This window comes from Dromaius novaehollandiae, chromosome Z (genome assembly GCF_036370855.1).
Source record: "Dromaius novaehollandiae isolate bDroNov1 chromosome Z, bDroNov1.hap1, whole genome shotgun sequence".
Classification (NCBI taxonomy): Eukaryota; Metazoa; Chordata; class Aves; order Casuariiformes; family Dromaiidae; genus Dromaius; species Dromaius novaehollandiae.
In genome coordinates this window covers 62424713-62713070 of record NC_088132.1, presented here as the reverse complement: position 1 = coordinate 62713070, position 288358 = coordinate 62424713, and the positions used below count along the sequence as shown (strand labels likewise).

The 288358-nt window shown below is 40.8% G+C and overlaps 1 protein-coding gene and 1 long non-coding RNA gene across 6 annotated transcripts; one reads left to right on the top strand and one right to left on the bottom strand.

The window, feature by feature from the left end:
• Positions 1-63631: 63631 nt before the first annotated feature.
• LOC135325118 (uncharacterized) lies at positions 63632-73756 on the bottom strand. 4 transcript variants are annotated; one of them, XR_010386307.1, is made up of 4 exons: positions 73342-73756; positions 72881-72941; positions 70946-71056; positions 63632-70855 (listed from the first exon to the last, which is right to left on the bottom strand). It is a non-coding gene; the product is annotated as an uncharacterized LOC135325118 (long non-coding RNA). The 4 variants fall into 4 exon arrangements; XR_010386309.1 differs by lacking the exon at positions 73342-73756 and having other exon boundaries at positions 63632-68038; positions 70497-70855; positions 72881-73333; XR_010386308.1 differs by lacking the exon at positions 72881-72941.
• Positions 73757-73920: 164 nt separating this feature from the next.
• On the top strand, positions 73921-189030 carry LOC135325102 (zinc finger SWIM domain-containing protein 6). Of its 2 annotated transcripts, none has more exons than XM_064502611.1 (14): positions 73921-74489; positions 136811-137167; positions 146894-147042; positions 147584-147734; positions 161985-162164; positions 163754-163930; positions 164209-164355; positions 167408-167554; positions 169156-169416; positions 172650-172785; positions 178544-178701; positions 179231-179394; positions 183879-183960; positions 186425-189030. In XM_064502611.1, the coding sequence occupies exons 1-14, from the start codon at positions 73976-73978 to the stop codon at positions 187285-187287; spliced, it is 3486 nt and encodes a 1161-aa protein (XP_064358681.1). In that variant the 5' UTR covers positions 73921-73975; the 3' UTR covers positions 187288-189030. The 2 variants fall into 2 exon arrangements, with proteins under 2 accessions (XP_064358681.1, XP_064358682.1); XM_064502612.1 differs by lacking the exon at positions 73921-74489 and adding an exon at positions 75247-75315.
• The last annotated feature ends 99328 nt before the right edge of the window (positions 189031-288358 follow it).

Genomic DNA, 288358 nt, shown 5'->3' with positions numbered 1-288358 from the left:
GGGCGCCGGCCGCACCACCGGAAACAGGAAGGCGGGAGCCGCTCCTCCCATGCCCTCTGTCCTCCGGGGAAACAGAGTTCACCGCCCCGGCTGGCTAGAGCGGCCCTGCCAGCCGGCCGCAGCAGGCCGGCCCGCCCTTCCTCCGCGGCCGCCGGCGTCACGTGGCCGCGGGGGCGGGGCGCTCTCTGGCGGCGCTCCCGTCCCCTCGGCTGTCCCCTGCCGGTGGGCGCGGGGGAGGCGCTTGTGTTTCCGCCCGGGTGTTTCGTGCTGCGTGGGGCGGCGCCGGGCGGCGGCTGGTCGCGCGTGGCGGGGTAGCCGCGGTCCCGCGGTGACGCGCTCGGCGCAGGGAGGCCGGGGGAGCGGTGTGCGGGCCGGGAGCGGTGTCGCCGCGTCTGCCTGACGTGCTGCCGTCGCGGACCGGCCCTGGCGCCGGGCGGTGGGGTAGGCCGCAGGCCTTCCGTCTGCCCGGGTGGGGCCGCAGGGCATCTCCTGCACCTCGGGGGAAACGCCGGCGGTGCGGGGGTGGCTGCAGCCCCACGCCGCTCCCAGGCGCAGAGGTGCTGCGCGATGGCTGGTTGCTGCCGTCGGAGCTGTGGGTGTTGCACTGCTCCCTGTTGAACTGACCTTGGCAGAAATGCTCTGCTGCCTCATTAAAGCTGCGTGACTGTTACAGCCCCTAACTTTCCCGTACTGGAAATCCAGGGTCTGAGCTTTTGCTTTACGCGTGTTGCACCAAGGTTTTGCCTCTTTTTCTGTGTAGACACATGCACTTACATAAATAAGAAATGTAGCTTATATTTCCAAAGCAAATGTAAGCACAGGATTAGGGTATTAGCTCGGTACATGAGAAACTCTTGCAGTCGCTAAAATTGTATTGATCATTCGGGAGTTCCATTCTTTGCAGCATAACAGCAAATACCATAAGGCTACGCAGCTTTTGTATGTCTGTTTTCTTTCTCATGAATATTTATATTATTCAAAGGGCAGCAGACAGGCAAATAGGAAACATTTTGCCACAGGAGAGAGTCAGTGGCAAAAAATCTGACTGTTCTAAAATGCTTTAGATACCGAATATGTGTTCAGTGCAGTTCTGTGCTATGCACAAATTTTTATTATAGGCTAATTGTGCATTCTTACCTAAAAGTTAAAAAAAAATCAAAAACTGTAGTGTTCAGACTGTGCCTATAACATCTATTAAAAACATTGTCTCTGTACATGTGTTTTCAGCCATTTAGATAAGCGTTAAAATTCTTAGGATATAGGTCCCTGCCTGATTTGTAAATTGCAAATGTTAGCAGGATATAACAATCTCAATTTATTGGAGCATAGATATTACTTCTGAGATATTGTATTTATTAATATAATTACACGATGTTTTTGCATCCTGTGTTGCCAGGTTAAAAGTAGAAGGGCTATTACATAAATAAATATAGTATATTTATGGTAAAATTGCACATTAGGCTAGAAGGGACACATATGTTGATGCTTGGATGTCAAATTCAGGTACATATGCCAAAATAAGCACTGACTTAGTCAACAGCTATATACATGCTCCTTAGCGTCCCTGCCTTTAGATATACTGCAAAATTAATTTCTAGTTCCATTCTTTCCCATAATAGTAATAGTCTCATCTATCTGTCTGTTTCTTTGCCTTTATCAATTTAAAGAGAAAAGTGCCTGATTCATTGAAACAGGGAAGAAATAAGTAGTAGAGGTTTTTTATTTGCTTTTCTAGGAAAACTGATCTTCTGTAGTTACCTTTTCTGTGTGTACTTCTACCCCAACAACTTCTGAAGTCATTGGCCAGTTATATAGGCAAAGGACTAGAGGTCTCATATATAATAATCCCCTTTAAGTTTTGTGAAAATAGGTAGATAGGTAGAGAAGAGAGACCCAGGCTAGAACTGAAAGCTGCAGTTCATCCATGTTTGTTAGGGAATAAGAGGTGTTGTGAAAGTAGCACTGGATGAGAAAGCTTCTTTTGGGGCTTGCACTCCACAGAATTCAGAATAATTCAACCACCAGGCCACAGGAGATCAGCCTACTTGTTTTGCTTTTGTGAGTGATGCAATTGTTATACGTGAAGTACTCGGAGAACAGGAATTCTAGAGAGTTCACTATGGCTTGAACAAAGCAGCACAACCATTCACACACTGTAAAAATACTTTAAAAATCACATTAAGCATATGTTTATGTTCACTGTCATTTTGGCAATTAACAGTTACTTTGTATATCTGCACTTTAACATCTCTTCTAGAATTCCTTTAAATGACCCTGTTCTGTTAATTTATAGGTACATGTGTATTTGTGTGTGTGTGTATATATATATATATATATATTAAAAAAATACACAAGTTTTTTAGCCCAGAGACATATTTATTTTTGTATTTGTCAGTTATAAGATGATGAGCTAGAGACTTGGAGAGCTTAGGAAGGGGCAGGAAAGGATAAGCTAATGAAAGTCACATCATTTAAAGTGTGGTTTGAAAGTCATTGTTTGGTGATTCATACTAAACATAACGTTTTACCTAGATGAGATTCCAGATATATGTAGGATGGAAGTAAGCTTTTCAGTAACTAGATGACCTCAATGATAACAGCTAGAGAACTGGCATCAAAATATCACACAATAGGAGTTTATGAACCATCAACTTTAAAATTAAATCACTAGTTAATTTCTAAAATTATATGTGTGTGTGTGTGCGTGTGTATACACGTATAGGTGAGCAGCATTGAAAGCTCCATTTGGATGGAATTTAACGAGAGCACGCTGGAGGGGACAAGCATTACTGCCCATTGTCGCTCTTCCAAAGGGGGAGCTGGCAGAGGAATGGAAGTGTCACTGCGTGGCACTCAAAAATCCAGCAATAGTAAAGTAAAAAGTGCAGAGAAATGTGCTGAGAATGTAATACAGGCATAGAAAATGGAAGAGTTACCAGCATGAAAGCAAAGGATTTCTTAGACACACAGTCACTGAGGAGTCTATGAGTGTTGGAGTATGTACAATAAAAGCTTTGAGTAACTGTATTCATGTTGGTGGCATGTGTTGCTATGTATCAGTGGTCCAGAATCATTCTATATATGAAACCTGCTAGATGTTTCACTCAGGGTAAATCTCTTAACTGCTCTTGTATCATTTGTAAGTTCTGGGGATAAACTAGTTCCTTTAAGCTACTTTTTTGTACACAGAGCATAAATTCTCCAATAATCTTTATGTATACTTTTCATTAATAATTTCCTGGGCACTCTGCATTCCGCCTGCTGAATGTTCTTGGTTCTAGCAGAGCTAGGTGCAGTTCTTGTGCCATTGCACAATGGTGGGTTTTTTTCTTTTTTTTTTTTTAGAAGAGCTATGAAAATTAAACTTGACTATTGTTTTTTTCCCCAGCCTGTAAAATCTCTAAGCTGTGAAAGCTTTATTGGCACTTTCTTGACCACACATGATATACCCACAGTAGGTGCAAGCCAATAAACTTTCTCTTTCTTATAGCTTTACTTGAGCCAACAGAACTCCTTTGTACCACTGGAGATTAAACATTCTTTTTCTGCTACAAATCTTTATTTAGAAACATTGGTGTGTTATGTTGAAGAGGACCTACAGTACATCTTTATTCTGTAAATTGCATGAACAACCCTTCACATTTGTACTTTGGCTGCCATTCAATGAAGCTAGGCCCGAGTATTCATAAGAAAGTCAAAATCATGAATAATACTACTGCTGTGCTTATTTCACTTCCAACCATCCTTATACATTGTTCTGATACTATATACTTTTTAGAATAGAGAATATGTTGGGACAATGCATGACACATAGGCCAAGCGACATGCTACAAACTTTTGTATTTTAAAAAGTGATAAAGCAAAAAAAATGTATATCTAATACTAGATTAAAGAATGATCAAGTGCTTCCATGTTCTAGGGGGACTCCTTTATGTAATACCATTGTTTTTATTACCCTTATAATGACTGATATAGTTGAGGAACTGAAGTGTGTCAAGCCTTACTCCATCCTTCATTTGTCCCTATTTTGGGTGTCTTTCACAGTTCAAAAAGAAAAAGGAATTATCAAAGATATAAATGGAAACTGTATAAAAAATATAGATCTTTTCTTCTCCTAAATCACTACAGCATTCTGATGTGGCCGTGACTGAAATGAGTGTTAATTGGCTTCTGGATTTGTTTAGGTTATTTGAAAGGGAAAGAGAGAAAAAATTCAGTATCAATTCTGCTTTATAAATCCACAGAGCTTTTCAAAGAGGTAGCGTAGTCTAGCAGTCCAGGCAACAAACTGAGACTCATGGGATCTTATACGAGTTGTGACACTAGGCCTGGACTCGTTTTAAATATCTTAGGCATCTCCACGGAAGTCTGTTCTGCTGGGAACAGTGGAGAAAGTCAGTGGAAAAAGACTGGTACCTCTAAGCAATGACTCAGGCCCACCAGGACGTGAATCACCCTCTGGAGCTGCCTGTTTCCTTTCACGGACCGTAGAGGGCACTAAGGATCGCGGATAATGTTCCTGATTTAAACACCTCAGTTAAATGCCAAATTGAAGTGCCAGGAACCCAGACTTAACAATATATCCTTAGATGAATCAGCTTCATGTTCTTATGCGTGTGAAGGTGATAATATTTATTTACCTTCTTAAAATATTTTGAAGTTGTTGAATAAAAGAAGCAGCGTCAGTATGACTGTTAGTTTAATTTTTAGGATTCAGATTCTTTTTTTTTTTTGATTTTGTAGGAGCTTGAATTCATTATTCATTTTGTGCCTATTATATGCAAGTAATGGCTCTAAACACAAACTTCTCAAATCAAAGAGGTGGATGTGGTTCTAGTATTTCTTCATCTATTTGTGGTCTGACCCCATTTTCAATTACAAAAGCTAACTAGAAGTTGGTATACCTAGTGGGTGACTAGTCATCTCCAAAACTGTATACGAGCAAGTGCATTTCATGCCTGCCTCAGCAAAGAAGCCGAAGATGAGGAGACTGAATGACCTTTAAGTCTTAAATGAAGTCCTTTTCAGAAGTTAACTCATGTACACTCTAAGAAATGTAGCCTGCTCTGTATACACTACACTATACACTTGGAGAAGAACTAGAGAACCACAGCCATACTCCTATCTACTCCAGCACATTTCATGAAATAGAGCTGAGCATAGTTACTAGTTTTATGTTCTTTTTCCCAAGAGCGATAGGAAATAATGATACTGCTTCGCTAAGCGTTACACTGTCTCTAATTGGCATTGAACAGATGTCCCAGGATGGTGCCTGCACGAACCTCTCTGCTTGAATCACTGTACTCTGCATATGGTGTAAAACTGAGGTCCTGATACTTGCAGTGATAATAATTGTACTGTGCTCTGAAGTGTTCATAACATAGTCAGGAAACACCTCTTGGTACTCTCACAGATGTTCTAGTGTTCTTGCTAAATTCTAGTTCAAGTAACCATGTTCTCCTGAACAAAATTTCCTTTTCTCAGCTACAGTGATTTTCATTTCCTTTATAGAGAGTACAACAAGGATGCCAGGGGATCCAGAGTAAAAGTGGAGTCTTTTCCTTATAGGATATACTTAATGGGTCAGGACTGTTCTCATGACAAAGGATCCACATCCTAATTTGTTCTTAAGCAGCCAGACCTATAAGCTGTGGTGCAGTTTTCCTGTTTGTCAGATGGCTGCCGTTTTACTTCTGAACGTGGCAATGTCTTTTTGCTTATATGTGTTTATAAACATTTTAGAAATTATTGTTATCTCCCTGCTGATGGAAGACTATATAAATCTTCAGTGCCAATAATGAGTCCCAATTTCAGTATTAAGTTATAAAAGTAGCATATATACGAGCCTCTGAGATCTGAAAGACAGCCAGCATTGTTGGTTTGCCCTGCTGCTCACTGCTCTGTCTTATATGTAGAGAAATTATTGTCAGTAGAAGTGGGAGTCTGCACCTTATTTGCATTCGTAGTCCTACAGAATGGAATGGTAGCACTCTGTAGCATTACATGTACATCCCTGCCTTCTGTTCGGCAGAGAAGTCTTGTCTTTAACAAAACAGGAAATTCTGGTATGTTCTGTTATCTAGTTTGTGTGCTAGAGTTAAAATAGGTAAAATCAAAAAAAATAAAGGCTCTTCAGTTAATTCTCAGGAAAGCAGAATGATCAAATATAAAGGAACGTTGCCAAGACTAGAATATCTAAACATCAACTGGTCTTGACACTATTTCGTGATCTGAAACACCTCAGCCTCAGGACCACAGGTTTAAATGATAGTGCATGTTCAAAAGACAGTGAGAAAGAATACGTGATTCACTGCTATGTAACTTGTACTTACTTCCTTCTGACTCAACTACTGGAAACAATGTTCTTAGAAATGGCCTCACAACTGTGATGTCTTGCTGGCTTAAATTTGCCTTTATCTTAACAGCACTGGTCAGTTTTGCAAAACATATAAATGTCAGCTTTTGAAATTGAGACGTTAATGACATTCATATCAATCTGGGTAACTGTCAGCTTGCCCATCCTTGCCAATGCTGGGTCCATTCCTAAATTTCAAACATATGGAGTATACACTTAGAACAGGCATCAATTAGCAAAAGCAACCAACTAAAACCGTGTAACTTAGATTGTCACCAAATACTGTAGTATATATCTGATTTATTTGAGGAGCAGCTTGGTAGCTGAGCTTACACAACTCATGCACCTGAAAATTGGTGTCAGGACATTTCATCCCTGCAAGAAAATCAGGTGCTTCTTCTTTAACAGTTTCTTCATTCTGAGGTGTACAGCAGCAGTAGATTTGAACTCTCATCTGACTTTCTTTCCTCTCAGTAGTGGAAAGCCTTTATAGAAGAGATCAGACATATTTTTAAAGGTGGAAATATTCCCTCCTACACACTTGATTTTTTAAGAGCTCTACTCACAGAATTGTCATAGGAATTTATTCTGTGCCATGCAAAGGCGTATGATCGTGCTTGCCAGGGAGCCAAGGGGAGGCTGCTCTGTGAGGCGAGGTGAGCCAGGAGCCTGTAGTGAGGAGACCAGTGCAAGGTGGAGCCAGAAAGTTCAGTGAGCCGGTCAAGGTCAGAGTCAGGATCAGGGAACTTAGGCAGAGACTGCCTGAAAGCAGCTCTGGAGCGAAGGACCCCACTTCCCACAGCCTTTTTTCACACTGCCCTTTCCACACATCTGATTCAAGACCACGTAACTGCATGAAACCAGCGCTAAGCTTAAGCCATAGGCTAAACCCCTGCAGGAGAGGCCTACTTGGGCTGCTGACAAAGCTTGATGTGCCTTTGACTGTAGGTATCTTTAGTCTGAATTAGACTTGCTTTAATTTCTAGAAAGAAATTAAGATCCACACCTGTAATTTTGCGCATGGTTGGATGAGCTGTTCTGCCCAAGCTGATCCAGGTTAAGAAGCTGGCCCCCAGTGCTGCTTGCTAAGGTTTTTTGTCAGGGGCCACTGTCCAACTGGACCTGGGTTTGTGATTGCTTTCTAACACAATTCTGTCAAAATTAACTGGTTTAAAAACATCTACTAAAACATGCTTAAGATAAACTGTGTTTAAGATGTGTTTAAGAAAAACTGAGTCACTTTAAGCGAACTGGGTTAGGGAACAATTAGGTATGCAGTGTATGCACTGGCAGATCTTTAGGGGAAGCAACCTCTTAAACCAAACTGACCATGGCTAGGTCAGGATGCCTAAAATATGTCCTTACTTACTTGATGGTCTAAAACCCCTAGTTTTGGAAATTAAGACTGGAAGGTATCTTCTGAGGGAGTTAGGCTGATTACCAGCTGTTGTGGGCAACTCTGTCTTCTGAACCCTTTCATAAACTGATTCAAGTTCAATTTCTAAATTATTTTTTCCTGTGGGAGGGTTTGTGCAGAATTTCTTTATTCTGAAGGTTAGTAACATGTACATTTCTGATCTAAATAATAGTAAACATTTTTTCTTATGCCAGCATTGCCTTCTAGTTTCAAAGGATCACAAAGTCACAGAATGGTTGAGGTTGGCAGGGACCTCTGGAGATGTTTTATTCCAACACTCCTGCTCAAAGCAGAGTCAACTAGAGCAGGTTGCTCAAGGCTGGGTCCGAACGGGTTTTGATTGTCTCCAAGGTTGGAGACTCCACAACCTCTCTGGACAACCTGTTCCAGTGTTTGATCACCCTCATAGTAAAAAAGCTTTTTCTTATGTTTAAATGGAATTGCCTGTGTTAAAATTTGTGCCCAATGCCTCTTGTCCTGTCACTGGATACCAATGAGAAGAGTCTGGCTCTGTCTTCTTTGCTGCCTCTCATCAGGCATTTATACACATTGGTAAGATCCCCCTGAGCCTTTTCTTCTCCAGGCTAAACAATCTCAGCTTTTTCAGCCTCTCCTTGTATGAGAGATGCTCTAAGCCTTTAACCATCTTTGTAGCCCTTTGCTGGACTCGCTGCAGCACGTCCATGTCTCTCTTGTACTGGGGAGCCCAGAACTGGATACAGCACTCCAGATGTGTCTCACCAGGGCTGAGTAGAGGAGGAGGATCACCTCCCTTGACCTGCTGGCAATGCTCTGCCTAGTGCAGTGCAGGTTGGTGTTGGCCTTCTTTGCTGTGAGGGCACATTGCTGGCCCATGTTCACCTTTTTGTCCACAAGGACACCCATGTCCTTTTCTGCCTAGGTGCTCTCCAGCTGGTTGGCCCCCAGCCTGTACTGGTGCAGGGGCTGTTTGTCCCCAGGTGCAGGACTTTGCATTTCCCTTTGTTGAACTTCACGAGGTTCCTCTCTGCCCGTTTCTCCAGCCTGCTCAGGTCCTTCTGAATTCTTTTTTATCCCTGGCATTCCCTCCTCTGCCCCGGTGTAGTTACACAGTAGAGTTGCCTGTTTTTACTGGGCACTTTTAGATTTTGCTGGTAAGAGAAACTCTTTACTTCCTGATCATCCCAGCAGCACTCTCTCTGCACTTCGGCATCTCTTCCAGTTTTTAGTTCTTCATTCCTGGTCATGAATGACCAAACTATATTACTTGTTTCTTTCTATGTAATTTCCTCTGCAAGGGTCAAGTATTCCAACTTTGTCATTGGCACATTCCTTTTTATGTCAGGCTCCTTAATAAAGATTTAGAAAGACAGATTCTTAAGATTAACCAATCTCCCCATGAACTTTTTTACTTTTATTTTTTAACCTTAGCTATTTTCAACTACCCATGTCTTTACCCACAGTAAGCTGTACTTTCCTCAATTTTCTTTGCGTACAGCATTTCTTTTGCTTAAAAAACAGTGTTTTTATCAAAAACTGCATTGGGTAATATGTATCTTTCCTAAATCTCTGCTTCGTATCTCCTACTTTCCATTAAAAATGCTGTAAATTCTTAGAAGCTAAATAACTTGTGAAAAAGAACAGAAAAAGTGTGAATGACTATTGGAAACTTTTAAAGAACATTTTACTAGATGCCCCGGAAGCCAAAAATTGGAGAATTGAAAAAGCAGATGACACAATCTTAAAAAACCCATTTAGAGAAAAAATTAAAGCAGCTATTTCAAAAATAACAAATATAAAGAAACAGAAAACTAAACATAATTCATATTGTAAATCAGAGGGTAGGAATGGCAGGAAAGTGGCAAAAGAAGTACAGGAGGAAGAGCTTATAGCCAGTAGAGTTAAAGATAACTAGGAGTTTTGATTATATTCTATTCTAATAAAAAAATTGGTCCAGGAATGGTTGAAGTGTTCAGTAAATATTTATGATATGCATCTGGAGAAGCGTCTTATTCATGGCCTACTATGTGCATGCAACTTCTTATAAAAGGGTAGGTCAGGTTTACATAGGACTCTTTTCTGGGGAAAGAGTGATTCTATAAAGACGTTGGTTCAAAGAAATCTTGTGGCCAGGATTAAACAGGAGGTAGAGTAGTTGGTCACAGGATGTTTCTTGTGTTACATATTTAGTGAATATGCTATGAAATCAAACCCAGTGATTCTAGTGGCAGTGAGGTGAGTCGATGGTGGCACCTGAAGAAAAATTTTTCCTCCTATAGTTAGTTTTTATTTCAAATTAGAAGATGTAATTTTATCACTATTGCTTTTGAAACAGTCAGTAGTATTTTACATTGCATAATGATCCTTCAGAGGGATCATTAGGGAGAGGATGGTTTCGGTATTGTGTTTCCCTTTATGTCCCAGCAATACTTTCTTTCATCTAGCTTGGATGATGAGGTAAGTGTTCATGCTCTCTGTCATAGCTCTCCAAAGTGTTTTCTCTGTTATTTTACATGTTATATTATGTTTGCTGGAGAAAACGAATGGCTTTGGTGTCCAATTTGAGTGGAAGCATTTCAGAATGTGGTTGAAGACCACAGCTTCAGCTTACCCTTTACATTATATGGATACTGAATTACCTACCCTCACATTTTGAGAACCCTTCAGCCTAATATGATAGCATGTTCTGGATTCTGAGACTTGCCAGTAAACTGTGATTAACCAAGAAACACCTGCATAACTAGGACTATCTTTCTCTTTGAATTTTATGTTTTTTTTCCCTCAAATTTACTGTTGAAAAGGGAAGCCTTTTCCTCCCTGTTCCCATCAGGCATACATTACAGGGGAAATCACAGCAATCTGTTTTCTCTAAGGAAAGCTTTCACTTCATCAAAAATACCAAGGAAGTATTCCAAAAACAGAGGGCACACTTTTTCCTGCTCTGATTCAAAAACATTTTTCACATTAGTCACAGTCCTTTTCAAGGCAGGGAGAGGCAGAGGCGGGGGCCCCCTTTTTCATCCTTAAAACATCTTGAACCAAACAAGTGTGTTTATGCTCAGCCCCAAAGTTTAACTATTCCGTGCTTGTCGTGTTTATGTAAATGGTCAGACATTTCCACTGGAAACTCTGCTCTCTCCATTTTAGAGTGGAGAACAGAAAGATGCGTGAATTCTTGTGATTCCCACAAACTGCCCCAATAATTGCACTGCCCACTCCAGTAATGGAAAAAACAGCACAGACTCCTTTATTAGATGAAAGGTATTCATGACTCCCGTACCAGTTCTGCCCTGTTGATGCTGATACTGAATATCCCATTGGCTTGACTGCAAGGAGAATCACACTCACAGAAATGACAGTGAGAAGCATGATGCAGATTTTATATCCTCAGAATCTTTACTTAAATCTATGAGAGGAAGACACTGATTTGTTTGGCTTTTTAGCCAAGACAGCTTCTTGATTTTTACACCACTGGAGGATCTGGAGAAAAAAGTTGAAGGGAGAGGAGAGGGCTTTCTGAATTCTTTGGAGATGATTGTGTTGAATCTGCATGTTGGGCAAGCACTTTACAATATGCCTCTGCCTCAGGGAGTTAACAAATTAAAACATAGATGCACATGACAAAGGCAGGTAAAATGAAGAAGAGAACTTCTGCCTTGCATTGTGCTTTCCTCCAGAAGCACAGAACAGTTGTATCCAAATCCCCTGTATCAGGCATTCCAATTAGATCCCTTACTGCTAGCTGTGAATGACTGGGAGCAGATATTCTCAGATATTCTTTGCTCTCATTAACCTCCCTGTCAGTGCCAGAGCAGTATAAAATAGCTTTAGTGTAACTGAAGACTGGGCTGCCAGAATGATAGGTTTGTTGCTTCTTTCATAGCAAATGCTTATATTAATTTACAAACACTCTCATAAATCACAGCTGGAAAAAACTGCGTATGTTAAATATCTTCACTTTGCTGCCAAGTGGTAGAAGTTGGGGCCTTACTGGCTATTTGCCCTTTGGAGAGAAGTCAGTAATGTGATGTCTGGATATCTTCCAAATATAACTTCTGCACTTACACTATATACATCCTCTGTGAGAGGTGCTGATAAACCACACCCAGACAATTCTGTTTTCTAAGGAACCTTCAGTCCTGATTTCAGTCAGTTCCCAGCAAACGACTTTTATCAAGACTATAACTTTCTGTCAATTCGAGGCTATGTGAAAGTTCCCCACAAAGAGTCTGCATTATAAATAAAGCTTATGTGACCCATTGTGCTACATTTTTGTCTCTTACACTGTTTAGCATCTTTCATCTTCAGTTGAGAATGCATTTAAAATATATTTAACACAATGTCAGTAAAGATTCCATGAAACAGTATTAGTTTGCTGCTCACTTAAAATAATTTTTGATCATCTTTCTTTTGGATCCTTTGAACATAGGCCAGTTCCCTAGTGTAGTCAGTAAATATGGAAAAGAACACGAGATTCTGTCATTTATCTTCTGCATTAGATTGCATCCATTTTTTCACTGCCTGTGAAATGTTTTCTTGTAGGTAGGTTGCACTTTCATCTTGGTTGCACTTTTCTTAAGTATTCGGCTTTAAATGCAGAAACTCCTTTGACTCTCAATTAGTGAGGAGTTTTCCCACAGCCCTGCCTCTCTACTAACTGGGGAACTCAATAGTGAGAGTGCTATATAATAATGTGTGTTGATGTATTGCTAAGGGTCTAATTTTAATAATGCATGAGGTAGGAAATTTCAAATTTATTTATTTTCAGAGACCTTTCTTTTGTCATCTTTCACTTTTATACCCTGATAGGGCATTGAATTACATAATCCCAAAACATTAGATACCAAGGTATAATGTGACACAGGCAAAACTGAACTGCACTGTTGTCTGTAATGAGCCTTGCAGATATATAAATATATGTATATTTACATATATATACATGCATAGATGCATATTTATAAATGCACACACGGTAGTGTTCTATCTGACTGTATTTGGGGACATATATTGTATGATTGTGCAATATAAAGGAACGCTTAACAGTAAAGTCCTCCTACTCTGCCTGAGTGCTGTAAAGGAGCCATAATACAGATATGTCTTTCTTTGTAGTAATTATTACCACCCTTATGTTAAAGGTTTTTACTATTTCCATTTTGATTTGGACGGAGATTTGTATATAATTATTTATTTCTTGCTTGGATAACAATTATAGCATAAATACAACAATATAGCATTAAATAACTTCACAGGCTCCTGAAACTAGATATAGCTCAGACCACTTCAGTTTTCAGGCCCATTCAGTATTGTTTTAGCTTTATTTATGTGAATCTTTTTCAGTTATGATTTGTGGTGTTTTAGAATGTTATTCTTATTGACCAAAATTCCTTCAACCATTGCATTTTACTTTTCCTCATAAAAAATAAAGGACAACGTAGTAGACTGCTTTCTTTTTACAGTCTACATTTCTTTTTATTTATTGACTTGATTTCTGCAGCACCAATTTGATTTCTTAGTGTATAAGGATAGGTTAGTGTCTCTTTAAATCACTTGTGAACCCTCTAATAGCACCCTCTGTGTTTATAGAAGCTGCCAGAAACCAGTCAGAGCAGCAGTATGCCCCTAGCTATATCTTGCATGTTTGTGTATTATTTAGTAAGTGCGGTTATTTGGGACTCAATTATGCTGCATGGTTTCTTCATATTGTTTTTGTTGTGGAACAAGCAAAAGACATGCATAATGACCCACAGCTCTAAGTACCTTTTAGCATTTAACTTGCCGAAAGCCTTCAAGTTTTCAGTACAGTACTTCAGTTCATCAGATTTTCCAGCTATGAATGCTCCCACAAAAAATAAAGACACTCTAGGGAGCCATGTTATGAAACCCCACCTAGATTGTTCTTCGTATTTCCAGCCCCTCCATCTCTCAGGCCTCATCCTCTTTGAATGCCTGCGAGATAAGAGGGACTATGCAGCACGCCTGGAATGTTTCTAAATCCAGAAGCTAGTGGACCACGGAGGGAATCAAATTCCAGAGCCTAGGGCCTCTCATAGGGAGTACTCTGTTATTCCTCAACTCCCAAATATTTTGGAAAGAGTCAGATTTGGGGTTCTGCTTTTGGCCCATGGCAAATATACCAATAAAGTACAAGAAATGTAAAGAAGAAAATAAGGAAGATGTTGTTCCTTTGTCTAAGTATTGTAATTGTGAAAGCTAGAAGATTTTCCCCTTCACACACCTGCATCTTCACAAAGAATGTATATTTAATATGGCAGTATTTTCTGGTTATTAAATACAGTGTGAGATAATTAAACTCAATGTTCACTATTTAAAGAGGAAGGGTCTAAAGGAAGTAGAGTGTCAATCAGTATAAAAATGGAAAGCGCCCATATCAGGGAGGCTGTGGCATCTTCTATTATTTGTGATTTACTCTTTCTAAAACACGTAATGCAGTAGTGAGAGACAAGCGTTCGCCATGTACTTTGGTCCAATACTGCAGATGCGTGTAGAGACTATGGAAGATACAGGCTTCTTTGTGGATGCTACTGCAGTATCATACTTAGAAATGATTACCCTTTCATAAGGGATCTGGATAGAACTTAGAATTTCCATTTTTCATAAGAGTTTTACAAAAGTGAACAATTACGTGGGTTCAAACCAAATGTATTTTGTATAAAGCGGGAATTGAGAGAAGTATGGTTTGGGACAGTTTTTATTTAGGTCAATTTTAAGAAAGTATACTGAGGTTATTTTCACTTTTTTATTAGTTGCACATTCTTCTATATGACAGAATATGTACTACTACCACCAGTTTGTCAAAGCATTTCTATTTGTAAAATCTTTAATGGAAGCTAAAGCACCTGATTTCCTAGATGAAATTGTCACCATTTTTTTGCCAACAAAGCAGCTGGATACTTGGAACTTATCTGTATATGACTGTTAGGGTAAAATAAAGTGGGATAAACCTTACTGAATAAATCTATTTGTGCACAATTGTACCATGTAAACAGGTTTTCTTGTTTATATAAGCTTCTTCTGAAGTGAATTAAAGGCAAAAAAGCTAAATTTTTTCTTTTATGCTGAGAAGTTTGGAATTCAGTCCTTTTTGACAAATGACTGTCAGGTGAACTGATTGATAATTTTTGTGTCAGTTTAGCTCTCTGGCCCATTTCATTGCTCTGCAGCCAAATGCCAGCACAGGTGAAGTGGCAGGACCTGTGTCTTACCCTCCAGCCATTGCTTCTCTTTTTCAAAGTTAAGAAAGTTCCTTCAGTGAATCCCTTTCCACCTTCCAGGGCATGAAGAAAGAGTGGCAGGGGAAAAGGACTGCTGGTTTTGGCAGCAGCAGGCTGTTAAATTTATTTGGCTATAATGTCAAAGCACATCCAGTAACCTGGTCACGAAATTCCTTTGCCATACAACAGATTCTGGTGGCCCAGCTCTAGACTTCAGGGCATCCGTGGGATCTGACACCAACAACTGACAATCCTTAGTATAGGCCTAGGTTATGGTATCACCCGCTTAGCCTTTCATGTAACCTTGAAAGAGTGAAAAATCTTCTAGAAGCTCCTATTTGAATGGGCTCTGCTAGACATCATGATACCTACCACCAGCACTTTCTGAACTTCCAAGCAAATGAACAGTGTTATAAGCACTATCGTGAAGGATAGAGAAGTCTCCTCAGACAGGGCTCTACATCTTTCTCTTCTTTTATATGGCAGACTGACTGAGGAAGGATCACTTGCATTTTGGTGCTCTGCCAGGAAACAGCTGTGCCTTGAGAGAGGGACTCCATCCACCCATGTACGTTGCGCGCAGTGTTAACTCTTTCTCTCTACAAGGGACTTCTCTCTCAAGCTGTTGGCACTGCATCCCTCCAGCTAAGCATGGGCCCTTTTTCTCCTTCCAGAAACAGAGAAATGTCTTGTCCCTAATGGTCTCCCATCCCATTGCTGTCCTGATTCAGATCCCATTCCTAGATGGTTTTACACAGGCTATCCCCTACTTCATGCAGTAGATTTTTTTTCCTCTGCTTCTAATCCAGCTGTACCTCTTTAACAAGTATTGGTGAAAGGATTCATCCTGCCTACCTGCTACAGCTGAGCTAGTCACCCTAACATCTCATTACAGCTGCTGGAAAGAAGTAGCCACTTTACAGGTGCAATTTGTCTGACCTAACTCATACTTTCACTTTAGGATTAGATGAACTGTAACCCTGGAATTGCCTAGTTCTTTCTGCAGTAATGCTAAACGGACCTCGTGAGTAGATCATCTGTAAAAATCTACTTACAGTTCCGTTAATCCCAAATGTATGCGCCTTTCCTCTCATCCTCCTCCTTCTCATGCTGTACCATAACAGCCTTCCCACCCAGAAATTACGTGTTTACTCCTCATCACTCCAGAAGCATATGTGGGTGCTTCTGGCCCACATACTCTTCCAACTGGCTACCTTAAAAACCTAGTAGGGCAGCCCTCACGATAAAGAGAATGGTATCCTTAACGCATTTTTCCTCCAATATAAAATGAATTTGCACTATATAGTTTTCATGACTGGATTATGTTTGCTTTTCACACTACATAAATGTTTAGTGAAAAAGATTCTCTCCTTGATTTCAGAACTAAACACACTTTTAAATTGTCTATGTTTTGTGCTTTAATATAGACTTAGATATTTTCTTTGCCTGCCACTTTCCAGAATGACACCGTGCTTATTGGATTGTATCATGAACTACTAGGTATTGGCTAAACAGCTTTGAAAGCAATTTATAAACCAGAAAGTAACATCCAGGAGAGCCTTTATAAATACACAAGAGGATCTTTTCATTATACCTGGAAATTAAAAGCATTTGTATTGAGATCATATGGCAGATACCAGGGAAGCAATTTTTGACATGCATATTTGGTTAGCCTGTTTGCCTGTAGAATAAAATACCATTGAGGAAGGCAGAAATTTATGATACAAAAAATAAACATCTCAGTTATCTTCCAATAAGAAAACAGTTTATTAATGGCAACATTCTATGTGTAAATGTCTATATGAATTTGAGTTATTGCACATCACATAAAAGAGAATATGCTGGTCTCCCAGGCCAGTGCTGTCCCACATAACAATAAAATTAGGTAGAGAATGCTGCAGCATCCTGGCAACAGAATCTCCTTGGAGTCATATGATAAGGAGGTGGGATGTTGTGCTCTCATGCATATCTATGAAGTAGGCACATGGAAAGACCTTTACCAGCTAAAGGAGCATCAGAGCGCCTGTCAAATTGCCTTTCTTATTATTCCTTCCTCTAGCACTATGACTCCTACATGTGTCACGTTCCCATGATTTGCCCATCACAGGCCTGCACTGCGCGGGGTATGCGTGCTGCCGTGACCTGTGACGTGAACTGCTGAATGACCCATAGCTGTGAACTGGGATGTGTGCGGCAATCTTGTTTTGGCTTGCTCTCACTTTTCTCATATTTCTTGCACGGAGAGTGTGTTTGCATAATTTGCAAAGCTCTTCATGTTAGCAGTAAGCACTGTAAAAGTAAAAAGATGCAAATTAATAGGTAAGCTAGCAATATTTTTGAGAACCTCTCTCAAAGTATCATATCATGTTACTTCTTACTCAGTCTCTTGTCCAAAACCAAGGAAGCACATAGGTCTGGGGCCTATGCATTGGAGCTGCTGTGCCTCACATGAAGGAAGTATTTCTATATGCAGAATAATTCTTTTTAAATGTTTCTGTAGGTGCTTAAGTCTTTTGCTTCAGAATATCCCTGAGGTAGCCCAGGAGATGTTTCTATAAGTAACTCTTGTTCCTGGTGTATATAATTCTTATGTAACAAAACCACATACTTCCTCAGGATTTTGAAAATAACTTTTCTTATTTTTGCTTTGTTTGGCACTTGCATGGGTAAGTGTCTGAAATATTGTAGGCCATCCCTTGGGGAGAGAGACACTCGGACTGCATGGAATAGCTCTCAGCTTTGGTAGTAACCCATGATCAGTTTTTGCTCTGTTTCAATCACAGTGCTGATATCATAGGCTTGGTATTACTGTGCCATGTGGTTAGCTGCATAAGAAAGAAGAGAAACCTACTTTTTTTTCTTTTGTCCTATTCCAGACTAAAATTAGCTCATCACTGTATCTATTAAACTTGATTGCAGTCCTCTTTTACCTAATGTGGAAGTAATAAGAGGAAACTATACAGAAGCTGACATATCTCTTGTCTTTCTTTATCTGTGCGAAACCTTTTTGATTTTAGCTATTTTTGAACATGGAAAATGATTACTTTAAAAAAACTTACGAAGTCCTATTTTCTGCTGAGCAGAAATAAAGATTTGTAAAGATAACTCCTCTTTAGTGATTAGCATATGAGCATGTGTTTTTAGGAGAAGAAACTACCCATCTACATGTAGTTTTAAAATCATGTAATGATGACTAACCACATGATTCAGTGCACTTAGAAGTCAGTGGAAGAGCTTCTATTAATTTCAGTGGGTCCTGGGTCAGACTTTGAAACAAGATGAATTGGTGCAGTACACCTCAATTTTGGAAGCCGGCCTGATTTAAGCTTGGGTATATTAATGGATATAGATGTCTTCCTGTGTTCAAAAATGTAATACTTCAGCGTTTTAAAGAAAATAAAACAATGCAAATGGACATTCTCTCTTGCATTAAATGAAGTCCTGTTAATATTTAGTTCGAATGGGTGTTTGCTTAGTGCAGCTAATGTGGAGCACAGTCTACTTTGTCCAGAGAATGACATTTCCAAGTGCTGAGTAAATGGCTCAGGAATTATAAAATTAGTTGTTCAAAATTTAGCCGTAGGGATGATGTCATATTCTATGCAATTATGTATATACTGCAGGTATTAAACAGTTTTTGTTTCACTGCTGAAGTGTAACAATCTAGTTGCAAATAGAAGTGTTACAAGATTTTTTTCCTGTCTATTTTAAGAGAAGTATAGCATTATGCCTTTTTTCTATATTTTTAAGTCATATTTAGCATGAAGCACTCAAAAAATACCTCTCTGACATTGTTTATACTGTTTATACAGTACTTTCCATGCACAAAAATATAATTGTGAATCCAGCAGTGAGCACACAAAGAAAACAACCTGCTAAGTTTTTTTTTTCCATGTTTATTTTATAACATGCTGCACTTCTATTTATAGGCTAATGTTTCACAGCACACTCATGCCCTGTTTCTGTGCAGCTTCCTTGCCTATGGAAGCAGGTTCTTCTGTGCCAGCAGTCCTACTACTGGAATCATTTAATTTCTCAGCTTTATTTTGGTTGAGGAATAATTTTAGATTTGTGTGACTGATGCAGGTCACCTTCAGGTGAGGAAGGTCATTCTTACAGAACGCATCATACTCAGTATACAGACAATTGCCATAATTTCATCTAGATGGTCTAAATGATGCCCTACTATGACTGTGCATCACATTATCAATCTTCAGAAAAATATTTGGATATCTATCTTTAATAATAACCATGTATCATCAGTTATATATAAAACATGAATTAGTACCTTTTGGGGAGTGGGAAATATGTCCATATTATCAGGCTATGGGAAGATTACAGGAATATAACCACATAGCAATTGCTTTATTTTTTGTAATAATTTGTGTTTCAATTAATAAATCTGATTATAAAATAGTTACTGTACTAAGATGCAAAATTATCTAACTGAATACTATTATTGCTGTTGTATAATTAGAGACTATCTGCTCATGGAGAATAAGATAAATGCTAATTTCATGTGGATTTCTCATAATTAGCTGCTGATAAATGTGGCTTGATACTTCTTGTGCTCTCCTCCAGGCAGCCTTTCAGTCTGAAATGTATGGCAAAAAGAAATCCACCGATGCCTTTCAGCACCTGTTACGTCTAAATATGATTTCATGTTTAACACTTACCCTCCTTTTCTCACAGTCGTGCTAACTACCATAACTATCTCTGTGGGGGCTATTATGGTGAAGAATTGTATGGTTTATAATCAGTGTTGCACAAAGTTAAATCAGGAGCAGGAAACAACTTTTCATGGGTGAGCCTGAAAATCCTGAGCATCAGTGTATTTATTGCAACTGCATAGAGACAATGGGTGAAATCTTGGCTTCACTGCATGTGAATGGCAAAGATCTCACTGCTTTCTTCAGTATAGCTAGGATTTCACTAATTGAGTATTTGAAGTAGTAATCCCTCTCAAAGGCTGACTATTGTGGAGTGGCATTGGTGGACCAGCAGCTATCCTACTGCAAGCCTTTTCCTCCCAGCTGATGAATCGGAAGCAGCACCTCCTGTCAAGCTCTGATAAGAAGCACTGATTGAGGAGTGCTGTTTCAGGGTGCAAGAAGCAGCACCACAGCTGGAGTGAAACTAAAAGTGATAGGCCAGGTTTCAGCATAGAAGCCTGATTAAAAGTACTATCCAGTGGGCATATTTCAATTAAATTTAAATTAAAACAAATACATGTGTTCAATAGCTTTAATAAGGAAAGAGGTGTGAATGACAAGAAAGGAGAACAGTGGGCAGGGTCATGGAAGAAAACTGAGGATCAGAACATTTTAGTCAAGATTTATATTTATGTTGTTGGAGTTGTTCTCAGTCTTTGTACTTCCTCATACATGTTCCTGTTAATGTAGTCTTACAATAACCTGCCCCCATTCCTCTTTTACAAATGGCGAGAATGAAACAAGCCAATGTTATGTGCTCAGAAGTGGCTATGAAATCTGTCTGTCTCAGAGGGTCTCACTTCTTCAGTCCTGTTGTGCTCCTCCTGCACCCTTCAGGTGCTTGTCTGACCACAAGGTAAGATGACTGAAGGAGCTGATTCAGAAGATACATAAGCCCCCACAAGTGAATATTTCTGCCAGCTTAGCCCCCTGGATCTGTGAGGTCAGACCTGACACAAGAAAAGCAGAAGCAGCTTGTGGGAGAATAAGATGGGAGCAGGACAGCCCTTTTACCAGCAGCTACCCAGCTGATCAGTTTTGCCATAACATGAAACCCCACTCTTAGTTATTCAGGACTTGGCTTCAGATATTTATGACTTCATCCAGAGAATATCCCATCTGACTGCAAGGAGAACTGCAGGTGTCCTGCACTTTTGAAAAGACAGGCTCAGTGTCTAAGGCAAAGCATCTGGAATTAGAAGCTGCTTTTAAATATTTGAGTCTTTGTGATTCACGCAGTTAAGAAACAAGCCGGTGGCACAGTCTGAAATAGAACTGCTGCCTCCTGCATCTTAGCCGTGCTCTCTATGCAGTAATTCTCATGCTAGACCCTGCCATCTCCCACATGCTTTGTGACTCATTCTGTCCCTAAAATTATTTGCACCTGGTGTTTTATTAGCAGTGTAATGGTTTAAAATATGGCCTTCAGAAGCATTTAATTAAACCACAATAATTTTCTTATCATAAATCTCTAGGCTTTTATCCTTTGTATGTTCCCAAGTACCTGTATTCTTCCATGACATTTTGCCCTTGACTCTATTTAGCAGCAGTTAGGCTCAGTTGCACAGATGTGGGGAGGGTGCAACTTCCATCTCCCTTACCTCCTGTTTCTACTTGGTATGCCCCACATACTCTTCTTTGTCACCATTAAATCCATCTTTAAAATTCACTTCTTCCATGAACCTTTCCTCTTCTGCTCCTCAGCAAAGACACATCACTTTTTTTCATTTTTGTACTGTTCTGTGTTGCTAAGTCAGAGCATAATATCCTTAGAGCTGACACATTGCTTTACTAGAACACCAAAGGCACCTGCAGTGCTCATTAATATTACTGCTGCCATTGCTCCCTTGGAATTCTTAAACTCTTATTCCCTTTTACAGCATAATCGATTCCCTGTGTATGGGTTTTGTATATCTTCTGGCATGAAATTAAGCAGAGCTGGGTTTGTGAATGTGACATGCATATCCCAGAAACTAAAAGATGGAAGTAAGCTGACTAACTAGCCACCTAGAGATCCCTCTGATAGAGTAGCCATTTAGCATTACTTTGGTGATAAAGGCATAACATTTACAAAGAAGCACGCCTGTATAATGAACATACTGTGAGTACCATAAGCCTTAAAATGAACATTGCATTTATGTTTTTTTTGCTCCTCCCCTCCAAACGTGTTTGGACGTTCTAGTTGGAGGAGAAGCACAAGGTCTGTTCTGGCTTCTTCCCTGGGAGAAGGCATTAGAGCCACTTTGCCCTACCGAATCATGTCCTTTGCTTGCTATTCTGTTGCCCAGCAAATCTTGCTTCTTTGCTCAAATCAGCTTCAACAGCCTGTATTCTGAGCACTTGGATTGTCTCCTGGGAAGGGAGATAGGTGGACGTGAATTCACTGAGGCTGAAAAGGGATCTGAGCTTGGATTTCCCACTTCAGATAAATGTTCTAGCCATTAGGTTGTCTAGATAAGAAATTACCTGTGCCACTGGGAATGGGATCTGAAAGGGACAGCAAATGCAATTGCAGTTTGTGAAGGATCTTACTCTCTCAGCTTCGGTTAAGTGTGCTTGGAGAGCATTTATGGAGCAGGTTTTACATGTCACTCTGCTAGGTTTCTAGGTCCTGTGGGATGGTGTGTAGATGCTTGCCTGCTCTGATGGGAACAGTTACAAATCAGATGGTGCCTATGGGATTCTCAGGCCCCAAAGTTGCAAGCCTAATTTATAAAATGGCTATTGTGTGAGTGAGGGTTGGCATCCCAGATATGGACTTAAAGGATCTCAAACATGCTTAAATCTTGCTTTAATTGCTCAAATCCTTTGCTAGATCTGACTAAGGCTACAAGTGGTAGTAAGCAGAAGAGATGGGAGTAGAATCCAGGAGATTTTCTAGACCAAACTGTTCTGCCCCAAATCTCTCTTCAGCAAAACTCGTGTATGTGGGTCTGAGTGTATAAGGTCTCTCACTGACTTTTACAGCCTGCCTGGCTTACATAACCCCTTAGTACACTGTATTAGTCCCAAACAAGATTCTTTGTTCTAAGACATTTACCATTTCTGATTTTTGATTTCCCAGGGGAAAAAAAATTTAAAACAAGCTGTCCATTGAGCTGATCCAGTGAGGAGTAAACCCTGGACACCACCCACATGGGACATGATTTGTTATCAGCATTTCAACCTTTAGTGCTTCAAAGAGAAGAATGGAAAGAAATGTTTAAAAGGAAGTATTTGCCTTTCCTGCCAGTTCTCAAGTATAATGTGTGACATTATATGATTTTGTTAAAAATAACTGATTCATTATCAGCTGGAGTAGATGATAACCAGCCTCGGGTGGCAAGTTTTTGGAGTGACATTTCACATATTGGAGTGCCATACTTTTACTAATATGCTAATAAGCCTTTGTTAGGTGATCTAAAAATAGCTTTAGAAGATCTTTGGGGATAAGGGGTTGGGTTTAAAATGAGGTGTTAGAGACAAAGTATGTATATCTGTGATTAAATTACAGAATAACATTATAGACTAACAGATTTTTTTTTAAATAAAAGCATATGTGGTGCTCATGTGTCTTCTGTAGCTGAGACCAGTAGATTCAGATCCTGTCAGTCAATAGTCAGTGATGGAGGTTTCACTTCTATTCATGAATCTGTGGACCAGAACTAGACCATTCATTGTTCTGGAGGGCCTTGACTCCTTCTACCATCAGGAAACAGTTTCTTTCTGTGATACAGCCTGATCTAATTCTAATGTAGAAGGAGCTGCAAATGGAGATGAAATCAGCTTTTCTGATGACAACGGAGCTGGCAGCCCATCTTTGTCTTGCGAGAGTTGTAGTTCCCTCCCAAATTTAACAGTGTGTGTGTGTGTGTGTATGTGTGTGTTTTAATTTTGTGGAAAATACACAATAAACTGTAATGATCAGCAAAGAATGACAAAAGTGCTTGTGGATTTCTAGGCAATTACACCAGTCCTTGTAATGGTAAACATCAGAACTGCCAAGGAATGCTGACGCAGGAGAGCCATCACATGTTCTTTCCTGTGTATTTCTCCTGTTACTAGTTATGTGTCCATTTGAATAGAACAAAGACATTCTTTATTTTATTGGTTTAAAATAAATTATGATACTATACATTGTGTTATTTTACTGGTCTTGGGGCAATGATTAACATGTGATAAGCTCCCCTCAGAGCAAAAACATTAAGCTGTTAACAAGTTGAAAAGTGTGCCCATGTAGGTTTTACAGTAAGGTACTGGATGTCTGCCATCGGGCTTCTAAGAGTGAAATGCTGTCCATTAAACTCTAGTTTTGCCACCAGATTCAGGAGACCAGGATTTCACAGATCATGTAGGGCTACTGGAAAGAATTGTGAGCAGAATTCAGTATCAAGCAGCCTATTTCTCTCTCACTCAAGAACTTACTGTGCAACTGAGTAATGTCTTCATGAGAACTGTATGCAAATCTTATGACAAGAACTAGGGTATGTTTAAACTTAATGAGAAATCTTGATTAAAAAAAGCAGCAAGGTGAGAGAAGTTTATTGCTCATCATTTCCCTTCTGAGGGACAAGACTGGCCACCACCCTACATTCCAGTTAGGTATTCGTTTTGGAAAATGTAATTCCTCTGATTTCCTCCCCTGCATGGAAAGTATCTAAGCAAACAAAAGCTTCATCTGAAAACTTCTAAGATAAGTGGTTTTAGGCAGCGATTGTTCAGATATAGCCACCAGTATGCTATGGAATGCACGGGACACACAAGGCCTATGACACACACAACTGCCTATTTGGTTTTGACCTCCTTAATTTTCAGCCTTCAGAGTTATTCTTCATGACCCTGAAACCCCTCTCTTTAAAAATATTATGCACAGCATGGAAGTCACTGGACATTTTAATATAATACTATCTTAAGTTTAAGTCTCAGTGATTATATATTTTAATGTGTTCTTCAGTGACCATGGTTCAGATCTGAATTTTCTCTGTAATACCACTTTCCTTGTATTATTAGAAAAAGAAATAATTACAGCAGAAGCTGACAAATGCTCTCCTTTAAGTAGCAGGCACTGTCTATAAAATGAATGAGGTCTTGTCTAGTCCAGTTCCTAGTAACCTTGTATCTGCGTCTCAGAAGCCACTGTCACGTCTTGTTCACCAGCTATACAGAATGGCTCACAAGAATGACTGGATGCTGAGGCAGACCAGTGTTCTTGCCTTTCATACATCCTCTTCAGTAGCTCATGGTGGACTCCTGTGCTCTGAAAATGCTTTTGAAACGGAGAAAAACAGTGCATGCAGAAAGCTGCAGTAGTAGGCTTTGTATTCAGGTTAGCTAGATCCAGAAAAAAATGCCCAAATGGTCCTGTCGTGGGGATGTATTCTGTCCAAAGGATGGAAATCTTATTTGTAGAAGCACATCTGTTCTCATGGCACGCATAACTCAAGGCTAAATTGCCAAGACTTTTCCTCTCTGAATCACAAAACCTAGGGAAGTGCTGAGAGAGCAGTGCAGCTCTAGAGAAACAAGTATTTCTAACATTTGAATGAATTGTTAGAAATTCTCTTTCCTGATCAGATAGTTTTGCAGGTGGCAATTAGAAATTATGTAACACTTTTCTGCAGGGGCAGATCCTTGATATTTTACACAGCTTTCTCTGACCCAGTGAGTAGTGGTAGAGGCTGGGGATGGCTTATTTTCAAGTGCATTGTTTCAGAAAAGCGCAAAGAAATGGCTGGGTATATTCATTTCATCAGCACTGACAAATAATGGCCATTGTGAGATTCAGGACATTTTATTTCTCCACAGCTTAGTTCCATTTTACTGTGAATTCTGTATTTTGCTGCCAATGTTACTCTGGATTCATGGTAACATGGCTTGGGGTTTGTTTGTTTGTTTGTTTGTTTTAGTAAGATTTTTGATTATTTCTCATGCTAACAAAACTAGGAAAATACATTGCTTTTTCTTTTTATCCTTTAAGTTATGTGAATGACCATTACTATGCCACAAAGGCAATGTCACTAAAATATGATTTATAAGAAATTAAACAAATTTCTAGAAGGTAATCACAACCTGAAAAGAAAATGAAGGAATATCCCTGCTTGAAGGAGGAAATTCCATAAAAATGTAAAATCATTTTGAAAAAGCTACACTTTGAAGAGACATTGTGAGGGCAAGTAACATGATTATTTGATATTTACTATAAGCGCAGCAGGAATGAGGGATATGCTCTCACACTGAAAATGGCTGTTAGTGAAGAAAAATTTGACTAGCATTTATTACTTAAGAGAGACAGGTACATAATACAGAAGTTTTCATATAAGTAAAAGTATGAAACATCCAGTTTAAATTGACACCATGTTATTTTGAGAGAGACTTAAAGACAAAATAATAGTCTCGCCCTTTAAGCTTATATATTTTTTTCTGTGTTTGTCTCATAACCTTAGTGTTTTTAGACATCTATGAAGGATAGATAGAATGTTACTATTCTTCTAGGGCTCACGCTAACATTTGCTCTGTATATCATTTATCCAGCAGACAAAAATGAGTTTGGGGGACATTCCAGTGTGATATTTCAATGAAAAATCCCAAATCTAGATGGCCAATCTGATAGTTTAGAAAATGACTACTCTGATAAATGCACTGCAATGTTTACGAAAACGTGTTTTATTTCTTTCTCATATACATTTAATCTATATATTAGATTGTAATGCTGCAAAGTCCAATAAGACTTTAGTGGGAAGAATTTGGAGCAAGCATGCTTTAGCATACATTTCTTATGGAGATCATCTTAAATTTGCAGTAGTAAAACCTTCATGGTACCTGCGAGCATTAGTGTTTTGCCTATAGAACTTATTTTATATTTTGTTTTTTCCTCCTTCTCTCTCTTTTGTGCTTTTTTTTTTTTTTTTTTGGAGGTACACTGTTTTACAGAGAAACAATCTTGTTGTTTCCCTAGAGATTCATCATTGCATTGTAAATCAGTTTTAATGACATTTAAAATGTTCACAGTGGTTTTTTGAGAAGTCAAATTTTGTGATTATTCTTGTGATGACACGTGATCAAAGTGTGCTTTTTGTTACTAATAACAGACTTCTTCCTTCCCATTGTATTATTATACACTTCTGGTGTCTATATTGTATACCTATCAAGTTAAGATGAATTAACAAATACGGCTGTTGTGTCTTGCCGCTTTGATATTAAGGAGAGACTGAGAAATAGTTTAGGAACTGTTTCTGAAACTGTTGTGTTGTGTGAGATGACCTCTCATTTCTCATTTATTTTTAAAAATCCCCTGCTAGGTTGTGAAAAAAATGTTCAGTGTTGATGTGGATCTACCCAGCATGCTTGATCTGCTCCTAAAAGTCAGCCAATCAGTAAATGGAGCACAGGCTAATTAATTATTATTAATCCCCAAATTATGTAGGAATGTTTAAAATACCAAATTATGTATATATGTTTAAAATATCAAAAACAAGTAAAGCAGGATCTCTTTACATAATTCTCCTTAAAAAGTGTTGTTGCAGGATTTGCCAAGTGAATAAAACAAAGCAGGCAAGTAAATCCATGTTAATTTCAATTTTTCTGGTATTATAGTCAATAAGGAATTAAAAATAAATAATCTTGAAAATCAGAATCATGTTTTAATAATAATAAAAGGAAGACAGGACCTCCAGTTATCAAGAGCCAAATGCAAAGTCATAACTGCATATTAAAGATGATTCCCTTTCCATCTTTGTTTTTTAAATCCAAATTTATTTAGCTAAGTGGACAACATAAGGCACAGATTTTGGCTGTTATAGCCTTGTCCTTTTACAACATCAGTGGCCAGTATAATGGCAATATAGGAACATCCCCAGGACAGAGCTACCCTAGGCTGAGTTTTAAGCCGTTTCTGCTTCAGGGAGCTGCAGAAGCTGACATGGATAAGGCCAAGCAGGCTCATTAGCCTGGGCTGTGAACAGCCCATGGACAGCCATGCAAGGCCATCAATCACGCAGAGATTGGTCCCTGGTGTAGGCCAGAGAAGTCTGTGGGATGTCCTAATGGAGTGGCCCTTGTGGCTGTTACAACTCATGCCAAGGACCCTCTCTGGAGTACTTCAGTGCACTGCAACAGCGTGCACACTTCACCACCTTGGCCGTTCCTCAGGATGAGCTGAACTTCTGTGTTGCACCTTCTCCGTGTTTGAGTATTCATTATGTATTATAGTTCTTGCCTTGGATGCAATGAAAAGATTGCCACTGACTTTGGTGGGCTTTGGATCAGTCTATGATTAGCTGATGATCATCTTCAAAAGATTACCATGGACATATGTATCTAATTTTATGTTTTAGAACTGTGATCTTCCAGCTGTGCTTCTGCAATTACAAAGGCCTATCAATCAAAAAAATAAAACCATTTCTTTATACAAACAGCAGCTGACGCAAACTATCAAGTAGGGTTTTTTTAAATCATCATATAAATAGAAGTTCTTAGAACACTAAACCCATGCCAAACTTAATCAAAGTCATTGGGAGTTTGGGACAGAAGGAATGCTGTCTTATGACATGCTCTGTCTGATGTGCTTCAGATGCAAACCCCTCCACTGGACACTTATGCAAGAACATTCCCATAAGGAAAAACAAAAGGACACTTGCCTTTTGGGATTACTTTTGAAATTGGCCCTGAAAGAGGTTTGAGAAATTATAGCTGTAAGACTCAACTGCATGACTAAAGCCTGCGTAGTCTGGGCACTTAAGGGCATCATATAAGACTGGTCACAGTTATACCGTTAACATGTGCTCCAACCACATGCACACATACTACCCTGACAACTTTTGATCTTTGTTGTGCTTGTGGGTATGTTCAGGGCAATGGCACAGAACAATCTGAGCTATTAAAAATCTTGCTGTACACTTCCTTCGACTAGTGTGAGTGTGACTAACCATGAAATGGGACAGAAATCATACACAGGCTCGTAACTCAGTACTATAACACAGAAAAAAAAATCTTTTAACTACTTGAATTCCATGAGTTTTTTTCATTTCATCTCATCATTTTTCATTTCATCTCTTTTTTTTTTAACGTTATAAATATTAGGCCCAATCATTCTGCTTACATCTCCTTGGGGTTAAATCCTGTTCATCTTGTATTTGTGCATTTCCACACATTCCACCAATTTCGGTAGCACTACATTTATATAAATGTATAAAGGGAGACCCCAGAATAACACGAAATCTGTAGGAGCAAAGTATTGTCCAGGTAGATCAGCGAAAGGTCCTGAGTTAGTTGCAATAGTTTTTGTAGTTGTTCTGATCCTTAATTAATCACAAAATCTCATACCCTCAGACTGTACAAACAGCTACGGCTTAGAAAAAGGGCAGCAAATACAGGTGGGAAAGGTGCTTGTACTGCACCTTTCAGCAAGAAAAATCCCCTTTTAAAAATATTTTCCTTCATTTTATGGAAGCAAAACCATACATACCTATGAATTGCAGACAAAGAGTTTAGAAAAATCGTAACCAGTGGAGAGGTTGCAAGTGAGCCACAAAAGAATGTGGTGAAAGCAGGGACATGGGCTGTGCTGCTGCCGTTGTTTTGCTACACCTTTTCTTTAATTTGGATGCTCCTTACCAGATGGATTTTTTTTCAAAAGGTCACAGCTCACCTCCTTTTCCACTCTGCCTTCTGGCAGAGAATGGCTCCAGTTCAGTGGTTCCCCACAAAAACATTAGGTATTGTCTCATAAATGGTACTTTTTCACCTGGGCAGGCACAAGGAACAGCACAGGGCCAGTGTAGTAACCCAGCCCTCTAAGGCTCATAGGAGGGACTACAGCTTAGCAGTTTGCTCCAGGCTGAAACTATGATTCTGCTGCTGGCCCTGCCACTGGGGTCTTGGCTCAATTGGGACTAGTAATTTCATCTCTTCATGTCTTCATTTCCCAGTCTGTCAAAGGCAGGGGGTGGGAACACAGGGGTGAAGCGCAGTGATAAAAAAGTACTAAGTTAATGTTCTATTTTCCTTTTTTTTCAAAGAAGTTGAACATTTTATCAATATTGCAATTTACTACTAGTCAACCTTAAACAACAACTAACTGCAGATAGGGTTCTAATATACATAATCAGGGATCTGTTGTGTAGCATGTAAGACATGACAAACAATGCCTAATCTGCTGGCCTTTTTCTGTTGTTGTCAGGAGAGCAAAATAGGCAATGCCTTTCTTTGTTTTTCAGCTCTGCAGCAAACTTATCATTAGTTATTTTTTTCCCGTTTGCCTCTTTGATGTATATAAATATATATATGCTAGGTTAAAACTGACTTCCAAGCACAGCACCTTTTTAGAAATTATTTTGCCTTAAAATGGCATGGATAGTGAGGAATTCCATTGGAGCATTATAAAAGGAAATCTAATTCTTCAGCTTGGGAGAAATGGCTGTTAATTCTAAACTACCATTTTCATTTTTCTACAGCAGAAATGCACATTTTCCCCAACCATAAAATTTTCTCATAATAGAAATGAGCCGGTCCCCAAGGGTGTGGTTATCAAAAGATAATCTCACCCCAATCTGATTAGAGGCATAAGGCTCATGCCTCAAAATGCTCCAGGGTGTGATTATCTTATGATAACCATACCCTGTATCATGTCTTATTGATTAACTAATAAAGCTTCAGCATTATTATTCAGAGGAGGAACTAAGATATCAGCAAGAGATCTGATTCTGGAATGGGAAAGATTCTTTGAAGCTTCCCAAATAACCTCTCTTGCTCCGATTATAACCTCTCTGAAATTATGGGGTCACCAGATGCCAGTTTTTGTTTCTTATTGATGATTACATTGATGGTTTATATAAATTGAACCATACCCAGAAATATACTTATGTAAAGACACATTTTCACTGGACTGGTCCCATTGCATTTATACTGAAGATTTAGGTTACACAGTAGAATAGAATTAAGCTTTCTGGAGAGAATTTTGCGGTCCGGATGCTGACTGAGCACTTCATTCAGGGCAGCTCTAAGTCCTGTGTGTGGCTGTGGTCTCAAGGAAGCTCTGCTCCACTCCTTCCATGCCCATACACTGTATATGAAAGGGGGATGATAAAGCCAGCCCTCAGGCTCCTGAGTCTCCCAGTTGGAGTCATCCAGAGTTACAGATCTGGCACAACTGTTTAGCCCTTAAACTTCCTAAACGTTAGCACAAAGAGGCCTTAAACCAGTGCATGATCCTGTGCAGGAGCTTTAACTACAGAGCCACCTCCCCCTCTCTGCAGTGTAGTTTCAGTTCTGTATAAAAAAACTACTTAATGATGTGGGACCTGCTTGAACAGGCAATCTGAAGGCTAATGTCACAGGCAGCAGATTCTGATCTCCTCTGCATCAATGAAAAGCTGAAATTATTTCACTGACTTCAGTGGAGCAAAACCAGGTTAATAGATACATCTAAGAAGAAAATATGGCTGGTGTATGCAAAAAGAGCTTCACTAGGAATTTGCTTGCAGAGTAACTTCTACCCATTGATGGAAAGGAGGCAAAATGTCCCTCTCTGTTAGAATTACATATGATTTTTGACACCAAAGGCAACATTTATATAGGTATTGCAATCTTTTTTATAAAAAAGTGAAATGAAAATCTAAAACGATGAAATATTTGATCAAACTTCTCATGTAGGGATGTGCAGCTTACACCTAACAAAGGGATCATTATACAGCAATGCAATCCACACTACAGTAATCCACTGTAATGAATTCTTTGGCAAATTTGCTGTGTCTGTTGTGTTGCCATACGCTCCGTTAATGGAGAATGTTAATTTCTTTAGCTAGCTGGAGAGCTGTCAGCCTGCCCTTTCATGCTGTGTGGCAAAAATAGCTTGCTGTTCCTAATGCCAGCACAGCTCCATTTTGGATAGTCGCAGAGGGAATGTGGGTATAGATCAGGCTCTGGAAAACACTGGCATTTTCAGTATCGCATTACCTGCAGCTTCCCAGAGCAGGTTCATGTAACTAGTAGCCAAAAAAGGCTGTTTTCCTTCAGCATTCTCACAGATACTTCCACCCCTGTGGCTGTGCTGCCAGTTTTAATTAGGATTGAAAGGGAACTGCAAAATCTCTAGACAAAGTGTTAAGACTGTAACCAGTCTCTATTTCAGATTTCTTCCATGGGATTCATTCTACTTGAGCCATCTAAAGATTAGGCATAAATTAGACTCTGGGGTTTTATCATCTAGGTTCTATCTGCAGTCAAGGGAAAGAGATTAGTATCTTCAGAAGGTGAGTGATGTTATCCTAGGATAACAACAGGCAGGATAAAAACTCACCCTCTGAAGTATCTGTCTCTCACTGACGAGAGAGGGAGCCAAGATGACTAATTTGGACAAAATGCCTAACTTCTAATACAACCACGTGAGGATGTATAAAAGTTTTTATATAATCATGTGAGGATTCCTACTTTTATTATAACCCAGTCTTAACTAGACCTTGGATTATCAGTATTCAGATTCTTCACTATTGTATTCCTTTCCTGATCCGCAAGGTAAGTGCTGCTTTGCCAGGCTGCACGCCATGGAGCTCTGGGCAGTGGAGCTACCTATCTCCTGTGCCTAGGGTTTAGTGCCAGACTCACTCTTGCATCTCCTCTTTCCCTGCACAATGGCTCTCCTGCAGAGAGACCTACCACTCCTGCCAAAGACACATCCTAATAAGGAAATTTCCCCCTTCAGCAGTACGTTTCTGTCCATTGTTAATCACTATAAACAGAGTTCATCCTGAATCCTAATACACATTCTTCTTGTCTTGAATAGTTTACAGTCCAGGTGACAGAAAGTGAAAAGGCAGGGCAGATTTAGAAGTCCAGAAAGTAAAATGCACCCCCAAAGTGGTCTTACTTTAAATTTAAAGATATTTTACCACTCTCATTCACCTATCTGTGATAGTCTTAATTTTGTTCTCCTATGATGTCTGTAAAATACATTTCTGCTTTTGTTTCTGTTTTTGTCCATATGTTTCTTGTGGAAAATGTCATGTTCTCTATTCTAAGAACTGTGGCCTTAATCTTCCTCCAAGGATTTTTTTTCAGAGAGATAAAAAACAAATGGTCATCCGGACTATAGAAAACAAAGTCAGTATCTTTCCATTTGCTGAAACATCCTAGAACAAAAAGCACACCTTCAGGACAGGGCCACTGAGTTGCTACCAAAGTGAAGAACTCACAGACACAGTATGTTATGCTGTCTACGCATCTTAAGCAAAAGGCTGCTGGTTTATGTACGTATAGAAAAGCAGTTCTCCTCCTCCTCCCCACACTGAGATGGACAAGGGACCTCACGTACACGTGAAAAAGAGTGCTATAATGCTTGTGCCAAAGGCCCTTTTGAAACTTAAGAACTGATCATCTGTTTCCCATACAATTACTTTACACATATGAAATGTATAGTCCAACATAAAATGTCCAGTCCTTCAAAATCTGTGGCACATCATTAAGAGTAAAAAAGCATCTTGGGGCATGCCCTGCTGAATTCAGGCTTACATTCAATGGCCGGTGGTTTTTTTCCCCCAAACTTGTCTGCTTTCCTTGCAGATACACAAGGGAGCAGCAGATGCTATGAGACTGTTTGTTTGCCTTCCCTTTTCTGCATACTGCTTCTCTCTGCCTGCTCTGTTTGCTCGCTTGCCCTGCACCTTGCTGTGGGTTCCTGTCTGGTACCTGCCCCAGTAAGGGCCCCCCCCGGATGGGAGCAACGGGGAACTGAGAACCCTGCGCAGCCTGCGGAGCCATGCTAGGAACTAAGTAAGTTCACTGATCTTCCAGCCCCTTTCATTACAAGCACAGATCATCAGCAACCAAATGTGCCATTTCCATGAGCCAAGAATAATTCATCCAAAGTAAAGTATGGTGGGCGCCCTCGAACAAGCCATTCTACATTATCACAAGCCTGAATGTGTGTGTGTGTGCGCGCACGTGCACGTGTGTGTGCTTGTGTGAGCCAATACTCAGAAACTGGTAGTATCTCATTTTAAACTTCAATTTTTCCTGTCTTCTTGACCCATTTTCTCAAAATCTTTACAATATTTTGAGCATCTTGGAATAGCAGAAGATATAAACAGACTTCAATTTGGAGCACAGTAATTTGAAAAACAGTAAGTACTTCATTAAACTTTTGTATAAGTTTTATATATTATTTATATATATATATTTGTATATTTATATATTTGAATAAATACAGAAATAAAACATGTTTTGTCTGGACTGTATTAATCTACAAATTCATATGTAGTTTGTTGCTCATTTAAATGTAAGGGCATGCAGTTAATCACAAGGCAGGATTTGCTGTTTATTTGTTTACTAATTTGTTTGGGGTTTTGTTGGCATTTTCCTAGACCATGCATTGGATTTGCTACATGGTTGTAATTATGGAGGCACTGCTGTCACAAAAGGTTAGAAGTTAATATCCTTACTGTTACTGAAAGGTATTTTATTCCATAGAAGGTTTCACTCTTTTCAATAGGATAAAGAGTAAAATATTCCTCAATATCAGAAAAGGGATCAGAACCCGGTCATGTGTCATTTGAAATATATTTTTGTCCACTGGAAGTTGGAGAGTAGATTTTAAAAATACATGCTGTTTTCATCCCTGCAACAGGAAATGCAACTGCCTAAATCAATATAAAAATGCATCCTATGTATTTAAACATGGTACCTAAAAGCAGTAATGCAAGGGAAATGTTACTTTCAACCCTGAACAGTGCTATTTTTTTAACAAGGAGTTTTTGGCAGATTTTAATTTTTTGTAGAGACCACAAAGTGTTGTTATTGTTGGATAAAAATAACAGCTGCAAGGGAGGCTAAAATTCTTTCTGAGATAACAAAGAACAAAGGAAAGATTCTGCATCAGGATTTGTGTCAGCTTTAACAGCTAGATTGTGCTCTCAGCTCAGTGGGCAGAATTACCACTGAAGTCATTGTGTGTCCACATTTGGCCATGTCTGAGGGTAGAATTTGGCCCAAATGAATGACCAAATTCAGGGCTGAGGGCCAAAAACCAGTGAATGAATTGTTCTTTCACTGAAGCCCTCCAGAAAGTGAAGTTAATATTGGTGAGAGGCTTATCTTTAAGGCTGTGCACTATGAGGGGAAATGGAGGAAGAAGAGTTTAAACCATGTCAGTCCTCTACCCTGACTGACAGTGCAGGCGAGGAAACATCTGTGCAAGCACAAATAAGCAGGGAGTATATTACCTGCACCTTTCCTGAAGAAGTGAAACACACCTGAGTGCCATTTTTAGAGTGCAGATCATGTTTATACTGCTGCTCAGAAAATGAGTAATATCTCTAAATGAGGCCTTTTGTTTTCAGGTCTATGACCAAACAAAACACGATACTGTCCCTACTCCCCTGAGCCAGAAAAGGGCCTTTGTGTATGATGTGTATCAGTCTGGAATGTTTATTCTGCACAAACCAAAGAACAACAGGATAAAGCAGTTTGCTCATTCCTGAATAAGTTAGTATACGTGCCCTGGAGAGGTTCTGATCTCTGGTCTATGGCTTCTGAAAATTATATGCTGTTTTTAAGTCTTTGACTTTTCAAAAGACAGGGCCAGCCCTGCGCAGTTCGGCAGTGCAGTGTGAAACGAAAAATGTAGATACGAATGATTTAAGAATGCATTTTTTTAATTATTGGAATATGTGTTTCATTTCACTGCAAACACAAGAGACAGAAGAGACTAGCAAATTTCCCTGAGAGACTGAGGCCAAGATACAATACATCATATTCTCCCCTTGAACAGTGGCCCTGGGTTGAACTGTCACAGAGCAGTGACCTATCAAGTGCTACCTTTACTGTGTGCAGAGCTCAGATAGAAAGATGTAACTCACATCAGGGCAGACCCAGTACAAACAGCCACTTACATGTCACCAGAATCCTCAGTATGAAACTTACTTGGGACCTAGGACTAATGCATGGCTCTGTGCAAGGGAATAGTTCTGTTGAGAACATTTGTCTCATTTTAGAAGTTGATAATACAATTTTTCTGTAGTTACTGTAGATATACGATGGGTTTGCTTGATTTAAAAGCTTTTCTCCACTTGGGAATGAAGGACAGAACAGAATAATTTCATGTTGGACAGTTTCCCGCTCTGTGGGTGACTTACAAGTTATATTTTAAGCACAACCTTATGTTTTCCTAGCTTTTGCCTTGAGCTGGGTGATATGGACCCCTGTGAGATGCAAATCAAACCAAGCAAATAAATAAATAAATCATAACTAGATGTTACTGCTGAGCGATACACGTCTGAAGACAGGATAAAGGGAACAGGGAGATGTAAACTGTTTGCTTGAATACGAAAGAGATGTTTGTGGCCTTTTTGTTTGCTCTTACAAATATTTGCATGCTCTCTGATTATTGCAAAGATTGAATATTAAGCTAGACATTTACCTAAAGCAAATAAACCCTCTACCAGAGTTTCACAGTTTGCATCAAGTCTGTAAAAAATGTACAGGCCCCTCATGAGCAACTAGCACCTTGCTCGCACTCTTCCACTCTAAGCCAAGACTGTTTCAGCAGTGGTCACCTATGAGGGACTTCTCCTTGGTCTGTCACACTCAGCAGTATGGCTTGTTTGAAATCTGTGTCACTTTGGCCCATGTTCTTACTGTGGCACATGTGCCTATGGATCCTGTTGTAAAACTGGTGTCTTGTTTTCTTTTCTTTAGAAAGGGGGGACTTCGCATCCAGTGCTTTTGCAGATCGGAAACTAACAGTGCACGATCTGATGCAGCTGAGAAAGAGGATGTCATTCCTACCTAAAATACATGTGAACAGTCCCTGTTTCTCTTTCCATATGGCCCTCCAGTGTCTTTGGGCTATATCCAAAAAGGGACTTGGACGTTATAATGCTGAAGGTCATAGTTCCTGAGTTGTAGGCACTCGTTGGCATTTTTAACATCCAAATTTGATCCATGGGCATGCTGGAAATTTGGCACCTTGGAGTGGGATTTATAGAAGGCGGCTGAGTGGGGAGCTGCCAAAGCTGGGCAATATCACTGCCAAGGAGAGAGGGTATGTTTTAAATTCTGTCCTTTGCTGAGAATTAGAAGTCTTACTCTGGGCAACAAAAGATGCCATTTTGGAATCACTCTCCTGAACCTTGTCCTGGAAGGTCGTCTTCTCTCTTTGAAGGAACAGAGGACTACATTTGGCTTTGAGAAAATGCATGTCGTGCTGGTGTTCAGGAGTCTGCTATAAGCCTCTGAAGAATGGCAGCTTGTCTCCATCAAGCTCTTTTCTTCCATGACGTTTACAGAAGCCTGAATAAGTCATGATACAGAAGTGCAATGTGTACTGCCTGACAAGCTGACCATTACTGCCATTTTTCTTGTAGTTCCCTCTGTACCTACCTGTTGCCTCTTTTTTATATTAAGATTGTAAGTCATATAGGGAAGGAAATGTCATTTTGCTCTTTGATTTGCTTTTTCATCTTTGCATGACATCAAGTTCACTGTGGTCCTAGGCCAAGATGGAAACGGGTTCCTCTGCAGATCTTACTCTGTGTGTGTTCTTGCATCTTTTCAGGAGGCAGATGCAGTGTTACCTGATATGTAACCAAGAGAGCAGAAATTAGGACTATTGGCAATAAGCGTTTTGCAAACTGTTTGTTGGTAAGGAATTACTTGCTGACTATCATCACAAATAACTAAGCTGGAAATCTGAAGTGGTGGGTAAGTTCAGAGAGTCTGTATACTTTACATGATATATTTTTTATACAAGGCCTGCCACCTTTACATCTGAGCAATTCTTTGTTGGCTGCTGAAACAACAGGGAGTGGAAGAGAGAAACCTTTCAGCATCTTCCCCAGGATGTCATGGGCTCTGTGATATTTGTGATAGACTTTGATTAAAAGGCTACTATGGCACAGGATGAGAATGGTGCATTAATTGTCTTATGTGGAAACAAAACTGCTGCTAATCAACAGGCAGATCTATAATAGCTGGTTTGACCTGTTTAGCTACTAAATAAATATTTGGCTTCAGATAACAGTTGACATTAAAAAAGAAAAAATCAACATCATTAACTTTGTAGAAGACCAGCTGGGAGATAGTATCAAAAGGAAACTCATATATCCCATGTTTATTTTTATCTATAGTGCGTGGACCTCATCTCACCTAATTTTTGCCATCTACAAGTTAGACACCTAGTTGTCTAGACTCCCTCTCTAGTCTATGGAGAAAGTGCGAGATGGGATGAATCAGCTGCTGCAGGTACCTCTCTTTAGAGATTTGTCTCATATGGCATGAATGTGTCTCCGGAAATGCCTGTTTCTCTTCTTTGACTGCAGGTGGAGACTTACGACTACCCCACCTAAATGCCTAACATTTAGATAGGCACAGCTGAGTAAGAGAAACCCTACGCTTGTATGTGCTCCCTCCCCATCTGCTTCCCAAATCTGCTTTGTTTCACTGGAGGTGGTAAAACTTTTTGATCAGGAATTTTCCTCTGTGTGAACGTGATGGGGTAGCCCTATACTACCTACTCCTTACTGCCAGCTTACTGTAATCACAAAGAGGTCTGGGCCAGGAAAGGCAGTCCTGAGCTGATGAGACACCTCTCATCTTCTGAGAATCTGTGGGAAGTGCCAGGGCTTGCAGCTGCGCTGGGAGCAACAGCACCTCCTGGCCTTGCAGGGCTCAGGGTGGCATCGGTGGGAGGGCTGCAGATTGCTTGTGGCCGTGGTGCCAGCTACATATGCATGTGCCCCAGATCTGAATAAGCTAGAGGGACGTGTCAGCTTTGCCTGGGGAATAGGAAATAGAGAGATTTCCATGTGTAAATAGTGATATGGACATGGAACAGACATAATTATTCACATGAGAGAAAGACTGGCAGTACTGCTACTATGTCCCCTCCCAGAGAGCTTCTCCTTTGCCCCTAGTAATTCCATATGCAGTGAGTGCGTAACGCTGGGTCCTTGTAGGAGGTGTGGAAAGAAATCAGACTGTGGTTGCCTCTTGCTTCTCCAGTAAAGCAAGAGTCATAAGTCATTCGTTCTTGTGCTCCATGCAATAGCAATCATTTGTGGGCAAGCTGAAATTGTCAATAATTCACTTTTCTTAGCAAAAAAATTAATAAACAGCCTTGTGAAGCTCATGTAGAGCTAGCCAGCTTAACCAGCTCCCAAACCCTGCTCAGGAAAGAAGGCAGATAAAAACAAATACGTTATCACTCCACCTTAGCTAGCCCATACTGCAAACTTCTTTCTCTCCACTTGTCTGCCACTCAGACATCTAGACAGGCTGTCATTATCAGCCACCCGCTGCCCCAGCTTTGCCCCAATTTTTTTAAGCCCTACAGCACTGTCATTTGATGTGTCTGGTGAGAGAACTAAAGTAGATGAAGACTGAGGATACCACTCCCTTAGGTAATGATATATTCTGATTCCCTCCAGCTATCTTCCTGACAACCCAGCCCTCCTCATTCTGGCCCTACTCCCCTATTCCACAGACCGGAGAATAATTAAAACTCCTCTACATAAGGCATGGCTTCATTCAACATTCAGCTTAGACTCTGTTAAAAATGCTTGTGACAGATGGGGTATATTCTGTGCCATAGCAGTAAGTTAGTTGGCATGCAATAGCCAGCAGGAAAAGCAGGCAAAAATACCTGGCCTGCAACAGTCAGGAAGGAAAGGAGACAAAAACACTGAAGTGCTGTGTACTTTTGAAACACAGCCTTAAATTAGGCCTCATAAATATAAACAGCAAATGCTAGACCTTGAAATTATTATGCAGGCATTCAGCAGAGATAAAATCACAAAAATATATCTCCTGATCCATCAGCTATGCAAGACACCTTAAGATGAGATGGGCTGTAGAGTTATTTTGGAAATACAGCAATACTGCAAGTCAGGAAAGCTGCACCTTGGAGGTCAGCATGATTAAGTCAAAATTACTTGCACCAAATCATATTGGAAAGAAAAAGGGGGATCTTTAATGAAGTGAGCTACAGTCACTTTGAGTTGCCTAATAAGGGAACTTTAGAAAGAAAGTTTCTAGAATAAGCAGCTCAAATTCCTTTAGCCTGTCAACATGTGCATACCGGGGTGATCCTGGAAATGATCATTTTCAGAACTTGTGCTTTCTATCAGTAGTTCTGCTGGTTTCTGGTGTAATTAGTCACATGTTCATATGCAGCAGTTAGCACTAGGAAACTTTCTTCCTGTCCTAAAGGTGCAGGCAAGGGAATCAAAAAGCTGTGTTCAAAAAACACTACAAAAAATATACAGGTCATTTTTAACCCAAACGCACCCAATACCCAGTCATTCTGACAAAATGATACTCTCTTGAAAAGCAAAGCTCCATGACTTGTGTTATTATCACAGCCTTGGAATGTGTGCACTCGCGGAGTTACTGGTTTTTTTTCTGAATTGTGTTAAATAGTTGATGGATCACATGCTATTGTAACAAGAAAAACAGGTTTGATAAAATGAAACAAATATTCCGGTGAATAGAACATGTATTATTTTTTGAAGAGATAAAATAGGCAAACATGAGAATTAGGGCCAGAATAAAACTGAATGTGCCATAGTTTCCTTAATTATGTGGACAGAGTTTCATGTTCCTCAGAGGCAGTGCAAAAAATACACACTAGCCTCCAAATGATTGTTCTCTGAGCAGTTTTTCTTTGCTAAATGTTGGGTAAGGCAGCACACATGGCTCTAACCCAGGCTCTGAAGGGAGCCCTGACTGTGACGGGTCAGGGAACCCTGCAATGTTCATTTATTCCATTCTACAAACTCTATATCGATTTCAGTACAACCTCAATTGTCCATTTTAAGTCAGGAAATAGAGAATGTCTGAGAAACTGAAATAGTCCTAGAAGGGTAAAAACCAATGAAGTAGTGTTGCCTGGGCAATGGAGGGTACTAGCTGCAGACTGCTAATAACCCTTGGTGAGCAATTTTAAAGAGGGGAAGGAGAACTGCACCCAGTGAAGGGGAAGGAACTCACACCATGACCAGACTGGAAGAGTGAGCATGGACACTGGGGAGCAGAAAGGGTTGCACTCCCCTGTGGGATAGTGACAAAAGGAAAAAGACTCTCAGACATACTGGGGATCCCCAAAAGGGCATACGTTATTTTCTGCCTCTTAACTCTCTTGTGTTTTTCTGTGAGTGAAATGGGTGACTGCACGGTCAAGAAGTTTGTGAAGGCTGTAAATGCTTTACTTACCACGTAATCCTCAGACAGTAAAACTGGGAACTGGAACAGCTATGTCATAAACTGCATAATCCCTGGATGTACCAGAGAAAGCACCTGCACCTGAGGAAAGTCTGTGAAGGTGCATGAAGGCTTAGAGACTTTGTGGATGTAACTGGCTTGAAAGCAAATAGGTTCCAAAAGGTGGATTCAATACATCTGTCCTGTGACAGCTCAGAAAGGGGAACTCAACCAGAGTTCCCTTGGGTAAGGGCTTTCCTTAGGTCCATGGCTGAAGATGTCTGATGGTCCCAAAGGTAAGGCATTACAAATTTTGTGGCCCTGTTTTTTGGTTTCATGACCTTCATGAATAGTTTCAGTTTTCAGGGGGTGTGGTTTAGATACCAGAAGTCATACATCAGCAGTTATAAGTTTATTTGCATATACAATCCTATTGCTTTTTCACTAAATAATCTAAGAACTGTCAGCTACTGTTATTTTCCTAATTTTCTGGTGGTGGTAGCCATGACTTTGAGCTAACATGGTGAAGAGAACGGATAATATCCAAAGGGATGGTGGCTGGGTAGAAGAATTGTTGTTGCCAAATGTGAGGTATCCACTCCACGCACAGGAGAAGCTAGCTAGTTACAAAACACAAGGGAGAAAAGATGGTCCCTGGTCAAGAGATCTTGCTGGAGTGGCTAATCTGAGAGTCTTTCAGCTAAGCTCATGAAAAGGAGGGTACGGAGCTCATGAAAAAGCTCATGAAAAAGAGGGTACGTGTGTACCTTCTTACCCAGCAATATATGCAGAAGGTAGCTTCCAAGAATTGGGATCTGCTCAGTAGTGCTGAGAAAGTAGATCTGAGTTTGTGGATTTTGCTCCTAAAGACAGAGCAGAGAGACCTAGGATAACAAATGATGTACTGAGCAGACCCAGCCTAACTATTTGGAAGAACATTCACAGCAGGAAAAGCAGACGAAATGTGGAAGAATGTGGGATGAGAGAACTTCATTCTTCAGAACTGCTTTTGTAAAAGAACCCGTTAGACCTAGATGGCTCCTGATCCTTTTTTTTTTTAAAAAAAGGAAAGTAAACTACAGCAGAGCATACTGCCCACCAGTTATTGCTAACTATGCCCAGAAACAGATAAAAGAAACACATTTAAGAGGGTTTTTTAAAAGAAAAATTTTAAAAGGTATCAAGTTTGGTATTTCAGTATGAGTGAATTGATCTGAGATTTGTCCATTATAACAGGAATACTGTATCAAATTAAGTCCGAATGCATTTTTAATATACTTCCAGTTTTCTAAGCACGGCAAAGATTTAATATGGCACTCTGATGACAACCGGAAAATATGACTTTTCAGTTAGTAGTAGTAGTTTTGCTTATGTTTCCTTAAATTTGTCTGAATGTATATGCTCATGAAATAAAAGTAATGTTGGGATTGAGACACCAAATACTGAAAGTCAGAAAATTCTCCAAATTCAGTGTGCAATATGTGCATCTTGTATTTTTTATAGGAGTAAGCCAATAACGAATTGCCATAGGCTTTCATGAGGACTACATGCATAATATGGTCAGAATACCTGGGGCATTCCTGACTGTACACAGCTAGTGGTCTGAAACCTTCTGCTTCTCTTAGCAAGGGTGTCAGAGTGCACCTAAGAGCAAGTGGTTCGTGAATGTGCCTGCTTGTTTTTATCTCTCCTTCTCCTCTTCACTGCTCTCCACCCATTTCCCTGGTTATGGTTTCCCAGCTGGAGTTTTTCTCATTGCTTCTACCCCGGTGGCTTCAACTACTCCTGTAGCTCCTTAGCTGCTCTCCCTCACCTTCATACTGACTCTAGCCAGTTCTTCTTCAATCTCGGTCACAACCTCACAGCTCCTGTTGGCTCCCCCTGCCTCATTCCCACCTTCAAGCCTCATTGCAGAATATAACAAAAAATGTCAGAATTGAGAAGTGAAAAAAAATGTGAAACTTGGGGAAAAGTTGTGACTGCTTTGGTGCTGATCACGCAAAAGATCTTAGCATGAATCTAACTGCATAAGCTTTCTTCTGCAGTGTGATAGGGAGTACATGCATCTGCTAATTCTGACTCCACCTGCACCTAAGACTATGTTCATTTTCACTACAGAGCTATTATGCCTCCCCTTAGTCTCTTATTTATCTATCCCTGCATAGTGAAGTAGCAGGAACACTTTAAGCCTCATAACAGAAGAGTATCAAGAGAGTAACAGAGATTAATGCAGGCTGGAGTGAAAGAGAACCAGTGACAAGAGAGAACATTAAAAGTTCACTATTTGTGATGTATATTATGTTTTGTTCAATATCTGAGAGGCATTTGGAGAAGCAGAACATTAGGTCTTTATTGATGGAGCTCTAGAGAGAGATGTAAAACAGTGCACTCAAACAGGTAAAATGCTGCTGAAAATAATTTTGAAAATATTGTAAGGGGAAATACTGAATGAGCATTCAAGGCCTCTTTTCTGCAATATGAACACTTGCTGCCATTGTTAGTGACACTAAGTTTGTACTGGCCAACATGATTTATAGTAGCATAAACGTGGGGGCAAAGATTTAGCTGAAAGTCTCTTTAGAGGATTTAGCTGAAAGTCTCTTTAGAGATGTCCCCCAAACTGCAGTTATTTTCTGGGAGTATTACCTACCCTCAGCTGTAGCCCCAAACCAGTTGTTACCACCACAAAACTCAGCAGTGACCAAGTGGCAGTGCAAAACTGAAGCTTTCTGATGTAGCTCCAATATCTTTTTCCCCAGCCTCTCCTGCCAACTCTTCTGTTCCGTATCCAATAACAGAGGTAATTTGAAGACCATCTTATTTTTATTTAGGACATCTTCCCATCTCTGCTTAAGAAATTATTAGCCTTAGTGGTTTCTTTAACCCTGTTCTCACACGTATAAGCACTGGGAGGCGAAAGCTATAAAGACGACTAGCATAGATTTAGAGATTAATGCAGAGGAAATAGTAGGAAATGGAGAGTGCTGGTATTTTCAGTCATGGATGCAATCAGTTGCTTCTTGACTTCAAGTGCTCTGACAATAACCAGTGATGTGGGGACCTCAGCAAACTGATAATGCAAAATAATTCAGTGTCATGCTGCTGGGTCATTAGGATCCATTCTAAGGCAAGCCCAGCAATAAATGCATGTTACACAGGCAATGGAAAACTTCGATCCAGGTAAGGGAGTCCTCTCTCCATTCCCATTTTGCTTACTCATGCACTGTAATTTACTTAAGCAATTACTGTGCAAATATAAACCAGTGCTGCAACTTGTATGGCACCTGATATTTGTACTTAAGCAAAGAAAACATTACACTAGGAAAATAATGCAATTGCTTATTCTTACACTGTGTTATGCATGTTGCAAGAGCCTAGAAAAATGCAACAATGGGTTTAAATGCTCTGCAAGAGGCAGGACAAAGAAGCCCAGTCTTGCACCCGGACATGACGTAAAGGTATGTAGTCAGATAATGTACACGCTGGGAAGCCCTGCAGACCACCAGAGGGAGTTAATTCAGATCCTTGGCTTTTCATTGCAGATATATTTTTTCCATTTCTCAAGATGAACTGCCCTTGGTCTTTAAGAGAGGTCCATGATCCCTGGATACCTTGCTTTGCATCCCACTGTGTTTTCAGCATGCATGGTACAGTGGACAGACCAGGACTACAGAAAGGTAACACCAAGTGGTGGAGTGAGAAATGTATTAAAATATTTCTATTTGAGACAGTAGAGTACTTACTCATTTCTCATATACACCAAACATGAATCTCACTTGTTAGTTTAATATTATAATTACACAGCTAGGTGGATGTCAGTGATCTTCACATTTAAGAAAAAGAGCATATAATGGTTTCTTGACTATAAATACACTCATACACACACACACACACACATATTTATATGTATATATGCAAGAGAGACAAAAGACTGAGTCACTCTGCCACTGTAAGGTATGGAACATCCTGTATCTGCTTAATATCCACATTGTTTCAACATCCAAAGATGAGGTGGGCCTGGAATCTAGCACAAACCAACCACCACCCATATATTAAATAGGAAACCCTTCTGATGACAGCAGGTTGTAGGAAGCATGCTAAAAGTTCTTCTGACATCAGCATGTAATCAGCTGGTGTATCTTATTTCATTTTATTTTGTTTATAAAATTTATGTTTCATGACCGATGAATCTGGTATTGAATTGGAATTATTCAGGCTTCCTTTCTTTGCTCCTGTCAGGAGGAAAAAAAAGTCAAAACCCAAACCTTAGCAGAATAATGGTATCTATTGTCCTACAGATTTTTCTCTCTCAGGACTCTCACAACTCAATCCCAGTCAAGAACTTCTCTACAGAAAAAGTGAAGCTTTTCTGTGCATTAGGCATTATGAAATTGATTGTTCACAAATGGAAATTACTTGGTGATTTAGCCTAGATCTTGCTGCTGAAAATGTTGTTAAACTGATACACAAAAACTGAATCTCTGTATGCTAATACGATTCAGATCAGAACAGGTATATTTAAACAATGTATTTATCAAAGGCATGTATATGCTAGGTCTCAGATTTCAGTGATGCAGAGATAACCAAACCATTATTTTCTCTTAAAACAAAGTATGTTAGCTTTTCTAATTAAATTGCAATATTGGTAGAAGATGGTGCTTATAACACATAAGTAAAACGTACATAATCCTAAATAGGAGCTACTGCAGCTCTGACTGTAGTATCAGTGTCTGTGGTACAAGCAAGGTAGGGAGTATCGAAATTGGTAAGAATTTAAATTCTGGGATGATTTAACTTGTTTTTATTATTTTTAATACTAGAGAAACACTTTTCTCATCTCTACAGAATAAAAACAGAGCATTAGTTTTATACTATATAAATTTTTTTCTGTAACAAATGTTCAGTGTTCAGTGTCTTCTAAAAATCTCTAGCCAAAAAGAGAAGGAAGATATTTTTATTGCATATGAATGTTTATTCTGCAGCAATTTTGCAGATCTTTTCATACCTACAGACCAAGGCAAAGGCTAGGGCACTGGTTACATCCAGTGGTCCTTTCTCAAGCAAAATTCCAATCCACCATGTCATTACAATGTTTTGTATTATAATATAATAATTATAATAGAACCTATGGGTCAAAATCAAATCTGGACTTCACAGTCTGCACAAATCCATACCAAAATGCCAGCTCCTATCTCAAAATATTCTACATTTATGACATGGTGTAAAAATTTTTAGCAAAAGAAAGGTAAGGGTGGAAATTTAAGAGAAAATAGAATGAGCAGGGTTTGCACAGCACACAAGAGTCTTCTCACCTGCTTAGCTGTTATCAACTGGCACTGTTATGTAGTATCAATCATTATAATTATAGGTTCAATTAGGACTTGTTTGCATTACTCAGAATGTTCCAAACCTTCAGCTGGCCCAACCAGAAGATGAATATTCTTGGCAAAATATTTATTTGCAGTACATACGCAACTGTTTTTTGAGCTTTTAACTAAGTTTGAATGAAGTAAGGCTGGAACTAAACTGTTACGCACACTCCTTTCTAAAAAAATCCTCAGGATGGCTGCTATATTCATCAGACTTGCTTCTTCATTTTATTAATGCCTTGATATCAGCTTAAAGTCCAGGGCTCACACTGTAAGTGCTTCAGGTACACGGATAGTCTTTTCGTTCTTTATACAGCACCTAGCATGATGGGAGGCAGAGAGGACCTTGTCCATGGGCAAGTGTAGGTGCTGAGGTATCACATATACCAAATGACTGGAAATGAGCAGTGTCAGGTCTACCTTAGTCAAGTGGCGTGTGAGACGCAGCCTGTCTTCGCCTTCGCCAGACGGCAGTGTGAATTCCCACTACCCGGTGCGTTTCCCCTCGCATTCTTCTTTCCCCAGCGTGCTCAGTTCTCCATGGGCCCCCCACTGCGGGACAAGTGCGGGTTACGTTACAGGCTGTACTGTTTCCTCTGCACTACATTTAGCCTTTTCATTCTTGTTGGGCAAAGTCCTCAACTAGTGCTCAGGCTCTCTCCACTTCTTTCAGTTTAACTGGATGGATTTCTTATATAATAAAGGTGTGCTTTGGGTTTTTCAAGTTTTAAGGGGGATACTAAGATTATGTTAAACTTGCCTTGCTGCTGTTCCTGAAAGTATTGCTGTTTCCCATCTCCATTCATCTGACTTTAATAGTGAAGGCAGACTGGTGGTTTTCACTTGCAGGTTCTCACTGACAAACACAACATTGTTATCCTTACCTCATCTTCCAACTTTCACCCAGTCTAAAGTAAAAGATCACAATAAATCTGAAATGTCTCAGGGAAGCACAGACTGTTCCTACATCGTCTCCTCAGAGGACTGTGATGCTGTTTTAATCCATGGTATCACAGATAAGGAAATACAGTAATTGATTTGATGCTTTTAATAATCTCATATTTTTATTAAATGTTTTTCTCCATTCCTTTAGGCAAAAAACTTTGAGATTTTTCATGTCTAAGACATAGGTGTTTTAATATCATTTTCCATAGTTTTACATATATATTGGGTCTTAAGACTGTCTATGAATATGATGGATACTGATGAAGTAGAAATGTGAAACTTGTGCATCGTGTAGAACCAGAAGTGGTACACAATATTGGCACAAAGTTATTGTATATTTATTTAATGAATTTTTGTTTTGATTCTGATAACATCTTGTAGAAATCCGGGCTAATGCAGTTCTCATGAAGTTTTCCACAGATTATCTTGAGGCAAGCATGTAGTAACTGGGTGTTGAAAAAATGTACTGCAGAAACAGCTCTAGACAAGTACAGTCTGTATTACTCAGGAAGTTGTAACATGTAAATACTTAAAGTGCATCTTTGAAATATAATGATACATAAATTCCTACTTTAAGCATCATCAGCACAAGGACATTTATTGGTGTGGGTGAAAACATTTTGGGGATAGAGGATTTTTTTTTTCTCTTTGTTATGTTAAAGTGAAATAAAGTACTAAAGATACAACAGAGAGCTGACGGCTGACTTGGAGAATTCCAGAAAATTCTCAAGATGGTCAATGGCCTGTAAATATTTTTGTCCTAGTGAGGAATGAGTCTGTCTGGAAAACAACAATTTCATTGTGAAAAATTTCGAAAGGTGTTTTATTTGTATACTGTCACCGGATAGATCCTTTTACATTTTAAAAAGAGAAAAGACAATCCCTCCCGAACCCGTGGTCCAGGCGTGCTGCTTTTCCCCGGAGGCGAGGGCAGGCTCGCACCCGGCTCCGCACGGGGACCTCAGCCGGCGTCACCCTCTGCCGAGGCGAGCCCCGTCGCCGGGGGAGCCCCTGCCGCAGTCCAGCTCCCCACACCGCTGCTTGTTCATACAAAGTGCAGTATCTCTAGCGGGCAAGTGCGGAGGACTGAGTGCGCCTCAGTGCGAGGACTCGGGCCCGGGATGTGGGAAACCCCTTTTGCCCCCGACAGGGACCCAGCTACTGGCTGGCCACCACCGGGGCTCTTCCCTTCTCACCTGCGGCAGTTACCAGGGACTAGAGACACCTTTTGCAGGATTTTGTTTTGTTGCTGTTGTCCAAACAGCTGTTACATTCCTGTGAAACATTCAGTTTCAACCAACTGTTATTTTTAGACCAAAAAAAAGCTTCCTTCAAAATGTTTCCACCTGCTGTGCACGCTCCTGCACTTCAGTAGAGCCGTTCAGGGCAGTCATTATTTGCGAGATCTTGGCCACGAACTGGTACCCCATTATTTCAAATGGGAAAAATATTAATGGAAAACTAAGGGCCCTATTTTGAATTATTTGAACACTTAAAGCTGCCCTTAACTTAAAAATCAGGCGCCACATAACCAAAGCCACTGCAGACATCAAGGTTGCCAGCTAACCAAAAAAACAGTTATTTAAAGGATTTGGCATTTTGCCTTTAAACTTCTCAGAATCAGTAATGCTGACTGCCAGCTTTACAGGAAGAAAAAACTTCCAACACTTGCCTAAGACATTTTTCAAAAACAAAAATGTTTATTTGTTGCTTTTTTTTTTAACTGAAATAGAAGTGTACAACAAATGAGAATGATAAGTTAACATACCACTGTCTTAAGTAACAATAAAGAGCAAAGCCTGCTGATGCCTTCACTGATCTGACAGAAGTGTATCCAGGTAAGAAAGGTCTTAAAATTAAAAACAGAGGATAGGAAATGTGTCCGTTTCCTTTAGACACTAGCTTGTCGAGTCTCCTGTCTCCCACTAGAGCAGTACTAGGGCTGACTTGAGCACAGCCACTTTCAAGCCAGCCTGAAGCTGGTGGCTTTTTACATGCAAACTTGCCATCAGTTTCTGCCAAGTACTGAAATGTTCCAGAAAGGTGTCATTTGGCAGGGGGAACATTATCAGGCTTTAGGACTCCTTTTACAGGATTGCTTGGTAATTACAGAAAATACGTTCTGATTCAGTATTTACATTGTAATTGGATTTATCCAAGAAAATCATTTTGGATTTGGTTTGACAAGGTTTGAATTGCAAAACAAGCTTTGCAACTATATTAATCAAGTCAGCCTGCTATCAGAATGACAGCCTGTTTTGCCACTGTGAGACTTTTTTGTTGGTAGACTCAAGTGCCAAAATAAGCAGAAATGATGTGCTTATTCTCTAGGGGCAAATATAGGCCAGTGTGTTTACAGTTCACCCTTTGAAGACCTACTCACAAAATGATATAGGTATAAGTCCTGTCAGAAGCTACTTGTAGTTGAGAGGAAAGTAGTTGGAATTCTCTAATGCAAGAGCTGATTTAACAGACTGGTATTCTCTCTATTTGCAGCTTACTTGCAAGGGAAAACTCAGTTTAGGGGTAGCATTTGTAGTTTGGCAATATGGATCTTTCATTTATCCCCTTTTCCAGGGCCACAGAAAGATCAGGGACTGAATAATGAGCATGAACTTGCACAACCTAGTAGCTTATGATCCATGATTGCAAGCATAACTGAACTAGGTCTGGTGTGGGGGTACTCACTTAGGGCTTGCATGTCATACCCAGCCCACCAGAAGATGGCTGCTCCATGATGCTCTTTTCCAGGGCCATCCTCTTGGACCAGGGAATTGTTCTGGCAACTGTTCCACCCTCTTTCCTAAGAGCTTTGTGTATCTTCCATTATATGCTTGGAAATGAACCCATCCATGCCCACGATGTGACAGGTCTATTCCTGTGGTATCTGAGAGTATGTAATAGACTCTCTTCTGACCACATTATAATGGGAAGACTGGGAGCCAGAGCCTGTGAGTGCGCCAGCAGGAGGTGATGTGGCCCACCCCACTAAAAGAAATCAGATAACACTGCTCTAATATAATAATAACCTCCTTTGTAAGCACTTTTGATGTGAATGTTCACAGGCAAGAAAAGGTATTTGCCAAGGTCCTGTCTTGAACCCCTTAATTAGAGGAGTAGTCCTGTTAATTTCATAGGATTGCTTGCCTAAATATGTACCACTCCTGTGAAGAAAGTGTTGTATTATTTAGCCCTAAACAAATTAGACTATGCTAAGCAGATTGACAGGTGAGGAGACCATTAAAAGATGAAAAGGAATCATAAAGCCTGTTTTGTTTTGAATGTTTGCTTGATTATTCTTTAGAAGGATACAGAGTGGAAGACATTTGGATTTTGTTTTTATCAAGACTAAGCCAGTCCTCTCCTAATCTTTATTTTGTTTGGCTAAGGAAGGCAACATCCAGAAATGTCTCTGATTTGCCATTTTCTTTCTAAGAGTAGTTCCTTTGTATCCCCTGGACATTCTGGATCTGGAAGTCTTATGTCTCTAAGCACCCCAGCCTGTTTGCTTTCCTAACCTCCTACTGCGGTTAGGATACCTCTTAGATAGTTTGGAGAGCTTCTCCCACTGAAGCCTTCTGGGAAAAGGGAAAGCTTCTGGGAAAAGCAGCTGTGCTGCTTCAGGATAAGCTGGATGAGCAGCACCTAGAAAACAAAAGCCTGTTCAAAAGTGGTAGGTACATTGGTGGCAATATAAAATAAAAATTAGAAAGGAGCACGATCATTTCTATTTAAATCATGTTTGCAATGCCTCACAACTTTCTGCCTAAAGGCACATTTTTTAAAAGTTCAAGCAATATCTTTTTCTGCAGAATCAGATGTAGGGCCTAAAAGCAGGGACAGCAATATAAAAGTTAGCACTCAGCCCCACAGCAGAATGCTTCTACATGTCTCTATGAATTCTGGGTTTACTTTGAATGTTAAGGTATTGAAAATTAAATTTATGTATGGTCATTGACAACTGTTCTTATGAACACTTGCCAACAACTGCTAAAAGTCTGCCCTCTGCTTTTTGCCTCATTTATCTACCCTTAGCTTTTTAAAGTTCTGAATTATCCCAAGCAAGCCAGGTCCACAAATCCAGATGTTTTTGCCAATAATCATGCCTGATAGAAAAAGTACTGTTATTTTTTCCCCTTCTTGAACTTCTGTCTTTCAGTTCAGTGAAGAGCAGAGATGTTACTAGCTGGTGGTAGATTATATTTCCTTTAACATCACTGACTGTTTACAAGCTGTCACCTTCTACCAGAGTGTCAAGTATCATATTTTGACAGTTTGTTAAGTGTTTTTTGATGAAAGATGCTTTATAAAGATATTTAATAGTATATTTTAATTCACAGAGAAGTAGTGTATCACAGCACTTGTTTCATTAAGGTATTAACCTCGAAACTTAACTTAGTCAATGATACGGGATAAGAGTATAAGCTTTGGTTTCTAAAGAAGAAGTTGACAAATGAAGTCTAAATTAATGGGAACAAAATAGGTATTTATCTAATTTTCTTCATGCACAATCACTTTCTGTGAATGTTGGGTTTTATTTCATGTACTTTCTCTGGTAGTGAATACTGTCAAGGATGAGATAATAGAGAGTGAGGAACTCTTCCATAGTATACATTAGTCCTGCTGTTTTACATAAACCAGGCATATCATTTACTGAATATAGGTTTTTAGATTAAAATATAAATTTGGGTATTTAAGGCAATATAAGTAAAAAGCCCTTCAAGGTAACTAAAAGACTCCTTTTTAATTATAGCTTTATTATCACAGTTTTATTAAAATAATTCTCAGCAAAATTAATTTCCTTCCAAGGAGCAGAACACTGAATTAAAAGAAAAGTAATTCTGAATCATGTGCTAAGATACCCAGTAGTGGTTAAATTTAATCAGTAAGCATTGCATCTAATGAGTCCAGTTGCGGAGCTACCCAATTAATGTGTCCTTGCTATGGTGGAGTTAGTCTCAATTAAATACGTACTACCAAGAACGAACTAGCTATTTAATCAGCTCTGTTAAGACATTAGTTTTTTTAACTTATCACTACCTAAACTAGCTATGTAATGTTTAAAATATATCTGTCATTAAAGACAGGAACTTGATAGCATGGCTGAGCCATCTATTTTACTACAAGTCTTGAAATGGCAAGTTAGTTCTCTTAAACAATTAAAAGGAAATTTTTCTTTGGTTTATCCTTACTAAATGTTTTTAAATAAAACAAATAAAAAGTATGTAACAAAGCTTGAATGAGTGACTCTAATAAACTAATGCTGAAGAAATCTCATTAATTTAACATTGTTGAATGGGTTGAGTGGCAAAACAGCTTGGAAATCAGAGTGAGAGAAACATAAAATTTAAAAATGCTTTAAGCTCTAAATAAAACATAAAAACATTTTGTGTGTGTGTGTGGGGACCATTACACATAAGTCAGTGTTTGATATGTGGCATATAATTACAGGAAGTTTGTAGAAGGTGCCATGATACCTGTCAATTATCAGCAGGCAGAAAATGCAGATAACATACATAATTCATCAGCATACTGCCCTTTGTTGTTAGGCTGACTGATTTAGCTCCATAATATAACTGCTTATTCAAAACAAGACATTTAAATTCAAATGAAATACTGTTACCTCTACAAAATGTGTTCAGTTATTATACTGTTTCAGATGTATATGTATGCATTGCTAAATGTTAGCAAGGAACAGTACAACTACACAAATTTACATGTGCATACAAATCTGTTGTATTATGAGGAAAAAAAGAAGTGTTATCAATAACGGAAAAGTCAGTCCTTGCATTCTTGTATGCTAGAATGTTTTAGCCAGTTATGACTTTCTACAGAAAACATTTAACAATTCAAATGATTTGAATGTGCGTAATATGTTATTTATTCTGCTGTTCTCACACTAATTATTTTTAATAATTGAAAGTATACTTTCAAATTAATAAAAGAATCAGTATATAGGTCAGTTCAGCTTGATTTCTCCTGTTATGCTCTTTAATTGTGCCTGCTTGAAGTCAGGTGGATCCTAATAATAAAACCAGCTCTCTAGATAAGAGCTAGCTGTAAGTGTGTTGATCAGATTATGTGTGGAAGGCTTTATGCTCTTCTCTGAGTAGGAGTGTCCTCACCTGAAATAATATGCTCAATTATCTTTTTACCCATTTTAAAGTAAAAATGTAAAAACAAAATCTATCAACCAAGATTAAAAAGCCTGATAGAAATATAGGGGTCCTAGAAATTACTAGAGTCCAATGCTTGTGTATGAAGAGAGAGAAAACAATTCAGTGTGTACTGTATAAAAAAATTACAGAGGAGAGAAGTGAGCCTCTTTCATTTACTATTTCATGATACAAGAAGGAGGAAGCACATTGTGAAACCAAAAAGGCAACAAATAGAAAACTTACTAAGGGAAATACATGCTATATATGAAAGAGAGGTTTTAGCAGTTGGAGTTCACTTCCACAAAGTGAGAGGGAGCAGAGAGCTCTTTGCTTCTAAAGCAGAGAGCTTAGTAGGATTTCTAAAATGTTTGAACTTTTATGAGTGATGAGAGCATTCTCATGTGTATATAAAGAAAGCTGTGAATGTTCTCATTTTGTATAAAGGTCCATGCTACTGTACCAAAGCTCCACTATCTGATGGATGCATTTCTCTTATGAGTAGCTTGTCTGCATTTCCCATGCTGTGTCTGGTACTGGATAGGTAGATATACTATGTACCTACAGTATACCAGATACTATGTATTACTTAGAAATAAGCATAACAACCTGCCATGAGCCAAATCTTTTTTATATCAGCTAATTGTTTTCCTACAATATCAATTACTCAGTGAAACTCAGTTTTGTATTATAAGGTAGCTCTTATGTCACATCATGCCTGACCTTAGCTGCAGTGACAACATTTTGGGTCATACAGTGTACGTTTTTGATGGCAGCTGGATGTGAGGATGAAGAAAGCATTGGATTGCGTGTTCTACTGGATACACAACAATAGGCCTGGTCAGAGATATTATAGTTGCTATGGTCTTGTGAAGCTGATTTGATTTGCTCTTTACTCCTCACTGATAAGGCAGTGCCCAAGTCTTGCTGCTTGATGTTCACATACCAGTCTCAGGTTGACAGGACCTACACATTTTTTTCAGATGACACTGCTACTTAAAGGAGAGAAGGATCAACTTGAATTTAAGCCCCTCTGAGTTTTAAACCTTTGACCAAAAAGACAAGGACATTCAGAGCTGGTGTTAGGGACTGCTCAAACTAGCAGAGGTGAGGTGAGTATTCATACATGAGATCTAATGTCACTGAGGCAAATGGTGTTATTCTAGACTCTAAATGTAACTGTTCCAACAGCAGTGGTGAGCATGGCTGACAAAACATAGTCAACAAACTTTGTAGGCTAGCCCAAGATTAAATGGAGTATGCCAGAACAAAGAAAAGCAGGATGACAAGGAAAGCACGAATAGTAAGATCGTGGTTTTGCTTAGGTTGTTATTTCTCTACTTTTTAAAGGCAGCATAAGCTAGTGCTGACATGAAATTAGAGCAATAGAAGAGGGTAGGAATAAGGCTCCATAGTTGTGGAAGGGAGACTGGGCAGAGAAGGACATCAGGTGGCAAAGAGGAATAACAAAAATCAAGTAAATCAGCTGACATGTAGAGACACATGACAGAATTGATTCAGGAAAGGAAGAAAAGTAGAAAGATGGGCCAGGGATCTGTTCTGTCCTCCTGACTTGCAGCTGACCCAAGACCCTTGCTGCCAGCTTGCCCTTTCCAGGTTTGTGTGTTGTATTTCCACTACTGGCCTGAAAGAGATCCAGATCAGAGTAAAATCTCACACAGTTCATCTTAGTAAAAAGGCTTTGGCAGTTTTTATAAAACTTTTGATGGGAATAGTGAAGCATTTGATTACACCCCAGCTAATACATTTTTTTTAAAAAAAGAAGGACTGACTGCAAAACTAGCTGTGTGGGAGGAGCTGGTACTGACTTACACCCTCCCCCCTGCTGAAGACTGCTGGAGAACAGGCCCTTTCCTCCCCAGCTGCCAAGGTGAGGGCTGCATTGCTGTTCCCCTTGAGTAGTTATCACTCAGATGAAACCATGTCTGTACTTCTTCAGGACTGTGAATATCCCTTGAATGCAGAGTTGGCACAATTTGAACCAAAAGAAAACGAGAGTTGGTGCCCTTAGTGTATGATAATTCACAGTAGAGGGACACATTAATTAACAGTCAGTCCTCTTATTTCTAATACATTTGCTATTTATAAAATTTAAAAGGACATTGTTTTAATTTTTCTATGTGCAGCTGGGTGGAATGGCTATTTCAGTGCCTCTTATAATTACATGGAGAGGTGTTCAAGTAAATGTGTGAAGATAACTTCACTTGACTTGAAGTTGAGGGTACTGCATCTCATTTTATATTTTATCATCCAAACCCTTGTCTGCCATAAGAAGATGTCTATTTATTCTGCCAAATACAGGAATCCTACAAAATTTAATATCCATAATTAAGATCAGTTTTTGCATATGGCAATTTAGTTAGCTGCAAATAAATTCAAATCAATTTGCCAGCATGTCAGATAATGCAAGTGCTGCCATATTTATGTCCAACACATAACATACACCATTTATCTATCTATAGTAGTATTGTAAAAAGTAAGCAGCATATTATGGAGCACATGTAGAAGAAATATTCCTCTATACTCAAACATACATGTTGCATAAACAAAATATTTAGTATGTTTACAAACTGTAAACCCTAAATGTAAAAATAACTGTACTTCTGATTATTTCCTCTGAGTTTATATAAAATATTCCCAAGGGAAGAAGATTATCAGGCTAGTTCAAACACACCTCAGGCTTACTGCAGACTCACTGAGGTGATATTCTCCATGCATTTGTTCCCCTTTCTCTTGCCCTCTGTGATTAGTTCATACACAGCCCCCTAAGTGGGATCAGAATGACAGCAGTGAGCCTCACAGAAGAGTGAGGAATGTAAGAGCTGAAAAGCAGCTGCAGTTTGGCAGAGGTAGCAGACATCTTCCCTCTGCAGTAAGATGAAGGAGTCACCCAAAAGGGGACAGTAGTCAAGGGTAAAGGCACTGGGAGGCAGGGAAAAGGCGAAAAAAGCAAAGTTTGGGGAGGTTCTTGCTGAAGAGTTGCCACCAACCTAAAGATAAGGACACTTTTCCTGTGCTTAGTGGAGTTTGTTTACCTAAGGTCAGCAGGGTCATTTTTGTCATGCTTACGTTTGCACCTCCAAAAGGCTTGTGAAGGGCAAATGTGTTTCTTTTGCATGTACCAGGCTCTCCTGGGTGACGCTGCTACAGCTGCTATCTAAAGCAACTAACCCAGGATCCCTTAATCAAGGCCCTTCTACTGTAGTAGGACCTGACATGTACTATCAAAATACCTCCTACAGTTTAGGATTGTAAACACTCTAAGTAAACAGCTAGTTTCTTTGAATTGGTGAGTCATAACTCATACTTGTTTACACATTTCTAAGTGAATTTGATTAAGGAGGAAAAAGCAAAAATGCTCCCCCCACACATACACCTAACAATACCATAAATGGGGGTTTTAGGGCTTAGTGCTAGCTAGAGATTTCTTAAACTATGTCTTAGGGTAGTATGGAGAAGGGATGATAGCAGAGGAAACATGAAGCTCTAGAGATGTAGAAGATGACCTTTGGGTAGCAGGAAAAGAATAGAAAAGCTCATTTCCTATAATCCAGTATTTTGTTATCTATCAATGCTTCAACTCATGCATACCAGGAAAAGTATCCTGGTATACCTTTGGGTCGAGATGGATGTAAAGTCTTTGCAAAATGTAAGGACAGTCAGACCAGTGATTTCTGAGGAACAAGTTGGAACGCACCTTTTCTTTCTCACTGACCTACTGAGGAGGGTTTTTGAGCATGGACGGAAACGTCTGTCATTCACTAAAGGTGTCCCCACTGAGCAGCAGTCAAAGAGCCTGCCTGGAGCAGGCCTGAATGTGATTTATAGACAGGGGGCTGTTTAGATCTATGTGCTGTTGTTACTAAAAGAAAGAGGACAACTGTATATAAATTTTAAAGTAACTGTGAAAACAGTTTCATGCTTTATGGTACAAATAGTTTTTACAGGCAAAACTGCATAACATACTCCAGTAAATCAGGAACTATAAATAAAGACAACACATTCTCTTCAAACATACAGTGACAGACACTTTACTGGCAGTATCACACACTGGAATAGGTCAGAGATCATGTTTTCTAAAAATATTTTACAAATTCTTACCATATTCTTGATATAGATAGTTGATATTCTTTACAAGTTCAAATGGATACTAAATATTGAGTAATGTTCATCTGGCTTGAAGATAAATATAGAAATAAAAAGTAAAACTCATTAAAGTGATAAAGCTAAGTTGCTGCTCTAAAATATCATATATTACAATGTGCAATATTCATGGTCAGTATGAAGATATGACTAGCTTCTAGCAGAGCCAAACTCATGGGCTTCGCCAAAGGAACGTTGGCTTTTTGGGTCTCCCGGCAAAGTTGCTGTCAAGGACTATGGTAATCTCTGTTCAACTTTCATTTTTGATAAAATACAGGACACAATGTGCGTTACCAGGACACAGGGCAGAGGACTCTAATTCTCTAGTATGCAGTGGTCTGCTGGCAGATGAGTAATAGCTATTAAGATAGCTAGATTCAGGCACATACTAGGCACTTATCATTTTTCAGGTTAGTTATAATAGCAGCTGCTTTTTATTACAGGGTTTTCAAATGCAGAACCTCAGCTGGTATAAATTATCAAATCCATTGAAGTTGACTGGAACTATGATAATTTACACCAGATGAGAATCTGAGCTATCGTTGGAGATACAGTCTCACTACAGGAATCTTAAATGAGAAATGCTGCCTAGCAGATACAGCAAAAGGACTGGAAAATCATTTGATCTGATTGTGTCAGTCAGCCCATATGTTAAAAGCAAGGTGTGATAGTCTGGGGAAAGACTGCCAGTTTGTGGATATGATTTCATTGTAATTTAAAGTGCAGCTTAGACTCTCCATTTTGTAGCAGAAGCAAGATGGTATCTATGAAGCTGAAACAGCCTTCAAGAATATCTCAACCAGGAACACTTTCAGCCTGCTAGAGCAATTGGATTGCTACTAGTACCAACAAACAATTGACTGTTGTTGCAGCACTCTGACATAAACTTGGTGCATATCCTGGGAAAATCTCATCAGAAGTAGCAGACAAGATGCTGAATCTTCTTTCAAAAGACTTGGGCTCTTTCAGAAAAGAGACCTCCTTCAAAGACAGAGATCAAAACTGGGGAAAGGAGGATGGAGAAGGTTTTGCCTCATCTCCTCACAGACACAGATCAAAATTTGTTTCTTCAGATAATTACAAGAAAGGAGGAAATTATGGTCAGGTATAGTTTTGTGTACTCCAGCAAATGCTGTGCTGAGTGAGTGCATGTAAGAAGCTGCTTTGCAAGATCTGTTCTTGTGACTTTGCTGCAAGACAAAACTACAGCATGAGAGGTGAGAAGGCAAAATCAACTGGAAGCTTGAGAGGCTAAGCCCTGGTTTCAGGACAGTTGTACTCTGAGCTTCCTGCATCAGTGAGAGTTGCTGGGCAGAGTCTGTACCGCAGAGGGGACCCCAAAGATCCAAAGTTAAAGATGATTCTTAGAAGCACAAAATCCGAAACTAGAGTTCCCCAGCCATGGAACCATGAGACCTGAAACCACCTGAGATTCAGGCCTCTATTATAAGACCTAACTAGAAATCAGATGCTCTGCTTACCTGTAGATTTCCAGAGTATTTTATTTTTTAAGTATAATCAACCAGCTATCTGATTCCTCAATGGATGAGGAGGTAGTGACATATCAATGACCAGTCAAACTACAAAGAACACACAAGGCAGTCTGATGAGAACATCACAGAGAAAAGCTACCCTTCAAAGTGAATGAAGAGTCTCCTTATTGGTAAATGTGACTCTATTTGGCAGCCTAGCTGGAAATATACTTCAACTGAATACAGACTAAGCACTGGAGCTACTCCTACCAAAGGCAGCAGTCAGTGCAGTTCCTTTATGGTCAACGACCATGTGACCAATGCTACCTACCACCTTCAGGAAACTACTGGCACTCTTCTTTCTGTTGACTTCTTAAGACCCTTCAATTTATTAGCTTCTTCAGCACTGTACAGGAGAACACAGGGGCCCTTCTGTGATGCAATTCTTTTAACACATCCCTTGATATCCTATACAAATCTCCTAAACCCAGTATGAAAGCATTTAAAGTTTAGGAGATGTGTGCAGGGTGCCAAGGCCAACTTTGCCCCAAAAGACTGGTAAGAAGGACTGCTATCAGGTACAAGGTCTCAGCTTGGAGGAAGCTTATTAGAAAATTCAGATGATCAGTCATAAGAAAAAAAAAATGACTGTGAACAGAGATACAAATATCCAATTCTTCTTAGGGACTACTTGGAATGCTGATCTCATTCAAACATGCTTCCCAACTTATTTTAAATGTCTTATGTAATCGTATTCTGTTTTCAAGTTCCTGTCACTGCACAGAGGTCCCTTTTGTATAAGTTCATATTCAGGTCGAGTTCAGAGAGGCTTCATAGCCATCAGAGACAGGATATTGTCCTTCTGCCAATGTGGTTTTGCCCCAAGCTGCAAGAGGGCTGAAATAACCATTGTAAGGGATCTTTGCATTTGTTATTGCTTGGAGAAAGGAAATTTTCAGCTAAGCAATGATACAGTTTTAGTTTTCTATGTACAAAGAGCAAAATGGGTTGTTGTAAATAAAGATAAGCAAATGTTACTAATTTTACATTTGTACATTTTATTTGAAGGACTAAATATTACTTTGTAAACAAGAGTCCAAACTCAAGTTGTGAATTTTGGGCAACTCAAAAGATCAGGTGTCTATATGTTTCCTTGGTGCATTTAAAATCATGCAGGAATACAGTAGTTGATACCTGAGCTAGTACTGTTAATCCAAAACAGTATACTACCTTCTGTATATGGCCACAAGCTTATATACAGCATGGAACCACCAGATGCATTATTAATTCACAAGATTGTTGCTCAGAAACGGGAAAAGGCAGGAAAAAGAAGTGCTAAAATTCCATGTGTGGCTGGCTGGCTTCTGTGTACATCTTTGGGACAAGCTTTTCTGCAGTCTGGCTCCCTTGCTGTACTATACCATTTACATTGATGATTATGCCCTTTCTTAGACTGCTGCAGCTGCATGAAAGCTACGGTACAACTGTTAGCATTCATAGGTAGAAAACTGAAGTAAGCCTACAGCAGAGTTGAAGGAAGAACCAAAAATGCCTTGTTGGATCCACATCACAGATAGGGCTAGAATATCCTCTGTGAACATCTGGGCTGATCTGTTTCGTCATAGAAGTCATAGAGATTTCCTGGATTATTTCTGAGCTCAGCTAGAATATGTCTTTTAAGATGGACATTTCTTGAGGTTAAAGCCACCAGAGGCAGAAAATCCATTATAATTCTCAGCAAACTGTTCCAATGGTTAACTACTCATCATTTAGGAAAAACTGTACCACTCAACTCCAGTCTGACTTTGTTCAGCTTCAACACCCAGCAATTGAATCCTGTTATGTCTTTGTCAGCTAGACTGAAAGCCAGCTGTCAAGTTTCTATTTCATTGCAGATACTTTTGGACTGCAGTCAATACACTTTTTTTTTGATATACCAAACAGAAAAACTTCCTTCCATCCTTCACGCTATGCCACATGAATCAGTTATTTTTCTGGCTCTTCTCTGAACCTTTTCTGTCTACCAACACACTTCTTAAATCCTAGAACTGGACAAAGTATTCCAACAAAAACTGTTTCAGTGCCAAACATAGAACTAATTGTCTTTGTAGTTTCTAGAGGTTTCTCTTTGTATAGCCAAGAACTACATGAGGCTTTTTGACCACAGCACCATATCCAAGAGTTCATTCACTGTTACCTTTGATACCACTGTTACCTCTGCACCCCTTCATTTTTCCTGCAAATCCCCAAATCAACAAAAAAGCTGGTTAACAGAATAAAAATCCCAACTAGCATCTTCTGTTCTTCTTAAATCCAGCAAAACACAAATTTCTGAGGATGAAAAAAGGCAAGAGCAGCATTAACTTTGCCCTAATATGGCTGGTGATTAGACCATGTGAAATTTGTTATAGCTGTACCAACAAACTTGTTCAGAAATGATCTGGAGCAATTTTGTAGGGCTCTAACTCTGATATTAGTGAAGCTTGGAAGGCCACAGAAGAATGAGCACATGGAAAGAACAGTAAATACATTCTTTCAGAGGTCCACTAGTTTTAATCCTGCCTTGTATAAGCTGGGCCAGTAGCAGAGCTAAAAGAGCCTTTAACATGGGGATTGTCTGCACAGGGGAAAAACATGCTCTGTACACTTGCTGATGATAAGATGGAAATGTAGTTCTGAATGACATCATACACATATATGTGAAAAGGCTATATAATGCAGAGAAAGAGTAACTGAAGTTGTGAAGCACCTATGGCATAAGCAAAATATTTAAAAAGACTGGTTCAATAATGTTCAAAAGTAGAGTAAAGCTATAGCATGGGAATATTATAGCATTACTCTGAGATGCCATAATAAAGTTGTGTAAGCATATAACAACTGCATGTTTTAGAGATGATCAGAGCCAAGATATGCAAGGATACCTAGGGAAAAAAGTCGGAGGCTTGGTCTCCCCTAAAATAAGAAGCAGTGTTTACTAGGGAATTGTATTTTGAAAACACCTTGTTCAGATGGCTCCCAAATTTGGGCGTCCTGTCTGTTCTTTCTTGAGTGCTGGTATTTGGTGGGAAGATTAAATAACAGGTAAAAAGGACAGGCTGCCTTCACTGTTCACAGATGTATTACTTTATAGTTAGCCACAAAACACTTGTCTGCTTGCAACCAATTTATTAAACAAAGTCATCTGGATTGCATCAATGACTTATCTTTGTTGTTTATTACATCCCCAATCTTTTGGATCATCTAGAGCTATCATTAATAACTCTGTAAATCTTTGATATAATTTATACAAGCATTAAATAACACATGGCTAAAAGCAACTCCTAAAATAATCCCCATATGAATATACTTGCTAGTTAGAATTCTCCATCTACTGCTTCATTTTGAGTTGTCAGTTAACCAATATTCAATTAATTAACAGGCCATATTGATTAAACTAGCATGATACATAAAAAGTGTCATGCAACAATAAGTCAAAATGTCTGCAAAAAGTCTAAGTATTACATAAACACTATTACATAAACACTGTTATTTTTATCAAGTGTGTCATTTAATAAAACTGGGGTCAATATATCTATTTTTCATACACCCCTATGGACTGACATTAGTTCTACTGATTTCCTTTTATAGCTTACTGATAAGACTTGTATGAGTTACCTATCATTTTGCCTAGATAGGTGTTACACTGATGGTGAATAAACATCTGGGTCGTCCTACTTAGCCTTTTTACTGTGACTACTCTAGCTACGTCAAGTCCTCTGGCTTGCCTTTCTGTTTCTAATTTATAGAAAATAACAAATCAGAGAGCTGCTCAGTCAGTTTAAAAATAGATAATCAAAGTTATCTGAACGCGGTTCTTTAAACCTAACTTTGATGGCTAACAGACTCCTGAGTTACTGCTGGAATAGGATGCATTTCCTCACTTTGTGAGGTAATAAAAAATTAGTTTTTACCCACATGCGCCAAACAGAACAAATATTCAATGTTTTGGTCTTTTGTGTTTTACTAGTGACAATTCCATCATTTCTATAGATCCATATCATTGTTAGGAGTAACATACCCTTCCCTAGGTGTATCACTTCTAGTCATGAGGGCAGCAAGGGAGATGAATGATGCTGTGTTCTTTGCAGACGTAATTGTCATTTACAGCACTGACTCAGAGGAAGTAGTAATTCTGCATAAAGTATTCCATCAGACTGGCTGATGTGTTATCCCAAAATGGTATGTTGAGGCAATAAAGAACAGTCACTTTTCTGAGCATCTGTTAAAAGGGCAGAGTCAGCTTAAAATCTAGCCAACTTATAAAAGTTAGTTAAAAGTAGTTCTACATTTTCCTACACATCTCCTAAATGACTTGTGAAGCTTATTTATAGAAACATATGTCTTTATGTGACAAAGGCACACAAAAGATGAAACTGACTTAAACAAAACCAGTGAAGTTAGCCACAGATGAAAGTGCAGGCAAAAGTCACCAGGGAAATATTTTTGTTCAGCATTACTTGCAACAGCTGGTGTAACTCTCAATAAGAAATGTGTAGTTACATTGATTATGTTCCTTTCAGAAAGAAGTGACCTGTGGAGAGACGTGAAGAAACAAGCTATTATTCAGTCCAATTTCATTCTCTTAGACCACAACTTCAATGAAACAACAAGCAACAACAACAAAAAGTTAGCTCTTAGATTAAGTTTATTGATATCAATAGTTTATCAATACATTACCTGGAACAGCAAAGGACTAACTCAGAAAGTTCCTATTACATTCCCCTCTTTATTTCCATTCACCCCTCACCTCTTTTCTTTATATGCAAAAAGTAGAACCTTCATCTTGTCTAGGAACTGTAATTCTATATATTTTCCAAGCAAAGTAATTTTAACCATCCAACCAACTACAGCTGAGCATAAAAGGTTATTGGCTTTTGTATTTTTAGGCATACTTCACACAAAATGCTATGAGGCTTGTCAGAATCAAAGCTGGATATATGTATTTATATCATTATGCTTTTACTTAGCCAGATAAAACCTATACAAATGATACCACAAAAACTTTTGGTGAGATTAGCTTAAGATGAAGTAGTAAGTTTTGCATAATGTTCACTCTGCGGATGCTGAAGTTTATCATTATCCTGACTGTAGTCTGAAACATGATTTTTAGCTCTCAAGCCACTTCCAAGCAGTTGTCTTCTGAATGCTAATTTCACTCTTGTGTTGGCAGATCCATACAGAGTGTGTCCTGAATGTTGCCATGGTTATACTCCCAATTTAGTAAACAGTATGAAATAAACCCACATTCAATGGCAATAATGGAATTTAGACTGATCCCTAGGTACTATTAAAGTGGTTCCTCTTCATTTACATTTCTTAAAAACCTGAGTAAACAGAAGTTGCATTTTCATTTCCAAGTTGCCAGTACTGGGGATACCATTCCTTTCAAGAAGTGCTCGAACTGAGCAAACAATTTTTCACTCCTAGGTCCATCACTGCAGAGAAGGCAAGAGATTCTGAACACAGGAAAAAGTTGCCTTCTTCTCCTTAGCAGATGTAGTGACTGTAACTCATGAGTACCAGATGGAGGTCATCACCACAGCATCAATTATTGGGAGAGGAAACTGCAACTTTTGTAAGGTCCAGAGTTATTTTAGGAGGATTTTCCTGATGTTAGAATCAGTCCAGGGTGGATCCAATTTCCATGGTGGTAAATGCCATTTAGAGGGTGGAGTTGGCAAAGGGCTGGGCGCTAGATCATCCTCCAAGTCTTGCTTGCATTACTTCTGCCCTTCTCTTCCTCAGTTCTTCCACTCCTGACCCATACCCTAGTGATTTCTTACTTTCCTGTTAAAGTAAACATCTCTAGCTTTCCTAGAGAACATGCAAAACAGCCATTCAACCACAGCCGGTAAACTTTTGTTTTAAAATACAGAAATCAAAGCCTTTATGTTTGCAAAGATAAGCTGAAAGGTCAGAATAGGGTGCAAATTGATGCAGTATTGGCTGTCCAGGTTTGCATTTGGAGAGCTTTGGTGCATGTGCTGCTGCCCTGAGCAAAGTGAAAACTGGACAGCATCTGCCAGGCTTTGCTGCTGCTACTCAGAACCACTGAAACCACAGAAGAACAAGTTGATTTTTGTGCTGGCTGTAACGAAGCTCTGAGAAACATGTATGAAAGTTACTAACTGGGAAGCAGTTCTGACTCAGCGTACTGGAGAGATTCTTCCTTCTTCACAGTTTGGGGAGAGCAGTAACATAGCATTGGATCTTCACTGCAGCCATCACAGCTCAACGAATTCAGAGGCTTCACAGAGACCTGTCCCTACCCTACCCGCAACCTCCATTTTTTGGAACAACTGAAAAAATGTATTTTACATGAACACACCAGAACAGATTTCTATTCCTCCTGCTCATGGATCACAACATCCCTAGGGTGGCTGATGGTGACATCTGCCTAAGCCTACAGCCAGCCTGACACAGTATCTCCTACAGCGTGTGAACCACACCACAAATAGTGCCTCTATCTGTTGCTTTTGAAGGTCCCCAAATACAGCTCAGCAGAGGACAGTGTCTAGCAACAGGACAGATATTCTGTGAGTCCTACCCAATTTATTCAAGAAATATGGATACATATTAAGTATCAAGAGGTCCCTTCCTTTTCAGTAGTTAAAACTAAGAAATACTGACAAATTCTTGCAAATTCTAATATCCCCATGGAACAGGCTCAAAGCACTAGCACTCTGGGAAAGTAAGAGTACATTGTGCCACTGTTATTCCAAGTGTAGAAGTGCAGTGGAGGCATATCTCTCTGCTCATCTTAATCCCTGGAGCATAGAAGAGGAAAAGGAAGAATGCTCTCCCTTTCTGTTCAGAACAACTTCAAAAGTTAGATGCTGTTTAGCCACATGCCAGTGGAAAAGAATTAAAGCCCTGCTCCAAGAAAGGGATTCCAATGAAACCTTTGAAGCTACTGAAGTAGAAAGAAGTAGTGGGTTTTCTAACAAAGTTTTACTGCAGAGCTCTAACCATATTTTATCTCTATCTTCTGAATTTGATTACAAGACTTAGCCAAGATATTAGCTCTGGTACAATTTCCAAGATTGCAGAACAGGAAGAATAAGAAGTAGGAACATAAGTGGATGAAATGTTTAGGGGGCATTAGTTAGAAAAAAGAAGTATAATGTCTGTTTCTATACTGAACTGTCACTATCGAAGTACTGTCAAAGGGATATGGGAAAGAGAAGCGGTAAAAACAGACTAATATACAAAGCAAATATATACAGTTAGTGTAAAATAAAGTAAAAGCATATCAAGATCACCCAAGATATTCATTGGTAAACTGTGTTTAACTCCAATGGGATGGAGCATCCCACAGCTGAGTCATTTGGCTTTGCAGGAATAGCATGGTAAAACAAGATACATCGTTCTAGTTAGCACTTGGGCTACAAAATTTCTAATACTTTTTTTAATGCCAAAGTTTTTACTTAGCTCAACCCAATCTGATACAATACCATAGCTTTTAAATGGCAGTCTGCTTAAGGATGGAGTTGACACCAAATACAGCTACACAGCTACAACAAATAGAAGATGAAAACTGAAGAGAGTAAAGACAAATCCCCCAAATGTTATACCCGTATCAGGTCTTTACTAATTATTCTTCCGTGTTGTTCTCTTTGCCCAAATGAAGCTTAACACGATGGCACATTTCTGCAATACAGGAAATCTCAGTCTTCTGTTTCACAGAGTGTCTGAATTACAAAGAAGCCCTTATATCCAATCCAGATAGGCTGAGGAACAGAATAAGACTTTGTACTTCATTAAACTATTTTATGAAAATAAAGAGCTTAATCCACATCACAGACTGTATTCACTGTGTCCTACAAATGAAAAAAACCAGGGGGCACTGTGACACAGTGCAGCTACAATACTACTTGGGTACTCTGCTTGAGACAGATGGAAGCCTAGATTCTTATATAATGGGGAGGAAGAGGAGGGATTTTCTTCCTGTGAGAAGTTCTGAGTGTAGGTTTGTCTAATTTGTACCTGAAGACAGATTCAATTACCTCAGGTTGTGACCACAGTTTAAGTGGGCTAAAACTGCACAAAGGGAGCCAGCTGTGAGACTACTACCTTGCAAGCTTGTCACTGATACAACCAAGAAAAGACTACTCTACAAATCCTAACTGGATGTATTTCAGCTCCAGCAAAGCTACAGGAAGGTTTGTAATACTCTGAATATTTGTGAATTAAGAGTTTAACAACCAGTGGGAATCAAAGTATAAACGGATTGTTAAGAAAATATGTTTAAGTTCAGCTCAAGCAGTTTCCCCAGTTTACCATATGCAATCACTGGTGACTAAGTTAGAGGAAGCAGACATTGTACCCAGCTTTTTAAAAGAATGACGGTTATTTAAACAGGAACCATTTTAATATTGCTGAACAATGTCTGACTTTCCTCTGCCTCCATAACTTCTGTAGGTTCTCAGTAATCATTTATAAAGGCAGAGCAGTTCACAGAAGACTGGCAAATAGTTGAAGCAATTGCTGGCTAACTAGCTGTACTTTCCTCTCCTTGCACTGCTGTCTTGGCTGGGTTGGTGGAGACACAGAGGCAGCAGCACAGCAAGGGTCCTAGAAATAGGCACCACATCTGTACATTGTAGGGCAGGAGCTTCAACTCCTGCAGCGAGCATACCGTTTGAATTTTTTGGCAGATTTAACCTGTTTCCTTGTCAGTACAGCTCTCTCGCCATCACAAATGAATCTGGACTCAGATGGGAGGAGGAGGTTTTTTCTTTTTTGTCTTTTTTTTTTTTTTTTTTTTTTGCCTCAGAGCCATTCTACCAGTACTTTGCATCCTGGAAAATGGACTTCTGAGTATTTTTAGTTACAGTTGTGCAGGTATTTATTTTCTTTCTTTGCCACAGGAGAACATCTGGGTAAGCAACGATTTTTGTTCCTGACATTAGTGGATTGAGGTTTGCATGAGAGTTTCCAGCCAAGAATACATTGCCTGCCATAGCCCAGTGGCTATTGGGTAGGGTCTAATACAAGGAAGTCCAAAGCGGTGGTGCAGCTTAAAGGGAGGAAGCTAGAGAGGATAAAAGTAAGTTGGTTAGCATAGAATGCTTATCCACAAGAAGCCAGTCCAATTATATTTCCAGTTAGACCATCAGTAGCATAATTTTGACTAAACAATACTTCACTGTCTGTGCATTATATATGCTGAGGAGTTCCTATAAGTGTTGGAAGACAGATCAGTGGCATTTTGCAACTGATTGATTAACTTCTGAACTGGTCTATCATATTTCTGGGGGAGAATGTGTGACACTAGAACAGGTTAAAGCTTTAGAAATCTTGTTTTTATTTTTATTTTTTTCGGATTTCCCAACCCCCTTACCAAAATTAAGTGTATGTACTTGCATTAAAGGGGGAAAAAAACATTTCTAGAGGGAGAAGTTTTTGGCAAACTTATATTGATCCTAGAGAAATATATACCTCTAAAAACAAAGTTTACAAAAATTTGCGAGAGGAATAACACTGTTTTTACTTTGAGAGTTCAAAAATTTTGCAACTTAGATCCGTAGAAGGCCACAACAAATCTACAGTGATGTTAAATACAGCTTCCTCTCAGAGACAGAATTTTCTGCTTTAGGCTTTTGCAAATGTTAAGCGAGTAAGTTAAAACTCTAAAGAAAGGTGAGATGATCTTATTCCTCTGTTCCAAGACCTTGAAATTCTGAACTTTCTAAAGCAGTTCAACATGTTTAACTTTCAGGAGTCACTTGCACACTTTCACTTTACTTGCAACAGTGATGCTTTTATCCCTAGTAACTCAGTAGTGAGCTAAACTGTCCCAACAGATATCCCAACACAAGGCTCCTTATAAGGAAGAAATAATTCATTCCCAGGGTCTATTCTCAATAAATGTAAACTGAATGTGCTCATTCCTTGAGGAAATACAGAGCAGTATTAATTCACATAGCTCTGAGACTCTGGCATACACAATGCCCTCCCCTTCAGTCCATCTCAGAATGACTTCATAAGTCAAGTATCAAGCCACAAAAAGGCAGAGGACATAGCAATGAATGTCAAGAGGATTTAGCTCAAATTAAGATGTTTTTCTCTTTACACTATTCTAGAAAACTGATAAAGCATGCTCAGCATTTTAAGTACATTTTCCTAAATGTTTTTAGACTCTAGCATCTGACTCTGGTTTTGGAATCATTGTGGAATTTAATTAGGGTAAAAAGCTGCATTTTGAAAGGCCTCATTCAGTGCTGCTAGTTTATTTTCACTTTAATGGAAGAACTCTAAAGTCTTAAAAGTGCTGGCAATATTTATCCTAGAGTGTTTGGTTTGATTTAAAAGGCAGACTTTTAAAGGCAGACTTTCTATTTTTAACTCATAGGTAAAAATAGTCTCCAAACACAGTGAATAAAACTATTTGAGAGAAGATTTAAAAACCTGAAGATATGAACCAAACAGTACTATTTTCTTCATCTACAATCTTAAGATGATTACTTCATCAGTTCTCATCCCTACTGTCTGTTTTCCCAAATAATTTGCTAATTGTGAACTTCATGCAACTAACACAAAGTGTAGTTGTATTAGCTGCCTTTTCCTACAGCATTGTTTTTCAAGCTTTCAAACAACAAATACATTTGGAATCCATAATATCTATAGCTTTCTTATAGGAACTAAAGTGCTTAGTTATCTAAAAAAAACTGTAAAGGAACAGGTTAAAAAAAGATGTGTTCAGCATTGTAAATTCATTTGCTTCAGTATATCGATCAGCTTTTCTTGTACTCAATTATTAAACTTTTAATTAACTCTCAATAATTTTTCTTAGAGCTTTAGCTCTGAGAATCCTGCCAATTTCAGTCTCCTTTCCCGAATTTTTTCCTCTGCATCTCTGACTCCCTGACCTCCCTGTGTTTAGAAATATTTTATGCAAAGCATGAATTTGGACTTTTGGTCTACTTAAATGCAGTAATGCCATGTCTCCCCTTAATGGTTGTTGTTCTTGTTCTCATCTTTCCAGATAAGTTTTAACCACCAGGGTGACTTGTATTGTCCAGCACTCAGTTGTCTGAAATCTAGAGTTTTCTACATACAGATCATTTTTTTATGTCATACAGAGACAACTGTACAGCTGTATGTGATTTTTCTTTTAAATAAGCAAAACCTATAGAATACCTAAGCCTTGTATATGTTACTGCAATGACTGAAAATGATCACAAGTGGCCTAGTGCTTTGAAACATTATTAAGAAAGAGTTTAACTGAGCTGTTGCCAAGGCTGTATTTCCAAGAAGCTTGCAGAACAGCCTTTGGCTAAGTGTGGGATGTTAACCAAGTTCAGGTTGCTGTTCTGCAGCCATTCTTTCCCCTCTGTATAACTCTGGAATACAGCCCTTCTAAAAGCATGAAGCAGAAAAAGAGGAAATGAAGGCTCAGTAAGGTCTCCCGACAAAAGAGCACCTATTGAAAAAAAAAAAACCCAACTAACTACAAATTTAAACACAGTTATGGCATGGCTTTAACACACCTTAATTTCTTCACTGGGATTAACATTCCTTCCCTGTTGAGTTCATTTAACTCTCTGAAAGCAAAGGGCAACACTGGCAGAACAGTGGAACTTCAGGCTTAGATTATAACTTGTAAGCTGTTAGTGCTACTGCTGTTGTACAGGTACATCAGCGCAGGAGCAGCCCAGGAGAAGTGTACCCGATGCTTGTGGCATAACCTCAAGAACAAAGATGCTTCATTTACCCCCTAGCCCAGTTAATGGGAAGCAGCTATTTCCGCTGAGTGGTAGATGAATGGAACAGGTGCATTTATGGGCTTTTTCCTCTGCTTTTCTCTAGGATTTCTTAAGTCAATTTTTGATTATTCTTTTCCCCAGATCTGAAAAGGTAAAAAAAATTACTAAGTTGAAATAATTGACTCATAGGCTACTTTTACTTGTCATAGATATTTTATTTCTCATTGGCATACCTCTCACTCTTCTTATTTCTCAATTCTTAGTGTACAGCTTGTTTATTATGACATGAAGAATTCTTCCAGTGGTATTAGGGTGTTATTTTTACTGCAGCAGGCGGCTAAGACCTGGTAAAGAACAAGTCATTACCCAATTTAGAAGAGCATTTTTACTGACTTGCTAGACACTTGCTTAGAACAGAAATAACGCTTGAACAACACACAAGAAAAATTGCTTCAAGATGTGGAGAATTCTTAACAAAGATTAAGTAATGGGGACAAAATTAAATATATATTTTTTCTGCTCTCATATATATACATAGGCCATCATAAAGTTATTCATTTCTTACCTTCTACATTCCCCTTTCTCTACTCTCAGAAATCCTGAAATCAATACTATTCTAATAGCAAAGGAAAACACAGTGTCCTCATTTCTTGCCTGTAGTGTTCAGGCTCCCAAATACCCCCCAAATTTAGTAAGTATATAAATGCAGTGGATCCCTTGGAAGATACATGCCTAAAATGATGAGAAGCCAGCTGACATCCTAGCAAGGTGTCTGCAAACGTGTGAAACCAATGCCTCAAGAGTGACCATTTGTACTTGGGAAGCACCTTACATCAGTTTACACTCATTTTCTTCCCAGAAGGTAGCTCTTGTGATCCCAAAGAAAAAAACAAATCATAGAATACACAGAAAATAAGGTATGCTGAACCCTGTCTGTTAGTCTGCAGTTTAAACATCTTCGCTCAAAACCATCAGCTGTTTTCTTAACACAAGCAAATGACAATAACAAAAAAGCAAAAAGGTTCAATTCCTAGACATAGAAAAATTATCTTGAGAAATTACAAGTCAACGCTACTAAGAGCTTAGTAGCATACCAAAAAGCCAATACTTGCATATTCTAAACCATTGTCAGATTTTCCTCCAATCTTTCTCTAGAAATCTAAGTCAGCAAGTTTGATAAAGTTGACTGAATTTCTCATGCATTTTTAATAGAAAATGCAGTTTCTGCAAAACTATTCAATCACCTGTTTAAAAAATAAATTATTGCCCTAGTCCAGGTTTTTGGGGAGAACAAAAATAGGTACTAAGTTTCAAGTTAGCTTGACGCTAGTTGTGTTTCCCAGATCTCACACCTGACACCCTTGACATTCTTTGAGCAGTGTTCCCTGATGGAGCCATCTCCCCTGACCTGCACGTCCCAACTACACAGTTGCACTGCATCATGGAAAATGTAGTCCAGCTGGATGTTAGCCTACACGAGCAAATGAAGCAATACGGCACTCAAATTAGGGATTCTGCATAACATGTCAGCAATTGCTATTCACTGTTAAAAGGAAGCAAGATATATAGGTGTTTTTTCCACTGCAAGTTGCTAAAAAAATGATATTTTCGAAGTAATGTTTATCAGAACGTTTAATTCCATTAAAAAGAAGAAAAGTTCATTGTTCTAAAATAAGGTTATATCAAAGTCTCCCTCCACAAGAAAAAAGAAAACGTTATCAGCTTTATTCGTTAGCTCTGGTCTTTCCTGTGTGGTATTTCTATAATATTTTGCATCAGCAGCCTGTCTGTAACTAGGGCTAGAATTGTATCCATCATTCCCTGCTGCAAGTGGAGGTAACAGAACACAGACTTCACTTGGGGTTTATTTTGTCTTATTTAGGAGTCTTATATTCTGATTTTGAGGCTGCTATTGTATTTTCTTTTTCAAGGAAGGCCATTTAATTTGAACAGCCAGTATGATTTTTGAATGGTTTATTTGAGCGGATCCTGAAAATAATCATAATAAAAATCCTTTTTACTTTATGCACTATGGAGGCTGCGAGCATTACACCCATTATACCCACTCGCTAAAAATTAACCAGAACAGATGGTTAATACAGCATTTTTTTATAGGTCTTCCAACACCAAGGCAAACATAATATTTTAATTGCATTCGATTTACTCACTGCGGGTTGTGGCACCAAGCCCTTCACCTTGGGCTACCGGAGCGGTTCCAGCCCGGGCCATCTGCGGAGCGAGGCGTTAACGTCCAGCCCGCGCCCCGCGCTCCCCGGACCAGTAACGGCCGCGGCAGCGCGCGTGCGGCCGCGCGCGGCCGGCACGGGCCGGCTACCGTAGTGCCTGTGATAGACGGGACAGCCTGAGGGGGCGGGGGTGGGCTGCTTGCGTCACGCGTGGGGAAACCGACCGCGGCTCCCGCCCCAGGGGCGACCTGAAACTGGCTTCGCCCCACACGGCCGCGCCCAAGGCTGCTTCAGCCGCGCGTGGGGAAAACGACCCCGGCTGCTGCCCTAGAGGCGGGCTGAAACAGGCGAGGCCCGTAATTTTTCTCTGGGGCAGGAGTCCAGGCCCCTCTCTCCCCGCGCGGGGCCGCAGCCGTTGCGAGCCCGCCGGGGACGCCTCTCACCTGTTCGCCGCGTCTCCGCCGTCTCGCCGCAGCTCCAGCGCCGGCAGCGCGGCTGGAGGCGGGCCAGCCCCCGTCTTCCCCGGGCGGCCGCTGCCGCTCCTGTGCCGTTACCGTATTTCCCTGCGCTCGCTCCCCCCTCCCGGCTTTCCCAGCAGAGGTGACCGGGTTGAGGCCGCGGCGGCCCCGCCCCCGCATTCCATTCCCTACATGGTGCCACTGAGGGCGCCGCCGGCACCGCCCCCTTTTCCCACCACGCGCGCCAGGCGCGCCCGGGCTTGCGCGCGTGACATCAGCGGAGGGTGCGGGGGAGAAGAAGGCGACACATCGACACGGCGTCCCCGCCCCGCCCCGCGCAGCCGGAGGCAGGAGAGCGCGAGCGAGCGCGCGCGCCCCTCGTCCCCCTCCCACCGGCGCGTGGAACGAGCCTTCCTCGGGCCGTTCTATTTATGTTTGTGGCGCCGATTTGCATAAGGCGCCGCCCCCTCGCCGTGGGCGAGGCCGGGAGGCCCCGCCCACGAGCCCATGTAAGGGCAAAAGGGGGCGGGGCGCGCGGCGCTCGCGGCCGCTCGCCCGCTTCCTGGTGCCGTTTATAGGGTACAGCCACTTCCGCTGTCTGCTTAGAAGCGGCGCGATCATGGCGGAGCGCGGTCAGCTCCCTCCCCCCGCGAAGCGCCTCTGCTGCAGACCCGGCTATGGGTCGGGGTGCAGGCCGGGCCAGCGGGCGGGCGGCGCCGGACCCGGCAGCGGGGCGCTCTGCGCCGGACCCTCCTCCGCAGCCGCCGCCGCCGCCCTGGGGCTGCTGCCGCTCGGCAAGACCCAGAGCCCCGAGTCCCTGCTGGACATCGCGGCTCGCAAGGTGGCGGAGAAGTGGCCCTTCCAGCGGGTGGAGGAGCGCTTCGAGCGGATCCCGGAGCCGGTGCAGCGCAGGATCGTCTACTGGTCCTTCCCCCGCAGCGAGAGGGAGATCTGCATGTACTCCTCCTTCAACACCGGCGCCGAGGACCCCGCCGCCGTCCCCGGGGGGGCCGCCTCCGGCACCGCGCCCGGCGGGGCCGCCGACTCCGCCGCCGCCGACGAGACCCGCCTGCCCTTCCGCAGGGGCATCGCGCTGCTCGACGGCGGCTGCGTCGACAACGTCCTGCAAGTCGGTGAGTCACTGGCCGGGGCCGCGCTCCGCGGCCGCGCCGCCGGCCCTCTCCCTCCCCTCCCCTCCCCTCCGCGGCGGGGCGCCGCCGCCGGCCGTGCCCCCGCCGCTGCCCCCCGGCGCCGCCACCTGCGCCGCCCCCGCCCGCCGGCGGCTCCCGCGGGGGCGCGGGCCGGAGCCCCCTCGCCGGCGGTCCGGCCGCGCAGCCCCGCACTTCCACCCCGAAATCCGGGCCGTGCAACTTCCTCTGCCAGTCTCCTCCCCCTCGCATCCCCGGCGCGGAGCGGCGCCGCCGGCCCCTGTCTCCTTGACACGGCCGGCCGGGCCCCGCCGCTGCCCCCGCGCCCGGCCACCGGCGCCGCGTAATCCCGCCCGGCGCGGCGCGGCGCGTCCCCTCCCCGCCTCCACCCCCGGTAATCCGGGTCATCCTAATACCCCGAGCCACAATAGAGCGAGAGAGATGCCGCCGCCGCCCCCTCCCCCCGGGACCGCGGCCGCGGGTGGAAATGAATCAGCAGAAGGCGGCGGGGGGGGCAGGGGCGGGATGCGCCGTTACCCGAAATAAAGGAATAAAACCGAGCGCGAGACCCGGGAGCGGCTCCGCCGGGCGAGCGCGGCGGCGGCGGGGGGAGCCGCGAACAAAGGCGCCTCCCGGGCAGCGGCGGCGGCCCCGCACCCGGCGGCCGGGGCGGCGGGGCCGGGCGGGGCGCGGGGGGCCGCGGCCGCCCCGTGACAGCGGCGGGGGGGGTGGGACGCGGCGGCTCTGCCCGCGCTGGACGACGCTCCCCCGCCGCCGCCCCGGGCGGTGGCGGCTCCCGGCGGCCCCGGAGGTGGGTGTCCGCCCCGCCGGCGCGCCGCACGGGGTCCCGGGGGGTCTCGGGCCCGGCTTGCCCCCCGCCCGGGGGTCGCTCCCCGGTGAAACTTCCGCGGGGGGGGGGGGTCGGGCCGCGGCCGCTTTGTGCGCGGGGGGCGGCCGGGCTGCGCCGCCGGGCGATGCCCCGCGGAGCGGGAGGGGGCCGGGCACTTTGTTCTCATTTTCATGTTTATTTGCGTCCTTTTCAGTTTTCTGCCGCTCCCCCTCCCCCCGCCCCGAAAGGGGAAGCCAGACAAAAGAGGCTCTTTATTTCTTTTCACCGCCGGCGAAACGGCGAGGCTCTGACAAAGGGCGCGGAGGGCTGCGCCGCGCTCCCGCCGGCGGCCCGCGGGGCGGTGCGGTGCGGCCCGGCCCGGCCCGTCCGTGCCCCGGCGCCGCCGCTCGCTGCCGGCCCCGCGGGGAGCCCGTGCCCGCGGCCGCCTCTTCTCCGACGGGAAGCGCTGCTGCTGTTTCCAGGCTCGGCGCCCTTCCCTCCTGCCTAGGGGGAGTTCAGCTTTGAGACAATCACTCTCTTTTTTATTTTAATCTAATTAACTTTCTTATAAGTTTCATCTTTTGGCTTTCCTTCGCTTTCCAAAGGTCTGAGGCACGTCTGTGGTTCCTCGGGACTGTCAGAACCAGAAGTAGGGCTGCTTCGGTTCGATTGGCGATGCTGAGGTTTTTTTTCCTCTGCTTGCACTTGATTCTGTTTGCAAGCGATGAGGAATGACAGGAGTGCACATAGGGAGGGTTTCTTGGCTGATTACATTTAAGCCAGGAATTCACTGTGAAAATAAAGCCAAGGGGCGATAAATAAAAGATGCAATCTCCTCCAGGAGACAGACACCCAGCGTGGGCTTTGCTTTGCTTGCTTTCAGCAGTGGAATAGGCCTCAGTGAGTAGTTGTGAAAGAAAAAAGTAACTTTTTGTATAGCTTCAAAAGGGGGGGGGCACTGAGTAATGTTGGCAAGGGTCAGTGTGAAGAAAGAAAATATGCATAAATACGACTGAAGTGTTGACTGCTGCTTCTGGAGCCCTTAAACACATTCCAAACAAACACTATACATACTGCTGAAAATACACTCTTTTTTTTAACTTATGAGAGCCTCTTCTGGAAAGCTGTGCAAAAATAGTGGAAAGTGGTGATATGAAACATGTCAGTTGCTGTGGCAGAGTCTTTGGGCTTGGCCAGTGAGGGAGCAGTGGAAAGCTTCGGGTGGGCTGGGTGCTCGCAGGAAACTCCTCGTATGATTTGGGGTAGCTGTGTCATTAGGGCTGGTAAAGACTCTTGCCAGTGAGATACTCCTTGTGAAGCAAAACAGTGCAACTGTGAAAGCAAATTCAACTGCAGTGAGCTGTATTGGGTGGAGAATGGAATTGGTTCCATATAACACAGCTGAATATGTAGCGTTGAGGAAAACTTAATGTTGAGTTTATATAAGTGCGTGTTTAGTGACCATATAAATGTGAACTTATGTTCTTTGCAGTATGAGTAATGGAAACTCTGTAAATGTTTACTATTGTACTATGGAAAAGTGCAGTTATTGGACAAAGTACGTTTTATTACATATCAATTCTAGCAGCCTTACTTGTTACACTAAGTGTTACTATAAACAGGGAATGCCGGATTTGATATCTGAGGGAGACGCATAAATTTCATTTTAGAGCTAGTTAATGGAACCATTTGCTTCTGAATTTTACATTTTGCAATCTAGCTGTGTGTAAACATCCAGTCAAATTTATCATAGCAACTTTTTTCAAGCAGTAGAATTTAAAAAACCTTGTTTCTATACTCTTTTTTTCTAAAACTATTCATCTTATGCTGCTTCATGCCCCCCTTTTGACTTTTTCATCTCCCATCTGTAATTAGAAGGAAATCCTAAATAAAAGAAAGATAACACATTAGTCAAACACATAGGTTTTAATAATCAAGCAGAAAAGCTGTCCGCTAGTGTATTTTGAAGTTAAATGATATTGCTGCAGTGTAATAATTAGTGTCACTTCATTTTGAAAGATTTTTCTCAAAAGAAGTTGGTTTAAAAACTCTATTTGCATCAAACCTATTGATGGCCTTTTTCTTCTTTTTTTAAAGTGTATTTTTTTAAAATGGTATGTTTGAACCAGACAAAGGATTTTTTTTCTTAGCTTATTTAAAAAAGATTCAGAATTCAGGCTCCTAAAACAAACCTTTTTAACTATATAAAACAAAGCTTTTCTACTTGTTTTTTTGTTTATTTCAAACTAAATATTTTTAGTGATAATTGCAGTCTAAACATGAAAACACTCTGAGTAAATACAACAATCTGGAAGGAAAATTAGAAATTGACTGTTGCATTTGGCTAAATTTATAAAGATGCCAAGAGTGAGCAGACAGTTTTAGATGGTGAAGTGTATATTTGGTTTCTGAGGTTAGTCCCGAATTAGTATACAGTACTGTATTGTCGTCACAGCTGTGTCTGTCAAGGTTAGGAAGAGGCGTGATCCCTCAATAGCACAGTTGACCTGGCGAGGGCCCTTAACGCAGCTATTCTGGGAGAAGGGAAAAAACCCTGTGCTGTGTGTTGGTATGACTCTTTTTGCTTGGGGAAAGACAGAGGCTGCATTGGCTGTGGTGGTATAAAGCTCGGTTTTGCTGCTGTAGCTGCATCTACATTAGAAGCACTTGAAGTGATTTTCTGATATGTCATGTAAGTACTCCTAGAATATCCTTGTCCATCTTTAATTTGAGGTCAGCTAGTCTTTGCTGCATAGATCTTGCTTGCTCATGCAGGCCTTCCTTTAAGGTGTTACAGCCCTTTGCACGGTAGTGTAAGACTTTATAATCACAGCAGTCATGCCTCTTAGGTATGAATGGCAAGAGAGAGTTGGAGGGAAGAAACTCCTAGGGAAGGAAAATAATGTAAAGAACTAATTGACTGGTGCTTACCACAGCTCTAGAATTTAACGTTAATATTGTAAGCTAGAAAAAAAACCCTACCTTGTCTCTGGAAGAGGGTTCAGCTGAACAGAATCATCAGTGTGGAACTGCAGATTCATTTTCTACAGCCTATCGGTGAGATGTGATCGGGGGATGTAACTAAAAAGTAAAATTTCTCAAGTGTAAAGTAATTGTTGGAACTCCCTGGATGTTTCCTTAGTTGATTCTTAAATGAAGTTAAAAGACTAGTGATTTTTTTTTTTTCAATTTTCTTTTAATGAGAAGTATTTATCTTCTGACTCAGAGGTGCTTTTATAATCTATTGTTACAGCTAATTATTCCCCCCCCATCTTCCTTTTTTGCAAATATGAGCTAAATCTTGGTAATTGCTTTCAGAACCAGGAGAAGCTTGCTTTTTTTTCCTCTTCCCTCTCACCAGGAACAGAAAGCTTTACAAGACCATGTTGGTAACTGCTCTCTAATTCTGGTTGAATGCAGTCTGTATGTATGGTGATCAGCAACTTTCAGATCCTTTCAAAGGATGATGATTCTAGTAAATCATTTTTTTGTTCTTCATAGCCATCTTTGCCCAAAATAACATGATATTGTACAGCAAGCAAAACAAATGGAATTTGTTTTGTAAATGTAAAGTTTAATTGTAGTGCCAACAATATCGTGTGAAGCACCTTTCCGTTGATAAAATGACACTGCGTATTTTATCAAAGCTGGCACAAACATCTTTGTGCTGTAAATTGAAATGCACTTTTTGGCAGGCATGATGTTCTCCACTGAAGCAAGCAATATATACCTAGTTGTTGATGAAACCTGTAGGACATGTGGATTTAGTAAAACATTTTTTTCTAATGTAAGTAATGCTAAATTGCATGACTCAATTAAGGCTGTCATTTCTGGAGCTGTAAGCTGTCTGTTTTGCATCAGCTTTGTGGTGTCCTGTGGTTCTGAATTGTCGTGGTGTGTGTAGTGACCCTTTTCCAACCAGAGAAGGTTGTGTTAAACTTCTCGTCCTCCTCAAACAGGCAGTATGTGGCGTGTCTGCTGACATGCCAAAGAAACAAGTATGATTTCTATAGCAGTCAGCCTGATGTTGGGGTTTGGTTAGGAATGTATGACTAAAACAAGTAATCCAGAATTTGTCAATACAATATTGTGGTAGGGGAGTAAACAAATGTCTGTCTTCTTGCTGGACTTTTTTTTTTCTTTTTGAATCAGTTCCAAGACTATTACAGTCTTGCAAAAATATCTTCACTGATTCCAGTTTCAGTTCACTTTAAGAAGTATCTACCAGTATTTCTGAGTTCCGGAACAGAAACCAGTGAACTCATTTTTAAAGATTTCTTCCTGAAAGAGAGACATCTGAATGCATTCCAGTTTCCTTGTTAGATTTGGAATGCAATGCATTAATTAGGGAACACGCAAGCTATTTTCAGTCTGTATGCATGTGTGCTCTAATGTACTATCCTTGACCTTGAATAATTTCTTTGGAAACCTTAAAAAAAAAAAAAAAGTTTTCCTTCAAGACCAGATTACTAAACGTGGAAAACTGAATAAATCGCCTCATGCCTTTTTTAATCTTTCCTAAAATATCTAATCTGAATTTCAAGAGAAAGTATTTTAAAGAGATTCCAAGAGGTGAAAATAAAACTTTCTACTGTTTTTCTTTGTAATTATTAATGTAGAATTATTCTTTAAAGGACAGTGTTATTACTTCTGTTCTAGAGTTATTTTTAAGGAGAAACAATCTGTAAATCGTTTCCCATTAAAATTTCTAAAACACAAAAACCTCTTTTCTATAAAAGCTTATATTTTGTTGACCTAAAAAAAATCATTATTTGTTTTTATGTCAGTTTTCATGTTTCATTTTCCCCCTAATTTCAAGGCTTTCCTCACTTCCAAGTAAACAATTTCCATTTTCAAAGCTTGCTTTCTGTTCAAGAAAGTGGTTCCATCTCTGTATATGATCAGATGTTTTGGTATGTAGCAGTTCTTGAATTGTAGCCAGTTGTCATGCCAGCAGCTGATGCTTTCTTTTTTTTCCCCTCCCCCCCCCCCAACTTTCAGAGATGAACAATTAATTAAAAGCAAAATCTGTGTGTCAGGATAGGCTGAAGCTATTTGAAAGTCAGCACTGGACAAATTGGTTCCCTTAAAAATCCGTTACTATTCCTGGTTGCTATGTTTTGCTGTAGTGTTTGCTATTTTTCTCATAAAGGTTCGTTTTAACAGGTTTATATAAGACTAGGTGACTGACTACTAAGAAAAAAATGACACGCTTCCTCCCATTATAAATAGGTTATCTTGTATAGCAGTTTTTACTGGTGGAGGATAGAGTATTTTAGGTTGCATGATGTACGATACATCTTTGTGGCTTCAATTTTAATGTAACCTCTTATCTAGGTAATTAGTTATGTCAAGACAAATCCTGAAGTTTTTTAGTAACAGAATACTGGTGCAAAGTTGCGGTAGTTTAGGAATGCAGTTGACACCCCATAACTTTCTTTCTCTTCAGCAGATTTTCATTGGGGATTAGGTGGGAGAATTTAATGAATTTTAAAAACAAAAATAAAAACTATTTTAACTGACAAAAGCTATTCTAATTTTTGAATGTTCTCTGCGACAGGAACTAATTTGAAATTTTAAAAAGCTTTCATCTGTAGCAAGGGTACAGATTTAATGTGAATTCTGATTGCCTGGAATGCAGTCAGCCTGAGAGCATGTGAATACTTGAGTACTGTCCAATAACTATACTTGTTGTTCTGGGAGATCCGTCTCCTTGAACTTCCAGTTTTTCCTCTTGGTTTACTATCTAAACTACCTATGTAAAATGCTGTTCTCTGCTGGATGTGTATGTAGTTCTTGACATGGCTTCATAACCTTCAGTGACCTGGATCTCTAGAGATGTCGGCTGGTGCTGTATGCTGGTTTGCAGTCTCCTTCTAGCTACATGCCAATTACCATGATTTATGTGATGTCCTTGCGATGCATTACCATGCTGTCTTTTGACTTGGTAGCCATATGCATTTAGTCTTTTGTTGCATTCACCCTACTGTTAAGGGCCAAGATGTCTAGAGAACTTGTGATCTAAGTCACTATCTGAAAATAGCTTTTTTTCTGACTTAATTCTGCAGATGTGTAAACAGACCAGGGGAGTGTAACCTTCTAATAGTAACTGAGGAGTAGAGAATTCCTTTGTGGTTAAGTCAGAACTGATAAAAGGCCTCCTGTAGGAACTTAGTGGTTGTGCAAAAGACTTTCTGATTTGACGCAGCTCCGTGTAGACTGAAGGGTCCCTTAATGCAGACTTTCTACCTATATTTGATTAAACCCTTCTCACAATTGAAAAACAAAGTGTGGAAGAGGAGAATCTTTATCTGTATTTAAAGTCCATTTTAAGATAATTGTGATGTGCACCATCACATGCTTTAAAAAGGAGAGCTTAATTTTTTTCTTTTTTACTCTAGCCTTCTATTCCTTGTTGCAAGTGAGTGCATTTGACAGTTTTTGAAATATCTCGAAGTTTTGGCTTTGCAAATGCATGGGCAATGGCTGAGAAGGTCTGACGTTAATTGGAAGGATGCAGTAAAACCTGTCAGTAAGTTTAAATGCACACTAGTAGAGCTAGCTGATCAGATAAATCGGAAGCTCATTTACTGAATTAATGTGCTAAAAATTCAGGTGACTTACCTTTTGTCCTGCTTTATTTAACAATCTGCCTGTTTACATAAGTCATCTTTCATTGTTAATTGGTGTCAGACCTCTAATACATTATGGAATTGCCCGAAAAATGTCTGTGGGGAAAATGGCATAATAGGAAGAAATTTCACAGAAGTAGGCGTTAATATATCTTTATTGTGTCTGTGTGTTTTTTTTGTTTTGTTTTGGTTTTTTTTTTTGGCCAAAAGTTAATTACATTCAAACAATCATTTTAAAGACTAAGAAAATCAAATGTTGCATAGCTGTATGACTTCTAAGAAATGAGACACTTGGTTGTATGCATGCCAAGCTTAACTGCTAACTGGTTACTGACAGCCGGTAGTAATGCAAATACAGTGCGGGAATTGTGCAGCTGACTACAATGTTTAATTTATATTGACTAATGATATAAAGAACATTTGACCATTGAGGCACTTAAAATTGGATAAACTGTTTTATAAAGTGTGAGACAAATTTACAATCTGTAATACACTAGATAAATCAAGTTCACATGTATTCTAATTATGTTCATATTTTTAATATTAAACTTGTGTTAAAAGCAAGATTTTTAGTAAAGGTTTTTATCAACATCGGCTCTTTTGGATTTGTTTCCTTTTGCTTAGAGTTGAACTTTTTCTTATTTTATACTAGCGGCTTGTCTTCTTTCTGCATACACATGCTCAGTAATGTGTGCTGAGCATAGAGGCAGCACAAACTCTCATCATCAAATCTGCTTTTAGCTTACCCTTGTCAGGAGCAGCTGGTGAGTTTTATTAATATTTAATTTCTAGATTCAGCTTTGATATTTTGACCAGTCTAAAGTTCATAGAGCATCAATCCATATTTGGTAATTAGTGATGAGCTTGAGAGTACATTTGTGGAAAGTATAAGCAAGTGCAAATAGTGTTGTCGCCAGGGTTTCACATGCTTGGTGGCTGGTCATCTTTGCCAGTTTAGTTTTGGCTGTAACATAATGCCGGATAAAACACTCGTGTTAAAAATTTATTAGCAGAAATGTTTACAGATATTCTTCCTGGAATCTTCTGGAAAACAGGAGCTGGTTATTGAGGTTGCATGGAGGATCTTACAGTAAGCTATTGATTGCTTGCACAGCAGTAGCATCAATGAAGTGCTTCTTTTCCTTCTCGTTTTGGTGGAAGACAATGCACTGCTTTGGGCGCTTGAGAAGTAGTCATAGTAAAACCCGCGTTTGCGTATTTACAAAGTTGGCCTCAGTGACCACGCTAAGTGTGACGTGTGATGCTTCACGACATTTTTGCTGTAACGTTTTGCTTTAACAGCTGAAGAACAGGGCAGAATTGATAGTCTAAATGAATTGTTTAATATATTGACTACCGGAAGGAATCCTGGAATGCTTTTATTATGAAATACTCTGTTATGACCAATGACAACTGGGACAACTGGCTGTACTGCTGCTGTTGTAGATGCAAAATGAGTCTCAGTTCCTCCATTGATTTAGGTTGTAAACTGAAACCTTGCAAACTGACTACAATTAGTGTCTTGGGGATAAAATATCAAGTCCATTATATTCTGTATCTGTGTCTGGGTTTAGTGTAGCTGTATTACACAGAAGCTTGAAGCTTCAATTTTGCTTCTTCTATTGCGGAGGGATGAGGACAATATAAAATGTGTAACTGTTTTTTAGCTTTTTGTTATTGCAAGCCATGATATGTGAGAACCACTGTGCAGTTCTCTTGGTCAAATCTAAATGCATGAACTAATAGAGATGACTTCAGCTGAATGTGCTACTCAGAAATGGTAGACGGTTACTAGAAATGGGACTTGATGTAACAGATGCCTTGGTAGTCTGATGGGATAAGGAAGCTGACAGTAACTTGATTAGTGCTACTTAGAAATTTTAAAAGCAACATACTGCTTAGTTTTACTGACAGTTTTCCGTGATCAAACTTTGTTGTTTACCATGTATCCTGGCAATAATTCACAGGCATTAATTTCTTGTTACATAGATGGTAAATATAAGTGACTGGCTGGAGTGAAGAAGTATTTAGGAGTAAATAAGAGTTTGGCACATGCTCTTGAAGAGAAGAAAGACAGTACAATGTTGGGCTGACCTTCATAGATGAGAGGCTAGGAGGAGAAGTGGGGAGGTAATGATGCCTGCGATAAGGTAGAGGTCAATGAGAGCTCAGTAGATCCTGGAAGAGTTGTATTTAGCGATGATCCAATGCAAGTGACTGCTCTCTCTATCTGATTTGCCTCCAGTGGGTATTAGCAAAGGCATGGAAGCTGATGGATTCTTTCCTACAAAATGAAACAAGGCTTTCAAAATGGACAGCAGATTGGCAAGCTGTAACTTGACTGTCCTGTAGCTTTTGAAACCATAAGAATTGCTTAAGATTATGAACTGGGTCTTCACTGTTTTCCATTTTATTTATAAAACTGAAATTGGGATGTAAGGTATCTGACACACTGAGGAAATATTCTTTCTTCAGAAAATGCTAACTTTCTATTTAAACTGCCGGGTGTTCGTCAGACTGTACTTTCAGTTTATCGAAAGTGGAAACTACTTCTCTTGTGACTATGGAGCCTCCGTGACCCAATGGTAAAACAAAGCCATTGACTCCATTTTGTACAACTATTTGAAACAGATTTATTCTTAGGCTTAAATGTGTATTGATAGGATCCTGTATAGAATAAAACTGAATTTGTTTTACTAAAAAGTACAGTCAAACAGTAGGCATTCTGTATTTCAAAAAGAGAAATTGGACAGGGATGTGTGTTCTTATCCTTTTTTTCCCCAGCAGTAAATATTTGTGGTACCCAGACACATGAACAACTGAGGGGTTTTTGATTTTTTAGGGCTATATATTGTATATATTATATATAACCTTGGGAAAGTTAGTGTAGAACAAAGGTGAGTATTGTAATCACAATAGTTAAAACATCCAAAGTTTTTTTTAGGTTTGAAAGGAAAGACTTATTTGCACAGGAAAAGGGGGACAAGGAAGGGTGCTGATGTAGTCAGAAAACTAAATACTCCCAATACATAGAGTAACCTTGGAAGGAGCAAGATGGCAGTAAGATCAAAGCTGCTACTTCCTGATTACTCAAACATGTGAAAGGATAGCTAGTGAAATGTTAGACTGGATAAATGGAAAGAGATGTGAATCATGAGCAAGTACTTTAGTGAATCCCTGCCTGTAATGAGGTCTGACTTCCCCTCCCTTCTTGAATAACAAAAGGAAGTTAAGAGGTAGGGATAACTGTTGAGAAACATCTACTGAAAGGAGGAAGCAGAGGAGGATGACTGTGCAGTGAGACACTAAGCTGTGATTTTAGGAAGTAAAAAGAGAACCACAAAAGCCAGTAAAGGTCAAAAGTTCTCAGGGAAGAGTCATCAATCTATAGAAGCACTGAAAGGCAGAGGAATCCAAATCCTGTAATATATCCAGAAAGATCTTCACTGGAGACATCAGTGAAAGCAGTTCCAGTGCAGCAGCAGCACGCTGGAACCAGAAAATGCTCAATTGTAGAACTACATTCCAGACAAGGGCCTCAGCGTACTCAGCTACTAGGCCATGAGAGAAGGTAGATAGTGTTGTGGGGAAGGTGGTGCGATACAACATGAGCACCTCTGACAGAAGTTACCTGGAGGAATGAGGTGGGGGAGAGAATGATATGGGTGCAGTCAGCAGCAGTGTGCAAGAAGTCATCTGTATATTAACAGCAAATATGTAGTTTAATTGGTAGGCAGCAGGGAGGGTTATTTATAACTGTGTTTTGGGCCAGACAGCCTGGAAGGGGTGAATTGGATATGACCTTTTGTAAGGAAATTAATGTCCTGAGCCTGGAGGTGGGGGAGTGTGGTGTGACAGAGGAAGTGGAAGTCAGAGCAGAGCCACCTATTCTGCTGGTGCTGCCAGCTTACGCTGGGTTGAAGTGCCTGTAGAAGTACAGTGGGAAGGGTATCTGTGCAGTGTGGTCTGGAGGTGAGATGCAGCTGAGGTAGACTTGTATGATTTAATCTCAATGGGTGGCTTAGGTACAAGTAGCAAAAGTCACCAGGAGCATGTTCAGCACAAGCTGGAGGGACCTTTGGCTTGTCCCCTGCAGAGCTCAGTGCTGTCACTCACTGCTGTCAGCACCTGAGCAGCTCCTTTCCTCCGCAGGCAGAAGCACTGCCAGACTTTTGGTCAGTGTGCTTTCCTAGTGAACCAAATATATTTGTGAGCGAGTGGCTGTTGTGAAGTTTGTTAGTAGCCTGCTCTCCACATATCTAGCAGCAGTGTCTAGTGTGGTTGTTGCAGCTGATTTAGCCCCAACATGGGCATGCTAGTGCAGTGATACAGGTACGGGGAATTGGCCCTTTTGATGAAGGGGCCTCTCTTAGCTCCAACTGTGCACGTCAGCTGTTCAGAGCCTATTGCACTGGCCTACAAATCCTGGACTGTGTCATAAAGGTGGTGTACTGATCAAAGGCTGAGACCAGTAGTCTAAGCTCTCTGTAAACATAGGTTTAAAGCTAAAATGTAAGCCTGATGTCTATCTTCTTTCGAAGACTGGTAACCTTAGGTTGCTTTACAAAGATTATAAATGACAAAGGCCATAAACCTTTACTCAGAGACGAGCTGAAAGTGTATTTCCAGTTACAGTTTAGCAATGTTATCACTCTTTCCCCCTCCCTTTTTCTAGGGAGTGGGCACATTCCTCATTGACCAAGCCTGCTGCTGTAAGGAAACCTGCTGAAACAGCAACGAAGTGTGGTCATAACGCTTCCTCCTGAGCTTGGGACTTGTTCTTCAGAAGCCTGTTCTAGCAAACTTGCTCCCCCTTGTCACTAGGTGAACTCTTCTGAGGACGGACTATGAAACAAGCCTATCAAAATAAATGTGTTCCACTGTGAAATACTCTAGTCATGAATACGGTAAATGAAACAACTGACTCATTTACTGTGTTGTGACTCATTTACTGTTCTGTGTCTCATTGTGTAACTCTTGGAACAGAAAATATGTATTGCTGTGTTTATAAGCTTGTATTTTGAAAAGGCTTTTCATGATTCTCATTTTCCAGCTTCACCCACTGTGAAGACCACTGTGTGTGCTTCATGCTAAGGTTTCATGTTTGCTTTAGGCTGGCTGAAATGCAGGCTACTATCAAAGGGATATTGCTATTCTTCTCAAGCTCTAACCTTGTGCCAGAGTTCATGTAGCTGCATGGTGAGCCAGAGAGAACTGGCCTGGTTGAGGATTCAGGTTTGACTAGGTGAGTTTTCCATGTTGATTGGCCATGTAAATGCTACTGATTCAAGGGAGAGGAAATTGGAAGAGGGGGGTGCAGGAGAGCATGAGAAGATCATGAAGCCCTGATTACTGCCTGGAAAGGGGATGGCTGTCATGCTTGGCAATTTGCTCTTGGCAAAAGGTGACCTGATTGTTCCAGAGACTGGAATGGATTGTGATATGTATTGGGCTTATATGAGTGAGGACAAGATAGGCAAAGTTTTGTAAGAAGGAAAGATGATATGAATGAATAGGTGTGGAAGATGGATCTAAGAGATGAAAGAGGTGAATGTGTTTTTTTGCTCCCCGCCCCCCCCTTTTTCCCCCTCCTTCCACTAGTGGTTAAAAGCTAGACAAATGTTTACCTGAAGAGTACAGGAAAAGGAAAAGAAGATAATTAACTATTTGCTCTGATCATACATGTTCACATTTTTGTACATCTATACAGCTCTTGCAACAGATGCTGCTTTTCTTTTTTCCTTCTGCATAAGTTCAAATGTTGCCTATGCTGGTGAGATAGAACTGAGCTTCAGTATACCTATGTATAAGAAAGACTTTCAAGGCAATTTTTCCTCCTTATTATTCCCCAGTTGTTTGATTGGTGACCAGTTTACATGTTCCATATTTTCCATTCATAGCTGTTGACTTAAGTTGCTAAAATAAGTGTTAACAGCTTTTTGTTCTGTTAGCCCTGCTGAGCCAATGTAGCTAAGAATGAGCTGGCTTCTCCTGTTTGTTTCTTAGGCTTCGATGAGTTGCACCTCTACAGCCTCGCTGAAGGCTGTAGGGTCATGCAGGTGTAGCAAAGATTTTAGCTGCCTTGCAGAGTCCTTATTACTGGTAGTAATGCCAGTAATAGAAGGAAATGATGCAGTGTGACTTGCAGATCTCAAGCTGAGTTTGTAGGGCTGGCACTTGGGGGAGGGGGAAATCCTTACCGCTTGTAAACTGAGAACTTTTGATATGTACCTCAGTGAGAATCTAAAATAGCTTTGGGGGGTTCCACTTTCATTGCTACTTTCCCCAGTAGAACAGCAATCGGGCAGAACGTTGCTGCTTTTGTATAGTTTGCACAGTGTGCTAGGACAAGACAGCTGCTCCTATAAGTGAGTCTTGTTTACCGAAATGATCTGTCTTCAGGAGTAGAATAAAGCAGATGTGTGATCTCTTCCAGATGGATGTGGGTAATGTGGAACTAAGCATACCCGTGACTGATTTTGGGGGGGGGGGGGGGGGAAGTGCTTTGAAAACCCTGTTGCACACTTGGCAGTGTGGAAGAGCACAGCAGAAATGTCTTCCCTTTACAGTAAAAGGAAGAGAGATTTGGTGGGGCTTTGTGCAGGTCTTTGTAGGATAGGATGCTTTGGCTTTCTCAACTGCTTGGGCTGGGGGGGATGAAAGCTTCTTAGTGGCTCTTCCTGTTTCAATGGGAACAGATGGATCCAGGTTGCTTGCTTCCTAGAGCCCTCCTATAGCTCTGCCTAGGGGATTGTGGCTCTGCGTAGCCTCTTGAGGCATGCATGGGTGAGAGGGAACCTGGTCCTTAAGTTGTACAGTATTTAAACAGAGTACTTTACCTTTCCTGGCTGTGTGCTGCTGGAAAGGAGCTTGCATGACCTCCAACCCCAAGTGGAGTGTCTAGTTTCCTTCCTAACCTCTGCAGATGGTGTTTATTGTCATTAATGTGTATGTTTATCTAGGCTCCTTAACTAAATATATTATCATTGGGGAAAGTGAAGTTATTCAGTCTTATCTTTCCTGCTCCATTGCTGCACTGCTGACTAGCTTTCTAAATTAGATGGTTATTCTCTGTCAAATCATATCTTAAGCTGATCACAGGTGTTTAATGTCTCACTTGTGTGAGATCACCATGATTTCTGCAAGCCAGGTTCATTAAAGGAATGCCAGCTTGAACTTTTCTTCACTTAAAGAAAGAAGAGCAGGCCCAGGTACATCACTCCGTGAATTTTTGTACCAATTAGTCTGGTTTCACAATTGTCTTCCTTTTAGCCCATCCATTTCTACCCCCACTTCCTCTCTGCTATTTTGAAGACAAATACAATTGGGGGAAACTGGCTGTTCAGAGCAGTGTACTGAACTATATACAAAGTGTTATTGCTCACATAAAGCTAACATAGAAGAAAGAGCAATCCTGTGAGTAATGCAAGAAGTTCTCTGACACAATCAAATGAAACAAATATGTTCAATTTTGAAGCTTGCTTAAGATGTAACCAATGTAAGTAGTACTATCCCAGGAAGGGTAAATGGCTTGCAGGACTTGATTAGGGGAAAAGGAGAGAAGTAATGTTTGTAGGATTCATTTCTCTTGATGAAATTCTTAAATTTTTTCATCTGCTATGGATAAATTTGTGAAATTTTATTATTATATTTACCCAAATCAAAGATCATGACACAAACTCAGGTTGGTTTAGGAAAATATTTTAAGTCACATTTTATTCATAACTAAGTCTATTTCATTCTTCATCTTGAGAATACTTTTTTCCTCAGTGAAAAAGCATTGTTTTGTTGGAGAAGAATTTAAGAGGGTTAAAAACCTGGGATTCTGTGTGCTACAGATGAATAAGCCTCCCCAAACTTCAAAAATTTAAAACTCAATGGGTTTGATTTTTTTTTTCTTAATGGAACAGACATGGCTCACAATGGATGGGTCTCATCAAAAGTCTGGACTGAGTGAAAAATGGTCGATCACCAAAAAACCCTGAAAAACTTACTTAGTTCTTTGTGTACAGATTTACTCACACATTTAGAATTTTGCAGAACTGGATCAGAAAGCTTGACTTACACTTACTGTCCTTCCCAAAGCCATCCAGAAGCATTACATAAATACCTTCATACCAGATGAAGGTGAGAATGCTGCCTCTGGGTACAAGGTCAGAAGCTGCTACATGTCAGCTGCTCACTGTAATTTCCTCTCTTCAGAGCTCTATCTTGCACCTTCCTGAAAGACAGCTGACCCCTTTCCACCAAGGGGTAAAGTACCATGGATTACTTTCCAGTCAGCATTGGGAGACTGTCCACAGGGCAACTTCCACAGAGCAACAAACCTGTCACCAGCCCTGCCTTTGCATAGTTCTTGTTCCTGCAGTAAATGGGAAGTTACGCAACGTTGTTTGGCCTAGTAGACGAGTCTAAGACAATTCCTTGATTTTAAATTTTGAAAATATGAGAAAGAGGTCGTACTGGGTTCAGGTAACTGATACTACTGACATTTTTCTTGTAGTTTTATCACTATTTGAATTCAGACCAGACAGTCGCTGTCAGTTATACTGTGCAGGTGACAGGTCTGGTTCATCCAGCAGTCCCTTTAAATGTGTCCATCTTTAAAGATAAAATCATGCACAAACTACAGTCTGGGACTCAGTAGATTACTTTCACCACAGATTTTCTGTTAAATGCATCCCACAAGACTTTAAGAGTGTGTAAAATGGTTTGATAGGCTTCCATTGGGTTGGCCATGTTACAGATTCAGGATATGAGTACTGGTTCTGTTTTAGCTCAGAATATTTAGGCAGAAAGAACAGACATAAAATTGACTAGCCTGAAACTTTGAGGTGCTTTTTTTTTTTTTTTTTTTTTTTTTTTTTTTTTAAAGCGGTTGAATCTTCTCAAGAGCAACGCTGTACCAGATAAAGCAAATAAAAATGTGTTCTGTGTAAAGTGATTGAAACCTTGGCTATTGGGATGCCTCAGAACATTATTCACTCAAATGAAGTATATGAAACTTGCATTTAGATGGGAATGGCTATTCTTGATTTTAGACCATTGCAAATGTTTAGTAAACTGAGATATGAAAAGCAGTGTGTCAGTTTTGGAAATACTAGCTTTCTCAAAAGAAGGAAGATCTATATTAGGTGATGACTTATGGTGAGTATACAGGTCCACACTGTACTTATCATCATGAGCTTCTCATAATCAAGCATCATGAGCTTCATGATGCTTTGAGTTTATTTCCTTCTCTTCCTCCCCCCCACCATGTAGTAATAACAAGAGGAAGAGGCAAAGCTGAATAACCCCATGCTGCTTATCATGAGGATGCCACTGAACACGTACAGAGATGGTCCAAATTTAGACCTTCTGATTTATAAGCAGAATGTGACATTGACCGTAGGTACAATAAAGTTGTGAATGTTCTGAGGTCCTTTGACTCTTAATTACTAAAAGCTTGAAATACATTCCTGACAGTTGCAAACTTTTTTCTATATATTGTGCTCTGGTTATTTTGAATGCAGTTTGGCACATCTCTAGAAGACTTGCTGTAAGCTGATGCATGCAGACAGAATGAACGGAACTCAAATGACAAACCTTAGTTCTTTCAATTGGCAGTTGAAAGAGCTGAACTTCACTCAGCCTGGTCATTTAGGAAAGAATGTTTCCTCAGAAAATGGAATAAAGTATGCATGTGCTGTGTCTTGGTCATCATTTGAAGTTTGATGTTATGCCTGAAATAAAATCTCAAAGCAGAAACTGTAGCATAATTGACAGGTTATTTTAGAGTGAAAAATCTAGCACGCAGAAGGAATCTGTGGCTTTAACCAATTCACTGAAAGCTATGCAATTCTTGAGTATGCCTGTAAAAGCAAGAAAGCCTTTTTCTTCTGTTACAGAATTCAGAGTTGATGTACATCTGCCTTGTGTTTAGATTTGTATCAGCCCACCTAGCATTTTACATGAAACAGGAACACAACTGTAGGAAAGCCTTCATTAACCCTATGGGCCCATGATGACTCCGCTGCTCCCCTTGCTAATGTTTTTGCATTTCACGCAGGGGGATATCCTATTTTTGGCACTCTGAGGTTAATTAAGTTTATCATGCTGTTTACGCAGAGTAATTTTGAAGGCTCTCACAAACAGATGTGGGAGCGAGGTGAAAAAAGATCTTTCAGAATATATTGAAATGCTTATGTGTTTTGGAGACTTTCTTCCATTATAAGTACAGAAACTACTTGCCAGCTTTCATTTTTCAGCCAGTAGTAATAGGTTTTCCATGCATCCACAGCTGTTTATTGTGTGAACAGCTGACAAAAGCTCACAAGGCTTTCAGGGGTAAGGTGAGCTGGCCTCTGGGTAGAACAAAGACCTTTGGTGGAGAGGGGAAGGATTTTTTTTCCTCAAGAAGCACAAGTGTAAAGGCAGCTGGCAGCATGAGTGCAAATCAGAAACATATCTGGAAACTGAAGTCCCCCAAATATAGTGTTACTGAAGTGTAAGGATTTATTTTTACCTTGCTGTCTTTGAAGGATGTTAATATTTAGCAAATAAAATTGTATGCTGCTGCTTCTTGCATTGCAAAAAATGCTATAATGCACAACGAATAGTTCTGTTGGAATAAAGGGAAGGAACTGCTTGCACAAATGGTGTGATTTGTCTCGTGGTGGGGAATTGGGGTGGGGGTGGGTTGCTGGGTTAAACTAGATTAAATAAATAAACCCTGTAGGTCTTGGAGCTGTTGGGTTTTCCTGAATTTGGCATTATATGGGAGTGTTTTGGAAATACTTATTCAAAAAAAGCAACCCCTGATGTTTGTAAACCAGTATCTTGATGTGCTTGCTTTTGTAATACTCTTTCTGCAGCCACAGCACCTCTTATTTTGCATACATATCATTACTTAGATAACCTTAGAGGAATGCTACTCAGCTTCCCCCCTATTTTTTCTAGGTATCTAAATCATTACCACCAACGCTTGATCTGCTTTGTGACTGCTTTAACTCTTAAGCTGTTTGTTTACTCTGCCATTTAACCATATAACTCGGCACCAATGCCCAGAGAGAAGTTTCTTAAGGAGAAATGCATGTTCTGCTTTGAAGGGTAGCAACTGCTAACACGTGTGACTGGGCTGGGGGAGGGTGTGTGGGGAGAAATCAAATCAAGTTCTCCAGGCACAAAGAAGAACTTGAGCACAACAGCATGATAATAAGAAAGCACTACAATTTCACTGTACAGGCTTAAATGACATATAGAAAATAAACTCTTGTACAAATCGAGCAAGACAATGTTGTATAATTCAGCTTGTTCATTTGCTCAGAGCAAATTGCTTTGTCTTGAAGAACGAAACAAAAAAAAAAGTTTTAACCTTCATGGTTGGCAAACAGATATTTTTGCATTACTATTTATAAATTATGTCACAAACTCTACCACTTTAAAACCAACGGTAGAGACTACTTTCTTGTGTAATTTAAAGAGTATTTCCAATATGACTTACTACCCCCTTTTAAAATGTGCGCTATTGAACACTTTGGGAGTCTGCCTGGAAGAAAGAGATATTAACCTAGCTGAGTTGTGTGATCTGAAGCAAAGTAAAATTTCTGAAATATTTTAATATTTTGTTTGGAACTTAACTGATACTGAGTATGGAATATGAAAATATTTAACCAATTAGAATAAGTTGTTATAGTATACTAGTTGAAGTACATTCTTTTATCCTGTTCAGTCCCATGTCACTCAGAATCTTTCAAAGTAATGCACAGGTCTAAATTCCATGTTTTGCATGCAGTAGGCACTGAGCTTAGTTACAGCAGACTTGAGTGCTCAGACTGCTTTTACAGAGGATAAGATGCAATGTGTTCATCGAACAATAGAAAGCAATTTAAAATTGGTTACAGCCACCTTTTTTTCTCAGTTCTTTACGCTGCTTTTAGATTACTCTGCTTTGCAATTATTCAGCTATATTGTCCTCAAAGAGCAAGAGATTGTCACATTTTAGGATTCTTTTCTTAAAGGGCATAGTGCATATTTGAAAAGCTGTTGAGTTAGAACAGTTCACTGACTTATTATGTATAGGGTTATCAAAACACAGTATGCTCAACACTGAAAGATACACCGTTCAAAATGTTCTTCTGCATTAGAGGTGAAGTTGAGCTGACTCTGACACAGAAAGATCATGGATGGCAATCATTCTGTTCCCCCACCAAGCCCAAATGACCTGTCTCTATTGTAGAGATGACACTCTTTTCTTATCTTGCTTGTGGCAAGCTCTTTGTTAGCTATCGAAGGCAGCTTCTAGATTATGGAGAGCAACATTACCTGAGCTCAGAAAGTCATTTTGGGATCCCTTTAGCTAGATACTGGTTATCAACATGCTCCCTTTTCCCCTCTTCTGGGGCTCTCTCCCAGTTTGTTTTCAGTACTGTGTTCATCTGTTACAAATAGATAATGAGGTGAAGTCCACTGTCAGTGACCCTCATTATAGTTTTTTCTCATCTCATGTTATCTGAAAGCTTCTGTAGTTCATACTACTTGAATAGAACAAATGATTGTTGACAGTAAGGAAAAGAACTGATCTGCTGTGCGTTGGGTGTCTGAAACTTTGTATAAAAAGTCTTACCTTCATCAAGGACCATTTTCAGTTATTGAAATACAGCTCATCCTGTGAAGAACTGCATGCAATAAGGTTGATTAAAATATAGTTTGCTTTTTCTTTGCAATTTTAGAATGTGATTGCCTTTATAGAAAGGTGGGGCTATGCTGTACAAAGAAGATGCATGTATTTGCACAGTATGTCATTGGACAAGCCCTGATATTAACATAGGTTTAACATAGTTTTGGCTATATCTGCAGCTGAAGAACATATACTCTGGCAGTGTTGATGGTCCTTAAATTGAGTTTACATGACTTACATGTGCTTTGAGGCCTATACTGCTAATATGGAACTTACTGAAATTTGATAAGTGATTGAAGAACTTGAGACTAATTTTCACTGAAAATGGAAACCCTTGTAGTCCTGTGTTAAAAGTACTTTATACCTAAATGTTTGGACAAGTATATAACTCAACAGTAGTTATGTAGCTAATCACTTGGTTCATGTTTGTATTTGTTGGCACTAAAATATCTTCAAAAAAAACAGGCCCTCACTGGTTTCTTTCACGAAATAACTGCTCCATGAAGAATGAGCTTTAACAAGAGATTTTTAAACAAAAACATCTCTGCCCCTTTTCTTTTGAACGTTTCAGATCTTTCAGCAGGCATTAACCACTTTTGATGGCATCTTTGCTGGCAGCTGAATTTAAGCTTTAGAAGTTTTTTGGACAGTTATCAATATAGTTTAGGCCTATTGTCTCTCTCTCTCTCTCTCTCTCTCTCTCTCTCTCTCTCTCTCTCTTTTCTTTTTTCTTTTTTAAGTGACTAGCTGAGAGTTGAAGCTCTTGAGTCTGTTTTTCTGGCAGAGTTAATCCTGGGAGAATTCTGGGAGAATCCTGGGCTAGTAGTTTTGTTTCTGAGATTTTGAACTCTCAGCGAAGATTGAAGAATATTGTCAGACATACATGTTGAACTGATAAAGCAATACATGTAAACTACTTAGGGATCAGGTATTTTATCAAAATCCTTTCTGAGATTTCTGTTCAGTTTAAAGCTATGGCCTGGAAAATGCTGGTAAGAAAGGATATGTTATTTTCTTCTGTATACTACTTACCTATATGTGGCAAATAAGTTTAATAGAGTTTCATAAAAGCAGGATATTGATCAGAAAATGCTTTTCTTGCACTTGGAAAGCTAACAGAAGGAAAAGCTGCATCTAATGAGATGACTAATTTCTCATATATATATATATATGTATACATATATATAAAAACTCTTCTGCCTGTGTGAGGCTTGTACCTCAAAGGTGAGATGATCTGAAGGAGTGCAATAGCCTGCCACTGGAAGGAACTGGCTACAAATAATGGAAGCATGAGGCAGAATTTTGACAGTTGTTTTATTTAGGACTTGGACTCCAAAGAGAACATGGCAAAGTACGAGGAGGGGAAAAGACAAAGTTTTATGAGTAGCTATCAAAACAGTACTTAAAAAATACCTTGAAATACATAGCCCTATAAACACAAAATTGTTTTTAGTATAGGTGACCAATGGAAAAGAACCTTATGTTTTCTTTGCAGTAGCATAGATAGGGCTTTCTTTACAGCATGGCTTAATGTCACTACCCAGAGGCTTGCATAGCAGGTACTACATGGGAACTTGAGCTGACTTTTTCTTGGCCACAAGAGGTTTCTCCCAAAGAAGTTCTAGCTAATATAGTAGATTCTTTGGGTCTGAGCCTGTGGTCACTACCTTTTTGCTGCCCATGGAACTTGGTATCAAATTTAGGGCCTTGGATCTCTTTAACATGCTCAGTGATCTGGTGCAGTTCAGTTTAGAGCAAACCTGACTACTGGGGCTGACAAGTTGTCTTGCGCTCAGTAAGAGCATCTAGTAAACTGACCAAGTCCCAGAGTAGCTTTAAGAAACATTCTTGATCTTTCAAGTACAGTGTGCATCACTTTGGTTAGCAGAGAGCCTTACAAAACATCCTGCATCCCTTTATTCCTCAAATCTACTTAGATTTTGCTTGAGAAGGGGGATGACTGTTGGAGTAGGAAGAAGAACTACATAGAAGTAATGCTAGTCATGTTCTTAATCTGGGATGCAGCCACCATGGAGATAGCTGTAAATAGTGATCATGTTTTGAAATTTAAAATTCTTTTCTGCTTTATTTTGGAGTGCGAGTCCCACTCATTGTAGGTCTTGGTGGAGTACAGCTTAGTGGAAGTAATTTGCTTTTTTCAGTCTGGAAGTTCAGGGTAGTTAATGGTGGCTCTGGCTGCAAATAGAATACAAATTATTTCCTTATGAGTATTTTGGGTGTCTTTTTCAAAGTTATTCTAAGCGTGTTAATGAATGAGACCTTGGACTTGATTGTGAGATTGGAGTTTCTGTTGTTTTATTGATTTTTTTTTCTCTAATAGAAGTGAAGAGTTTAAGCATTAACTTTTTAAGCTTCCAGTTATTTTTCATCTATCAATCAAGAAACAAACCTAAAAAGAGAGTAATTTAACTTTTTTTTAGCTTCAAAGTTTCAGACTCCCCTTAACCCCAAAGAGAAGTGAAATAAAAACACTTGTTTTAATTAAAAAAACATAATGAATCTTCATTTATCCTGCTTGTGTAATTGGAACAATTTCATTTGTAACTCTAGGAGGGGGAGTAGTTTTAAAGCTTGAATTTACAACACCAGCACTGATAGTGGTAGCTTGGTGCTTGGGGATTGGAATTGGTGCTGCTTTCACTTGGGAGGAGCTACAGAATGACTCCATTAATTGTGTATTTTCTCCTCTATTATCATAGTTTGCTAACCAGAGTATGTTTGTCATGGTCATTTCTATGACTTACTTGGATTTCTGCTTAATAGAAGTTGGTTGCAGGTGACCCATTTGCTGCTTTCCTTCTCACAGACAAGTTTTTGGGGTGTGGGGGTAATAATGCAAGGTTTATCGGGATTGCTTCCCCCGACTCCTTTCTGACCCTCAAAATGACCTTGGATAGAGCAAAGCATCGGTAAAGAGGAGTTAAGGATAATCTCTTGGAGAAGTTTTTGTTTGATTATATGTTCTCTTTTGCATACAATGGGAAACTACTACATTGTAAGTAAGTGTTTTTGATAGAAGGTTTTCAGAGAACTGTGCAGTAGTTTAACCTTCTGGCTCTATTACCAGCCTGATTTGAATCAAAGCAGTGGTGTGGGTTGAGAAGGCTATCCGTTAGTTTCTGGTCCTTGCTCTTTCTTTTTCTTCTCTCTCTCTCTGTCTACACTGACAAATATCACTATATAGCTCTTACTCTTCCAAAATGTAAGTATTTCTCATGATGAGTCTCCTGCAAATGGATAGTACTTCAAAAAAAAAAAAAAAACCCTGTAGCTGCAAAATACATCTGAGTGTCCAGTTTCTGTTCAGATCAAGGAGAATGTTTTAGTGTAGAGTTGCAGACAGGGAGAATGCTGAGAGCTAAGTGGTTTTCAAGACAATGATTATTTATTCTTAGTAAGCATCTCTTTTTTTTAATTGAGTTCATCACAGTTATAGAGAAGGTAAAAAGGAAGAAAAGCAGGTGCAAAATTACATCTGAGAAGTGAAATTATTTAAATACTCTTTAAACAGCACATCTTTTCCTGAAAGAAAGACTCTCAGTTTTCACAGTCTATGCATGTGACTTTTCTGTGTACAGTAAAACTTACAGAAGAAGCATTTTCATACAGGTGAATGGATAACTATATATAACTGCTAAACTATATATATACTTGCTATAATATAACAAGTACATACTGATGGCTTTATTCTCTTCCCTAAAGAAAAGCTGTGGTTTATATGTACAGTTCAATTTAGAAGCTAGCTGTCAAACGGAGTGGGAGACTACGGATCCATACTCCTTCTGCTCTTCCTTCCACACTGAAAGAAGTCACTTCTAGTATCAGCAGAAGCCTTTTTTTCACCTCTCTTGAGATGGGTAGTGCAGGAGGGACTTAAAAAAAATAAGAAGAAAAAGTTACCACATTTTAAAATGGATTTTATTTTCTAAAACTTATATGTAGAGTCCATTATTGTTTTAGCTGTCATTGTTACAAGCAACTTTAAATTACTCATGGTTGCTTTATTTTCGGATTACAGTTGAGAAGTACAGGTAGGCTGTGGTTTAAGGAGCAGACTGGCATATGAATAGATGACTGGAATGTAGATGATTGTGTGTATATATGTGTGTATGTGTGTATATATATATATATATAATCTATGTATATGTATGTATGTGTGTGTATATATATATGCATATAGCCTTGCAGTTGAAGTTTTAGCCCTCACATTCAGTTAAGTTCTGTTTCTTTTTTCCATTTATGAATTTATTTCTTGTCATGTAGTTGAAACAACTGTAATATCATAGGTCCAGTCTTTTGTCTTGTGACCTTTAGTGTAATCAGTAGTCCAGACTTGATGTAATGAAAAACTATATAATCTTTGTTCATATTGACACATTTCTTGAGTATAGTGTAATTTACCTTTGCAAGGCTAGAACCTACTTAACTTTGCATATGACTGCATTAACATCAAAATATTTGTCATGTAACTATGGTTTCTTAGATGCCAGTGTTACTTGTCAAATTTCAGTTTAGCACTGTTCAAAAAACAAAATAAAATTTTGCCAATGCGTCTTTGACTTTTAACTCTAGTTTGTATGCTGGGCCTGTGTCTCAGTAGAATGGTAATGGTGTTTCCTTTGCAAATTCTCATGTTTTAAAATTGCCATCGTTTGGAGCAGTTTAAACAAAATTTCCTAAACCTCATTTTTACCTGTGGAGATCTGCTTATGTCTTTGACCACTTGGTGGAAAACCTCAAGCATTTTCAACCATTACCTCTAGCTGTGTAAGGATGACATCGTAGCCACAACCTAATTGTCAAACACTCACTTCTCGTTGGGCGTATCGATGTGGGTGGCCCTAAGCTGACTTGGGACCTTTTAAACCGTCTTTCCACATACTCTTGAGGACACACTGCAGGCAGGTGGGTATAAACATGCAGGAAAAGTTCATGGTAGAGACTGTTTGGCTGATTCAAAGTGTTTTGTTTAGAATTCATTGCAGAAGCATTACTCTTTCTGTTAAGAGGATGTTTGGAAAATTTTAAGTTAGAGTTACATCTTCAAGTTGCATCTTGAATGTAATACGGAAGATTTTGTGATAATTTAAGGTCAGTTCATATATCCTGTAATGGATCATTGAAGATGTAAGACCTAGTAAAACCTCAGGTGTTTAAGGTCATGCCAGATATAGGAAACTCTCTCAATACAGCTAGGGAATTTGTAATTATTACGTTAATGACAAGTGACCTACTAGATGCTTACTCATTCATATTCTCTCCATGCCATGAACACATTTAGCTAAGTCACCACCAATTCCACCCCTCTAAAATTTTGCTGCCCCCTTGCATCTTGGCTAAAACTAATTTTTTTCCAGTCACCAAAAGGGGTATAGGAGTGTTCAGTTTGAGTGCAAGGAAGCTAGTGTAAATTAGAGTCTTCTAGAAATAAGAGTGAATTAGGGAGAATTCTGAGTATTACAAGTCCACAGTCAAATGACATAATAATGGAATGTAGGGACCGAACAGCATGTTAACAGCTGGATCTAAATAACTAACTAAAGGAGGCAAATAGTTACTTTCAGTCCAAAAAAGGCAAGGATATTTGGGTCTAAGCAACTTGGTTTTGCAAGGCTGTTGGTGCAAACATGTAGATAGTTGTTGTTCTGACAGGGAAACCAGCAGCTAATGAAATTTATCTTTGGTTCTTTCTGTTCATGTCCTCTGTGTCTGCAGTTCACTGTCTCTCTCACTGGAGAGCAGTATGTCTGAGACAACGTCTGCTTTGAGATCCTCAGTAGAATTTCGACACATTTTTTTCACTTTCCTGATCTGTTCTGTCAAGGCAGCAGTGACGGATGATTTCCCATCAGCAGAGGATACAAGCAGGCAAATGGCAGTCTGTTGACTCTGGCAGATATTGCTTTGGATCCTTTTGACGGTAATTAGAGTGGCAGGTTGGGCTAACCTGTCTTGCCTAAAGTGTTTGTAATACAAAATAGAGCTATGTGAGGAGAAAATAGCCTGCAAATACCTTGGTAGAGTCTATTTAGGACTTCCTTTCTGCAAAGCAGGAGCTTGCTTAAGGCTTTTCTCAATTCGCATCTCTTTTTTCATCAGCCCATTCCATTTTACAGAAAGGGAAGTGGCACTCTTCTTGCCAGCACCATCACAGAGGGAGAAGATAATGTAACTTTATGTTTCAGTTAGAGAAATATTTTCTAGCTCAGTAGATGTTGCTGCAGCCAAATCTGTGACAGCAGTTAACTAAACACTTTCGTTTCCTCTGTAAACCATTATGTCTTTACCTTCTACAGTGACTTTTAAGGTCGTCTCCTCTATCAAAAGGCAGTGCTTCCTTAGCGCCTGAGACATGGAGTGATTTCTCAGTAGGGGTTTTGGCTTAGCTTTGGCTTACGCATTATAATTTATGCCCCCTGCATTGTGACTAAGTGTGATATCAGGTTTTCAGATAAAATCTGAGGTAATCGCCACCAGTCAGTTGCCTAATTGGAAGACTTGCAAGGCTATTCTTTGTAAAGATAATTTTTAAAAGTTGTATTCCCTGAAATAAGGTCAATGAAATAAAAGGGTTTGAACTACAGAGTTGTATTGATGACTTAGCCTTTGAGAAATAGGCTAGTTTAGGAGCAACAAGAAAGAAGTTTCATTTAAATGTTGCTTGTACTTCATTGCTGGTAAGCCCTTTGTATTAAATCTTCAGGAGACTTTAAAATAAGTTGACCATTCTGAAGAAACAAGTGGCCCTTAGGGACCATTTTTTTCCAAAAGATTTTTAGAGAAAATGAGTTGCACGGGGTTGGATTGGTTTCCGCATCTCAACTTTGCAAGACCAATTTCTATAGTTCTGTCTGTTGGGAAGTTTCCAGGAGACTACTAGGTGGCTGCTAATCTGCATCGACCTTCACCATTATCTTCTGAGAGACATTGTCCCTTTTACAGGGGCAGTCTGGACTGAACTCCCTGGGACCTCAGCACTGTTACCATTAGCTTGGATAGTCCTTTTTATTTTTTCTCCTATCCTTAATTTGGGGATGAAACCACGTAATACATCAGGATACAAATGAAGCATTCTGTAAATAGAACTGGAGCCCAGTGGCTTTGTAACTAATGTTAATATTACCCCTGTAGGCGGTGTTGTTGCTATGTTCTTTAAACATCCTGCAAAGTAGCATGTTTGGCATTTTACTGCTGTCTTAACTTTTCTCTGTAATGGCAGCTTTTTTTGGATGATAAGTATGATATTACCCATTTTTTTGGCATTTGTTGGGGTAGCTTTGAGTCACTAATGCCTCTTAATTTTGCCCTTTAGCAGCTGCACTGCAATGTTTTAATGTACTTGGCAATCCTGTTCGTTCATTTTATTTTATGTTTTGCCTCAGCAATACCACAGTTTTAGCAACTGGCTTTTCTTTTTCTGGTGCAAGGCAGGAATTTTTCCAATTTTTTGTGATCCATTAAGAAGTCAATAATAAGGGGTGATTCCTCAGAAGAATCGGTTTTGAACAGATAATTGGCTGGCAGCTTACGAACTTGCATTAGGTCTCTGAACTTCCTTCTTTGCATGACGTTTTCTTTTGCCCAGTGTATAACTGTAACTACTATATTGATGGAGCATCCTAATATACTGCCATTGCTTTTTTACCCTGTGATTGCATTTGTACCCTGTGATGACACTCTTTCAAACCATGGACTTGCAGTTCTAATTAGGTGATGCTTTGTTGCAGGCAAAACCATTTTATTATGAGTGCTATATTGTAGGCAGCAAATACAACAGAGGTTCTAATTTGAACTAGAACAGCTCTCTCTAAAGATTGGGAAATACCATAGTAAACTCCAGTATGTTATATAAACAGGCTTAACATTTGTTAAAAGTTTGCAGAACTGTTCTGAAAGAGAGAAACGAGCAATATATTCCCTGAACAAAGTCGTAATGAAATGCAGAAGTTGGAACATGAAGTCTTTTACTTAAAATTGCAGGGGGTATGGTTATGTGTATTCAGAGTACTTGTGAAAGTTTCAGACTGTTTCAGGAGTGTTTATGCTGTGGTGGCTTATTAGCTGAAGTAATGCTCAGAATAAAAACGTTCAGGAACTGATATTTTCATGTGAGATCAGCAACATAACGGACATGTGGCTTCTGTTTTTTTTTAGAACTTGACAATTCTCTGAAAGTACAGTGGGGAGAGAACAAAGGTTACTGCTATGTATGTGCATACATACTATTTCTGCGTGGGAAACTCTTGCATTTTTGGTTCAGCCAGTTTTATTTTGAAATGTATGTTTTAAACTGGTGAAAACCTATTAAAATAATTCTTGCAGTGTCAATATGAGCTCAAGTTGCTCCAGAAGAGAGTGTGTGTGTGTGTGTCTGTGTCTGTGTGTCTGTGTCTGTGTGTGACCTGGTGATATGGTGATGTTTTTCTCCTAGCTGGGTCCCTTCCTTGATTTAGGTCAGGGTACAAGACCATGGAGAGGAGTTTTGGTATAACCTGAGAAGTCAGAGTGAGGGGACAAGAACGAGTGTCAGTGGCTAGTGACATTTTCTGCAAGCTCCTGTCTTTTCCCTAATGCTGAAAGCAAACACATGAAGCTGTGCCCTTAAGTGCGTTAGCCTGAGGTGCCACGGATTTCCCAATGCTGATCGTAAGCCATTAATGGTATACTTTATTACCTTCTTTCTTCAAATCTGTGCTTATGCTAAGGCAGCAAATCTCTCTTCAAGGAGGAGGAGAGGGGAGCCCCTTTCGTATCTGGCTCATCTAGTTTCTCTGAGCCAGCTGTTAAATGACATCAGGCCTGGCTGCCAGCAAAGTTGTTCCAAAACTTGGAATTCTAGGGGGGATCAATGACCGTCCTGTGTAATCTAAACCTAAAGGGAGGAAGAAAAATACCTGACAACGAAATGTCCCTTTCCCCAAAGTGATTCTTCCAAGGGTTTGATTTATCTGATGTAGTTCTCCGTGTAAAAAAGTCCATACCATTTGGCCTCCGTGGGCTGACTTCTTCCTGTTTCTCTCTCTGCTGGTTGAAAAAAGAGAGTATATGCTGCCCTGCTTTCTGAAATGTATCCAGGTTGGCTGAGAAAATTGAAGGAGTGTTATTGCGTGACTGTTAACGTGGGACTGTTCCCTCTGCAGCATCTGTCCCTTCTTAGGTCTTTGCTGTAGAACTCTTGAAACAGCCTGGCCCACAAGACATCGTTTTTAGCCCTGAGAAAGCAGGCAGTACACCACAGTGCATCTTAATAAACGCTGTTTGAAAATGCGCAGGATCTATGCTCTTAACTATCCATTGCAGTACGAATTGTAGCAGTGAAGGGAAGAAAGGGACAAGGAAGGTCACTTGAAACTTCCTTTTTCTGACCTCCTATGAATGAAATATGGGCTTGCAGAGATGAGCATAGACCAAGAACTAGATGTTTTGAGAGTGCAGAACTCGCATGAGAAATCCATGCCTTGGTCTGCGAAAATAAAACCTAAGAGTTCAGTTTGTTCTTAAATAGAACCTGTGAAGAGTTGCCAACTTTAAAAGGGTGCAGTTTAGCACTGAAGTTTGTCTTTAAATATAATTGCAAGGCTAGTAGTTTATATGTAACTGCAATAAAAATAAAGATGCTTATTGATTATAAGAATGACCTTAGCTTTGCTCTTGAAATGGAAATTTTAGCTGTATGATCTTCATGCTGAACTGTCCTTTTGCTTCCCTTCACTTCCTTGTTCATCTGTTTTCCTCCGTGGATTTCCTGTTTTGAACTGCTCATGTTTAGAGACTTTTTTTATACCATATTCATCCACCTTACAAAGTCTGAATCCTTTGTTTAGAGTTTATAAAGTTGTCTTTGGTTGATTTGATAGAGGAGTTGTCCCTACGTGACTAAAGGAAGGATTTCTTCAGGGCATGTGTACACAGCCTCTACAGTGCTTTCCCGTCACTGTGCCCATACCCACCTGTACGCTACTGCAGACTGTGTATTATTGTAGCCTGTTTGTTGTGCTAGATCCTGTACAAACTCATGTTACTGGTCAGTCCTAGCTTTGAAAAGTTTAGTCTTAAAATACGATGCAAGAAAGTGTAGCAAAAGAATGAGGAATAGGGTATGAAAACCAACATGTGACTGTGTGGTTTCACAGACTAAATAGGTACATAATTACACAGTATTGCATAATTGTCAACTAAAGTGTTCAGAAATCATGATTGATTTCCTCTGAAATCCAAAGGCTTAAAAAAACCTAAAAAACCCCAGGAGATATTTTTGAAATTCCATGGTTATTTGCCTTTTGTAATGCTTCATGGGTTTGCAGTTTTCAAACTGTTCTCTGCAGCTAAAAAGAGAAGTTTAAAAACAATCCAAAGGTCAAAAATGGGACACAAATAAAACTTAATTGTTTTAAATGAGAGAAACTCAAAGGCAAATAGAAAACTGAGCAATTAAAGACCGGGATTATTTTAAGAAAACTTTTTGACAATACTGGGAATTGTCTGTGCTGGTATTGAGATGTTCAGCTTTTTCAAATGGTAAGCCAGTAGTGAAACACAAATTTGGTAATACTAAATGCTGCTAGAATTGGAGTGGTCTGTAGACTATCAGTCGTTTTCCTGTTTTCAAATTCCCAAGAGAAGCTAGAAACAGCACTTAATGTGATTGGCTTCTGTGCTGATGATCTTTTTTTTCTTTTGAGGACTACTGAGATAATTGTGATGGTGATACAGCAAAACCATCAAAATGACATTATTTTCAATGAGATGCTGCCTGGATTAGTCTTGAGGAAGTATTATAAATAAGACAAAGCTAAATCCAAATTAAAAATATCTTTCTATTTCTACATCTGTTAATAGTTATTCATTTGAATTTTATAACTCTCTCTGAAGTGCCTTGAAATGGAATGTACTAAATATCTCTCAACTTGTGTTTTATCAGAAAAGGTGATTTAGGAGCGTAACTGGAACAAAAGGAAGAGGGAAGACACAAGGGGAGTTATCTTTAATGGTTCGTGCAAGTGCTGCAAAAGAAAACCTAAAACTAGGAAAATGGAAACTCAGTGATTGAAATCCCTTTAACACCACTGTCATTTACCCAGTGGAGCATTTAAGTTAGTTTGTGGAACTGACATCATTAGAGTTTTTCAGGAAGATAAATGACTTTATAAATCCGTGAATCCTGCTCTGTAATGATAGAATAGATCAGATAAAGCAACAGATCCTTTCCAACCCAATTATCTAGTAAATGCAAGATAAATACAGAGCTGGCATGTTTAAAGCAGAGACCAAATTTGTAAACGTCAAGAAAACTAAAAGTTATGGCCCCCATAGCAAATATTAAGTCATTCCCTAGTGCATTTGAGTTTTTTGTGTTGCTGTATATGCTGATAAAATCTTGCCTTAAAATTTGTATGTTGTGGCAGTTATGGTAGCTATGGGGAACTTTTATTCAAATAAGTGCCCTAGTGCTTGGAAGACACTGAACTGAATCATTCCGTGCATTTAGATACTGTTGTCAGTTAGGCATTCAGATAAAATGCTTTTGCTTGTTGTAGTTAACTGTTCAATTTGCCCAGTTTGCCAACATATGCAATCTCTGCCAGATTTATAAAACTTTAGATGAAAGGAGAAGTAGAAATGTTTGGTATTTGTTAATATTTGAAATCCTTTGTACTATCAGTTAAAGCAGTGTGTGGCATATATGTTGCAGTCTTCTAGCGTTGTAGAGCTTCAGCTCTGGAGAGTCTTGACAGCTAGAGCTTCTATGCTTCCTAAGGGTGGTGGTTACAGGAATTTGGAAAAGGGGATTTCTTTCAAACCATGTTTCAGATTGCAAATGCAGCAGGGAGGGAGTGCTAGGGAACAGACATCCTTTCTTTTTCCTGGTCCTAGCTGCTCATACCATGTAGGGGCACAGGTATTGGGAAGCTGAACTGGTATTCCATAATATCTCTTCCAAATTGAAATGTAGCATGGAAATTATGGTTTCAGAAGACAAAGGTTTTATTGTGCTTTAACCATCCCTGAGCACTGTCCAGTTCTGAGGAATGCTAGATTTCTTTCTTTTTTTTTTTTTTTTAAGTGGGGAACTTAAGTTTTTCCAATTAAAACATGAACACCCATTTTGAGAACTTTTAGTTTGTCATTTAAAAAAAAGGTAGTCTGTAATGTTATGAGACTTTGCCAACACTGAATTTGCCCCTCTACAGGAAGCACATAGACGTTTTTTTCCTTTGGGCTTGTGTCATCTGCCATGGTTGCAGCAAGGTGTCTTGTGTGTGAATGTGCATTGCCAACAGTTTATTTTCTAGCTGAGTTAAAACTGTACCTCTGAGCGTACTCTGATATTGTTCTGAGATTATCTGATGCAGGTTTTTAGTACCTGTAAAGTTATGGTGCTTATCTGGTGTTAACATTCAGAAGCAAAAGAATTTGATACAAATATTCCCTAGGGTGACCATTAATCTGTTTTAAAATTGATGCCCCTTAATGGATGAGGCAAACTATACTGGATAGCTGTTCATCCAGAAGGGCCAAAACCCTGACATGTGCTAGAAGGGCATTTTTGTATGGCATGTATTAGAAAAACGGAGCTGAACTTGAAGGTGTAGCGTAGGGTTCTGCGATCGGTGGCTGCTGCAAAATGGAAGAGCGCAGGTACGCTTTATCTGTGAATTTGCTGCATGCTGTGGTTGACGCTTGCGCTGGGCAGTGTTAAACTGGTTTTAGCTCTTGTATATAATTTCATCCTTAAAAGCTGCTTTTAAAAAAAGTGATTCAGGAGTAGTGAAGCTTTCGTTTGATATTTGTCTATCATTTTTGGCGTTAATTGTGAAACAACTGGTGAGTGTTTTTGCAGTGCGTGTGTTTGGACGGGGAGCATCTGAACAGTGATAATCCTGTGGCTGTAACGGAGAGCTGTCATCTAGCTTCAGCACTCTATAAATGGGCCTTCGTTTTCAGAGGTCCACAGCAGTGTGGGTGCAGCGGTGGGAAGGAATTTACTGCACTATACTGTCTTAGTAGCCTTTAAATAGGAAACGTGGCCTCAAAAATATGAAGACTGTATGAATGAAACATGGAAGTGAAGGTTACGTGACCTTCAGAAAACTTCCTTCATTTTTACAGATTTGTAGAGATTATTGGAAATCATTTGCATAGTGTGCATATGTAACAGACCATCACCACAGCTATTGTTAGCCTCACCCCCACCTCTAGGTTTAGATCCACTTGTTTTCGGTCTTAAGTGAGACTGCCAGCTCAGTGCGAGGAGAACCCCATCTCCTGTGTTTGTGCTGCGCCTGCATGGTGGGGCCCCGCGCTGCGCCGGACCCTCGGCTCCTGTTACGGCACGAACAGCAAGCCTCCGGCTGGGCGGGCGCGTATGGATGAATCCATATGGTCAGAGTGACGTTTTCATGATTCCGGATGGAAAGCATCATACATTATATATAAATCTGGTTAAAATCAGAGCTGCAGAAAATACAGTATTTGCATCTGGCCGTCCCTCTCTGTCAACACACATACCCTCGCAGAACCAGAGGAAATTAAGGTAATCTTTTGGCTGTGAATGGTACTGCTTAATTTGCATGTGCTTTGTGGTGCTTCAGATTAGTTCCCCCTTTCTTCTTTTTAGACATTTACTTTTGAGGAGTAAATGTGCAGATAACCCCCCTGGTTACTACGGCCTCTCAATTTGTTTTTCTGTATTTCTAGAAACTGCTGGACTAACGCTGCACGAGCTGGTGACATGAAAGAACCGCAGTTGTAAACTCTATTGAGAGGTGAAAGGGGGTAAATAAAGGGTTAAAGGTGGAACTGGCTAAGGCATTATGCAAGCTGTTAAGTAAAAAGGAAGTGCATTACAAAATGCTGAGCTCAGTAGTCTGGCTTCCAGCCAAGCCTTTGCTTTCTTCACTACAGCTGAGGGCTTTCTAAGCTTCCCACCAGTGGGTTTGTCTGCACTGTTCAGGAATGCTGCCTCAGTCGCCAGCTGACGTCAGCGCGGGCGGTTCAGCCGAGGGCCAGGCGGGCTGACAGCGCCGGAGGGGCCGCCGCCGCCTCCGCCACCGCCACCGCCGCCGCCGTGGGTGGCTGCCCCGCGCGCCGGACGCCTCCGCCCTTGCCCGGACCCCGTGCCCCCTTCTCCGGGCGGCTCTTGCTTTGTGGCGATCTCGCCGGCTTTCTGGCGCTGTCCCCCCTCTTCGTCTCGCGCCGCGGTGCCGTGGCCCGCGCTACGGGGGCGAAGTGGTAGCTCAACTGAAAACAATTAATAATACCCGCCCAGCAGCCCGAGCTCTGTTTTCATATTTCCTTTTCAGGACTTCAGATGATGGGTTGAAGAGGTGAGGAGGGCGGCAGAAGACCGCCCTTAACTTTTGCGGTTTCAGGGTTGGAGGAGCCTGGGAAATACTTCAGCCCGACTCCCGGGCTGTGTACATGTTCCACTGTCAGAGCTGGAGCTCCTTTCCCGCTTGCCTTTCCGTCTGTCTTCAGTCCAGCAAGGATTTTGAAGCAGAAGGTAGCAACCTGTGCCTGTGCCGTCTGCCCTTTATAAGGAAATGGCTTGTCTGGTATGAATTACAGCCAGAAGAACTGGAGCAGCGTGGATGCCGCTGTGCCGTCACAGGTCCTTTTTTAAACTAGGGAAGACTTCTTTAGAAATATATTTCTAGGATGAGAAGGCATAAAGTTTTCTGTTCATAGTGAATAAAACCAGCCTATTTTTAGATCTGATTGTCTTCTGGATTATGTTCTCTTCAGCTCTGTAGTGCAGATTCAACGCAGATTTATGATTTTGGATATTATGAGAAGAAGGATACAAAATATGTTTGTATCTGGAAAACATGCAGGTTACAGGAGAGTGACAGAAGGCACATTTCAGTATCAGCATAACTGGCAGTATCTGTAAATGGACCATTGCTTAAATCTCTCTTTTTTGATTTTAGGAGGCTTCTAGACTGTCTGGATGCTTGTTAAGCAGGTCCAGGCAGCTTTTTTGAAGCGGCTCCCTTTGGCGTTTCTATTTAGTTTTATTGTTTTGGACTACCTTTTCTCCTGTAACCAGTCTTATTGCTTCTAGTCGTCACTGATAGATCTGCAGAACTTCTGGGGCAGTGTTCCTCATCACAGATCTCCCGTCAGTGTGTACTTGTCACTAAGTCTTTTATAAAACACACACTTCAATCCTGTTTTAAATTAGTGGAACAGAATGCGGGATTCCATTCAGAGTTTAAATATAAGTACATAATGCAACTGAGGTATGAACAGAGTTTTGTGATGGAGAAGGGGAGACAGAAGAAACCAAGAAAAGCCCTGTTCTTTCTGTTCTTCCGCTTTCTATCCTGTGAATGATATTGCAGAGGTAGGCGGCATCAGCGTGGTTTACCTGTCCATAATAATAAAGAAGACAAATGAGAGAAGAGTCAGCGGAATGGAGATAACAGATTTTGAAACTAATAAAAGGAGAAACTTGTTTGTGCAAGGCAAGACTAGTCCATGAAATTCGTTGTCAGATGGTATTGGGGCCAAGTTTTAAGCAGAGCTCAAAAAGACCAGATGTACTAGTATGGAAAACACCTTTTAAAATTTGTTTCAGGCATAACCTAGTCAGTGGTAGGGCTTTAGAAGTCAGAAGAGATGAATTTCTTCTGTACCACTGCAGTGCTGTATGACTCTGGGTGAGTCATGCTGCTTGTGTGTGTTGCTTTCTCCTCTGTCCTTTTCCTGGAGATTATTATTAAATTTTGTGACTGCTACTGGACAGTGCATACCACAGTGGTGCCTCAAGTTTTGTCTGGGGCATCCAGGCAGTAGTGATACAATAGCTTGACTACTTTGAAGCCTCTGGGTTGCCTGCATGAATCAGACTAGTTTTACACCTCTCATTCTGGTGAGTGCAGTCTGGGATTTCCTCTTCAGCTGTAAAATGACTAAGGCTAGTTAAATGCAGCACAGAACATACAGAACAGGACTTTGGAGCTTTTAAGCTACGTAGATGTTGCTGTATGTTGTATGTTGAAACTGGGTTCGAGCAACGAGACTCGTTGAAGTTCTGTGTTTCTGCAAAGAATAGGCACCGCATAAAGCTTAGCATCTCATAACTACTTCTGAAATTCATTTTTAGAGGTTTAATATGTGAAAATGGATTAAATTTCTAGGTTGTGGATTTTACTAAAATGTCTACCAAGTGTGCATTTCTTTCCATTTGTTCATTTTATTTGGGGTTTTTTTTTGTTTGTTAAATCTGTGAATTCACGTGGCAGAAGCAATCTTTGTTGTGTAGTTAGTTTTCATTGGTGTTATGGTAGACAGTGTTCCTCATAGCTGCTGTTTCACTTCTCTGTTTTGGAGCCTGGTTTGCAAGGTGCAGTGCACCTTGCAGTTGCACCTTGAAGTCCCACATCATGGTGACTCATAGTGAGAGAAACCTAGAAGCAATATGGGAAAGAAATACTCTTGCCCTGTAAACTGGAGGAAAATGTATCCAGAAATGTCCCTGCTAAGAAATCCTGTGTGGCATATTATTTATTGTGATTTTGAAAAGACTAGGAGAAGTATAGACCAGTGCAGCAGTGCTGGTATCCAAGTGACACCTGTTTTCCCTTTGTGCTCTACCAGTCTGTGTTGATGCAGTATTGAGAAGTCAGTAGGATGTCAGTGTAAGTGTGCAGGAACAAACAACCAGAATGCTTCTAAAAAACTGGAACAAAATAGCAGCAGCCCCTTTGTAATTTTAGGTGTTGTCCCCTTATTAACAGGCAGAGGATAATAGGCGAAGAGATCAAACTTCCAGTGAAGGCCATGTGCGTGAGCTAGCTACATACAGTGGGCGATCTTCCTTTCCCTCACAGTGTATTAAGTACCATGTTGATTTTTTTCCTGGATTGACTACTTTATCTAAAGGGACACAGGTGCTAAAACTGCACCCTTGTCTGAGTTCTAGTAACTAAAGAAGTTTGAAGCAGAGCATGTCATTGTCTCAGTTGCTTTCTAGAGGTGTTAACTACAAGGCAACCTCACGTGCAGCTTGTGCAGAAGCTACTTCAGCAAGGCTCACTAAAACACCACTTCTTTCTTCCCTTCCTTTCCCCCACTAGGTCTGTCTTTGGGGACTGCCCATCTGGTGAACTCCCTACAGCCAGAATGCTGAGAGCAGAGCTCTCCCTCGCAGCTGGTGGATCATGTAGGCATAGTAAATTAGGCAGCTATTTGGTTAGGTAAGAAAATAATACTCAACAGAACTAGTTTCCTGAGTATTATGGGCAGCTAAATATCACTTGTTTTTAAGTGCAGCAAAAGGCATTTCTAGTCATTCTGAGTAGAACTTTTTTGCAGAAGGTGAACGTGGAGATTTACCAAGTGTCACCCCCCCCCCCCCCACCTTCTAATGTGCCATGGTAAGTAAATGGCTTTGTTTTGCCACTGTTACTAAATTTTCCTGAGGTATGGCGATGGAGGTGCCCCTCTGGCTCCAAAGAAAGGCAGAGTCTATCTCCCTTCCTCCCTCCCTCCCTTTGGTTTTCTGAATGAGGAGAATGAAAATCTTTCTTGCTGATCACGTGCCTTGATGTGTTTTGGACACGGTGGTGGTGACAAATAAACAAACAACCTTTCTGTCCCATCCCATTTACTGCATATCACTTCCTTTTCCATCTCTCCTTCCCAGACGCTTGGCAGCTTTTGCTTCGAGTCTGTCTGCCCCGCATCCCATATTGTTCCTGCACCAGGATATGAGACATAGTGGTGTGGTAGCTGGTGCCCTTTGCCGGGAGATCCTGTGGGACTGCAGAGTCTTGGTAGAGCAGCAGTGGTGGGGGAGTGAATGCTAATATGCCGTCTTGGAGAACCCCACGCCAAATGCAGGATGTAGCTCAGAAAGCTGTTATGGGCAATGCAGACTTGACTGTGGGGCTAGCTTGACCACCGTAATAGTTATTTATATAGTAATAGTTATTTACATTTTCTCTTAATGCTTCTGAGAATAAAAGAACTGTATCCACAGGGGACTGTAGCTAAACAAGTGAGTTGAGCCTTTCTTAAAAACTGTTGTTAAAATGTCTTTTCAGTCCCTGTAGGAAGTATTTTGTTAACTTTGAACTCAGTTGTAGCTTTTTGACTTGAACTTTTTGGTGCCAACCTTATTCCATTTTTTGCTTCTTTTTTTTGAATGTGAACTCTCTATTTCACAGACTTTAGAATATAAATGGCATAGTTCATTGTGCTGACTCTCTCTCTCGTTTGCATCCCAAAGGAAGAATACTAGTTGGCATACTTTGTACATGTTTGCCTGTCTTAGTAGGAGGCCCAGAATTGGGAAAAACTGGATCTTGCCTAGTTACAATTTGATGAAGAGATTTTTGAATAGTCTCTGCTGTTGACTGCTTCTGATGGCTCAAGTGTGCATGATTAATTTCTGTAAAACATGGTGTACCCTAGTTCCATCCTTGAAATGTATTACAGAGCTCTTTTGTACTAGCTGACAAATTCTCATCTCACAGTGTGGCACTTATGTCACAGAGGTACTGTAATAGTACATTGAGATACAGCATTGTGTGTATTTCTCCAGTGCTTTGAGATCTTTAGTATCCGTAGGAGTAGACCAGGAGAATACAGGCCTATTTTTGGCCAACCTCCTGAAATCTTGGATTTGTTTTTTCTCTGAGAAGTTATTTCAAAGTATGCTCTTTGAAGTCAGAGTTGCTGCACAGCTTCTTATAACAGATAGTTTACTGTAGTGCTAGCTAAAATTAAAAGTAATAAGGAAAAGGTTTCACATAAATTTCCATTTGTTGCTCCTACTTGTCTGGAATTACTTTGCTGTTTTAATAAGAGTTTATTACAAGTTTATTGGTTGAAGAATTGATAATGTAGAAGTATAGTATCTGGCTTTTCATGCTGATAACTGCACACACCAAAAGAATAAAAGAATAATTCTGCTGTGTTCGGAAGTAACGTCTGTGGGTAGCTCTGTACTAATACTTTTTCCTTTCCGTGCATTGAAGTTTCAACAAATAACACAAATAACAATTGCAGGAAAGTGACAAAGCAGCATTTTATAAGCAGATTTATGCAGGTTTTTTTTTTACTCACTGCTTTTTTCCCCCATTTTGGCATAAAACAGTGAGATAATTTTCCCATATCAACAAGTGGCAACATGAAGAAAATTTTGACTTCACTTGCCTTGTGTAAGAATCTGTTGTCTGACATTTTTTGCTGTCTTCAAAATAACAGCTGTTTTTGTACTAGCAATTTACAATTGTATTTACTATGAACTAGTGCCTAGCAACATCTAGGCAATGTTTTTGTTGCTGCAGATTACTCTGTCACAGGGCTTATGCTGTCTAGTTGATTTTTAGGTGAGCAGTGTCTGTTTAAAATATGGTGGAGCACCTGAATTTCTGTGAGTCTTGCCCTGGCTAGAACTGAGGTGTTGTGTTTGGCGTGAGGTGTTTGAGCTTCCCTGTATGCTGAGCCTGAAATATTTATGATTGTGAAAGAGCAGAGAGATTCTTCTTTTTGATAAAAAGATTTAGATAATTCTTTAAAAAAATTTTTTTTTGACTGTGCATGCGGCTCGTTCCCCGTAAATACAAATTTTCCGTTTGAATGGAGCATTAAAAATCAATCCCCCTGAATCGTGGGCGATGCTGTCTGGCAGGCGAGGAGGTTTCCCAGGGTGGTTGCCAACATAAACACGTTGCGCGCTACCTTGGGCTCCTCCCGCCGCCCCACCTCTCCGCGCGCCCGGGAGGTTGGCGCTGGCTTGCCAGCCGCTCCCTCGCTCGTGTGCAGGCTGCTGGGGCTGCGCGAGGGCTGCTGCTGTTTGGGGCTTGTTGCCTAAAATGAGAAGCCCTTTAGCCAGCAAGACCTGCATATGGCAAGGAGCGTTGTCTGTAGTTTGTATTCCTGTCCCCGTCTGCTGGGAGGGGGAAATGGATGCAACGCAGCTGAACAGGTTGTAGAGAGCTTGAGAAAGCAAATGAGCGGGTATGGGCTTTTGCTCAGATTGTACCTGTTTGGAATAATTTATGAGTTCAACTTGATTATTTTTGAAAATTATTTGGGAATGTTTTGTAAGCTTGTAAGGCTTTCACTGAGATGCAATTTTTCATTTAGGCGATGCTAGTTGTGAAGAGTAGATGACAACCACAGGTGCTTTTAGAGATGGGGAGGGCAGGGCCTAATGTTTAGAGAACTTGATCCCAAATATTTATGGTTATTTAGTTTAAAAGCACATAGGCTTTGTTTACTACTTAAAAAAAACCCAAACAAACCAACACTTATAAATAATTGTATTTGTGTTATGAGTAGAGACTTAGTTTATTAAAACCCAGACTAGCAAGAGCAGTGTTGTGTGAAAGATTACAAGTCAGTGCAAAGCATGCTAGGGAGCTGCTGCTGTCAGGGGGATTTCACGCTGGGAGTATTGGAGGTGGGGTATGGGCAGGGGAGGCAGGAAGCTGTGTATGATATGCCAAAAAGTATTTCCTTGGTAATTAAACAGTATTTTTTTTTACACCATTTCAACTACCTGCTTAATTTGTGAGGTTTAATTAAGATATAGTCAGCCTGTGCTGACATGGACGTAAAATCAATGCCTAGTTTGCCTGAAGAAAAGGCTCTCTTTCCTTTTGGGGTCTGACCAAGTCTTTTTTTCTTTTTCTTTCTTTTTCTTTCTCTTTTTTTTTAAAGCATTAGCAATTCAGAGAGCAGAAGCAAATAGCCATTTTTAAAATTCATGTCCTCAAATGTTAATTTGATGCTTTGAGGCATAAATGACCTTTCTAACCAGCCCAAACTTGTCAAACAAAGGAACGATAGAAACAAGCTGCTTTGTTCTAATACAACAGGCTGCTTTTCAGGGAGAATTTCAAAACAATTCTGCCTCCCTCTTCTCAACAACATTAAATTAAACTTTGGCCTGTGCTACATTTGAATTTAGATGCGTATGCATCATTGGAGAGATGGTGATGGAATCTAGAGAACCTGTGCAAATCGAATCATAGACTTGGGCTTCTGAAAGCCAGGGCAAGTGAATAATGCTTGCATCCATAGCTGCCCCAGCTGGTATTACTTAGCACTGGAAAAGCAGTTAGGTGTGGGTCAGAAACAGAGGGGAGAAGTAAAAGGGGATTTCTTGTTGTCTCAAACCTTGGGGAGAGGGGGGGTGGAGGGGGAGAGGAGATACAAACACCACCACCACTTCTTGAGACCTTTCATTTAAGTGTTTAGACTGGGGTATACATCTTGGAAATCAGATTTAAAAAATAAATATAAATTTTAGTAACTGCTAGGGGTTTCATTGAGTGTGTAAGTATATGCTGTACAAACAGGAAAAACACTCCATGCATCAGTGCCAATTCTCTATCATTACAAGATTTACCAGATAAAAGAAACACGTAAGAGGTTGGGGTGGAAGAATTAAGACAATATCCAAAATGAATGTATTCTTTCTTCTATCTCTTTCCAAAAAGAAGTTAGAATAAATTTGTTACTTGAATATCCTTCTTTCCTGCCAGCTTTGCTTGTAGAAATCTGAAATAACCTATTGAAAGAGTGATGTGTTTTTGAGGCATGCAGTACAATAAACTTTCTCTGGAAGAGAAGTATATATTCCAGAGTTAAGGAGTAATAACCTGGTATTGTAGTTCTTGTATTGTGTAATTTTTTTTTTTGTCTTGGTGATGTTCACCCATTGATCCACATCCAAAAAGGAATATCCAATTCCTAAATTTGTTTCAACATTTAAAAAAATGAAAGGAAAGTCTTTTAACTGTTCACATTTTTTTCAGTTACTCATCTGTTCAGAGCTTTTCATGACATGTTCTGCTGTATAATCTGTGTTACTTTGTTTATCTAAAGCTCAGACCTGCCGTAAGCTTCTCAGCTGGATGGGAGGAGGCAGCATTGGTCATTCTCAGATACACAGCAGCTGAACAGTATGTTAAAATCCAAAAAATCGTGTTATTACTGTTCATTAATATTTGATTAATTGAATCTTTTATATTATAGTTTATTTTATTTTAAAGAAGTAATATGGGATATGTTATGGAAATACTTGCAGCAAGCTAATATGGCCTCCTCAGCTTTTCTTTTTAGATAATATTCTCAAAGCTGTTTTGTATAACAAGGCAAGAAAAGAAAATACTTACCTTGTTGGTTTATCTTTCTGGCCTAATAGATGGTTCCCATGGTAGAAGCTCTAGTGCTTATTTTTCTGAGAATTTTACATTGATAGACCTGTTGATTTCTATATTTTATTTCATGATTTTCTTCATAATTTTGTGATTATTTTTTTAGTTGTTTATGAATCAAATGTGTGCTTAGTTTTGTTTTAAAGCCTTTTTTTTTGATCACTGTTTTATTCGGTCAGATACCAAAACTCTTACTATTCCCTGGCAAGGAGAAACCGTTTTGATGTCCTAAAATCTTACATAAAGCCCTCCTGTCCACTCAGGCTGGAACTTGGCCAAATGCTGTACCTGTGTCAGTCATGGTGGACCAGAACATGTGGTTGGGGTTGTCTGGCTCCAGGGATAGGAGAAACAAAAGTAAAAACTTAACTATTACTTCCAAAAATGCTGAATTCTTTCTAAAACATCAACACATGAACAAACTATAGCATAGAAAATTCTGCTTTCTGGATGAGAACAGAGAGAGACCCTTCTTGTCCAATACAGTTTCTACAAAATCTGTCTGCAGAGCTGTTCTGGACTGTAAGGTGCCTTATCAGTCTGCAGTCTTCATTCAGATCCAGGAACTAGCTGTGACTGCTGCAAGGAATGCATATGCATGTACCAAACTTGTACCGTGTTGTGGTGGAAAACTTGGGCCAACAGCACATAGCTCAACATATTCACAGAAGTATGAACTACACTTGTTAATTATCCCATAGCTTATTAAGTTCGCAGTTGATTCTGGTAGTTGATCCAAACTGCTGTCAGACTGTATTTCCTTACACACAAATACATGTGCTTTTGCTTTAAATTGGTAGAACTATTTCAAACCTAGTTGTGCATATTTTAAGCAACTGTTAGATTCTTTTATATTTGGTTGTTTGACTACTGAAACGAATAGGCAGCTGGATAGAGTTTTAGGTGAAGTTTAAACACAACAGAACTTTTTTTCCCTTTTTTTTTTAAAAAAAAGTCTATTGTAATTACATAAACATTGGCCTTTATCCAGTCAAGAATATCTGCCCTCTGAGGCTGTGAGCCTTTATTTAATCATCAGAATTCTTCTATATGCTGAATACCTGTAAGATATCCAAGTAGTAAGCTTCTGAAAACTCTTCCTCACCTGTTTGGCCTTGAGAGTGTTTTGTGCTGCCATGACAACTTGGTCACAAAGAGCCTTGGGCTTGTGATTTCCAGCCCTGATTAATACAATGAACTGTAATTAGGAATAGGAAAAACCCCCACAGGCTTTTTTCCAATTTAAATATTCCCACTGCTCCCAAGACTTCCCCAGTTTTCATTGTGCATTGTTTCAGATTAGTCATAATTGAAATATTTATATTGTTTAATGTGGCCTAGACATTGGGAAGAGTCCCTGGAATTTATCAGAACTTTCAGCCTCTGAGCAGCTTGGTACTGGGGTCTTTCTGAGAGATTTGTATAATTTGATAGGTACCCTAAGTACACTTTGAAGTACTAGTATTACAGCATTTTTACCTTTGTAGCGCCAGTACTCATCCAGAAGGGAATTATATGTAATATAAGCAGGACTACCTATTTAGCTCTTGACAAATCTCCAGTCACTGTTACTTCTTTCTTGTGTCAGTATAGATGGGAAATAAGTTGGTGAAGAACATTAAAAAGAACATTAAAGCACTGAAATGGGAAAGAAAGCAAAACACACAAAGCTACATATCTTTCTAGGCACAATGGTAACTGATTTGATAAAACATTTTAAGAGTTTTTTTTTTTTATGTGAATTGTAACTTAACCAAATGGTATCACTTAAAATTTTTGACTACAGCTGCTGTAGAAATGTGTGCACAGCTACTGTTTTGGTAAACAAAGCCTAGTAACCAGATGGCAGTAATGTTTAAAAAGTTGAGCGATATGGTTTGGGAAGCATCCAACTGGAATATGCTGTGCTTTGCCTAGGTACCTTAGATTTAGTACACACTGGAAGACTTTAAATGTGTTATCACTGCAGTGGCTTGAAAGAACAAATAGACTATTATGTAGAATACAAATAATGCTTATTAAGCTTGCAGTTGATTCTTTCTGATAGATGATCCAAATTGCTGTCAGACTATATTTACTTACACATAAACAGATGTGCTCCTGCTCTAAATCAGAGTAACTCTTCCAAACCTAGTTATGCATATTTTAAACAACTGCTAAATACTGTGTTTCAAATAATTTCTGGCTTCATGAAAACTTAATTTTTGTAATAGGTCCTTTCCTCACCCTGAGTCCATTCCATCCTTCTACTTCAAATGGTAAATCTTAGTGTATTTGGTTAGCCGCTAGATGATCGAAGTGCTGCTGCTGAGGGGAGGAGGAAGATAGCTTTTTGCAGACAGTGGATGTCCAGAGCACTCTGCTTTTCTTTGTATATTTTTAATCTGTCAGGTAATTGTTTATCATGGTACATTGAAACAGTCAGCTTAGTTTTGATGTGTGAAGAGTCTTTACTGTGAAACAGTTGAAGCAAACAAGCTGAAGCGCTCCCCTCTGCCGTCTCAACTGCCTGTTCCTCCCACAAAGGTCTTCCTTGGCCCAGACGTTGCTCACAGGTTATGCTGCTCCGTTGTGGGCTCTCTTCTCCTTTCCCCTTGAGTCCACCTCCTGTTGGAGTTATGCAGCCTTTGATCTGACCCTCGGTTTACACATTTACCCTGAAAGCTTTTAGATCCAAACTTCTGCTTCTTCAGACTGCTGCAGATATGAACCAGTTTTTGGCAACTGCAATCTGTTGGCTCTTCTCTCTGGGGCGAAGAGGCCCGTGTGCGGTAAATGCGTTCCTCGTGGTTAGTTGTCAGAGTTTCTGTGGCCTAGCCCGGTCTGCCACTGTACCATGCCTGCACTGCCTTTCCTCAACTCCGCAGTATGAAATCAGTAGTAAAGGGAGAAATATATCTCCCCCAAAACACACCAGTGCGAATGATGTTTGTGGATTAGGAGCATAAATAATGCTCTGTAGTGCTGCAAGTGCTAGCTAACTGCCTCTGGTGTTTCTGAATTTTTTTCCCTGCCCTTTGAAGTGGTTGTGGAATGGGTCGATGGTGCATGACTGTCCCAGTGCTGGAGTGAGTTGCTTCCTTACAGCAAGGCCTTTGGAGTCCTGGGCGGGAGCAGCTTCATAAGGTGGTTGGAGACATCAGTACTTAGGAAGATTATTGTCATTTTCTTTCTGTTCACCACCCTTAAAGAGCACTAAAAAGGGAGGTCTTCTCAGCTTTGAAGAAAGGGATCTTCTTACTGGAGACTACCAGGCCAGGAGCTCTGAATCCAAATTCTGTCCTCTTTTTATTTCAGCTTTTTTTTCCTTGTTTAACAGTGTGATTAAGACAAAAAAATCAGTAGTTTTTTTCAGTAAGTTTTACTTCTGAATTCAGTATTAACTCTTCAAAGAAGAAATACAAGTAGTAGTTGTTTTGAGCTGGTCCAATTCTAGAAACAGTTTAAAGTAATTGCACCTTCTCTTACCACCATGCCATTGCAGCAATAGGTACTACCAGTGTCCTCAGAAAAACTTTGCATGTTTGGCTGTAAAAATTAATTCCTATAAAAATTTCCTGCCCAAGTGTGGTAAATGATAAGCTTGTAGGGGACAAATAGACTGAAAACAAGATCCTTGAAACTCACCTAAAATAGAAAGAATACTTGTGGCTTTTTCAGAGAAAATATCAAGGTTACTTCTCTTAATATCTGGGACAACTTTATTTTTTTTGGTCTAGCTTTTTTCAGAAAGAAGAATTATCATGCTTTAAAGCACAGTTTCTTCAGCCATCTTTTGTTTTTCATAGTCTAGAAGGTTTGGGATTTGCATTGCCCTCTCATGCAAAAAGCATACATCGCCTTTCAAAACAAAGCGTGTGAACTGTGACATCCTTACCCTTAAAAAGAAAATAAATGCTTTTTTCTGGAGCGGTTTTATCTCTGGCAGGAATAAGTTAAAAGCCTACTAAATTTGCAAACCCAAATGTAACAGTCCCATTTTCTACTTCATGAATTTTATGTCGATGCATAAAAAAATAGAAATGAATTAACCTTTTTTAGAAGAGACTTAATTCAGCTTCGTGATTTGGATATTCAGGTTGTTTCTCTTCATAGGGACTGAAGGTGATTGTCCTTGTTAAATCTGCCTGTGACGGAAGGAGGAATGGATTCTGTTCTGATCCTGGCGTGGTTCGTACGAGCAATGGCTCCACTCGAACCTCATACGCTTCACAGATATCAGTAGCTGTGACTGTTCTTCCTCACTCATTGGGTCGCCATTACTCTAATGTTTTGTCTAGGCAAGTCCGTGTCCTCGTCATCAGGAGAGGTATTGACATGTTGTTTGAACAGCTTACTGCTTTAAAAAGAAAAACTTTGTATAGTCCAGTAACAGCACAAAGGAGGATTAGAGTATCCTTGTTGTTGCTTAATAGAATGCCTTAATCAGATCCAAGGTGCAGAAGACTAACTGGTAATTTTCCTGTTGTTCTAACTGCATGCAAATCGTGCGCATGCGTGTGCATGGGGTGGTGGTGTTTAGTGTTTCCTTTCATGACTTCTCTGTGGTACAGTCTTCGTGTCTGCGCTCCATACGCTGGTAAGTGCTGCATAACAGCAACAGCTTATTTCAGCCTATTGCTTTCTCTAAGCTGTCAGGCAATGCAGTGCAGCTTCTGCTTTACCAAATTCTCAGTACAGCCTTAGGGTCACACACTGGAGCAGCCTATACATGTGCGTTGGATAGCAGAAAGGCCCAATCCACTGGGATCTCCTGGTCCTCAGGAACAAGGCTTGTCTACTGCATATATAAAAAGAGGGAGGGACAGGATAGCCTTGGGCATCCTTTCACATCAAAACAGTGGGCTGTTTGACTATCACATGCTGATACCGGATAAGAGAAGACTGGATTGAAGCTCTGTCTGTCCAACAAGTGGTGTCCCTGTCTCTGCTCTCTCATGTTTAGATTTATTTGCAGTTTGGAACAACAAGAATGCATCAGTTGGAATTTCATTTGTAATATCTTAAAGTAGCCTGTGGGGTACTTCCATATTGTCATAGTTCCTAAGTCTTAACATCAAAATGATCTGAAAACTAATTGGGAAGCAAATGTCTGCATGCAGAGTCTGGAATGTCTAGTTTAGATACAGCTTGTTTTAGCAAAGTATACTTGGAATCTCCTCTGCCTTGCATTACATTGACCCTCCAACAGAGAGCAGATTATCACTTACTCCAAAGCAAGTTTAAATTACTGCTTCCCAGAGGGCATCACTTTAGTAATGCAGAGTAGCTTCATTACACTTACTTGGGCTGCTTTGGAAGCGTGTGATTAAGGTCCAAATCTGAGCTGGGAACCATACATACTAGTGCGCACTGCATTCTAGACCAAATGGCCAGTTATTTTGTCACCTGGATTAAACGTGTTAATAATCCGATTTTCCTGAATTAAAAAAAAAAAAAATAGTTGGTCTTCCAGTGTAGGGATGATTGGTGACACTCTTAAAAAGAAGTCATTTGGTGTAGGGGCATATTGAGGTCTTTCCTGAAAGCTACAAAACATTTCATGTGCAGTGGTTCAATATTAGACTCCAAAAACCTTGTTTCTCTACTTTAAAACTTCCCTTTCCTTCTCGAGAGGTTGTTTGCTATTGTGAACAAAATGATTAATAAATGTGTATATTACTTGATATTACTTAGTATTGCTATTTTGACTTGACTCTAATAGAGAAAAATTTGTTGTGAATATTGCTGCTGTAATACAAGTATTGCTATTTCCGGGGGCAAGAGTAACTTGGAGCAGGTTTGCCACCAGTTGTTGAGATATGATTCCCTTTCCACTTCCCTTCATACCAAAACAATGTAAAACTATACACTGGGGAGTGAGACCCAGAATGTAAATGGAATTGCATTAGTAGTTGCTGGCCAGAAGCTTGTCACATTTGGTTACCTCACCTGGAGTCACGTTTTTTTGGTCTAGAATAGTCCACAAGCCCCTCATTTGGGAATCTGTTACAAAGAACACTAGGGAGAAGGCCTAATAAAAAGTGCAGTGTTTTTCAAAGGGAATAATGCTACTTAAGAGTACATAATATCTGAACAAACAGGCAATGAACAGCATATAATTCTGCACATTATGGAGCAACATTAAATATACATATTAGTAAGGTAGCAGATGCTGTAGTTCTGAAATTGCCATGTAAAGTAGCAGTCTTTCACAGCAGGGTACTGCTCTATGTGAGACTCCTTCACATGTAATGAATAGCTAATTTCGGTTCTATAGTCCATGAGAGACTGAAGGGGATCGGGGAGGGGTAGAGCATTCCAGCAACCAAACACAGCAGGATGTGCTGAGATGTGCTTTTAATGGAGCAACATTTCAGAGCTCTTGGGGGTAAATTCATAAAGAGGGATGCTCATCTGTTACTTTGTATTCAGACTGAGGAATTATTATTGCAAACGGACAAGCAGGCATGTGAAGTGCACTTTACAGCGAGTCAAAGGCGATAGGTTTCTGTGCCTGTTTTGAGTTGATGGGTATCTTGCATTTTATTTTATTTTATTTAGCAACCAAAAGATGAAATAAAAACAAACAAAAACATCCACAAGAACTGGCACTGAAAAGGTGAGCAGTGTTTCCCCTCATCCCTCTTTCAGAGTGTGTGAGGATGCTTGTTGAGCCAGTTAATTTATGTCACAGATTGGAAGACCAGCTAGCAACTGAATCTGACACTCAACGCGTCTCATGGGCATCCTCTTGCAAGAGGTGAGAAATAGGGTTTTCTTGCTGAGTAAGCAGGGTGCTCCAGATTTATTACTGGTATATTCTGTGTTTTCAAAGTACTTTGAAAACAGCTGGTCTAATGTTCAAATATTCAGGTAGGAAAGTGACCCCATTTTACCTTAAAACGTCGTTGTTGGTTAGGAGTAAGCTAGGTCAATGAATCTGAACTTCTAAGACTTGCTTGGAGAGTAAAAGAAGGGTGACAGACATTATATCGACATCCGTCACAACTCTGATCCAAATACTTAGACTGGAGAGAGGAAAGGCAGATTTTTAAGGAAATGGCTGATGATGTTTGCAGTTCCTGATATCTGTCTCACTCCTTATCAGAGGAGGAAGCCTCCTGTTTGGCTAAGTAAACAGGAAAAACCGGATGTAGGGAGTAGTAATCCTTGCTGCATAGTCTAATCTACCTTGCTGTAGTGAAGGGTCTATTTAAAACCCCTCTCAATAGATAAAAAATAACCTAATTGTAGAGTAATCAACCTTTTGGAAGCATGATGCTGGTTAAACAGTTCTTTTCTTTCCCAGTTGACTGAAGAAGGTAGAGGTTGAATTTTGGGGAGTTATTTTGATTTAGAAAGTGGGCAACTCTGGTAGAGTACCCAGCTACTTCCTTTGAATTGCTCTGCCCAAGTGAGACAGCAGGGAAGACGCGTGAAGAGTATTAGTACAGATGCCGTTGTGGGGGACAAGACGGAAGGTGACCCTTCTAGATATTTCAAATTTCTTTTGAACCATTTAAAATATAAAGCAAATCAATCAACAGTCTTGTATTTCAGGGGCCAGACTTACTTTGAAGTGCTTCCATTTATTTTAATGAGAGCTAAGATATTGGCAGTGTTAGAAGTTCAATGCCCAGTTTTCAGTTTAGTGATCTTCAGCCTCGTAATAGAGGCTGGAGATAGAATTGAACTCTGTTCCGTTTCTGCCTTTCTCATTATAATACAGAGAATTACTTAAAGTGCCAGCAAATCTCTCAATCTGAGTATCTTGAACAACGCTAAAAACTAAGTAATATGTAATCTTTTCTCAATCTTGCAAGTGCACTATGAGAAAACATTAGGCAAGTGACATGGTATAATGTAATTCCAGTATGATAATTCCAGTACTTCACGGAGTGCCATCTTAATTTAATCTGACCCAGAAATCAAGTTTTAAGCAGTAATAATAACAGTAAAAATATCAACAATGGTGATGTTAGAGGAATGGTTCCCATTTAACTTTGCTGCAAGAGGAGGGGCATGCCTTCTGTCTTTACCTGAATGTGTTTCAAAGTTCATATAAACATCTGCATGGGTGTTTTTCCTTTAAGAACTTGTAACTGTTCTTCCCCTTCCCCCCCCATTCTTGTTAATGTAGGTTATGATGAAAGCCAGAAGAATATAAAAAGAGAACCTTTTCCTCTAGCAGAAGATAGACTTGTAGACCCCAAACCAGTATCATTTTGATACAGGAGATTTAGTACCAGTACAAGATGTATGTGTGGTTTGAGATAAGTAAAATAGACAATGTTGAGTCACAAAATTAGCCTGCAATGTGCTTAGTCTTGTGGGTTGGGTTTCATGTTCATCAAGCCTAACCCTTGACTGTTTTAGTAGGCAACCAGAGCTAACAAAATGAAGCATTAACCACCTTCCCCCAAGTACAACAATGTAACAACTTACCACAAATGCTGATAGTTGTAAAATAGATTATCAAAAGCCAAACGCCCAAAAATGAATGGCAAGGGAATGCAGGTGTCCAGGAGGGAGAGAAAAGTCTTTCCAATATGAAGATGAGTTATTTCACCACTGCATAAAAGCAGCTCTTTGGCCGGCTCACTGCCAGCCACAGAGACCTACCACCCTTGAGGTTTTTGTTTTCTGCCTCCTTGTTTTGGTGTCTCCCCACAGTTGATGGTAAAAGTGAAATTAATGATGGTGTTTTTGCAGCTGTTTCCGTATCCTTGTCAAAGGATAGTTGTAAGGTGTTTCTTGGCTTTTCGGTGAAAGATGTACATAAAAATGATACCAGAAGTGCTTTTTATTGGGGTCTTCAGTCTAATAACTTACACGCTGTAGAGCCTGACCTGGAGGCATAACCACGGCATGCTGAATTCCAGTAACTGGAATAACTGAAATAAATATAAATGAAAAATTAGACCATGTTTAGTTGTATAATTCTTCCTCCTTCCTTAAATTGTTTTCTTTCTCTGATTTACCCTGGAAATTTTGCTTCCCAGATGGTGCAGTTCTGTTCTTTCGTGTTCTCCGCCTGCCTTCCCAAACTTATTCACTGTCTTGCTCTGTGTTGTTGTCTGGGAAGTTTTGATTTTCTGGATGTAAGGCAGCACTTTAAAAAAAAACGAAACAAAACAAAGAAACCACGCTCATACTGCATTTTTCAACACTACATAGAGGCGTGACTAGTATGTTAGGATACCAAAATACTATCTAGAATCTGATTAATTGTGGGAATAACTGTAGTTTGTTAAACTTCTGGGTGCTGCAGGACAGAAGTAAATATTCCTAAGAATTTCTTGGCTGTGGCAACTAAGAATGGTATGCTTTGCTCATGCCAGGGGAATTAGTATGTGACATTAGAGCAAGGGGTGGGCTCCTAAATTATCTCTGTAAGAAAACTGCATATTAGTCTTATCTGCATTGTTTGAGGAGCAGTCTTGTGCTCTGAAAGTGCTGGTGTGCTGGAAAGATTTGATGTAGTCAGTAGCAGAGCGTACATCAGGCTTGCCGCCCGCGCACACCCACCGCTTACCTATTTCAAGTGCTTGCTGTGCTTATGGCTTCCAGAACTCAGAGAGGCCAAGAAATTAGGGCTTGGTAAGCATACATAATTTAGTTGTACTAACAGGTAATTATATTTTATAAATACGAAAAGGTATGGAAGCAAATGATACTCAGAATTTTTGCCACCTTTAGAAAAATTTTTTTTTTCTCACGTGAAGCCTATTCAACCTGCATCCCACGTCTGAAAAGAGATAGTGCCCTGTCTGTATGGGGGAGTAATATAGTATGGCAAGTCATACCAGCCACTTCTGATGATGGGGTGCAGTAGGCAGGGCTTCTGTATTCTAATTTGATTTCATGGAAGAATAATTTGAATACTGTGAAGTGAGTTAGTTTCTAGCTTAACAACAGTATGAAAAAGCTGTGAGCGACAAGAACCTGTTTCATACAGTGTGTCCACTTGTTGCTATTGTGTGGGTTTAGGCTGTGTGCCAGCCTTATCAAGGATATTCTGATTTGTGATACAGGTGACCTTTGCATTTCCTTTTTTTTCTTTTTACTTTTACTTTCATTTTTATCACAATAGTGCCCCAAGATTGCAGTCTGGATTTGGGGCTCCATTGTGTTTGGCAGCGTATAGCTAGAAAAAGAATGATGCTTCCCCCTAAAGCTGGCTTCGGCCACACGAGGGTGACTCATCGGTGATGCTGGTGTTTTTATAGACTTTCATCCTGGAACTCTTTCAACACTATGGTTTCGGTGGCCTTTTCTGTGCTGCTTTGTCAGGAAATACTACGTCGTACTTCATTATTTTTGCTGGAATCCCTTGTAATGCTCTGGTGACCAGAGGAAGTTACTGAAAACATTTATGCTGTGAAATTTGCAGCCCAGACTAAGCTTCTCCTGAAGTCCTACGTGATGACTGTGTTTTTTCACTGAAAAACCTCTTTTCCTCCTTTTTCATCCATTTTGATTACGAATAAAGAGGAATTCATCGTGTTGCAGTAATATGCTATATACAAATACTTGTTATAAATAAAATCAAAGTAATAAAAGAATTTTGCAAGTGTTAGGAATTAAATCTTTCTGAATATATCCCTACAAGTTAGAGTGAAGCACTGGCAATAAAGAAAGGTTTTAGGGTCTCCCTGACTTTGTGGGAGTTTTAATGCTGTTTTTCATTTGTTATAAATGCACCATTGATCTTTTTTTTCTTCTTTTTAAACAAAAGAAAATGATTTACTCCACTACTAGCAATGGGAATGGGAGTGGCAATTTCCTCTTTTAGGCCAAATATAACATTTCCTGATGGAAGGTCAGTATAGCAGCTTCAAAATTATATCAGCTGTCTCTTTTGCATGGCTTAAACTAGAACCGTTTGAGTGCAGTCTTATATTACTCTATCAGTTAAATGTTTTATCTTGTTGGAATGACCTAAATACCTTTTAGTGCAGGATGTCTGTGCTTCAAACATCCTGTGCTGGATTTTCCCAAACTTTAAGTATCCTTGTGGAAATCCAGACACGCTCTTTTCAGGAAGTAGTTATTTACTAATCTTTTTAAAATCTCTTCTCAGGTTTATATCAGTGATTACTGTGTTCTTCCTTTTTAGGGTTTGATCCACTTCCTGTTAAATACAGTCAGAGTTTGATCAAGTCTTTATCAGGAGGATGAGAAGGCATTTTTTCCTGATTAAGCAGTGTTATGAGTCAGTCAGGATATAATTTTTAGTGTTTTCCTTCTTCATCTTGCTTTCACTCATCTTCTGATGAAGCTGTGTGCTGTTCTGTAGCACACATCAGTTCAATTCAGTTTGTCTTTGAAAGACCATATAGAAAGTTGCTCTCCAATTTAGATTTGGAGCTTTTAAGGAATAGCCACTAAATGATGGTATCCATTTTAAGACTTTCTGCTAGTAATCATTCTTATTTTGTAAAAGCCAAAGAGTGTTGGGGCCTTACAGAAGCACTGTACAAATTATGTCAAAGATGAACCCTAAATTATGACGATGAAGTAATGTTGATACAGCCAGTATGGCATAAGCAAAGGAAATGTGGTAACAGCAAACATTAATAAAATAAATGCTGAAATGGGTAGTGATTAAAAAGTGGGAAAGCAGGTTAAAAGTGCATGCTTTGAGCCAACTCAAGATGAAGAGAGCAGAGATGAGGTTTGACTGGTGGAGGAAGTTTTCAAAGCAAATTCAGTTAGAGCTGGACTTTTCCCCTCTTTCTCCTCCCTTTGAAACAAGCAGATCTTGCTGGAGGTTTTCTTCAGGCTCAGATGAATTAATTTCTTTTATTTCCTTTTGGCGTAGAGAGAGAATTCTTAGTTCGAGGGTAAACCTTAAAGTGTGGGGATGTAATAAGGATAATTTCTTCTCTTAGCAATAAGAATGTAAATAGCAACTCTAAAAAATGACCATGTTATCTGTTTGACAGGCAAGGCATCTTCTAAGTTACTTAAAACAACTGATAGTCTCTAAATATTTACTTTCATGAATGTAAGAGGAGGCTATTTCTTGTTCTATTGCTTTAAGACTATTTTATTGAAAACAGGAGGTTTAATCTGAGTTTGTTTGGCTTTGTTGCTTCTCATTTGCAGTCAGTTTCCCATTTGCAATATTTTTACTTGTGCTGTAGCAACCAAACACAATTTCTCTCTGCAAATTGTCATGATGTGAAAACTAAGTGGCAGTAAAAACTAAAATGGCATCACCTTGGGAGATCCCCTAGGCTTATGGGATGAATCTCTGCTTCCTGCAGGAGGGATGCCAGCTTCTGCCCACTGTAGTAGAGCAAATTCCTCCTCAAAAGCTAGCAGCAAATGTCTTCACACTGATCCTCTGAAGACTGGTAGTATTCAGTCCTTGTTCTTGGGCTCCCAAAGCATATTCCCAGGATGGAGATCCTTGCAGACTGTTTGCACATCCTGCTGTCTCAATCTGTTCCCTTTGCAAAACAACCTGGCCTGCTAAGTTCACCAGCTTTATCCTAGTTTGCTCTGTTTCCCCCAGACTGCATAAGTTTATGGTGAAACAGAGTGAAGGTTTGTTTATCAAAATTTAACTGAAGATTAGTAGCCCATCTTAACCTTTTGTTTCTAGCTTTTGTTATGATTGAATTTAAACTTGAGCCTGATGCCTGCCTGTATTTATATTCCATTACAACCTGTAAACATTCAAGTGTATATTAGCTGGTATAACTGTCTGGCCTGGTTAGTTAAAAGCTCAATTACTTTGGAGTAACTCCACTGCTAGCAACTTTCTCGAGTACTAATTATCCTTTTTTCTTACTCTTCCTTCTGAATTTACTTCCAGTTTCTCTTCGGTGCTAGTAGTAGTTTTGATGACTCCCGCTGCACCCTTTTGTTGCAGCAGGCTATTGTAATTCGGTTCCAGCCAGTTTCCCTCAGCTCATATAGCCTATTACGTCTCCCTCACAAGTTTGAGGCTTACCATATTCCATGCATCATAAATTATAAAATGTTAATTTGCACACATTCTGTGAAGCTTATGATTTCTTGGGCATCCTTAATTTTTAATAGCTGTCACATGTTCTCTGGGGGGTATATTATTTGAAAAATTGTAGGATATATTGATAAATCTCCCGTCTGCTCCTATCTTGCAGCAAACTGTACTTTTTCACCCATTAGTTTCAGAGTTTTCAGGGTCACACTGAGGGTTTTGGTTTTGTTTTCTTTTGCTCTTGTACTGAGAGAGGATGTTAAACTCCTAGTGGAGAGAAGGAATTCTTGTTTTAATCTGATATCCTTTATAAAAAAAGGCTTGGATTACATACCTGATCTGGTGGCCTGCAGCCACTGAGTGCTGCGCTTCTTTATCTGAAAGAAATCTGTCAGCATTCAGGCTTCTCGAGAATGTTCTGCACTATATTAAACTTTTAATTGAAGAGACTTTACTGCTTCTGCTCTGCTTGTGCTCTGTGGGCCATAAGCATCATTTGTCGTAGTGTCCCAGATCACAATTTGAGCATCTCTGTGCTGGAGGTAGAGTTCTGCTACTGCTGTCCAGAAGCCATTTTATTTTTTTCAAGGTGTCTCTTACTTATACCAAGACTTTGCTGCTTTCACTTTTCCAGCTAAGCTAGTGCTTGCAACCACCTAAAACAGGCTCGATTATATCCATATTAAATGGTTGGAGTGCAGACTCTTTCCAGGTTTTTGCAGAGATGCGATCTGAGGATGAGAGCAATGCTGAAAGGACATCATTCTGTAGTATATTCTCCGGTTCATACGGGGTAGGTTGGAAGTTGTTTAGCCAGAGGGATAGGAGCAAAACTTTGAAAGAGCCTTGAGGCAGTGCTCATGGGGAGCATGTTTTTTTTCTATGCCTCCACCTCCAGGCAGCAGGAGCTGCTGCAACCTGCATCTGCCCTAAAACCGGTCAGATCTCATAAGGCGGTGGGGCAGGGGAAGGCATTTGGCTGCATTATTTGCTGTTTGAACAGCCTTTCCTTCTCTCTAGGGAAGAGGGGTGGATAGATGTATCCCGTCCACAGTCACGCATGACCCCTACTTGGACCACACTGTTAAATGGTTGCTTTTGAGCGTCGGAGATGCGATACAGAGGTATCGTGTAGCTCTGCCTCAGGGGTGAGTGAAGGCCTTTGTCAGACATAATTAGTTCAGCAGCTCTTAGACTTGAAAGTTTGGGCTGCTGAAGAAAGTCCTGGAAGAATTTTGTCTTTAAATATGGCTGTTGAAATCGCAATGTTGGGACAAATAAGTCTCAGTGCTGGAGTCGCTAGCGCTGGTGCTGTTGTCGCGTATCCGTTCTCGGACATGCACCCGGTGCGGGCAATTTCCAAGTTATCAGGGGAGCGTGTGCGTGGAATTATGTCTTGCTGCTTCCACCCCCTCACTTGCATGCAGTAGTCCAAAATGTCAAATCCTGACTATTGTCTTTATGAATGTGAGTCATGAAATGAATCTGTGGCAGCTGTGTGTGACAGGTCCTCGGGTAGTGTTTGGGCGCAGTGCTGATGCAAAATTTATTCTAGGTGACAATGCTCTTAAACATAACCTATACTATACTCTGTTCATTCATTGCATACAGTAAACATCTTATGTGCTGCCCGTGTTAATTATTCTTTTTTCCACTCCTTATTACTTTTTGTGCCAGCATGTTTAAGATACTATGGGTAAGTATGTTCCATTTTAAATCACTGTTTTCTCTGGTTTATAAATAGGCTGTTAACATTAGCTCCAGGCTGAGCGGTGGCATGCAAAGTTTTGACTTAAAAATAATTTGGAAGTGTATTGTTGATCTGTTTTTAGAGTGTTCCAAAGTTCAGACAGAACTGAATTTAGGATACTACTTTGCCATCTTAAAGGAAAACCACTTCTTACAAAACAAAATTTAAATGAGGTAAACATGGTTTAGACTTTTGCTTGTCTCGGGGGTGGGGGGGGAATGCAACCACTGATCTAAGGTATGAAAAAATAGCTAATGGGCACAGTTGAGAACTACTTTCCATAAGGGTTTCTTCTTGTTGTTTCGTAGGCAAGATGAAGCAAAGCTGCTTTTTTTTTTTTTTTTTTTTTTTTTTTTTTTTTTTTGTAAAGAGTGATTGTGTGTTTGCCAAGTAATATAGTAGTCTGAATAAATTTTAGCTGGCAGGCCTGTAAGTTAATTTGAATGAGTATTAAAGATGGTTAAAGATTGTTAACATATATAGGAGGAGGTTATCCATATGGGGCTTGCTCACTCAAGACTCTCCAGTGCTCAGATCAAGCTCCTCAGATTTTTTGCATTTCACTTTTCCATCAGGAAGGAAAGGTCTTCTATAAGTAAACCTCATCTGTTGATCTGTTCTTCAAAGCTGTGTGAATGTAAAACAGCCCAGTTTACCTAAATAGGAGTGTAAGCATAGTTCTTGTAAACTACTTGAAAAAAGTTAAGGGTTAGGGAGTCATAGTGGGTCAGTAATTTAGGACCACTCTGGTTTCCCACTTCAGTTGCTAGCATACTTCCTAATTTTAAGATAATATATGCATAGTGGATGAGGTGTGCGTTGTGTTCTCAAGAGGCATGTGCCAGCAAATTCACGTTCATTCAAAGTCACTTTTTAAACTTTAGGATATTTCTGTAAGACAGTTCTGACTTTTTGTATTTTTCATAAATAATAAACTATACACAGTGGTGATATATGCTTGTTTTTCAATCAAACCTTTCAACTGGTGACACGAAACTTAGAGCGTGGTGGGTTTTTTTTAATCACCAGAGAAGTTTTATTCTTGTTTTTGTTTTTAATATATGCTATCTGTGTTTGGATTTTTTTCTTATGAATGATGTTAAAGTAGTACTATCACATGTTCATAAAAAAAGCCTGCTATTTTTTAATTTGTTAATGTGTTTTGATGTCATGTTATTGGTATTTTTGAAAAGGGGCTAAAGGTTTAGCAAAGTAAAATCTCAACATAAACTTCCAAGTATCTTTTTTTCAGCATTTTACATAGCTTGCCATTCTGATTTTTGTGTGTGTGTTTTGATAAGTATCTTTCAAAATACATCTTTGGACTTGGGTAGATTGAGGAGGATACTTTGTTACACAAGGCAACAGTAGAAATGAATAAAGTTTGTGGGATACCATTGATGCTTCTTTCTTACTATCACAAATTTGCTGGTTATCAGGTTGAAGTAATGGAACTCACTGTTTCTTTGACTGGAGTTGCTTGACCTGAGTAACTGAAAGCCAGCCTGTTGATGCTGCTCCCCATGTCACCACCATCTCTCGTCTTAATTCTTACAATTTGAAGTTTCTTTTATTTTTGTTTTATTCTAAAGTATTTATTTTCTGTGACAAAACTCAGAAGTACATCTGAAGAATCTGTAGTTGCAAAGTAATACATTGTAGAAATGTGAATGTACATTTATCAAACTGTTTTACAGTCCCCAAATGCTTTAAGCTAATGCGTAGGATGCTGTCAGACAGGTTGTGACAAAAATTACTTTGTAAAATTCAGTGACTTCTTAATGTTTTCCTCCTGATGGCACTTAGGCACAGTCCCCTTCCAGAAGTACAGCAGCTGAACACCTCACTCTTTTTCAGCTGTTAAATAATTTTTGCAGTACATTTGTCTCTGAGGTGAGTGTTCAACAGCGGAAGCAAAGAGCAAGCTTCATTTGATATGTTGTCTTAACGCTCTGTTTTTCTAAATACATTTTTCCAGAATGCAAACCCTCTGCACATTGAAAATGTCAGTAGAGCTTGAATTACTGGTCACGTGCTGTTTTGAAAACATTAAAATGTTTAGAACTGCAGCAGCTGAAGGGAAAAGGTGAAACATGCTTGCTCCATAAATAGCTGCTGGAGTGAACACCCACTTTGCCGCTTGCAACTCTTTTGTTGTCTTCAGATAAAAATGAACGAGCTATTTATTTTAAAGGTGAAACACTAGAGTTCCGGGGGATTTTATTTGGAAAGGATAAGCGTTTTCAGTAAAGGTTTTATAACTTTGGGTAGACGATGAATTTTCTCTTTGAAGGGAAATACCTATTTGGGAGGCAGGTTTACAGCGTTTAGTGAACGAGACTTTCTGCTACTTTGGATCTGTTAGTGAAATGTCCCCACCCTCGAGTCCCAGTGCGGGTGATCCTTCTGGCCTTCTTCAAGGAGCATGTAACATCTCTCCTCTTGGTGGGCTATATGTTACTGCTGAATTCACTGTTTCTTTTTAGTAAGGTACAGTGAGTCTGGGTTTTTTTCTTTTTTTTCCTGCTACAGAGTTTTGATGCTTTTAGTTTGGGGGATATTAGATGGTCAGGTAAAAAAACAGTTTTTTTAAAGATATGTCTACGCAAGGGGAACAGTCTTCCCTGTATAGTTTTCCGTGTTGTTGCAGACAAGTGCAAAAGGTGGTATTTGCTGTCTGATAGATTACCTTCTAACAGCCTCACCACGTCTTGTGAGGCGAAATTTCCTGTGGTGTTTTCTGTGGCATGTTGAAACCTTTTTAAGGGTCATAGTTACGAACAAAAATTTTTCTTTAAATACACAGATAGAAAAAGAAGAGGAAAATAGTGCTTCATAATTACCAGGCATAGTATATCATTGCAACGTAGTTAATGAAGAGCTGCTACTTTTTAGGCTGCAGCAGCAGTTGATCTTTTTGTTTAAATCCTCTGTAACTTAAGAAGGGCAGGTTAGGTAACCTTACTGTATTAGCACTGCCGTTGTTTAGACCAGGACCTCTGTTTATAAATGCTGCTGCTTGTAACATGAATTCTCAAAAAATCTGCGTGGAGAGGGAGGGGGAGCAGGGAGCTGTGTTTGTGGTTGGCTGTGAGTAGGACGTGGAGGCAGTTCTTCTCTCAACTCCAACTATTTCTGGAGATGTTCTTTCCAGGAAGATTGCAACCTTTTGGATGCTTGGGTTATATACTGACAAGTTAACAGTGATAATATGATTGGAGTAGCTGGTTGGCCACCATTTTTCAATCCATTCCATGGAAAATCTTTCACTGTGTCTTTTTCTATCAGAATTAATGGGAGTGTAACTATTTACTGGGAGTAGGAAGGAAGCGGGATCAGGTCACCTCAGTCTTGCTATTCAAGTGCTAGGCTTTTTCTCAGCTCGTAGAGGAGAAATAACTAGTTCCATGTACGCTTCACAGGAAACGGTTATTAAAAGGAAAACCTCCCGTACAATACAACATGCAACATATTCCCGTACAGATTTCTTTGAGACCACCAATCCAGCTTTCATTTACTGGGAAGCAGCCTGAAATAGGGCTGGCTAAGTTTTAACTAAGCCTCTTGTTTTGGCTTATTTTTGGAGAGAGCACTCGCAGGGGCATGTCATGGCTAGTGTAAAAAGGAAAAAAAAAAGTGGGGGGCCGTAGGGAGGAGTTTGTGATTTGGAGGGCGGTTCTACTGCCCTTCTCTGCTTCTGTGTTGAGTGGAGGCAAGAGCAACAATACCAAATACACTTGGGCTTGTTCCTCCTCCCTCCCCTTCCTCTCTGTGTGCTTTACAGCTTGCTGCCTCTTGAGTTTCAACTCTTAACTAACTGATAAACATCCTCTTGCAAAGTCTAGGTTAGTGTGTGCACATGACCTTCTTCAGAATAGCGTATCAGAGTACTGCAGTTGAATGTAATCCAAACAGTGATGCTGACTACACGACCTGCTCTGAAATGTACAGTGTAAACACATGGAAAAAATGAGACATTTTCCTCCTTGTTTCCTGTAACTCAAAGATTTTTTTTGAAACAGTTGGAGGTATAACATTTTGGACTGGAGATACATATATATTTCTTTTTTCCACCTAATCCTCATGTGATGCCTTTTCCTACAACATTTTTCTTGTGTTTTAAGAATACTAAATCAGTTTTGGACTTTGAGGGAGTGTGTTTTTATGTTATTTCTATCATAAATAGTTAACATGTAACGTCTTACTTGTTAGGGTCTGTTCCAGATTATTTCTATTTTATATGCACTGTTTACTGATACAACAAGTGAAATTTGGTTGTATTGCTTTGTATTTATGCCTCTGACTTAATGCTTGAGCCAAAATTGATGTCATGCTTATGTAAAATCTAAAAAAAACCCCTAAATTCTGCTGTTCTGAGATAAAGTATTGAGAGCAAAAGTTGTGTCTTCATGTTGGGAAAACAGGTAGATTTAGGTCTGATCTTCAGAGCACAGTGTCTGAGACCTTGATTCAAAGCTCTTTTTTGAGTCTTGGAGTCTTCACTGAAGTGAACATCTTTTTGCTATGTACCATACCTTCTTACAATATAAGAAAGCTCTGCTCCTCTGCCTTGTCCTTTATCATGCTGAGTGGAAAACAAGCTCATAACGCAGACCTCTTAAAAGGTGCACGTGTGTCTGATTCAGTACTATAAATCTGGTTTCCTGTAAGTTGGTAACTGCAGCAGTTTCCATCTCCAAAGAGCTATACAAATATAGCTGTCTTATTGCATCGCTTGTCTGAAGGTGAGCTTTAGCATCAGCTTACTGTTGGAGAGGTGAAAGCAAAGAGGTTAAGTGACTTGTGCAAGTGAATCAGTGGCAGAGTTGAGATTAAGACCTGGGTTCATGCCACTAGAGTGCACTACTTCCCTCTTGCTTCTTGTGAGAATGTTTAAATTTGCTCATAGGTGTGCTCTTTGTGGTGTGGGGTCTGGAAAATTGCTGCTCAGTTACTGGGAGTTTCACTTTGGTCTTATCAGGTGACACTCTGCTTCTACAGCTATCTTTTACCAAATATTTTTCTTATTAACAGACTTATGCATGTTACGGAATGGCAAAAAGGGCTCATAAACTGGCTTTTTACCTCTGATAGATTTTGTTGGAGATGAAAAGGGTACTTAGGAAAGAAAGGGTTCCTTGTAGGTGAGTCTAATTAAAGCAAGATCTTTAAAATATTATCATAAAGACTTTTCTTTTACTCTCTTAATGAAGGGTAATTGACAATGAGATTATAGTATTTTGCCAAATAATGTAAGCATTCTTTTTTTTTTTTTTTACACAGGTTTCCACTTGAGTGGCACAGTGACAGAGCCTGCAATGCAATCGGAGCCAGAAACTGTTTGCAATGTAGCTATCAGCTTTGATCGTTGCAAGATTACCTCAGTGACCTGTAGCTGTGGAAACAAGGACATATTTTACTGTGCCCACGTTGTGGCACTCTCTTTATACCGGATCCGCAAGCCAGATCAGGTCAAACTGCATCTTCCCATTTCAGAGACACTCTTTCAAATGAACAGAGACCAACTACAAAAATTTGTACAGTATTTGATCACAGTGCACCACACAGAAGTTTTGCCAACTGCTCAAAAATTAGCAGATGAAATTCTTTCTCAGAATTCAGAAATCAATCAAGTGCATGGTAAGTTTGATATCTGTTCTTCCCTTTTCCTCATTCTTTGGTTTTGAGCTTTTTTTGTGGCGTTCACAAGGAGTGTGACCTCCTGAGGTCCCTTCTGACCTGAATTACTCGGTGATTGTGTGATATTTTCAAAAGAGGATTCTGTTGTTGAAACTTTGCTTTAAAATGCTGTGGAAAAGAGAAAAGAATTCATAAGCGATGAGATTGATGCCTGCAATTCTTTTAATATGTGGTCTGATCTACTTCACAATTGTGTTTTCCTGCCAGGAAAGCTAAGCTTTCGTCTTTGCAAAGCCACATTGCTCAAAGAAACTATCTTGCAGTCAACTTACTAACTGCATCTTTTTGTTGTTTTGTTCTTTTAAAGCTAATCTTTTGACAATTTGATTGTGTAATTTTGTTTAATGGCAAAGTATAAAAGCAAGTGGGTGTTATAGTTTTTTCATTCATTAAATATGCATTTATTATCCTTTGGGGTTTCGTTTCTATATGAAGTCAGGAGAAGTGTAAATCCTATATTTCAGTATTGTTTTCCTATTACTTTTGCAGCAGTCTTACAGCATCAGCCAAGGTCTTGATCTTTCTACTCTCTTTCTGCAGCACAGAGTTTTAATGACTTTCAGTTTCTTCTACTGAACTTCTTATGTCTGTTAAAGGGTGCTGACTGTGATTTGAGGCTTCTGAGGTGGCTGTTCATGCTGGACTAAAAGTGGGTAATTGAGGGTTTGAGTTGACCCAGCTAGTTTCTTAAATTCCTGTGTTCCTGTAAGGTTACTTGATAGAAATGTCCTCTAATGTGACCAGTGCTATAACTCTTTAAGCGCAGTTTAGAGGGAAAGAATAAGTAATCTAAATGCAGCCTTTTGTTTGTTCATTTACAGCAAGAGTTATTATGTGTTAGATTTTTAAGAGGGATGACCACTATTCCACAGACTTTGCAATACAAGTACAATCAAGCTGCCTAATATTAGAGGAAGAAAAATATACATGTTCATGAGATACAATGTGAATAGAACAAAAGAAACAAGTGTTCCTGGTAGCAGGGCTCATCTGCAAAGTAGCACACCTTCATGTGGTCCCGTGACCTACAGGCAGGTGGTGCTAGGAATAGTCCTTGAGGATAATAGGGAGGGGATATACAAAGCGGACAGAGTGATATTGCAAAGCTTCGTAGTGGTGACAGGAAACTTTGTTTGAATGTGACTGGATAGGAAGCCTGTGGAAGGAATAAAAATAATCACTGCATGATGGAATTTGGGTTCAGGATGAAGCCAGGAAGATGAGTTTCAGGAGTGGTGTTCTTTTACTGTCCCTGGGGAGGTGGCCAGAGGTAGGGCTGTGTCTTTAATTGTTGCAGAAAGAACATGATGAGAAGGTGGATGGCAGAGCTGTGTGGGAGTGGAAAGAAAGGGAAGATAAAGCAGATGGAGGACATGAAGCAATAGAGGAAGGTGCTTCAGATGTGAAAGCTGAAGGAATGTGTGTGTAGTGTGAGAATTGTAATAGCCTGAACATAGGAATTGAGGGGAAAGAAGAACAGTTGTGGTGTGTTTGTGAGTGGCACAGAGAAGACATACAGTTGAGAGTGATTAGAAAAGGGGCCCAGGGGCGGGGGAAAGGCAAAGGTGGGAGAGGAAAGGCTGATGGCTATATATGCATATGTTAGCTATCTGATGGCTAGTGTAAAGCAAGAAGAGAAACAACAAAGGCTGCTGTAGAGAGTGCTTAAACCTGATCAACATTAAGTCTAGTTATGCTAATCAAAGGCATGTTGATCTTTGTGTCGGTTATTTCCTTATTGTCAAAATAAGGAAATATTTACTTTACTCATTAGTACTTAAAGTATTTATTAGAAAGATATTTAGTGTTTATATCACAGCCTGAGTAGTAAAAAGACTAGGAAAACAAAAATTGATGATCAATGATGAACTTTCACGGTAAGTTTGAGTAGGGTTTAAAAATATCCTCAAAACTTAAACTTTCGTCTTATACTCCCTGATGCTTTCCTAGTAAATGAGATTACTCTGTGTCTTTGTTGACTGTTGATGTTTCTTAATAAAATAGCAAAAACTGAACTAGAAAATCTAGGCAGCATAAAAATAAACTGCTATTACCAAAGAAAAACTGAGTTACAAAAAGAGATAGCTTTCTGTTCTTCCTCTCAAACTCCCATAAAACTACAGTCTTATTTTTTAAGTATGTTTTCTGTGCTAAAAAAAATACAGGATTCTTTTAAGGAAAAAGTAAGCTCCTCTGATTGTATAGCAAGTAGACATTCTTCTGGGATTCATACTGTAATTAGTTATTTTGATCTCTAGTCAAATTTCTTGAATAAAAAAAATATTCAAAAGAAATCCACTCTTGGTTCTAGCAGCATGCATTGATAAACACAAGATCACCATTCATTTTGTTGTATCTCTTATACCGCATGTGTTCTGTTTGTGATACAAAACTGTCTTGTAGACCTCTCCTCCTTTGAACAGCTTAACCTTACTAAACCATTGATTGAAGAGAAATTACATTGAACACTGCTTGAAGGCACAGGTAAGTAAGAGGAAAAACTTACTTACAGAAGTAAGAGAACACCTATCACTGAAATACCAAAAATAGCTTTAATCAAAAGGGAAGTCCTGAATCTATAGTTGGATGAGAAAATTATCTTCAGTGATACCTAGAAGCTTTTTTGATTTCTTCTTTGTTATGTATAACTTCTGGGTTTTTTTTACTTGTGGTGACTGTACTAGTTCTTATAATTCCAGTAATAAGCAAAAGAAATGAGGTCTCTTGAATACTTTTTCTTGTTGTTTAAGAATGATCCATGGCTTTCAAGGGCTTTGACCACAGCATTTTTGTTGACTTGCTTATGAACTGGCTAGGGAGGTGGAATAACTGTGCAGCACTTTCCTTTCACAAAAGGTAAATTGGATAATTGTTCATTTCTTTTTGTCCTATGCAGCATTTGATGACTGGTTTTGGCTACCTTGCTGTGAAAGAGGTTACTGGGGGAACTAGTGAAGTGACTTACACTGGTGACACAGGTTTTGAGATGACAAATCCCTTTGAGTTCCTCAGTGGATACAAGTGATGCAATATCCGTCCTTGTTTCCTGACTGAGACTCGCTCCAGGAAAAAATAAGGGGATGCTGCTGGAAGCACAGGAATATGTGGTCTGTTCACTAACTTCTTCAGAGAAGCGGAGTGACGTGTTGGAAACCCTCTTCTGTCTTGGCCATGCTAATTTGCACTTAGTGGTGGTTGCCTTAAAAGTGGCTTTTTGAATGTCTTTAGTACCCAAAAGCACTTCCTATATTTGAGAAGATACGTTGCATCTGGTTTTCTCATGTAATGCAGTAGTTGCTACAACTGAGCGCGTTCCTGATGCTCTCAAAGCTGGAGAGCTGTGGGGTTGTAGTCACCTCTGAAGACCACTGGGGATATCGATGCTGATACCCTGGTAGTCTGCGCTCGCTCGCTGCCGGCTTCAGGCAGCGCTGCCGGTCGGCGGTGCCGACTCGGGAGGGCAGCCTGGGATCCGGCCCGGCCGAGCTCCCTGCCCGCTGCGGCACCCTCACGGCTGAGGCGGCGGGCTGGGCTTTCGGGGCGCGAGCAGGATGCGCAGGATGGCGGGCGGTCATGTCGGCCGGGGTTGTTGCGATTTATCATTATATGCAGAGCGAAAAGGGGCCTCCTTTTGCCGGTAGAAGTACAGCCTAACAGACCAATTCCATTTTTTTGTTTTGAGCTGTATTGCTTTTTTCCCCAAGTGTTTAATGCTGCTGTTGTAATCTCTTCTGTTAGACAAACCATATGGAATTTTCCAGAATTACTCGTATTCGCTATGTCACTTTTTGATAAGAAACCATACGCAGAAGAGCTGAAATTTAACAGGGAGGGACTGTAAGAAAGGGCTTTCAGTACATTTGTCCTCCTGCGTGCTCTGAAGCAGAGGTGCCCAGGTAGCTGCGTCTGTGCCTGCCCAGGCCGACAGAGATTTCTCCTCTGTAAACGTTCACCTGTAACATATGTAATGAGCTCTCCTGCAGGCGGGTGAGGAGGAAAAACCGACCAAAGATATCCAGACTTGTGTTTAAAAAAAAAAAAGGACCCTATTGCCTGAAGATTTCAGACTCTCTAGTGCTGTTCCTGTACTGTGAGTTTCTAAGGGTAATCCAGACACACCGAGGAATGTGTCTTAATGTAGACCTAGGGTATTTAATTGAAATGACAGAGATTTTTGGTGGGAAATTGTAGAATAGGGCTGACTGACAGAAAACTATGTATGGGTAATATACTGGAATTCCTTAAAAGTGAAAAAGGGATATAAAGCATATAAAATTTAAAGCATATAAATTATGTAAAAGATTGCCAGTCTTTCATATGGCCCTGCTTAAACCAGCAAAATTGACTGAGAAAAGAGTTGCGAGAGATGAATGTGGGAAATGGCAGCCAGTTTTCCTTTCAAGAAGGATAAATGTGAAGTGCTCCAATGCTTGGCATTAGACTTGTTTTAATGATCTGGATTTGGGAAGGAAGGAAGGAAGAGGAAGTAAAATTGCAGATGAAAAAGAAAGCTAGTCAAAACTAGAAATATTTCAGAAATCCAAGTAGAGGTAAATTAGTACAATGTAAAATGAAATTAAGGGTTGATAACTGCAAGATAATATGAAAAAGTATATGAAATCTGGATTTTTAGGAAAGGTTTTGCAGATACATTAAACATATTAAAATTTTTTTATAGAAAATAAATCAGGATATTTTGTTCCAAGACATGGAACAAAAAATAAGAGGACTCAATGAAAATACTGCATGCTGCTTTATACTGGTAAGGAAATTCTTCTGTCCACCATGCACGAGTGGACGTTGAAACTTAATGCTAATAATGTTTGTGGGACCATGATTTTAGCAGGAGAGGTTAGATTCTTTCAGGAGATAAGTTTATGCGTTTTGCTGCATGTGTGGATGAAGGGGAAAGGAGAAGTGTTTGAAAGTTAAAAACATGTTGAGGGTTTGTTAACCTTCCTCAGCAGCTTACTGTAGACTGCACTGTATTTACATTTCCTGCTATTAAAACTGGTTGCTTTACAGCAGTTGGTGTTTTTCTTTAATGATGTGCATGGCTTAACAGGTGCTATATTCCACCCAAGAGTGCAAGATGAAGTGACTTATGTATAAACTTTGAATCATTTGGGGAATCAAAGGCAGAATAATATTTTGAATCATTAATTTTATGATCTTTATTTTTATATAATTATTGTTTAGAATAATTCTGAGTACACTAAGTTTATAAAATCAGTTATCATTCTGTTGTGAGTCAGTGTGCAGCAACCTTGCTCTCTAGCTGTGACCATTCAGTCTTTGCATAGTACTTAGTAAGTAATGCTTTTAATTTGTAATCTTTTTCTATATCTTTTCCTTAATGCTGACATGGGATGACATTTAATAAAATTTAACTGATGTACAGTTCATGTGTATACTTAAGCTCATAAGATTTTCATAAAATGAAGTTAAAAAATGCAGTATTGTTATGAGTAAGTAATTTGATGCGATTTCATCTGAAGAGCAAAACAACTGTTGTGATACTTCAGAAATAAGGATCAGGGAATCAGTTTGTCTTAAAGACTCTGCATTCTATTGTCATTTATCCAAATTACACTGTTGATCTGCTCCTGAGTAGTTGGCAGCTTAGGCTATTTTTAGGCTATATTCTATCCACCCTTGATACAGATTTGAAAGAAAAGTCAATGACCCATGCTTTGCTTCTGTTTACTTCTCTTTTAGAAGTTAAGTTTTCCATATACAACACAACTTCTTGAATGCAGTTGCTAATTTTAAAAGGAGTTGCTCTTAAAATTACTACGTAAATGATGAAAGTGTCTTTTTTTAAATGCTTCTGCCACTTAGAACTTGTGAGTGGATTCTTTTTAACATGTAACCCGCTAGGACCATAAACATAAAGGCCTCAACCCCCTTTTAAAAATTTTATTCAGGTGTACGTTTTTATGAAGAATTGTGCACAGTATTCCTGCTTTGATTGCTAAGATTGTATGAGTGTTTTAATTTTCAGTAATAGAGCATAAGTAAAAATGTATGGCCATATCTATATACTTGGGATAAAGATTTTATTTAATGTATTTACCTGTCTGTAAGTACAGGACGTAAAACCTCTTTCAGAGACCATTCATGGCAGAAGTTAACAAAGCCAATGGCTGAGGGGAGGGAGATTAATATGTGAGTGTCTATAAACTGACACCGTTTAATTACAGGTTTTAATATTTAGTATAATTATACAGTGCTTTTCACTTTCATAGTTCAAATGTGAACTAATCATCCTCGTGGCACCCTCTGAAGCATGTAAGTAATATTTATGCCCAGTTTACAAGTGGGGGAAAGGGAGCTGGTGTTAGTACCAGTGTTGCAGAGACTAAATTCAGGCATACCCGTGTTGCTTTCAGCAGCCAAGCCACCCTTCGGGACCCGGAGCCTCGTGGCGCATGCTCGGAGCCACGCGGGATCCGAAGCGAAGCTGCCGTCTTTGCAGCTGGACCTTCAGATTTTCCTGGCTTTGGACTTGACCCTTCTTGCTGGTTATTAGGGCATCATTTTCCGGCCTCAGAGGCAGCGCCCTCCTGGAGCCCTGCTGCTTGTTTGAGCAGCTTCTTGGCTGTGAACCCAGCACAGCTCTGCGAAAGGAAAGCGCCAGTTCCGATATCCCGTCCCTTGCTCGAGAGTGAAGTGTGTGTGTGTGAGTGGGAGAGGGGAAAAAGCTGCATCAGTGGATGTTTACCCAATAGTAAGTGAAGTGGGAAGTCTTGAAAAGTGCTCAAGTGAGAGGCTTGGAGAAACTCTCGTGTCTACCCGCAGCGCAAGTGGGACGTCGGCGGGGGGCCTGAGGCTGCCCGAGCGCACCGCGGGGCTGCTGCTGGGGGTTCGGGCTCGTGTCCTTCGGACACGCTGTCTCCTCGCCTCGTTCATCTGCTGCTGTTGCTGGAGGCTGCTGGCTGTGTTGAAAGAGTAGCGAGCTACAACTGGTGCTGGGGCCTGTAAATTGTACACTGAAATTTCTCTGTACGTCCTAATTTTCCTAATGAACAAATTTGATCATACAGAGTGTAGCCTATGTAAAATCTTGTGAAAAAAATGACTGAATCAGAAGTATCTGTATGACTGTGCTGAACAGTGTCTTAGAGCTCAGACCCTTGGCTTGGTGTCTTCAGATCCTTGGTACCTCTTCTAATCTACTGGCGTGAAAGTTGTGCTGGTGCAAGTGTAGTGATGCTGAGCCCCTGGGAAGGTATATTTGGGATCATGGCAACAATGTTAAAGATAATGTTTTTTGTTTTAAAAAAAAAAAAGTTAAAAAGAGGAAGCCTGGGGGAGGTGGCAGGGAGGCAAAGCAACTGGCCTGGGGTGATGGGCGCCCTTGTTCCAATACGGGAATGCTGTGTTGAAGAGTCTGCAGTAGCTATGTTGAAATTTAACCTTCTAGCACAAACTGACCAATGAGCTTTTGATGAAATGTAAACAGTTACGGAAGGAATTTTGTTTTTTTCCCTAAATAGGGAAGCTTAGCTGAGGAATCTTAGGCTATTTTTAATACAATTTAGAAGTAGCCATACTGAGATTATTTAAAGGTAAATCTCCATTGAAGTAAGGAATAAAATACATTAAGTTTATGTTGTGTATATATATATTTGAATAATTCCTTTTCACAAGTCTTTTCGATGTGTTTTAGAGCAATGAAATATTTAGACTATTTGCAAGGTGATACTACAGACCTGGGTCTGTGCAACAGCTGCACTGCTTGTTCTCGTGTGGCTTGATTTCCCTTTTTATCTTGTTCTCTGCAACTGAAGACTTATCAGCATGTGTTTCATGTAGCTGACGGAATTGAAAGCCCCTTAAAACTAACATAGTAACGATGGAAGCACTCACAGAATGAGGAAGTTTTTCATTCCTTAGTTTTTGTACTGTTTGGGGCTTGATTCCTGTCTTTAGAGACACTCTTATGGTTCCTGTGGAAGGCAGGAGAGTTCTTTCACATCTTCAAAGGCAAAATTTCTTATTAATCTAAAAATATGTATAAGGACAACACCAGTGCAGCATTCCCAGTTGGAGGTTCTTAAGTTGGAGGCAGGTTAGGAAGTTGCTGAGCTCTATGATTTTTTGACTTCCTCAGCAACTAGTAGCTGCGTACAAGATATCTCTCTGACCCTTGAAATCTTCCTGTATTTTCACTGAATAAAGATTCCACCGTTCCCTGCAACCATCTAAAAGCTTTACCTGCGTGGTAGGCTGCAATTGTGAAATGAATGATTAAATCAATAGAATCAATGTTTAATTCCCATAAAGAGTTGTAGCTATCTCTTCAAGTTCTCAGGACTTGTTTGGATGCAAGTTTTTGCAAATCTGACCATGTAGTTTCCCTTCCCCAGCAGTAGCCTTCTTTTAATATTGGTTATACAGGTAACATGGCCTGGGATTTAAAGATGATATACTGTGTAACGTGGTTCTGTTTCTAACATCTAGCAACCTGATGGAGATAGAGATTATATCTTAGAAGGAGCTCAAACATTTCAGCAAAAGCAGATGCTTTGTCCTGATTAGAGTTCTGGGAAGATCATGTCGATTACATTTTACTTCTATACCAAAAATTGTACCTTTAAATCCTGGCCTAGCTGAGTTCCATAAAGCGCAATCGTGATGAGCCCCAAATCCGAAATGTCAGGTTAACTTGAGTCTAGGGCATGCTTAAAATACCTTACATCTGCTATGGCGATGCATTAACTTGAGTTGCTCTGGCAGTCTAGAGAAGTGCTCTTCAACCATTTCAGTTTGGATACCTCTAAAAAAGTACCAGTGGAGGTGCAGGCTTCTTCAGAAATACATAGATTGCTGGATGGTGCAAAAACTTGTTTTAGTTAGTTGTGTCAGCCTTTTAGAAGAGGCCACAAGTGGAAAATCACTGATCTCAACTATAAAACTTGAGTTAGACCAACCTGTTGCCGGAGCACTTCCTGGCGTAAATCCAGTCACTCTTTAGTTTGCACTGGGCTAATAATCAAGGAAGAGTTAAGTAGAATTAACTCAGTGGTAAGAAGATCACCTATGCAAAAATCTTCCTTCAAAAGCACCACACACTTCCACAGCTGTGATTTTTATTTATGGTAGGAAATGCCTTTAGTGCTTTAAGACATTGGATTGGTTTGGGGATTTTCTTTACTCTTTGTTTAGCTTTCCAGAGCTATCACAGTTCAGAGGCACCAAGGTGATGATTTTCCTCATGCTCATCAGTAGCAGTGCTCACTATCAATCATGTGTACCTGAGCAAGATTGCTGAAGGAACAGGAATTGCACAGGTGTTTTTGAGAGAGTGGCTTTAACATCACAGTTATAGAAATACTGTACAAAGTGTAATTTGCCATGTGAAATTTTCTCTCCTCAACAGCTATACTAAAAAAAAAACAAACCAAAAACAAACTTGATTTTAATGTTATTATTATAAAATATTGTTTATTTAAATGCCATTTCCTAGGCTGTCATTTCTTTATAGGCTACCGAGGAGAAATTTAAGTCTGTTTTAAAGACTGTTTAGATTAAAGCCAAAACATCCAAAACAGGACAGAACATAAATCCAAAAAGCTCTGCATCACTCCTCTCCCTTGGACCCATGAACCTCTAATCTTTATATAGAATGTAATGATGGGTTTTTTTTCTTGCTGTTTGCAGGTGCTCCTGATCCCACAGCAGGTGCTAGCATAGATGATGAAAACTGCTGGCATTTGGATGAGGAACAGGTCCAGGAACAGGTTAAACTCTTCCTCTCCCAGGGTGGATACCATGGATCAGGGAAGCAGCTCAATTTGCTTTTTGCAAAGGTTTGTTGAGTATTCTAAACCTCTTCTTTTCTCCCCTTCCCCCCTCTCCCCGCCAGTCTACACTTGTTAGCCATCTTACTCAAAATTCAGTTGTTCCTAAATAAGACTAAGTCTTGGGAACATGATGGCAAGTGAATGAGTTGTTCTACGGCAGTGGACCACAGTCTGATGTGTCTTAAGATCAGTTTAAGGATATGAAGTAACATTTCAACCATCCTCAGCTTTGCTGTTTTCTTTCTCCTCACCTCCAAAATGTGAGACAAACCAGTATGATAATCGTGCAACAGCTTGCACAATACACCAGTGGATTACTTGTGGAAGAAGTGTGTTTGAAGAGTTGTAATGGCATGCTGAAATCTAAAGTCATTGTTAAAATTGGGAAGGCAGGCTTTTTTTTTTTTTGTACTTCAAAAATTCACTTCAGTTATATTAATTGTACTTCTTATTTAGCAGAGAGGTAGAATGTTTTACACTGCAGCATATTGTCTATACTATGTGGGTTTTTTTTTTCCAAGTTTGTATTAAAAGACTCATTTTCTAGGTGCGAGAGATGCTAAAGATGAGAGATTCAAATGGAGCTCGCATGTTGACATTGATAACAGAACAGTTCATGGCTGACCCTCGTCTGTCACTTTGGAGACAACAAGGAACTGCAATGACTGACAAGTATAGGCAGCTCTGGGATGAACTGGGTAAATGCACAGACTTCACAATCATCTAGATGTTCATGTGTATAATGGAGAAACAAGTAAATGTTTGGGGGAGGGACAAAGCTTTATTGTAGTACTAGATAAAACAGGCTGGAGGTTTTTGCACATTTGCTTGTTCAGTTAAGGTTGGGTGAAATTGAATTTCTGATCTACTGCATGAGAAAATAGCAGTGGAAGGAAAGGAAGCATGGTAAGAAAAAAGTGCAATTGCAACAAGTTGTAAATGACCTTGGGAACTAAAAGGAATCAAAAAGTAGAAACATATCTCTGCAACTGAGGGTAAGTATATAAACCAATAACCAACAAGAAAGGTTAAGGAAGAAATCTGTTCACCACTAGAGAGGGATAGAAGACAAAGAGAATATTTGTTAAAAGTATAAGAAGATATTCTTAACAGAAGAAGATATAACAAAGGAGAGCAGAAGTCCATTACTGAGCAGGGAAGGAGATCAGATAACGGAGGGCTAAAACAATTCCTGCTTTCCAGCAAATGTTAATTGTGACAGGATACACGACTAAGTTCTAGAAGAGTTAGAGAAACACAGTCAGTAATGGGAAAAGAGTATTTAAACTAGTAAAGTCTGATGCTTGCTCTAAAGTATTCCAGAAACTAGCTGACACAGTTTGAACTATTTGTAACTGCTTCAGAAGTTCTGAAAATCTGTGAGAATTTGTGACAGTGAGGGGAAGTTCAAAACTACTTAAAGTTAAATGTCGCTGATCTTTTAAGGAAGGGTAGGTGGCAGTAAGTAACAATAGACCACCAGCAGTGCTTTCATAGAGTGTAAGGTACTGGAACAAACTACTAACCTGTTGGTGTGTAAGCATGTAGAAGATAATAGTGACAAAAGACAACCTGAATTATTCAAAATATAGTGGTAAACCTAATTTGTTTCTCTAAAGGTAGTTCACTAAGTATATGAGGGAAGGGATTAATGTGGTATATGTTAGCTGTAGTAAGGTTTTGGATGCTGTCATGGGGGCTTTCTGAGAGCAAATTGAAGACGGACAGCCTAAATGTAATTGTCTTGTGGTTCACGGAACTTAGAGTGGTTACCTGTGCTTCTACTCAGTCTAGAAATACACTTCAAGTGTAGTCTTACAGGAGTCTGTCTTCAGCTGTGTTCTGGTCAATATTTCTATTCTGGACTCATGTGGAATGGAATATGTATATAAAACTTAGAGATGATGCCCCATGGGATAAGCTGTAAACACTGAAAGAGCCAGGAATCAAAATAAGCTTAATAAATTTTAAAGGTCCAGAATTGAGCTAAATGAAATTAAATAAAAACAAGAGTAAAATGCTTCATTTAGGATGGAAAAGTCAAAAGCAGAACTTGAGTTTTCCACTTGTAAAGGTTAAAAATGACCATGATTAATTTCCCACAGTCTAGTGGGGTTAAGACTGGATAGAATCTGTTTAGCATAAATTATGTTTACTCACAGTGAAGCATTAGGCCAATAAAGCACTGGTTGTGTAGCTGAAGTTGTAGACTTCTGTGGTGGAAGCTTTCAAATCAGAGCAGACAAAACTCTGTCAGAGTCTAGATATAACTATACTATTTCAAATTTATTAACCCTTTTAAGCTGTCATTTTTATGATCTTGCCTTGGCTTGGAGTGGGGGTGGAGGGAAATAGTACCTTTTGCCACGCATGGCACATGCCTAGGTGGACATATACACAGCAAAATTGTATCGTTCTGAAAACTGGAGGGTCTCATGCTTCGTTGCTTATGTGGGTTGAGCTGGTAGGTGGTGGGAGAGACAGAAATGTGTTCTCCATCTGTTACCTGTAGCAGTCTTACCACATGCTGCCAATAAACATAAAAGGTTTTGATAAATTGTCTTAGTGGCTCCTCTTCTTGTTTCATCAGTTTCATATTAACTTCATCTCCTTGACAGCATCCACCTGAAGGTGGAGGAATTGGTATCTCTTTGCCTGCAGCATCAAATAACCAATATTTCACATTAATTGAATTAAGTAGTTTACCCTTGTTTCACCAGAATTATATCTGCCACTCCCAAAAAGCTGCAGTGCAAATTTCCAGCCTCACTACTACCTCAGCCACTGTATTTGTAATCTTAAGAAAGTCCCTGCTATTTCTGTCCTGAACTGCTCAATCTCCTGCAACACTCACGATATTTTGATCCTGTACAACAGCTTCCATTACAAATACATTTCAGCCCCCTTCAAGCATGCAGTAGGGTAAAGGCAAAACAATAACGTAACCTGGTTCTTCCACTTCCAGCTGTAGGTCTTGTGTTTATGTTGCTGAACTGTCCAGTTCTTCCTCACATTGGTAAGATTTCTTGCACGTGTGCTTAGCAAGTTCTGTAAAAATTGCAATTAGCTGGATGAGTCTCTCCAGCTTGACTCCTACTTTGTGTGAAAAGTACAAGCTGCTGCCATGTTTTTGCTATAATTTTACCTTGAGTTTCATGCAAGGTAAAAAATAACCCTTTTTCAAGGTGAACATGCTTCTCTAAATAAACATGAATGTTCAAAAGGCCAAGGAGGTGTTAGGGCAGATCGGAGTTACAATAACAAACTGCAGAAGGAGGAGCAGAATGTCCCTGCAGACTGAAGACTTGGGCCAGTAGTGGCAGAGACAGCTCAGACATGGGCTAAGGGGTGATGGTAGCATTTTGTTCTAAAATGTCTAGTTCCTGCCTTGTTGTCTTCTCTTTGGATGGGACTAAAATATCAATAAAGGGATTGGGACAGGCCTTTGCATACTTATCTTTTTGCATCTGCTCAGAGTAATCTGAGATTGGCATTTATGTCTAAAAAAATTGTCTTAGCTGTGATCTCATTTATTTCACAGGTAGGTAGGAATTTTACATTGTAGTTATGGAGGATTTTAGCACATGTAAAATATGTAAATCTACACTACGCTTAATAAAGGCCTGTTTGCTTGCCTTGGGATGCTGTCTGCCACTCGTTAAGCATGCGGCTGCTTTGTCAGGTTCGTCTTGGCCTAGGATTTTCAGCGTACTTAAATACCTTTAGCTTTGCTCCTTGATTGGTTCACTTGAGCCATTCATTAAAGCTTAACTGTTGCTTCCTCTCTGGCATTGGGTATTGGCAAGGACGCATTGGACTCTGATCAGAATTCCTGCTGAAGTTTTGGTAACTTGTGTTAGCTTCAGTAGAAGTCAGATTGAGCTTTGAATGTTTGAAGGTGCTGATTTAATTAAAAAAAAAAAAAAAACCCAGCCCCCATCACGCTACCCCCAAAAACTTCATGACTAGTGTGAGCCTCACCGTTTCCTAAGAAGTCAATATGAAGTCCTAATTCCATAAGCAATTTACAGTTTGAGGGCCTCAAGTTAGCTAGCTGCATGTTAAGGTGGTGGGTTTTTTTTTTTTTTAAGTTTTTAGATCAGGAAGAAGAATATTATAATTATCTTAAGCTGATTCCCCTATTGTAGCTCAGAGAATGGACTGAGCTAAAAGCTGCTTGCTAGACTCCAGAGATGTGGTATTGGCAAGATCAAGGTTACAGATTGAAGCTGTAAGACTAGCTTATATACTAGCTTATATACTTCTCATGCTAGAAGGATTTAGATGCAACTTCAGTGATGCATTGGTGATCACTTCCAACTTGCAACAGTAATATAGGAATGCACTTTGCAGAGTTTGACATTGAGCTGAAATTCTTCATGTTGCTGCGGTTTAAATGGTATCTCAGTAGGTAAATTTCACATGCTGATCTTTAGATGTTTAACTCTCAATGACCATGGTTCAAGACTTAAATATATCAGAATGATTAATTATATGAAGCCCTTCGGTCTGTCTTTTTAATTAAATTGCATTGATAAGATGGAGGAATATGGAAATGCACAGCAAATATCTGCCGATGGCTGATGAACAGAGATCTCTGATTTCAAGAAAAGGTCAGTTAACCTTCTTTGTACTCTGGAGGAAGAAAGATAGTCCATGCAGTCTTACTTCAGCAATAATTTTTAAATATTCATCCATCAAAAATTAAGTAAAAGTTGCTTGTGGTCTACAAAAGTGAAAAAATTTCCTTAATAAAAGGCGAAAATTTGACTTTGTGCCCCAGCACAGGGATCATGATGGCTGCAAGGCTCTGCTTTGGAATTAAATGTTGAGAACTGCCAGATGCCAGACATCGAGAAGAGGCTGAGTTTTGTCGGCAAATGGGATCTGCAAGTTAATTGGTGTTTTCTGCAGGCTTCTGGCTGTGAAATGAAATTGGAAGCCCTTTAGCCACATGGATAATACAGGACCTGAATACAAATGTCACATGTCACCATCAGGGCCCACTGCGAAACAATAGTGTTCCCACTCGAACACTGCGCCATTACAGATCATTTAAATATGGGGATTACATTTAAACTAAAAGCCCCATTTGCCTTTTACTGCAATTTAAATGTCCTCTTAGCAAAAGCTAAGTGACAAATTAAATGAAAAAAGTGCCCACATTTTTAAAGCTGTAATGCAAAACAACCTTTTATTGCTTCTCATGTGCCACGAATGAATCATTATACTTGTCAACCCTAAACCAAGCCATAATTGGAGCAGCTACTGTTATCAAAGCGGGGCCGCTCTTGTGACAGCTTAATAAAGCTGAAACTGTTAAATTAAATCCCAGATGCTTAATCTGATGAAAGCAGTCAAGTAGAAGAATCTAAGACAAGTATCTACTGCTTGGTGGAGTGATGGAGCCCAACAGCTTGTCAACACGTAGATTACAGGATCAGATATATTTTTTTTGTGAACTACCATTTTCAGTATCTTTATATCCTGTTGCCTGCCTTTGGGGTGAAGCAACTTCACACAATTTGCATGTTTCGAAACAAACATTTCTAATAGGTTTCCTCCATTTTGATATTTAAGAATCATTTAAGGGGGAGGGGAGCTGTTTTTTAAGTCAAGGAACATTTTCTTATGGAACAAAAATAAGATGGCTCTGTCCTGGGGAAGAGGGCCTATCCAAAAAGTTCTTGCAAGGCAGGGTAGTGGATAAGTGGCCAACATATTCTGGGCTTTCCTCATTCTGATCCTGATCTCTGATTCTTGTATTTCACAGAGTTGAGGAGAACTTAAAGGTAATCTGTACTTCCAGGTGGGTACTCTCTACCTCTTATTGCATAAGCTTTTCCTGTCTACCTCAACCACTTGTTGGTATCTAATGTTTTTAAGTGTAGGAGCCTCTTATGATACTGCCATGAGCCTCATTCGTGGCATAAAGCTTTCATGGGCGACACACTCAAAATCCTTTGTTATGCATACTAAATGAGTTGTTCTTGTAAAGGCATTTCTTGAGTGGAATAACATGTCTTTGCTTAATGCATTATCTTAGTAGTGTTTCACTACCACTATGCCTTACTGCAGGTTGCTTTTTCACTGTAGGAACATTCTGGTGGTCTAATTAGAATTCATATTTGCTGATATTTTGGCAATTTTTTTGGATCAGAGTGATGTATTTGTGTATTAAAATTTAAAACTAAAGTGTCATTTACGAGGTCATGTCATGCAGAGAAGTATTGTGTTTGTCCTTTTTTCCTGAAGGATCATGCCTGAACTTTTATTAGTACCTCTTTCCTCCTCATCTAAACTTAATTTTAAATGTTGAAGTTAAGCAAGGAATCATTATGGATTAGGTAAGAAAGATTTAGTTACTATTTTACCATGAACAAACTAATGATTGAGTGTTAAATAATGTGGGGTTTTTAGTTCAGAAAACACTGACTTTTTCTTATAAACGTTTATATACATTTCTAGAAAATACTAAGTTAGATTCTTTTAGCCTTAACTAAGTGAAGCTATTCTTTATCTATATTTCTATCTCAGGCATTCCTTCCCTTTGCAATTAGAGAGGCAAACTTGTATGAATGGGACATGCCAGCTGTTCTAAACAGATTATCTCTGCTTAGTACTTAAGGGAAGGGGAAAAAAAGGACAAAAGCAGCTAGGGTTGTCGCCAGTGTGCCCCTAGAGAAATTCCTTCCTGATGCCAGATTTGGTGACTACTTCAGTGTTGCCATGAAAAAGAATGCAAAAAGTGTAATGAATGCTTAACTTCAGTGATACTAATACCATTTTTTCTGGAGCGGCATAAATTCGTGCAATCCCTTTTTAGAATCATCTTTGCAGCAGAAACATTTGCTTTTCCCCATGTTTTATGGTATTTCTAAAATGGTACAGTGAGGCTGTAATTTTCTGAGTGCCAAGCTTATATCCATATTTAGATGATCTCTTTGGGTACCTGAGGTTCTAATTGAATCATATTCTACCTTAAAATAGGTGAGAGTGCAAATGCCCTGCACTTGAAGAAAATGAAATGACTTTAAAATTGCTTTCTTAGTTTAGATTAATCAATTGCACTATAATACCTTAAATTCTTCTCCTTGAAGTAAAACGTATAGGAACATCTGTGTTCCAAAGGAGGTGGGATGCACCATGCTTTGTGTGGTTTCCCTTGGTCTTTCATCATGGGGCTTCTAGGTGGAGCGGTATCCTACACTTATTTTTGTCTGCAACTGCATCATTTCCTGTAGGCTACCCTTGCTTAATTGATAATCCTTTTCTTACTGTTAGTTTGTTGAGTCTTAGCTGTGTGGTTGCCATGCAGTTATGAAATGTGTATGCCTTTGGTTCACTCACATATGATTCCATCTGCTTTTTCACAGAATATGCTGTTAATATATGTCAGTGTATTTGAATGACTTGTGCCATTGGAGGCACTAAATTAGCAGTATTTCTGAGTTAGCATCACAAGACAGTTTTGCTGCTCTGAGGCCTGAGTTATGGATGACAACTTAAAGAAATTGCTGTCATGGCCCTACAGTGTCTCAATTGTTGCTGTCATTTCCCCTGTGACTGAAGCCAGGCTGCGATTCTGCAGAAATGGGTTCTGTCCATCTTCTCTGAGGATGATTTCCTTCCTCTTTCATTATGAGCAGCAGCAGATTATTGGCATGTGTCATAATGGTATCTGAACTGAGGGTACATGTGGCTGTAGTATGATAGTCAGTGGGAGCTGTTTTCGAAGAGGGTATTCTTTCCTGCAGTAAAACTGCATTTACAGGATTTGAAGAGTAATGGCGGAAGTAATTACCTTTAGTCTATAAGCATAGTCTTAGGGATTTATTTTTGATGCTGTACAGAAAGTTTGATTCATTTGGATGGAAAGTACTTTGACAGTAGGAGCTGAATTTCCTCAAGAATCTGCTTTAAAACATTTTTAAAAAGTTGTTATTTGTAAGTTGTTGAACTGATTTCCTTAAAAATGTTCTGAAAAATCGTTCTGTTTTAGAGCTGGTACAAAACTCATTGTGGCCGTATCTGTGGAATCATGACTTCTGAGACTAAGATCAGACTTTTACTATGAGCTCAAATTACTCAGCATTATTTTTTTCCTTACCTCCTACTTCTTATTTTTAATACCTCAGAAAGGTTAAACTGTCACTAAATTTTCTGATACCACTTCTAGTAAATACCAGAGCTAGAGAGAAGCAATGAGCTTTACTGTAGTCCAGCAGTCTGTCCTTGCGATATTTTCCAATTTTCTTTCTTGAATGGATACTGGGAAAATAACTGAAAAATCAGAAAAGTAATTTAAAGTGGAAGTTGCAAGAAATCCCAGTGTGCTTGTGCCCATCAAATAAGATGAAGGAGGATGATCTCCTTCACGATTTAAAAAAGCTCCATAGAAAAATAACTTAGTGAAGACTTTTCTACTAGGCAAACAAAAGGTTGGTGAAAATTGTAATTCAAGCTGGATAAATTTAACCAGAAATAAGCTTAGAATTTGGAGCCATGGTAACCAGCCAGTGGAGCAGCTTACCAAGAGCTGCGCTAGATTCTCTTACTGGAAATTTTTAAAATTGAAATCTGATGTTTTTACTAAAAGCTCAACCATCACTTTTGGACTTGAAGCAACAGTTAACTCAGGGAATCTTAGACTATGAAGAAAGTCAAACTAGGTATTCTTATGGCCATTTATAGTGGGTTTTTTTAGGTTCTGTGAGCATAATAGTGGCAATCGTATTTATCTTTTCTGTCCTTTCCCGCTATGCAGTGGAATGTTTGAACTTACTGTACTTTTCTGTAAGATGGGAGCTATTTTCCTCCGTTTCTTTAATGAAGATCTTGTTTTGTTTGACAAACTTCTCAAACTTTCCAGTTCTGCATCTTCCTAAGAAAGCCAAATGTGAGAGGAATTGATTTCTCTCTGTGAGAAATTTAAATAGAAGTAGTGTTATTTTTTTATAGTTAATGATCATGTTAACTTTTCTCTGAAAACAGACTGATTGTTGAGAATGTATTTGTACCAGGTAAAACATTTGGTAAAATGTCTAGATTGTATTTTAGGCAGGCAGGAGCACACTTTGAGTTCACCACCTGGCTGTGAATCTTGGTAACTGCTTAGAAAACTTGTGAAGAATCATCTGAAGATGCTCATAAAGGAGTATTTTTGTACCATTTGTAGTAGTATTAGCAATGCTTTTATTTATTGTGAATGAATGAATGAACAGGGGTGTGGATATTAGGGAAGCTAATCAGTGAGCTTCATTTGCAGGTGCTCTATACATTCCCCTGGGTTTGTGGACCTTGCGGACAAGCCGTTGCCTTGTTACGATGATTAGAAGTGGTTATAGGGTACCATTAGTGAGAGGGGCAACTAATGGACTTGTGACAGATCTCTAGGTGCTCTTGTAGAGGGACTAGTCTCAGGCTATGATAATGTAAACTGTGCCTTTTGAGTCAAATGTGCCCTGGTCAAATGGCAGTGAGTGTCTGTAACGATACAGCAGTTTGTAAACCAAACTAAAATAGGCATAACCTGGAACAAAGGGCTCACGAAAAATGACAAAAGTACTTGGTTAGTTGCTATTTCCATTGTGCTAGAAGGTGAAAACATGGGAAAACCCGAGCCAAAGTTTTCATTACCTTACTCACATAGTTCAGAGCATGTAGTTGATAATAGCTTAAAACAGAATCTCAAAATGCAAATACCCATTTCTTTTCAGCAGAATGCATGTATGCCCTTAACCCTTGGAGCATAGATATGCAGGGAGAAAGAAGGGGAAGCTTAAGGAACTAGAAATTTTTTGTCCTCGTGTTACACCTACGCTCCCTCTAACGCACATTCAGAGTTCACCATGCAGAAGGGCAATGATTCCCTCTTGCCAGCAGTGCTGCAGGTAATCTATTGCATTAATCAGCCAGCTAGTGTGAAATGCATGGGGAGTGATTATACTATCGCACACAATACAATCAGCATGAAGCACTTGTCAAGACCAATACATCAAAGTTTAATTCAGTAATAGAATGAATTAGAGCAAAATGAAACATTCTGTTCTCCAAGAAACACAGCACCCATAGCAGGCTTTTTTTTTTTTTTTTTTTTCTGAAGGCTGTATAGAGAAACCAGAGTGCATTAAGGAATTGTTTTTATGAATAAAATTGCAACTTAGATCCAACTGAATACCGAGAGTACTTTTCCTTGGGGTTCTTATCGAGGAGAGAACAGCACTGAAGTGCTTTGCCTATCTTCTCTGTTCCATAAAAGCAACTGTTTAATTGGAGCATTCTCCAGTGGGACTTCTGATTATGCTTTGTTCTAACGGAGATCTGTTAGTGCCTGGAGGAGGGAGGTGGTTTTGCCAGTCATTCTGAAGGCACTTGTCCTTCGTGTTGAGAAGCAATAAATATCATATACTGACTTCTTTGAGGTTTCCAAGTGGCTGTCCCAGTGAAAGTGCATATGTGTTTAAAAACCAGATGTAAACCACTTTAAAATCCTTTGCTGACACTTCTAATTTAAAGGGGTCATAGGTTCCATCTCCTATTATTTTTTCTATTCTGGCACTTCCAATGTTGTAAAATGATGCTTTTGTAATAGAACTGATTAGGCTCAAATGGGGCACAGTGGCAAGCGTGCAGCATTGCTGAAGCTGGTTTGTTTGCTGCACAAAGGGAGTGATCTTGATTACCTGGCTCCATTTTCTTTGGAAGGGTAGAATGCTACTAATTTGGTAGTTTATGGGGTTTTACTTTGTAAATAATAGATTTGGATTAATGGGAAGAGCAAAGAACTATCAAAGTAGATGTGCATGCATAACCTGCTTATTTTAATTTTGCAAATGAACATATTGATCTTAAGTATATTAAATGTAAAATTCCAAGGCAAAGGCCAAGTTTCAGCCACTGATTATGCTGGTATTGTAAATGAGAATATGCTGACCCTGGCTAATCTACATAGCAGTCCTGACAATATATCATAATATTTCTAAGAAAGGTAGGTTTCTTGGGAGGACTGTAATCAAACAGAATTGTAGGCTGAATCTTCACTCATGCTCAGTGTCCTAACCTCTGTTAAAGCTAGTGGTTTGGAGCTGGGTATTTATCCCCTCCACATTTACTGAGGGAAGAAGAAAATATAGTGGGATTTATGGAAACTGAGCAATGCTCAATCTCTAAGGAGAGTCTGTATACATTTCCTGCACTTCCTTTAGGTTCATGAATACATGCATAGACAGAATGTGTAATTATTACAACACCTACTTTTACAGTGACTGTATAGTTTTTAATGTTTTTCAATCTATATGTTTAAATTCTGATCAGTCTAAAGGCATGCTGTCCCTTTCTCCCCCATGAATTCAGAGGTATGGATGTCTACTGAGAAATACAAACCTACTGACATCTGCCTGCACATATAAGGAAGGCGCGCACTGTGTAGAGCTGTAAGAGAACCTATTTTTTGTGATATGAGGTGAACTAAAGATGGATTATAACTGTGCATTTTCAAAAAGAGGGCTGTTTTAACCAAAGGTCTGTTTTGGCAAAGCTGGCTTTTTCCAGGTCAAGAGGATTATTGTTGAACCAAAATAGGCAATTCCTCACTGCAATGTGACAGTTTTAATATTCCTTTGTGAAATTAATATCAAATTGCAGTCGCAGCATGACTTATCTTCCAATTATCTTCTGGGGAAAAAATTTTGCATATTGGTTGGTGATATTTTGCCGTTGTGCTGTGAAGAGTTGTACTGGGTCACACTCAAAGGATCCAAATCAGAACTTTACTTTTGGTTCAGTAGCATGTGGTTCTGGGAGAGAGTGTTTCAGTCTTCTAGGATCTAGTATGAAAAGATCTCCAATGCCTGGGGGGAAGGGGAGACAGGAGAAAGAGAGAAAACTGTCTTAGAGATAAAAATAAAATATGTAAACCCAAACATATTCATACTATATTTTTTCCTTTAATGAGATGTTTGCTTATACTGTGAGTGGTGTTGGTGACATCATTAAATCCAGACAGACCAGTAAACTTATTTGAGAATGCCAGGAACCTATTTTGGAAAGCTTCTTTTGAGTTTAAATTGTTGTGAACAGCAACTTCCAGATTGAAGTCACTAGAAATTGATTTAGATATGTTTTCCCACAAATTACAAGTAGCTGCCCTTGTTTGGTCCGTGACCCTTATCTGTAATAAGGGATAAGCATGATCAGCAGTTTGCCCATATAGGAGCCATGAGGCAGGAAAAAGAGAATCTCTGGTCTGAGGCCAGGGAAAGCCTTCAGGTGGGTGGTGACATTTAAGGGACAGCTCAGGGGGCTTCCACTGAAGCAGCATCAGAGTTAAATAGAAGGATATCCTCCAGGCTCCTTCCAGTTGGCATGTGGTAAAATCTGGGCACAAGTGAACATTTTCCTCAGACTTTCCAGTGCTAGAAGCAGGACAGGAACCAGTGAATTGAAAGAGCCAGAATAGAGCAGATGTCAGGGGTGGGGGGAAGGCGCTCGGGGAGAAGGAGGAAGAAATATGAATACAGGCAAATACACACACGCAACAACAACAACAGAAAAGACACAACAGAAACCCAAAGAGGCTGAGGAGTGTGGGGTCATTGGCATTGTGCTTCCTTCTCCCAGATGGTAGCCTTTGTAGCGCTACGGGAGCTGAGCCCGAGGCGCTTTCTGTTCCCTTCTCTTCTAGCCAGGGAGTTTTGTCTCGCGCTCCCCTTCCTGCAGGGAATCGGGCAGCCTTGAAAGCTGTGCGAGGGCCTCGAAGAGCTCAGCCGTGCCGTGCCCGCAGCTCACACTGGAGGCACTGGCAGCAGAGTGCAGTTGGGATCTATTGAAATTTTAACTGGTTCGTATGGGGTTTATAATAAATACACTTGTCCTCCTGCTTCATTTGCATAACAATAGCCTGGGTTTCTGAGACAATAGCTGCTATCAATGTGGTTGTACTTGGCATAGCTTTTCTCTTGGAAGGAAAGCAGTTTTTAAAGAATTTTGGTACTTTAGGGTATCTCTTCCCTTTGCCTCCTTTTTCATGTACTGCATGCGTAGTGGACCTTCTGGAGAAAACAAGTGAATTCCTTTGCCTCTAGTGGTGTTTCTGAGAGGCAGGAAAACGAAAGGCTACTCAGTTTGCAGGGGGCATTGTGTAATCAGTAGTGTGTGTTCTGCCTTGCTTGAATAATTTGAAATACTTATCAAATGTATTTAAAATATTCCACTTTTCCTTTGCTTCAGTCTGAAAACACTGGGAATCTGGTTACAAAGTACTGAATTGCCTTTTTTATTATTACTATTTTAATGCTGAGAGTTGCTTTGTCTCCTCAGTGCCCTCAAGTAATACTTGATTCTAAAAATAAATAAATAAATCCAAGTTAACTATTCTCCAAGGCTTTCCAGTATGCCACATCTTCTGTTTTGTTTTGCAGATTGCAAGACATATTCTTTCTGGCCTGGGCAGTGCTGAATGCATTGATGCTTAAAAATAAAAAATAATCTTTTGTAATTTGACTCTGTTTGGAGGAGGGTGAAACTTGTTGAAGAGTGTTTCTAAACAGAGTTATGTGACTTGATTTTAAAAGACATTTTAAAAACCAGTGTTGGTTTTCTACGCTCAAAGTGCAAGTTTCAGCCTCTTAAAAAAAAAAAAAAAAAAAAAAAAAAGCTTGCTGTACTGTATTTAACTACAGTGCAACAATAATCTGCAGTAGCGCAGTGTCTCTCTCTGGTGTTCCACACATGTCCTCTTTTGTAGTGGTTTTCAGATTTCTTTGGTATTGCTTCCCCATTCTATGTCAATCTGAATATCTGGAGACTTACAACCTGCAGGATCAAGCTGTGTTTCCACTGGCTCCGGTGTTGTGGCATACCGACATGCTCAGTTACTTTAGGAATGAATGCAATGTGAGGTCCTATGCTATGGGTATCCATTTTGCGTTCTTACTTAGCAAAATGATACTTGAATGTGAGAATTTTACTATCTTGGATGAACCAGCTGCATTTTTATTTTATTTTATTTAGCCTGTCATGAAGATTGCATAGTTTAAGCATATTCTCTAAATCTCTTGTAGTGTATAAAGTACATTCTTAACGAGCAAATGAACTGTTGCTAAATAGCACTTTCAGATGTCTTCATGCTTCTGTCAAAGTTCATGCTGATGAAGAGACAGCTGATTTAGAGAAAAATCTTTCCATTTGAAAATTGTTGCTAGAGACCCTGATGTATTTATGCCTGCCCTGTTACGCAGTGTCAGGGAGCAGGTTCTAAAGTGATGGTATGTGTGAAATGTCAGCACAAATTAGCTTTCCCTTAGAGCTCTGTAAAGAGAAAATGTAAAACAAATTTTTCAGTGTAACCAAATTACTGAAGTAATTGCAGTAAAAATGTCTATTCCTATTAGACAGCACAAAAACAGTGCTTAGTAGGTCTCTGAAATCCAGATGTGATTGAAAATGTATTAAATGATGAGCAGTATTTCTGCTGGGTTTTGAGCATGTATATATGTGTACAAAATACGTGTTTTACTAATGCACTTATTTGATTTCTGTAATGCGAAGCTGGAAAATATGTAGTTCTTTTTCTTAGAAAACAACATTTACCTCGGGTGCAAAACTAAAAGAAAAGCTAGGGTAATTTCCTGCTGTAACTGTGTGCAAGTCCTTGTTTGCTTTTGACTGATATTCCTGTCTGATGAGCCATACATTGTGAAGACCTACTTACTGCCTTTTGGTTGAGAAAGTTGGCTTGGTGCAGTCTTCCAACTACTTCCAACTGGCCACATTATCTCCAAGATGCAAAGTCAGGAATTCAGTCTACCTGCTATCAGGCTTATGTGGGAAACAAACAGAGTAGCTTTTGAGGGGAGAAAAAATATTGCAGTATAGAAGTTTGAAATTAGTCATTGGCTGCTGCATTTTTAATAGAAAACATAATTTAGCAATTTTTTTAAAATCAGGTGCTCTGTGGATGTGTATAGTCTTAAATCCCCACTGCAAGTTGGAGCAGAAGGCCAGTTGGCTAAAACAGCTGAAAAAATGGAACAGTGTGGATGTTTGTCCCTGGGAAGATGGAAACCATGGAAACGAGCTGCCCAATTTAACCAATGCTTTGCCTCAGGGTGCAAATGCTAACCAAGGTGAGCCTAAACATATGCACTGACTGCAACGTATACTATAACCTCTATCTTATGTACTCTAGCCTTGCAGAATTCAACACACTTTCCTGGGACAAGTAACTTTCTTGTTGAGGATTGACCAGCCAAGTGTCAGTTTATTTTCACTAATACTATCCTTGCAGAAAGAACAAATAGATTTTTGTGCTGGGGCTGCAGTGTTTTCAAAGCAAGTATTTGTGTTTAGTTAGGTCTTCTAACTTTTCACTTAGTCCTTCTAAATATTTGTTGCATGAAAATCAGATGTCCTTGAAGTATGTCATGTAAAAGCCTGTTGTTTCTTTGCTTGAGCTATAATCTTATATCCCTTCCGGTGTCGGGGTTTTCATTTTGTTTGCAGTTACAAAGCCTTTGATACCTATTTAAAGAGATCTTTTGCAACTGAATTAAATTGGGTGTGTGAGAAACTAAAGCAGCTATCTGTGGGCTGCACTCTGCGGTTTGCAGTCTGCACTGCCAGGTGTGTGTGGTGGGTTGCAGAGGCAGTACTCTGCCTTCTTGGAGGAGGTGTCTCTTCTTACTCAATATCATGCTCTTTCTAATCTAAAATGTGATTACCAAATCTGACGGAAGCCCTGTCCAGTACTCTTTGAGCAACAGTTGCTACTTTGCTAGCTGGGCAAGATGCAGAATATTTAACTGGAAAAAAACCCTTATAGCAATAATATTTTGATACACATTTCATACAATTACGATAAAATTAAACGCTTGTGGGATGTGGCAGATTTGGGCTTACAAAGGTTTTTCCTTATTTCTTTTTCTTGGAAAATTACCTCGGAAGGGAATAGTTAGACTTAGTTCCTTTTTAAATCTCACAGCTAGCTGGGGACAGAAGTTCGTTCAGCATGTAACTCCCTGCAGAGGTGCTTTTCTGTCTGGATCTCTTGATGTTCAGCCCAACCTGGGCAGGCTAGCGGCAGCTCTGACATGTCATCTCAACGTCCATAGACAGGGCCATGTCAGCAGACTGCTTTTGCCATAGGAAGATGTCCAATGGGGATTATGTTAGCTCCATGGCTTTAGTACATCCTTTTCTTTGCAGTATTTATATGTGTTTATGACACAAAATTATACCAGTGCTCAAAGTTGATGTTACTTCTCAAAGAAAGCAAATACAAGTCCCTCAAATAGTGTTTGCTCATTCTAGCAGCTGTGGGTCTGAGCTCTGGATCTGAGAAGGAGAGAAGTTGGGAGCGTTTAAGTAGCTGTGTGCTGTATACTTTCTAATTTATTTTTTAGGGACGTTCTGTACACACTGTTGAATGTCCTTCATCTTTAGCTGTTCCCTTTGCAAAGTCCTGTTTAGTATTAGTCTTACTGTTTTGTAGATCTGTCTTTCTGAATGCAAAGTGAATGGCGCACACTTCGTCTGATCTGCTTGGTAATAGGATGTGAAATGTCATCTGCAGCCTGCTCCTTGCAGAGGGGGGCAAGGCAGGCTACCATCGGTTGGGGGCTGATGAATAGGCAGAAGACAAGAATACTGTGAATGACTTATTCACATATGAATGAGTAAAAGCTGATGCAGCTTTCTGAACTTGTGAAAATGACAGATTCATCGAACAGGCCACATCGGACGGTGTTCACTCGAGCCATTGAGGCGTGCGATCTTCACTGGCAGGACAGCCACTTACAGCACATTATCAGCAGTGACCTATACACCAACTACTGTTACCATGACGACACTGAAAACTCGCTCTTTGACTCTCACGGGTGGCCCCTCTGGCATGGTAAGTGGCTAAACCGGAAAGACGTTTCCATGACTTGCTGCTTTGTTCTGTTTCTATGGTATTATTTTGGGGGGATGGTGGGGAGATGAATGAAAAGCCTGGCAAAAAGAACAGAGGCTCCCTTCAAATGCTGGTTCAGAAGTAGTCCTTTAAGTCTCTTTTGCATAGTTTTAAAAACAAAAAAAAACAAACAAAAAAGCCCTTTTGAGTAACCTAGCAAAACAGGCCATTGCAGACACGGAAGCATTGCTATTCCTCAATTATTTTTTCCATTTTAGAACATGTTCCTACAGCCTGTGCAAGGGTGGATGCATTACGATCTCATGGATACCCAAGAGAAGCACTGAGGCTAGCAATAGCTATTGTTAATACACTAAGAAGGCAGCAGCAGAAACAGCTGGAAATGTTCCGGGCTCAGAAGAAAGGTAAATGTGGGGAAGAGAGACGGGCAAAGCACAGCATAAGGTGTCAGTAACACTAAATTGGAACTTTGCAGGAGAAAACTATTTTTGAAACTAAAGTAAAGGAGCTGACTATAACTCTTCATTACAAGTGATTGTAACGGTAAGGTAACATTCTGGATGTCAGAGGTTTTCTTTCAGTTGGGTTGTGAGCTCTCCAGGGCGAGGGCTCTATTCTGCTGTCTGTGGTACATCTAACATGATTAGGCCTTTATCCCAATCAGGGTTTTTGGTTACACAGTGTAAATATGCCTCCTGTGTAATTTGTAAGCTGTTAGATAGAGCTTTGTATTTGGCATGTCAGGTATTTAAAATCATTTTTTCTTCTCAAGTAAAATTTAGCTGAGCTGTGTATTTCTGAGATGGTTGACATTGAGGGTGATACCGAGGCAAAGTCTGCACCACAGAAATGCATCAAATTTGGTAGTTTGTTCCAAGAGAGTCTCTTACGATATTAATAATTTTACTGTTTCTGCAGTTGGATGCGTTGGATTGACTACACTGAAAAGGGGGGTTTGAAATACTGTTGTTTTATAAGATGTCCTGTGTTCATCCTTCCATGAGCATTACCCCTGTTTTCTGAAGGAATATTCTCCTTTGGATATAGTTTCTATGCCTGTCCAAAATAATCCCACATTGAACTTTGTCGTAAGTTTGAGGTAGCGAAGGGAGAAAGGGTTGGCTTTGTGTTTAAAGAAAGAACATAGGAAAGGATTAATGATATTCTCAACTACTGCAAGAACACCTTAATTCTAATTTTATTTTAGATCTTGGTTGCTACTCTTAGCCATGTATATCCTCATGCATTGTAAGCAGAAATCGTGGGCAGTGTGCAGTCATGCATGTAAATATTTGAAGTGTATGTGGAGGTGCTTTCATAAAAAAGGGCATCTAGAAGTATGAGTGAAGACAAGGTAGACACCTGATTAAAAAGAAAGCAGCTGGCAGTTCCTCTGTGCCTCCATTTTTGTTTCCCAGCACCCAAAGTACAGGTAGAAATGTTATGCTTTGTTGTAGTTCCTAGATTTAAACAAAACTTGAAAGCAGTTTTGAGAACTTTTCTGCGTGATTTCATCATGTAACATGTCTTCCATTAACATAGCATAGCTTTGCAGCTTTTTGAGCTTCTCAGGTTGGAGGTCGGGGAAGGAGGGTGTGTGTCTGTGTATTGAACAGGCACCACTGTTCAACATATACACACGCAAGCACACATACACACCCGCTATTCACACTGGCACTGCATGAAGGGTCTGCTGGTGTCCTGTAGGAAGTGTGCTGGTCACAGTACTGCTCCTTTCTATTCCCAGTTGCTAACTGCATGTCTGGGCATTTAATATTTCTGTTAAGTTCCTTTTCCTTGTGAACAATTTCTATAACTGTCAAATAATGTTATTGTATTGCAAATAAAAGATGGAGTATATGAAATGTGGCCCAACCGACCTTGAAACAAAAAGGTTTGTCATTTTTATGTTGTCACTCTGCTTTTTTTTTTTTTTCCTCTTATGTTTGGAATTTTTAAAATAATCTTTTAGTATCCCAAAGTGTGTTGGTCATCTCGAAGCAAATGAATTCTACGGTTCATCTGCAGCCCAGCTTTAGGTTTCAGTTCAGCAAACACCACATTCTTCCACTTAGCTTTTATTCGTGTGACTGATTTGAAGTCCATGGAACCACCTGCGTGATTTAAAGTTAGACGTGTATGTGTGACTGGAGGACTGAAGCGTTTCTTTGGCATGACACAAGTGAAGCTCATAAGCAGACACAATAGATTAAACAGACTATAAGGGAGTTAGTAACAAGACAGTGTGGTTAATTCTTTTTATTAATATTATTTGCTTCTGCCTGTAGTCTTTAGCACATGCTATTTATTAGTAAGATGATGATTCACTTGTTTGTTTTTCCTATTACGTATCAGTTGATTCTCCAAAAAAAAGAAAAAGCCCTCCTGAACTCTCAGTTCAACAGCTCAGTAGCTGTGTTTCATTATGTAGCCCCGCACATTTAAATAGATACAAAGCAGGCTTTCTAGTGTTTTAAGGCTTTGTGGTATTAAATGTGGTTAGTCAGAAAGATGAGTAAGAGAGAGCAGAGGCAGCTACATGTTAGTCTGTAGTAGTTAGAGAAACAAAGCATCCATAAGGGTTTGTACACAGTTTTCAAATGGTTGCCCATCATGCCTCTGATCTGTCATAGTTCAGTAGTGTGTAGGGGAAACAAGCTGAGAACTGGAACCAAAGGGCGGTAACTGTCATGAGACTGCTCATAAAAAGGGGATTTGGGAAACCTATAACCTCTACTACCACAGTCGTACTTCCTTCAATTCATTGTGCTAAACAGTAATTTTTTTCATGTTCTGACTGATTGGTGAAGGCTACAAAACAAAGTATCTTAGGAGGTATTTGTTGGCTGAAATTTTAGATTGACAAAAACATGTACTTGATCCAGTTAAAGGGCAAATTCTTGTATACCTAATTTAAACTTTTTATCTTTTTTTAAAGGAGCTGTCATTCTGAGTTTATTACCTCAATAAATATTTAGATGCAAGATAAGTTCATGTATTATTTATGGAAATGGGACATATTTTAAAGTATTTTCATTTATTTCTCTCGGGGCTATCAGATTCACTTGAAATCTATAAATGGTACTGTAACTTTTGAATGAGAAGATAGTGGTAGAATTTTACAAAAAAGTAAAATGTAATATTTTAGCAGATATTTTCAGAAGACTTAGTGGCATCTAGTAAGAGATGACTTTGCAGTTCAAATTTTTGACCCATAATGGACTGTGATAGCGCTCAAATGATGTTTGGCCTTCGTTCTTTTTTGCTTTTTTAACATAATCACAAAGGGCAATGAATTTAACCTAAAACATATTGTTTTCTCTCTCTAAGCAGAGGCTACTGAGAATACTTTGAATGCTGTACTGACAGCATTTTAATCATTTAACACTTCTATACTGTTTTGAGTGGCTGAAATTCACCCTCTCCCTTTATGCCCCCACCTTTTTCCTGATACAGAACTTCTCCACAAAGGAGTAACCTCAATAACGAACCTTGAAGGTTGGGTGGGACACCCTTTGGACCCGATCGGCACCCTCTTCAGTAGCCTGATGGAAGCCTGCCGGGTAGATGATGAGAGCTTCCATGGATTCTCAGACTTCACGGGTAAGACTGTGCAGAGGGGGCTATCTTTTATATGTCTCAAGTAACCGGAGGCATTTTTGTACTTCTCCATTCAGTATTAACTTTGAAGACAGTGTTTTCATAGAGTATAGGAACTTACATTCTCATTCCCTAAGAAAACACAAGGGAGAGAAAATGTTTGAAGTGAAGTTTTGTTTTAAATTATATGAATACACTTCAAAAATTACCAGTAATGCATTCTTGAGGGAAATTCTGTATTTCACACTTGAAATAAAACTAAATGCAACTTCGTAACAGCCACTCTTGCCACGTGCATTACTCTGTTATCGTTCTGAGAAATTATAGAAAATATTTAAAATTGTTGATCTATTTGTCCTTTAAAGAATAGTAATTGGAAGATAGTGCTTCAGAATTAGGACATGATTTAGGACAGGATGTGTATGCCCATTTTAATTTCAGTATTTGCCTCCCAGGAGCTTAACTGATTCGTACCTTATCCTCCATCTCTTTCCATCTCTGCAGTAGTTTCTTATCATCATCTGTGTGGACAGCAACTGGATTCAGCCCTCTACCTACAGCTCTTCTACATGGATACCCCCACTCCTCTTTGGGCTTTGCCTCAAAGTTCATTTTATGCAGTTAGTTTTTTTTCAATTAGATTTTCTTCAGTAAGTTTCTACTTTCATATCCACCACTTCTGGAAGAGCTTTTTAGTAAAGTATCAGCAGTCAGATTGCTTGCAATTAGCAAAAAACACATGAAATTAAAATAGTGTGTGGTGAAAAGTAACCTCCCTCTGCACACACAATCTACCAAATGCATTCTGCCTTCTCATTTGTTGCAGTTGTCCATTTCCTTACATCAGTCTGTAATAACTCTTTTTGTTCCCAAATTAGACTTTAAACTGCTAAAGGTTGGAATAGCATTTTGTCATGTGGTAGATCTGTAAAATGCCAACTGAATCAATAGTACTCCTTAAAGCAATTTGTGACTTGGTCTGTATGGAATTTGCAAGTAAACTTTACTAAAAGTCTTACTTTTAGTGTAAATGAAGTTCAGAAACATACATGTTTATCATAAATACATCTGTAACATGTAAATAAAAAAATGCCTAAACAGAGCTCTGACAAATGGAGAATGCTTAAAAGTTATGAAGTTCCAAGGCCTATTGTATTTGCACAATCCTAATAGCTTCAGTGGAAGTCTAAGCAGGTGCAACCTTCCCTTTCCACTTTATGCAACATCAAGGCTTTAAGTACATACAGAAATGAGTGGAGAAAACAAAAAATTGAAATGGATTTTCCAATTTTAGCCTCATTAGCTGAGAGCTAAAGAAGTTGCCTTTCTCTAAATGATTTACTCTAAATGCAGTTTAATTATGAAAACTTTTTACTTGAGTGGGTTTTTTTTAATGTAATTATTTTGTATATTTCTGCCTTGTAGAATTGAACTGGGTAGTTTACTTTGGATCATTGGATCTTGAGATTTATGTAGTCAATTAAATTATTTTTAAATATAAAAATTAAATACTGACAGAGGAAGCATTTGTAGATGTGGGATTATAGGCAGATTATGGATTAGAATGATTTTTTGATGTGTTATTTTTGTGTCACCCTTTACAGAGAACATGGGGCAATGCAAATCCCTGGAGTACCAGCACTTGCCTGCACATAAGTTCTTAGAAGAAGGGGAATCTTACTTAACGCTGGCTGTGGAAGTAGCGTTGATAGGGCTGGGACAGCAACGAATAATGCCAGATGGCTTGTATGCACAAGAGAAGGTTTGTCGAAATGAGGAGCAGCTCATTTCTAAGCTACAGGAAATTGAATTGGATGATACTCTGGTGAAGATTTTTCGAAAACAAGCAGTCTTCCTATTAGAAGGTAGCTCAATATAGATGCTAACTGCTTCTTTAAACTGTCTTCAATTACAAAACCCCAAAGAACCTTTCCTGTGGAAGCTGACTTAAATAAGTTGTTTTTCGAAGTAGAACTCCAGCAAAATTTCTTCCCAGTCTCTTATAAAAATTAATACACTTCAAATATCACCTGACTGTTGAGATAAGGCATCTACTGACCTTATAGGCCCTTAATTTTAATTTTTATTGCATTTTGTTCTTTAGATTTGATGCTCGTCATGATCTCAGTGTCCTAATTATACAACCCAGGCCCACAAATAATAAAGACATTGATTATCATCAACAATTCTCAGGTAGCAAAATTCTAAATGTCACTTTTACCCTGAAAAGGGACTGGCAGCCTTGTAAGAGGATGAAGAGTTTTACCTCTGTTCTTAACTGAAAAGCTCAAAGAATTAACTTACAATTGTTGGGACAGAAATACAACAACATCTTTTTGGTAGGAATTAAAAAAATGTGCATCATACATGAAAATCTAAATATGTGGTGAAATACTGAAGCTTAGGTCCTGATCTTGTGACTAAATTTTTATTGAGACAAGCAATTCATGTTTTGGAATCATCATAATGGATTGCTGTAAAATGAGTGGAAAAAATTGCATGCTTTTGCCTTAGCTTTAAAAAGGTCGTAATATGTAGCGCTTGTCTACCTCTCAGATGGTAGTCTTGTGAGTTCTGAGGTTCTCTTTATAGTTTTTGTTTTTTAAATGGAAGAAAACACTTTAAAGGAATCAAATAGTCCAAGGCATGGTCCAAGTTTTGAGTGCTTGCTCAAGGGAGGGTGGAGAATGCAGTGGTGCTCTAGGCAAGTTTTGAACACTGTTATACAGGTCAAAGAATTTTTGCTTGCTTTCTGTAAGAAATGTGTCTTTTAAAACTTCTTCTTTCATAGAAGCGATGCAGTATGTTGTTTGGGGCTCTCAGCTTTGAGGCACTATTATTGCCCAGATCCTTAAAGCCTTTGGTACCTACCGATGGTGCCATTTGAAACTGCAGAGAAGCTGTGCCGTAGGGAGAGTTTCCATTATGGTACAGCTCTACTGCTGTTTTATGGCCTTTGGACAAGAACAGCTACCCTCTGGATCCAGCTATTAACAACCACCTATCCTATGGTTTATTGAATTGATCTGCTGCATTTATTTACTATCAAGGGTGGTTCATGAGGGAAGAGCAGGTTTTGTCTGAAGTGTTCCCTGATTCTTCTAGTTTACTACTTTGATCACTGATACTCTTTTCATGATTGTCAAGAGTAGTAAACAAGTGATCATAGCAGGGAATCTGCTGAAGTAACTGCCTAGGAAATTGCTGTGGTGAGAAGTACGTGAAGAGGGTATTGCATTACTGTGCTAAGAAATCTGGCTTTGCTGTAGTAGCTTCAGTTTACTCCAGGTTAGGCAGAAAATGTCAGCTCGCATGGAGGAAAAACTGTGCAGTGATTTAATATCCTAATTATATCAATTGTGTTTTTATAGTTAAAGTCCTGTAGATATAATAAAGAAAGCTTAATCCAATATTAAGCTGATTTCTAGACTGTTAATGTAAATTAATGTGTACTGTGTGTAGCTACCATTTGAATGCGTGGGAAAGCAGAAGATAGACTGTGTTGCAAGAACTGTTCTGTTTTAATTTTTTGCTTGACTGCTATGTTAATGATAGAACGTATTTTCATATAGATGCTTTGTCATGCATTCCTCACGTCCTAACTTATCCCTCTGACTGGACCACCAATTGGCAAACATACATGACACAGCTTCCTTCATTGAAGCAATGCCAGATGGTTTTGAATGGCTTTGAACTTCATTTCCAATGATTACATGAGACACACTATGTCACCTTTTAATCTTCAGTGACATTTCTTTTGTAATCTGCCCCAGTCTTCAGAAACATCCACCTGTAGAATTGAGATTTTTTCATGCCTAGTGGTTTTTATCTTTGTGTGTTGTGCTAAGGCACCAGTCACAAAAATATTGCTGAAACTGCTGTGCTGGTCTAAGTTGTTACTGCCTCTCATGAAGTTCACCATCCTCTGCAGCAGAATGGGTGAATAAATTGTGTGCGTACTCCTCATCTGCTTCAGTGTAGGGTTGTCCACATTAGTTTGAATTGCCATTGGAGGCTGTTTAAATGGCACATTTGACTGCAGTGAAGAAGAAATGTGCTCACACAGTCATTCATCTAACCAAGTGTGGTGGGCTGAAATCTCTAGTAGAGGAGGAAGTTCTCCCGTAGTAAATTGTGTAACTCCTGACTGCTATCTGTGCAATAATTATCCTGTAATACTTAGTTTAAGATTCTTATCTTGCAACATTTAATGCCTAAACCTCTAACTGCTGAAGTAAAAAACTGCACGACACAATTCTCCTATTAACAGAAACAACAGCCTCAAGGTTTCAGGAAAAATGTAAAAATGGGATTCACAGGCACCATGAAAGTTTAGAATTCAACAAGGCAATAGTTGCTTTTACTTTTTTTTTTAAAAAATCATCACGTCTCTTGCCAGTCCTGACACTGCTGTTATGAAGTTGAAATAGTGCACTGACTGCACTGAGTGTGAGCAAAATCTGTAGCCCCAACATATAGTAGTATAGTTTCTCAGGAGCAAATATAAATTCCCAGACCACGTAACTGTGAGACTAACAAAACTGGCTTCAGTGCAACATCTGACCAAGTCCTCTCTGGGGACAAAGCTCAGACCACAAAGTTATTTAAATGCCTAATGTCAGATGAAATTAATAGGAATTGGGTGCTGCAGTAGTGATTGGTCACATATATGTACTTTTCCACTGTAAACACTCTGGCAGATTTGTGATCAAGTATCCATGCACTACTGGACAGTGCGTAGGGATTCATGCATGCAATATAACTGAGCAGGGATTATCACCTTCCACTTTTGCATGTCATAAACTTGTTGAATAAGCCCCACAGAGCGCTACAACTATTCAGTCATTCGTATTTGCACTGGCGGTGTGCTTATTACTATGCAGTTTGCAGTCTGTCTCCTTGTCTCAAAGAATATATGGCATGTAACATATGTAAGCATTTCCCCCAAAATACCAGTATAGTTTTAACTCTTGTACAGCAGTCTCTGTCTCTGAGTATCAATTACAACTCCAAGGTGTAGTCACTGTTTTTAAAATTCCACAAGTTTGGGAGTTTTAACACTCTGTAAAGATTGTCATTCTCTTTCTCTTTCACACAGCTGGACCATATAGTGGTTTAGGCGAAGTCATCCATCGAGAGAGCGTTCCAATGCACACATTTGCCAAGTATCTCTTCACCTCTCTCCTACCTCATGATGCTGAATTGGCATACAAAACTGCACTGAGAGCCATGCGGTACGTATTCCCAGCTCGTGTAGGAAGAGCAAAAAAAAAAAAAAAAAAAAAACTGTTGAGAAAAAGAGGAAAAAGTATGGCAATCAAAATGGGTCTTTTGTTCTAAAAGAAGCATTGTTCCCTTTAAGGAAAAGTTACTTTGGTTCTCTCATCTGTAAAAGCATTTGAAGCCTGTAGTAAGTACAGTATAATCATTTATAAATGTACAATTAAGTGTTTATTTCCGACTGTAAAACAGAATTCTGTTTTAAATCCTTCCTTCTAGGATTCCACTCTTGGGGAATGCAGCTTTGTGTTAAATAATGACAGCTTTAGCACATGTGTTCTCTCACCTGTGTGTCCGCGTGCACGTGTGTGTGTGTGTGTGTGTGTGTGTGTGTGTGTGTGTGTGTGTGTGTGTGTGTGTGTGTTGGTAACAGTGGGCAGATGAGGAAAGAGGCATCTCACCAGCAGCATGAATCTTCTTTATAGATGATGATGTCAGGTGTCAGGATCTTCTGCTGCATAGCCTGTTCTGCAGGACTATTTGTTCCACCAGCCTCCTTTATAAATTAAATCTAGATGGTAGATTTGAAACCATATGGTGTGGTCTGAGCCAGTACATTTTTTGTGTGCTTCATCACTAAGCAGTCTTGCACAGTTCTAGGACAACATTGGAATTTAAATGGAGTGTATCATATGACAACAAAATGTCTGACTTGCATCCCATTTGTCTTCAGTAATTGGGAGAATGTTGCTTCTCAGGGAGAGATGAATGAGTGCTGGCTTTATCTCAGGGAAGGCTGAATTGTTAATGGTGGCTAAGAAAGTCCTTCTGAAGGAAGTTTCAGCAGCCTAAATGATCAGTGGTAAATCTGTGCGGTCCACACACAGTGCAGGGAAGAAGCTAGTCCCCTCTGGATTGCCTGAGATTTGGTTGCTGTCAAGAACTTGGAGTAAATGATGGTTGACAAAGAAGAACCACAACTGAGTACTGGGAGCGTATCGAGTCCCAGAATGAAAACATGAGTGTTGTGTTTTCCAGGTCATCATTATCAAGAATGATTGCACAGTGGCTGAAGGACATACTATCCATATAAGTGATATTTAAATTACATGCATATTAATCAGACAAGTTTTATCGTGGTGATTTGTAGGTGCATACTCTGGAACCAGTTTCTTCAGAAAGCAAAACAGAGGGAGAAATAGTTTTACATTCAAAAGGACTAAACAGGAGGGTGTGTGTAAGAACAAAACATAGCTGTTACCAGATGAGGCCAAAGGTCTGTTTAGCCTAGTATTTGTCTTGAAGAGTATCCAGTAATAGATGTTAGGGAAGGAGTCTAGAAATGTGGAGAATGTACTTGTATACTTGCTGCTTATGATCAGCAATTTAGGAATTAGATTAGGAAGAAGAAAGTGCATTATTGGTGAACTGTGAGAACACCCAAATGTAAGATCAGAAAGTTGACTGGGCCATTTCAGTGCACTCCTTTTCTGTCATCGCAAGTAAACGTACCTATAAACCCTGGTCATATCAGATCAGCAAGGTAATAATAAATGTATATTTAAAAAAAATCGGCAGGTCCATTTTGTAGAATAGACTTGTGTCCTTACATTTATTTCTAGTCACTACTTCGAAGTGCTTCTCAGAGATTATGTTTGTATGGAGTTTTCCTCCTTAAACTAAGCTGCTAAAACCACGCTGAAGGGCTGGAATAGATATCCATCAGCAGTTTCACACAGTACGCTGAACACTTCAGTGAAAGTGACGGCAGCATGCCATTCCTCTTGAAGAAGGATTTGGGCTTTCCCCAGAAACAAACCATAACGGAAAACTTCTTTTTCTGGAAGTTTCCTTTCTCCACTGGAAAAACAAGCAAGATGCTGAAAGATTCAAAATGATGTAATCTCCAGTTAGTCTTGGGGAGCTCCAGCCATCTTTTGGCATGAAGATGCCATCTCAGCCTGAGAAGTCATTTCTCAAACAGATCAGTATCAGAAAGAGCCGTCTGTTCTGTTCTATCTGGTAAAATCACAGGAGACATCAGCATAATTGGGGCTGTTCTTCTTAGCCCTTTTTGGCATTGCTTTGTAAGGCAGATGAAAGCTCAGCCCTAGACAGTAATCAGTCTTTCTACAGTTTGGTATTTGGCACTCTTCAGATATGTGGATTTACTACCTTGAATTGTGATGATGGCAGATGTGGACACTTGCTATTCCATGTCTGTCGGCATTGCTCAGCGCTTCTCAAAGATTCTCTTTAAGAAGGTTACACTTTCCATTGACACCAAAGTGATAGCTCAGTGGTTCAAATGAAAAAAAAAGGCTTCTGATATAAACCAAATGAGAAGCTAACTTAATGTTGTTTTGAGTGGGAAAGAAGAAAGCAAACATGAAGACTGAGGTGGGACTGTTCATAAGAATGAAATTGGAGCATCTCTTCCTCCATGGCAGGGAGGAAATAGCCATGGCATGGATGAAAATCTTGTCTGGAAATTTGTAAAGGTGCTGCACACCTTTGTGCACAGTTATTCTTGCTTTTAGGAGCAGAGCATGTTCCTTCCTTCCTTCAACATTTTTCAAAAAAGTTAACTTTCCAAGACCATGTCATAGCTCATTGCTCTTAACATAGAAATTGGTCTACATATGAGAGAGGTCAGCTCTTGAGTATTTTGTCTCTCTGTATTCAAATCTGCTGCTTCATTTTTGGAGCTGCTTTTTGAGTGTGAAACATTCAGTATGAAATGAGTGGAAGCTGAGACCCTACTGCCTTTCATACACCTCAGGTATGAAAGGACAGCGTGTGCAATGCTTGATGGTCCCTTCTGCCTAGAGTTCTCTGCTTGCAGCACTGAAACATATGGAGTGGAGGCTTGGAGAATGTGGATCTGTTGTGACCTAGTTGACTGCTCACTTGGAATCTGAACTTGAATATTTGGCTTAGTTTGTCTGATCCCATGTTAAACCTGAATTTCATCTGGGCTTTGGGAGCCAGATTTTAATGGCAGTGTTTAATCACGAGGTAGCTTTGCTAAATCCTGGCTAAATAATTGATGTTTGAAAGGAAAAAAAGTGAAGAATGCTAAATCTGCTGCAGCCTGTGCTTATTCTGATGCTCCCTAATCTTGCCAAAATTACATGAAAGCCACCAATTCACAACAGCGTTTCTTTTCACAGAAAGGAACATAGAAGCTGGCAATGGAATTCAAACTGACAAAAGATTTCCCCAAAACAGCCTCTTCCTTTCATGCTCTTTGTGTATTTACTGTTACTCATAACCTAATAATCCCTTTTGCATTTTGTAGTTGGGATTTTTTTCTGTTTATTGAAACCATTTAATAATACATCTTTTTTTCCTTCTCTCTGTGCTTGGAAAATATCAACTGAAGAATTTATATGTATTTTATTTTTACTTATGTAAGTCAAAAGAGATTTCTCAGTGGTACTAGGGAACTGATTTTACTCCTAATACAAATCAAAAGTAAAGTTAGTTGACTTGATCTTTTTTTCCTATTAACATGCACTTATATGTGTCAGAAAATGTTAGCACAACCTGCTGATGGTTATTTACATGGTGTGTTGTATTTATAGATGCCTGCTAGATACCTGAGCATATGTTCAAAATGACATTTCTCTGAGAATTTACTTAAAGGTATTCTTGTATGCCTCAGGAACCTACAGAAAACTGATGGACTTTCTTCTGCAGCTATCTTAAAACTGTCTTAAGGTCTCCCTTCTTGCTGTGAAAAAATCTCATGCGCTCCAGTTACTTAAAGAACTTAAATATTTATTTAAGTGAAAAAAATTGTAAATTATGTTTAAATTAGTTTATTCCATAAGAAATATTCTATCACAAAGTGTCACAATGCAAATGGATTTTTAATATTTTTCAGTATTTTCTATGTTATTGACAAACAGATCCAGCTTCCCTTGTCCTCCTAGATGACTTCCTGGTAAGAAGTCACTTGGATATGAAAACTGGTGGAAATAGAAGCCTGGATCACAATCAGATTTTAGAAGTTCTAAGCCAGTACATCCATAAAGCAATAGGACTGTACTGAGTTTGCTCACATGGACTTTTGGGATAGGGTGCGGGCATGCCCCAAGAGAGCATTCGATGTGACAGGTGTGAGGGAATTATATTGAATATGCATAGAAGACTGAGAATAGCTTACAATATATCTGTTCTGCAGATACACCTTTACCTAGGCTACAGCTCCTGCAGAAGTAAACTAACTTTGCTACTGGTGATGTTATAGCTGCCTCAGCTTAGAGGGTCAGAATAGTCTTCAGAAAACTTCTGAGAAGTCAAACATACCTGTTGTTCGCTTGCACTAGTGTTTGAGCTAGTTACTTTAGACCTAGCCTGGGTGTGTCCACATGAACTGTGTTGTAGACACATCCTGAGAAAGGATCATATTACTGTTGCTGTTCTGCATCTGGCCTTTTACAGCATTTCCTTGGTGTCTGAAGAAATAGGGATGCGTGTTCCAGTACCTGCTAGTCATTGTGTGGTAGTCTGGAGAATTTCAATTGGTTATGCAGGACACTGCACTGAGGCTCAGCGCTCATGCAAGCACACACACTTTCAGGCTTCAGTTTTTATCTGATAAGCAAGAAAGAGGACAGACAGTCTTAGACAAGCAACAGTTGGCAAATTACAGGAGTGAATCATTAGAAAATGTTCAGTGTAGGAGCATACTAACAGATAACAGTCTTGCCTTTTTTTACTGTAACTTGTCAGAGCATTGTGACTGCCCAGGAAACTAAGATGTTAATGCTAATCAACAAACCAGCCATTAGAAAGGTTTTGCTTCGGGACATTGTCTATTATTATCATCTGCTGTCTTGCTGACCTTTCATATCCTGAACCTCTGCTTTATTGTTTTGAATAAAAATAGTTATTTTCCTTCAGCCACCCTTACTTTTTGTCTTGGCATTCATCTTATCTAATATATGCTTTTGGGTGGGAGTGGGGCCATCAGTTGAGTGTCTGCTGTGGACCATCAATTCTGTTGTAGTTGTAGGAGTCAAAAACAAACACGGTGATTTTGAGTTTTCTGCGTGTGAATTCTCCTCTGTGGGTAAGACTGTTTTAGATTGGAGCATAATCAAAGAAATTCATGTTTCACGATTAGACAGTGGAATCTGGAAAGTAACTTTAAAGGAAAATTTTTCTGTCACTGTTGTCTGGGACCTTAACGTTAGATTATATTACATTATAAAATTTGGAAGGCTGGAATTTAAGGACTTTAAAAAGTGGTTCATAGTTGCAAAGTAAAATGTACTTTTCTTGTGGCTGAATTTATTGCAAGGTCAAAATCCAAATGACTTGTTGAATAATCCTGCCCCCTCCCTTTGCTACAGAATTTTCAAGTAAAGAAAGTTGCACTTGCACATGAAGTAATATTGGAAAATATTTACATGTTCTTAGTATGATGGAGAACTTCTCCACTTTTCTTGAAGGGTTGTGATTCAAAGCTGAAATAACAACAACAAAAAAGCTCTAGCTCTATGGATGATGAGAAAGTCTCTGCTGCCTTGGCTAATGACTGGCTTAATTGTCCTGTGATTTCCTACAGATGCCCACTTCTGCAGTCAAGTTTGGCAAATGGACTTTTAAGAGTCCCCAAAAAAGTAGTAGTTCTGCAATATCCTTCTTTGTAGACAAAAAAAAGCATATTTCTTTAAAAAAAAAAGTGTTTTTGAGGCTTTAGTTTTGCTCATGGGTAACCAATTGTAATAATGATTGAAGAGGGTTTCTTCCTTTTTTCAGTTTGCTAGTATTGGAATCTACAGCTCCGTCAGGAGACATGTCCCGCCCACACCACATTGCATCAGTTGTTCCAAACCGGTATCCCCGCTGGTTCACCCTAAGTCACATTGAATCCCAGCAGTGCGAGCTGGCATCGACCATGCTAACAGCAGCCAAAGGTACAGTGCTGTCAGTTACGTACTCAACTAAATGTATGTTTTTAATATTACATAGAGTAAACAGATTTTAAAACCTGTGTTAAGGAATCCAAATTGTAGTCTGACAGTAGTGTGAAATGGCAACAACAAACTGAACTGACTTAAGCCTGTCACTTAATTTTCTAGCAAAGTAGATAATTTAGCTGGATGAAAGCCAGATGGGCTTGATCTGAGGCTGATGAGACAGGTTTTTGTTCTTCTGACACAGTGTAGACTGTGAGACCCAGGAGTGGACAAATCACTTCTAGAATTCAGAAATCAAGATGACTTTTTGGCATGTACTACGCTAACACCACCAGGCACTAGAGGAGTTTGCTCTGTCTTGTGTCTTTTGTTCCTATGTGATTTAATTACAGAGGGTTTATACAAACAAAATGTGTAAAACTGAAACACCATACTATTGCTGTAGTACTGACAGGCTCAATTTTAATGCAACTCTGGATGTTTTGGGAGGTTGTTCTGTTTTGGTGATTCTGTTTACACCTTGCAGGTGATGTTCGGAGGCTGGAAACAGTGTTAGAATCCATCCAGAAAAATATCCACTCCTCATCACACATATTCAAACTTGCCCAGGATGCATTTAAAATAGCAACACTCATGGACAGCTTGCCTGACATCACTCTTCTGAAAGTTTCTCTGGAGCTGGGCCTTCAGGTATTTCCCTTGTTCATTATTGCTATAGAAGAAGACAGGAATTTGACCCTCTATTGGTGGGTACAACTCTCTTGAAATCACTGAGGACCATACTTGCCTGGGCTCTGTCTGGAGCTTTTGGGTTCTGTTTGCTGACATAAAGTGCAGCTGGTTGGTAAACACAGAGCCAGGGCTGCCTTGACCCCTTTGTGCCACGGGATGAGCCAGAACTGGGAGTGGCTGGCTGCAGGGCATTTGTCTGTTCAGGGGTGACAGGACCAATGCAAATGGCCTCAGGAGTGTATTTAGGGGTGGCTAGGGAGCAAAATTATTCTGCATGCCAGAAAAGTGAATAAGCAGAAATGCACCAGATCTTTTTCAGGTCCTGGGGGCTTTCCTAGCATTCCTTCCTTCCTTCCTTCCTTCTTTCCTGTCTTCCCCTTAACTTCCTTGCCTTGCCTTGCCTTCCCTCCCCTCCCCTTTCTCCAGAGAAGATTTGGAAGGTGCTTGCTGAATTACTAAAGAAAGTCAAGGTCAACCATAATGTCCTATTTCTAAGGGAGACTGTGCTAGCAGTAGCCCCCTCCCTTCCTTCATCAGAGGAAAATCAAATCATACACTCCACAGGCTGTGGGATGGTCATCCGCATCAGACTGCTTGAAGTGTACAAGAACCTCAGATGAGTTTTAAGCCTCTTAGGAGAGACTTTACAAGCTAAGAGGAGATGGCTAAGTTTTAGATACCTGGAGTAATATTGCCTTACACTGATGAATCTTGGAGTTTACACAGTTCATTTCAACAAAAATAAATCTCTTCATCCCTCTTCAGGGGGTTCTTCAAAAAAACATGCAAAGATCAGAAAACCATTTATTACTTTGCTTCAGTAAACAAAGCTCCAAAGACTTCTGGGGAAAGGATTTTATCCCAGTTACTTCTCATGCCAAAGAGAAAGGTACTATTTGCCTATTCTAGACTTTTAGAAGCTAAAATCTTTAATCAGAAAGCTGAGATTGTCTATGCTTTGCTAGCCTTTCTTATTCCCAAGGTTGCTGTAGAAATCTGCTTCTTTTTTTGCATCTCAGTATATTTCCGCCTTAAATGTTTGCTTTCTTGAGAGAGAAAGATCCTTGTCTATCACCTGTGTGTCATCTCAAGTATTCACCAAGTGCCATTCAGTGCTAACAGCGCACTTTGAACATTGCTGTATTAATACACACCCGTGTGTGGCTCATGGGCTCATCAGAATGTCCTCGGTGAAGTCTAATACCATAGAAATACCATAAACTTCTACTGTCTCATAAATCCAAGTTTTTGGAATGAACTGGTAGAAATTGTCCACTGTTCTGCCCCAAGCTTACAAAGGTTTATCTCGGGGGGAATCTTAGAGATAGTTTACTTTCTGGAGGAAAGATGCATAACAGTTTGCTGGTAGTAACTTACCATTGTGTACATTTCTAGAGTTACATTCTTTCCACAAAGGCACTGTCTTTAGTGGCCCATGGATGCTTCCCCCCGCAAACTTAAAGCCAATTAGATTGTCTGTATTCACTATCTAGTATCTGACTGCCTGTGACATTTTTGTGCCCTAGAAAACTGTTTTACACCTCACATGGTAAAGTGAGTACCAGTGACCTCGCAGGTATTCTGTTCTGCCTCTGAACAACAACACTGAGAAGCTTGCCGATTTGGACTGAGGAGATAATGCCAACAGTTTCACAGCTCAATTACTGGGATTTCTGCAACAGAAAAATCTCTTATGTTGTTTTAGACTTGGGAGTAATGTAGAGACTCTTGGGTCCTTTCTCCTTATTCCCAGTGGCTGAGGACTATTAGCATGTTTTAAGTGAATGAGCCAAGGGAAGGCATTTAAACTAGCTGTGGAAAGAGGTCATCAGTGTGGCAAGTAGGCATAGAGCATCTCAAGTGTATTCTGTCCCTTGGTACCTTACAGTCATAGAAGTTGTAAGATCTTCAGGTACAGGCAGGACTTCTTTTCCTCCTCCTGTTTTGTGCTACGTAAATACAAGTAAGTGTTACTGTATGCATACAAAGATGTACTGCTGGCAGAACTGCTGAGCACTTTAGTGCAGGTGATCACTCAATGTGTGTTTGGCAAATAGTGTCCTTTTCCTGCTAAAAGCCTGCAAAAACACCCAAAAAAACTCATTCCGATGTGCATGATTCAGAGGTTTTACATTGGTTAGTTGTCCATTGCTGCATTTCTTGCATTGTGAGTCCTGTTCCTCTAGACAAGAAATTCTTAAAAAAAATCCAGCACAACAAAGTCAAAGTTATTCTCTGTTGGGGGAGAACTTGACTTTCAGGTAAGCTGCATAATTCACAGGGATGTGTCTCTCTCTGCATTTTTTGACCAACTGACCTATTCAGAAGCTTTCTTCACTTGACAGCATGGATCTTGGATAGGTCAGTTCTTTGCCTGCATGGTTATGCTATGAATTCACTTCAGTTCCTCCTTGGTCCAGATGTCAATAAATGCTTTTTATGAAATCATTGGAGATTTTTTATCATCAGTAAAGGCCTCTCTCTTAGTATTCTCAGCTTTTCACAGTTTAATGAAATGAAAAAATACATAATACTGTGCAAAGGACTTTATTCTGGAACGGTTCAAATCATGAAATTTTTTGAAACCAGGTATGGTGGTGTTTTTTGCTCTTAAGTTAGTACAGCCTGCACTGGAGCTATTATACCTACTATGTTTGTTGAAGGCTCTTGTGACCGATCATTGTTTTACAGCCACCACAGAGAGGAAAGTCATCAGAGAAAACTTCCAGAGAAGTCATTATTCACAAAATTTTTTTTTTCCTGCTTCCTTCCCCCGCCAGTAGCAGAATTCAATCTTTATCAGTCCATAACCTTTCTGTACTTTCTCTTGGATACATTCCCACTCAGATGAAGCTAAAAAATTCATCTTGGATACTGTGAGAGCATTAGCCTTCAATTTGCATGTGACTCAACACAGGAAGTCACCTAGACTCCTTCTCAGGTCTCCATCAAAGGATGGAGAGAATAGGACAGTTATGCTCCAAAGCATTTTAACTGGAGGATGCCTGTTTTCCTTCCAGAAAGGCTTCAAGAAAAAACTGATTCCATGTTCTACCTTAAACATATTTTGATAATTTAAAACAAGTAGGGTTGCTCCTTAGAGATCGGTTTGCTTTCTTTTGAAATGCTATTCCTGATCTGGCACTTAGATTACTGTTTAGTAGGAATGATACCATAATCTCTGAAGCCAATAAGAGCAATAAATTTCTTGTCCTGTTATTTTGAGTGGAGTACGACCACTTACCAGGCTCCTCAAGGTAGGAATATTTGGAGGCCAGTGTGCAGTCCCTGGCGTTTGCTTATAATCAGACTTCTCAAAGATCCTCTGTGCACTGATACTCCTCAGCAGTTGTTCAGTCTACTTAATTACCCTATCTACAGTTTAGGACTAAATGAGGTAGCAGGAATAACTAGTATGACAAAGAGGGCTACAGGTCATTCTGAAGTCACCTTAGGATTGGGAGGGAATATGGGGTAAGAACCCTCTTATGAGTGCTGGTAACTCCAAGATGTTTCCTGAATGCATTTTGAGTTTAATATGGAGAGAGCATCTCTGAGAGCTCTGTGACTGACCTGTAGTAATGACAAATAGTAATGCGTAGTATGATCACTGATATTGTGAGGGGAAAACCACTTGCTTTCTTCACTGAGGTACCTGTAGGGTCTATCCAATTAGCTGAACCAAGCCTTCCATGCAATTTCAGATACTGAAAAAGCATGTGCTTGTTGTTTGCCCACATTTTGAGAAATAACATATGCAGTAACTGTAAGTGATATAAAATGAGCGTTAAAATCAAAGCTTAAAAAAGATCTTGTTCTAGGATTCTGATGGTCTTACGATAGGGCTTCTTTGCGTAGAGTCTTTGTTCAGATGAGAGAAGCTATTGCTGTGGGCTTTTTAGTAATATCTGAGTATATCTAGAAGTGTGTACATATATCTTGGCAGAATAAGCAGCCAGTCAAATCACAGTACACAGTAGCTGCTGTCTGTATTGTTGAAGTCAATGAAAAGAAGTACAGATGTGGGGAAAAAGTGAATGAGTTAGTTTGTTCGACATGAGTGGGCACATTGCCACTTTAAAGACTACCATTCCTAGAGGGAGGAGTCACAATATAATTTAATTTGAATAATTGCTTATTGGGTTGGTTTGGGTTTTTTGGTTTTGTTTTGTGTTTTGCTTTGGTTTTTTTCTGGACAAAACAGTCTCTCCTCTAGGCTTGGAAGACTTGCAATTGGAATTACTCTCTATGTGCTCTTCGAAGATAATTGAGCAGTATTTTTCAAATCTTGACATGTCAACTAAAAAGATCTGTAAGAATGGAGAGAGCAAGAGACTGCCATTTTGAGTTTCACTGTATCTGAATAGCTTGAAACTCTTATTATTTGTATATTGCCTTGGTTTTGCTATTGGATTAATTTGTACTTTGTCCTGTTTTAATAGGTGATGCGGATGACGCTGTCAACGCTGAATTGGCGGCGGCGGGAAATGGTGAGGTGGTTGGTAACATGTGCAACAGAAGTAGGTATGTTCTGGGATACTGCTCAAGGATTGCTGTCTCTTCATCAGCTAATCTTAGAGAATTTGATCTTGCAGGCTCTGCAAGTGTCACCCACTTTCTGTTGGCCTGTGAAATTCCTTTCATTAGAAGACATTAATTATGGCAATGACAAGAGATTTTCTTGAGCATATGATAAAATAGCCACAGGTCAAATGAGACTTAGTTGAGTAACACAGTGTTATTTATATATTTATTTTTCCACCACAAGGTAGGGGTGAGCATGACCTCAGTGGGATGGGGAGAGTGCTGTTGTGCTTTCACATGACTGACTATGTGACATGGGGATATCCCAAACTTCCCCTCTCCAATCCCTGTTGGGTCTAGGTTTGAGGTTGCAGCAGAGAAGAGGTGTGTGTTTAGTGACTCTTGCACTGTGCTACAACTTTGCTTGCTCTGAAAACCCTGCAACAGCAGTCTGGTCAGCTCTGTGCCATGTAGGGTAGGAGGAACCAGAACGCAGTTGAACGAAGTGCTGAGAATGTCTGAGTTTCCAACACTGGTGCAGGAGACAGGATCTCGTGGAGGTGGATGGTATGCTGCCATTTATTTTCAAGCCACTGGGTAAATCCAGGCTTAGAATATAATTCATATTTGCAATGTGGCTATGACATTGTGTAGGCCCCTCCTCAGCCACTGAAATGCAAACCAAATACTAATATACCCATCATTAACCCCCTCCAGGGAAGAAGAATAAGGTGGGAGCAAAATCCAGCCTCATACTTAGAGGACAGCAGTGGGAGAATAGTGCATGTAGCAGGGCATCCTCTGGCAAAGCGTAGAAATGAACAGATATCCTGCATGTCTTGATGAGGAGTCCTTTGGCTTCTGTACTCCAGTTCCCAACTTGCAAGATGAGGATGGGGTGTCTGAAAGTGAAGGGCATTAAAAACTTTGTAACTAAAAATTCAGCAGCTGTAGTAGTGGGGACAATATAAGTACTATGAGGAGGGAGCAGTTTTGTCACTAGAGATATTTCTGGAAAGCATGCTTCTCTTTCCATTTATTCTTTTCTCTTTCATACTTTTCACTTGGATTTTGTCTCAGTGATGCTTCTTGAGTTTCAGAACTTCAGAAAATTGCTGCTGCTTATCCTCTGGATTAGTTTATCCTTTGCTTTGTGCTTAACTGGGAAATTAATGTTGTCAGTAGCTTGGGAAAATACAGCTTGCCTTTGTACGCCCTCAGCCAGAAAGTGGTTTGTCTGCAAATTTTCATGCAATGCTCTTGTTTTATTGCTTTTATATCTTTTCTAAGATAATTATTACTGAGGCTATCTTATAGATATTAGTGCCTGGATATTATTTTTTGCAGTTGCATATTGGCAAATAAAATGCAGGTTTTAATTCTGCTTTAAATTAGTTTACATATTCTAATAGAAGTATCCCATAAAGAACCTATAATGTCATGCAAAGTACTCTTGAGACTTAATCAAGTTGGTAAAGCAAGGAATCTGTTTATTTAAATGAAGATCTGGTATTCTTTGGCTATGCTGAATTTTTGTGCATGAGGGAAGGGGTGCACAGGAAGCATCAGAGTCCTACAGAGAAAATGAGGACCTTTGGGTGTGGTTTAGGTGGGCTCGCAGATGTGTGTAAACTACCTCTAGCAATAATAAGGCACTCTAGTTGCCTATAAGCTTCAATTTATGGAACCCATCAGTCACTCTTTCCCCCTTCCTCCCCCTGCCACGCACACGCACACATACACCCCAGCAATAAGGTGATGCCAAGGAAAATTCCACATTTCACATAAAAGCCAGTAGTGTATATTGCTTAGTATATTTCCATAATAAGGAGCTTGGTGTTCAGATGCATATCAATTTGGTACAAGACCTATCTGAAAAGCCTGTTCGGGCAGTCTGTTTGGGGGGAGGTGTTAGGATTTTTTTGTCTTTTTTTTTAAGGTGTGCTTATTATTAAATGGCATGGTGTTTTATTAAGTGAGTCATTTAGAGGGCTTTAATGCTCTTTTATGCATGCACTGTACTTTGAGATGCGCATTGAGAAAAGAAATTAAAATTACCTTTTTAAAATGTTAAATGTAAGGGCTGCTTTTGAGTAATGTGATGAAGTGTCGAATTTTTGAGCTCTGTAACTCCACCCAAATGGGTCAGAACTCATTATCCAAATTGTCTTAAATAACAAGTAAAACAGCTCAGTTATCAAACCAGGAGATTAAAGCAGATTCTTGCAGACCTTTTTTTGTTACTGTTCTCTGCATCTCAGCGATTGCTGTGGAGATTGCACAGTAGCCTTTATTTTCATATCCCTTTCCAGACATGTTACCTGGTTTAACCTTTCTTGCTGAGGTAGCTTCCCCTTGGATGTACTGCTAACCTCTTAGGCTGTGCTGAAAGCCTGGTCTCTTACTGAACATCTTTGCCTGGTAGGTTTTATCAATTGGGGCTAATCCTTTCTCTCTCTCCCAGGTGTTTATGCACTGGATAGCATCATGCAAAGCTGGTTTACACTTTTCACTCCAACAGAAGCCACTAGTATTGTTGCTACAACAGTGATGTCCAACAGCACCATTGTCCGTCTGCATTTGGACTGCCATCAGCAGGAGAAGCTGGCTGGCAGTGCTAGGACGCTTGCTCTACAGTGTGCCATGAAGGATCCTCAAAACTGTGCCCTTTCTGCACTGACCTTATGTGAAAAGGATCACATAGCTTTTGAGACCGCTTACCAAATCGTTCTAGATGCTGCTACAACTGGCATGAGCTACTCGCAGCTTTTTACTATAGCACGATACATGGAGCACCGTGGTTACCCCATGCGGGCTTACAAGCTGGCCACTTTGGCCATGACGCATCTCAACCTGAGTTACAATCAGGACACACACCCTGCCATTAATGACGTTCTGTGGGCATGTGCGCTCAGCCACTCCCTTGGGAAAAATGAGCTAGCAGCTATAATACCTCTGGTGGTCAAAAGTGTCAAATGTGCAACAGTACTGTCAGACATTTTGCGTAGATGTACTTTGACCACTCCTGGCATGGTGGGACTTCACGGAAGGAGGAACTCTGGTAAGCTCATGTCACTGGACAAAGCCCCTTTGAGGCAACTCTTGGATGCCACGATCGGAGCCTACATTAACACAACTCATTCACGTCTCACTCACATCAGCCCTCGACACTATAGTGAGTTTATAGAGTTCCTCAGCAAGGCCCGAGAGACCTTCTTAATGGCTCATGATGGACACATCCAGTTTACACAGTTTATTGACAACCTAAAACAAATCTACAAAGGCAAAAAGAAACTGATGATGTTGGTTCGTGAGCGGTTCGGTTGACGAAAATGTGTGAATGGGGGGTGGGGGGAGGGAAGGGGTGGTTTGTTTTTACTTGAGCCTGCCTTTGTATCCTTTTTAACTTAAAGAAACAGAGCCACACCGGTATTATATGTGTATAGTTATATTGAGTTTGCAAACTAAACTGTCATGTTGTGAAAGTTTGTGTGTTTAATTTTTTTTCCTTTTTTCTGTTTTGTATGAGAGAGAGGTTAAAAAAGGTTTGGTTTACACTGAGTATATGTTGTCAAGTGGCAAAAGCCCACATTGCTCTCCTGTTCTTTCTGTATACGTTCACAGCCTCAAAAACAAACATATATTGCAATGGCTTTAAAAACCAAACAAAACACCTCCATCCTGTGATAAGTACCTCGAATGGATTCAGCTTTACTCCTTTGTAACTCATCCTTACATTTCAGCATATTTAAACAAACCAACAAATGAAATACTAATAGTTAAAAGGCTGACCACGTGGCTTTGCAGTGCTGTTCATCCAGAAGCATGGCACACAATGCTTGTGCATGTGGAAACTTAGCGACTGTCAACATACATTCTCAGGGATTTATCAAAAAAAATTAAAAAAGAATGAGAGCATTTATTGTACTGTATATATATTATAGTATATGTCTGAATATTGAAAAATATAACATTAACTAATTTATAAAAAAATCTATGTAATGCAAAATACTTGAAGCTGCAGTAGCTTGGTTTTAAACAAAAAAGAAAACCTATCAGAAGGACTAAAGTGCGCCTTGCTTCAGGGTTGGCTCAGGTGGTGAACTATATGCTGGGCATCTATGCAGAGCCACCTTTTGGATTGCATGGTTGGACTGATACCTATTGGGGGAAATTTTATATATATATATTTATACAACCTGTGTATACATATATATGTATACACACATACACACATGCTTGTAACAGGCACTATAGTAAAGAGGGACAACAAAAAATACACAGCCAGAGCAGCAAGCCTTAGCATTAAGAATACAGTATGCCAGAATTGGGGTTTGTGCCTCCTAGCCTAGAAAACTTAAAGAAATATCCTTTTTGACACAAAACGCAAATTGTTTTCCAAAATGATTGACATGATACATTACGCCTTTGCAGTGAGCTAATAATAAGCTAACCTTTGTGCACAAATAACATATATATATATTATATATATATATTCTGCATAGGTATTTTGACTTTGTGCAGGACAGAAAGTTGTGTAGGTATGACTGTTCTACTTTTCAGTTTGTTTTTTTAATATATTTTATTTTCTCTAGAATTACTCAAACAAAAGCAGCCTTCTATCTTGCCTTGTCTTAATGCTTTAAAATAACCAAACTGGAGATCTAACTACCAAACTGTTCATTATATTATTAAATACCAACTTTGGTTACAGTATAGTGTCTTTACTTTAGCTGATGGTTCTGTATCCTTGTGCTTTTTAAAGCAGTTTTTATGTTTTGGTGCAAAAGTTGTCCAGTGTCTCTTGTTCCCTTCATTAGAGAACATGCTAGAGGTATGTTTGTAGGTATTTTTGTTTAGAAAAACTATTTCATGCTCTCCATTTTATTTATTATAATAGATAAAAAGGTTGTACTTCATCACCCATGTAAACATGCTCATGAAGTTGAAAGTAATTAAGATTTGATACACTGATATCAATTTATTTATGTAACTAAATCACTGTTTTATAAACTTGTTAATGATCAACAATTTTTTTGTTTTGATTAAAATTAGTTTTTTGAAAGTTGATTCTGCCTCCTTTATGGTGTCTATTACTGGAGTGGAATTGTGTATGGATATTTCGTAGATCTTAAATACCCAGCTTTCCGATTTGTGTGTTATGATAGTGAGTAATGTGACCACCCAGACCAGGAAAGAAATGGTTTTTTTTTTTTCTCAAAAATCTGCTGAGGACTGGCAGTGTTCAAAATTGTGCCAGCTCCTATGCAAAAGATGGAAGAAGACCCAGCACTTCAGATGAAGGACCAAGTGCTGCCTGTGACTGAAGATGCTTGGTCTGTACAATGAGCAGTAAGCCTTGACATACTGCCCTGGTGGATGGTAGAGCATGTGGAGGCATTGCTCTCACTGAAGGGATTAGTTAGATGGACACAGGAGTTGAGATGTACTGCAAATATATATAAGGACAGTTCTTGCTGTTCTTTGGCTTTTCTAAAGCCAATATTTTGTGTATTCTGAACTGTGTAGCCCAGTCCACCTGGCATGGAGTTCTTGCTGACCTGCTGACATCCAACATTTCTGCTTTTTTGAAGCCCTTGTTCTGTAGGATTTGTGACAATTTTTCCAGCCGTCAGTGAATACTGGGATACAGCATGGCTGAAAATCGAAGAGGAGCTCTCTGTTTCTCTAGGAACTTTGTCATCTAAGGAATGTTATGTGATGCCTTATTTGACCATGTGATCTCAACACCTTCACTTTTGTTTTTAGTATCTTCAGCTGAAAGGAGAATTAGCATGCAGCAAGCAACTATCAGAGGTGCCAGTGTACCCGTGATTTCTGACAGTGATCTTTGTGTCACCAGAAGATTGAGGAGGAAGAGGTCTGAATCTTTGTACAACTTCTGATATAAAATGTGAACCTTTACTAAGCCCTGCTAACGGCTGAGTTGTCGTGACTTGGTAGTACCAACATTTTGCATCCTCTGCAACTTCTCTCACTTCCAAGCATTCAATCCTCGCTGTTTTTCCCTGGTTACTTTGTCCTAGATGAGTGTCCTATTACAGACAATAAAGAACAAGAGGGAGACCCTATTCTCTGACAGGGGTTGCCTCTTTTTTTTCCCCTCTTATATGTAATGCACTATTGATGATAGTGTAGATTGCACTGAAGCCTGTTTTAAAAAGAAGGCTTTGAATCAAATGTAGTCCTGATGGTTGCTAATTGCTTTTAATGAGTGTGAGGGCCTGTTCTTTCTCCAGAACTGATGAAAGTTTGACTTGTTTCTGTGACTGATTTAAGTCTTTAGTGTGTCCTCAGTGGCGCTGCACAGTGCAGTTCACACCATTTTAAAAGTCCTTATAGACCGATATATGTTTGGTCAGTCTCTCTAGCAAACATGTCCAGATGTGTACTGCTCTTGTTTTGTGGAGGTAGGAAGAGTCCAGGAAAAAGATTCCAGTAAAAAAATCTGAGGGTCTTTTTGCTGAAAACTCTCATTTGACCATGATTGAATATTTCTAATGTAATTTCTAAAACTACACTTTGGAATGAATTTTGGAGCCTGGTTAAGCATATGGAAACTTTCTGTTAAAAATATAATGGCTTCAAATCCCCTTATCATCTTTTCAGTGCAAGGTATTTGAGATATCTGACTACCACTGATACCACTGTCTCAAAATGTTACAGTGCTTTTCAACACTCCTTTAAATGAGAACTTTTTTTGTTTTGTTTTTAATCCAGGGTCTCACAGGCTATTTGGTAGAGAAGGGAACTGAGCATGCCTTTCCCATATCATAGACCACCATTGATCTTCATTTTTTTGGTGAGTTGAGTGAAATCCTAAAGGATGTGGCATTTCTTCTGTGTTATGAGACTGTCTTGTGGCCCAAGAAACTGACTTTAGCCCATAGATTTGTTTTCAGATTTCCTCTATAGTCTACTGATTCTGCCAGAAACAAAAGTCAGCAGATTTTTCCTGCCCAAATTACATTACCTTCATTTAGCCTTTTAGCGGTTCAACACTTACTTAATTTCCATATCCAGTTTTTTTCTTTAGAAAGAGGCTCATATTTCCAGGGTTGGGTGATTAATATTGCAGATTAATGGATAAAAGGAATAACAGATTTTTAAGCTTTTGCACAACTTTTTATCATGAAAAAAAAGAAGGGCATATAGAGAGCCTCAGACTTTGGATACTAGGTTGCAATTGAAATCCAAGACAGTTTTCCTCTGAGTACTTGATGTCTTATTCTGAGAGTCTTTTGCTTTTAATGCTATGGCAATGGATCTAAACATAGATTGCATGTATGTGACAGAGAATTTACTAGATCGTTTGAGAGAAATTGCAGGTAATAGTCTGAGGCCAGAATAGCAAGTGGAAGGCTGGAACTGCAGATCGCTGTGGGTCTCCAGCAGAACAGATGGAACTCGTTCAGGACGATGAAGCTGCCAATATGCGCAATCAGTGCTTTGGATGACTGATCAGCAGCTTTTGCAGTACAGACGAAATTCTGAAGGACTTTTTTTTTTTTTTTTTTTGAATATCAAAAAGGAAGAATGGCTTCCTAGTATTTTTAGGTATAGAAGATACTCCGAGTACTTTCCATTAGTAAATTTTCTGTAGACCCATATTCCATCATTTTCTTTGTATCCATAGACTATCTTGATTCCACTACTAATGCAAGTCTGATGTTGCAAGCTTTCAAAAGTCTCTGTGAAAGTCACTTTTCAGTAATGTTTTAGTGTTCTGTCAAATCAGTTTGAGCTACAATTTTCTTTAAAGTTTGTCTAGTAGCAATTAAGTTTTCATATAAGTGGGTATAAGTAACATAAGTGCATCAAAACTGGGGGTGCAGTTTACATTCAGGGAAACTTTGCCATATGAGTTGTACCAATTTAGGTTTGTAGTTGCATAGAGTGGATTTGCACTAGAAGTAAATTTATTTCACTGAGACACCTTCAATTGGATTAAAATATCGTAGATTTTCACTGAACAATCAGCCAGCCTTCCAATTCTGATTTAAAAACAAAATCCCTGATAATTCACCTACTTTTAATGCAGGATGTAACTTGAAAAATAGCTATATAGCTGGTACCTTTACAGTACTGGGAAATATAATACCCTCAAGGATTCTCTTCTTCTGCACTTCTGGCTAGGGATGAAATATATTGTGTTCACAGGCAAACATTAGCCTGTCCTTTTAACTGCCCATCCCTTGAAAGTATGCTTTTTGCAACGGTGAGTGGGGAAGGATGGAGCACAAACCACAGCCTTATGTCTAACCTTTGCCTCGTGACAAAGCAACAGCTAGTGGAGATTTAGGGGGTATTTCAGCACGTTAGGAGTTGCACTGAATGTTAGCAGAAGAGCTTTGTAAGATGCTTAACTGGAGTAATGACTAGTTTTCTGGGGCAGCTTTACTGAGAAAAGGCTGCTGGGATTTGCCTCACCTTGTTGAAGTGTATGCTCCACACCATGCATGGGTAAGACAAGAGTGTTGCCTCTGCTGACACCCTGGGCTATCAACATCAAGTAGCACCCAACCCTCATTTGGAAAGTTTTTGTGATCAATCCCTACAGGTCTCCCTAAAGGGAGTAAAAGTAAGGTTCTTTTCTTCAGAGCCTATAATGCTCGTCTTAAAAAGAAAATTATGTCAGATGCTATATTTGCAGATGTCTGCAAGGTCATAGGATCAAAGATGTCTCTTAACATGTATTGGCTGCAAGGTTATTTCTAAAACCAACCTTGACAGATTTCAATAGCTTCTAGTTCTAGAGCATGGTTATGACTAGAAGGTACCACAATCATGAAACGCCTCTTTTTTAATATTACCCTTTCTTACCTGCACAATATAAAGAGCTGTCTCAAATTCTTTTCTTCCTTAATTATCTAATCCAACAATTTAATGTTTTTGTGCTAGTGATCTTGTTTTCTTTCTTTTGTTGTTTGCTGTTAAACCTGGTATTTTAAAGAGTGAAAAGCAAAAGTTACCCACAAATAGTAGAATCCCTGTTCCAGGTGTTCCATATTACAGGTGGGCTCCAGTGTATGCTTGAAATCAAAAAGTAGAGGAAGAAGTGCTCCTGCCTTTATTTAGCTGCCTAGGTCACAACCTCTGAGTTTTGAGCTGTCTCATCAGCCCAGGAGCCATCTAGTGAGTAGTTTCCTACTGAGTTTTGTACCAATTTCATTTCTTTTCTCTAACTTTCCTTGTTTTCCTCTTTAGCCTTTGTTGCTTTGTGTAATTTTAAGAGCTTTCTCTCAGGACAAATGCTTATCTGACAGATGAAGTTCATGGTATTTCCCACTTGGGATCTGACAATGTAAAAAGAGAGATGGAGCTATTGCTTGATAATGGCAGTCCATGGCCAATGCTTGGTCTGCGCTGGAAATACCCATGGAGCAGTGAATGAGAAAGGTGAACTGTTCGGTCACTCTTATTTTAGAGACCCAACGAACTGGGACCTAAGGCAGCAGACACAAATAGCATATAAAATGGGCACTGTCTGCCTTTCTTACCCACCACTCTGACATCAGAATTTCTTGTCCGACCACAAAAAGTCTTGATTTGGTGTCCTAGGAATCAAAGGCAAATCACTGTTCAGAGGAGGATTCTGAAAAGTTAAAAAATGGGTGAGGGTGATTAAGGACAGAGCTAAATATCCCTCTGGTGAAGTTGCTGGAATTACATCAAGGCTCAGCTTGGCACACACTTTCGGGAGGTCTGTTAGTTTTAAGAGCAGCAGTGGTGAGAGAAGTAGTGCCAAATTCTGCCCAGTCAGTGGGCAGGAAAAATCATTTGGGGTTTGTGGCCTCCAATTCCAGATGACCTGAATCTAGTTAAACAGCAGAATGACTGTCTGTAATGCTTTTGTTATTGCTTGGCTGTTCCTATGCACAAGGAAACAAGTCAGACAGACTGCAACTCATCTCTTAGATGCACTACATGTGGAACAACCAGGGTCTTCTCTCCTTTCTAAAAATGAGAGGTCTGGGACAAATGATGGCCTTGCTTAGGCCAGCTTGCCTACATGTTAAGGGACCTTTAACAGCACAACCAAACCAATTCAGCAGGCTAAAGCTGCAACAGGGAAAATTGGATGAAAGGTTTTCCCAGCAAGATCCTATTTGTGTAATGCTAAACAGCAGTTGTTCACCTAAATGAGTGGAAATCATGGTTTGTGATGAAAACGTGATTTCTTTTGTGCATATAATTGACATTTGAAACATGTTTAACAGATTAGTATGGTAACTAAAAATATCCCAAATAACCACCAAAGTGGAAGGCATGAATGTCCTGTTAACTTTTTGCTGAAAGGAACAAACGTACTTGAGGAAGAATTTCTTCACAATCATCCTCTGCCCGCCTCACCTTAAAGGAGGAGCTGTGAAAGGCAGCTGCTGTCAACAATGGCTGGGTTTTGGGGGTGGAAGGAAAGGAGGTATTTTTGGAAGGTTTCCTGTGTTTGAATGCCTTTTTCCTCTAGACGTGGCTGACTTCTATTGGTCTGGAATTTTTACATCCTTGTGGGGGCTGTCTCCACCCCTCATACTATACTGCGAGGGCTGGAGGCTTTTGGTTTTGAAAGCTGAACTTCCCTGATCCTTTTCAAGAATCCAGGGTCCCAATTAAAACATTACGCATCATGAGACTTTGTGATCAATCCCTACAAGTAGTATCAGTATCCCTAAAGAGAGTAAAAGTAGGGCATTATATGATCTGAGAAAAAGTCAGTAAAAGTAAGCAGTCTTGCTTATTTGCTTGCTACCTGCTTGTTTGGGAGGTTTTTCATATCCCATGTCTAAATTACATAATGGGCAACTGAAAAGTCTACTAGGCATGTTGGGAAATTTAATGTGAGATGGTACCTAAATCCTGAGGAAGAAACTTGAGCAGTGGCTGAAGGCGAGGCGATTGTAGAGGGAGGCCATATTCTTGCCTTTCAAGCATCTCTGAAATTCTTATACTTTTGAGGGGAAGGTTGTTCCTTTATGAAAAACAGTAAGTGTTGAGCTAGCACAGTTCGTCTTTTTAATAGCTTGCATTTTCCCAGCTGTCACTGTATGATCCATCAAGAATGATCTAGGACTTTTGCATACCTTAGCAATTCTCCTTTCCTCTCTGTATTTCACCTCTTGGAAAGCTTACTATGCAGTGTCATTCCATGTTCTTCATTCTGGACTACATATATGGCAAACACACACAGTGTGGCCAGTTTTGTCTTGTTTGGTCTTTTATCCCTGATGGAAACCTTGGGCCTTACACTAGTCAGTTCTTGTCTCTCAGAGATAATTAAGGACCATATACATCGTGGAAGAAGTGGCTGTGGCTCATGAGGAAGTGATATGATGCTATTCTGAGTCTGATGTCATTCATTTTGTGAGCATGCTGACTTCCTCAGACAGGAAATGAAGGCTGAAAAGCCAATGGCTAAAAAGCTTTTTCTTTTTTTTTTGGTAAAAGACAAATATTTTTCAGCTTTTGCTCTTTCATCACAAAGGAATCAAGTCAGGAAAACAGCAGTTATTGATAAGAGTTTGGAGTGCATCACTGCCAAGGCACAAGATGTCTATTCCTAGGAAAGTCCAAACAGATCAGACCATGATTTACTCTCTTAGTTGCCTGTTGTTCAGTACCCAGATGGTCTGTTTAGTTTGGGTATGTGGGGGGGGGGGGGGGGGGGATGATCTAATGGGATGCACTCAAGTGGCAGTGACTCTACTCAGCCCAGTGTGAAAATGCAGGTTTATGCACCTGTTTGTCCTGCTGAATTGGAGAAAAACAACTTGTATTTCTGGTGTGCTTGCCACATTGGCACTCTCCCTGTGCTATCGCATTGCTCACTCTGCATTACTTACAATACATCTAGGTTATCTGGTACCAGCAGCAATCCTGGGTCTCTGTTTTCTAGTGATGGGAAATAAAATGAAAGACATTTCTTGCATTTGGACTGATGCTTGAGAAGTGCAGCTGACTTGAGAGCACAGAGCAGAAGCCTGGGCATTAGGAACTGCTGAGCCCTAGGCCTGCATTTGCCAGTAATTCACAGTCTGTACTGCTAGTCAAGCACATGCCATTGGTGTTGCTTACAGGCGAGCATGTTCAGTGGGACTCCAAGCCTGAACACGGCTATTAAGCATGGGCCCAAGCTTTTCTGCAGATGTTGCAGACGGGTGAAACATTACTGGAGCTAAGTGCAGGGCGGCCTGGCTCACCAGCTGATGTCCCTAGCTTGGGTCTTTCCAAGCAGCACATGCACCCTGTGAGGATGTGGTATGGCCAGGCCAAAGGACAGCAAGGGGTGTAAAACAACCAGGTAATGTATTTATGTTTCTGGCCACAACTACACATGGCTGATAAACCATGGGCGTAGGTAGTCCTGGGGAAACTGCTTGTTTCCTCTTTCCCCAATACTAAATGCTCCTCTACTGGACAAATGATGGTGAAGATTATGGCAACAGGGTAAGCCCTGCATGGGGCAGGTGACTGAGAGATTTCAGAGGTCTTCTGCATAGCCTCTCTGTGCTGGTTCCCCCCATCGCATCCCATAGGTGAGCCTGAGCAGCTGCTGCCTCTGCTCCTTTGTTTGGAGTGAACACAGTTTTGTGCAGCTCTTGGCTTTCTGCAGATGTTTTAACTTTCCAGGAATTCCGGTGATTTTCTGTATGTAAGAACCGTGAGGAATTTGTGAATTTGTGATTAAACTCAGCAATGACAGAGTTTTGGAAAACAGTTATAAAATATTCCTTGGCTTGTTCGGTGGGTCCTTGACGTCTGGATTTTACAAACAATGCTGACTTCTAGCGTGCAGTATTTACTGTGCTATCAGCAGCACAACTGCAGAACCCTCTCAGCACTGCAGAATGCAAATACAAGACACCACTCTCCGAAAGCTATGATTTCCAAAAGACTAAACACATCTGGCTTTTATTTTTTCCACGAATTCTTGTGCTATGTACTAGGCCAGTAGCAGTTCCCATGGCAGACCTCTGAAATCCCCGACATGAAGACCAGATATAAATCTGAGACAGTCTTACCGATTTAGGCCCCCAGACTGGCAAGATGTGGGAGCACATGGTTGCGTTCCTGTGTGTGAATAGTCCTTTTGAGGTCAATGGCGCTTTTCACTTCCTTAAAGTACTTTGCTAAAACGAGGACTTAACGGCACAGTCTAGCGAAGTCTCCTCCTTCAGAAGCTGGTGGGAGCGATAGCTTCTGCACAGAGTATGCGGTCCTTGGTGGGGATTTGCCTAGTGCTCTCCGGGAATGGCTCCCACTTCTGCCCGTCACAGGCAAGCTCTACCAGCAGCTCCTGAGGGAAGCCTGGCCTGGCCTGGCCTGCCCTGCCCTGCCCAGCGAGACCTGCGGCCTTCGGCGTGAGAGACGCGGGGCTCCTCGGAGATTCAGAAATGGGCACGGGGTGTACACTAGGCAGGCTGGAGAGATAACAGCCAGGTTCTCCCAAATGGAGAGGCTTTTCATTTAATTTCCTTTGTTTTCTTCCTAACAGCTTAAAATAAATAGCAGAACAAGAGTGAAAGATAAAACTTTAACAAATTGCTTCTTGACAGCTCTGTTTCACTCACTGGTATTTTGCAAATATATCAAAGCTCTTTGCAGCCTAGCATTTAAAAAAAAATCTCCTAATTACAGGTAAAGGTGGTTTCCAGACTGCTGCTTGTTTACCAAATAGCTCATTATAGGGCTACCGTTGTAGAAATGTGCATGGGGAAGATGAGGGAGGCTCCCTCCTTAGGTAAAAAGACTCCCACTACAGTTGCACTGTAGCCCTCAAGAGAAGTGGGTACTGTATAAGAGCAGTTGCTTTTAAGATTTGAAAAACAAATTATAACTGGCTACAACAGGAGAGCAGTGAAAGTAAAGGGCTATGTCACAGGCTAAAGACAAATTATTCTTTTGATTTAGAGTCTTTTGTGCTACACGAGTGCATTAAAGACTAAGATCTCACAAATTTTGTATACGTGTCTGTGTGTGCCTGCGCGCACACACTTTTTAAAGTCCTTGTATAGAAACAGATGAATTGAGTCTGTCTATGCCAAGTGCCATATGTTTATAACCGAGTTATAAAACACTTTAAAATAGAGGTTTATAATGGAAACTGACACATCCTTAAATATGTTGATGCTAATAGGCACCACTATAATAAATCCCATAGAGGTTTTAAAAGATATATCTGTTATTCTGGAAGAGAATATAGTGGCTTCTGCCTGAAGTGAAGCTTGTCATTTCTGTTCTTCAAACCATCTGAATCTTCAGTGGCATGTAAGTAGCCCTGGATTATATCTAACACTTCAGATGGTGCCTGTATGTAGCAAAATAATGCATTTGATATCTAAAAGCTTTCCCAATTGCAGTATGGCAACCACAGTCCTTCTCAGAATGTGTAATTTCACCTGTGTATGTCTGATATAGTGCATGAAGGCATTTCAGCTTTTTCCCTCTTTTTTATTTCCTGAAATAGATCCCAATATGGAGCAACTCTACATCTTTTGTATACTGACTGAGATCGCTGAATTCCTACTTTTGTTAAAATTAATCCCAGGAGAAACCTACCTTCTTCTTCTTAACTTTATTCCTAATTATTTTCATACTGATTTTAATAAGCTTCTGTCTTTCCTATACATAACAGTAGACAGAAGCACACTCTAGCATTTATATGTGCTAATAGCTCTCACCTACGCTCCGGTGAGTGCTCTAAGAGGAGATCTTTTCACTGCCACTGGTGAGCTCTAGCCAGCTCTGGGCTAGATGTGGCAGCTGTGTAGCGCAGCTGTAGAGCATCATACGGTAGCTCAAGGGCAGGAAGTTACGCTGCCACACTGACAACTGCGAGGGGAGTTAAGCAAACTCAGTGCAATGACAGGATTTGGATTTTAGCCGCACTACCTGGGATAACATCCTTGTTCTTAAAAGCAGTACAAGCAGGAAGCAAGGATATTAAATTACACAGGAATGCTGCTATTTTGGTGAAAAGCATCCTTCTTTGTCTCTTTTTAAACACAGCCTCTTCTAGATAGTTAACAGAAAGATTTTGGTACAGTTTTATCAAGAGATGCCCCCTTATCCTTTGCTTCTCCCCACGTACACATTGTCTTTCCTAAAATTGCACAGTGGGTTGGCAGGTGCAACCGTATACTGAAGATGGAGTGGGGGAGTTGCTGATGATTTAGATATTTAAATGGCTGCTATCACCATGTTTGAGCATCTATTTGCATACACAGGATGTGAGCAGAAAACCAAAAATAGTCCTTTCCATGCTGCTCTTGCCATAGAAATGTCATCTTAGCCCGAGAAGAGTGTGCCGAGCTGTGGGACTGCTGCTGCGCGTCAGGTCCCTGCTTCTCCCTGCAAAGCATGACTCCTGGGGTCTTGCTGAGCAGCACAGTTTTGTGGGCCGTGGTGAGCTCATACGGGCGATGGGGAAGGCGTGGACAGCTGTGGCCTCCCTGGCTCAGCCTTTCCAGACAGCGAGGCTGAGGCCAAGGCGAGAGGATGCTGCCTCACCAACCTCGCTGTTGCTGTAAGGGAAAGGTTGGTAGTGGTACCAGCTCTCGGTCTTGTCACAAAACATCACCCTGGCTGGGTTTTCTTACATCTGCAGTTCCTGCAGGGAGGTAGTAGTCTAGGAGCCCTGGTTTAACTCAGGGAGGGGAGAAAGCCTTGTTGCTGGTAGGACTGACCACCTTCCTGATCTTACAAAGCACATATCAAATTCTTTGTAGGCAACCGAAGACAGATGGTGCCGGGAACCTTTCCCGGGGGAAAAAGGCAGACGGCTCCACAGGAATCCTGCTAGGCCCATGGGCATGGGGTCAGGCTGTCCCAGCAGTGTCCTGGCTCCTCTGCCCTCACAGCCAGGCAGTCGCTTTGCCCAGTCGTTCCCATGCCAGCCCTGTCCCACTGCCAGCCACACCGTCCAGCTCTGACGCATGTCGGCATCTTCAACTGGGGAAGCCAAGAAGCTGGGAAGTGAAACCTCCTGAAGTTTTTTTAAAGCTTCAGAAGATAATTAGTAATGCCAAATCTTGTGTTTTCTAAAATGTCATGACTTTTTTTTTTTGATCAGCACCACTGGCTGTTTTCAAGTGCCTGCAGTCGGCAGTCCTGCAGGAGACTCTGAGGCCACCGCCTCAGCTGTCAGGAGCTTTGGCCTGGTGCTGACACCTTGGCCTGCGAGCTCCCGGCTCAGCACTGACAAGCTCCTGGCCTGACCTCAGGGGTTTGCCGTGATGTCACAGGTTTGCCACCTCCGCCAATTTTTTCTAGGATTATTTCAAGGCTCAGATTTCTCGGCCCTCGCTCTGTCCCAGGGCTAAATTTTTGGCTACAGTCAAGGCGCAGTCCCCTGCCAGGTCAGAAGATCAGCACTGGGAGCGTGTGAGGCCGCGGCGGGGGAGGTCCCGCGGCATCACTGGCCGTACGGATGGTCCCACACCAGGGCAGGAAGCGTCTGAGGCTAGTGACTCCAAACTGCCCTTTCGGCAGTTAGTGAGCTTCAAGCTGATATGGGATCCATGCACGTGCTTCTCAGCACGTTTTCTTGCCCAGGGATCCATCTTTGCTGGGCTGAAACCAAAATAAATTCACTGCAGTGGCAAGTTCAAGAAGAGGCCTGGATGGAGCAGAAGAAGGCAAAGCTCAGCAGTTCTGTTGGCTCTGTGGTGTCATACTTTTCCCCTCAAATATCTTTGAGAGCAGGTGGCAACAGAGTAGAGAAAGGGGCACAAGAGAACACATACATGCAGAAGGCAAAATCCATAACCATTAAACCGTAAGTGTGAGTGCAGCCCAGTCCTGCCTGCACCTTCGGCAACGAGAAAGATGGAGGTAACAAGTTTGCTCCATTTCCCTCATCTTCTAACTGTGTGGGACAGTTCGGTCGCTCTTTTTTGCTCATAGATAGCCAGAGGCAACAGGCAGGTCTTTTTTCCTTCTCTGCCATCTTGAAAATTAAGAGCAGAAAGAAACATTGCCTTCTGACTGGCTCAGTCTGCAATGATGGGTAAACTTTATCCTGTTAGCTTGGTCCTAAGTAGGTGCTATTTTGGTCTTTTTTTCCCCTTTAGTGTAGCTCCTAGGGAACACATGTTGTGGACCGAGTCCTGCTCCTCCAGTGAAACTGAAATTCCCCTTACTGCTTTCAGCAGGTGCAGCAGCGAGGCCTATGTTTTCAGAGTTGCCATCAGAAAAGCCCAGAGCCTGCTACCATGATCTTCCCATTCTCTTTAATGAGGTTTAGTGACAGCACACTTTGTCTTTTTTTGTTGTTGTTCCATTTCCTTGCTATTCGTCATGGAACAAAATGTTCCCTGGCCAGTGGCTTTCCTGGTATGTGCCAGGAGCCTGCTTCACTCGGAGGAAAGCCTCGTGCCCTGACTGAACTATGTGGGAAGAAACTATGTTGATCGTAGGGTGAAAAATTGTGCAGTATGTCTGAGGAGGCTTAAAGACAAGGCAGAGAGTGTTGCAATGTCAGACTTCAGGGCTGTGCAAAGAAGAGCTTTCATAGGAAAGTGAAAAGGGGGTCAGGCTACTCTGGGGTGAAACACTGAACTGTGTACTGACAGAAAGAAAAAAATGAAAAAAATCACTGGAAAATCCCAGTGAAACAAAACAGAGGTAACAGCAGTAAGGGTGACCAGGAACATCCTTGCTGTTTTCTGAGTTGTGGTGGTGCAGTTTGATAGAAATAGATGATTGACTGCTGTCCCCTGCCACTGTGCCATAGGCACAATAGCATATAATTCCTTTTGTATACTGAGCAAGGTCTCCTGCTAACCTCCTAAAAGCTTTCTTTTTTCCAGTGTGCAGGAGGAGGCCCAGAGAAGTCAGTTAAAGTATTTATTCAATGTGCAGAGCGGGGGTGAAGCAGTGCTCTGCAAAACTCCAGGCCAGAGACCGGAGCCAAGGGCGGGGGGTGAGGAGGACAGAGCTGTGGGCACGTCCCTGTCCCTTGCAGTGGGTGCTGGTGGCAGAGGCGGGTGGTGGAGGGACGCGACGCGGCGACCCACCGGTTCCACTCGTACGTGTGTACAGTTCAACGCACAGTGGCTGAACATAGGTGCTGGAGAGCCCTCAACTCACAAGTGTGGCAGCTCCGTCCCTGCAAGATGCCCGTCAGGGACTGAGCTGCAACATTGCCGGTTAAGATTTCACATGTGAATGCACAAAGAAAAACCTGATGAAATGCAGAGTCTTCTAAATAACCTACACAGCCCTCAGAAAGGCACCAGCTTCCTGAAAGCCTAGAGTCCCCGTAAATAGATTTAATGTAGTTTCTTCTGCAGAAGAGTACCACAACCTTTAAAATAAATATCCGGAAGTTCCGTTAGCTTTTTTATCCTCTCTTACTTCCAAAGACTCAGTTTTCCCCCCATCCTGCCTTCCCTCTGAATCCACCCCACAGAGATGGCTTTTTCAAGTTAAAGTCCTATACTTAAGTAAAGTGTTACCCAAAGGTGGTCCCACAACGTGTGACTCGGGTGAAAACAGATAGGAAACCTGAGCAACCGATTCACTCTTTGAACAAGGGTGAGCTTACTGAAAGAACTGCAAATAATGAATAGAAACTATCATTTGCCTTAGATGATTCACAAATACAGTAATGGCTTTGTTACCTGAATAAACCACTTGTGAGCTGTTTTCATGCTTCCTGTGATAACTAATAATTCCTGAATTGAAGTTGTAAGGCAACAGTAAATGTTTATATTATGCTAGTGTCTAAAGACCCCAGCATGGGCCCACGTCTCTCGCACAGACTGCGCTTCAAGCATAGGCATGAGAATCATCAGACAGACAAAATCCTTCCATTCAAACCACATGGCATTTCCCTGGCAGCTCCCTCCACCCTCATCTGTGCCTTTCCAAGAAAGCAGAATGGCTGCTGCTGCGCAATATCTTCTGACTAATCAATCCGTCTTCACTGCTCAAATAATATCAGTGTGGTAGCATAAGAACCTCAGATATAAATTGCAATACCATAATTTATGTAGTAACCAGGAGGAAAATTAAGTTACAAGTTGGTAATACTTGTGGGATTGTTTACAGTTTCCATAGAGCAGAACAAAATTTGAGGGATCAGGATCAGCAGGCTGCTTAGCTTTCCGACACAGCTGGATAAAAACAGCTTTATCAGAACAGTGTTGCCACCAGGTTTTTCCTCTATGCATTTTGGTTCCCCAGCAGTGGGACAGTGGATGAGTTGGATCCTGTTATTAACTTGTCTCAAAGTACCACGTGATATTAATAAGCACAGAGAATGAGTGCTTTCATATGTTGAGTGAATTAAGGATGTCAGAGACAACATGGATTTCACATGTAACGGGAAGTAAGCTGCCTTCAGGGATTTCTATAGCAAAGATCATGGAACCCTTAAATGCAAGAGGGTCAATGACCTCTTGTCTTGATCTGATTTGCTCTGTAAAAACTGCCCTAATGTTGGATCTAATTACAAAACTTTACTATCCCATCACATTTGCCCCATGCTTTAGTTAATATGGATACCTGTGCTTTAACCACATTCTCAAACTGTGCCCTTCTGGCTGCCATTGTTAAAAGGTAGATTGGGAATCTGGTTAAAGCACAGTTTGGACTCAGCAGAACTAAGTGAAGCTTTAGGTGAAGCCATACTGAGTTACTAGATGGTCTTCTTAATAGCTTCTATTGGATCATGTTAAAATCAGTTCCCTCAGATATGGTTTACTTAGCTGAGGTAATTTCTTCAGCCAGTCTTGACTAGTCTTTCCTCTCCTCTGTATCTTTTCAGAAAGACTAAGTTTAATCTCACCTCCTGTGGCACGGCAAGCTGTACATACCTCTTGTCTCATACCTGAACTGACTGTGGGATTTCACTGCAACTGAGCAGCCACTTCTGAAAATGATGGTAATCAAAAGCTACGGCTTGCTTGGCAGGGACAGTTTAATTAGCAAAAAGTAATACGGTGTTTTGTTTTGTATTATTTTTTCCCAGCGCAACCCTCTGCAATTTACAGAACACAGCAGAAGCCAGCCGGCCAGGACAGCGAACAGCAGAGCCCGTGCAGGGACCTGGTCAGGTTTAAACTTGGAGAAGTTCTCAGGCCTGGGTGCCGACAGGTGCCTGCCAGGTGGCAGGAAGTTTGCAACACGTGAGAAAAGCATCTCAACACGGCTCCTAAACAGATGTGCTGGGAAAGATCTTTTCCTTCATCATAGGATCTCTTGGCAGATATATAACAGGTAAAGCAGAAGGATCTTGGTTTGATTCAGTACTAAATATGACATTGTAAATAAGAAATCAAAGATGAGGTGAGGAATCCTACCCGTTGGTTAAAAATGTTTTAAAGTCTATTCTCCTGAAACATGTATCGTCTTTCCCTATCCAACAGTCTGTCTGGTTAAAGAGGAGTCTCACTCGCAGGTGCCTTTGCTCTTCCCCAAGGAGCCCTCCAAGAACTGTGCTGCAAGTCCCTCCACTGCAGAGTGGGCTTTAACCATACCTAGACCTCAAAAGCCTCAAACTTTGATTTGGCTCTGGATCCTCTGTGACTTGCCATTTTCCACTAAACCCTTCCCCCCTCAATTTCCAGGTTTTTTATTCTAATTTCAGTGATATTGAAATTTGGTCCTTTCCATATTTGACAGCAGAAAGCCAAGCATCTGAATTTGGGAATACAAAACACTGGAAGACACTGGCAACCTGTAACTTCTACTGTGCCATCCGTGTTGTTGTGCAAGCTGATAGGTGCTCGGAAAAGCCAAGGGAGTGGCTAAGGCATCCTTCCTTCGTTGTCCGAGCGCAGGGCTTCACTGAGGGTTTGTGACACAGTAAGGTAGGTGCAAAAAGCCCTGTGCCAGGGTGGTGGGAGGATCTGGAATTTCGGTCCTTGTTTAAATTTCAGTCCATCGTGTAAAGAATGTTTTGTACTTTTAGCCAAGACAAATTTGAGACTTTTATTGAGTCTCATGGCTTTCTTGACTGACTTCCTGTCAGAGTCTGTCTTCTGAAGTTTGGGACAACTCTCTTTTCTTAGAGTGTTCTGGAGAGAGCTGTTCCATCAAATTCCCACAGTCACTCCACTGCAAACCCCGCAGCTCTCCACTGAGTAATTATGCTGGGTTTTTTTTCCCCCACATACTTATTAAAATAACTAGAATTTTCTTTTTCTGCGCTTAAACTGTTCAGTGGGAGAGGGACTTTCTGTCTGCTTCTCCAAGCTATAACCTCAGTATCTGCTAGTATTTTCTAGGCTTGACTACCACGGCTTGTTACGTCTGGGCTGAACACAATTGCTTTGTGAAAGCTGCAGCTATAGCTGTAGGCATCAGCAACAGAAATGGATGTCAGCATGGTTCACTTGCATTTCCTGGATTGCACTGGATCCCTCTTGGCTTCTAGAATAAATTAATACAGAAAGACACATCTGAGCTTAAGGGCTAGCTGCTACTGAGAGCCCACCGAAAAGGAATGCCTGGCAGCAATGATGTGTCTAGGAAGAGTCAGCATGAAGTGAGCTCAGTTACTGCACGAGTCCTGCAGAGCCTTCACAAGTGCTGGCCAGCCACAGCCCAGATCTCAGTATTCAGGTGGGAATATATAGGCCAAACATTAAGCCATCTTCCCAAGGTTCGCAACACACTTTCTGAGGAACCATGCGATGTCAGATCAGTGCATGCGTGTGGGTTACATTACGCCTTTTTGCTGAAGTGTGCTCAATTCTTGGGTGATATTTTAGAAATAGTTACTGTAAAATAGAGATCCATCAGTGTGATATTCAGGTCATAAGAGCTTCCAGAATGGGACAGAAAGGTGTTCTCCCCTAGTCCCAGCTGCTATGTGCGCTCCCGGCGTGACACAGCCGCCAAGGCTCTCGCAGTATGAGAACGGTGATTCTACCAGAGAGATTTCTCCCACATCAAAAAGTCGACAGAGGCAGCCCCTAAGGCAGCCACGGCTGTGTGACCGCAAGAGCCTTGTAGGTGGGTTTGGTTGCACTAATTCACAAATGATATAAACAGTGCCCAGGAAGACTAGGGCCGGAAAGATTAAGGCTGCTGAAACCTATATTAGGATTGGGGCAGTCTAACTGGCTTTGTAACTCACTTTGCATCGTAGCCACTGTTGAGTGCAACAGAGTGAATAACTCCTCTCTGGCTCTACTGATATTTTTTTCTCCTGTTATTCCAGCCAATCACCCCCAAAATACAAGTACCTCTTCCATTTATATTCTTTTAATATGGAGAATGTGGTAAAACACTCCATTTACAGCTACCACTAGCATAGGTTGTAACTTTTGTGAAATGTGTGACTGCAGCTTTTTAAGGCATATTTGCCTAAGTACGCCAAATATTTGACCTTTAGCTAGCTTAGATAGCAAGAGTGAAGTCATGCTCTTCAGCAAAGACTACACAAGGTTGGCTTGTTACATGCTTACTTGGGGGATTATTTTGGTGCCTAAATTCAACAAAATGGTCAATAATTCTTTCCAGGCCCCTGTATGATCAAGCGGGAAGGGACAGCCACTAAATTCACACTTATAATAAATGAACTGAACACAGTACCTACATATGTATAGCAGCTAATTGCTCTGCACTGTAAGAGAATGGTCATCATACAGGAAATCAGAGATTCACAGTCAATGTGTGTGACACATTGCAAAAACCAGAGTCTAAACACAGCAGTTGGAGTCACTGGAGAGCTAGACAGGAATTTGGGGTGGGAAAAAAAAAGTCAGCAATGTGCATTATTCATCATTTGTCATTTGCAATTGAGGAAATGGAATGTCCTCTGACACATCTGAAGAAGTTCATGATTTATTGGAAGTAGTGAAAGAAGTATAAAGCCAAATAGTAATAAAATCCCCTGGGGATGGCTTGCTACAGTCTTTTACATAGCATTAGAGCCACTGTAAATAGTTGGGCTCAGATAAAAATCCTGGCAAACATTCAGCATGAAATGCTTGAGATACGAAACTATTCATTCTTTGAAGTTAAGAGATTTTAGCCTTGTTCAGCCTCATAATACTAAACCCCTATTACATTTGTTGAAACATTATTCAAACTCTCAAAACCCAAACACATTAAGATGAGACTTCTACCCTTTCTCATCCTACACCAATCCTCCTGCTACTGGCGACGCCCCAGGACAGTGGATGGCATTAGCTGCAGAACCTCGGCTTATGGGACCTGTTTTTGCAGCGAGGGAACCCTGTTAATTCATGGTGATCAGAGTGGGCATTGTACGAGGTTTGCTTTTGACCTGGGAGCATATTACTATCATTTATTCTCAATAACCAGTACAAATAGAATCATTTCATAGAAAGTGGCCAGATGGAGCAAAATACTCGATGCCTTAAAAGGTGGCAATATGCAATAGTGATTATGGAAATTTAATGAGCTAATGTGAGTAACCGTTTTCCAAATATTACCTATAAACATCATTTCTGCATGCATGCCTAAATGCAGAAGCAGTGCAACTTCCTAACCTGGAAATCAGTAAGTGCTCCTGAGAAGCAGCATTGTTTTAACAGATGATATATATGCAGCCCTTCATGCCTCGACTTAATCCTACACAACCTGACATTTGTGGCATGACCACACGCTGGTTTCTTCCCATTGCTGCATTGCAGGTTACTTTGTTTGCTTTGTGAACCGGGAATTCCATGCATTAGAGTATGGATGGAAACAAGGGGAAGAGGATATAGACAAAACTAAATCAAGAATTCACCTGTCCTGAGTCCAAACAGGAGAAAACACATGCTGTTGAGGTATGCTTGCTATGGTCTTTTAAATAGCACTCAAGCCACTGTAAATAGTTGCACTCAGACAAAAATAAATGGTGCTGGAGAGTTGGTTTGTGGCCGTATATTATGTAACATCTCCAAAGTTCATCTGTATTCATGTGTTTTGTCCTTGGACAGTGCTTTTTCTCTAAATTATCGCAAATGTGAATTTGTCATGAAATAATCAGCAGTATGTACATGAAAGGCAGCAGATCTGACTTTGTGCATGGTAAGCAGGGGAAAAATCCAAAGCTGAGAAGTTATCAGTGCAAGCGCAAGTTAGTTCAGTGATTCATATGTCAACAAAGTTCATGTAGCAAATCATATGGAATAGTGCTGTAAGTGATATCCTAAGGCAGGAGAACAAGAACCACATGTCAGTGTCAAATAGCTCCGTGCAGTTATAAAATGGTTGTGTCAAACAGAGTAGGGTTAAACTCAGCTTTGGTGAGTTGAGGTGGCATGCAGTCCTCTTGCAGTTCAAACACAGACACAGTTCCTTTTTCTTGTTGTTCATCTCTTCATTTTTGCATGTGCAAGAAGGTATCATTAATAATATTAGCCCTTACCATCACACCCCTATCATTATTTTGCTGTTTTTCCTCCCTATATCAGATAATTTTAGCAGCCAGTTTCACAAATGAAAATACGCACTTCATCCGACTTTGGACACAAACGTTCCAAATTGGTAGCCAGTGCGTGGTAGCGAGTTCACGCTCTGGCAGTTCGGCCATGGAAATTGTCAGCCATTTAAACAGAGTTCAGACACAGCTTGGAAATGCTGCCTATAGCCCGGAGTAGGCACAGCTGAAGATTCAGAAATGCCTAGTGAGATTTTCCTAAGCATGCTGCAGGGCAGACGCATCTGTGTTTTGCAATATGTACAGCTGACTAGCCCAAACATTTGACAGAATGTTCCCCTTTTGCCCGTCGCCACTGAAGTCTCTGGCACCCCTCATAGGTACCTCAGCACGTGCTGACATCTCTTTTCCGAGAGAACGTTATAATGATTTGGCCTGTCTTGTGTAGTCTCATTTTCTTCTACGATTTTTTTTCCTCCCCAAATTATAGGCACTTGTGGTGTAGCATGATGATTTCCCAGCTGCACATTGTGTTTGGACAGTCTTACACGGTCTACGTGAAGCTATGTTGTCCGCTATATTCTTCATAGTCCCTGAACAATCAAGGTACCTTTCATTATGTGTTGCTGTCAGCTTGGCTCGCCCTCAGCCTTCATGCGAAAGGGGTTAATGTTCCTGAATAAGCCCAAGCTTCCTCCTTCTTGCCCAGCTGGTTTTCCTACTGATGAGCAGACTGATTTAGCAATTGCAAGGCACTTGCCCACAGACTCCATTACCCTGGTCCCTCTCAGGGCTATGTGCCATGCACATTGTCTTTCAGTGCATGTGTGCTAAAGATTTCCTAGGACAGAACAGCACTCGAAGGGTTCTGCAAAATCTGTAAGTGGATACATAGATGGAAGTGCAAAAGCAGCATTGAAAGCACTGGTTTAATCTCATTGAAATAAACATTTACAGCTTTTCTGACCTTTTCCTGTAGATCATGTCAAGCCCTTCATCAAGTTCAGTGTGATTTAAAATTTAGAGCAACACTCCCTTTAGGCTGTTACATTAAAGTCCAGATGCGAGTGAACGTTCAGGCTCAATCTGAAATTTTCCACCAACTTCCAAATTCATAACCTGCAGGCAATTGCAAGAAGGTTGGCTGCATATGCCTATTCATTGATCCCAACCAGGGACTCTTTGTACGCAATGGCAGAGGGATGATGTAGTTTCCCCCTTACTGCTTTGAAATAAAGATAATTTACTAACATGGCAATTTTTTTGAGAACCCGCATTTGGCACGTTTTGTTCTAATCTTTAGTTTGCAGGCTATTTTCTTATTTACTCTACTGAAGTATTGTCAACATCTAGGATAAAGAAATATTTCTTATTACCTAAAATTTATACTTACTCTGTAACATCAAATATTCTGCAGCTGCTCTAGTCTTCACTTAAGGCCATAGATCTGTATCGTATTAAGAAGATGATGACGTGCGCAGAATCTCTTAACTAGGGTGATGCAGATAGGACTCTGGGAAACTGGCTTTGACTTTGGTCAAGGAGGTAGGACAGAATTAAAGAATATGTTTGGAGGAATAGCTCCTATCGCTGCAGGCCCAGGGACAGGAGCTAACATGTTGCAGCCACCTACCTGCCATACTCTTCCTGGTTCGTGCTAGCAGCACTAACCAGCCTGAGTTACAATTGCCTGGCCCTGGACACTTCTGAACCGCAGAACTGCTGGCATTGCTACTTCGCTGTTTGTTTGTAGCCCCAGCTCTGACTGCATCCACCACATCGGTCCTGTAGTTTACTAGAGGTCCTACATGAGGCCAGGCCCTTATCCCCAGCTCAGAGGACAGTCCTTGCCTGCTCAGAAATGGCCTTTTCCAGATGCCTTGTGTTGCTAAAGCAGCTTTTGAAGGACTGGAAGATAGAAACACTCTTTCTCTAGATAGATGCAGCTATTCAGCCTTATGCTGCAATTTTGTCGAAGTTCTCACATTTTTCACACCCCAGTGGTGTAATTCTTGTGTTTATAGTGTCGTTTATGGCCCAGACAGCCACAATGCACCTTCACCAGTGACCAGGCGGCCTCAGGTGTGTCTGACACCTCTGTTGTTTTGGCCGAGCCTGTGAACCCAAGTCACTACTGCTGCTCTTAGCTTGTGTCCAGGTGAGAGGCAAGCAGGGCTACATCCTATACTCGTTCCCTGCTTGTGTGTATACCATTGAAAGGAGTGCAGTAATGTGGTGCTTTTAGTATTGTTAATCATCTGCTATAACAGGTTTAGATTTTTTTGGCCTAATCATATCTTCATGGTAGGTCTAGAAACACGTAAGACTGAGCATCTCTCCTTAAAGGGGGAGAAGTAAGGATGTTCAGGACAGCAAGGCAAGAAAAAAGTGCAGGAATTCCTCAGATGTGGCTGAGAGGTGAACAGCAGAGTCCCAAATCTCTGGGCTGAGTCCCATCATCCCTCCCCTGCCTTGAGGCTTGCAGGAGGTCGGAGCTTGCATGTGAGTGTTGCAACTTGGCCCCCCCTGTAATTTCATGGTTACTGGAAAATCCCACTGATTCACACTGCTGGTGCCTCTCACACTTCCTGTGTTTCTCAAGACTTCCCCATTCTCTTTTCTCCCCTTTCCATGCCCCAACCTCGCTCCGGTGTTCCCTTCCCTCTGCGCTCTCTATTCCCAGGTCACAAACAGCACTGTACCAGGCTGCCCTGTGCAATGGGTTTTCTCTGCTTGCCCATGGTCAGAAACCTGTGCAGGAATTGGGATTTCTTACTGAACACCTTACCTAATCTATAGAGCTAGCTAGCAACATAGGAATCTGTCCAAAATCAGGCACATTTTTAAACCCTATGAATTTCATGTGAGAATGAATCATAGAAAGAGTCATTTTCTTCTCATGCTGAATAAGGAACTGTATTTAAATTGGGAAACAAAATGATTTGTAAAGCAACTTTGTTTGTTCTATGTTAAGATATTCGCCCTAAGCTCTCAACTCCCTCTACTTTTTTCCCCAAATTTAATTTAGAGAAAAAGACATAGTTCTCCTCCCCATTCAAAGAATGAAACAAAACATCTTGTTTTGGGTCAAATTGAGCATTTTCATCCGCAATGAATCTTCCCCTGCCAAAAAAGCAGATAAACTACTTTAGGTTGACTCATAACAAAAAAAGTGTTTTGGTGTCACCACCAAACCAAATGAATCCATTATTCACACAGCTTGAGGCAAAGGTCTGCTTGGAGTCGAGTGCTGGAAGATGAACTTAATGTTGCATTTGACCTTGCTGATCCTCAGGAAAGGAAGCTGCTTGAGTCAGCCACAGATCAGTGAGGTCCTGAAGCACCAGTTGAACATGGTAGGGGCATGAAGTGTGACAAGGCAGCATTAGACACAGGCGTAGCGTGCACAGCAGTACTGAAGTGCCTTTTTACGCTACTATTCCTAAGGCCCGCCACAGCAACCTCCATTTTGGTGAGACATTTCACATGAGAGGCCTGTGACCGGCCTCTCAGCCTAGTTTGCACGATATTTGCTCTAGGCTGGGGAAAGAAAGAAAGAAATGTGCATAGTGAACTGCCTTGTCCCACCATGTGCCACCACAGGAGGCTTTGTGCCTCCCCAAAACTGTCCTTCCCTCACCGTGAGAGAGGCTGAGTTCCCTCTGCGGGACCTGCAGGCCACTCAGCTCATACTGATTTGCCCTAAACTCAGGTGGTGCATGCACCCCTGTTTTGCCAGGAGGACATCCGTGCTGTTGTGTCTCCCAGTGCCTCTCGTTCCCCCTCCTACCCTCCCTCCCCAGCACGGAGCCCACAGGCATTCCTCCCGCCCCCGGCCAGCACCGCACCGCTCTCAGTGCATCGCCTGAGCCAGGGTGCCGAGCATGTTGTGCTCTCCCTGGAGGGTGAACATCATTGCCTCCGCGATGCTCCCAGCGCCACTAATTCCCGGAACAAATGACCAAAGGTAGCTAATCTGAACCGACCCTCCCATTTGACAGCACGTCACATCCAGTTATTAGGCTGGAGCCTGCCGCTTTACTTTCCAAGTTTTATTAATTTCAATGTGTATTGCTGTTGGCTGTGCTTCTCAATAGCTAGTGTTTTTTCTGTTACAGATGGAAAATAGGCACATACAAGGAGCTGTCTTCAAATGCAAACCTTGAGGGGCCTGAACCTGAGAACACTGGTGCACATTTGTGTTGTGCCACAAAGTGCAGACAGTAATTTAAAAGCATCTGCACCTCTGTTTGCATGGGCTGTGTTCAAGGACTTTCCTAAGTGATGTGAAACAAAGTAGAAATGGCAAGGAATGGTGCTGCTCAAGCAGCTCCTCTGCCCTGATGTCCCCCCACTGAGCTCAAGAGCATCCGGGCCCTCTAATTGCCTTGATGTGTGCTTGCATCTTCATGCTGACGCACAAGACTTTTCGCTGCCAGTGCTAACGTGTTCAAACATCCTGAGAGGCTAGGAGGTGGCTGCATGGGATTTCTCCAGCTAAAAGGAGATCGGGTTGGTGCATTCTCCATTTATTTCCCCTCAAATTAAAAGAGGTTGGAATACATTGTACCAGTCACTGTAATTCAACTAACAGAAGTTGTAGCTGTCTATTGTTCACAGCCAGTGGAGAAGAGATTTCTTCCTCCCATCCCTGTGACAGGCTGAGGAGCGCTCAGGGATGCCTCTTTTGCTCTTCACTTCCCAGTTTTGCAGGGAAGCTTGGTGGGCTGGGACCTTGGCCCTGCAGGCCACTCTCGGGCAGCCGTTCCCTCCGATGGCCGCTCCCTTGGGCACCCGTGGGGAAAAGGATCAGCTATTACCACACTTGTGTAACACAGCATTTTTAGGGTTTGTACAAATATCAGTTAACCCCTGCAGCAACTGAATCCCAGCAGTATGTGTCACTCTTAATATTTAGCTGAGAAAACCTGCTTCACTCTTACGGCTCCTGGGAGATGGTGGTGGGGGATCCAGTGCTGGAGAGCACTGCAGTCAACAGGCAGCTCGTCCCATCGCCTTCGAGAAGGAAATGAGATGAACTGAGCTTTTCCCTACATGAGACTTCCCTTACTTCTGGAGGACAATAGGAGAAGAGAAACTGAAAGTACATGAGGAAGGTGCAAAACAAGAGGAAGCAAGAAAAAAAGAAGTAAGAAAGACTGGCAGAAGGAAAGACAAATTGTCTTAATGCAAAGATGTGACTATGAAAACAAACCTACTAAATGATACAGGGAAATACACCAAGACACCTCTGAGGAGATGGATTTGCTCTTGTACCTATACTCCAAGCTCCTAAAAAAAGAGAGATGACTTACACCTCTAATCCCAGCTGCAATAATATTAGGTCTTACCTAATACACTAGGAGATAAAAAGCGCCACACAATTTAAGTTGCTGGCCTCTCTGTGAGCTCTCTGCAGCTGCAACTTTGCTATCGCGATGGTAAGGGTGGTTCACTGCATAGCTCCACTCCTCTGACAGCATCTTTCGCTGTACGGTGTTGTACTCATGTTTAATACTTTTTCATTCAATGGACACTGCAGGTGAATGCGAGAAATGGAAAATGTGTGTGAATTCAGTATTCAAGACACAAAATCTTATACCACATTGTACCTTATAATTTGAGTGAGCTGAGCATCGTGAGGAAAATATGCAAACAGATTTTTTAGTCTCTCTCTGTTACTGTCTCTTACAACTTGCTATTTTGGGTAAAAAAGCACTGGAGATATTACAGAAACCACCATAATTTTTTGAGGCTAAAACTCTGGCACCTACAAAATCAATAACATTTATTAGAAACACAGGGTCTTGTATGGGGCTTGCTTTTTGAACCATTTCACTGGTTTGTTGCTTTTATATTAAAAATGTGCCCATCAAATATTGCTGACACTTTTTCCTCCCCATAAAACTTTTACATTCACAGCTTCTCCCTGGCCTTTCCTCACCTCTGGCATTTTTGTTTCTACTGCAGTTCTGGAAGACTTACCCCCTTTGAAAAAGTATCTTTTAAAAAGTTAACCTTACTTTTTCATTTGAAATATTAAGGACCGTCTCATGACCTCCAGTAATAATACTAAGGAGAGGGGACAAGCAGGCCCAGAAGTCTTGGAGGTGATACTCATTGCTGAAGAACCTGATGAACAGTTGGAAGCAGCAACACCAGAAGTGGTAGCAGAAGAGGAACCCTGCCCAGTCCAGCGAGCAGGACCGTGTGTAAGCAGGGCAGGGGAGGCAGGAGGACGGCTCCCCGGCTTGGTGCCGGCCCTTCCTTGGTTATTTGCAGACTTCTCCTTCCTTCCTCCAGCAGAAGTGCCAAGACGTACACAGTTCCTGCCTGGCTTCTGTAGAGATGTAAATGTATCAAGAGCTTTGGCAAACCTTTACTCCTCATTTCTACTTTTACTCCTGCTACTTTAGACTTTGTTTGCCTCCAAGTCACTGTGTTTTTTCTGGCATGTGTGGCTCTGTGTTGCTCTTCTTTCAGCCTGGTACACAGTGCCCCATGGCAGTGTCTGTGTCTCTGGCTTAGCCCTCCAGCCAGCCTCCTGACCTCCTCCTTCCATAGTCATACATTTTGTCCTTCTTCCCACATCTTCAGTCCAACTAGTTTTTAAAACTGTGCCTTTTCATCCTCCCCCTGCTCCCCTGTCCTCCTCATCCCTCTCCTCCACTCACCCCCCCTCCCACCAGTCCTTCCTGGGGCACCACAGTCTCTCCTGTCTGGGGCGAGGGCGTTGGCGCTGGCTTGGCCGTGCCTTCCCCAGGGTCTGGCCTCAGCAGTGCCTCCCCCCCATTCCCTTACTGTCCTTCTGGGCACAGGTGTCACGGCGCATGTGGAGCTGGAGGGAAGGGAGGTTTGTGATGGCTCTTCTGGGGGCCCTGCAATGTACCAGCAGCTCTCCTCTGAAGGCGAGGAGGACTGAAATGTGGGAATTATTTCTAGGGTTAGAGTGAGAGAAATGATTGAAAATAGGAACAAGAGGCTGAACTCAGGGTATCTACCAAGGGTTTCCAAAGTAGACCTCGCACTTTCTAAGAATGCAGGTGTCCAGCCCCAGAGGGGTGGTTCAGAAGCTGAGCTGGGGTACCTACACTCCCGTGCATTTGATGGGAGAGGCACCACAGCTCCAAAGGGTAATCCCTAAATTCTTGTACTGGGTAGGCAGCAGCCTGGAGCCAGTCAGTAGGAAACATTAAGCAAGACTTTTGCCTCTGTTCCCACTCCTCCCTAGTGCCTAAACCAGAGCTGTGCTGCTGGTGCTCTCCATCTCCTCAGACCCAGAGTGCAGAGACTTTCTTGACGCTGGGTAGGTAAGTGGGTGGGAAGGCCTTGCTTCTTCAGAGATGTTTTCCGTCATGATGGTGTTACTGTTTGCCATTGCTTTTACTAATATTTAGAGGGTTTGCCCAGAAAAGGGCCTCGGGGCAGGGCTAGCTTCTTCCACAGACTGCCCAGGCCACTAGCTTACAAAATCAGGTTCTCTTGATTTGTGTCCCCTCCCCGGCTTCATTTATCGTGTGTCAGCACTCATCGTGTTGCCTGGTGAGCAGGAGAGTTTCAACAAGGGTGAGGGGTGTCCACACCTGGAGGACTCTCAGTTGGGGAAGGATGGCCTCGTGGGAACTGAGAGGACTGTGACTACATGCCCTCCGGCTGGGAAGGAAACTGAACACAGATTTCCCATTTTCTAGGTAAGTACTCTCCCCACCAGGCTGAAAGCTACTTTATTTATTCATTTACATTTATAGGTTTTTTTCACATTTTATTGACTGCACATGTGAACACATAAAATTTATTCTCTTAGGAATGTGCAAAGGAATTGAAAATGTTATAGGTATTGGTGAAAAAATGTATTTGACTGATTGTTCTCATTTTTAAAACATGCAATTTAAAAATGCTTCTTGGACTAGGGAGTTACCAGCAGAACAGAAAAAATACTGCAAGACTTCCGTGACCAATCACAGCGTCCAACTAGTGAGCACTCAATAACTGTGGCACAGCATTCACAAGTAAGTACACAGTCTGCAAGATGTTCCCATGCATTATTCAGTGAATAATTCTAAATAATGAAAACACTGAAATCTGTGCATAGATGTAATACAAGGGACCAAATTAAATGTATTGTTCAATAGGAGAAGCTGACCCAGCACTAGCAAAGAACAGCAGCAACTGTTTAGAAAACCTGTGAGACTATGTAACATGAATTTACTGTGTGTTAGCAACAGTAATCCAAGTTCACAAATCTATAGTGACTGGTAGGTAGCAATCAAAGTGATGAACCTGTTGCCAGGCTCTGTAAGCTTCAGTCAGAGGCTACACCTTCACTGCAAAGTCACTTTCTAGGTCACTTTTGTTTTCCGCATTGCCTCCTCTTGAGCTGACCATGGTCAGAGGAGAAAAACTGTGGTGCTAGATAACACCCACATGGCCACAGCTCAGCCATTTGCAGCCTGCAGTGGTCCCAGGAACAGCTGATGAGCTGTTGTTACTCAGACTGTAGCCAACACCCTCAGCATACCAGCCATGTCACATTATGTGCAAGTTAAGAGACCTTTGTATATAGATTAGCCTTGAATTAATGACAACATGCAGGTAATAATATGAATTAATTCTTACAGGGTGAATTAATTCTTACAGGGAAGATAGACACTTATTTCTATCAATTTGGTGATATTACAGCTTTTGCATACATTTGGTTCTTTTATTTTGAGCTCTAGCACATGTTCAAATAGGTTAGAACAATAACCTTTTCCTGTGTAAGGTACCCATCAAAGCTAGCATAAACATAAAATCTCCCTAACCCTTGAAGCAAAAATGGTGCATGACCAACATCTTCCTGGTGGTGGTAATCATAACTTATTTCCTAATCTACGATCTAAGGGGCAAGGGCTAAAGCTTATAGATAATTTCTCTTTTGTTTTTGAAATGTTCCCACTTGATGCAAGAAAAAACCTTTGGAAAAGTTACTGAAGGGTGGTGGGGAATAACAGAGGGTATAGATTTAAACAAGAGAACTAGATTAAGGTAAGATGTTTCGCAAAGCCATTGCTTGTCATAAAGCCAGATACGGTTGCGTAAATTCTAGTAAAAAGTTGTACATCCTTTTATTGATTTTTGGTTGCATTTTTAATTTTGTCCACACAGGCAATGTGTTGCTGGTATGCAATTAACACCTGACATTGGGAGAAAGAATAGTAACAAGAAATTGTATCAGTCACTTGTTTGAAACTAAGCCAAAAACAACAGTATGGAGGGAAAGGAAGGAACTTGTGAAAGATCTACTTACTGTTATATTTCCAACATTCAACTCTTTAGCTTTAATAGCGCTTAAAATACCAGTCACAATTTGTGGTTGTGAGGGAAATACACAGTGTTTTGTGATGATTGAGTGGTTTATTCTAAAGGCACCACGGGAGAAGAATGTCTTGGGGCTTTGGCAGATTTTAAATGTTGTACAAGGAGTCAGAAAGAAATTGATCTAAAAGATGCAGTAAATGGATTTACAAGTCTTATTGACTAGCATGCTGAGTTACTGCTTCCAAAAAGCTCTCAAGTCCAGGTCTGTAATAAAGGCTTTTCCTTTCAGGTATTCAATCTGCACAGTCTGCTGGTATTCAGCATCGATATACACTTTTATTTTGACTGGAAAAATACAAGAGGCAGGCTGATGAGGCTTTGTTTTGCTCAGGTTTTGGCTATCAGAAATCATAAGCACTCTGGAATATCTGGGATCTTTTTATCCAAACCGTCCAAGTTTTGGAATTTTGTGATAGAGAATGAGCCAACCTTTATTTTATTCTAGTGGGTATGGAGAGCCAGAGTAGTGTGGCTGTATGGACATCAGCAGCATAGTTTTTTTCAAAACCCTGCAAAAAATTTGGATCAGTTTCTGTTTTTACCAGAACCATAAAGTTGGACAGATGAAGGTTAGATACCCCTACTTCCCCCAAACCTCTGACTTTATGCCACTGAGAGAAAGCATGACTGTTAGCTGAATGCATGTGGTTGCAGAGGCTGCAGTGCAGTGTATTTCTTAGGCAAACCTTTCAAATGATACTTGAAAGAGGTATTTCAAAATGAAGCACCATCTGCCAAGCAGCCTGATGGAGAAGCTTCATCTGTACACTGCCTGCTGACTTGGCATTAAAGTGGGTATGAACTGGATCTTGGGGTTTGGGAGTGAAGCACTTCTGGCCAGTGTTATCTTGTTCCAGGACCTACAGCTGCAGGGAGGGAGTTTTGATCACGATGGAGGGAGAAACCGATCTGAGGGGAGCAGACTGGGTTTTCAGAACAACCTATACTGTTGTCTCTAATTGTAGGGCTCTAAGGCTACTGTTTTCCTAGGAATATGGGCTAGAGCTCCCATGGCCAGTCCTGGAGAATTCCCAGGCAATCTGTCTCTAAAACTGAGGAGGGCAGGTCCTCCTGCAAAACGTGGTGTCCTGAGCAGCTCTGGCAGTCCGTGCTCGGAGCAGCTCATCCTGGCACTGAGCAGAACTACATCATCAGCAATCTGCAAGAAAGCTGCAGGAAACCAGAAAGGACCCCTGAGTACCTTCTGGAAATTCCTGACCAAAACGCTGTGTTTTGCAAAACCTCAGCATTAGGCTCCTCTTTGGAGGATGTGAGTAATTGTATGCTTTAAGTAATTTTAAGGTTATTCCAGGTTAGCTAAGGAAAGTTATGAAGGCATGGGCTATCCTTTTGTTTGTACCTTCAACACAGCGAGAGGTTGGCAGGGTTCAAGGCTAAGAGTTCTATCTACATTTTAGCTTATTAAAAGACAGTCATTAATGAAACTTGAAAGGTAATTCTGTTAACAACCACAGAAATGTTGGACTAGATATGGAATCCTCAATATTAAACCCTCAAAAGTCTACTTTCATTTTCAAGCATTCTTTGTTAATCAGATACACATCAAAAGAAGATGTATAAAGAACAGAAAATGTCTGTTTTCCAAAAGGCAAAAATTGTAAAGAAAATTATTCTCATATTTGTAACTGTATTCTATCTTCTAGTTCAAAAAAGCTATGATATACTGGAAAACAAGGAAAAAAAGAGTGAAACTTCAAAACAATGCAATGTTTCATTATTCCTTAAAACTCAGAAACACATAATCAAAATTTTTTTCTCCATTTTTCTCAGTACCATTCTTTTCCTCACAAGAAAAATGTCACCGTCAGATTCGAGACAGGCTCTCCTCATTCCTAAGGGCACTTCTTCATTGCATCTCTAGCTTCAAATATGTCTGTACTGGCTTTGAGCAATTTAATCTAGCTTGGGCAAAGCAAGCAGAGTAACTGCAAGTAACCAGGAGCTCTAACCAGGTTACCTTTGAGCCAAAGCATCTCCCCACATTCTTGGACAGTGTTTCTGGCCTCTGTTGTTTCATGTTGCTGTAACATGCTGCTGGCTATACCTAACTCAAACTGCTATGGCCATGTGTGTCTATGTGAGTAGCAGAACTCAGCACTAATTGCAACATTAACGTACCCACAGTGCTAACGCACAACTAAGGCAGGATCTTTCCATCACCACGCTCCAGGCCTGCAGTTTGGAGGGGGAAATCTGTGAAGTAGCTATCGCGGAGTACTGGTTTCCAAAGATTTGTTATCAGCAGTGTGGGAACAGCAGCTTGGGTAAATTTAGATGAAGATTAGAAAAATATTTCCTGCCTGTGAAACTAGAACAATATGCCAAGAATGTGTATGAAGCCCCATAACTTGGTACATTTAAGCTCTAAACTCTAAGGAACAACCCCGCAAAAGCAGGGAAGGGTGCGACTATTTTAAGTGCTTTTTCTTCATCTCTAATTTTTACATCTATATTTACATTAGATACCTAGGGATACTCTGGGGTTAACCTAACTCTGTATGTGGTAGGATAGTGAAGGCATGTGTGTTAAGTGATGCCAGCACACCTTGTTTTGAATGATATAATTGGGGCACCTTTGCATGACATGTCACATGAGGGGAAAGGCTGGTGACACACATTGTCAGGCAGGAGGAGGCAGTAGTACCCTCACTTTTCATCTCTTTGTCTCCTGCGACTGTGCTCACCTTCCCTCCAGCTCCTTCAGTGTGCTCTGTGGGGCTGGGGGACCGGAAAGGGGATGCGGTCTCACAGCAGAAACACCAGCGCATGCATGGGGGAGGAAGGAAGGAGGGGTAGTAGGCGGGGAACACGCAAAGAAATGAAATCCGCTGTGACACCAAGGTAGGTCTCTGCCTGGAACATAGTTCCACTACCAAGTTCTTATGAAGTAATTCTGGGCATGCAGATAGACCACATCTGCTGTTTCTTGCTTACTGACTAGGAGTAGGCTCTCGCCCATGCTCTATGTGGAGCACCTTTTTCCCTGAGGGCAGAGAGAGACACTGGTGTACGTCTGCCCTGGAGTGAGAGCATCTCTGGGGGTGGCTGCCCTGAGCAGCCAGCATCCCGGTCGCTCGCATCTCAGCTTAGCTTGTGGTAAGTTGTTTGCGTGCACGGATGTGAAGATCTTAAGAAGAAAACAGTCTTTTTAAGACCTAAATATCAGCTTTCTTTTTCCAAAGGAGAGAGGATTTCCTGGCATATTTTATTATGGAATTTATTTACAGTATTTACATATGAATTCAGTAAAAAGTTATCAACACTGAAAATGAAAAGCTCAGTAGCTGTACGGTAGTGTCACAAATGATGCTAGCGGGGCATATGGCATCACATGATATGATTAATATGAAATTCTCTGCTGCTGCAGTAAATCACTACAGTGTTTAACATCTTTTTCTCAATGGATGCTGAAGGTGAGCATAGGTATTTTATGCTAGGAGACAATTCATTATTCCAGGCACAAAACCCTCTGCTGTGAACCACAATGCGCTATCATTCAAATGAGCCACACACAATAGGAGAAAAATATAGAGGCAGATTTTTTCCTCTTTTCTTCTGCAGTCTTTTTTCTCCAATCACTGTAATTATAAGCAGGAAGATAGTTTGGATATTGGAGCATATGGGATACAGAGGTGTCCTCTGTATCATTTTATACACAACTACTCAGCAATTATTGTGGGAATAGGAGCTCCAGTCAGGGCTTGCTTCATAACAACCTGTTTTTATCATGCATTCTTTCAGATGTTCATGTTAAAAAATAGACTAATGGGATGAAGTTTGTCTACATTTTTTTGTAAGCTTTTACTTTCAGAATTTTGTTTTGGCTAGTATTGGTCCCTGACATTTTGTGTGCTGAGCTCAGCAGGCTTCTTTTTGTTCATTTTTCTTTTCTATGCCATTATCTTTCATTTCACTCAAAGTACCATGGGAATACATTTTCCTCTAGTATTTCCAGTGGAACATGTAATGGAATACACTGTGCGCTTCACGTCCTTTTTGTCAAGCCGTTTGTTGTGTCTGCGTTTATGTGGATACGGAGATAATATATACATTTTAGTGGTTAATTATAGACCAAGCCATTTTTGTCTGATAGAAATCTAATCTATTCTATGAAGATAACCATTGTGTAAGAGGAGAAAATAGTATGAGCTCTGGACAAAGAACTCCAAACAATTAAACCTTGATTGTACCAATCTCATTACTAGATTCCTTTTGTGTTAGACCTGTTATATTCCCTTTTACTGTCAGTGACTAGGGTTCCCACTGACCCAGCTAGCACATAATTATGAAAAACAGGACATGCGCAACAATAACTACAAGGGCCCGGGAAGGAAATCACAGCGTCATGACCATTCGCTGCGTACACAAAGGCTTGCTCCAAGATGACAGATGTACGGCTGGCTGAGGAACGGCCAGCTCCGCAGCGAGACACAGACAATTTCAGCCGGTGCCTCCCAAGACTGGTCTGTCTTGCTCACAAACTCAGGTTCACCCTGATCGCAAAATTTAGGGACCAGATTTAGAGGAGCAATGCAGTTGATGGAGAACCTGTAGCCACGCGGCTTTTCTGTAGGGAGCAGCTCTGCGTAGCGGATCCAGGACACTGGGCACAGCTGACCCCAGGTCTGACGTGTTTTGCAACAGCGATCCCTCGTAGACTGACGAGGGCCCATCTTGAGGTCTGCTGCTGCTGCGTGACAGTAATGCAGCTACATGCAGCGACACCGACCCCCTGACCTGGGCGCCTGCCGCCCCGCGACAGCAGGCGTGCAGCAGCGGTGGCTCCCGGGGGAGTCGGGCTGGCCGCCTCCCCTGGACTTCTCAGCCAAAGAGGCAGCCGGCATGCGCCCGCCTCCTTCCTCGGGAGGGAGAAAGAGATCCTGAGGGGACGGCCAAGACTAGCCCAGGTACGGCGGCTGCGGCTGTGCCTGTTGCAACAGATGTAGGTGCAAAAGGAGCCTCAGCTCTTTCCAGCTCAGCTTTCACACGTGATGGACTCACATGTGTGGAGTCACTGACGGAGCTGCCGAGGGTCGCGGTGGTGCGTGGAGAGCACCTGTGCCTCCAGCGCATGGTGGCTGGACGTCAGGCCACGTCTGCAAGGCCAGCAGGCCGAAAGGCACAAATACAAACCTCTGGAGCCTCCGTGTTCAGCTCGAGGGGATGTCATGGCCTCCCAAGGGCTGGGGTCCCGTGGCAGAGGCAGGACCTGCAGGCAGGAACAGGCACCCCCGGGGTTTGCCAGTGGGTAATGACAGCCCAGGCTGTGCCAGCAAGGAAAAGATATGCCCAGAAGAAGGCCCTAAAGCAGACTGATCCTGGAATTGCTTTTATACTACCTGCAAAAGTTCCCAGATGTCAATCTCCCTTACCTTCACCTTTGTTTTACCACGCAGAGGAGCTCAGTCCCTCTCTTCTCTGCTGTGCTCTGACCAGTTGGGATTGCTCTCGTGGCCCAGGGAGGGAGGAGAAATGCTGGTCCCTGTAAGTGAGATCCTAACCTCGCCATTTCCAGGGCTACTTCATTCCTAGGGGCTCACATCCTTTTGGGAACCTAACTTCCTAGATGAGTGTGTCTTAATGTCTCCAGCGGCAAACATTCTTCAGGGTTTTTTTTTTAAATACACAATACATATTTAAAATATAAATCTGAGGAGGCAGAGAGCCTGGGTATAGATTTTTGGCATTTTTCTTTCTGCTGCATAGGAGAAAGATGTTTTTCCCTAGATCTTGTATATGCTAAATGGTTTCTGTGAGATTGCTTATGGACTTTGATTACACAGTAAAAATATAAATTCCAAGCTGTGATAATAGCCATCACTTTGGTGACAAAAGTCTGCTTGGCTAGGGGATGTGGGGAGGAAAGGAATGCATGCTAATATGGCAGAGGAGGGATACAGGAGCTATGAGAGTGTAGAAATGCTGGAAACTGGAATGAAAAGGAGTGTAAAAATGCAATCAGCCATCTAGGCTTCCTCATGCTCTCTTGCCATTTTGTGAAGACGTTCTTTGTCCAAATGAGGAATGAAAAATTACAGTGGGCTGTGTGGTGGCTGCTGGATGGGTAGGAAGCATTGTTGGCACTGAAAGGGATCAGAGTATCTCAGGGGAAAGACCAGCTAAAATAGCAGGTGGGGCTAGCAGATGTGGTATGGGATTTGCTGCCACATGCACAGGGTCACTGACTCACTGGGTGACCAACATTTCTGCTATAAGGTTGTTGGCTGGCAACAGAAGAGAGAGAAAAAACCTGAGACAATGTGCTGAACATAAGATAGCCGTAAATATAGTGGACCTGTGAAAAAAATGGCATAAAATGGCCTAATTAGAGATATTACAGATAGAATTAGAAATACCCCCATTTTGTACATGCTAGAGGGTGCAATACTGTAGAGCTCCTATCTAGATATGTGTATGTAGGTCTGGTCTCCTGTGTTTAGTGCATACATTCAGATGGGAGTTGGTGGGAAAGTGGCTCCTAAGGCCACCACGTGACAGCGGGGAGCCTGTCCTGCAAGGGGAGGTCTCATGTGCTTGCCTTCTGCCACCTGCAAAAGGGACGTGGCCACTCCTTGTAATATCTTGGGAAACAGAATGGTTTAACTCCCAAGAACAAGAAGAGATATTTATAGCTAAGTGAAAATACTGACAGAAAAGCAGCTGGATAATAACTGTCCATGAAAAAATATGGGCTAGAAATTAGCAGCAAATTTCTATTGACCAGAGGAGAGAGGTGTTTTAACAACCTCCTAGTTGGGCTGCTGGGGACATAAACCTATTTTTATGTTTAGCTTAATATGTTTATGAAACAGTGTATTTTGATGCAGTTGCCTGCAGCACCAGGTCTGTCCTCCATCTCCCTTCCAGTCCTGTACTCCATGGGAGCTGGATTCATAGGAGACTGCAGCAGTTGAAGTAATGCTTAAAGTAGACCTGGCGTGGGGACAATTTCTGTAAAGACTTATGCCAGAAACTTAAGCCAGTTCCTAGAAACAGTGGAATATGTATTCATCTCCTAGTGTAAGAGACAATCCCTTAGTCAATGCCAGAAACAGCAGTAGTCACGTTGGAAGTTTGGAAGTGGAAGCAGACATCAAGGTAAATCTCTCTTCCAGGATAGTGACAGAGCAGTTATTGGGGGAAATGTAAAGGGACAGGACAGAGCCTATAGAGGGGGGAGCAGTATGTATTTCAAGGCCTTATACGCCAGTGATGTGAAGATCACGTGTGCTAGCATACAGCCCTAGGTCACAAGGGAGATGAATTATTTGGGAATCCTCTGAGAAAAATCCAAACGTGACTCAGCTATAGGTTCAGTGACCAAGATGGCTTATACTTCTAAGTATGCTTCTTAAAGCACAAAAGTTTTCCTTTTGCCACAGATTACGTACTTGAAATTTTTGTGGGTCACAGGTTCAAATGTGGCTCAGACCCTTCCTTAGCAAACTGACCTGACAATATGATCTCTCTTGAATATTTTTAAGAAAAATGGGTACCTACTTATTAATAGCCTGTATCTTTAAAATTCTACCAGTGCATTTAAAACCTTGGTGACTATCTCAGGAAAGGTATCAATGTGCTGAAAGACTCCCCACATCTTCCTAAGTGGTGAAAAGACTACTCTCACCAGCACAAAATATTTTGAAAAATTTTGTAAAAGCATGTTCTTCCATATCACTTACGTGGCCTCTTTCTCAATGTTTTTCTATGGTATTTAAAAGAAATATCAGCAAGCACATGCAATCCTGCAAGAAGCAGTGATTTCTCCTGAAAATTTAGAAGTGACTTGCCCTTAGGCTGTTGTAAATGGTTATAAGCTTTGTCTTATTGCACTCGTTTCTGGAAGAGAGGGGGTAGTAGCTGTAGTCTGATGTTTTGTCTCACACATGAAAGAGAAATCTTTTTTTTATAGCGTGTATTAGGGTAAGGTTAGTGTCCCACAGTGTTGGCAAAAAAAACAAAGTCCAGGACAACTGAACCTCAAAAGGTTCGCAATTGCTCCAGAAACAATGCAAATTGTTAAGGAAAGCCCTTCAAGGTCTCTCGAAGATTTCCCATCCTCTCCCTCCTGCTGTCCGACAGATAAAGAAAAAAAAATGGTACTTTCCCTTCATGGCCTGCAACCGCTTCCTGGCCTGCAGGAGGCTTCCGTGGCCCTCCTGGCCCTGTCCCCACGCAGGGCCATCTCTGTGCCCCTCCCTGTGGGCAGTGACGGGTCTGTGTCTGCCGCCTGCTCGAATGGCCTCCGCCAGCTCTTAGCCCATGTCCCCGCTGGCGCCTGGGTCGTGTCTCCCACCTGCTCCTGCTCCCGCTCCCGCTCCTGCTCCCGCTCCTGCTCCTGCTCCTGCGGGGATGTCCCAGCACCGTTATCAACCAACGTAAGGAGCCCGGGACTGGCAGCAGAGGGCAGGGGGACCTGGCCGGGGAAGCCCTTCTGCAAAAGGCCAGTCCCTGGCAGAGGAGGTCCCTCCTTTCCCAAAGCTCACAGAAAACGATAGCGCGCGGCAGGTCGGCGCCGGGCAGAAGGAGGTCCCGCATGGGGCTGTGGTCACTGGGAGCGGCAAAGGCTGCTGGTGCCGGCCTCGCCGAGGCTGGAGCTCAGGAGGGCTGAGCAGCCCCATCCCGCAGGTGGGCACAGCGGGTGCCCGCTTCCCCTGGGGCAGCATCTCCAGCAGCCTCAGCCCCTCATTTGGGAAAGAAAAGGTGTTCTCCTAACAGAAAGCCTTCGTTCAAACAGAAGTTAATGCAGGAGTATCCTGGGACCTTTGTTACAAAAGAGGTCAGATCGGATGATCACAGTTGCCCTATCTGGCCTTGTATTACATTATTACATTATAAGTAATAGAATGATAAGGGCAGCCCCACAAATAATTATATCTGCGATAGGGAATCCCACTGATGATTCCTTGCGGAGAGAAATGTCCACTCAGGCAGCCCAGCTCTGCTGGGCCATAGCCAAAACTTTGCTCTTCTGTGCTGCTCTGTGAGTAGAGGATGGTCAGTGTTTAATGACCGTCCACTGTTAATTTTGTGCCACTGCTTGTCGAATGGTCATCCACAAGGAGATTAAAAAAAAGAAAGAAGACAGTCAAGCTTCATAATTAACATAGGATTTTCAAGCTGATAAAAACATACGTAGAAGATCACACAAAATCAAATGGAGTTAATATATTGGCAGATTCTCCAAACTAGTGCAGGAAAATTCTCATTTTCCTGAATCAATTTTCGTATCCCCTGTCCAGCATCGAAACTATTACTTTGTAGTGCCATTCTGAAGAATACATACAGCAAAGTGCTCTAGAATTAAATAGACAATGATAACCTTTCCTCAGAGTTTTTTCTAACCATCATATAGAATGTAGTAGATATATATAGTGTTACTGCAGAATTTCATAGGATTGTTAAAATATATAGAAAGGACATTAGTCTTTATGAAAGCTATTGGGTTTTGAAATGATTTCTTTAGATTCCTTCTGATTTCAGTCCTATTACATACATGGAACTTTTTTGGCACAGAGGCAGATTTTATGTCTTTCACAGGCCCATAGCCGAGATCTGCTGTAGACCTGCTGCTGAACCAAATATAGCAGTCTTGACATGCTATTGGATGGGTTTATTGGGCCACCTCTGGGTAATTCTGGTAAAAAAAAAGGGGCCCATTTCACAGCCTAAAAATGAAACAGCATTAAATTTAATGGAACATTCTTAATGTAATAAGGCTTGGTACTTTATAGCTAAATTCATGCACCATCATTCATTAATTAGTCCTAAGAGGTTGTGAAGAAAATAATATCTCCATATTATAGATGAAGAAACTTAAGAAATAGATTTCAGAATAATATTTAGAAAAGGAAGATGTTCCTAGTTCTTCTCTAATAGACTATTCTTTAAACCAAAGGTGAGTGTCTAGACCTCAGACTGCCTATTAGGCGAGAGGGGCCCAGATCAATATGCCTTGGAAGTTCATCCGAATTAGAAAATGTGCACAGTGTTGCTCAAGCACATCTGTATTTGATGTGGTTTAGAAAAGCTCTATTTGTCTTCAAAGCAATAATAGTTTGCTCTCTCATTTCTCACTAATGAGCCCTTCAGAAACGTAAAATACTTCCGGAGGGACTCTACTTCAGGAAATCGCTGCTCTTCCCAGGCTGGCTACTTGCACCAACGGATGCAGAAGCATCATTCTCCAGCTGTAGCACTGGAGACATAGTTTTGATGATGCTGCAGACATACTCTAAAATAGTGACAGACCCCGTGTTATTGCACAGTGACGCTAATTTAATGCAATATCAAGCAGTACCAGTGCAGTGGCATGTGTCGTGTTGCGCTGTGCAGCGCTGACCCCGACTGTGCACCCTGCTCCTGGCTGTGCCTCTCCCCACTCCTCCCTTCCGCTCCTCATGGCAGAGCGATGCCACAGGCCGGCTCCCCCCGCGGCAGCGGGGCGAAAGGGGAGGGACGGCAGCCGGGCACCGTTCCCAGCTCGCTGCCCTGCAGGCAGGACTCTCGGCAATGCACGGACCCCCACTGCCATGCAGGATCACTGGGCTCCTGAGCGCCTCCTCTTCCTCTCCCGACCCCTGAGAGCTGGCTGATGAAGGAGAAGAGGAAGAGAGGCCTTCGCCACCCGCCCACTGCTCCCTGAGCCGCCACCGCCCCTTCCCCCTGCTGCAAAAAAACTGATGATGCAGTGATACCTTTCGGTATCTTTGGCAGGACGGGTTCAAAGCCGGCTGCTCTGCACGCCCAGCCCCGGCCCCGCCGCCTGGTGCGGGGCTCCCCGCCCGGCCGTCTCCGGGCAGCGGGAGGCAGGGCGCCTTCCTCGGCCGCGGCTGCGCGGCTTCCCGGGGCCGCGCGTGGCTCGTGGCACAGCCTGCGCGCAGGGCGCAGGGGCCGCCCCGACTGCATAGCGTGCTTAACGCCTTCTGGGACAGGCTAGTGCGTCAAGGGATGCAAATTTTAATAAATATGGGCTATAAGGGATTTTGCCATCTTTACTGAAATTTGTTAGGCAAGATTGTGCTGTAATTTAACCAATGCGGCCGTGGGACGTCAGTCAGCGGTTTTGCACAGCAGTGAGGGGTGGTGTTTAGCTCACTTAATTCCTTTTTCCTAAATAATGTGGAAGAGGACGGGGGACTAATTTAAAAGTTTATTCTGATTTAATTACACCATTTCTTGTTATCAGACCTACTCTGAGTTTTTGTTGCTGCATTTGATCCCTTATATTCCATTTAGACTTGAGCTGAGATTATTGGTGAAATTGCTTTCGGCATCGTAAAAAGCAGGATCAGGCCAAGGGCTCAGACTACTAATATTAGGGTCTAAATCTCCAGGAAGGAGTGCACAGACCCTGAGGGACAGGTGAAATCAGTTCTGTAACACATATGTGGATGCAACTATAACATGCATTGGGAAGTGGGGCAGATGCAGTGGCCTGACAGCTATCATGTCCTGTCACAGCGCGTAGACAAGCCACACCAAGAGAGGCTGCTGGGGCCAGAGTCCCCTTGGCCTCAGCTTCCCAGTCCCACAATAAACCTCTCTTGCCAAAGCGTGTTTATCACATCCAATGTTTTTAATCCGCACACTAGACTTTCTGTTTTTCTCCCAACCAGTAGTAGCATCACAAACAGTCCCCCCACCTCCAGAAAAGGTCCACTCACTTTTGAGTGATTTCTGGAACCTGTCTCCCCTCCTCATTTTCCCTAGTTTTTCTTTCCCTGATGTTTTCTATTCCAGTGCAGATATTTCACTCAGGGTGTCACCGCGCACTTGTAGAGTTTTCCTGTATGTTTTTGTCTTATCTGGCGGTACATCAAGCTGCGCGCCACAGAACGCAGTGATACGGAAAGGAGCAGGAGCTTCAAATTCATCTTAGTGAGCTGATGCAAACTCCTGCCCCTCTTCTCTGCGCATGTTCAGGGAGTGGGGAGCAAACTCAATAAATGTATGGAAAAATATTATGTGAAAAGAAAACAGAAAAGATGCAAGGAAATGCGTATGTATAAAAATCTCACCATATAGTCTCATATGACAGTGAGAAACTAAACAATATTTAATATCAGCAAACTATACCAAAGCAGTCTGAGGCTCAGGAACCTGTGATTACATTGCTTTTCTTCTTCATGCTCTTGTCTACCCTTCAAACAGCACTCACTGCATTCCCAGCAGAAGTAATAATCAGTAAATCAGGCAAAATCAGTAAACTCACAAAAGCTCAGTAGAGTAACTGGTGTTACGTCACCTTCGTTTATGTCAATATATACTCTCAGTAAAGGGTGAGATACGGGCTGACTGCTCAGAGCTAGAGGGATGCGCACATAGGTGGATGTGCAGTGGAGTAGGAAGGCACATAGAGGGGCACACAGACTCCAGGCTCATAGCTAATGCCTGCTGTCTCTGTGAGTGCTGCCTTGGATAAGGCACCCGTGCGTGTGCCCTCTGTGGGTGTGTGTGTCCCAGCCGTGGACCCCCCCTACACAACCCTTTGCCATCTGCCTACTTTCGAGAAGTGTTATGAGGGTTCACTAGGTAAAATCTGGAAAATGCAAAAACATTAATGAGAGGAACTGAAATGGTCCATTTTCAGTCTGAAGAAATGTATTCCAAGTTTCTCAGCTTAAATGTGCAGAGGGACTCCACTGTTAAAATACTTCATAGGTCAACTATTGATGTGAACTATTCATGTCCCAGCCATGACAGAAGGCCTGTGTTCACTGATATTTGAATGGTTTCTATTTTCCTTCCCAAGCTCTTGAGATCAGATCTTCTCTCTGGTGAAGTTAATGAGCCCTGATTAACTTAAGCTTTAGAGTCATTCTAGAAAAGCAGGTTTGGCTTGGTTTTAAGTCCAAATGTGGGTCCATCACTCACCTGAAAAAAAGTGCAGGACTTGAGAGACTACCTTGGTTCCTGCTTTAGCTTTTTTTGGAGTATTCCAAATTTTGCTTTCATCCTCCTATGTCCATGAAAAACAAACTTAAACACATCAAAGCAGGAACTAACAAATGAAAAGGAATAGCATGAACTTTCATATGCAATTACATGCCTTGAGCATGAGGTATTGCTCCCCAGTACAATTTTAAAACCATGGAAGCTTGCCAAGTACCAGTGTATACTGAAATGTTTTCTGGAACTGGAGGGCTAATTAGAATTTTTAGATTAGCCATCAGTGAGGATACATCAAGCTCAGGAAAGGTATAATTTATTTGTCTGTATAAAATTTTCTCCTATTATAATTAGAGCTGGTCTGATAACATAAATTCATAGGCACATAGGATTGGGAGGTACTTGGTATGCCATCATGTCCAGTTCTCTAGTTTTGAAGGCAACTATACCATGTAATGCCTGCTGCAAACTGTCCAAGTTGCATCTTAAAGATAGCTAGTGCTTTATTTTCTTTTTTCTTTTTCTTCCCCACATTTTTGGAAAGACATAGGCTGCAGACTGCAAGTTTGTTAATGAATGTTTCACAAAAAGTGAACTAGGGCTAGGTTTGTTAAGCATCCTATTCTTGTAGCTAATTTGAGAACATCTACTAATGATGCTGATGAAATGCTGTCTGGACAATCATTCTACTTCTTAAGAAAACAGCAGTCTGAAGACTTGCTACTCAGAAACATAGATCACCTAGAAGTGTGGTGTTTACATACTTTCAAAGTTCTAAATTATGGAGCTTGTATAATTGGGAGTGCTATAAAAATAAGGCATAGAGCAAATCCTTGGACAGGTATATGTTGCATTTTGTATATTTTCCCTGTTCTGTGTAATCCCCAAAACTTGTGGTGCTCTATAAGAAAGAAGTTAGCTGCACTGTTGTCGAGACAAACAGTAACTGCATTTTTCCGATATGTAGGACTCTGCCAATATGGCATAAAAAAACTATTAGATTGTTTTTGTGATAGTGCTTATACCCTGTGTAAATATGGTATCTATCCTAATGATTATTTGAGTTTTTCACCAAACACTATTGATTGGGTGCGATTCAGAACGGCTCGTCTGCGTTCTTGAGGGTTCCTTCCTTGCCAATAGAGAGAGGTGGGTTTCACCAAGCAGCGCTCAGAGCAGTGCAGTTGTGCTCGCTATTGGAATAACCCACCACAGGAGCCTTTCTGCCCAAAATCAATCAATCGGGTTAGCCTTTGTGACTACCCACGCTTGACTTATGCCACAGATGAACATGATTTATTGTTTTAACATTGGAGAATACAACAGCCGTTGTCGTAGGCAATGCGCTTCCCCCTGGAGGACTGCCTATTCTGATATTTACTGTGATGGAAAGAAATTCTCTAGCTACCTGCAGAACAGCAGGATCAAACCCCACGTCCTGCTATTACTTAGTCATGTCATATGACCCCTTTCATTAACTGATCAGGAATATGATAGAGGTTAACTCCTCGTCCACGGAGAAGTAAGCAGAAGCACCATATCTTTTATGGGAACACCTCACTGAGCATGTAAACTTCTTACACAGAAAGCCACATGAGAGTAAGGAAAATTTCTAAAATGCCTCGTCTGCAAAGAGCCTAAGCAACTCTGAAACACACCTCCTCCTTTTGGTTGCAGCTTGAAGCCCTGGGGGGTGTCTGGGGCTCGGTAAACCACGCCCAAGTCCTCGTAGGACCTCATTTCTGCTGCCCACACTGTATTAAGCTGTACTTGTCCAAAAAGGAATGAGCACATTGCAGAAAACCAGAGGTTTTTCTGGAAAAGTGTGGAGGTTCGTGATGTCAAGACGGGACTGAAAAGAGAGCTGGACATCCCAGTCCACGTGGTGTCAGAAAGACACCCAGGCTCCTCTCCCCTCTTGTTCTTCCTCCTCCAGAGCAGTCTGGGCTCTGTTGTCGTTCACCAAGGAGGGCAGGACCTGAGGGGGACAACAGTCTGCAAACACCAGCCAAGGTCGTGGCAGGTGCTCGTAGATGGGTCCTGCCCGAGCTGGATACGGCTGCGTGCAGTGTGGGCCCTGTGAAAGGCTGCCGGCGGGGACCAGCCGGGGCTCCCTGCATGGCCACCAGGACCCCCAAGCAGATCAGTGCCTGCAGTAAAAAGTTAATAGTAAGCATGTTATCCTGCTTTACTAGGTTCAACAGAGAATTTAAACAATGCTAAAAGCACCACAAAATCAGCCAATATATAGCTTATGATCCACACAGCAGGCATGGCCTCCTATTTTTGCATTTGTACTGGGACTAGAGGGGGAAATAAATCTAGTTTTGTGGGTCATTCAATATGCTAAGGAGGTGATAGCTGGGAAATGAGAGAGAGAAGAAAAAAAAACCCTTTCTGATTATCGAAATATGTAGATCTGTCTCCATTCCTGAAAAAATAAAAAGATAGATGTTCACATGCAACTCCAGGGGCTTATTAATTAGGGGATGGAGGAAGGGAAATGTGTAAAAGTTTGGTATCTTAATGCTTGAAGGTACCAAAATTTCTCTTGAGTCTTTAGTGACTACTGCTCAGCTCTTTATCTTCTGGAAGTTCAGTAAAATATCTTATTAAATTCCAGACCTGATATGTATTGCAGTACAGAAGCAGCTGGTAATTTTGAAGGAATATTTGTGTTAACTGCTGTGTTCTGTGGAGACTTAATATAAAGAAATATATTCAGGAACTCAGTTCGCTATATTGGCAATGGGAATTGGGAGCATCACTGAAAGGAGCTGCCTCTTATTCATTTCTCAGGTTTAATTTTATTAACGGATGCAAATGATTTGTTAAACAAATATAAAACAAAAGAAAAAGGAGAATGAACTCTGTGTCAACACTGGGCTCTTCAGTCCAAACATCCCATAAAAATAACCCAAAAAACCCTAGGTATTAATTGCATTTTATCTTAGATTTACACATATAGTCTTAATAAAAGGCCTTGAAAGGGAACGGCTAAAGAAACCACCTTAAAACTCCAGCATTTTTGTGTCAGTCACACATTTTCTTGAAGGCCAGGTCCCTGTTTAAGGTCTAATGTGTTTGGAGAGCAAAAAGAACTGTGTGTTATTAGGCAGAATCCCTTTTATACACAGGGAATTGGATCAATTTGACCCTGATTGTCTCTCTCCACTTTATTGTCCCACTACTTCAAACACCCGGCCCTGGGCATTATCTTAAGGAAGAGGCTGATTGAACTGTAGGTCTGACACTTGTCAGTTGTGGATAATGTTGGTTTCAGTCAGTCATGTTCACACATAAATGAGCCATGACAGAGACAGACTGTTGAATAGAAAAAGCAGTTTTACTGTGGATATCCTTCTTGTATAAAAGCGACAAACAATAAAGTCTGTTCCTCAGGAAAACAGCCTGAAATACGTAACAGAGTGATATATTATTTCTTTTGCTACCAGGAATTGTCCATTTGGAAATGGTCAGCTTAGTGGAAAAACGGTAAAATGACTGTAATTAGAAAAGTTCCTTCTGTTGTGTAATCTAACTCAGAGAACTCCAGCCCCGTTTGCTCTCATGAACGGGAGACATTGTTGTGTATGCAGAATGGCAGCGGCGTCATTATGACTTCAGTTCTGCCGTCGAAAATTGTGACGCACATCTTGATTAGAACAGCTGAAATAGAAATTCCATCTCTTCTCTCTCTTCCGATTTTTCTTTCCTTCTGTTTGTCTAGAAATCAGAAATATACTTCCATTCTACGGAGAGAGTGAAAAGCGTGATTCACGTTCAGACTCTTCTAATTGGAAAAAATTAAAAACAATACAAGCTCATTTGTATCCATCTGATGTCACTACAACTCTGCAATGTACAGTGCAGAAGGAAAGAAAAAAGAAAAAAAGAAGGAAGGGTGGAAGGAAGGGGTTTTTTTTAAAGCAAATACAACTCCACCACACTTTCGAAGCAATTTGCATAAACGTCTCTCCCATGATTTTTTTATTTATGGCCCCTAAGTTTCTAATTAAATACTAATTAATACTATCACCAGAATTGTCTCCCATCCTCATCTCTTCATAGCTTTGTCACTTTGATTAATGCCTAGTCATTTATTAACTTATTTAACAAGCTGAGGTGCCTCATGACAAACCAGATTAAATTATCCCCATAACAGTCTCATTACTGCAAAAAAAAAGAGTTGTAAACTTAATAAAAATTATCCTCAATAATGTTAAAGCTTTTTCATTGCAACCTTAGAAGATGGAAATAGGTTTTTTGTTTGATTTATAATATATGGAGTTGTATAAAGCATCCATTAATAAAATTTATATGTTCATTTAAGCTTGATCATTACAGTAGTTCTGTAGCCCTGGGTGCTTATTATTTAACTTTTGCTGTATTTATGAAGATAATTAATGTTCTGACCAGACAGGGACTAAAATACCCACTAGAATGAGATAATTAGGGGCATAAATAACATTTAGGTCATGTGTTTTGCTTTTTTAATTAATTGTTTTGTTTTCCAGCTAAACCTGATAAACAGGAATCAGAGTTTGCCTAGGGATTATGACGACTTTGCATGAGACAACTTAAAACTGCTGGAATCAGCTGGGAAGCTGTGCCTGGGACTGCCGACCTCTGCCCCGACGGGTTGGGTGCGGCGCCGCGGGATCACTGCCCTCCCGGGATCTTCCCAGCCTCATCCCACCCTCTTCCCTGCCGGCCTGGAGGACAGCCGAGCGGAGGCATGAGCGAGCGTCCCACCAGAGAGCCTCCCGGCTGCGGGCGAGGAGGATGGAGAGGCCCCTCTGCAGGTAATGAGGAGATTCCTAACCAAGCCGTGCCGACCACCGCAGCCTGCTGCCAGGCCGAGAGGGACGGGGAGCCGCTGCAAGCCGCGAGAGCCCCTTGACTATACGGGCTCGCAGGCTCCCAGAGGATGTGCTGGTTTTGAGCTGCAGCCCTTCTGCTGTTTGATTTCCACATGCGGGAAGGGTTGAAATAGGCTGGCAAGCAGCAGTTCACTGCATTTACTCCTAGAGATTCATTCTTCCCCAGGGTTATTTTCGTAATGTTATATTTATTATTTATTCCAGTTTCCTTTAGCAAGAACCCCCTGTCATTCTACCTATGTGCACCTTAAGCAACATGTATAAATCATATAAAAATAATAGGAATGCAGTCATTTGAATGGAAAACAAAGTCACCCCTCTTTAGCACCTAGTTTGTCCTAATTCCAGTGCATTCCCCAAATGGGAGCAGAGATAAGTCTTATGAGATAGCTAGTGCATTTGGAGAAAAGGGAAGGTATGTTCCCAAGTTGAGGTGTTCTGGAGAATACGCTAACTATTCATTGCTGTGCCTGAGGAGTAGATCAAGTGATACTTTAGAGGAAAAAAAGCACCAAAGCCCAGATATTCTCGAATATGTTGTGGCAAGCTCCCAGTGATTGCATATAAAGAGCAGTTGCACCCTAAATAGCTCTTGAGACTGGATGTTAAACATTAATTTTACAGTCTACCAGGTTATTCCCTATTCTGGTAAATAGAAGCCACGTCTTAGGGTTTTTTTGTCCCCAGTGACCTGGATTTCAGTATGTAATATGACCCAGTAAAGCTGATTAGTATGATGGTCTTTTCCCCAGCCTCTGATGAATGTTTGCAACAAAATGACACCTTCTAGCTGTGGAGCCTCAGGACATAAAAAGCAAAAGTGTGTGGCAGGTTAAAATTAAAACACAATGACAGAAGTGTGTGTAGAAACCACTCAACAGTCTGTGCTACTCCTGCTTTTCTTCTGCAGTAGGTCAGCCTTACTACCTTCTTATGTATGGCCTCTTCTTTTTCCTCTTGCCTTTCCCTACTATTATCTCTTTACTCCCTACCGGGTTTTTGTTTTGTAGAAACTGAAAATGGGTGAGAGAAGGCTGGTACGCAGGTAGAGGCCAGCCTGACAGCACAGCAGCCAAAAGCCTTTGCCTGGGTTCATTTCATGGGTTAATAATGATTACAGAATCTGGGCTAAGTCCAGGTTAAATAAGCGCATCTTCATTTGATTCCTACAATTAAATAGATTAAAATAAATGGTTCCTCAGAGAATAAGGAAGCACAAGAAAAATACAGTAATGAGGAAGAATCAGACAGTGATTTGTAGAATCATTATGGCATACCTACTGCTTGCCAAGCGCCGCGACCGCATGGAGCGAACACGTCAGTGGTTATGCAAATAGGACGAAGAATTCAAGTTTTTCTTCTGTATGTCAAAGTGGGGAGATTTTCACTGTGTAACCTGTTCATCCTACTTGTGGGGAGTGTTCAGAGACCTTTTCCATTGCCCTAAGCCCCTCTGTTAAGTCTGTGGGTTGCTATGACAGCAAGAGTTGCTGACACTTGCCTTCGAAGACCTTCAACCAATCTGGAGTCTCTTTCAAAGCTCTGAACTTCAGGGCCAAAAACATGGCAATAGAGTTCAAGGATTTTGAACCTATGTTGAATTAAATAGCCTGGGGCAAGGACTTGCTACAAGTAATGATGAAGTTATGCTAGATCCCAAAGAAAAGAAAAGAGAGAAATGATGTAAAGGGTCTGAGCCAGCTAAGACATAAAATGTTGTGAAATCAGTTCCTAACAAAGGAAATGTCATGTGGATTAAAAGCATTAGAGCTATAACTAGGAAAAATGGAGGAATAAAATGTATGGGATCAGTTTTTAATAACTAAAAAAGCTACTTAACAGGTTGTTCTTAAAAATAATAATTAAAAATAATGCAGCCTAGCCTATTTCTAGTTCCAAGCACTCCTGTTCCATCTGGACAGCAGACTGACTGGAAACAGGAAAAGTAAAACATTGCTATTAATAAAATAACCACCTCCTAAAAGACTCCAATAGAGATCAGCGAGGATGTTCAGTAGTAGAGGATCTAATAATGAGAAAGTCCCAGCTATCTTTTTCAAATTAAAACTCAAGATTAAACCTCTAGGTAACCTACCTCAGGTTAGAGCAATAAACAGTCTTATTATTTTACTCACAGATCTTTATGGCTTCTTTCCTGATGTACAATACCTTTATTATACTCGTCCCAGACTTCTCTTGAATAGCAGTTGTCAATATGGCACAATTTTGCTAAATTGTAGTATGGATGATCTTTCTGTACAGGAGCTCCATCTTAAAAATAGTTTGGTTCCTCGCCCCTGTGTTTTTTTAGAGGATTCTTATTTCCTTCTTATTTCCATCTTACGTATATTCCTGTCCATCTTATATGTGTTTCCTCTTGCACCAACACTGTCCCTTTGCTTAAATAGCATTTCCCTCTCCTCTGTGTTTGTACAGACAGAGGGGACAAATGACATTAAGCTCCCTTCTGTTGCATTTCATAGAGGCATGCACCTTGCTGGTGGTTCACCATTGATTTTCTGATACCACACAGATCTCTTTCTTTCTCTACTTTTTTGTTTCCAACTGATAAGACTTACATTTGCTAGTCAAAATTCTTGTCAGTAGTCACATGACCTCCATTCGTAACTATAAATTCAATCCTAATTTCATTGCAGTCATCCCTAATGTCACCCAACGCTTCCTAGATAACATTGTGATCTTCACCTGCATCAATGATGCCTCACATCTCAGTGTTGCTAGTGTATTTAATTAGTACAGTACTAACTTTTGTGCCATGTGTGTCTATGAGTGCGCGTGTGTGTGTGCATGCATGTGTGTACACATACTTGTTTATACACAGACAGAGAGGAACTAAATGAGACTTTTATTTTTTTAAATACAAGAATTCCCAGTTTATAAATGGGATTTTTCAATGGGATTTACAAATTAGGTAGCTGAGTCCTCTGGAATTTCCTTCTTCTTGAGGTATCTGACTCCTTTATGCTGTCTTAAAAAAATTAACCTTACAGAAAAGAAAATGACTGCAGCAAATTCTGTTATGTTTATGAATGCAAGCCATTATTTTTAAGGGCTCTGGACCAATTTAACTAAAGATGAGTTTGCATCATTAAATGAGAAACTGCATCCTTAATTATTTCCTCCTATTTTCTTGATAAGAGAGACTAAGCTGTGAAAATCCAGTGTGAGGAAATGTACAGCATCTAACTGCTAAAAGAATTGCATTTCTACCAGCCAAACCAGTGCACCGTTACCTTGGAGAGCAGGGAACTGTTGTCACTTCTCACTCTGTTGATGGATAAGATGTAAAGTTAAATTTCAAGGTGGAGAAGCACCCAAGAGGTTGCTCAGACTCCCTTAATAGATGAGATGTCTTTGACACCACTGCATAGGTTCTTCTGTACTTTTTATACAGCAGAGTTGATAAATGCATTAAATACATAAAATATTTATTGGTTCTGGGACGGGATACAACACGACAAGAAATGAGATCCTTCCCTACAATGCTACAACATATGAAAATTGAAACTGTATTTATCCCCCACTCAGAAACATTATGCAAGTGACAATTTTTTCTTTGAAGAATTAAAGTACAGAAATACTCTGGCAATTGAAAGTTGCAGGTTTGCAGAATCAGTTAATATTTATTATGTTTTTAAATAAGTCATTGTGCAAATCGAGGAAACAATATTGCTAGCCATTATCTCTTTAGTACATTCCAATTTAATGTCAGCCGCTAGGTAAGATTTAACAAGATACGTCAATTTAACTACATCAAACTAGATGACAAGAGGCTTCCAAGTCAGGAGAGGAATGAAAGTTTTGTGTGTGTGGAGAGAGGTGGGGGGCAGAGCTGTTCTCATTGCATGCCATGTGCACTAAAACAGTCTTTAATTACTTAAGTGAATTGAGGAAACTCACTGACTTACAGGTTTAGGTACCAGTATCCTCTCTTTAACAGCAAAGTAGGTGCAAGACAACCACTGGAAGTGTAGCTCCAGAGTGCTGCCTTCAGTGGTGGTCTGGGACACTCCTGGCTGCTGGTGGCTCAATCTCCTTGTCCACCTAACCCAACACCTCTGTTAAGCCCTGTCGTCGAAGGGGCCGCCTGGGATAGCTAACACCTGTCATCAAAGCACACAGACCCTCAGGTTCGTTGTCACCATATGCAGACATTGCACCCCGCACCCACTGCATTTAAACCACAGCAAAGACATCACCAGTCTTCTGAGTGTCTCGTTCCCCATCATGGGTAGAAAAACCACCCTCGTGCCAGGGCTGTTGAGCAGAGCCATACCAGAGGGCTGGGGGGAGGCATGCTGGTGACCCCCAGCTCAGGATCTCCAGGTGGCAGCAGATGAATACATCAGAGGTGCCAGGGAGGTCATTAGGCCCTGGGCTTTAAACAGGAAAGGACTAAGACACTGTTTTCAATTGCTGAAAAGTTTGCATCCATTCCAGATTGTAATTTAGCTGAAGCAGATTCATATTTCCAGTGCAAAAAATTACAGTGTTTGTGTATTTGCATGCACGGATGTGTAAATGCAATCATGAACAACTGTCAGGGATTCTGAGAAGGTATAAATCATAAAAAACATTACTGACACTTAATCAGCCTTTGTAATATGCTTTGTAATTCCACTAAGAAATTAACTGTAACTGGAAAATGGAAATTCTTTGTTATTAGCGTGTTGTATTCTGTATGGAAAAACTTGCCATCTCCTGAACACTGGTGTGTCAGCTGGCAGGCAGCTAACAGCACATGGCAGCTCTCAGGACCACATTCAGGGATCTGCTTTTCTGTATTCTACAGGATGGAAGATACAGAGCTGCGTGGCACCTCCTACAACACTGAATTTAGTCATGTGGCCTCACGAGCATATTGCACACCATCCCTTTATCCTGATCCATCTTAAAGCTAGTTAGATTTCTGTCTCCCAATATTTCTATTGCTGTAGGAAGTCACTCCTCGGATGACTGGAAACTTCCTCCTGATTTTCAGCCTGTGGATATTTGTGGTCATTTGATACCTTTTGCTCTCCTTCTGACACTGTCATTTAGCTTAAATAGCTCTTCTCCTTCCCCAGTATTTATAAATAGCAGTTCTAGTGCCTTTTAGCTTTTATTTGCTAAAATAGACAAGCTGTATTTGCCTCCACTCCCAAAAGAGGGTCTCCAATTCCCTCATTGTGCCAGTTGTCTTCCTACCTGTTTCTGTTTTAACTCATGTTCCTTGAAACACGGCAGCCTCAACTGTATATGGGTGTTGTCTCCCCGAGGCCTTGTCTACTGGCACCGCTGCTCCTTATACACCATTGGTTTGTATTTGCTTTTCTTGTGTGGCCACATCTTATTAGTAGCAAATGTCATCCTTGCGGAGATCAGTAAATCTAAATCTCCCTCCTAAACTACCACTTCCAACAGATGAAGTCTCAGTTTTTTAGCAGAAATCTGTATAATCTCCAAGTTCCTCATCTTGCATTTAGATGTTTAAATTTAATCCTGTTTTGTAGTCTTGATCGCAGTTTCTTTCATTTTTACTTCTGTGATATTCTGATTGTCATTCATTCCATAGCCCTACTTTCTGGGTTATGGTAAAAGAAAGAATTAAAATCTGTTCTGAAACATATTGATAAGAAGCTACATTGACAAATCTCTGCTCCTATACTTTTCTTCCAGACAGATATGTTGTTTTATCTTTCTCTTGGCTAGATTCATGCGTATCTTAAAATTATTTGACTCACTCCTATTTTTACCATTCTAACTAGTAAGTTCTCATGTGGCACAATATTAAATAATAAGCAAATAATAGATTTTATGGAGATCCAGTTTAGATTTAATCTAACTTCTATTAAAAAAATTAATACTTTAGTAAAACAGGATAATAAGTCGCTCTGACCTGATTTACCTTTAGAAAACTTCTTTTGCACTATCGGTCTAATAGTCCTCTAGTTCAGTTTCTTTTTCCTCTTTCCTTAAATATAGATGCTACGTATGCTATTCTGCAGTCATGCAGCATTGCTTCAACTTGAAAGATTTATAAAAATTCCTTCTATTTCACGTGCCAGTTCTTTTACTACTGCGGGTGGTGATTGTCTGTCCTTCCCCCTCGCCCCCCCCCCCCCCAGTTGAATACATTAAGTTCTTTTAGTTTTCTTTGCCTACTCGTTATACCTTTTTGAAAATGGCAGTTTACCCAGGCATGTCTGAAGTATTTCCATTTTTTTCTCTCTGCTTAATTCCAATAGTTCTTGTATCTTTTACTTCAGGGAATTCCTGGATTCCACACAGTCAGTTTCTTCAGCACTTCAAACTGATTTTACCAACTTGTTTCCTTTATTTTGCAGTTTGTCCTTTTTAAATAGAAAATACTCTAGACTTATTTTTGTTTAGCCCTCCATTTAATTTAAACTGAATCTTCTCATGTCGAGTTAATCTTAGTTTATCTTCTATGATCGATTGTCCTGTAATTTTCTCACTACCTACCAAACGCATGCCTGACATAGTATTATCTCTAGTAGGTTTCAGTGATTATTTGGCAAAGATGTCTGTCAGCTATCATGTCCAAGAAAAAGTAAGCAGTACCATCAGTCGTTGCATTTGCTTCTTAATCTATATCTGGGAAGTGAATGACACAATAATAATACATCCCTGGCAGTATTTATCTCTCTAGTAGCATTACAGAGATCTTCATCCATTTCTAAATCTGACCCTGTAGATGACAACAAATACTATTCCAGAAAAACTTTGGAATTTAATACTTAGATATAAATCAGTTAGTTCAGACAAATTCAGTTCTTTCACAGATTATAAGACCTCTCTGACCAATGTTCACATCCTTATAAGTGTATTTCGTTTCTCCATACTATCCATCTGTTGATGATCCTTGACCTATTGCCACATCTTTCTTTTTTTAACCTGATTTTTCCAATCTTTGTATGTCAAAACCCAAAAAGGAGATTGTGTCTCTCCTGCTTTTTATGTCATTCCAAGTATTTTAAAGCAGAGCCATTTATCTAGCCAAACTGCAATTACATTACAAAGAAGATTAGCTATGCAACAGTGTCCAATAGTCTCTTCAGAGAGCTGCTGTAGAAATAAATAAATAAATAAATTGCTAGCATAATAATTGCTCCTGATGTCACATCATAGATGTCATCATGTGCTCAATAAGGTAAGAGCTGCTCAGCTTAATCTTACAGTCTTTTTCCTTGCTTAAATGTCACACAATGACACTACTAATACAAAAAGAGATGTCAGAAGTGGTTATAATTAGATAATATTAGGCAGATTAGAATATTTCTGTCTAAAATCCTCATGCAGAATGCTGGCTCCAATCCATCCCAGAATAAACTGCCTTTCTGTGGTACACGATAGATTAGACAAAATATACAGTCGTCATTATACCATTCCACATTCAAAAATATTGTCATGAAAAATGGCAAATAAATGATAATTTTACTATTTTATTGTACCAATTGTGCAAATAAAATATAACCTTTTCAGTTTTCTGGTGATCTCTTTGACTTCTGAAATCACATAATCTTGACATAAATAATGGTTCATTATACTCTAACAAAGGCACCTAGGAAATTAATCTGCAGCATTAAGGCTCTGAGAGACAAGCTCTGGAAAACAGTGCTGCAGAGGTCTTGTAAGTTCCTACCACAATTGTCTTCTTGGCTTCCTTGTTGGAAGTCAGCATCTCGGTTACAGAGCTGGTAGAGCAGAGTGTGTCCCCCCACCTGGGCTGCTCCAGGGCACATACTGGTGCATTCGCTTAATCTGCTGCAGGAGGTACATCATTACCTCACCTGTTTCTTCTGCCAGCCCTGCTATGCAAGGTGTGTTGCTCAGTAGGGAGCGATAGCAAACTGCTGATGAACTGGCAATATCTTCAGCTGAAGCAGCTGTGAGCCAGTGCCCATATCAGATCCCCAACACCCATAGGTGCTAGACAAGGACTTAGATTTGAAGCATGAAAATTTGCAGCTTGCAGACCTGTTAGATACAGTTCAGATTTTGAAGACAGCTGATATTTTGTTTATTTATGTGAATTGTTTAATTTCAATTCTGATCCCATTAAGATGAAGGCTCTTTCCTTGGTATTCTTGGTGTTTTTTTAATGATGACAGGGGGTTGAGCAGGCAAAGATATTCTTTGCCCCATAGGATCTAAGAGATAGAAACAGAAAAGGGACAGTGCCTTGGGAAAGACAACAACAGCTCTTAAATATGTTCCCCGATCTTTCTTGAGAATATTAGTATGGAAAGAAATGCCTGCATACCTGCCAAATCTAAGAGGGCTGCTTTTTTTCATATTATATATTTTCTAACATTCAGTCCTAAAAATTCACAGTAGACATCCTCTGAATACATCCTGTCTCACACACCTTTCTGTATCTATTCATGCTCAAATCCTGTACCGAGTACAAATACTATTCATCACTAACCACATTCTTTTGGCACATAAACTGGTACCAAAGAATGGTAGATCAGCCTCTGTATAGCTTCTGATGGAAAATATTAATTCAGAAAGGGAACAGCAGCCACTGCGCCATTATTTCTGAATAGGTACCTTTGTTTCCTATCAGTCTTTGGGGTTGAAGAATTCACATACTTCTCAACATGGGTGCATTTATCAGGCTACTTTAATCAATTTGCTGGCAGCTACTAGCTTATCATTATGTCACAGGTATTGCACATCCCACCTAACTATTTTAAGTTGTTGCTCAGTGCACCTCTGTGTGCAACATCCGTTCCTTAGAAAGAAATCCATGGCTGAGGCAATCTCCAGGAATGTCTCTGTGGCTGGTGTTGCTCTGCCTATCGGGGGCATATGAAGTCTCCAGAAGGCTGAAAAGCAGTCCTCTCCCCTCCCATCAGGTTGTTTCCCCAGCTTTGCTTTTGCCTCAGCAGCTGAAGATGGGGTCTGCTTTTCCATTCCATGGTTTTGTGGCTGGGGTAACCACAGATAACATGTAGGAAAGATGGAAAGATACTGCAGGGCTATAGCTTGACATGGATAAAGTAGTTTTATTTGTAAAGCTGGTGGCCTATAATTCTAGGTCAGCCACCTTCAACCTTTTTTAACTTCTGTGGAGGGAACTATGGGGCACATGGCAGAAAGGTGCAGTGGTCACGCTCTGGCCAGGGTCCCATCTGGCTGGTGTGGAGACAAAGCCCCCAGCTGGGCTGACTGGTACATGTGGCCAGAGGTGTAGATTTTGACCGGAACACGGGGGGATATGGAGGTGACTGCTAAATAAGATGCCATCCAGGGAGGGCTAGCAATATTAGATGGCAGTTGCAGACACAGAGGACTCCAGGGAGCCTTCTCCTCTCTCTTCTCTGAACAAAACCAAAATCCTTCCAGCTGAAGGAGGTGCTGATGGCTCCCGTGCTCCTGGCAGTTAGGCTCCCTGATGTGTCTCAGGTGACAGGACACTGCTGTGGCAGCCCTCTCAGTGGGGCCAAGCACGTGAGGGAGGACTGTGCCAGAAGACACTTTGTTAGCCTCTCTGGCTGTGATTAGGTAGCTTGTGATAAAATGTCTATTTACTCTTTCTATGGCCATATTCATGCTGTGATTCCCACACTGGTTTGGTGTTACCTCTTTTTGCTGCAGTAAAGTTTTCTTCTCCCAGCATCCCACAAGACAGAGGTGTGCAGAAGAGGTCTATGGACAGAAGCACAGCCTTTTTGTATTGGCAGTAAGTGACTCCAGAACTGCTGGAGAACAGCTTAAGTTCGGTGTACTCAGTACCTTCACTATGAAAGTTCACCCAAACCAGTTATATATTTACTGATTTCACAGGAGGTAATGCATGGCCCAGGATGTACAGACCATGTGGCAGAAGAAAAGGACAGTTGCAGAAACAAGTGCCCTACAATGGTATATATGAAAGACAAAGACCTGCCTTCACTTTCCAAACTTCCAGAAAAGGTTTACCAGCAACTGTTTTTCTAGATCCTGGTGGGTGTCAGCTTCTCAGGCTCTCTCCTCAGTCTCTCCTTGCTTTAAGTGAGAAAGGAGGAACATCAGGGAAATCTTTCCTACAGTACTCTAAGAAGAGCTATGATTTGAACAGCTGGCATTTTAAAATGTGATATATTTGCCAGGGTCTTCTGCAAGGTCTGTGTTCTTTGCATCTTCTGTAAAGGGAAATCTTGCCACCCATCCCTTAGGGCTGGTATACAGCACCACACAGAATCTGTTTTTAATTAAACTGATGCAACCTCTGTGTGTGGATTTAAAAAAAAAGCCTTCAAATGGGTTATATGAATTTAACCTGTTCCTATAAATTCAATAGTGCAAGATAGCCCAAGATAAGCGACGTTTTAACTGATATGGGTGTCTATATATTCCTTAATGACAAATGGTGTAATTTATATCAGCTGAATTAAGTCAATGCAGCTTTATGCAATATGAAATTACAGCTTTAGTCATAATAACATAATTTTGTAGAGGGTTGACATCAGATAAAGAACTGGTAAATGAAATCTATTTGTGTATCCAAAAACCTTGCTAACATGCATTGCAAGAGCTTACTAGGAAGTCTAAATAATTGCAGAGGGAAAGACAACATTCCATCGTGGTTTAGAAACTGGCAAAGTAGAGACAAAGATGAATGGAGATAGAATCATTTCCCAACATGAAAGGAGCAATATATTGAGGCTAACGTGATTGGCATCATGACATGTCTTGTCTGGTTTTCTTCTATGTACTGTGAGGTAATTTGGTCCCATAGGCAATAGGGATAATTTTCAGCCCTGCCTTGGTAGACATAACCTGAGCTGGTCAAGAAGTGTTAAGATATCTTTGCAGAAAAATACAATATTAATTTCCATTCTGCAAGTTTAGAAGTTTTTTTTTTTTTAATCATTCCAATAGTTTGGTGTAAGTCTATCAAAAATCTTTGGGAAAAATTGGGCTGCTTTAGAGGAGCAAGGAGGAATTTGAAAGTCAGATTTCTTCCTTTCCCAGTTTGTTAGGTTCCTTTTTTTGTTTTAATAAGCCATTGGAAGAAAGAAAGAAAATGGATGAAGAGAAAAGGATCCTTTTCCAACCAAAGGTTCTTTAAGAAGTTCCAGTGGGCTCTGCGGGGACTCATCATGGGTAACAACTACGCGGGAGAAGGAACAGACTAATTTTCTTTCTGTGTGATTGGAAATTGGTACAACATTTTGTGGTGCTTTAACACCTAAGGCACTACACAAGTGCCTCTTTTTTCTGTTGTTTTTTATTCTCTTTACTTTCTACCCGTTTCACAGCCGTCAGTGCCGAGTGGCAGAGAAGCCTGTTTCACCCTCTGCCAGGCTGGGGCCGCAGGGACCCCCAAAATCACCCCGCCAGCCGGGGCCCGGGGCCCTGCCGCCTCCCCTGCTCCATACGCGGGGTGCCAGCGGGTGCGACTGGGTTTGGGCTGCTGCTATCCACGACCGGCGTTCGTAGGTGGCAAACGAGGCGGCGGCCGCAGGCTGCCCGCGGTGACCGCGCGGGTCCTGCCCGCCGAGGACGGGGACGTGCTGAGGAGCGACCTTGCGTGTGCGGCGGGGAAGGGCTTTCGAGTCCGGTGATGCCGTCTCCCGCGGAGGCCGAGGGCCCCCTCAGCGATGAGTTACTGATCTGACTTTGTTTATGCAATCCATCTGCGCTGCAGAGGCTCGTCGCCCTCCCGCGCCTCGGCTGCGGCAGACACCTGGCGCGGCTCACCCCTAACTCCTTTACGGCCCCGGCTGATCCAGTTAGCGGGCCGCGTGGCCGGGAGGCGGGCTGCCTTCCTGCCTGCCCAGCCTGCAGCATCATCAGTCAAACGCCAGATTGCAAGGGAATTTGACCCCGTGAACTCCCAGAAACTATTGAGTCACTTGTTTAAACTCACCCCGCGTACCGCCTCGCTGGCGGGATGCCGGAGCTGTTTTCCAAGCAAAAGGGGAGGAAACCCCTGTAGACCTTGCGCTGGGCCTCCTGCACGGGTTCGATAGCTTGGTGGCGGTGGCGGTCGGTGCCCTCGAGTTTCTGTCTGTGAAGGGCAGAGTTACCCAGCACCTAATTACACGTTTCAAGGAGCTGTACTTCACCTTGTGTAACACAGCATGTTGTTTCTTATGGATATTTTTTTGCCAAGAGTTTTTACCTAGCCAGTGCCTGGTGCACGTGCTTTTATTTTTAAACTCAACTCTTCTTCTGCTCTCAGGACTCTGATTCAGCAACAGTTTCTGCCTCATTTTAAATAATTATTTTCATTTAACTTTGGAGCTGTGAAAAAATATCCAGGTTTGCTGAACAATTAAGTGGCACAAGAACAGTGCCTTATAAGGAGATATTGCATATGAGCGAGATTTGTAACATAGCCTGACCCTTATGGGTTGAGAAAAGTTTCATTTAAAAAAAGCAACATATTGGCAAGAAACCTATGTTTCGAACCCCACAAACCTTAAGGGAATTAGTGATGTTGCAAGGTTCCTGCCTATGGCACACTGTGAACAAAACTGCTAAGGGAGGTTGCAGTGGCTTCCCAAGTTCTTTCCCCAGACGGAATAACCAGCTATTTTCAGCTCGGAGGAGTCAAACAGGGGGTTTGCTAGTGAACGAGTGAAATATTTCCATCGCAACGTAAACGAAGGCTGCCTCATAGCAGCAGCCAGGCCCATGTAGTAAAGGGGGAGATGATGATGAAGAGGATTAATATTATATTCCCTCCTTCTGAAGTTTCACTGTGCTGTTGCCCCATGCTCCCTCTGCTCCCAAACTGTGGTCAGCCCTGGCAAATGAGCTTTCGTGTGACTTGCAGCTCATGGCCTAGCAGCACCCAGGCGCTTCCCCCTCTCACACCTTCGTGGAGTCGTGCGGCCGCTGGGGCCCCGGCCGGAGGGCAGGGGCGAGGGGGTGCCTGAGGCCAGCGTGGCTCTGCACGTCGTCTGCTCACCAGGGACCTTTGGTGGAGCAATGGGGACTTGGGCTCTTTCAGGTATGCACAGTGGGCTGAAATGACATTGTGGAGAGGACTTCAGAGGAAAGCTCTGAGCATGAGTAAACAGCTCAAAGACTCAGATAACCTGATACTAGAAATGAACAAATAATTTGTAATGAATAATGTATTGATGATTTTCAGCTCTTTCTGATTACAAATTGTCCATGAACAAGTCACAGTTTATCAAATATTCACTTTTCAAAACACCAAATTACTGTGAATAATTCATGAGGTACAACTTGTTCTTGCGTTACTTCTTTAAATATTTAATACTCAAAATATGAGTTGTTTTGATTGAACATGTATGCCATGGGGTGCAGTTATCTTACTCCTATGCATGATCTCATGTCTCCAAGTCAGGTGTGTGGTATGACTTGACAACAGCACATGCTGGGAGCTTTCTGTAGTTTCCCCTCTCCAGCATGTCTTCCAGCATGGTGGTTTCCACCAGGTACTCAGTGATGGGACACATGAATAACACACATGGGATGGAAATAAATTCATGCACCATGACCAAATAGTCATGGCAGAATAATCAGCTAGTTGAACTGATGTGCTCCTAATAGACATAGTCAAATACTACGGGATAATCTGAATTGTTTGAAAAGTTACCATCTGTCAGCGGAGATGCAGTAAGCAATTACATGGACATTCAAAGACTTCTCCAGTGCAAGGCAAAACAGCTTGAATCACCCTCTCTTGTAAATCTGACATTACATTATAGTGTTTTCCATGCATACTGAAATCAAGCGGAGGTTCCATTTAGTGCCCATCCTCTCCTTCACCCCATTCTCAAAAGTAGCAGCATTTTGGGCCTTTTCTAGTCTTGTGGTTCCTTACCCATCCTCCAGGAGGTCTCCAGGATCACTGCTAATGACTCAGCCAATTCTTCAGGCACCCTCAGCTGACGTTCCTCAGAAGACTTGATTTGAATATATTTAACTTTTCCTTGTACTCTCTAAGCTTACCCTAGGCAGAGATTTTACTCTTTTTGTTGCTAGCATTAACTGCGCTATTTACCTGCTCACAACTGCTTTTTAGTAAAGATTTCCCAGAACTCTGAAACTATCACAAATACTGTTCTCTCAGTATCTCATGTTGGAGTTTTCACTCCTATAAATAGGGTAATTTATTTACTGGAGCAGGAACTTGAACTGGACCTGCCAAACCCCTAGAGACCACATAGGTCAGCAGGTTATAGGGTCTCTGTTGGATTCTAGTGAAAATCTTTTTTTTTTTTTGGAACATTCCTGATCTCTTGCTATGTATTTTGCTTTTTACAGCCTAGCTTCTGGAAAATAGGATCTCTTTTTTTTTTTTTCTGTTAGATTGCCTAAAGAAAGGGATAAAGGACTGATCTCTGCATATGTTACAGTAAAACAGAGTGGAAAAATGGCATTAGATGGGCCACTTCCAAAAAAACCAAAACCAAAAACAAAATGCAACCCACAAACTAACTATATACCTGTAATAGCAATATTATAATTGCAGGTATGTAAGCTTCCTGAGAAACCCTTGTTATAACTTGATTTCTCAACTGCAGAATGAATCAGTCTCAAGGAGATCTATTTCTTCCTAGATTTTGAAGAAATTTTCTACATCTTGTGGATTTTAGTACGGTATCCCTCATGTGCTTCAATGGAGCACTGGAAATGGGATGTGCTCATCTGGGTTCCATATGTGTGTCCATCTTGATTCATTGTGCAATGCGAGGATGAGGAATTAGCCAAACCAGAGGATGTGGGAGTGGAGGATTTTTCTGATGCGCATCATCAGACTGTTCAGACTGGTAAAAGAATGTAGGAATGGAAAAGACTCCCAGGGTCAAGAAGTGCAGCTATTTCAGGCAGCATTATATAACCTGTTTGTAACCCCACAGAAGGATGAGTTAGGTTATTTGCTCCTACTGCTCCTACCGGAAGGCAGTTTCTCCACTTCTAATGGTCAGAGATCTTTTTCTAGTTTCCAACTTCAATTTATGCTTGGTCAAAGGATACCCCTTTTTCTTGTGCCAGTGCTAATCTTCAGTCCATCTTCCTGAGTGCAGTAGTTTGGAAATTCATTGCTGTTTTACAACAGCAATATATAGTTTTTTTGTAGAAGTAAGAGTGGTGACAGCATAGTAATTATGTTTTTTTGGTGTTATAAATATGTGCAAATATGTGTACATATTTGATAATATGTGGAATGAGGTGCCATATTTATCATGTTTCATCTGTAGGTTCCCACATGCTGCACGGCAGTGGCTACTTCATGTGTTCTCCCTATTTTACAGATGGGAAAATAGAATTATGCACTTTTGCGCTCAGGAGTGTAAGCTCATTGTATAAATCTGTATTTAAACTTCTGAATAAATGATCTGATGTTCAGAGGTATGGTGTGTTTCTCAGATCCCAGGGATTTAATATCAACTAAAGTTAAGCACTTAACTACTGGCATCCATGTTCAAAAATGTTGGTCTTAGCCACCCTTTTCTTCAATTAAAATTTCTGGTGTGAAGAACTTGCCTAAAACCATGCGGCAAATTATGGGCAGAACTGAGAATAGAAAACAGCTTCCCAGCTCAGTGCCTGATTCACCCAGTTTCGTTTCATGTTATGTAACAAAGCTAAGTGAGTCGTCAGTGTCTTATTTAGCGCACTGGATCTCCAGAATGCACTGATTTCATTTGTGATAGCACACAAAGTCTTGCATTTTTGATGTCAACTTATGGACTTGCAAAAGTGAGCTAAAACTATCATCTTCTGAAAAAAGTGGCTGTTTTTTGATTTTAGCATCTTCTTTGCTCTCACCTCTTTTCTGTGCTGTCTCCAAATAACTAGAGATTCACAAACATTTTGTAATGCAATGGAACCACCAAGCACAGTCTCTGGTATGATCTGAAACTCCTAAGCATTACACAGCTCTAGTGAGAAACAAATGGTTTGAGTTCTACATTTTTTGAGATTTGATTTATTTTCCATACAATCCAAGGAGGAAGTTGCTATCGTAATCTCATATGTCAGGTTTACCCTGTTATTATTACTTTCCCCAGTATAGCTTTATCTTGAAACTTCCGTATATAAAAAGTTCACTAGCATATACAATAAGGTAGCTACCCAATTTAACATTACTTTCCCATGTGCTATCGATCTGCCTCAGAGAAACTGTTTTTGTTTCAGGGGACACTGCTGCTCACCTTCCAGGAGAAACTAATTTTAAGCTAATCATTAAAATTTGCATGTAAAGTACATATTGCAATTAGAGCACCCGATATTGCAAAAGGGAAAAGACTTTTGGGTCTGGGGGTTTGGGATACTTCAAAGAAGCCAGAAAGTAATGTCTTAATCCTGATTTCCTCAGGGCAAAGAGTGGAGGAAGGGAAAGGAAGGAGAAAGAGCTTCTCATATCAGCAGGAGGAGATTTGGGGAGGATGGCTGCAGTGTGTGTGCTCTGAGGGCTGTTTTGTGAGGCAGATGCCATACATAAACAACTCTCTCACTGTAACATTTTTATATTGAAAATCAAATCTAATAGAGTTGTCTCATTTCAATCTCTTCACAATTAAGGTGATAAAAAATCATCACACTTCTGCCCAGGGTATTGCCAGCCTAGTGTTCTTCAGCATCTCTTCATGGCAGCTGCCATGCAAAGAGTAGCCGGCACTGCATTCTCCACTGGCCATGAACATTGTAACAGGGCTGCAACGAGTGAAAAAGGCTGATGTTTCAAATATTTTTGTTTGAATTGGCTTCAAAATCAAATTTAAGAAAAACAGAAAGAATATTTTATTTCAACTTAATTATGTATCATTTTATTTCAATAAGATTGAAATTGTTTCATTTTGAAAAGGTCAAAACGTTCTTTTTTGATTTGACTTTTCCATGGCATTGTCTTTCAGACTGCACATACCTTACACCCTTGCTGAAAGCTTAGACTCCGATTGGTCAGTATTTTCCAATGAAAAGAATTCTGCTGAAACATTTTGACAAGCTTTGCTAAACAGGAAAGATATAATGAAGCTTAAGTTTATGATATAGGGAAGAAAGGGGAAGTTACTTGTATTAGGTCCTATCCATACAAGGAGCACTTCAGTTTGAATGAGTGATTTTAACCAGACTGCCAGGACACTGTTAGCAAGCAAAGCAATGGAAAAGATATTGTCAGTGTGGATCCAGTTCCTGGAGGTAGCAGTGGGGAAATTATTTGTTGAGGAATATTCAATTCAGCTTGCAACTTGCATCCTGACCAGCAGTGAAGAGGACATCAAACTGTTACAGCTGCCACTTGTGGGGAAATCAAGTGTGGAGCAGCTGGTGGTAGCTGGGCATGAGGGTCCGAAAAAGAGAAAGGCATAACTATAGACAACAATATAAAGTAAACAGTGCCTGGGAAGGTGATCAGGCACAGGAACAAGATCATCTATGCTGTGAAACCCTGACAACAGTCTCTAGCCCACAGTGACTGGCACAGGCCCAAAACTCAGTGCCGTTCAGGAACCATTCTCAGTGGGCGGTTTGCATGCAGCCAGCAAGCGTTGGTGGGTCAGGCTGTTTGCTAACATAGATGTAGACTGTTGCAAGCCAGTTGGCCTCAGTGCCCAGGAACATTCCTGGGCACGTCTAATTTACTGGGACGGACTGAGCCAGAGGGTGTGACAGCGACTGGTTTTTGCTCCAGCTGAGGAGCAAGGCTGTCCAGGCTGCAATACTTTAGAAAATATCCAAGACTTGCAACAAACGAATTAAGGTACCCAGATCTTTTGTTGTGTTATCCAGTTTCTCTCCTTGCCATGCGTAACTTTGGGTGAATCAAAAATCAAAAGAGCATGGCCCAGGGATCACGTTGCAACGTGAGCTAAAGGCCAGAGAGCTCAACTTTAATCAAAGGCTGTTTTTCTCCGCCTGTAAGAAGGAGTGGAGCTTGGGGCCAGCCATGTTTGCTTCCCAGCACGAAACCTTGCAAGAAATGTCTGGGGAGCAACAGGGCAGTGGGGGGCCAGATGTTGCTGGAGAGCAGCCCTCATCCTGGGGGAAAAGGGCAGCTGGGGCTGACTGTGGGAGCCTGGGGGCGGCCACGGCAGCCTGTGTAGTTCTGATGGAGGGGGGATCCCGCAAAGCGGAGATGTACTGGAAATGGCCTGAGCTGTGAGTACTTTCACAACACTGGGGTACCTGCAGGGCTGCCCTCTCACAGTGGATGTGTGCTCTCGCAGAGCACTGTTTTGTCTCTTGTGGATTACTGAGTTACAGTAATATCCTGGAAATAAAGCTAAAATATCCTGGAAAAGGCAGATTAGTACTCACGCTGGAAACCAGAGAGAGATGCTCTTGGCAGACAAATAGAAGGCTTTCTGTCTGGAGGCTCATGATCTCATGAGGGTCTTCATCAGAGGTTGATTTCATCTCAGAAGTCACCAGTTCATCAGCCCCGTGTAAGCCATCTGCTTTAGCATACACTGGCTCCCATTTTGGCCGTGCTGATTTCTCTCCTTTCTCTGTTAAGGGATTTTAGCGTGGCTAAGCCATCTGCAGGTATCCATGTTTGGTCAGATTAATATCATCCCACACCTCCGACCTCACCAAAACCTGTTGCACCACTCATTTCTGAAAGTTAATAGAAAAGAAGAAAGAAAATGACTACAGAAATTTTCATTTATAAGTACAGAAGAAAGCAATGTGCACAATTACAGAGGACTTCTTTCAGTATTGCAATGCTGAGCACCCTAAAAAGAGTTAAAATAGAGCTGATTCAAGGCATATTTAAGTTAGTGGGAGGTTCTCACTTACTCTGGGAGATTCCCATTTACTTTGAAAGGCTCTGGATTGAGGACACAGGTGGAAATTACTGATTAACTGAAGCAGAAAGAAAGATTAGGATGAAGAAAAGGTATGTTTCTGATGAGGGAGGAGGGGTCCAGGCGAGGAGGTGGGGCAGGGTGGTGGGTCTGGACCCCAGCCCTCACCAAGACCTGCCAGGAAGCCAAAGCACCTCACGCTGCCTGCCCAGAGAGAGCTGCCTCTGGCCATGCTGGCCCTCTGCACAGCACAGTGGCGCAGGGCGGTGGGCCCAGCGAGTGGAGAAAGCAGAACTCTTGTTTTCCCTGAATCTGTACTGTTTTTCATGAGTTGAGCAGGCTCACCTTGTCTGCCGTACATGTGCAGCCTTCACCTGAATGTCTCTGCCCAGCTGAAGATCTCATGACTGATGATATTTTTTAGAAGATTGGACTTGCTCTGTGTGATGTAAAAAGGCATCATCTCCATGCCCTGCAGTGCTGAATGAGGTGGTGTATCCGCAGATCAGTCCTTCTCATACGTCTTTCTGCCTGTCTCATTTCCATGAGTTTTACTTTAGGTAAGATGAAGCCAACCTGGTCAGGAAGTCTTATTTGTGCCTTATGGTCTGATGTCAGATGATGCTTTTTAATGGATTCACTCTTCCTTCACAGCAGGGTCAGTAGTAAAAAATTCACCTGTATCATGAATTAAACCTTTATTTTATATCAGTTTGCTTAGAAGAGGATGCTGGACAGAGAATTGCAAACTTGCCCAGCCTGAAGAAGGCGGGTTTGTAACTATTAGGACAGCTGTCCCCAGAGCCTGCATCTGCGTGCAAGAGGGGAAATGACTCTCTCATTTCAAGGAATAGGATATGAGGAAGGAGAAGGATTTAATAATTTTGTGCCAAGTCTTTAGGCAGGAGAGAGAGAGCAAGTGGCTGATAGTGATGTTTTCATTTCACAGGGAGATGGAAGTTTCCCTCTTCTCCTAACCCAAAATATTGAGGTTTCATCTGGTTAAGGTGGTATCTACCTCTTTAATAGGACTGTGACTCAGAGAGCAGGTGACGGCTGCTGCTTTCTGTGTATAGAACTATAATCCTTCTCAATTATCAAAGACATAAATTACTATTATTTCCTTACCAGATCGAACATCTTCCTTAAATATGTGAAAGAAAAATTGTAGGTTGTCTAGTGAATTTTCCTCTTGGAAAAACTGCCTATTCTTAACATACAAGTTCAATGAAAGTTCAAAAGTTTATCAGTGCAAAGCCTGTATTCTAATAATTTATCTGCCAGCTTCTCGGCTCATATTTTGATACTTTGAATTAAGAGACATTTTTGCACTCCCTTCATGTAAAAGTAATCAAACAGCACTTTTCACAGGCCTATCACAATATCTATTGATCATAATCAAACTATAGATAGTGTTAGTGTTGGAGGGCTCTTGTGTAGGACAATTTGTCAATCACCAGAGCAAACTGATGGTGACTGTTGCAGGACATCATTTTCCTTGACCAATATAACTCCATCAGGTTTCACCCAATGAAGAAGTGTCATGAGGCAATGCTCAGGGAGTTTGTGGATAGATCAGATGTTTTCACACTTGCTGGGCTCAGTGAACCTTACTCCTGAGGTAGCACGAGAGTCATCTGATGAAGTTTCAGCGCTACCAGTACTATTTTCAAGAGCCTGTTGTGGAAAAGCGAGGTGGCAGAGAGGTGGGGAGAACAAAGTGTTGATCTTTATGAGGTGGGGTAAAATGAAGAGGGATACAGACCTAAAGACCTCTCAGGTTATTGCTGCTTTCTGGAAAATGTTAAAACAATTAACACAAACCATTTTTAAACATCTAGGAGGAAACAAGAAAGTGAGTAGAAGCAAACTTAGAGTCATCAAGAATGAATAATGCCAGTCATTTTAATGCCATTTGATAAACAATTTTTCAGACAGAGAAACAGGAGTGATCAGATACTCTGATTTTAGGGAGATTTTCTTGCTATTTCATATGACATTTTCCTAAGCCAGCTAAGGAAGAATTGGTCTGGATGGAGGCAACTTCTAAGATGGGGACGATATTATCTAGCTGAAAAGAAACAACCAGGATCTAATAGTAGTGAAGCTGCTGGAGTTCTGCAGCAGTCAGTTCTGGATCCAGTTCTATTCTGTATTTTCAATACTGAGCTAGGTGGGGGAAAATAAAGTGAGCATATTAAATTTCCAAATGACCATTTCATTGGGACTAATCACAGATAGTTTTGAAGGTAAGACTAAAATTAAAAATGACCCTGACAGTTGGTGAAGATGTTCTGAAAAGAAGTATTGTGCAGTTCAATAACATAAAATGGAAGGTATTACTCTTAGGAAGGCTTCATCAAATAAATATAGGATAGAAAACAACTGGTAAAATAGAGGCTCTTCATGAAAGCGTCAGAGGACTACTGTGCATCGTGGACTGAGGATGAGGAAATAGTTGCAAAACCAGCAAATGTTGTAGTTGTATAAACAGAAATATAGGTTGTAAGATGTGTGAGAAATCCTTCCATTCTGTTCAGCACTGGTAAGACTGAACTGCCTGCACAACTGCAGGACTGTGTCCAGTCTTGGGTGATCTCTTTCGAAAAACATGTGAATGAACTGTACAAAGTCTAGAGGAGACCAATAAAACTGTTTAGAAGTCTAGAAGGGAAGGGAACAAATCATTTGGGGTTTTTTTAGCCCAAAATTGCAGAAGGCCGAGGAAAGATTCAATGCTAACAAACGTAGTAACACGAAGTGGCTGAACGGGATGATTTATTTTCCATGTCCATGGTGGGTAAGACAAGTCTTAGGCTTTAACTGGAACAATTAAAATTCAGGTGAGACATTAGGAAAAGCTTACTACTGGGAAAGATAGTGAAGGACTGGAACAGAGAGACTGAGCTATAAGGAAAGTCATCCCTGAAAAGAATGCATAATGAAAATTGCTGTCACTTGGAAAACAAATTCATGTTTGAATTGGGGCACATATGCATGCATCATTTTTAATGGTGCAGTATAGGAAAGGGCCACAACCTTCTGGAAAGCTGCCAAATTATTTCCACTGTGATCTGCTAGTCTGACCGCTCTTTGCGAGGTAGGACCTGTGCCTGGGTGACCAGCAGGACAAAGTCAGTCTCACATCTACAAGGCCTCCTCTGTTGAGGTGACAAATGGGAATGAGCACCTCCACCAGGGTTAGGGCTAGAAGCTAATGGGAAGGACTGGGGAGACCAGTGCAGCTCAGAGGCAGCCACAGGAGAGCTCCAGAGACACTTCAGTGCTTGGTTGTTCAGGGGGCTGTGCTTCTTGTTCACTCTCTATGGCCAATGAGCTGGGTGGATTTGGGTGCTTGCCTTAGGGAGGAAGATGTCACATAGTGGCGGCAGCTGCTCCATACACAATATGCCAGCAGAATTTCCAGTAAAAGCTTAGCTTATTCTATCTTCCCCTAATCTTACCAATCTCAACCATGACAGATTTTCCCTAGTCACAGGTCTAGACTATCTATCTACAAAATCTGTGAAAATCAGCTGTGATTTCCTGAAATGGAATTAAAAAAAATCTTAGCATTGATTAAAACCAGTACCTACAGAAGAGGTAAACTTTTACTGGATAAAATGTTCAGTGGACTTCTTGAGCTATGATTTATTACCTGGGACTAAAATTCAGTTGCTTACAAAAGTTTATTTGCTGATTAAGACATTGACATGGGGATGATGATTACAGTATGATGGACGGCTGAAGGAAACCTAAGCTTTAGGACACTGTTGGGAAGAGGTTGGTTTTGTCTGTTTGTTTGAAGGAAATCTCTAGATCTTTATTCTGCATAAACAAACCTCAAAGTGTAAATTCTTCAGTTTGGAGGGACAGCAGCAGTCCTAGGAGGAGTCTTTCTAAGCTCTCTCAAGATACTCTATCTCAGCTCACCTATAAGCAGCACCTCTTCTCAGGACTGATGTCTCAGAATTAACTTAGCAGAGTCATGCTGATGTAGAATTTGGTAAGTGAGAGGAGTGTGACTTGCATTTCTTTCTCTGACTCATAAGTCAACAAAAAAGATTTTAATGTGCTTACTACTCCCCCAGACTGAGTGAAAATTATGTTACTTTCTATATGGTCACCCAACTGCAGAACAGTCTTCAAAATTACTATTATAAATTAAAAAGAAATGAGTTTTTAAATAGGTTTCTCAGTCTGAAGCGGGGTAACTTGTCTCACCTTCCAGACTAGTACTAGAAAGCTGAAAAAAATAGGCATAGTTCTCTGGTTCAGCATTTGTATATGTTGTAATAAATATTGACATTTACTGTGGAAAAAGTCCATTCATTTTTATCATATGCAGTAACACGGAACAATATTATGCAGCAAGTTCATTGCCTCTTACCTCATGCTTGCTAAATGGCATCCATAAATACTGAACATGCCTGTGACATACTTTTGGTATCTCAGATTACACATTTCTGGAGTTTAGGGAATGCCTGACCAGGGGTGAACTTCTCCAGCACATCATCTTTTTCCAGAACATATTGTTCTTGGATCCATCCCAAAACATACACAGGGATGGTCCAATGTTTCTGTGGACAGTCATTTTCTTTTCCTTAGACAGTTCAGCTTTTGTTTTGGATGCAAACTAATGCTTAACACTATCATGATCAAAACCTATTTACTCTCACCCCTCAAGAAAAATAAAGAAAGTTCAAGAAAAATCCAGTCAGTTCTAGTAGAATCAGCCAATGTCCAACCAGTCCATTTATTCTGGATACATCTTAATCATTTATACTTACTGTTACTCAGATTTTTCATTAAATGCCAAAACACACTTAAGAACACTCCTTTTCTGTCTCCTTTACTAATTTATTACCATTTTCCAAAGGCACTATCCTGTTACCTTTGAAGATAACGAAAAACTCCAATTGACTTCAATATCAGCAGAAAATAACCCTATATGAGCAGTTTCATCAATTGGAAATTACTTATTTCTTAAATGACTTGGTCCTGTGAGTTACTGAATATCTTCTAACAAGTCCTGAGAACATTTGGCTTCCACTGATTTCAATGGGAGTTCAGAGCACTCACTAACTTGCAGTATTAGATCAAAATTAAAGAAAAAAATGAAGTAATTTTAGGTGAAGTGTAAAACACAAAGTAACATCTTTTCTGGCATCTGTATTTTTTATCACACTATATAACCTGAAAGCTGTGTGGAAATTATACCTTTTCAGCTATAACAACTTTTTCCAAAGTTTAGACACATTCTTACACTGAGAAATGTTTGCCACATTCTGTTCATGCTCATAAGGTCGTGACTAAGATAAATAGATTTTAGAGAAACATTAGAGTGGGAGTATGTGGGAGGAATTTCATATTACTAGCTCATTTTTTAGCAGATAGAATTTTAAAAGCTTGTTGAATTTTCTGCTTGATTCCATTAAAAGGGAATATGACAAAGGTTCCTATAGAATATATATTCTTATAGAATAGCACAGTTTAATTTGGTACAAAATGGAATATATCATGAAAAGCTACTGAATAATATCTGAAGAAAACAGCTTTAAATCCTGACAATTAGAAGCATGGCAAAGGATTGACTATTCCGACAAGACTTTAAATAACTTTAAAAGGGTGTAAGACTTGGCCCAGTTTCTCTCCAAGCTAGCAACGAGGCTCCCATTGCGTGTTAATGGGAACTGGATGAGGCACCAAATCCTGGAGTCTTTACTTGGAATTCCCTAAATCCTTCTGGCAAAACTCCTCCGTGGCTGTGCCCTGGATGGCTCTGAGCTTCTGCTGAGATTCTGCCATTCTCATCAACTTCAGCGAGACTGTCTCAGAAAAACGAGGCTGAGCCAAAGCCAGAGTTTTCTCTGTGTATTTCAGCTGCAATAATAGATGTTTTTAGGTGAAGGTGAAGATTATGTTTGGAAGCCAAGTGTAAGACCTAGCACAGGGAGCTTTCCACAGGAAGGAGGGTGGGAAGTGCCCATGGACCGTAGGTGAGGATTGGCCAGGAAGCAAGAGGGCATCCAGTTGATGAATTCAGGCCTTGTCTCCAGGTTTTATCAGTCATGCAGTTCTAATCCAGTCCACAGATAAACATGTTTTTCTTGGTAACAGAAGGATAAATGCAAACAAAGGGGCCCGTAGGAACAAAAGTCCGAAGTGTGGACTCTTGAGGGATAGCAAGAGCTGAACCTTAGAAAACGATGACAGAGAAAGCAGCAGGATGGCCTTAGTTTGGGAGGAGGAGAGGGGTCAAGGAGAACTCTTGGCCTGAGGAAGGCTGGAGTTGTTATCAACAACCACGGAAATCAAAAGATAAGAAAGGCCTTAGCAGAAAAGATTAAAAGATTTCATGTGTCACCATTCTCTGTCTGTTTCCTCCCATCTTCCTCTCTCACTTCATCCTGTTGTGCAAAAGTAAAGCTGGATGTGTGACATCTTTTAGCAGTAGACTGCATATTACAGCCATAGGATTACGATTTTACTGGAGAATGATATCGAGAAGAAAGATTTCATTCTGTATCAATATCTATCCAAATCACAAAAGCGATAGAAACAGATCAGCAAAGAAATCACAGGTTTTTTACATGTGATCAGTTTTTCCAGGACAAGACCCTTTCTAACCCTTTAAATTGTATGAAATTGTTTTCTTAGGAGCTCTTGGGACTGAAAGTCCAGTGCTTGGCATAGACTCGGTACTGGTACTTTGTCTGTGACTGCTGGTACGGTCCTTTACAAGCCAAATCCTATGTGTGTTGTGTAGTACATTCATCTTTATCTCTCATTTGGGCAGTCTTGTTATCCCAGCTCTTCTCCTCCAGTGTGCTTGAATATATGTCAGAAGTGGGAAGCTGGGTGGTTGTTTCTGGTTTCCAGGCTGAACAAGCATAGACTGCTGCGATGGGAACACTGTAACAATGCCTGGTCCAGTTTCCCACACACCCAGTCGTTGAGTAGTAGCCTTACGGAGAAAGTCCCTGGTGGGATTTGATGCCATCAGTCCTCTCATGACAGCAGTTCTCATGCAAAGGGGACACTGAAGATGCTCCTTTTTAGCACTGCAGAGAAGCTGGCTGCTGGTGTGGGTGCTCTCGGGAGGAAGGCTTGTTGCACAGCATCCAGGGACCAGCTGTGCAGAGCAGGTTGGCATCTAGGCCAGCGCCAAACACAGCTTGAGCACTGCTGCTTGCACCAGGAACCTGAGAAGAGGGAAGGTTTCCAGAGGTACAGTGACACTGAGATGACTCATCAGAGCATAGTGCGTGGTTCCCCTCTTCCCTAGGGCACAAGCAGGGTAAGTAGGGTTGTAATTTTGGTTTTTAGGCCCAACAAATAAATTTCAGAAGGAAAAAATGGTAAAAATGATGACTGGTTTGCCATCTATTGCTAGTTATGTGCCATTGCCAAGTCCTACTCACCAGAAGCTCAGCTGTAGTTAAAAGTTTGCCTATACAGTCTGGAGATGTACCCAAGCTGCAACGCTGCAGGGTGTTGAACACACTTGTGCTGTTTTTGCTTTCAACCTCCTATGCCTTTAACTGGGATGCTTGCATTCAGTCTAAGATCACTAAGCGAGAATACCTGTCAAGAAGTAATGAATATTTGCCAAGCAACCATGTTAATCACCTCATTTCAGTCTGCTTGTATATTTACAGCAACGTGACTGCAAGACGTGCCTTGCTTGGTATTCATGTAAAAAGTCACAGGAGCCACTGGGTGAATGTAAAAGCTGCCAGATAGGACTTAGAGCACGACTGCCGACCTGCTGCCCTCAAACTGGCTCTGGGCTCATGTGCACCAGCGGGGCTGGTTATCGTGAGTATTAGTCTGTTTGGCAAACGAGTCATATACTTCTGTGAATATTTCCAATTTCGACTTGGGTGAAAAATGAAGGATAATTAGATTACTAGTTAGTAACTTTCCAACAGATTATTATTTGTGAGAAAGATGACAGCAAGTTTCTGGATGATTTGTGGAAAATCTGTTATCAGTTGGCAGTCCTAGCTATGAAGTTCACAGTCTGGGGCTCCAAAAGCAGTAACCAGTGCCCATTACGTTAGGATGTGAGCTTTGACTGTTCACTGAATTATTTGTATGGCGCCTCCTGTACAAATAGCAGTAGGCGAAATCCCTGTTTAGAGTCCCTAGGCCTGGAAAGAAAGGAAGCAAGCACAGCCGCCAGCGAAGGCGAGCGGGGCCTGGGGCGGCTGTGGGCAGGCCCGGCCGGCACTGCGGCCAAGGAGGGCTGTGTGCCGCGAGCCCCGGGAAGCGGGTGGCAGAGGCTCCCAGGAAGCAGGCTTCCTCTTTGCAAGGGCTATGTGGGTGTGTGTGCTTTGTTCTGTACGGAGATAGGCACTATGTCTTCGTGGTCATAAATAGTGGTGACTCACTTTAGAAAGGAAGGACCGCAAAGTCAGAAAAGGGATAAAATAAAGAAAAGCCACAGCAGGATGTTTGCTATGCTCAGGCTCTTTTGCATTTAATTCTCATCCACGAAAGTTTTTTAATCCTCATGTTTAGCTTTTCCATCACACATTCATTTCAAATGCAGGAGCAGTGTTTTGAAGGGCACTTTGTAATGGTTTTATCCAGATTCAGATTATTTGTAATCCAGGGGGGAAAGCATGCATTCTTTGCAAGGCAAGTAGAAAACATATCTGAACACAAATCAAAAGAATGATTACGGCACGCACGCTCTGTACCCATTACTGAATCCCCAAGGCTCTTTCTGTTTGTTTAGGCGCTTTTTCTTCTGCTGCCTCTGGTTGGACTGGGTGTAAACTCAGCAATGAATAAGAATGGTTAAAATGGATAACATAAAAAGATGTGACATTCTTGAAAGATCCCATGTTTCAAACTTAGACTCAAGTGAAAGCTACCAAAGGAACACCTCCCAGTGGTCTCGAGTAGATCTTTCTTCAGCACATCAGAGGTTTGCATATCCATCTGTCATAGGGTGCTCTTCTGATCTCATTTCAATCCCGAGCAAGCTCAGATTCACTGTGTAATGAAAAATGGCATTTGCACAAAGTGGAGAGAAAAAGCATTGTTTCTACAGCACATTATGTTTTACACTGCTCATGAGACGACGTTTCATATCCCATAAAAAAACATTATCTGTAACTCACTGTGCATGCCAGAAAAAGCAACATTGTGTCTTTAAAAGAGCTGTCTTGTTTCTGAAAACACTTTATCTCTCACATTTCCCTCCCCACAAAGTAACCTGTGTTTATAAGCAAATCCACTCAACCCCCTAATAATGACCTAGAGTAAACATCTGACATGCACTGCTTTCAAGCTCCTCTTTGTTTAGGCATGAATTGTTCATTTTTATGTCTTTTGTATACTGCCTAAAGGAAAGACAAATGATACAAGGGATGTTTTACATTATCAATTGTGGCAGAGGTTACGCCTGTGTTTATCTGATCCTCTTTTATTGCATTACAAATGGTAAGATAAACTGCCCGGCATACAATGGTCATTAATTTCAGGGCACATTTTCACATTGGATTTTTAATTTAAAATGAATTAGATGCAAGATAGCCAGTTGTCAAGGTTCCTAGTCATTTGCAAAACCTGTGGCAATCTCTTGTAATAAAACATTTCTTTACAATATCAGTGTTCAATTCATTTTAAAATGTGAGTGCCTGCTGGGTTTGCATTAGGAAAACACCTATTCTCTCAGCAGCCCAGTTTCACAGTTCAATCGATTGTGGCAGTTCTGGAGTGGCCCGTCTTGGCCGAGCTCACCCTCCTCTGCTTTCTGCCAGTGCCAAACAAAACAGCAGCAGCAAAACCTTTTAGATGTGAGACTACACTGAGAGAGGGAGGGAGAAGGGGGGAAGCAAAGAGCATGGTGGATACCTTTCTGTAAAATACCGGTGTATCTGCGTGCACCCTCTTGTGCTTGCCACAATTTTCTGTCTTGGGAGAGCTTAGTAAAATCAATACAGAACTTTGAAGGGGAAAAAATAACACATAAAGTATGTGCTTTTTTTTTGTTCTGGGCTTAAGATTTCTTTGCTGCTTGACAGGGCTTGCTGTCATATAAACTACTTACTTTAGCTGAAAGTAGTCAAAGCTCCAAACGTAAATCTATCAATGAGGCAACTTGCTGGCTTGCTTTTCATCTCTACATCTTGCAAGCAACAGTCAGTTTTCAGAGTTTTCCGAGGAAAAAAAAAAGAAAAAAAAGGAAAAATGTTTACAACAGAGACTGAGCCTTTGCTCAGTATTACCCGGAGAGGCTAAACACAGGCGGACTGGTAGCAGGGCCCATGGCTGAGGTTGCCTAGTTCTTTCTGTTCAAGGTGACTGTTTTCTGTTTCTTACAACTCTGCAATGGCTTGGGCTGGCGTTTCTGTGCTTCCTGCTTCAGGAAAAAAATAAATATTTAATAAATAAATTCATTTCAGCAAAAAGCATTCAGTGAGATCTGAGAATGAGGCTAACGAACAGCAGGTGGTTTTGTTAACAGTTGCGTTTTTGTCTGTTTTGTATCTTTGAAGGCCTCTAGCAATTTGAAATTTGGCAAAGAGGTAGTCTAATGTCTCTGCTGCCCTCATGAAGGACTACTAAGATATAGTTAAATTTTAAGATTGCAGGCTGAACTTTTAGGTACTGAATGAAATAAGTGATTTCTAGTGCAAACTTCTCCTCTGGCAGTCTTTGTCTTTTGAGAGCTGTTTTATATGTAGAGAAAAATGATACTTCAGGTAAATACTATCCTTCCTATCTAATGTAGAGAGGTGAGAAAGAGCTTTGTGGGATGCCTTTGTGTGTTCAGTCCTCAGGAGATGAAGAATGGTCTTTGAAGACACTGCCTTTTTTACTCCCAGGTCTTTGCAATAATCTTGACCATAAATTCCAGATCTGACAAAATCCATAACTGTGTAGCATCTCAGGGTGACCAGTCTTTGACTTTCAAAGTGCAAGACACAGAGTGACTTTTCCCTCCTTTGTAGGATCACGTCACTCCTCCTCTCCAAGAGAGGAGGACAGATTAGCTCATTTTTGACACTACAGAAGCAGATTAAGTTTTTCTTTTCCACAAAAATTTTGCTTTCATTGCAAATATTCTGGGAAGCTCTCTTCCTACTGCCCAGCTGAGCTCTTCATATGGCCCTGGGGAGGCAAAGGGATGGGGGAAACAGCAGGGCAGGTCCTGGCTGGGCTCTGGGGACCTGTGGGGCTCGCATTGCATGGCAGCTCTGTGTGCACTGTGGCTGAGGGAGGGGAAATAGTTGAGGGTGATTAGGGAAGCTGCAGAATGGAATTTTGAATGATTTTGCTGGTTATTTCCTTCCTCCTTATAGCTTGTGCAGGGGAGCTGGACTATCTCACGGTTTAGGCAAATTCAAAATGAACTCTTTTGCTATATGAGATAGATAGACTATCCAGGTTTTCCAGCCTGAGAACATGGCAGGACATGGAGTTATGCAGCGTGCAGGACTTGGAGTCACACAGGGTGCAAGACATGGAGTTGCTTGGGGTGTAAGCTCCAGGACACAATGAGGCATTGTGCATTTAGCTTTTTTTATCTCTTTCTGTTACTATGCTGACTCTTGCCAGCCCAGCTGCACAGCTGTTTAGGAAGGGACATGACAACAGTCTATTTGCAGGGCTGTATAGTCTTGTCATCAGTTCCACTTCAGAGTTATACCTCTCTGTGGGTTATATCTCACTGCTGATTGACTCTAAATAGCAGTAGCCAAGATCATAGTCTTTGATAAAATAGATCTCACTTAAGGGCTAATATAAACAGAAAGAAAAAAATCATATCCCCACATACAGGCCACAAAACACTTAGCAGGTGGGAGGGGAAAGAAGGTTGAATCCATTTTATTTAATATTACCAAAAGCACAGTCAGGTAAGAGCAGAGTCAGATATATTTATATTGTATTTCTTGCTGTTATTTATATGATCCCAGTCAGCAGCATAGGCAGGACCATGTGCAGAGAGATGGACCATTCTTGGGTAGGGATGAAACAGTGCAGAGAGTTCAGGGCTATCTGCAGAGGAGAAAAGGCAGATGATGTGAAGGAGCCAGAAGGGCATAATTCTAGTCTCCAAGTCCCTCTCTCCCTTTATGACATCTCTGTTTCCTGTAGGCAGGAGCACATCAGCAGCAGCTTGGTGGCACATGGCATCTACACATGACATAGTATTGGTGTATCCCAACTGTCCGTCAGGGTGCTAACGAAGGTCATGACGGTAGTAAAATCACAGGGGCGTGAAGTGCAAGGCCAGATAACTGCCCAGGTGGTTCTGTCTGGGCCAATTTTGTGTCCTGCACCGAGCTTTGTGCTGCCCCAGCATGACTCTCCCAGGGCCTGACCGAGACTGTTTGGACCTGGCTTGGATGTGCCTGTGCCACATTGTGGGCAGAGTGCTCAGTGCAGGCACAACAAACCATGCTTGCACCTTGAAAATATTCTGGGGCAAAACCAATGAAAATAAACATCTAAAATAAGACTACTACTTTAGCCTTTGTCTGCAGCCCTTACAGCTTTAATATCCCTCAGGCTCACAGAGTTTGCTCATAAATTGAATGAGGCTTGTGACTATAACCCCTCCCAGAATGCTCTTGCTAGAAGAGAGGTTCTGCTAAATTCAGTTAGCAAGTATTACCTCCTTGTGCTCCCTCAACTGATGTTAAGATAGTGCAGTGACAGCTGGGCTGGTATTACCTCTGTCAGGCATCTAGAAAGTGGTAATTTCCCATCTGGAAAAATCCACTTGTTCCCTGAACATTAAGGTGAAACTTCTTCAGTTTTGGGTGCCAGCTCTCACTAAACAATTTTTCTTCTTTCCAAATCAAAGCTGAGCAAATATTTGGCAGTGAATAATTCATTTGATCATTTTGCTTCCTTCCCTCCCCTCCCCACTAGAAACTCAATTTGAGTCCTGTTGTTATTAATGATGTACCTCTGACAAAGTCAGTGTCACATGGTGGGAGGAAAAGTCAAACATAGTCTTCTTTAAGTTTTAACCTTAGGGGCAGATCCTGTGTCCCCTTCTCGAGGTGAGTCATACCGTATTTATTTGCACAATAAGGTGACAAATGCTGGTTCCTGTGACTGAATCTGTGTCTTTTCAGAAGCAAGAAGCAGTCTTCTTTGCACATAGCTTCCCCACCTCCTTCCCTCCAGATCCTGTTTCTAACTGAACTAGATGGTGTTTGTTTTGTGTCCTATAGGGTTGGGTTGTATTGCTTCGCACCATTGCTGCATTCATTGCAGAGATGACTGCATTTTAATAGGAGAGGAAGCAATCCCTGTGCAGAGCTGGTGTATCAGGGTAGGTTTCTAAAGCAAGCTGAGGTCCTCTGGGAGGAGAGGCACCACAGAAATGTAAGATCATAATCATTACCATCATTAAACACACAAAGCAAGAAAATTAACATTTCCCCCCATATAATAAAATCACTCTTTTGTGGTGGTGTGTTGTAGCACACCTCACAAAGAGCATCACTCCAGTCAGTTTATTAGACTGTCACAGGAGCAAACTGGTAACGAAGGGGTAGAGTGGGAGACTTTCTTTGTCTCTTGCAGTGTTGGGAGGAGGGAAAGGCAGGGTGAGGGGGAAAAGGGAGATAAGAAAGAGCTGTCCTCTTATTGCAGTAGCTCTCCATTTATTAAAAAAAGAATGCCTGGAATTTATGGCGAAAAGACACATGTGTCCACGTTCATCCTAAAGTACAGAGGGTCTGACTGTAGCTATCTTCTGTGTTTCCCCAGGGCAATAAAAGAGTGCAAGTTTCCTCACAGGCGCCTGCACTGACTGGCAAAGTATAGGAAGGTGGGAGTACAGAGGAGAGAAGCAGCGGCTTCCCAGGGTGGTGCCTCCCCAGCCCGCGCACAGTTACGTGGGAGCTGTGGGAATTGGGATCTTTCTGCCAGCTTCAGCGGGCTTTGTGGTGGGCCCTACAAAAACACCTCGGAGCATCAGATCCTAACTGTCTTGGGGCTTATTAGGCAAATGCATAGCTAAAAGTAAAAAAAAAAGAAAAAGAGAAAAAATGTTTCTCTTCCTCCCCACTGTTTCTCTTCCCACTCTCAAATTTCTGAACTTGAGATATTTTTCTTTTACCTTACATTGTAAATTATGACTGACAATATCATGTAAGAAAATGAGGAAAATAAATTAAAAAGAAAAGATCACTCTAATACCAAAACTTGCTGATAAAACACCATTTTAAAAATCTTTTTTTTTCATGTATATGGATTAGCACACCAAGGAAATAGCAGATATTAGCTGATGATAAATGTGTATGAACATATAAATGTATGTGATTGGGTAGCTGTTGAGTCACATCTGAAGGGATTGCTCATTGCTAAAACGGAAAAAAACCCTGGAAATTCTTCTGGTGATCTCTCACATAAATAAAAGCTGTATAATTGAAAGCTGCCCAGGGTTGGTTTAAATGTATATTCCTTCATTTTTCCTTTTTATATTTTCTCTAACAGTAATCAGCACACAGAATGGTTTTAAGCTGAGCGAGTTATTCTCTAGATTAAAGGCAAGGGGTTTCTTGTTACACTGAAATAAATTGTAAACATTCCCTATGAAGAAAACAGAAAGAGGCTTGATGCCCCGAATTAGCACTATGACAAATAGAGAACTGGCTTTTAATTTCTTCTTCAATTTTCTCCAGGACAGTTTCTTTCTTGTGGCACAAGAGCCCTGGTCGGCTCACACACCTTATCACGTGCTTCATTTCATGGCTGGCAATAATCCCATTGAAATGGCATGGTTTCACCAGTGGCTGTGTGAAAGCCAGAGGATTTGGTCTATACAACAGGAAGGTAAAACCTCAGATGTATGTCATTTGTACACATTTCTTTAATATTGTGAAGTGTTGATACTTACAGCCTCTCCTGCTAAACATATTTTAGGTTGTTTATTTAGTAAGTGATTGACATGATAGGAAGCATGCAAATCTGCAGTCTTTCTTTTTCTCTGCTCAGTGTCATTATAAGTCAGTGGATTGGATGGATGGGCAGAAACAAATCCTCAAGCAGAAGCGCACAGACCACAAATTTTGACAGCTTCTTTTATATTGCATCTATTCTTACACCAAAGCAATTACATTGCAATGTGGCCAGTGCCCAGAAAATTTCCCAGCTAGAAATACTGAAAGTCCTATCGCAAAAATGAATGGGTTCCAGGCACACTTTTTCTCCAATTCAATAGTTTGAGTATTTGTGACCCAAATAGAACAGTGTAGATGGAGGATTGTAGGAAGGTAAAAAGGCTTCTTTGGAAGAAGACAAAGAAGCATTTACTCAGCGTGACAGAGGATCCCTTTGCTCTCGTGGAAGCCAGACCTGCTCTCCAGTCTTCTGGCCCTCATCAGCTGATGGCGGACTTCTTTGACAGGGGACTGCCAAAACTCAGACCCTGTGCTTCTAATACATGCCTGGATTGGCTGGCAAGCAACAGGGTCTGCTTTTGCCCTTGTTATGTACTATCTTACTTATTGTAAAATCTGTGTAACGGGTTTTCATTAGACATTGGGATCCTAGCCCATGGTTCAGGCTGTCTCTGAAGCACTTGTGAGAGTTGCATTGGTATGGATATTAGACATTTCGAAGCAAAGCCTTCTTCTGCTTATCTAAATACTCCTTAGGTTCAAATTTTAAATCATTCTCTCTCACTAGATCACAGCTTTCTTTGCCTTGTTTGGCTGCAAATGTTTAGATTTGTATTAACTGAGCTGTTGCTGAAGGGAGAGGTGATTGGTTCATATAGTACTGCAAAAAGTGGGACTCGTGGCTATGACTGTATTTTAAACATGCAGTGATTGAAAAGTTCAGAAGAAGGCTGGGTGCATAAGGAATCCTGAATTTTGTGTGAGGCTTGTTGGTTTTCCAGGCACTATGAGATTACAAACCTGGATTAGTCCTTGAGATAACATGGATTCAAGTCACCTTTGATGATGTCTGCATAGTAAGAAGTCATGAAGATCAGCAGATCAAAGCAGTTAGTGCTGAAGACCCCAAATCTACATAGTAGGCATTTCAGAGGTTTTACTTTGGACTAGACTTAGTCTGGTTCTCTGGCCCACGCACTCCCCCAGTCATCGGGTTTGAGGCTGCCAAGGGAGAGCTTTGCTCTCTGCGCTGCAGGCCTCTCAGCAGGGCCTGCCAGTGCCACAATATCCTCCCGACTGCTGCTGGCAGGTGGTGGTGGCAGTCACTGCCTCTGGCACTGTCACTTGTGTAAGGCCTTGCGGGCAGAAGCAGACTCCTCTAGGAGCACATCAGGTGAGCACTGGGGCTGGATCTTCACAACTTTGGTTTTACCCAAGAGTCGTCCACGCGTGCACCAGAACTGCTTTGCTCCTGTGTAGAAACTGGGGACAGTGCAGGACTCACCTCTCAAGCCCGCTGCTGCTCCGACCACCCCTGCCAACTTCGATGGACCCCTTCCCCAGTTTTGAAATCTACACTTCGTACAAGCTCTGCTTTGGGGAAAGCTAGTCTGTTGGCTGTGGCTTTACTTCAGCCTCCACAGAAAAGTTTTTGTTATTATTTACAGTACACAGAGAACAACCATGCACTTTATCTCAGTGACTTTTATAAAGAAAAACAACAGAATAAGAAAGTTGAATCCTACAAAAGAGAAAACACAACAGGTAATTCATCTGGAACACCCTGAATAAAGTACCTCATAACCACTTGTACAGAGAGCTGATTGCTTCGAGAGAAACTGCCAAGTATACAGTAAGTCTGTAACAGCTACCATCAATGGACAGTGGGCATGGACTTACAGGGAGAACACAAGTGATCTGTCCTGTCACCTCCCAGTGTGATCCTTTTCTATTGCCCAGGCACTTACACACGCACAAAGACATGCCATCAGATTGCTGCACTAGCTTGGGAGTGACTGGACAAGATGACTTCCCATCCTGACTTATAATTCTATGCTATTCATTCTATTTATTGGCTATTATTTTTGTTCTTTCTCCCAGATTTCCCATGATACTTTGGAGAAGCTCTCTGTAAAGTTCTGCAAGATACTCTCATTATTTTCTTCATATCTCACTTAAAACCTTCCCTTTCCATAATGTCTCTAGAAATTCCAACAATGCTCTGGCTGCTGATTTGTAGAACTCATCCTACCCTACTAAAAGACAGCACTGGGCAAGATGGCAGAAGAGCTCAGTCTTCGTACATATGGAACCTGGTGATATCTAAAATACGGGTAGGCAAAATTGACCCACCAAGTTTTCTTTGTTCCAGCTGCCACAAAAATAAAAGAATAATATTTTTCTGGCTCAGAAAATGTATTTAATTTTAAGAATGAGGTGCTGGCAGAGATAGAGGTGCCCTAGAAAACCTGCTGCTGAAACAAAGTGGTAAATTGAAAAAGGGTAAGTCACCTGGTTGAGAGGAATGCACCCAGCAGCTCAGAAAGGTTGAAGGATGAAATGTCAGAGCTGAAGCCAACACAACCTCACTAAAACTGGCAACTTTACCTGAAAATTTATGCACAGAAAATGCTGTGTTTACCTTAAGAAGTGAATGACCTGGAAAATCTGGCATGTCAGTTTTTGAATTGTTAGAATTATAATTAAAACAATAAAGAAGCATTAAAGATTACAATGGAATCTAATTAGCACAGTTTCTTCAAAGGAAAATGGTGCCTCTTTAATCTTCTAGAATGTACTAATAAACTAATAGGGGATAAAATTTATTTGGACTTTCAATAGCCTTTAGTAAAGTCCACCAAGCAAAGCTACAAGAGAAACAAAGTGGTCAAGTACTCAGAGGAAAAACTCCTGCTTCAGAAGCTGGCTAAGGGACACGAAAAAAAAAGAATAGATGTAATTTCTGAAATGACAAAGGTTAACAGTTGGAACTTTTGAACATGTTTTTAATAGAACAGTTTTCTGCTAAAAAAAAGCAAATTTATTTAAATCACATTGTCTCATAGGAACGTGTTGATTTCAATGAAATTTGCTACGGAAAAGGTCAAAATGAGTCATCTGAACTTTGCAGTTTTAATTATGTTGCGATGTTTCATTATGACTAGAGTTTCATTTTATGACATAGAAATTTAATGTTACTATTTTACTTATATTTACAATGTTAAATAAAAATCAAAATGTTAAAGCAATAATGTTTGGGTAGTATTGAAATTAAACACATCAACATTACAAAGGAAAAAGAATTTCAATTGTCTTACGTCCATTTTTTTCCCCGGATCTTTTGTTCTGCATGAAATTGAAAATTTGCTCTTGGATGTGAATTGTAAAAAAAATCCTTTCAAACTATTGACATTTTCTTTATGATGGTGATTTGTTTCATTTCTGACCAGCTCTGCTAACAAAAAAATTGACCAAGTCCCACTCTAGAATTATCATTCTCTAATCTGTTTGTTAAAACTGAAACAGAAGCTGGGAAGTTGAGTTAGAACTCTTGCAATAACCTTCACATTTTTTTTAGGTTAATCACACACTGAAAAGATTTTGAGGAAATTTGCCTGCTGAAACAAACAAGAGGAGCAAGGAGTAGCAGTTTGGCAGGTGAAGCTCAGTGTTGCTATCTGAACTGTGAGGGAGGGAACTGTCTGTACTACTCATACATTATTTTTCAGATGCTAAGGGCATGTCTACAGGGCACATCTGCAAAGTATACTGATTTCAGCATCCAGCAGAGCTCATTCACTGTGCTCACAAATAGTGCTGTGTGGTTATATCATTAATTAAGTGCATATATTCAGGAAATAGTTCTACAGTAAAATTTTCAAAAGTGTGTAAGCCACCTGGGAGTCATTGCTACGGACAAATGGATAAAGACCTTAGCTCAGCAAATGGCAATAGTCAGCAAAGCTACCAACGTGTAAGGATCCATCAGGAGCAGAATGAAGAATAACGTATGAAAGACTACGATGCAATTATGTAAATCACACGCACTGTTCATGTTCTGCAGTGTTCAGTTCTCGCTGCTCCCACAACAGGGTGCGGCAAAGATGGTGAAAACTCATGGACAGCTTCAGAGACAGGAAAGATTTAGAGGGCTGGGAAAGCTCCCATGTCATGAGGTGTAGACCAGGAGTATTTATTAATGTATTTTGCCATGCAAGGAGCATCCTGAGGTCAGCGGGATGCCATGCTTTGCCCTGGAGTGAGCTTCAGCATCAAAGGCATCTGTGAACACGAGCTTCTGAGTGAGGAACGTGCGTGGCCCCCAGCCTTGGGGAAACGCCTTGCTTAAGTGTGGATGCGTGCTTCCCTCTCATGTAGACTTATCCTAAAGGCAAAGCATCCCTCTCATGTAGACTTATCCTAAAGGCAAAGCACAAACCAGAAAGGGACGCAATGAAAACATGTCAAGTAATGAACAGTACAGAAAAGGTACATGAAGGATTAATAAAGATATATTTAATTAAACTAAGGTGTCACATTAAAAATAAAAGAATTGCATTTTCACAGAGCACATAAGCCAGATTATAGAAGTCATTGTCACCAAGCAGAACTGAGCCAGATTCACGAGAGTTCAAAAAGGAATCAGGAACACGGGCAGATTGCAGGAACAGTCAGTACTGAAATAGTAAACAGTTTTCAGCAGAGCTCTGTAATCTTAAACAGTCTTGCATTAGGGTATATAGCAGTCTTTCTGTAATGGGGGTTGAGCAGAACATTTAAGTTCATTATCTTTAAGTCTTAGGGTTTTTTTAATGTATTATTGTAAGTCTTTGGACTGTGAGGAATTGTGAAAATTGCAGAAAAAACCCAGCTCACAGAGAACGTTACACCCAATTTATAATTCTTAAAAAAAAAAGGATACCATCTGAAGAATACTACAAATGGGCTTTGAAATTATATAATAAAGTTATATTTTTTGATTTAAGTCCTGTAACGGTTTCCTGTACAGGAAGAGTAAAGACATTTCTTTCTGAAACCACACTGATTCTACTGAGTGGGTTTATCCTACGTGCAGATTCATGGGTGAGCTCCTCATCCCAGCTGTAGCTCTCTCCCATGGGACAGGAAGGGGTCCTACAACCTCAGGGGGTGCTGAGGGAAATTTTCCCCAGCGTCGCAGTAGAGAGGTGAGTTCCAGCGTTGCTGCCAAGGTAGGGACTGGCAGGCAAGTTGCAGAGGCTGTGGCCTCTCTAAATGACATGGAGTTGGGGGAAGACGGGATGTCCCGGCCCCGGCCTTGGTCTGGTGCTGGTGCAAAGCTACTTTGCCTCCTGCTGCCTCAGATACACGCCACAAAAATTCATCCTTTAGCTTTTTGGAGTGATTTCTGTATAACTTTACTGATCCCACCCCTGTTATGCACAGTCTGTTACTGTTTTCTATAAGGTTAAGCATGTTTTCAATAAACCTTTTGTATGACTTGAAACAACCACCAAAACCACAGTGGTTTTGTGTAACTAAACCAATCAGCTCAAAGCCAAGTTGAAAGATGCTGTGGCAAAATAATACCCCCGGACAGCTGGGAGGTTCTTCGCCTCGTTCGGTGACGTTGCCTTTAGATTCACCTTTGATCTGAAGCCCAGGCTGCTCTATCAGTTTCTAAATTAAGCACTTCAGCTTCATGAAATTTTTCTAGCTGGCCGAAACTGTTCCTGTGTTTGTTTAAGTGAAATGAGCTGGTCTACAAATGACCATGTATGTCTTGTGTAAATTTAGACTCTGCTTTGAGGCCTACAGATGTCCCAAACCACTGCTTACCCGTTTCAGTTTTTCGTTATGGATCAGAAAAACTCCACAGCCTACTGCTGTGCAAAAAGAAAAAAAAGAAGAAGAAAAATTACATAATTTTTTCTGCACTGCTGCATACGGAGGCTTTTTTGAGCATATAGTAGATATCCATGTGATTTAAGTGAAGCTGCCTATTTTTAACACAGTATGAAATCTATCCAAATATAAATACATTCCATGTGGCACTTTGTGGTAGTATCTTGAAAATATTGTAATAATTAGTGGAGAGCCACAGTAGAAAACCTATTAATTCTGTGCTGTTATCCTCCTATTGCTAGGTACCACAGATGAAACAGAAGGGGTCACATCTGCAGTATTATGTAGGGTTTTGTTTGATATACAGTACTGCATTATACACATATTCAAAACTGTAATAACACTAAAGCATGAAATAGCTTACTCCTGAAAATATTCATGGCAGGATTTAGATCCAGCCTTTTGCTCCTGAGCCAGCATATACGTCTGGATCAATGACCAGAGCTGGCAGGGGTCTGTTGGAAAGAATCCATTTCCAGGGTCTGCCACTCTGCATCTCTGTGCAGAGAAGCTGAACAGTGGCACAGGAGCTATCGAAATACATATACAATAAATCACTGGCAAAATTTTGCTATGTTCAGTTCCCATAACATTTTCCCTCCATCGTCACCTTATATTACAACTGACTTTTTTATATAACAGAACCACGATAAGGAAAATGTTTTGCTAGAGTCTAGGCCTTTCCATTGTACCACTGCCCTTTGAATCAATTTCTTTATTGTTAACCTGACCTTGGTATCCATTTTCCTCAGTATTCAATTCAGCTGTAAAATCTTGAACTTCTTCAGACCTTCCCCCATCCCCCAGATACCCAGTGCAAGGGACATTTGTGTAAGGAGACTGAAGACTGAAAGGCTCTTGCAAAGAAAAATCGTAACTAGATAAACAGACCTGAATGCACTCAATCTAACATGTGCCTCATTTACACAAAACACCATTAGCCCGATCCTGTTTACTCAGAGTACAGCAGAGGCAACTTAGCTTGCATGTCTGAATAGGGTGCTTTAGATAATACCATGTATCTTCAGACATGCAAGAAGTATTTCCATAATATATAAGGAAAAATATGTTGTGTTTAATCCATCACCAGTGGGTTCACAGAGCGTAAGGATTGGATTTCTTTTTTCATGTTCTTACATCGCTGCCTGCATTAATATTAGGCTGGGATTGAAGTGAAAATGAAGTGCCAATTTCAGCATACAAGCTAAGGAAGACAAGCGACAAATAAAACAGCAAAGAAACCATCTTACCAGCCAAAGAAATAAAAACACATTTAAAATGCATAATCTGCATTGCAGAAACTCTCACTCTTTCCCTCCGCACCCCGTGACGGGTGAGCCCAGCGAGGAAGGGGCAGGCGAGGAGCCGCGGCTGCCCCAGGGCACCCGGCGCTGGAGGGAGGAGGGGGGCAGCGGGCCGAGGCCTGGCGGGGCCATGGGTGGGCAGGAGGCTTCTCTGGTCGCAGGACTGGCGATGGCGCAGGGCGCAGGTGCTGTCCTGCCCTCCTGGTGGCCTGCTCACAGCACCGTGGTAGAGGAGACGCTGCGTGCTGGCAGTGAGGGTTGGAGAGTCCCGGTGAGGGTGGCGCGGTGCAGCCAGGCCAGAGAGCGCGGCAGCCCTGCTGCCCTGGCCGCCCGGCCGCCACCAGAGGGGCCCCTGCAAGCTTTCAGAGCAGCCCTGTGTCCCAGAAGCCGAGCAGAATGAGAAGAAAAGAATCAGGAATGGAAAAAGTCTACAGAAAGTGCCGGTTGTCCCTTGCGGGCTCTGGTGTATTACCTCAGATAGACTGGCCACTCAGCGTGCCAGCGAGTGCTTTAAATATTCCAGGCTAAACGGAAACCATCCGAGCAGGACTGTGAGATAGTTTTCAGGTCATTTGCTAGATTACCTAACGTACAGCACGGGACAGCGTGGGATGCTCCGTCACGGCGCTGCAGCTTAGCTTTCGTGCTCCCTCAGGGCTTTGGTGGCCGGAGCAGGCTGCGTGCGTGACTGGCGGCAGGGTAGGCCCTTGGAGCCTTTGTCTGGAAAGACGCTAATGCTTTTTCCACAGATGAGTAAATGAGGTCTAGCTGTAGACCTAGCGTCTTTTGTGCATGTGTTTGGGTTTCAGCAATAGCAGCACTGGCTTAAGCTAGCGTGCGCTCGCCCAGGGGTGCCTCCTGCAAGCCATAGCTTGGGCTCAGGACGAGCTGGCCTTTACCAAAGCGTGAACGACTTCCATAGCTCTGAAGCAATGGTGGTGGGAAAAAAAAATCAAGAGCAAGCCCGTGGAAATGCTATCTATTGCATTAAAATAAGAATGCTGTTTCGAAAGCAAAGAAATATTCCTCAGGTAACAGGAGGTGTAGCTGCACTGTTGGTGCAAGGAACTGCAGCGCTTTGCCGTGGCTCACGGCCCTCCGCAGCATTCATCCCAAACACCGTAGCCAAAAAGGTAATTAACCAACCCAGCCGTCATCGTGCAGTCTCGAAGCTAATGATTAAAACAAACTTTAATGGCATGACTGTTTGACTTTTACGCCGTGCTTGTGCTTGCAGGTGTATGCTGAGCGTGCTCGTCGGGCGACTCCCGGCTCGGCGGAGGCTCTCCATGAGCAGCCGCCATCTTAGGCCGATGGCAGCAGAGCACGCCCTGCGGCTGGGCAGCGCTTCTCCTGCCCTGCGACATGGGGCGAGATGGCGCCTTTCGGTGCGGGTGCGGGTGCGGGTGGTGGTGGTGGGGCTCAGGCGGGCCGAGGGCCGTGCCCAGGGGCGACTCGCAGCTGACCCCGCTGGTGCCTCGCCATGCGCCTGGCGTCCCCTCCCCCGCCGAAGGGGGGAATTAATAACTCGAAAACGAGACGGAAATGAGATCTAGAAGGGTCTCGGCGTTTGAATGTCACTGTAAGCAAACAGCACTGGAGAGTAAAGGTTCCTTTCCATCTTTATGTTTACTGCTGTCTGTGCATTGACTTGTTTCCTGACACATGAGCCATGACTTGAAAGGAATTCAGGCTCCAGCAAATTTTGCATTGCGCTTCAATGTGGCCTCTGGGATTGAATAAGGGCAAATCTATTATACTGTTGCCATGGAGACCCTGGCACAACCGCTGATAAAGAGCGTCTGATGTTTGGTAGGCCCCCGCCGCCTGGTAGGTGCCGTTCGGAGGCGGCGTGCGGCTGGGCCGGGCTGGGCACGGAGGGGCATGGAGGGGCGTGCAGGCGGGTGGGCGGGTGCCGCGCCGGGCTGGGGGCTGCCGAGCGGCGCCGGGGCCGCGTGCGCGCCCACCCTGGATTTGCAAACAGTTTCCCGCCTCCGCAAAATTAATTCTCTCGTCGGAAGGTGTTCACACTAGACAGACGGGGGCAGCAGAAGATACAGAGTCTTCTCCCTGGGTCCAGCAAAATTAGTCTTTAATTTATTTTGGGGAGAATTAAGCTACTACAACAAAAGTGAGAACAGCGTCTTTTGCATCATTAGATAAAGGCTGTCTGAATCCAGTTGCCTAGCTATTTAGAGATCAATGGTAAGCCTATAAGGATAGCCTGCGCTTACTAAGGAGGACGATCACAGTGATGGATTTTAATCATTAAAATGATTTTATAACAAAGAAACAAAGGAAGCTGATCTTTTCTTCTCCTCTTTCTTATGAATAATCTCAGTTTTACAGATATCGATTCTTCTTGCTCTGATGGACTTTATTTATTTTCTATCATGGATGTGAATGTTTAATTGTTGTAAATTATATTTTAGGCTTTTTTGCCTCTGTCCTTTTTGCTTTTAAACGGTCAATGATGGAAGTTCATGTTTCCTCTTTTTGCTATAGCAATGATGTACAGTTTGTCATGAGCCACAACCATGACAATAGTTTGATTCAAAGCATCTCAGCTTCAGCATACAGTAACTAAGCCTAGGAGTGAATAGCACTAACAATAGGAGACTAAAACCTGCCTCCGACACTTGATAAGATTATTATTATAGAGCACAGAAAGCTTTTGCTTTCTTTTCTGCTGCTTTGCAGACCTCATAAGGCCCTGCTCAGATTTCTGCATAGTTAATTTGTCAGTTTATAAATTACCACATTATGTTAACGCTGAATGCTTCAAAACACAAATATATGCACAGAGGGCTTGAATATTTGAAGTGTTTTAGTACTATAGGGAAATAATTTTGTTGTCAAGCTGTGGCAGATATAGAAGTGCTAGGGGATACATGACCATTTCATCAGGACGGTGTCGATGATGGCCTATGAACATCCAAGGGGGAAAATCATCTTTTATCACTATTGTGTACCATGCAGGTCCAGATGGAGGATAAAACATGCATGAGTTGCCCGCAGCTCTGAAAATAATTATACTCATTTGCCAGAAATGTAGAAAGTGCATCCAACCAAGTTACCACCCATCATAGTGACACTCCGTTTGCATACTGATGAAGTTTAAAGCCAGAGACAATGGTGTTGGTATCAATAGCAGAGGGGGCTGGGAATCACCAGTGCTATAGGATTAATAGTGCCATCATTTTATATTATGCAGCATTTCACTTATGCTGCATATCAAAAAACTCCTGGCTCTGATGCTCACCTAGCTGTTTACAAGATTGGTTTGGTTTAAGACTCCAAACATTACAAGAGATTCTGGGGAGCAGGGAATGAAGACTATTATATCCACCCCCTGCAAAGGGCTTCAGAGCAATTATGTGCAGTACACTATGAACGTGCATACAGATAGATGTGTGCATGTGTATATAGCAGGGGAGTCACACACACTACGCACACTCACAGTCTCTCTCCTCCTCTCCAGAAGACTGCACTGGAATATGAGCGAAAGATAATATGCACGTGTTAGGCTCTGGTGCCACTGCAGAGTAATTGATGAATGGGTTTTTAAAGTGTAGAATGAGAATGAATACAAGTGGGACCCAAGAGAATAATTCTTTATATTGCAATCAGCACTGCTTATATGTAGTTGGTTTAATAGTAGAAATCAGCAATAAAGAATACAGACTTTGTTATTTAATCCTTACCAAGTGAAAAAGATAATGATTTCAGAACACTTCTTCTACAATTAGATATATTATTTTAAAATTGAATGATTTTGAGGCATAATTCAGTTTTAAACAGCCATCACATAAAATAATCAATGAACGCTATCATAAAATAAGAGACAGTATCCTCAGTTCCTTTAAATAATTAATTCAAGTTATATATACATACATAGACACCATGATGTATGCATAATATGCATATATACCATTTTGGCTATTCCAGTACTCCTTACATTCTTTAAAATATTCCTGGTAAAGTACTGTCTCAATATGCTTTTGCATATGTGCTTGCTCTCACATTTCTAGTTAAAGTATGCCTTCAAAAATAAAATAAAATAAACCCTGAAGTAATTATTTTATTCATTGATTTATATAAGACCTTTTTTAATTCTAATGAAGAACCTTAGGAACTGCTTCAAATATGTCAGTAAATAATTAAGAAAAGAATGTTAATACAGCAAGCACGAAGTGTAGCTAGAAGAACATCTTGCTTGTCTAGAAAATGCATCTTTTAGATTTTTTTCCTAGCTACTTTATAGCATACTGCAAGCTATAGGACACATCTAATAAAAGTGGATAAATCAGTTACCTTTTATAAAAATATAGCTTAGGCTTCCAATTTTATTTTAATTCTGGTAAAACTAGTATGTAATCACCATAATGACACAAGGACCTGAAATGATCTCTGATGTAATCCCATAGATCATTTAGGTGACAGTAGCAATGAATCAGGCCCATGCGTTTTATTGTTTGATAGAACCTCAACTGTTTGATACTTTATGCTTTAAAGGCTTTAAAAAATCTTTGGAAGACAAATGGATGATGGAGTAATGAAAGTGTGCTTGCTCAACACTGTTAGCAGATTGATCTGTATCTAAGTATATCAGTACACAAAATTAATTCTTATCTTGTATAAACAAAAAAGAACAGAGCAACTATGGAATTTGCAGTCTCACTGCATATGTGCCCATTCACTTTTCTTGGTGACAAATTTTCCTGAGTGATAATGCAGTTTTTATAAAGTCCAGCTGTCATCAGAGGCTGCAGGACAGCATACGCTAATGACAGTATTAGTGTACACTGTCTTATTAACATGGGCTGTATGCTAGTTCTAGGGAGACTTCTGGCATTCAGCTGGGTAATGAATCAAAGGAAATATCTTCCACTTATTTGACTACACCAGCAAAAAGCAAAGATAATGATTCCAGTAAGGAAAAATCTAGGAACTGAGGAGTACTAGGATCAGACCTGCAGAGTAAACTTCAGGGAAAAAAGATTTCAAAAATACTCGATTGAAATTAGAAAAGCTTAAAGCAATTAAAACTTCATTAAGAAGAGACATTTCTACAAGAAAAGCCAAAGAAGGTCAAGAGTTTATTTTCAGAGCTAATTTGACAACATAACCTTACATCTAAATGAATAAAAGCCCTGCAACTAAAAAATAAATTTAAAATCACTCCACACATAAGCCATGACTTTACAGCATGTTTCCACAGCCATAATAAAGGAGATACCTGGATGAGTAACTAAGCATAAGGGCAAGACAGGCACAGCTAAAGCCAGGTTCTGTAAGGAGGCTTTCTGATGGGTCTCGTGCAACCCATGTCTACTCATGGGGGACCAGCTGGCTGCTTGCCAGTGGGCAGGAGATGCCCCCGCTGCCTGTGGGAGGATGGCGCAGTCTCATCTGAGGAGGCTTTCCGCTCGAGGAACCTGGTGTCAGTGGGCCTCACTAGCTTTTGGCTGGTCTCTAACCGCCTTCCCTTGAGAAAAGCTGTTGTGGATTGGGGAAAGGCCCAGTTCAGCTGCCAGCCGACACGCTGGGGTATGTCCTGGTGCGAAACAGCAGCTCCAAGGGGCTTGGAGATGAACCAGTAGGACCAGCTCTTACGTCATGCTGTGGGCAAATGAAGCAGAAGTCCCTAAGATGCCTTGATTCTGGCCAGTTGCTGAACAATACCTGCCACTACGTATAAAATGAGCTTAGGAAAAATTCCTGACTGTCAGAAGGGAGCAGTTAGACACCCTGTCATAAAATTGCTGGTTGTGGCAAGGACAACTGGAGATGGTTCAGACAGGAATTTTCCCTGTCTCTGCAAGTTGTAACTGCCAAGAAGAGGGCAGATCATCAGAAAGTAGCTTTATTTCTGGCAATCAGTGATTCTCAGGCACTTGATGTTTTTAATAGTTTTCAGTTAACTCATGCAGAGAGGGCTAACTATGAAACTGTCATACATAAATTTGAGGAATACTGCACTCTGTATGAATGTATTGGCTTTCATATGACACCTCAACATATGGTTTATATGTTTTTAAATAGAGACAAAAGGAAGAAAGAGACAAAACAGAAGTCTTCTGAATGATCGAACCCTGAGGAGGCAATCTCGCTGTCTGGGTGGAGGGGTTAACCAAGTCCCTGATTAGGGATGAGACTATTGTGCCAGACACTCAGAGGAACAACTGGAAATCCAGAAATAACTTTTGACAAGGCAATTAGAATTTGCCAAGCAAAAACAGTTAGCTACTTCCATCTGAAGCTCATGGAAAGTGGAGAAATGAGCACTGGGGGGGCTCGAAAACAGCATGAAAGTAGACACGTAGTAAGTCACAAGGATCAAAGCTGGAATCCATAAAAGCTAGCATGAAGCTGTGGCAAACAACACCAATGAAGACAGTGCCCAGCATTTAAAAATGGAGGCAATACAGTGAATTATACAACTTAAAAAAATTTCCAAGACCTTGCATAGCTCACTGCTTAGATAGAGGATGACATCGTTAGCTCCCAGAAAGTCTCCTGAGAAGCACTGGCCTGTATCAGAGCTGAAGGTGGATGGGTCCTAGACTTACAGAAATGTTGATTGGGAGGGACAGCCTCTGGAGACATCTGCTCTGGCCTTCTGCTTAAAGTAGGACTTTTGCAAGCACTGTATAAGGTCAGCTATGGCTTTGTCTACTCAAGTCTGGAAAACCTCTAGGGATGGAGATTCCCCAGCCTCTCCAAGTAACCTGTCCCAGGGCTGGACTGTGCTCCTTGCCAAACTGACCTCAGATGGATCTTTCAGTAACAAACATGTACCCATGGTGCTAGAAATGTTCATGTGAGCATGCCAAGAAAAGTACAGGCAGCAAAGATGAATAATAAAACTGAAGATTTAGAGGGTGTTTTTTTTCCTTGAGATGGAAGTATGTGGATAAGGCAACTGACAACTTTATCTTGGAGAAAAAGATTTGGTTTTGTGGGAAAATATGTCACTCTTTTGGTGTCATTTAAAGTTTGTACTTTCTGGAGAGGCAGAGGATCAAAACCATTGAGAAAGAGGAAGCAGAGGAAGGCTTCTCAGGGAAGGAACCTCTCGACTGCATGTGGAATAAGGTGAAAGGAACCCATCTATCTCATGCTTCATTCCTGTGGTGAAATTCCTGTCACCCAAGACAGACACAGAAATGTCTGAGATTCATTGCTCTGGAATCCTAATGTGACTAGAAGATCCACCAGAACGGGAATGGTCACTGGTCGTTGTACAATAAAATGGCAGAATATGTTGGTTATATATAGAAAAAAGAATTAAATTAATGTGGGAAGAACTGATCATTTTCTTCTCCTTACTGGAAGAGAGATATTCAATGGAAAATAATTTCCTACATTTTAAGTGCGGCCATATTTGGCATATTCTTAGAATATACTGTCCTCACATTATCATTCACTTATATTTCACAGGAAATACTACAGTACATTTTTTATAGTACAGAAGTTATGAGGGGCTACATAGAACATTCTTTGATTCAGAGGAAAAGAATAGAAGGGCATGAGCAGAGGTTACTTAGGAAACAGCTGCTGAGTTGAAGTTAAATAAACATGATTAAAAACTGTGTAAATTAAGTTATATACAAGGACACAAATAATACAGCAAGGTATGTAAGTTCTGTTAAGGTTAAAGCCATCACTGGTGCCTCTACATTGACAGAGAGAATATAAAGATTCCTGGAAATGCTGACATATATATGGGCATTTGGGCTTAAACTGTCTGCTTAGAAAAGCATCCTGAGAGAGCTACTGAACAAGAATGTCAGAGACATGGAGGCAAACCTTAAAAAGAGTTTGCAAAGCAGAGATAATTATCTCTTATCAGGTCTTACCCTGAGCTTAAGCCTGTCTTATTCACAGACGCTTCCAAAGAGGAAGCTGATACGGTCCTCACACCTCTGTGAGGTCATTTCTAGAGAGTTGTAACATATATGCCATAGATATCAATAAAAACTGGAAGTCGGTAGGCTTACATAGACAAGGATGCTTAGTCCATGCATGTAAAAGGCTTCAGAACTTTATTTCAGAGAGGTCAATGTCAGCAGAGACTGACCATATAACATTTATCATGACGACCAAATGGGCTTGGCAAATGTTATCCAAGACTAAAGGGATTTCATTTTCTCTGAAGATTTATGATTAGCTGTTTGAATGCAATCCTAGGAGAGATCTGGCTTTTGCAAAATCACTTGGTAGAGCATTGACAATAGCAGTAGAACAAAAATCCAGCGAAAGATTTTATATATGTATCAATCAGCTTTAAAAAAAAATAAACCTCAAATGAAATGTGCACTGCAACTGCCAGAGATAGAGCTGGAAATGAGACCAGACTAGTGGTACATGAAAAGTGGAGTTGCTGTAGATGTGTTTATGTCTGTTGGAAAAAGCTAAATAACGTAGACTTGTCACAGATGATTGTCTCCACCATAAAAGACAATATAACTAAAGATGTGATCATGCATATCACAGCTATTATTACTAGACATAGAAACCTTGACATTGCAGTGTCTGACAAAGGTGGCTTAGGTTTGCAGAGCAGGACTTTCAAGCAAGGAAGCTCTTTTTTGGGCATGGTAATCACTAGTTCTTGTTACTTTTCATCTGGTTTGGTGGAAAATGGTACCAAAATATTAAAACACTTCTATTTAGTGTTACAGTTATTTAGTGTTTCCGTTACAGAACATTATCGTTAGTGTGTGCAAGTTGTCCCTTACTGCCCTTTTGGTCAGCCAAAACCTGAAAAATCAGAATGTTTGTGTTGCTAGAAGTCAATGCCAAATGCACTGGAGACTGCAGATGTGTAAAAAGACAGAAGAGAGAAAACATACAAATAATGATGATTTGGGATCAAAGGAACTGTGTCCATTTGGCAAAAATGACACTATTTGAAAATTTGGCTGCAGACGGTATCAGTGCCAGAAAAGAAAGGGCAGCTCTTGCATGAGGGTGTCCCTTAAAACAGGCACAAACTACAGAGTGTAGCTAACCTGTTCTACCAGTCCCAGAAACCACACTGGTCAGGGACACAAAATCAAACGTTTTGTCAAAGAAAGGTATCACACAAACTTCAGTCATTCTTCCTTGGAATAGCTGAGAATGAGAGTATGGCTTGGAAAGAACTAACAGGTTTACCGCTATCCAGTGACTAGTGTCTCTAGTTAGTTTAGCTAATACATGGATTATACGAATTTTAAATGTTATATCAGTATGATTGTTAATTGTTATTGATGTTATGTCTAACAGAATGAAGGAAGTATGGGGACCTGCATCTTTAAAAGGCTCCAAAAGCACCTGGTTGAATGGGTGACAAAGGCGTTCATGTTGCACAGCTGTGACCAACTGGGGCTGAGACAGCGAGCAGAGAGAGCTTAGCCAGGCTCCTGGTCCTGAGCAGTCAATGAACAATGCAGCCATCTGAATAGTGCATAGAAATAATGCTCAATTTGCTGGCAGATCAAGCACTCCTGACTGTGGGATGACACGTAATACTAAAACATGGCTAATATATCCCCACAAGTTTAAAGCAACAACAAGGACTAGTGTCAGTCTATTTAAAATGTCCTCTTCTGGAATAAGTAACACCAAGTCCCACGTCTCTGTCTGAAATCATACTCAAGTTCTAGTTCTCATGAATAATCAAGGAGATTATGTTCTTGTAATGACCCATTTTTTTCCCACTCAGAAATAGGGGTGAAACCCTGGAATGTGAAACCTAAGTATGATTTGTTTGGAGAAACAGAGAAAAAGGCATAACTTACTTTATGTCATTTAAAATAAAATGATAAATCATGTATCAGGAAGGAGCAGAGTGTTGGCTGCCATTTGAGGGATAAAAGATTACGATCTCCCAGTCTAAAGAAAACATCAGCAAAAATTGTGTCATAATTTAAAGTTATTCGTAAATGTGCCTTAAGTTATTAATTCCTAGGAATGATGGGCAAAGGGTTAACAGACAAAGCTGGCTAGGACACAGGGAGGTGTTCTTAGGTAGGGTTGTGGGAGAGGGGGTTATTTTATCTTCCTTCATCAGTAATGGTGACTTTCTGTAATAATGAAGATATGAGGTATTAGCATATTTCAGTTTTTATAATTCCAGTTTTAAGTAAATAAATTGTTACATAATTGATAAATCAAAAACTCCAGATCATCCTTTTTTAGATACACACTTTTTCACATGCATACAGTGAATGAGAAACCAAAGAAATCAGAAGCCATTGGAGAGAAAATTTGCAAGAGAGACTATATCATGTCTAGAACTTAATGCAGATTTTGCACACAGTTCTGTGTGCACGTGAACTGCACACTTGAAATACATTCATGCAAGTATAGCACATGTTGAGAAAATGAGCCCCAGATTTAAAAGCAATGCATTCAAACCTGTGTCAGCCTGATTTACTTCAAGGAGCCTCCAAGCAAGTCCACACACACACACACACACAAAAAAAAAAAAGAAAAGAAAAAAAAAGAAAAGAAAAAAAAAAGGAAAAGAATCCACCTGTACAAACCTCATTAATCTCAATGACTTGAGCATTCATTTCAAGTATTTACCAACACATTTCAGACATCATTCAACTGTCCAAGGCCCCCAGACACTGAACAGTTAGACAAATGGGGCACTACCTGAAAGCTGGAAAAGCATCAAGAGGAGCTCAGTGACCAGTGGCATACCACCACCACTCCAGGGTCCCATGAGGTGCAGCAGGTGCATGCCTGCGGAGTGATGTGTTCCAGCAGCCCTGGCATTGCTGAATGCCTGGGAAATAATCTCAACAGAGGCAAGTCAATACTACTGCCAGGCATCAATATATCAGTAGTAATCCTTTCCCTGGACAAGATGTAAATAATACTGGTTGTTTCTACACTGACAGATCAGCCCACACTCAAATGCTAGAAAGTGTCTTAACTTACCTTCTGTCCACACCTATAAGTTCCTAGTTTAATTTCACAGCTTGAGCTCTGAATCCTTGGGTGTACAGAGCAAGCAGTCAAGAACAGACACTCTGGCAGTCCACATTGTGCCATGAGGATGCAAAAAGTAGGTAGGACTCAGGTCCTGAACAGGGTCATCAGCTAAACACACAGTGCTCATGAGAAAGCCTACTTCAGAAGGCAGATGCCTGCCTGCCTGCCTTCCTTCCACTGTCCTCACTTCCCATTGTTACCTTGCCCAGCTGTAGAGTTGAACTAGACCCAAGACCAGACTGAAGCTCTTTGTTCTGCTTACCTCTAGCTTTACCTCTATTGAGAAGTATTTTCTTCTCAGCTACCTATTTAAAGCAGAACTAACAAATGCAAAAAGGATGCATCCGATCTTTGACACGAAACATCAGCTTCTCATTCCATCTCACTGAACTGGCACGTGAGGATGAGTGAGGAAACGTCCCTTCCTGGAGAGCCTGCATAGGCAATATCTCCAATATCCCTGAGCAGTAATATTAGAAATGCAGAACAAGTATAATAAGAAGTCTGTTGGTAGGATCCCTTCATGTTCACTTAGTCAAAAAGTCTTCTGAATAAATTGCTTGAAGCAGTTAGGAAAACTGGAAAAGCATAATAGTTGCAGAATCACTTTCCTTCATCTTGGTAGAGACTGTTGATTATCTGCGCTTTAGCATGGCAACAAGCTACAGCCTTGGTGGTAGAACTAGAGAAATCTCTTGCCATGCGGTTGGGCTTAACATGGAAAGAGCCATATGGTCTGGACACTAATATAGCATATCTGAAAATGAAAAAATATACTCAGGATCTCAGTGTATCCACATAGATGTACCTGGAATCTCTACTATAAAACAAAAACATAAAAGCCACTCTAGCAATAGAGTATTTCTGACAAAAATGTCTTCAAATATCAAAGCATCTCTAGCCCTGGAAAACTCTGCCTTTCATAACTCTACTACCACCACAAAATCCTCACCTTCCCTGACCAGCAGTCTATAGAAAATTTGGGGAGGAGGAGAAGTATATACAGTTAATCATTTCTGAGTAGACAGTAAAAAGAACCTCTAGATACTGAGAAATCTTTGTGATCTGG

What these genes read in the sequence shown, in the direction of transcription:
- LOC135325102 (XM_064502611.1), top strand. Translation starts at nt 73,976, where the DNA reads ATGGCGGAGCGCGGTCAGCTCCCTCCCCCCGCGAAGCGCCTCTGCTGC. An exon ending in TGGATTCTCAGACTTCACGG is followed by an intron (nt 167,555 to 169,155) that starts GTAAGACTGTGC and finishes CACCCTTTACAG; the next exon opens with AGAACATGGGGCAATGCAAA. An exon ending in ACTGCACTGAGAGCCATGCG is followed by an intron (nt 172,786 to 178,543) that starts GTACGTATTCCC and finishes TCCTTTTTTCAG; the next exon opens with TTTGCTAGTATTGGAATCTA.